This window comes from Balaenoptera ricei, chromosome 14 (genome assembly GCF_028023285.1).
Source record: "Balaenoptera ricei isolate mBalRic1 chromosome 14, mBalRic1.hap2, whole genome shotgun sequence".
NCBI lineage: Eukaryota > Metazoa > Chordata > Mammalia > Artiodactyla > Balaenopteridae > Balaenoptera > Balaenoptera ricei.
Window position 1 is genome coordinate 74,408,473 of NC_082652.1, and position 288,358 is coordinate 74,696,830.

General features: G+C 37.5%; 2 protein-coding genes across 10 annotated transcripts; one reads left to right on the forward strand and one right to left on the reverse strand.

Moving 5' to 3' along the window:
• The first annotated feature begins 6,140 nt into the window (after positions 1 to 6,140).
• On the forward strand, positions 6,141 to 168,682 carry RAB27B (RAB27B, member RAS oncogene family). 3 transcript variants are annotated; one of them, XM_059894595.1, is made up of 7 exons: positions 6,141 to 6,207; positions 6,340 to 6,414; positions 152,444 to 152,615; positions 154,190 to 154,275; positions 158,658 to 158,761; positions 161,272 to 161,395; positions 162,497 to 168,682. In XM_059894595.1, the coding sequence occupies exons 3-7, from the start codon at positions 152,463 to 152,465 to the stop codon at positions 162,684 to 162,686; spliced, it is 657 nt and encodes a 218-aa protein (XP_059750578.1). In that variant the 5' UTR covers positions 6,141 to 6,207; positions 6,340 to 6,414; positions 152,444 to 152,462; the 3' UTR covers positions 162,687 to 168,682. The 3 variants fall into 3 exon arrangements, with proteins under 3 accessions (XP_059750578.1, XP_059750577.1, XP_059750576.1); XM_059894594.1 differs by lacking the exons at positions 6,141 to 6,207; positions 6,340 to 6,414 and adding an exon at positions 102,909 to 103,434; XM_059894593.1 differs by lacking the exons at positions 6,141 to 6,207; positions 6,340 to 6,414 and adding an exon at positions 104,815 to 104,868.
• Positions 168,683 to 171,892: 3,210 nt separating this feature from the next.
• CCDC68 (coiled-coil domain containing 68) lies at positions 171,893 to 223,084 on the reverse strand. Of its 7 annotated transcripts, none has more exons than XM_059893926.1 (12): positions 222,996 to 223,084; positions 217,587 to 217,731; positions 206,032 to 206,160; positions 204,815 to 204,901; positions 202,768 to 202,908; positions 201,648 to 201,773; positions 199,973 to 200,101; positions 194,317 to 194,399; positions 186,271 to 186,376; positions 184,867 to 184,950; positions 176,449 to 176,525; positions 171,893 to 173,999 (listed from the first exon to the last, which is right to left on the reverse strand). In XM_059893926.1, exons 3-12 carry the CDS (start codon positions 206,146 to 206,148, stop codon positions 173,942 to 173,944), a joined length of 1,008 nt encoding a protein of 335 aa, XP_059749909.1. In that variant the 5' UTR covers positions 206,149 to 206,160; positions 217,587 to 217,731; positions 222,996 to 223,084; the 3' UTR covers positions 171,893 to 173,941. The 7 variants fall into 7 exon arrangements, with proteins under 7 accessions (XP_059749909.1, XP_059749911.1, XP_059749910.1 ...); XM_059893928.1 differs by having other exon boundaries at positions 217,587 to 217,712; positions 222,946 to 223,084; XM_059893927.1 differs by having other exon boundaries at positions 222,946 to 223,084.
• Between the last annotated feature and the right edge of the window lie 65,274 nt (positions 223,085 to 288,358).

The window sequence follows — 288,358 nt, forward strand, 5'->3', positions numbered from 1 at the left end:
ACCAAGCTGATCTCCCTGTGCTATGCGGCTGCTTCCCACTAGCTATCTATTTTACATTTGGTAGTGTATATATTTATTTTTGGCTGCGTCGGGTCTTAGTTGCAGCATGCAGGATTTTCGTTGCGGCTCGCGGGCTCTTCGTTGAGGTGTGTGGGCTTCTCTCCAGTTGTGGCTCACACAGGCTCAGTAGTTGTGGCTTGTGAGCTTAGTTGCTCCGCAGCATGTGGGATCTTAGTTCCCCTACCAGGGATCGAACCCATGTCCCCTGCACTGGAAGGCGGATTCTTAACCACTGGACTACCAGGGAAGTCCCAGACAGGATGTATTTTGAGTGTTGGCATCATGGTGAAGTTTAATATCTACTTCATGCTTGTCTGTATTTTCACATTTTCAAAAATAACTATATGTTACTTATCTTTGTACGCAGAAAAAAATGTTACTTTTATATGAACTTTTGTAGTGAGAGAAGTAAGATGAGATTACAAATTGAAATGGTACACTTAAGCATGGCTTCAAACTGAAAACCTAGCAGGTCCTCATGAGGAACTGGAAAATTCCACTAATACATGAATTCTGGATCAGTGGTGCATAACCTAAAAGGCTTCTCTGTGAGCTGTGCCTGCAGTCATGGCATGACTAACCAGCACTTAAGAGAAGCAAGGTCAAGTTTGCCAAGACCATCTTCCCAACAAGGTGAGATGTTAACTATAATAGGACTGGTATCGGTACTACGTGGACTCCCATGAACTGAGCCCCTCCTTCCCCACTACCAACTTCACCTCACCTGCTATTTCTCGTTTGTTCCATATTATTGTCCCAACTTGCTGCTCCAATATCTTTGCGCATGCTATTTCCTCTGCAGGAGTAGGATTTTTCTCTCTTTTATTTCTCTTTTAAGAAGATATATATATATATATTATATATATTATTTGTTATGTACAAAGGATTAATATAAGGCACATGTAAGGTAGAAAGCATAAGCATATAGTGAATGCCCACAAACCCAAGAATTAGATCATTACTAATAGATTGCATATCATACTTCTCCACCACACATCAGAAGCGATCACTAGCCTAAGTGTGAATTCCTGGCTTTTTAAATATGTAGTTTATCACAGCATACTGTTTAATTCTACATTTTTATCTTTATAACTGTATCATGTTTATTCTTCTGGGATTTATGCTTTTAGTTAAATATATGTTTCAAAATTTGGTTGTGTATAAGATTATACATTTGTAGTGCTGTGTATTATTAGTTGTGTAACTAGAGTTTATCTAATCTTCTTTTCATGGCAGTTTGAATGTTTCAAGTTTTTACTACTCAGACATTGCTGCCATGACCATTCCTGTATATGTCTCTTAGGTATCATCTCATGAATAGGATTACTGGATTCTAGAGTATTTGTTTTAATTTCTTTCATAATGCTAGAATTAATCAGACTTTCTGTTTTTTTAAATCAGTTTTGGTAATTTATATTTTTCTAGGAATTTGTCCATTTCCAAGTTTCCAAGTCTGTTTGCATAAAGTCCATAGTGTTCTCTTTTTATGTTTAACTTCTGCTTTATCCACTATTGGGTCTCTCATTTTAATAATGTTACTGAGTCATCATTGACATACAATCAACAGCAGCTTTTTAATGTGTCTAATTTGGTGAGGGGGTAGCCGTGGGACTGTCCTTCTCAGATGTCCTACTGCTGGGAGAGTAACTGGCTAACAGTGCTGACTGCTATGCTCTGAAATCCATCACTGCATTTGGACCAAGGCCACACTTCCCACAGGCTGCGCTCACCCAGTGACCAAGTACAGCAGGGAACTAAGACAGACCCTTTCCTGCGAGATGCAGGACTCCACTGATGGGCCCAGAGAACTCCGTTTCAACCTTGCCAACATGTCTTAGAACTATACTCTTGTCCAAGACCTTCCTGTTTTCCATCCTACTTTCCTTTCTCCCATACCTGGTCTGTTCTGTACTGTAGTCTCATAGTTCTCCCAGGCTTCTCTATCTCCCTCACCTGTTTTCCTCTCAGGTTTTCCCCCCAACTGCTCTTTTAAAATCTGATCCTATTGTGGTATCCTCCTCTTGAGGACTCAGCCTAACACAGTGAACTGTGACTTCTGTAAACACTGTGAAACCATCACCATAATCAAGATAATGAACGCATTCATCATCCGTCATTCCCAATAGTCCTTTCTTGCCCCTTGTCCCCATGCAAACTCTGCTTTCATTTCTGTAACTATAGGTAAATCTGCATCTTCTAGTATTTTATATAAATGAAAGCATACAATATGTACCCTTCCTTGTCTGGTTTTTTACATTCAGCATAAGGATTTTGAGATTCATCTATATTGTTTCATATATCAACACTTAATTCCTTTTTTATTGCTGAGTTTTATCCCACTATACAAATATACAATATGTTTATTCATTCATCTCTTGATCAACATGTAGATTATTTTCCATTTTCAATTATTACAACTAAAGCTATGAAAACTCACATCCAAATCTTTGTATAGTTTTCATCTTTCTTGGACAACTACCTAGGAGTGGGATGGATGGGTTATATGACAGATGTACGTTAAACTTTTTAGAGAAACTGAAAAACTGTCTTCTATGGTGTTCTAAAATGGGTTTTGTGCCTTCTTTCTTTTATATTTAACGATTCTAGCCAAATATTTACTTCTTTCATTAACTTAAAAAAAATATTGTTGGCTTTGTTGGTTCTTTATATTCTATACTTCTATAGTGTAGATTTGTTTTCTATTTCATTGATTTCTTCTCTGATATTTATTATTCAATATCTTCTTCCATAATTTGCTGCCTTTTTATTTGTTAATTGTCTAACTGAAGACTATAAATTTATATATATATATATTTTAATTTATTTATTTATTTTTGGCTGTGTTGGGTCTTCGTTTCTGTGTGAGGGCTTTTTCTAGTTGCGGCGAGTGGGGGCCACTCTTCATCGTGGTGCGTGGGCCTCTCACTATCGCAGCCTCTCTTGCTGCGGAGCACAGGCTCCAGACGCGCAGGCTCAGTAGTTGTTGCTCACGGGCCTAGTAGCTCCGCGGCATGTGGGATCCTCCCAGACCAGGGATCAAACCCGTGTCCCCTGCATTGGCAGGCAGATTCTCAACGACTGAGCCACCAGGGAAGCCCTATAAATTTATCTTTAAGTAAGCTTTTATAGCCTCCCATATGTAGTATTTTTATGATTGTACATTTCTAATTACTTTTAACTTTGTGTATTCATTTTTTCTTTGACTCATGAATTATTTAGACGTGTGGTTTTATTTGTCAACTGTATAGGAGTTTTTGATTTATCATTTCATCGCTGACATATGCAATTACACTCTGGCCAGAGAACATCGTCTGTGTGATATTGATTCTTTAGAAGTTTTTGCAACTTGTTTTATGACCTAAGGCACGATCAATTTTGATATATGTTCCATATGTGTATAAAAAGAGGGTACATTCTCTGTTATTCCCCTATATTCACTAGATCAAGGTTGTTTTATTTTATGTTGGCTGAATCTTTTTGATTTTTATAAATTTCTATGTAGGTAGTGACATGTCTCTCAGCAGCCCTACTCCACCTGGTATCATGCAAATACGACATGTCAGTATTTTTCTGAGGCCCAACCATGGACATAGTGCATCGTTCCCCAGGATACTCTCCAACTCATAAAAATCAGTGGCTACAAAGAGAGGCTTGATGGAGGGCTATTGACTCCCTCTTATGCCAGCCACAGCCATTCCTCTGCTACGGTCTCGTCCACACACCTTATGTACTTATCAGCATCTCTGGAGCGTGCGTTAGCACGTTTTGCTGGTAGTCAACTTTTTCTTTAAAACAGAATCTCATTTCAGAAAACATGCTAAATTGAAAAGAGTGGAAAGCATTGCAATGGATAAACTAATCATAATCTGTGGGCTCAACAAACCAATTTTCTTTCATGAGGCAAAATTACTCTGGCTTAACTTGACTCTCTAATGACTAGCCTGACTCTCTCTTCAGGCAATTCTTCCCCCAAACACAGTCACAGCTGCTTGACCTGCATGTGACTTGAGATCAGTCCAACTGATTGACTTCCAGATCCTTAGATCTTAAAAAGCATGACTGCCCCTTACTGTTGGGCTCAGTCTGACCCTGTGAGTTTTGGGTGTGTACATTTCCTTTAAGAACACTCCGCCTTGAGTGCTTCATGGGGAGAGTCTTACTTTGATGTTCCATCTTCTCTCTCTCCCCTCTTGGTCTCTGAAATTCTGAGCCTCAGCCTTACCAGCAGACCTTGTTATGGGTCAAAACTCTTGCTACTGGCTGCCATTTCTCACCTACAAGGTCTGACCTCCTGGACCACTAGGTGTGAGGGGCCCCCCACTGTTCCAAGGCAACCACCTCTTGGAGGATGCTAGACACTCCTGCTGATTTCCTGAGGCTTTGAGCTGGGGCCTGTAGCACCCACCTACCTGCCTTCCTTCTCTTCACCTGTGTTAGTACTTATATTTACTCTTTTAATAAATCTTAGTGGAGTTGACTTTGCAGATTCTGATCCCTTCTGAACCAAACAGCCTACTGGAAACCAAACTCTAACTAAGTACTTGGGGGGAGAAATCAGTGTTGAATTCTCAAACCCAATCCCCTGGCTGAACACCATATTCATAATGTCAAAACAAAACCCCTAGCAAGTATTGCACATCCTGACTTATATTGTTTACTCCATTATGGCAAATGTTATATGTGCACATAATTGTCTGATTGCAGACATATATTAATATCTCTTCTCTACATTTAAATTATAAGCTTCTTTTTTTTTTAAATTTTTTTATTTTTTATTTTATTTATTTATTTATTTATTTATTTATTTATTGCTGTGTTGGGTCTTCGTTTCTGTGCAAGGGCTTTCTCTAGTTGCGGCAAGTGGGGGCCACTCTTCATCGCGGTGCGCAGGCCTCTCACTATCGTGGCCTCTCTTGTTGCGGAGCACAGGCTCCAGACGTGCAGGCTCAGCAATTGTGGCTCACGGGCCTAGTCGCTCCGCAGCATGTGGGATCTTCCCAGACCAGGGCTCGAACCCGTGTCCCCTGCGTTGGCAGGCAGATTCTCAACCACTGCGCCACCAGGGAAGCCCTAAATTATAAGCTTCTTAAAGAGAAATATAAACTCAACACAATCCCTTAAATAAAACAACTTAGAGAGATCTGCCAATTGAATTTAATCAGTTAAGAGATTAACTTTTGTACTTGTTTTCTTTAGTGTAATTTCTTAGCTTGGTGTCTTGTTCATTCTCTCCACAAATATTTATTTCCTGAGGACCTACTATGTGCTAAGTAACCTTCCAGGTACTCAAAGTATTACTCCATCAAAGTGAATAGAACAGATTCCCACATAGAACTTATGTTGCTGTGGGGAGTTAGACAGTAGCTAAATAAAAAAGTTAAAATGTTATATGGGAAAAGGTGCTACAAAGGGGAAAAAAAGTGGGGCAAATGAATAGAGAAAGATGGAGGGTGGTGTTTATCTGGAGTTTTGTACGTTTTGCCTCTCTTAGAGAATAAGCTCCTATAGGTCTCTATTTTGTTTGCTTTGCATTTATTTTATTGGAGACTTCTAAACAGAATATACTAAACATGGAGTTTTTAGGTCTTTAACAAATACTTGTTGCAAATGGTAAGAAAAGATTTCTCAAGCTTTTAAAGATCCCCTACTTCTTCATTTTTTTTTCCCTTTACCTTTTAAATATAGTGGGGTGGGGGGAGCAAAAGACATGGATTGCAGTCAATTTAGTATATGTGGGAATTAGTTTTCTTTCTATAAGCCCTCTGGCTCTAATATTTTCCATAGCACAGTTTATTTAACAGACAAGATCATCTGTAATCTTTTTGTTTGTTTCAGCAGTATCTGGAAACATTAGAAACCCTGTTTACTAATCACTTTTTCCAAACCCAAGCCCCACTGCCCTAATGCTTAACGAGCTGACGTACCCGAAAAACCCTTGATGAAACCCACTAGAAGAATCACAAGAAATAGGCTCTTCAGAGTTACCTTGTGTGCTAACCTGGGGCCGGCACTAGGACCGCCCAGACGCCAATAGGCAGCCAAGCTTCACCGCCTGTCAGAGGGATTGAGCCGCCTTTGCTGTTACACAAGAGAGCAGGCAGCAGCCGTAGCAGTTCAGCATCCTTCCCCCTTCTGGTGGATCGGAAGGTATTTACTTGCTGTTTATCATTCAGATTTTGTACACCGTCCGTGTGCCTTTAGTGTTCACTTAATCTGATGCTCTGGAACACTGTCCAGCACTTGTTGGGTTACTATATTATTTTATGTTAATTTCCACAGCTGATGGAAGCAACAGTGCCATAAAGAAATGGGCTAGATATTTCCAGAGGCTGAAATCTGGAGGCATTTGGAGGTGTAAGTACATCGGTCACAGATTTCTAATGTGCTGGCTGTGTTAACTACGTCTTCTGACCTTCTTCCTCACTGAAGGATCCAATGTAAGATGCCATCTACATATTTCATTCATGAAGGAAAAGCACCAAGACGGTGACAGAAACCACTAACGATGGGCCTGAAACTCCACTTTGGAGTGGCTGTGGTTCCCTCTTCTAGCCTGTGGGTTTGCAAGAGGAGAAGCTGGATTTGCAACAGAGTTTTGATGGGAAAGAGCTTTTGCTCAGGGCTGCAGGCTGCTTGCTTGCTCGCTGCTTTCTGTTTTCAAAGCTCAAAGAAGGTCCTTTCTAATCATTGCAGTGGTGCAGTGTAGGAGTCTTTTTATGCTTCGTTTATTTCTGATTTCAAATACTCTTGTCATAAATGTGGGCTGCCAGAAAGCTGTTAGACCATTCTGTACCTCTCAGTGTAAAGCCACTGAAGAAAAATCTAGTTTGCTTTCTCTTGACCATACTATACTCAATACTACAATTAGTAGGTTATATTTAAAAAAATAATAATCTTAGATTCCCTTTCCTGTTCAACAATAAATCTGGTTATGTGTGGTAAGGGAGTAGTTTGCTATTAGAAAACCTAAATAAAGATGACTCTACAGAGAAAATTGGACATTCCCTTTAAGTATTTTACAAATCAATTGAAGTTGCTTTTCTGGGGCCTTGGTACAAATTTCCTGCATTAAAATCTCTTTGAAAATTTTAAAGCCTTGTCAAACTGTCAGATTAGATTATTACTTTAGAAGTTAGATCAGATTTAGGAAACTTATACCAAAATGTATTAGGTAAACATATTTATAACTCAATAAAATGTTGAATCATATTAATGGTCAATTCATAGAAAAGTTTAAGATAAACAGTGTCATTTAATTTATTTCAGGAAAGAAAATATCAAACTAAGACGCAAAGCAATTCATCAGTATCGAAAAAGTGACTTCAATGAAAGCAATTTTTAAAATACATTTTAAAATCCTTTTAGTGTTTCAAAAATTAAGTACAATATATTTTCTATATTGGAACACCCTAAGTGAGATTTCAAATTGTTTAAGTATCAAACTTTGGAAAACACACCTATAGTTCTAAAATTCAGTTTTGTAGAAGAAAGAGGGACAGAGGATATGAGGGAGGGAGAAATTGAGTCTTATTTTATTGTTCCATACTTGGTATATTTAGAACATTCTGATGGAATATTTACTATATAAATATGCTACCCATATTTTTCAAAATGTAACAAAAATTTACAAAGCTTATATTAATTTGCAAATCCTTAAATGCAAATGAATATAAGTATGTAAAAATAACATGCTAATATTGCTATATAATATTTCTTTAGCAGGGAAAATCTTTTTGAAGACAATGCCTTGCTTCTAGTGGAAATTAGGGAAATCAGGTTGGGGTTAGTAACAGCCTTTCAATATTCTGTGATGGAAAAGTAATTTTTAAAGTTTATTTTTAGTTGGTATAACAATATACTAGATAGCTCCATGAACTTTTGTTAATAAAGTATCTCCCTCTCTCTTTTAAAAACATTTTTTGTATTCCAAGTTTAGAATGTTGACTCAATTCTTCAAATTAATACTTAGCTTGAAAATTCTTGCCCAACATACGATTTGCAGCCTTAATCTTCAGTTTTACGTCATACTCATACATGTCTTATCACGAATAATTTTAAATGACTTCATTTTATGTTCAGTCTACCGGTTCATTGAATTCAGTGATGACTTAGGGGAAAAAAATCTTGAGAACATAGATCTTATTCAGAATTTGATACTTTTCTCAGAACCTGAAACTTCTTCCTGAATTTAAGCCCTGAAATTAAGTCCACTGGCTAGAGTCAATTGAAGACAGTGGGAAGAGTACTCGGCAGAAATCTGGAATTGCTGGCCAGCAAGTGGAGTTTAAGCTGAAGAATAAAATGCAAAAGCGAAAGCTAATTTGTTAAAGTGTGAAAGTAGTGATTATCTGGTGATTTTATCCCTGAGGATAACCCCCTTAGGCCTTGAAAAGTCTCCCTGTCCTGCAGATCCAGGTGAATATCAGTATTGTCTAGATTTACTGATTAAGTAAGGTAGGTATTTCTAAAAGGTTAATTTTACATACATATTTTTTTTTAAAAAGGTTCAGCAGATAGCAAATCTGGTTACACCAATTTTGCCTGCAGCCTTGTGGGGAGGGTTCTAAAGAATATAACATATTCCATTTGAAACTGGTGCTTAGTAAGACCTTTAAGAAAGAGATGGAAAAAAATAGCTTTTACATGACTAAACCACCTAGAAGAAACTAGTGTGTAGGGAGAAAAGACACATCAGCAAAACTTGTTCTGGTATTTCAGTTTACTTTTATTTTGGTTTTCTGAGCGCCTGTGCTTTGAGTAAGAAGAGATGTCTCCTGGTAGAAGCTGTGGAAAATGCAGCTGGGGGTTGTCTTCCAATGGGAAGCACTTCGTGTTTGTTGAAGGCGTAAAGAAACAAATGTAAAGAAATGACAAATAGTCCTTCTCAATTTATCCTGCAAGGTGATTACAGTGCTAACATGAGTTTTTCAGACTCTGTTGGCCACATATACAAGCCACAATAAATAGGAATTATATGTCACTTGAGAATTTCTTTGAAATCTAATTATGATTTTCCCTTAATAAATAAAAGACCTAAAGGGAATGGAATGAAAGAGTATTAGTGGCAACAGTTACAGTTGTGCAAACCAGGAGGGATAAGTTTTGTATTTTGCTGGAGTTTGGCAATAGGGGTAAGCGAGTATCCATTTTTATCCCGAAAAATTTTTCGGAAGAAGCTTTTCTCAAAAGCAAAGATGTCGTTTACAGAAATTGATTTTACGTATAAAGAAATAAGTTTGTAGGTACAGCAGAAGGCTTTTAAATAGATGAGACGCAGCCTTTGGGTAGAAAAGAGCCATTAACAATATGAAATGTGTCCCGTGCATTGTTGATAAGCTGATTCATCCCAAAAGTTAATTGTCCCTCCTGATTCTCACAACTGTAACTGATATAAACATGGGACACCACTAATATATGCTCAGTCCCTTCCCTTAGGTCTTTTATTGAAGAGGGAAGAAGTTAAAAACTCTAAGGAAACTGTTGACAAATATTAATCATGATTTCATAGGTGTTAAGTTGCAAATGAGCTTTGCTATTCCCCCGCATATAATGTAATAATTGCAGTTTGCACTTTGGAGTTAATGTAAAATTTTACGGACACAGCATTTAATATTTTTGGACTATCTTTTCATTATTATTGCTATTAAAAAATAATAATGGATTATCTTTTTAAAAATAGATATTTATCAATTTCTTAATGTATGTCAGGTATGGAATTTAGACTAGTAAACAAGGTATGTCCAACATTCGTGGTCTCCATCATTCCATCATTTTGTGAAGGGAAATAGGCAACAAACAAATATTATGAACCAAACACATGATTATTAAACTTCTTTAAAAATTATTATTATAATTTCTTACAAATAAACCAGAATATATCTGTTAGGTACTAACTTGAAAATTAGAAGAGAGTGCTAAGATAAAGAACGACTTGGTGGCTTTTTTAGATGTGGTTGTCTAGGAGGTTCCCTGAAAAAAGTGACGTATCATCAGGGATCCCAGTGAAAGATTCAGCCAAGCAGAGGGCAGCATGCGCTGTAATAGAAAAAGTGCAGACTTTGTGTAAGCCTACTGCAATTTAAATCCATTCTGTGTCATTCTTTTTATTTATTTATTTATTTATTTATTTATTTATTTATTTATGGCTGTGTTGGGTCTTCGTTTCTGTGCAAGGGCTTTCTCTAGTTGCGGCAAGCGGGGGCCACTCTTCATCGCGGTGTGCGGGCCTCTCACTATTGTGGCCTCTCTTGTTGCGGAGCACAGGCTCCAGACCCGCAGGCTCAGTAATTGTGGCTCACGGGCCCAGCTGCTCTGCGGCATGTGGGATCCTCCCAGACCAGGGCTCGAACCCGTGTCCCCTGCATTGGCAGGCAGACTCTCAACCACTGCGCCACCAGGGAAGCCCCTGTGTCATTCTTAAACCTTGAAATCTTGAGCATTCCACCCCCTTGATAAAGCTTTACAGAGTTTTGAGAAGAATGAGATTTTCTTTACAGAGTTTTGAGAAAAATGAGACAACATATTGAGTGTCCATGACAATATCTGGGGCAGATTTAAATTTCCATTATAACTTATAAAGTATTGTTGCAACTTTATGAATTCACTCCTTTGAATACCTAGTCAAATAAACAAGTATTGGACTATTTTATCACTCCTGTCCCCCTTTAAATTCTTCCGGTGATTCTATAATCACACAGTTGAGGGAGAAAAGATAGCCCCTTCCACAGACAGCAGAAAAAGAGAGCAATGCTCCTGAATTTCCTAAAGTCTCCATGAGGAGCTTTGTCAGATGCAGTTATGGTATATTTTTGATTGTCTCCTCAGGACCCACCAGCACAGTGCTTGATGGGGATTAATTAAGGTGCTGTTCCTCCTAGGGAATGCCAGACTGAGGTGACCACACCCAAGGAGGTTAGCTACATGTCCCTTGCCAGGACTGTGCTAACTGGACTTGGCCTGTCAAACACAACTTCTCGAGAAGTTCAGTGAGATGAACGTGGCACTTCACAGTGCACAGCACAGGGTTCAGGCTCAAGTTGAAGAAGCGAGTTCACTGGTGAAGATGATAGTTTATTGATACTTGGAGTGACTCACATCTAAACACTTTTGGAGTTTTACCATCTCATCAGTGTGCAGCCCTAAAATATATGCCTGCATACAAACAGCCACAGTATATATATAATTTTTAAGTGTAAAATTGCTATGAGTGACTTTTAAGTATTTTCCCCCTATTGCTCGTGATATTACAGCTACGTATATTGGCAAAATTGTTCAACAGTGTTTTTCCCTAGTCATTTCAAAGGAAAACATTAATCCTGGATGTTATCAGCTAGATCTAGGTGAAGCTACTTTACTAAACAGAATCCCAAATGAAAAGCTAACCTAATTTAAAGCATGAAAGAGGATGGCATTGAAAAGAGGCATCACTGGGGGAATAAGGTCCCTGACTGGTCTAGATTTGATGTGGCCAAGTTCCTGCTCTTGTGGAAGAAGATGGAATACTCCAGAGTGGCAGCCAGACAAATTAGCAAACTCAGACTAAAGCCTGTTCTGTGCAGGACCAACAAAGTGCAATGGCCATTGCTGAGGGTGAAGAAAGCAGTAGAGAGATTCAAGTCAGAAAGTAAAATTCAAGTTCATGAGGCCTTGTGCTGCTGGTATTTAAATCTATCTGCTGCTCAGTCACTCTCCATGTATGTGTCCTTGGAAATGTAACTTGATCTATTTAGGTCTTAGTTTCTTTATTGCAATATATTGAATTTTAGTAATACATTAACATTATTAAATGAGAGACAAATGTAATATCTAAAAGGCAGATAATTACTAAATGAAAGTTAGAATAACAGTAATCATAGTAGGAAAACTTGTTTTAAAGGAGAAAGCATAATTCAAATTTAAAAGGGTTGTAAAATAATGATTAAATGTACAATTCACCAGTAAGATGTATCTATCCTGAACCTGTAAACACTCAATAACATAACCTAAATTAATATAAACAGAATATATAAAGCAAGGAAAAATAGAAAAATCCACAATCATAGTGAGAGATTTTATCAAAATTCTCTCAGAACTGGGCAAACATTAATAAGAACAGAGAATTTGAAGAGTACAATTTACAATCTCAATTTATTAGACATATATGAAAACTGCAACCAATAAAGTTATTTTCTTAGGCACACAAACATTCTTCTTATGCATAAAAATTTACTAACACGAAAAACAAAGCAAATCTCGACAAATAGCAAAGATCAAATATCATAGTTAACATCATTAATTACAATATAAAAAATTTATTTGTACTAGAAACTTGTGCAGTTCAAATTAGCTATATACAATGCAAAAGGTAATGCAATCCAGACTTGAAAATCTAGAAAATAGTATCTAGATTTAAAAACAGTTATTAAATTTCATTTGATCCCATTTAAAAACTACACTTATCCATGCATCTCATTGGGATTATTTCTAACCAGGCACAATTTTCACCTTTTACACCAGGAAACTGTGTAAGGGTTTAGATAAAACAACCAGATTTCTGAACTGAACACCCTTGAAATTTTCCCATTAAACCACATCTGCATGATAACCAAATAAATAAATTATTCGTTTATAATAAATCCACAATTCTGATTATGAGGCCAAATTTCTACTACGTTTACTCTGATAACTATGGGTAAATCCTCATTTTCAAGATTAGAATTAATTCATAACTGGATTCAAGATGGTCTGTATTATAAGACCCTATATTTCTTAACACAGAAAATATTTCAATCACTGTAAAATAAATACTGACCAAATCAATTATTGATGGAACCCCAAAATGATTCATTTGCATCATGATATTGTAGGATACTTTTATCTATATTGCTTTAATTATTATCTTGCCTTTCACTTCTTTTATAAACTGTTTTTTAAAAACCTTAGAATATAGAACTTTGACCCTTAACAGACCATTCTAATGCCCTGCTTTAGAAAAGTTTAAATTATTCTCAATTTTCCATTTGTCAAAATTCAAACTAGATCAAAATTCCATTTCAGATCTATAGCAACTTTGCTCTCAATCTGAAAAGGGCAGAGAGACTTTCTGTCTGAGCATCGCATATACTCTTTGATAAAGAATGACCTTTTTTTACGCCTTAACAAGAAAAAACTCTAGGAAAGATACAAATCTTGTATCATTCTATGTGTATGTCAAAAGTTATCTATATGAAGGACAAATGGCTCAATGAAAGAGCAACTGCTCCTGGCAAAGTGATCATCTAAATGGTGCTTTTTCATTTTGAATGGATCCCTTTAGTTGTTACTGCAATAAAAAGACAGTATATTCCAAGTCTGTTCAAGTTATTTTCAGAATGTGAAAGTTTCCTTCTTTCAATAATATTCTGCCTCCATTAACGTATTCAAACTTTTCAGTTTTAGTATATTTAAAGTGACGTTTAGAAGGGACTTTAGAAATCTTTGTCTACCACCACCAGTTTAGAGATGATGATCCTGGAGTTCTAAGCGGTCAGGTCATGAGAAACCATGTCTTATGTTTTTCAACCTGGCCTTATTGTATCAGCTTATAGTTTGTTAAGTATAATTTCAAAACGTAAAATTATAACTTTTGGGCAAATATAAGATAGACATGTATAAGAAATTTTCTTTTATAAATTAATTCATGAAGGATATCAGTAAGATGTCATGACCAGTTTGAAAAGCATTTAAGAAACGGGATATAGTCACAGTTTAAAAAAGAAGTGTTAGGGTAAGATTGTGGAGTTTAAAAAAAAAAGTTAATCTTTGGGATTATCTGCTTCATCAGACAAAAAATAATTTCATTTCGATGGGAGAAAAACCTAAAAGTTAACAAGTAACTTGACTAAATCTGGGACTTTTAATCAATAGTAAACAATGGGATGAACTAAGTCCCTTTCCTTAGACAAGGCCAAAGGTGGTCTGTGACCCATATGTTATTGAAAGTACTTTCTGCCCATCTTTTTGCCTCATTTCTATGGTTTAGATAAGGGACTGACCAGCTAAGCCTGTGTGCCAAGTCCAGCCCATCAGCTTTTTGTAAGTGAAGTCTTACTGGAGCATAGCTTTGACCTGATTATTTCCAAAGGTGCATCAAGAATGTTAATTCACCATAGAGGCCTTCTAGAGTTTGCTTTGCAAATACAGGCCCTTACAGTATTGAGCAATACTAATGCCACAAAATTTACTTCTGTCTGGAAATTTTCATAAGGAATCTTAAGTTGGACTTTTAAAATTCTCTTTTAGTACGTCTTCTATCTTAAGGCTAGGAAACCAACCCCAAAACACTCTTTCCACTAGATTTCACCTGCAATACCTATACATTTAGGTGAAAGCTTCTCTTTTAGAGCTCCTTCAAATTTGCTAAATTCCCTAATCTACTAGATCAGCTTCCTAGAAAGGCTTTGTGGGCATCAACTCCACATATGTTCTATAATGATAAGCTGCCGTACTTAAGTAAGAATCCATCTGAAATATGACACTCCAAGCATAGACTTGGTTACAACACTGATTTGTGTAGTTATATCCTGGTAAATGTGGTGATAGATTCCTATTGATACTATGGAGATTTTAAATTATTTTATTATTTTTAATATTATATTATAATTTTTATTATTTTATTATTATAGTTTTATATATATTTTTTTATTGCCATGGAAAGGAAGGAGACTCAGTAAAAATATTTACTTCTAAATTCCAAGTGGGTTGGTGAGACTCAGATACCATTTAGAACATTTAATTTCAGTTTACAAAAGCATAACTTTCTAATGTTAGGATTAGAAATAACTCAAGAAGGAAGAGAAAGCATTTCCTTATATGCTCATTAAAAAATAGAATGTTAAAATAATGCCAAACATATTCCAGACAAATAATCACACTTGCTTTTTCCTCATGAGCTCATTTAGTCCTCGTGGTTAATCCTTTCATGCACTATGCCTGCTTCTGGATTACAAGGAGTCCAGCAAATCCTGACTCATTTCACTGGTACAGCCTGAAAGCTGTCTAAGCCATGTGAGTTTAGAAGCCTATCCCGCAGAGTCTATTCTTTGAAGAGTACTTGGTACTGTCCTTTGTATAGGGCTCCGGGATTGACCTTCTTTGTCGAAGACACCGATTCTAGCCTATAGCTTATAGCAGCTCCTTCAGGCAGGCATCCAGAAACAGAGAGCTGTTTGATGATGAGACTGATTGGCTGTTAATTTCTGACAATTACCAATGATGTCAGAAGAGAGGAGAGTAAAATTATTTAATAGGCCTCTCATAATGGTTTGACCAATGTTTTCTCTGAGACAACAACATATTACGGAAGGCACTGAAGAATCTCCAGGGCCTTCCCCACAAAGCGTCTCGTTTCTGAAATATTTATATTAATAGTTTATCTATGCAAATTAGCCTAAGGAAGTCTGAGTCTCTATTCTGATTTTACAGCTCTTATATAATAGTATTGAGCTAATTAGTAACTATGAAACTGCCAAACAAACCTAATTATTTCTAGCAATTTTTTTCACTTTTATAGAGTAAAATAACAAATCTTTGTCATTTATCAGGTGCTCTCTGAGAAATCTCAAAAATAATTTTATAAGTGAATTTTAGGGGCTTTTGGGGGTGACCTCCCAAACTGCTAAAGTCTAATTTTCAAATCATGCCTCTCTGGAAAATAAACAAATGAACAAATATAAACAGTTTCACATATTAATTAATAAAGAAACCAGATGTTACGATCACTTTGGAGAAAATGTGAGGCATTATGTATACATAGGCAAATTAACAAAGATATGTTAAAGCAAAATTACTACGTCAGATTTGAAAACTGGCTAATATCTAACAGGTCATAAATCTTTGGGGTTATTTGCTCCACTGGGCAAAAATTATTTGCATATCTAATGGATAAAATTCTACAAATTAACAAGTAATTTTACAAAGTCTAGGTGTTTTAATAAAAAATGAATTGGGAGATTGGGATTGACATATATACACTAATATGTATAAAATGGATAACTAATAAGAACCTGCTGTATAAAAAAATAAATAAAATTCTAAAATTCAAAAATAATAATAATAATAAATGAAGCAAATAAGTAGTACATTCCTCTAGACCTGTGCTGTGCAATAAAGTAGCCACTAACTCTTTTAATATGGCTATTAAAATTTAAACTCAAATTAATTAATTTTAAATTTAAAATCTAAACTCAAATTAATTAAAATTAAACATAATAAAGCTTTTAGATCCTTAGCCCCACTATCCACTTTTCACATGCTCAATGGCTATACTGGCTTAGTGGCTACCATATTGGGCAGCATTTCTATCTTCACTGAAATTTCTTTGAGATAGCACTGCACCTGCCTAGACAATCCTTAGGTGGCCATTGACCATCTATGGATAAGGATAAGTTCCCCACATTTTTGCCTTATTTCCAACTTTCAGAAAAATTTTCTGACAGTCTTAATTGTGATAGAATTTATAACCATCTAAAAGTAAAACTCAGTAGTAAATGACTACTATCTGAATAGACTTTACGTGTAGCACAATCATGCCAAAACAGGGTGATGATATGATACATGATATATTTTGGTAGCAGTATAAAAATGACTTTAGAGCAATGCACACTTTGAAAAAATACAATGCTACCAAAATATGTATCATTTGAATTACTCAATGTGATTCAGTCAACCCTCTTAGGAAACCATAGAAGTTGGGATGTTGTGAATGGTTCTGGTAAACAAGAGTAGGGTCAAAACAGAAAAGATGTGAGTCAGGACAACCATAGTATCTAAAGAAAGTTTTGCCTTTTGCTTCACATAGCATTTTATTTTTCTGTGTTTAATTATGATAACATGGAATTACACATATTGCCATAAAAGTAACTTCTATGTTAAATAGAACCTAGGTTTTATAGTAATGCTCAATAGTGCAGAAGGGAAATACAACATTATCAAACTAGGATGCTATTTAAAAATTGTGAGAATTACTTATGTAATAGATAACTGCTTTATCTTGGATTTCTCGTTAACAAACTGAAAGCATTATTTCCCTGAATTTCATTACTGTATGTAAATTTCATTTATTAAACAAATAGCTATTAGGTGCCTATTATACAAACAAGATAGAAACAGTGTCTGCCCATACAGAGGGTGCAGACTGGTAAGGAAGGCAGAAAATAAACAAATAACTAATTAATTACAAATGTTGTAAGCTTTATGAAGAAGTAGTGTGAGAGCATATGAGGGATACTCTCCTAATCTGTTGGGATAGGAGCTGGGTGTGTATTTGAAGGCATGCAGCCAAGAAAGCCATCTTTCAGAAAGTGGCATGTAAATTAGGATCTGGAGGATAAGGAGGGATTTTCTAGATAAAGGAAAGTTGCAGAGGGTGGAAAATTTCATAAAGGAAACATCATATAGAAGGCCCCTGACCAATGAGGTAGCATGAGCATTTGAGTTTTCAACTGAATGAAGATGTAATGACTTGAAGAACTGTTTTCCTAATGCTATTTCCCCTTTTTTGGCCAAAAGAGAGAGAGAGAGCAGATTGGCCCAGATTACCTCCTTATATCAAATTGCAATCAAGGAAATATGTAAATAGACAAAATCCTTGTGACCTACTTCTCATTCAGAATTGCCAGAAATGTTTCCCTCTGTGGAAGAAAGCTGCCCATAGTAGTCACCTTGACCTTCCACTGAGGTCCAAAATGGAAGAGATCAACTTCATATCCTAACTTATGGGTTCACTGTTGACTCTCCGGGCTGTCTTATGCAAACAAAGTTTCTTTCTCATAAATAAAAGTGAAGGCTTGGATGGGCTTACTGACTTTAGGCATAACTGCAGGTGTTTAAGTAACCAGAGAAGAGGAGTTACTGCCCTTGCCTGGGAAAATAGCCACAATCTTAATGCCCAAATAACTCAATCTTTATTGATAGTATCAATTATAGATCATCTATATTCAGATATCTAAGTGACATTACATTTGATTGCAGAATTTTAGATTGGATAATGAATGGATGAATCAAAATTTTCTTTGTGAACTTTATCTGGAACCTTATCTCGGCACCGTCTTTCTCCCTGTCCACACACTTCTCATGATGTATTTGACCCACCGTTATAAATTTGTTGCTGTATTTGACATTTTTCCTAGAATATGAGCACATAATAATCTCTGTATTTCTAGCACTTAATGCTTGGCCAGTGATGTTCAATGTGTGTTTATTAAGAGACTGAGCAACTGAATAAACAAAGGATTGTAGGTTTATAAATATATTAAAAGAAAGAAAAAGACCTTAAAATATCTGGCTGAATCAAAGTTTTTCATTTTATATGGAAGTTAATAATATTTAATTTATTTGATTAAATAATATTGACGAGGCTATCAATCTCATCAACAATATTTTCAAAGATGAGACTATCCATCTCATCAACAATATTCAAATTTTATTGAATGCTTCTTCTGTACAAATCAGCAATACAAAAATAAAAGGTATCAGGCATGGTTCTTGCCTTCTAGGAATTGGTGACAAAGTTGAAAAACAAGGATGTTTGTTTAAAAATGTAATGTCTAATATAGGAAATGTGTACTAAAAGCCAAATGAGTACAATAAAAAGTGAGAGATGCCAGAGTTAAGAATGTAAACAGCAAGGACATTCTGAAACCCAGGTCATATTAAAAATCACAAGAGGGACGACCTTTCATAAAATACTAAACTCCTGTAATTGTTCTTAGATGACTAACCATTGACTCATAATCTTGTCCTTTTGCTATATCTCTCAGTATTTACTTACATTTTCCACCCACAAACAACTGGAAAAAAGAATGAAATTAATATCTGTTGATCACCTACCATATCTCAGACATTGTAGTCAGAATTTTACATAATGTATCTCTACCTTAAACATTTTTAGAACATAAACACATTCACAATATTTTTTAAAAATTAAAGAAAAATTTTATCTGCATCTTTTGCTTAGTTGTTGTGATGGAACCTGATCTTGACAAGAACTTTTTTCCATAAAACAACTTTGTTGTGGTGTACTTACATAAAATAGACACCTATTTTAAATTTATAACTTAATGCATCTTGAAAAATGTGTACTCCTGTATACACATTCAAGATAGAGAATATCATCGTCACCCCCCAAAATTCCCTGATGTCTTTTTGCAATCAATCTTGGCCTTAGGCTACCTCTGATATGCTATTTATCACTATAAATTCATTTGCCTTAGCAAGAATTACATATAAATGAAGTCATGCAGTATGAATCCTTTTGTGTATGGCTTCTTTCATATGTAATGTTTTTGAGTTTCACCCATGTCCTTGCATATCTAAGTAGTTGAAGATTTTTTTTAAAAATTTCTTAGTAGTATTCCATCTTATGAATATACTACAATTTGTTTATCCATTCTCCTATTGATGGACATTTAGGTAGTTTTCGTTTTTTGGCTGCTATGAATAAAATTGGTATGAACCTTGATTTTCAAGACCTCGTGTAGAAATGTGTTTTTATTTCTCCTGGTGAGCACTTAAGAATGGAATTGCTTTGCAGTATGCTAAGTTTACATTTGGCGTTGTGTTTATTGTAGTTTGGTTTCCCAGCAGAAATGTTTTGAGAGTTCTAGTTTCTCCTTCTCTTCACCAGCACCTGATATTATTAACGTCTTTAAGTAAACCTTCCCTGTGGGTGTGTAGTGGTAGCTCACTGTAATTTTAATTTGCATGTCAAGTTAAATCAGTCTCTGATAGACGAATGGAGTTGAGCATCTTTACTTGGGTTCATTAGACATTTATCTTCTTTTGAGAAGTATCTGTTCAAATCTTTTGCCCACTTTTATGTTGAGTTGCTTGTAACAGAGTTGTAAGAGTTTTCTATATTTTCTGGTTACAAATCCTTTGTAAGATATATGTATTGCAGATATCTTCTCTCATTCTATGGCTTTTTTTTTTTAACAAGACTTTATTTTTTTAGAGCAGTTTTAGGTTCACACCAAAATTGAGAGGAAGGTACAGAGAGTTCCCATACACCTCCCCCCCAACCACCTGTGTAACCTCCCCCATTATCAACATCCCCCATCAAAGTAGTACATTTGTTACAACTGGTGAACCTGCATTGACACATCATTATCATTCAAAGTCCATAGTTTACCTTAGGGTTCACCTTTGGTGTACATTCTATGGGTTTGAAAAAATGTATAATGACATATCCATCATTATAGTATCATGTATAGTATTTTCACTGCCCTAAAAATCCTCTGTGCTCTGCCTATTCATCCATGCCTTCCAACCCTTGGCAACCACTCATCTTTTTATTGCCTCCCTAGTTTTGCCTTTTGCAGAATGTCATATAGTTGGAATCATACAGTATGTAGCCTTAGCAGATTGGCTTCTTTCACTTAGTCATATGCAGTTGTCTCCTCCATGTCTTTTCATAGCTTGATGGCTCATTTCTTTTTTGTGCTGAATAATATTCCATTGTCAAGATGTACCACTGTTTATTTATCCTTTTCCCCTCTGGAGGGTGTCTTGGTTGCTTCCAAGTTTTGGCAATTATGAGTAAAGCTGCTGTAAACAGCCATGTGCAGATTTTGTGTGGACATAAGTTTTCAGTTCATTTGAGTAAATACCAAGGAGCATGATTGCTTGGTTTTATGGTGAAAGTGTGTTTAGTTTTGTTTGTTTTTTTATTTTCATAACAGTTTTTTTTTTTTCCTAAGAGCAATAGGTTTTAATTTTGATATAGTCCCATTTACGTTTTGTTTTTGTTTTTGTTTGGTCATTTATGGTTTGTGCACAGTCTGGTGGCAATTTCACATGACTAGAGGAAGAATTCATCCCATGCTTAATATTATTAAAGTTCAGTTACTTGATTGACTCTACATAAGGCAGTAATGTTGAGGATCATCATAGAAGAGTGGTTTTATCTTATACATTTATTAACCAGTGCTCTGGATAATGAAATGATTCATAGACACTGTCTACCTAACTCCTCAGATGTCTAAATAGAAAGAGTTATAGAGCCTCAGGGTTAGGAAGGAAATGATAAGACATTTTTTCCATCCATTGGATAAACATTTTAGCAGGCAGATCATTTTTCTAATGCACTTTCCAGAACCTATTTTCATTATAGGCAGCAATGTAGCATAACTTATCTGGGTGTTAGAGCAGGAAAAGAAATAAGAAACTTATCTCTGATTTTTCATTTATAAGATGCCTGTCTGAGTTTCCACAGCTTAGCAGTGGAACATTTCTGGTCAACGTATCACTTGCTTCCAAGAAGAATCATGCCTTGGGAGAAGCTACAGTGGTTCTCCGGGCAGAGTGAGAGCTTTCTAATCAGACAAAGCTAGGCATGTATGCTGGGCTAGCAAAATGAGCAAGTCACTGAAATGTCCTGAGCCACAGTTTCCCTCATCTGTAAAATGTAAAGGTTAGGATATATACACCAAAATACAGTAGGATCTCACTTGCTGGCTTTTCTTTTTTTCTTGTTTTACTGATTGGTGATATAAATAATGAAATAGAAATTTTATTTCTGGTGCATTTTTATTATTAGAAGAAAGACAGCTAAGAAATTCAGCAGGACAAAACTGTCAAGGTTAAAAATTTGGTCTTTATTTTCAATAAGACCTACCTAGGTTTTTATTCATGATCAACATCTAATTGTGGTCTATTTTCACAAGAAGCCTGTCTTAGAAGTGATGGATATTGCATTATATCCTTGGTATGCACAACCAAAGAGTGAAGTGGTATCACAATTATTTTCAAAGGTAAGACAAAATTAAATATTAGTAAGAGAGACCATGTTTTCCTATGGGACCTTTTAAATTTTTGATTAAGTAATAAATTGCCCTGATTCAAAACCCAAACAATAAGGCTACACCAGGAAGACTCACCTCCATTCTTCTCCCCAGCCATCAAGTTCTCCAAACCTCTGTTCCCTAAGCTATCAGTTTTATTACCTACTCTGTGTTTTTTTATGCCAATACAGACAAATATGAATATATAGTCTTTCCTCCCCTTTTGTTATACAAAAGTTAATGCACTACATACTCTGTTGTACATCTAGCTTTTAAAAAATATATGTATAGAAATTAGCATGTCACCCCTAAAGAATGGCCATGCTAAGCTTCTGTGTAGCATTCCAACATTACGGAATGTGCTGCTGAAGTAAAAACCCTGCAAGTCCTTTGCTAAATAAAAAAGTGACCCACCTCTCAGCCTTGATGGCTTGGTTCTCCTCTTGCCTAGAGGCAGAAGGTGGCAGTAGGTAAGAACTCAAGGCCCCTGTAATTTTTGAAGACATATTCTAGATTTTAACTACTCAGGAAAAGAGGCTCTGGGAATTTTGACATTCTTCCTTCTGGCAAAATCAGTCTTGAGGGATTGGTTTTAGCCTGAAGGCTTGTGCTACAAATAAATGTATGTTTCAGCATAGAAGTTAATACAGCTTTTCATTGAAGAGTGAAGGTTTTCATGTGTAAAACTTGCAAGGGAAAAGGAGTCTAATGTAGTCTTATCTCCTGATTAGAACAAATGACTGGAAGGAAATCCTTCTAAGGCAATTGCTTGTAGAGGTGACTTAATTGTCACCCTGGAGGAAGCTGTAAGCTTCTTGGAGCACTATCTCCCAAGAAAGGCCTTTCTCTGAGTCATAAAGGTGGGTGCAGTGCAACGTGGTGTTGGAGACACTCTTACAACTGCAGTTTATTTTGCAGCTAAAATTTCTCCATTCAGTTTCATCTTTCTGAGCTTATAAGCATTCCAGCTTGTTTTTAAAAACCTAAAAGCACGTGTATACAATTACTTTAACTTATAATAATGGAAGGCAGGAAGAAGTTAGTATCAGATATACAAATATTAAGAAGTATAAGGCCGCTTAAGTCACTCACAATTTATTTCCTAAGAATTAATTTGCATATATCATATAATACCGTTTATATGTGGAGTCTAAAAAAGTGATACAAATGAGCTTATTTACAAAACAGAAATAGACTCAACAGACATAGAAAACAAACTTATGGTTACCAAAGGGGAAAGAGGGGAAGGGATAACTTAGGAGTTTGGGATTAACAGATACACAACTACTGTATACAAAATAGATAAACAACAAGGACCTTCTGTATAGCACAGGGAACTATATGCAATATTTTTAATAACCTATAATGAAAAAGAATCTGAAAAAGAATAGATATATACATGTATGTATAACTGAATTACTTTGCTGTACACCTGAGACTAATAGAACATTGTAAATCAACTATACTTCAATAAAAAATAGTAATAATTAAAAAAAGAATTCATTTGCTATTTCTGCAATAGATTTACCTTTATTTCTGTGTTTTCCTTCTGCTAATAATCAAGTTTATTTGCATTTACTGAGTACAAAGCAAGGCATTAAAAGAAAAAGAATAGATACATGTATATGTATAACTGAAGCACTTTGCTGTACACCTGAAACTAACACAACATTGTTAATCAAGTATACTCCAGTATAAAATAAAAAATTTTTGAAAAAGCACAGGTGCCCTGAAGACAGATGAGTGGTAGGTGTAAACCAGTGTGGTGTCCACAGTTTCTGGATTTCCAGATTGTGAGAGTGAACACAGCCAAGCCACAAGTAGTGACTGCTGATTTAAATATCAAGACCAAGTGTTCTCGGTTGTATAACATTCTGGTTCCTCTGCAGATAGTGGCCGTATCCCAGGACATCGATGGTAGGTATCATTTCCTTGAGCATGCAAGAAAACCTCGTAAATTTTGCATCCATGTCAACTCATACTGTAGGGACAACTATTTATAGTAATCAGACCCTGTTTTACTTTTGGAAGCCTGCAGAAGCTGGCTATCCTCAAAAGTGTGTCTTTCATTTTGGGACAGGATTTTTAGCAATGTAGACAGAAACAGAGAGAATCATTTTCCTTCCTGGTCCTGTATAACAGCATTTGAGCATGCAAGGACATCAAACTTATTGTCTATACCAAGTATGTCATATCTAGCTCTTAATTCTGTACTAGATTGTGGAATATCATTCAAGTATAATGCTATTTAGCTTTTATATGCTGTAGTTTTCAACATTTTACATCCTCTTGATAAAACTGAATTATGAGGGTTTTTTAGCAGAAGTATTCCATTATTCATTCAGTAAATATTGAGTGCCTACTATGTACCAGATCCTCTTCTAGGGGTCAGTGAAAGAATCCCCATTATCCTGGACCTCTGGATAGTATACCGAATATACAAATACATCTATAATTAGTTAGATGGGGATAATTAAAGGAGAGAAAGAGCTGAGAGAGTGTGACTGATTTAGATTGAATGGTAAGGGAAGGAAACTCTGACCATGTGGTCCTTAGGCAGTGACCTAAGTTCAGTGAGTGAAGGAGCCACACAGATAACAAATGCAGGAAGAGCACCTACGACAGAGGGAATGGCATATGGCAGATGTCCTGGGCTTTGCATGGGCGTGTGTTTGCCATGTTCAAGAAAGAGCAAGGGGGTACCTATGGATAGAAAAATGTGAAAGAGAGGAGAGTAATAGGAGAGGAGACCAGATACACGAGGGAGAGGCTTAGTGGGTAGCGTGAATAATTTTATGGAACTGTGGGCTTTATGGTGAGTGAGATGGGAAGCCATTGGAGGAGGCTGAGCAAAGGAGAGACACCAAGGCTGTCACAATCCTCTAGACAAGAATAATAGTGCTTACAACCAGTGGCTAGAGGACTAATTCAGACGTAATTGTTATCCAGTGAAATCTGTCAAGAGAATTTGGGCCAAGCAGTGTGCCTGACTCTGTGCTCTTAACCACTGCAGTGCTTCTTGTAAAATAAAACAGTTAATGAGTATTATATTAATGAAATAGATTGATTTCGTTCATTTGAAGGTTTTCAAGCCATGGCTACAATCTCTTAGGCAGCTCTCATTGGACTCCTACAGGAAGATTACCGGATACGGATTTTTAATATTCCTAACTCGTTTCAGGACAAGATTTTTAGTTATCTATTTGTATTCCAAAATGTGATAAACAAATCTCTTAAGAGAAGATGAAAGCTATTTTTTTTCCTTTAAGATTTGGACTAAATTGATAATACTAGAACTGTGAGGCCCAGATCATGTGTGACCCTGTATCTCATCACCCACGATCTAGACCTATTAGCTTGTTTCTTTTTTTTATTTATTATTTATTTATTATCTTTATTTTTGGCTGTGTTGGGTCTTCGTTTCTGTGCTAGGGCTTTCTCTAGTTGTGGCAAGCGGGGGCCACTCTTCATCACGGTGCGTGGGCCTCTCACTATCGCGGCCTCTCTTGTTGCGGAGCACAGGCTCCAGACGCTCAGGCTCAGTAGTTGTGGCTCACGGGCCTAGTTGCTCCGCGGCATGTGGGATCTTCCCAGACCAGGGCTCGAACCCGTGTCCCCTGCATTGGCAGGCAGATTCTCAACCACTGCGCCACCAGGGAAGCCCCAGCTTGTTTCTTTTTATAGCAGGATGCATAGAGATATCAGGAGCAATGCCCTCTGAGGAAGAAAAATACTTCAGAAGAAGTTATTGGAAACATTCATCCAGTCAGTCAGTTTACAAATATTTATTGAGCCATGGCAGTGAGCTGGCCACCATGCTGGCCAAGATAGATACAAAGTCTGGTTGGTGAAATAGCACGTAATCTACAGTTATATAGAAGCATGATGCACAGACCACAGGAGGCATATGTTCAGAATGCTGTGAGAGTATAGGGAGGGAGGTATCTCATTGTAAGTGGGAGAGGACTGTTGGAAGTTGTTGATGGATGAGATGAAGCTAGGAGGTTGCTAGGTGGACAAGGAAATCCACTGACTAGTTTTTGAACTTGTCTGAGAAGAATGAAATTACTAGGTGCTTATTCTAAAAAAAGAAGTCTCCAGCTGGGGAAAAACTGAATAAAGATTATGCCAGTGTTATTACACGGCAAGGCTATCCTTTGCTTAGGTCCTGGGTATGAGGTAAGACTCTTAATTGCCAATTAGATGGTATAAAAACCAGGAGGTTGACTTTGGTTTCTGGATGGCAAGAATATTATTAGATATAGCTGCTATTGGGAGGATCTATAGTAAGACCTGAGCCCTCAGTGATGTTAATTTTTAAAGACCTATTTTCAAGTATTTCCACCTGGGTCATAATTTTAACCTGTGAAAACATCCCTGAAATTTTGCAAGGAGGTTTAAAAATAAATTTGAATTTCTTTTATACATGTCAGAGGAGATTGTAGGTATAGGAATCTTAAATTTAAGGCTTTTTATGTAGTTAACACTCTTTCAGTTTTTGAAGGCATTCAAGCTTGCAATTAAGACAAAGGGGATTAGAATAAATCAGACTCGAGTGTAAACCTTGGCTTTATCTCCTACCTGCTATCCTTGTTTAATTAGTCTTTGTTTCATCATCTGAAAAATTGGGAGAATAATAGTACCTTTCACCATAGTTGAAAGTGAAATTAGTATAAGTAAAACACGTAGCAAAATGGCTGGCATAGATTAAGTGCTGAATAGTTATTATACTCAAACCCCGATTCACTTTTTGTACACTTGCATTTCCACAATGGTTTTGCTTCAAGTAACTTATTCAAAATTTTATAAATCAAGCTTTATCAAAGAATCTTGGCTTGGGGAACCTGAGAAGAAAAGCTTCCTAATAACAAAGAGAAACAGTACAGAAATTTAATGTTTACCTACAAGTAAAATAAAATCAGTCTCCTCTTGAGCTGCCTACTTCTCAGATCTCTATGCAGCGGAGAGGAAATGTACATCTGCTGCAAATTATCTTATAACATTCCACCAGGCCAGGCCAAGACAGACTTTCATGTTCGGCTTCAGTATTCCCCAACCTACTCTCCATCTAATAGCGCCCTCCTCCCTACAGTCTTAAATCCTCTCTAACTTCAAGCTACTCCTGAATTGCCTCTACTTTTACTTAAAACAAGGGACTCTATCCTGTAGAATTTTTTCTCCCTCTTGTGATAATCAAAATTTGCCAGCCCAATGTCTCACTTTCTCTCTTCACATTACCTTATAAATAAATACAGATTAATAATATAATAGTGGTTGTTAATATCTACGGGTTACTCCTTCCTGGTGACAGGGTTAAAACTAACAAAACTTTTAATACATAGATTTTTGTTTTAATTTTAAATATAAATTTTTAAAAAACCTGATAAGACAAATTTGCCATGGATATGAATTATGAGCTAGTGGTCGTGTACAAATGACCACAGTGGGTGATTCAGTCCGAAGAATGTGGGAGGATTTTTAAAACCTGCATGCTAGTTCTTGGCATTTCCAGGTGTGTATGTACGTGTGCTCACGTGCGCACATTTAAATTCTCTTTTTGCTTCCCATTCTTGGCCTACATATAATTATGACATTCCAAAAGAGGCATGGATTTCTGAGCCAATGTTAGTTATTAGATTGTGAAATTAGAATTTCCAGCTTGGGTATTTTATATTCTCTTTATTGAGACTTTCTCAGTGGTTGATCCTATCCTGTTTACAATTATAATGTTGTATTACATTCACAAGATCATCTGAGTTCTCATAAGGATTAACACATTTCCTGTGAGGATCGCTCTGGAGGATAAGCCTTTAGGAAGCCTTTTCTAGAGAAAAGCCAGAATGACCGGTGTGGGAGTTCAATGAGCTAGATTATTCCAGAACTTCACAGCCATTCTCACCTCTGAGCCTTACACATATGGGGATTCACTGTAAGGTATGTCACAAGTATTTTTCTTGTAAGTAAAATACAAATGTTTCTAAATGAAATGCCTAAATGCAAGTGGATTGAAGGCTGTCCCTAAAATTATGTGGTTCTCTGGGGTGGGAGAGAAAGGAGCTGTAGTCACAGATGTTTTGTATATGGCTTAAAACAGATGTCCCCAGACTCTAGCCTACCTCTGAATCCTCTGGGGAGATTGGTAACATTCAGATTTCTGGGCCCTACCTCCAAGAAGTCTGATATTGTACATCTGGGTTGAGGTGCAAATGTGCATCTTTAACAAGCAACCCAGGTGACTCTGACCCAGGTGGGTAGAGATCATATTTTCACAAACAGCCACTGGACTTCACAAAAGGCAACCGGTCTCTAACAGATCTCACGACTTCCTTCCAGCCTGACTGCCTTGTCCTAGCTCCCAGTCTAAGACTTGCTGGTATGTTCTCAGTCAAAAGCGGGTTGGCTCAGAGACCTTAATTTCTCATGGCAGGTGCTGACAGCTGTCAGTTCTTAACATGAGTCAACCTCCTCCTCACCTGCGCTAGCAGAGATTGTAGAGGACTTCTCTAAATTAGATGTCACTGCCACCTACAAATAACAGCACAGAAAATGGACAATTTTTTTCATTTCTAAAAAGAACATACTACATGAAAAAAGCTACTAAATGGGTGGGATAAGAGAGTCCAAAAAGGCTAATATTATGAGTGACTTATCTAGTATGAGGAGAGATGATAGGAAGGGAGAAAAGGAGCAAAACTTTTCTAAATATTCATAGCTTTCCCCAGCAATGCTACAGACAATATTACAGTGCTATTGGTTTTGCTATTTGTCTGTGAGCTATAACAATGTGAGCTATGTTTTATTATAAATTAATACTTCTTATTAATTATGCTCTTTGCTTTGGGCTTTTAAATTTTTTCTACTGTTTTAAAATACCTACTGACAAGTTTTTTTAAAATACTGACTGTTCTTGAATCCCTAATCATTGATGTTTGAGATTTTTGCATCAGTTAGTGTCATGCTTTCAACAACATTGTGCCAGAGCTGAAAAGATAGATGACTCATGCTTCATTTGTATACAGTGGAAGGTCCCTCTTTCCTTACTAGCCATTCTTTCATGTCTCTCTCCATTCACACATGTAAGGAAACTATTTCTTTTGACTTTCTATCAATGCAATTGATGATCTCTTTCAGAATCTTATAATTATTCAATTCTGGAATAAGGCAAATATTCTAATTACAGTCGGATATGTAAAGGCAGTAAGTAGCTCCTTTTTTTAAAAAAATTGAAGTATAGTTGATGTACAGTACTACTTACAGGAGTACAATATAGTGATTCATAGTTTTTAAAGGTTATACTTCATTTAGTTATTGTGAAATATTAGCTATATTCCCCGTGTTGTACAATATATCCTTGTAGCTTATTTTGTACCTAATTGCTTGTACCTCTTACACCCCTACTCCTACATTGCCCCTCCACCCTTCCCTCTCCCCACTTGTAACCACTAGTTTGTACTCTATATCTGTGAGTCTGCTTCTTTTTTGTTATATTCACTAGTTTGTTGTATTTTTTAGATTCCACATATAAGTGATATCATACAGTATTTGTCTTTCTCTGTTTGACTTATTTCACTTAGCATAATGCCCTCTAAGTCCATCCATGTTGCTGCAAATGGCAAAATTTCATTCTTTTTTATGGCTGAGTAGTATTCCATTGTATGTATATACCACATCTTCTTTATCCATTCATCTGTTGATGGAGACTTGGGTTACTTCCATATCTTGGCAATTGTAAATAATGCTGCTATGAACTTTGGGGTGCATGTACCTTTTCAAATTAGTGTTTTTGGTTTTTTTGGTTACATATCCAGGGGTGGGATTGCTGGGTCATATGATAGTTCTATTTTTAGTGTTTTGAGAAACCTCCATACTCTTTTCCGTAGTGGCTGCATCAATTTACTTTCCCACCAACAGTGTAGGAGGGTTCCCTTTTGCACCACATCCTCACCAATATTTTTTATTTGTGTTCTTTTTGATGATAGCCATTCTGACAGGTGTGAGGTGATATCACATTATGGTTTTGATTTGCATTTCCCTGATGATTAGCAATGTTGAACATGTTTTCATGTGCCCCTTGACCATCTGCATTTCCTCTTTGGAGAAGTGTCTATTCAGTTCTTCTGCCTATTTTGTAATCGAGTTGTTTGTCTTTTTGATGTTGAGTTCTATGAGCTGTTTATATATGTTGGAGATTAATTCCTTATCCATCATATCATTTGCAAATATTTTCACCCATTAAGTAGGTTGTTTTCTCATTTTGTCAATGGTTTCCTTTGCTGTACAAAAGCTTTTAAGTTTAATTAGGTCCCATTTGTTTATTTTTGCTTTTATTTCCTTTACTTTAGGGGACAGATCCAAAGAAATATTGCTGTGATTTATGTCAGAGTTTTGTCTATGTTTTCCTCTAGGAGTTGTATAGTATCTGGACTTATATTTAGGTACTTAATCCATTTTGAGTTTATTTTTGTATATGGTATTAGAGAACATTCTAATTTCATTCTTTTACACGTAGTTGTCCAGTTTTCCCAGCACCACTTATTGAAGAGACTGTCTTTCCTCCACTGTATATTCTGTTTTTAAATTTTTATTTATTTATTTATTTTTGGCTGTGTTGGGTCTTCGTTTCTGTGCTAGGGCTTTCTCTAGTTGCGGCGAGCGGGGGCCACTCTTCATCGCGGTGCTTGGGCTTCTCACTGTTGCGGCCTCTCTTGTTGCGGAGCACAGGCTCCAGACGCGCAGGCTCAGTAGTTGTGGCTCATGGGCCTAGTTGCTCCGCGGCATGTGGGATCTTCCCAGACCAGGGCTCGAACCCATGTCCCCTGAATTGGCAGGCAGATTCTCAACCACTGTGCCACCAGGGAAGCACCTCCATTGTATATTCTTGAAGGTAGTAGCTATCTCTTTTTTTTTCTTTTTTAGTAACTCTCTCTTAAAGCTCTAGGAATCTTTGTTTCATTTGTTTGTATAGAGAAGTGAAGGATAATATTACAATTTTATTTGAATTTTTAATGTTTACCTGGCAACTCTCAGCCCTGGCTGCCCACTGGAATCATCTGGGAGCTTTTATTAAACAGGATGCCTTGACCTCCCTGCCCCCAGAGATTATGATTTAATTGCCATGGGGTGGGGCCCAGGCATTCATATGTTTTAAAAGACCCCCAAGTGATTCTCATGCGCAGACAAGCTTGAGAATCACTGCTGTCAAGTAAGGGAGCACCTGCCTTGCCAAATCAGCTCAGCGGGAAGAAATCCAATAAGATAACTAATGTGTGTGAAAGTACAATCCTATTGTAAGAGGGTATTGAGGAATGAAATAGCAAAGTTCTAAGAAACAACACGAAAAGGTGTTTGTTTTTGTTTTGTTTGTTTGTGGTTTTTAACCTTAAAAGATACCTGTGCAAGGGCGAGCAATTGACTCAGGCAGTAGACAGTCTTAGAAGTTTCTGTGCTCCTCCCAACAACCAGGAGGACCATGAAAGCCCTCCTGTCTGAGCAGGCATTTTACGCAGCCCCACCCACTCCGATGGAGTAGCTGTGCTAGCTGTATATTTATAATTGCTTACCTTGGGATTTCTGTGCCTTTTTCCTGTTTTCTAAGCTATCCACTTGCCTCTCCACTTTCTGTACATGTCTCCAGGCAACACATTCCAAGACTTGTATTCTGTCTTGTAGGCTTGGCCACTTAATAATTGTTTGGCCTTGGGCAAGTTATTTGAATTCCTTTCCCATCCATTTCTTCATCTGTACTCAAGTTTGTTGTGAAAATTAAATCAGGTAATACATCTAAAGTGCTTAGCACAATGATAGATAGATTGTAAGCTCCCCAAAATGGGTAAACCACAGGGCTCTGCAGTGCTATACATTAGTTTTACTTTATTTTATTGTTTATTTACCCTCCGCATAGCCCAGATGTTCCCCTTAAACAAAATATGTCTATGAGCATTCACAGATACATTCAATGTAACGAACAACAAAAGAATTAGAAAGATAATATACCTGTGTAAGTTAATTGGTAATTTGTACATAGTTTATTTCATTGCATAATTTATTTCACTTAGTCACATCCAATAGTTTTGCTATTTTATAAAGGACTAAGTTAATTCCCAGACCCCCAATGTCATACACACTCATACAAATGGTGTTTAGAAGAATACAAATGGTGTTTAGAAGAAATATTCATGTTAGCAGATCCTACAGTTTTTGTAGATTTTCTACCGATACTTAGAGAGGTTGGACCTGTTTACAGAGAGATAGCTGATTGAGACTGTTTTCTTTGGATGTGCACCTTTGTTACGTAAGTTGTGTTAGCTATATAAATATAGGTTATTGTTACTGCTGTAATTATTATAAAGTATTGACTTTCCTGTGAAAGGAAAGAAAAATGTTGGAAATGGGACATTTTCTTTATAGGGCATATTGCTCTGTTGACACTTGGAAATGTTTGTTTACTTGTATTTTAAAAAATCACTTAAAACTTTCACCTAAAGGAGAGTTTTTGGATCCAGAAATAGTTTCTCCATAGTAACACACTATGATTGGTTCCTGAGGGATTTTCTAGGATTCCTCCCCTATGGGACAATGTAATTCTCACAACTGCAGATCACATTAAATGACAAGTGGGCAGCGTCCCTTTCAAGGCACTTTGGCATTTAACCTCCTCATAGCTAAAGAGAGCCCCAATAACATGGGCCAACAGTATGGACTGCATGGGATCATCACTTAGCTGTAGTTTTATAACGCAAACACCTGGTCTGACCCCAGATCCCCATGATTATTAATATTCAGTTTGAATTCCTGATAGGAAAAGTTGATGATAGCAAATGCCCCTGTTCCATCATAGCCATCAGAGTTCCATCAGCCAAATGAATCTATCAGAAGGTAACCTAGATGTCAGTGAGCAGTGATCACGTAGAAACATTGCACAAGACGATGCTGAATATTACGCTGAGAGCATATAACAGTGTTACCACAATGCGGTTTTGGTCCAGAGGCTTGCATGAAATCAAAAGCAATTAACCCGTGGAGACCTCTGTGCATTAATAGTGACTCCACTTTGATTGGCTATTTCAATAGAGATCTGAGTAATATTATCTTTTTGCAGTTTGTGTCTTTATACAAAAGTGAAAACATCTGTCACTGAGTAATGAAGAATGATAACTGAATAATGTCATCAAACTATTGAAAAAAGTGTGAAATGATCATTGATCTGTCAGCCAGGTAATTCTATTGAACTTGACCTCTACTATAGGCGTACCTCAGAGGTATTGTGGGTTTGGTTCCACACCACTGCAACAAAGCGAATATCACAATAAAGTGAGTCACAGGAGTTTTTTGTTTCCCAGTGCATATAAAAGTTATATTTACACTATAATCTATTAAGTGTGCAATAGCATTATGTCTAAAAAGCAATGTAGTACCTTAATTAAAAAATACCTCATTGCTAAAAAATGCTAACCATCATCTGAGCCTTCAATGAGTTGGAGTCGTAACATCAAAGATCACTGATCACAGATCACCGTAACAAATATAGTAATAGTGAAACAGTTTGAAATATTGTGAGAATTACCAAAATGTGACAAAGAGACAGGAAGCGAGCAAATGCTATTGGAAAAATGGCAATAGACTTGCTTGATGCAGGGTTGCCAGAAACCTTCAATTTGTAAAAAAGCACAGTATCTGCTAAGCACGATAAAGTGAAGCATAATAAAACGAGGTATGCCTGTACACAAAAATCAATAGGAATGATCCAGGAATGACAAAAACCTTGCCTGTTTCCCCCCCAGTGATATTTTCCTTAAGTAACAGAACGACCATATGAAAATACCATTTTACATTTCCCTGGAATCATTGCCACCATTTCTGCCTTTTCTTGATGTCTACAATTTGCTTCTCTTTCAACCGGAAGCCCCTCCTTTCTATTACACGTTGCATCTAATTGATTCATTCTCCCAGGTTGTTTTAAGTCTCTCTACATTGACACATTCACTGAGAACCCCGAATGCTAGTTCAATTTTTCCAGATTATAAAATACTGCTTTACTAGCATGCATTTTGTCCCGGCCCCCTCTTCTTGCCCCTGGGAACAACACACTTTGTTCAGAACTACCTATTCAGCGTGGCAGATAAGGGACTGTTCACTCTAGAACTGGTGTTGTTCAATGAAAACCTTCTCTGCTCTGTCCTGGGCTGGATGTATTTATGTGTCTGGACAAGGCTAGTCCCAGGCCAAACTGTGATGTACATTTGTCTAGTTTACCTTAGCACTATGGCAGATACTCATGTTAAATGAATGGATGAATGAATGCATGCATGCATAGATGAATGGATGAAGAATGAAGGTGATAAAGGAATGAACTACTAAGGTCAGTTGAGAAACTATTTTGCTTACAAGAAAATGAATTTCCTATACCTGTCACCTTAATCTTCAGCAAGTTCTTTATTTCCAACTAAGCTTTCATGCTGCATATAAGTAAACAACTTTTAGAGTAATTCTCATTGAGACAATTCATCCAGATCTATCCCACGTGGCGCACAAGTGGTAAGGGCTTCAGATAGGGTGGTCCCTGCAATGGTCGCTAGAGGTCAGGATAGAGCTGGGAACCAGATGGGCAGAGGGCCATTACACTCAAAGCAGCCAACTTAATGGGAAGACCAGGCCCAGCCAGCAGTCCTGATTTTAGAGCAGGAGTAGACAAAATCTCAATTAGGAGCCATACACAAATATCAATACAGGACGCATGCGCAGAATAGGAAGCAGACAGGTCACAAGTATTAAAAAGACACCAAAACTCAGAACAGAACAGGGATCCTGGAAACCCTTGGATATCCAAGCCATTATCAGGGACAGTCAGAACCAAAATTTGGAGATAAAATTAGAACTCTGGGGGGAGGAGGAAAGGAGCTAATGCTCTAACAGCATCTGAGAGGGTTCTAACAACTATTACATGTCTGTTGGATATCAATTAAAAAACTATTTCCTTATAACATTTGCAATTAGTCATAACTTTTGACCTTAATTTTTCATCTTAATTTGAGAGACAGTGATGGATGGCATAGTGGTCAACAGAGAATATGAAATTCAGTCTACTTTTTCCTGAGAAAGTTGTTGATTATCTAACTTTATCATTTAAAATATATTTTGTTATGTATAAAGTGAATCCCTATGTGTATTTGCCAATAACTGAATATTAATAAATTAGTATAAATTATTGCAGAGACAATGTAATTTATCCCAAGGAAGAGTGTTTTGTCAGAACAGAGACTGAAAACGGTTATTTATCTTTCTGGTAAATATTTAAGGACAAAATAATTCTAGTTGAAATTATCATATTGAAAATGGAAAATAATAGGTTTTATGGGGCCTGAAGCTTGTAGTATTTGGGGGGAGCCTCTTTGATCATAAATAAATTAATTATGAATACAAAATTACATATGGAAGCAAATAATTGAAATGACAAAAACAAAATAAATTACAAATTCTCTACAAACTGAAAAATATAAGAAACACCATAAAATCTAGAAATATTTGTATTAGTGAATTGTCTGATGCACTTCTGTAATACCTTATTTTTCTATGGATTTTTGGTTACATGTTCTTCATATGTTAAAGATTTGTAGGATCATTTTTTATAGACAGAATGGAGAGATAATTCAGTCTCTCTATTAGCATAATTGATCAGAATATGTGTGTGCAGCCTTGCATGTGTATAGATGCGTGTTTAACTTACTGATTATGTAGAAAAGATTTTTTTCAGTTTCACACCATTTTTGGTAGCATCATATACATTTATAGAATTGTAGACAAATTTGGTAAACCTCTGTCAGGTTTCTCTCATATATGAGCTGTAGGTTTTTAAAACATTTCAGGTTTTCTTATGCAGTGTCTGATCTTTTTTTTTTTTTTTTTTATAATGTCACATGCCCAGATAAGTCCATCGCTCTTAATTATTTTATTTTATTTTTTAAATTAATTAATTAATTTATTTATTTTTGGCTGTGTTGGGTCTTCGTTTCTGTGTGAGGGCTTTCTCTAGTTGCGGCAAGCGGGGGCCACTCTTCATCGCGGTGCGCGGGCCTCTCACTATCGCGGCCTCTCTTGTTGCGGAGCACAGGCTCCAGACGTGCAGGCTCAGTAGTTGTGGCTCACGGGCCTAGTTGCTCCGCGGCATGTGGGATCTTCCCAGACCAGGGCTCGAACCCGTATCCCCTGCATTGGCAAGCAGATTCTCAACCACTGCGCCACCAGAGAAGCCCGCAGTGTCTAATCTTAAGTGCTATTTGAGTTGATGATGCTCATTTACCAGTTTGTCATCACTGTCCTTGTTGTAATGACGTATGTTACATTTTGCGTTATTCTTGTCATCCATATTTTGTGGGAAATCAGCAAGAAATTTAAATCTTTTTCCAGTGTCCATAGATTCACTCCTCTTCATTAATTAAATTATCAAGCTATGAAAGAGTGTTTATTCATTACTTCTCTTTAAAATATATTTCCTCCTCTTAATAAATTGTTGCTTTTGGAAGATAGTTTTTATCTGGTGTTTTTGTTACAATCCTCTTGATACCAGACTGATTTCATTAACTTTCAGTTAATTTTTTATCTGAATTTTCTCTCAAATCTTTAACGAATGCTTTTAAAGAGAGAAAAGAAGCTACTTTTCATGTATATTAAATCAGGAGTTTGTAAACACTCAGACTGTCTAAATTGTGGTTAAAATGGAGATTTTCAACTCAACATTCCCTTAACCAAGTCCCCAAAATACTCGTGGCCACTGATATATGTCTGATGTGAGAGGAAATGTGACAGAGGAAAAGTCAGAATGGAAATGGACAGTGTTCTTATCCAAGGTAGTTAAAATATCTTATTTTTGTAAATTTAGCAAAAAATATATGACCTTTCGATTACCCCATTCAAGTAAGGGGACCTGAAATTTATGCTTCATTGGCTTTATGGCAAATCTTTTTATGGATGACCCCTAACATTTATGGATGACCCCTAACATATGCATGTATAATTTGTCTGCATATGAAAGTATGAAATATGACCCAATCATTTACAATATAATCTGCATGACATTAGGTAATGCACAAAAAGATCATAATTTTCAGTTAAGAAAGATGTGATCCTAAAGTCTTTTTGCAAGCAACATCTGTATTAGTATTTGTAAATTTCCTAGACCTAGCAAATAGGGAAAAACAGTAACATACTTGAAACAGTAACATAACAGAAACAGTAACAGCAACAGAAAAACAGTAACATACTTGAAAGTGAAATAAAAGTGAAATAAATGTTATATACACCACACACATGTACTCACAGAATGACACAGACTTCTTGCAAATACTAACAGTGTGACCTGCTTTGAGATCTGATGAAACACCAGCCAACCATAATTTGATGTCTCTAAACCCCGAATTCAGTATTTCCCTAAATCTTGCCAGTCACGCTCGCCATATTATACCCAGGAAGGTCCGCTCTAATTTGGATAACGAATCAGAAAGAACGTATGATTCTTCCTTAAGCTCTGTCGCTGGTATATAGCGATCCAGATTATACCTTAAACAGAGCAGAATCTCAATAAACGTGCTGATTTTAACTGAATTATTACTTTAGTCAGGTGCTATTACCTATTTTTAAGTGCAGCTAGTGTCTTACTGTTTAGGAATCTGACTCTTAGAATCTTAGTTTGTCCAAAGCTTGTATATATAAACTTGACCCCTACCACTAAACTCTCAAGAGTTCTGGCCTGGCTCTTTCTCCACATCCTCTAACTGAATAGCATTGTTTCACGTTATGTGAAATCAATAGCAGTGGTTACTAATATCATGTAAAATGCAAAGCACATCTGAACCAAGAATTGATTTTTTTCATAATATTCAGTAGATTAAAAGCTGTATTTACTGTACCTGCCAGAAATAAAGTCAGATTTTGTGTTAACTCAAATCGTTCCCCCAGTAAATGCAAAGGTTCTGAATTTTTACATGTAGCCCACTTGTTTGAATAATTAGATCCAAAACATAATTTGGTTTCTAAAAGCTCCAGTAATTATTTTAATTTGTCAAACATGTATGATCCTTTAAAATTTTTCTCTTTATTTTTGATTTGTATCTTTCCCTAACTTACCAAGTAGGCTTCCTTGAAAGCTCTTTTTAAAGTATTCATGTGTATTATTTAACAGATTCCCCTACCACCACCACCCACAACCACCAAACAAAGAAATACCAACACAGTCTTCTTCAGAAAGGATAGCATACAGTAGGAAACCAGATAATCAAGAATTGTACTTTTCTGTCACTAATCTTGACATCCCTTTAGAGCAGGGAGAATTCCTTCGTGAAATGGGTTGTGATTCAGTGAGTGTGGTATCTTTTCTTTATCTGGGGAATTAGAAGGGTCTTTCATTGGAAAAAAAAAAACCTATTTTTGAAGAATCTGATGAATGCTAGGTATAAGAGTAATGCTGTGTTTTGTAACCTAGGTTTTTTCCTGTGTTTTCCAGGCAATTCTTTGTCCTCTATTAGATAATAACCAAGTGTTCTTAAAACAGTTTCTAGTTGGAGGCATGACAACTAAGATTGTTAATTCCCTGGCTATTTGATTGAGAAACTACCTTCACTGTAATTTACAGAACAGGTACAATATGTGGTAATTTCTCATTGATTCCATTCAATTTACCAAATACTCATGAAAGCCATTATGTGTACAGTACTGTGTTAGTAACTGCAAGTGATATGAAAATAGAACAGATAGAGGTTTTACCTTCGAGAAACTGACAATGCAATGAAGAAAATTAAACAAGCATCCAAATAAATATAGTACAAAATTCAATAATAGAAATACCTAAAATGTGTTATAAACAAAGTATTAAGAGTTAGAGAGGGGAAAATATATCAGATTTGGGAGGAATTAGGAAAGACTTCATGAATGGAGGACCATCTGAGATGGGTCTCAAAGGTTGGGGATGGAGTGATCAGTAGACCAAGGTGCCTCTGTCCAGCTTGCAAGTGACCACAAACAAACAAAAACAGAGGAAGAGGATGGAGCCAAGAGATCCTGCTGAATTCTAACATTAATTTTTGCCCTCAGTCCACTCCATGTCACTCTAGATGAATGAAGATGTTGGACTCGTGATTCCAATGTGCTCTGTAGTGTGTTGAAGTAGGAACAAACATCAGTGTAGCAAATAGGAGTTAAAAGAGTGGTCACTAATTAGCTTTGTGTAACTAACCTGTTCAGGCCTTGATACCTCCTTTTAAAATGAGTTTGAGGGAGTCAGGAGACTTCAAAATTCTCTCTGGAGAATTACACAATTAAACAGAAACCCAGCACCAACTTCTATTATCATATTCTTACCAGAGGTAACAGTATGTTTCCTTTTCATTTTTTTAGATTGTGAGTATGCTATTCCATCTGTGAGTAACACTGATCTTTGCACACAGTAGTTGGTCAATAAGTACATATTGAATCACCGGTAGTGTCAGGAAATGTGGCAAGTCACTCACTGGCGCCGAGTGTAGATGTGCTGCTTTGCAAGATGCTGTATATTCAGAGGGCTGTAAATACAAAGATAACTAGGAATCCTGGGTAAAACATAATACATATCAAAAAAGTGGTAGAGAAAATGTGTTATTCATTTATTAAATAAACATTTAATTAGCTACGTCTCTGTTCAGGGTGACCGCCAGGACACCTAGAGGCAATCTTGACTAACTCAGATATAAACCAAACTCATAATCACCCAAGCATATATTTCAGGCATGATAAGTGCTATAAAAAATGTAAGATGCAATGAGCACAAAAAAGCAGGGTACCTGATCTAGTATGATGGATTGGAAAAGTATTTTCGAGGATGGGATGCTTGAGCTTAGATCTAAAGGATGAAGAGAGTGAGGCTAGGAAAGAGAATTATTATTTCAGGTCAGATGAAGTAGGTGGGAATGTGTACACAGAAGATCGGGCCAAGAGTGAGTAACTTGTGTAGCAGGTAAAGATGGGGCTGTAGCTTAGAGAGAGAACCTGGAATTTTACTCTATGTGAAATGGAAAGCTATCCAAAGATTTTAAGCAGTAAATCACATAAGTTAACTTATGTTTTGAAAATATCATTTTGGCTGCAATGTGGAAAATAGACTAGATGAATTAGTCAGGAGGCTATTGCATTAGTCCAGGCAAGAGATGATGACTTAAACTTGTTGCAGGGTTGCCCCAAACTTACAATTTATGAAAAACACAGTATCTGGGAAGAGCAATAATACAGGTATGCTTGAATATGGAATCTAAAGCCAAAACAAATGAACAAGCAAAACAAAACAAAACAAAAATCACAGATACAGAGGACAGAATGGTGGTTGTTTCCAGAGGGGAGGGGGCTTCAGGATGGGTAAAATGGATGAAAGTTGCCAAGAGAATAAATGTTAACCATTCTCATCACACATATTAAAAAAATAAAATTGTAACTTTGTACTGTGACTGGATGGTAACTAGACTTATTGTGGTGGTCATTTCATAGTGTATACAAGTATTGAATCATTATGTTGTACACCTGAAACTAATATGACCTTATATGTCAATTATACCTCAATATATTAAAAAAAAGACTTAAAGATGTTTCTAACTAGTTACTTGCAAATTGCTTTCAGCTCAGTATTTTTTCAGTGAAAGGAAGTGATACCCGTACTGTAATGAATGTAGTGAAATGTTTAACAATAATTTTAATAGAAATGTTTCTAACTAAGAAAAAAAAAGAAAGAAAGAAAACCTGGAGAATTCTAAGTGAGAGAGATGGTGTCCTCTTCAGGCAGGGCAGGCAGAGCCTGAAGGCAATCTCGAGGACTCCATGTTTAGAGGACATGGCTTTAACTGGAGCCTTGAGTCTCTTATGGAAGGAGGAGAAAGTATGAGAGTTAGACTGAATACCAACCTTAGAAAATGGAAGAATATTCCTTAGATAATAAATAACAAGAGACCATTGTTGAATCAGTGGGAAAGGTCCATGGAAAGGCAATTGTTAAATAAGGGGCATACTTGGTCTTTATTTCATACTGAATATCAAGAAATGTGCTTGAGGACCTGACATCACAATGGGGATAATTTACAGTATTTCATTTCCTTCATTCTCCCTGCATGTCCTGTCTCCCTGAGGTTATAACTTGGGAAGTGAATCAAGATTTCAGCTGAAACTGTTACCAAAGCACTCAGAAGTTCATATTGATTCTCATTATTATTTTTCCAGCTGAGCTTAACTTCTGAGGTTCTTTAAGATGCACGTCTTGTCTTTCTTCTCAGATGGGTGAGATCAGTTTCCTTCCCTAAAGAGAAATATTTCCATTCAAATAGATTCAGTGAATCAGAATATAGAGTTGTTTTTGTTCTAGGGTTTGCATAAGAAATGTGGTACATTTATCCATCCCTGTCATGTGAATGTATTTTCCTCCCTCAGAACAATCTATTTATCTTTAAAGTTTTGCTCTATTTGAATTGCAACAAAATGCATTACATCATAGATATACTTAATAAGAAACACCAAATATTAAAGCTGGAAAAGGGACCCAATGTCCCCTGCCTACATACAACCGTTTGTAAACCATCATTCAGCTTTATCCCTTATTCACAGCAGACTCAATCAGGCAATAGCAGCTACTGGGCTGCCACATAACTTTTTCTTTTCCTAATACCAATGCTTCTCTTATTTACAAAGCAGTGAAGAAGAAAAACCCAATAAGTCAAAAACCCTATGTGTCAATAAACCCTATTGGCTTAATTAAAAATAGATCTAGTAGGACCACTTCTCACCACATGTCTACTGTTACCAACTCAAGCCACATGATCCCACAGATGGATTGATGACATCTGAATCCTTTCCTAACTGCTCTGGATGCTTCACCATTGCTCCCTGTAGTGGACTGAATAGTGGTCCCACCCCTACCAGCCCGAGATTCATGCCCCCCCCCCAGAACCTTAGAATGTGGTCTTATTTGGAATAAGGTCTTTGCAGATGTAATTAAGGTAACGATCTAGATGAGACCCTACTGGATTAGGGTGGGTCCTAAATCCAATGAGAGTGCTCTTGTAAGCGACGGAAAAGAAGACGCAGAAAACACAGAAAGGAAGGAAATGTGAAGATGGAGGTAGATATTGAAACAATGCATTTACAAGCCGAGGAGTGCCAAGGATTGCCACCCACCACCAGAAGCTAGGAGAGAGGCATAAGACGGTTTCTCCCTCAAAGTCTTCAAAAGGAACCTACCACGCCAACACCTTGATTTTGGACTTGTGATACATTTCTGTTGTTCTAAGCCACCCAGTTGGTGATAATTGATTACGACTGCCCTAGAAAACAAGTCAGTCCCTTCCAGTCTAACCTTATTTCCTTCTACTCCTCTTGCTCACTCTGCTTCAGCCACAGTGGCCTCTTTGCTACTCCTTAAACCACCAAAATAGACTCCCGTCTTGAGCCTTTACACTTGCTATTCCCTCTCTTGGGAATAGTCTTCACCCAGATATGTGCTTGACTTGCCCAGTCAACTCCTTAGATGCTTTGTGCAAAGATTACTTCTTTCTTGAGGGCTTCCCTGATCATTTTACTTAAAATTGCACACCTCCTTCCTCTCCCCACCCACTCCTTATCCTTCTCCCTGCTTTATTAGTCTCTCTAGCATGTATCACTCTTTGGCAAATATTTTACTCCTTTATTTGCATATTGTATGGCTCCTTCCTCTGGTCTGTAGGCTGTGTGGGTGCGGATCTTTACTGTTTCTGTCACACTCGTGTCCCCAACGCCTGTAACAGTATGTGTCATAGCGTACCCAGGCAGAGAGGAAGAAATGCTTAAACTAAAGAAGGTTACTCTACTTCTTCCAACAAAAAATTGGCACTTGCCATCTGCCTCTGCAAGGATGAAGTCACTAGCCACTGAAGTCACTAGCCACTGCAGCCACTGACCCTCAACACACCCTGAAAGGAGTTCAGGGTGGAGATCAGGGGTGAAGCACTCTGTGCTCTGCGAAAACCTGGCAGAACAAGCCTTTAGTTAGATATTTTCAGGAGAAGATTTTATGAGCCCAATTCTCGCATCTTATATCTAGAAAAGCACTAAAATCATTAACAGTGACATCTGCTCCTCGTGACTAGCAGCCAACCTCTGCCAAAATGTGTGCTCGACTGCACGTCCCCCCTTCACTAAAGTCATATATATACTGCCCTTCCCCCTGCCTCTCCAGAGCAGTTTCTCAGAGCTTTCTGAAATGCTGTCTCCCGGGCTATAGTCCTCATTTTGCCCCCAATAAAAATTAACTCACAACTCTCACGCTGTGCATTTTTTTTCAGTTGTCAGTTGACCTTCACATTTATTTTTCTAATTAATTAACTCATCCATCCATCAAATATTTGTTGAGTCTCTAAGCTCAATGATTTGATGAATACTTTGATCCATAAAACTTGGTCCTTGCCCTCAGGAAACTTAAAACTTAAAAGGGTAAATTATATATACAAAAAAAGTAAGTGAGGGTAATGGAAAGTCTCTGAAGTGAGAGTACCATGGTTCATATACTGCATCTGACATTATTTTGAGCATTTAAAATATTGTATTAACTTCCTAGTTTTGTAGATCATGCTTTTTGAAAAGCCACAATACAGACCAGTGAGTGACACAAAAACACAAAGTCCTTCCCAAAAGCACAAAGTGCTAAAAGAGCCCAGGAAGGGAGAGTTCATTTCAGGCAAAGGCATTCAGGGAAGGCATCCTGGAGGAGAAGGTATTTGAGCAAAGCTATGAAGGTAGGCATGATTTCGGTTGGTAGAGATTATCAGAATGTACTTCAAGGGTAGCAAATAATACTACAATATACTGTATGTTAATACATCTGGCAAATGTGCAGCGTCTCCAGCTTTAGTGGGAGAGATGCCCGGGAAGGGTAGGTGATAGACTGAAATATCCTTTACATGATTTGATTCCTCTACTTCTGTTTGATAGAGAGAGAAACAGGGATAGGAGGAGTCTCTGTCATTCAAATACATTTGAAAAAAAAGGTTTGACTCAGGCTTTCGCCCTGAAACTCTTATGCATCATTTGTTTCTTTTCTCTTGGCCCCATCCCCTTTAAGTACTGAAGTCCCATACTCAATCCAGGACTGCAGCAAGAGTCTGGTCCTAGTAGAAACTGGCAAATTGGATGAATGAGAGGTATTAATTGAACCTGTTTTTCATTCTTGGTTTGCCTGAAAAGGACCAGAATTGAGAAGGGAAAAGTTTCAAAGTTCTCACTCCCTAGTTTGGGCATTTGTCACCTCTAATCAAGCCATCCGTCTTTGGCAGCCTTGACATCTTAAATATTGAATATTCTTCTTCAGTCAATCATGCGCTGTCTCGCATGTAGTAGGTACTCATGAAACAGTAGTTAACCTTGATTTATATTTAATTTGGCTTGTTTATTGATTGCTCTCTCTTCCTCTCAGCCTTCCCTAGATGTAAGTCCTTGATCTACATTCATCATCTTTCCATTCCTTCATCGAGGTCGCAGAACTGAGCACATATCAGGTACCTCATTAAAGCTCATCTAGCTGAACTCAGTTCTCATGGAATAAATACAATGTCCCTACTCCAACTTTCATATCTATGTGGGTAAACTTCAAGTCTGTATCTCTGACCAGGCATTTTCTTACAATCCTATACCTCCTGAAATGTAATACTGTAAAAGAACGTTGAATATAACATCATGAGATTGGGATTAAGATTTTGGCTATACTCCCTGCTGAGTGTGTGTGTTTAGAGCAAAACCCGGTATTTCTGCTATACAATCTTCTTACCTGAAAAGTAGAGGTGATAGTGATCATATCTATATCTCATTTGGAAAATGAGCTAAGATGGGTGAGTGTGCTTTGCAAGTAGTTGTGCTTTCCTCAGTCACCATTATGGTGATGGAACATCTCTCTGTGGGTATTTGCCATCATGTCGTCAACGCTCTGTTAATGACACTACCACTCTCTTAGGTTTAAAGTTGATTGCTATCTTTTTCTACCGTCCCTTTTCTTTGTTTTCTTTATTTAGTTGCTCTGCAGGTGTATTGATTCTTTCTTCAAAATGCATTTCAGACTTGTCCACTCCAGGGTAGGTTTGTCCTAAACTCCTACCTTTGTCTTCTAACTGATGGCTACTCCTTTGTGATATCTCACAACCCCAGCCCACCTCAAACATCACCAACCAGATTTATTTTCAGAAAACCCTGCTGGGTCATCTTACTTACCAATCAGAAATCCTCCAGCTGTTCTCCATTGTACATCTTTTATTTATTCATTTGTTCTTTTCAATGCCTATTTCATGCCCAGGCTACGTAGAAGGTGCTAAAGATGAAGAAGACCCACAACTTCAGGAAGACTCTTGAATTCTCATTAAAGACATTTAAATTCTGCATGTACCCTGTCCCTCCAATCTTAATTTCCTTTCCCCTCAAGCTCAATGCTCACCCCTAACCCCACTCCAGGCAACCTAGATTCTTCACTTTTCTATGACTAAAACATTGCAGTGAATCTGATTTCAAGATACTGTTCATGCTGCTCTCCAGCCCAGAATGCCCTTCATTTGTTAAGCAAATATGTATCGATCAAGGCACTTTGTGCAAGGCAAAATCCTTTCTGCATATACTTGTGGGTCTAATTTAAAATGTACTTTGTCCCAGTTGAGCTCAAGTCGAAAATTCTAATGGCTTCATCTGTGCTTTATGGGGATACTGGATGCTGAATTATTCACTGCCTTATGATTTTGCTTACTTGTGTGTTTGTCGAGATTATAAACTCAAGAGGTCTAGAGTCTTGTTAACTTCCTACATTTCCTTCTCCCTCCCCTCTCCCTCTCCCCACCCCCACCATACGATGAGCTGCCTACAGAAAACATTTTGCAAATACTTTTTAATAAAATGAAGTATTGAAGGAGGAGATACTGGGCCACACCCCACTGCTCACTGTGATAAAGCAACCTACTAATGTTTGCTCTGTAGAAGGTTAGTTCTGTCAGAAAATGGTATTAGGTGCACACACACACACAAAAACTTCCATATTCACATATGTTTGAGAAATAATGGGTTAAATAAAATTAAACTAGTTTATTTATAGCAGGACTCCTCAGAGCTTTTAATATGCTGATAAACATTGACTTCTTCCAGCAGGAACTATAGTTTCTCAAATTTATTTAACTACAAAACACAAATGTTTTTGTTGTGGCACATTTTTAGTATTAGTGCACAACAGTCCCACCTCTGGAATTGCCAGTTTTAGACTCGGTAAACCCACTAGTTCCTTGAGTTTAGTTCCAGATTTGTAATTGCTGCAGGAAGTAACACATGGCTTTATTCCATTTCACCATTTTATCATCTTCACGGTAAACCCTCCAGAGATTAGCAAAAGCAGCAAACAATACAAACAAATATAAAGCAAAGCAACACTGGAACATTAAAAATGGGGTCAATATTGGAGAATGAAAGGGCAGTGATGGCCCTATAAATTTAGCTTATTCAGGTTGCATAGCAGGGAGAGTAAAAGCCGGCAGACCTATGCAATGAGCACCAGATTAGGATTCAGGAGAACTGGGTTCCATTCTTGCCTTTGCCCTCAATTGCCCTAGGATTTGACCAGGTAATTTAATGTGTCCAGTCGTCAGCTTTTTCCATTTATAAAGTGAAGGGGTTAGGTTAAATGAGTGCTAAAATATATTTCGGGTCTAAATGTCTATGTTTCTGTACTGAGGTTCTTTTCATTTCAGTTGTGTCTTACCTCTGCATACAAACCCATGAAATATGCCTCAAGACATTGACGTAGTGCATGAAATGCTAGAAATCTCTGATAAGGGATTTGCAGGTGACTGGCTTTTGTTTCATATGCCCTCCGGTAGTTTGTGTGCTGGTTCCCCAGAGATAATAAACTCAGCTTGTTGGTTTTGAAATGTCATTTCAGTTGCTCATTCTAAAGTGAAGAAGCGATGCCTCCCTAGGGAATTTTTAATGTGAATCAAGGAGCTAAATCATCACTAATACATCGTAATGTGACTTTCCTAATGGCTTCTTTAGAAGGTTGCTGCTGGTTTGCTTTTGGCTCTTCCTTTAATTGTGCCAAATGACAAGAATGTAGGCATTTGGCCACAGCTGATGAGGAACTTTTGATGACTATCCAATTCACTTAATTTGTGAATGAATACAAATTTAGACTCTAGACTCAAACAGGGAAGGTGGGAAAACTTTATCACAAAGGTTTTTCCCATCCTGAAAGCCAAAGATTTTCCTTTCTTTTATCTAAGACTTTTAACATATTACCTAAAGGAAATGAAACACTAAACTACTTTCTCCATTTTCCCTCTGAAATGTTTGCTCTAATACTCCCCAAGCAGGTTTTCACATGGGTAAATAACCTGGAAGGGCAAATAACTCTACACACAACCAAGGTTTACCCAGTGGCTCACACTGACATGTGGTAGGCAGTACTGACTTTTCAGGAGTCGCCCAGCTGTTCTGACTAAGTGGTTAGAGGTCACAGTATAGTGCTTTGGTGAGATAATGGCTGTGAGGGCATTTGACTGCAGTAGCTATTTTAACTCCCTGTATTTTCGAGAGAAACACCAGTAGATGGTGACTGATTAATGGTCTTTCTTTAAAACAAGATACAGCTAAAAATAATCTAGGTAGGAACAGTTTGTATCAAGGTGTTCACAAACACAATGAGGCAATCATTTTAGTTTTATTTTAGATAATGACACTGAATACTATGAAGTCAGCGAATGTTGTTTATCTTCCATTTTTATCTTATTTAATGTACACTCATTTCATTCCATCTGGTCAGTCCTCAACCAGCTGAAGTCAGACTTTGGTTCTTTTGCCTGTTTCCCACAATTCACCAAAGAGCACACAAAATACCCACAAGTGCCACCCTCTGCACATTGAATGTTGCTATTGTTGTATGATTGCGCTTTACCTACTGTGTGGACACAGCAAGCTCAGCCTTATCTCCAATAAAGTGATCAGATTGTAAGGGAATGATTTGCTCCATAAAAGTAACCTGGAATCATTTCAGGGAATGCCTGTATTGAGGAAGCTAGTGAGAAGATTAAAAGATGAACAGGGACATATGATAGGTAAGAGACGATCCTTTCTTGCAAGAATCCCAGGCCAATAAAGACATGGAGAAGAAAGACAGGCAAGCAACAATCACAGCAGTGCCTGGTAGGAGCCATTGCAGAGTAGAGACAAGGAAGGTGTGTAGGAACTGGATGGATACCCTGGAGGAGGTGAAACTTGAACTCCCATTGAGGGATGAGTAGAAATTCATCAGGTAGTTAAAGAGGAAATCGTTATAATGGTAAATCCAAAGAAAAGGTAGGGTGAGAGAGTGGAGCATGTTCTAGGAATGGAAAAATGTTCCCTATGGATAAAGCACGAAGGTGTTTGTGAAAATGGAGAGCTGTGATGATGGAATAACAGGTGATGGTCAGATAGTGAAGAGGCTTGAAGGGCAAACAATCTTTAAATTAAAAAAATTATTGCCTAAAGCTAATAAAGAGCCATGGAGAAATTTTAAATTCTCTTTCCTTCACTCAAAGTATATATTCTTTTCATAAATACTAAAAGTGAACACATACAGGCTTTCTATATTTGATTTCCCCTCAGCCTCTTGTCTTCTGTATTCTCATCACCAAACTACCCACTCGGGATAATCGATGTTAACGCTCTGATTTAACCTTCATGCTTTCTCACGGTTTGTATAATCATATACAAATATGTAAAAGCACACATAGATGGAGTTATCATTGTTTAATAAGAATTTACTCATATTGTCTATACTTTTCTGCACCTTGGTTTTCTCACTTAATGCCTCTTTGGAACTCCTCCAAATTAACTTACATTTTTGAGGCTTCATGAAATGTGAATGTATCATATTTTCCATGTTTATTTAATAATCCACCTATTCATCTATTGATATGCTTTTTCTTTGCCTCCAGTTTATATATACACATACACATTACATATATATTCTTACAAACTGGTGTTTCTATTTCTAGGGTAAATACTTAATTTTAATAAATTGCCAGATTATATTCTCAGGAGGCTATAACAACACACATTTCTGCCAGCAGCTTATGAGAATACCTTTTATTACAGAACTTCGTTAGCACTGGATGATATACTTCTTTTTTGTTTTGGATGGTCCATTGTATATGAAATTATTACATTATGCCACCTCATTAGAGCACATTTTCTTATATTTCTTCACCACTAGGATTTGATCTTTGGGGAATAGCTTTCTATTCTTTGCCCAGTTTTGTTGTTTTATTTTTTTTTCTTGTTAATTTTTTGAGAGCTCTTTATCTATGCTCTGAGATAGTAATACTTATTCAAAATTTATTTTGTCTAGTGAGTTTTAATAATAGTGTATTTTGTCATACAAAAGGTTTAATTTTTATATGGTATCTTTTCATTTCTAACATTGGGGTTTCTGGTTGTGGTTAAGAGGATCTTCCTTTCTCCTACATTGCACATGTATTTGCTGAGATAGTCTTTCATGATTTTGTGGTTTTATTTATTACAATTAATTATGTAATTCATGTGACATTTATTTTTGTATATGATGTATGTCAGGGGTCCAATTTCTTTTCCTTCTAGTTAAGTAGCCTACTATTTATTAAGTAAACTACCTTTCCCCCCACTGCATTGAAATACCACCTTTATCATGTGTTAAATTCTTCTGTATTCTGGGATCTATTTCTGCAATCTCAATTCTGTTTCGTTGATCTATTTCTCTGTTCCTATTGCAATACCATGTGTTTGAAGAGCAGCCTTATAGTACTTTCTACTATCTGTAGAAAGGGCAAGGCTTATCCCTTCCTTAACATTCTTTTTCAAAATTTTCTCCTGCTCTTATTATTCCATATAAATGTTAGCACCATTTGATCCAATTCAAAAAATCTTGTTTGGGCTCTAATTACAATTGAATTAAACTTATACATTAATTTGGGGAGCAAAGGCATTATAGTTTTCCTCATTTACGTTCTGCCCCTTTTTTGTTAAACTGGCTAGGCATGATCAGATGTGTATTTTAAAGGTTCAGTGCAGCATCAGAATGGAGGAAGGATTAGACCTGCAGTAAGACTGCACAAGGAAGATCATTATGTGGATATTGTCACCATCCAAAAGATGCTGAGTCCAGGCTAAGGCAGTGACAGGTGAGCCAAGAGGGAACTGAAAAGAGAGTTATTTTGCAGGTAAAGATCAACATAAAGTTTTAATGGAACCGATTCAGAAGTTGAAGGAGATGTAGGAGTATTTAATGACTTAGAACCTTGGCTGGATTGTGACTGGATTCACGTGTGTGCCATTTATAAAGAGGCATCAGAATAAGGTAAACATTTCCAAGAGTAGAGAGACAATGAGTTCAATATTGGATGTATTTCATTTTAAAGTGCCTAGAAATAAATAAGAATTTGGAGTTGAAGTGAGAGATCTGGGTTAGAACTGTAAAGGGACTATCATAGGGTGAAGGTTATAGTTGAGGCGCGTGCGTGCGTGTGTGGTGTGTGTGTGTGTGTGTGTGTGTGTAGAGGATGAGATTGCCCAAAAAGACCATGCAAAATAAGAAGATAAAAGTTCATTAAAGGAACTCTTCCACTCTCTCTTTAAAACGTCACATCTGATTCATGTTTGGCAAAGTGACAACGGATATTTCTACTTGTAAAGAAGCCAGACTGAGGATAAATCTTCACTCAGTTTTCCTAAAATAGTTAGAAGGATGGACTAAAATCCAAGCAGCCTTGGACACTGTGATCTGAAGACTCTGGCAAGAATAAATATTTGCTTTATTTATGGTGTTGAGGAAGTCTTGTCACTAATTTAGTCAATAAAAATCATCCGTATTACTTGACGGAGTAAAGACTTTCTCATTTGTGTACATTCATTGACACACATGCAAACCCACAAAAACACACTGATTTATTTAAATGTTCCTCTCCGATTTCTTCATCTTATGTTTGATTTTGATGAGCTGCCATGTTTATTTCTAATGATGAGTTTCTTTAGAGAATGTGTCTCTTTACCTCCAGTGATAATATTATCAGTATAGTCACATAGAGGTCCTGGATGGGGACTGCTTTGTTAGATGACATTTGGCAGCTGGCTGACGAGGTTTAGCCAATTGCCATGCCAGATATTTAGTAACATAATGTATCATGGGTTGGATGCCAGTGGTTCTTGGACCATTTCCTCTCCGTGCTTACGTGCTATGGACCCAGGGGGTGACTAAAAAAGTGGCACGCTTTATTCATCTGTGAATAACAGCATATGCAAATGAAGCCTGGGAATTAGAACTCTCCTTCCTTTGCTGGAGAAAAGAGAATGCTTTGGTGGCTCATCCTTAATTCTGCATTGGTCTCTAGGCTTATCCTTATTGATTGTTCCCACATTTCCCTGCAGCAATTTGAAACAAAACGTGAAATCTTTCATTTTAAAAGTTGTATGCATCCAAACTTCAAATAGACATATACTCTGAGAATAAGAGATGTTTTGCACTGAACTAGGACAGTTAAAATCCTTACTCTAAACCCAGTTCTACTTTATTAATTACTGCAAAGTAATACTTAAGATATTAAGTATCTTAAGATATTATATTTTATACTCAATTTGTTGCATACTTAGTAAGCAATGCTTCTTATTCATTCACTTATTTAAGAAATTTTTATTAAAGATATACTGTGTGTAGTCACTAGGCTGCATGTTGTCCCATCCCATACGCTTTATTACATGTGATTCTTACTGCTTTCATTTGTTTGCTCATTTCTTCATACAACTTACCTTTGCTATCTGGAAGAATAATACCAGTTTCTTTCATAATTTAATTCCATGATCTTTTCATACATTTTGTACTTGATTATTTATATGCAATTTCAAATCCAATGTATTTTCAGAATTTTTTTAAAAAGCGGGTAGACCAGTTGTCAAGCCTGTATATCCTTCTTTCTTCATCAATCATTTTTGGTTCACTTGGCAACGATCATCTCATATTTTGTCCTGCATTTAATTGAATTGAGCGGTTATTGGCTTTGAAATTTAATTTTCTAAAACACAAAAGAAAATGAGTCAAGCAAACAGTTAGAGGGATCAATATTTATTGCTCCTTAGGCCAGGATCCAATGTAGTAATGTTCATCCTCTTTAAGGATGCTCCTGGGTAGATCTTCTAAACAGAAGCTCAGCACCAACATCATTGGCCTGATTCTCCCCAAAGGAAACAGCCCGTGGGGCTCTACAGGGGAAAGGGAAGGGGGTATTGCCATGGTGGTGAGCCCCAGTTCCATTTTATACAAGTGTGGCTCAGTACGATGGCCTCTTCTCTGTCACTTGGCTATTATTTATTATTCCTTTCCATCAGACTATCAGGTCAAATTGACCTTATCTTCTAAGCACTTAACTCTGCCAGGCACTGTCTTAGGCGTTGCAGATACACATGAATACGGAAGTTTTCTTGCATAAGAATGCACACTCTAGCAGAGGATACAGATACATAAAGCAGGATATATGCTACTTCCTAAGGCCAGAAAGTGTCAGTTATTTAACTTTTGACTAGTAGGAAATATACCTTCTATCTTTTCTAACATATTCATTTTCTTCAAATGGTAACCAGAAAAGTCTTTAAAGAAACTGTATGAATGAACAACTAAAACACACAGTAGGTATCTCTGCCTATTATACTATCAACTGACACTCTATACTCTCCCCCCTCAAAAAAAAGTGAGTGCTATCAGAAAAAAAATCATGGATTATCATTCAGAAATAATTATAGCCCTGTAAGGTTGATTTTCATGCTGGGAACATATTTCTGAAAAGGTTACTGTATTAATAGATAACATATTGAGCATCTATTCTATGTGACCAGCTCAGAGCTAAGCACTTTGTATGTAATATTATCTCATTAATCATTCCAATAAGTCCACAAGGAAGGTACCATTATTACTTCATTTTACAGACAGGAAAGCAGAGATCTAGAAGGGTAATTTGGCTTCACTGACTAAGGCTATGTGGATTTGAAGGCATGGAACCAAAACTGAATGCAGGAAGTTTGGCAGACTTCTAAGTTCTAAGAGAGTTTAACTACTCCAATGTTCTCACCCTCAATAATTATGTAAACTACCCATTATTCACTTCTTGCTATATTCCAGAGAGATGGCAAAGCCCTTCATAACTCTGTTGCATTCATTTCTTGTTATAACTTAGAGAAATTGAGACTATTCATTTCTATTTTCATTTTCATTTTACAGTGAAGAAACACTGTTTAGTAATTGCTCCAGATCCTAAAATAGCATCTCTTCCTGCCATTCTTTATCCTCATATCCTGCTTTATTATTTTATTTTCATAGAACTTACTTCCATCTGACAGTTTTGTATTCATTTGTATATTGTCAGTCTCCCCTCACTCCATCAAAGGCTTCTTGTGTTTTGTTCACTGCTGCATCTCCAGAGCCTAGATCTGTGTCTTAGAAACACCATGCGCATAACAAATATCTGCTGAGAGGTTGAATGAATAAATACAAAAGGGTCTGTGTGCTTTTGGGGAGCTGTCAGTCACTGCTCTTGCATCCTGGGAGGAACTTGGCCTCTGTCCTTTCCACTGCGTCTTCAGAGGGCCTGGCCCTGTATTGGGCAGTTCAGCTTCACCCAGGCTCAAGTTAGGAGTGTGTCTGCCATTCTTCTTTTGGATGGCCCCCACCTGGAGGAGGCCATGATCACAGTGTCAACATGAAGCAGCTTTGAAATCACGTAAAGCCCAGAAATGATGTCTGGTACATTCTCAAGCTCCCATTAGCTAAATAATGGAATGTAGCAGTTGCACTTTAGACCTTTTTCTTGAGGCTGGAATTGATGCCAATTTGACAATATTCTATCCATTACACTTCCAGAGAACAGGTTGAATTTCTTGGCCTAATTTTTGTCCTCTTGGCATCATATTGCCAAGGAAAACATATCTAGGGATTTGTCCGCCCAAATCTGCTGCCCCAGCCAGTAATGCGGTCCTTGCAGCATCCATAAACATTTCCCATCTTTTCAACTGCCAAGCTTTGAATCTTAGCCTTTAGGATAACACTAGTGTACGTGGACCACATGGAGTCTGACCCCAGAATAACTGTTCTAGTGAATTGAATCAAATAGTCCCCTGAAATCTAGCCTTTGTCTATTTCATCTTCATCTCCCACCACCCCCTGATAGAACTACTTGTAATGTCCCCCATGTCAGCCATGCTGCCTTCACTCAGAGCTTTTGCTCATGCTGTCTCCTCTTCTTGAATGCCTGAATATCACCCCTCCTCTTTGTGACCTAGCCAATTTCTAATCTTCTCCAACTTTCTCCCTGATGCCCCCACCACTCATATGAGTGTATGATCGGCCTCGGTGCCATCACTCACCATCATATACACATTGAGCGTCCAGGTGCCTTGCAGAGTGCTAGATTCTGAGAAGCATAGTGATGCTATAAGGCAACCATAGGAAAATGCTGAGACCCTCTGGCATTCCCACAAATGATTTCTCATGGAAAAGATATGGAGTTACTATACTGTGATCATAGCTGTTAAGTATGTTACTCCAAGATTTATGTGCTGCTTATTCAGAAAATATGTCAGATGGGACACAAAGACCAGACATGTAGTATTTTCAAATCCCTTGGTATAAATCCCATTTGTGTGCAAATTGAATTTGTTTGACTGCAATGTTTTTAGAAAACAGAGAGAAACTGGTCCTTCAGTGTTTCCAGTGAGGAAAGGAAGTTGCCCGTAATCGCAGCTACAAGCTAGAGCACCACCCTTCCTAGGAAGGGTTTCCTGCTCAGACATGCAAGGCCTGACTGCAGGCAGAGGCCACACCCACTACTCTCCACACACCTTTGCATTCCACCCCAAAATCAAGTGAACTGATCCCTCGCTGAGACCTCAACCATTCATGAAATCAGGCTTGATAAAATCACCTTCGGGGAGCAAGAGCAGCCAGTTGTATTTGAGCATTTCTGGGCCCCGCATTTTGTAGGCAACAGGGGCCAGTCAAGCTCAAGTGTCTGGTCTCTATCCCTTGGTTTCCTGAAATCTCCACCTTCTGTGGTTGAATGACTCATAGCAAGGACAACCCAGAAGAGAGGTGCCATCACTGCTTTGGGGAGATTGCAAAACCAGCAGTGAACAAAACAGACGACTTCCTTATCTTCCTGGAGGATAGATTCTAGAGGGTGTTGCCATGATGCCCTCTGCAGATTTCTATGTGGGCCCCTTCAACACTGTTCTATATCAGTTTATGTGCCTGTCTCTTGGACTGTGAAAATCTTTGGAGTCTTTTCATCTTGATGTCCACAGTGCCTAAAATAACTCCAGCTCCTAATCAGTCACATGGGGAATATTTGGTGAATAAATGAATCTGATCACAATAACATAATCATATATAAAAATAGGGTGCTTAGAAGTACTCTCGTATATACTTCGGAAAAAGTGAGAGGAATTCTTAAATGTACAATAACTTTTATAAGGTGAAATAATTGTTACAGCTTTGAAGAATATGAGCTCTGGCCTGTTAAAGTAAAGTAGTCAAAAAGGATAAATGGGGACTTCCCTGGTGGCGCAGTGGTTAAGAATCCGCCTGCCAATGCAGGGGACACGGGTTCGAGCCCTGGTCCGGGAAGATCCCACATGCTGCGGAGCAACTAAGCCCGTGTGCCACAACTACTGAGCCCGCGCACCTAGAGCCCATGCTCCGCAACAAGAGAGGCCACTGCAATGAGAAGCCCGTGCACTGCAACGAGGAGTAGCCCCCGCTCGCTGCAACTAGAGAAAGCCCACACACAGCAACGAAGACCCAACATAGCCAAAAATAAGTAAATAAAAGTAAATAAAAAGTTTTTTAAAAAAAGGATAAGTGGTGAGTGGTGAGAAAGGAGAAGATAGAGACCGTTCAAAACACAGAACTGCAATCTCTTAGGGCTGGGGATGGGGGCAGGGGGCGAATGAGAAAATGTTACTAGAAATGCACTGATGTGAAAACATTTTTACAGAGTTGGAAACAAGGTCAGTATTTTTGCAGCCCAGCATGACTGCATAGTCTGTGCTCTGGCTGCACTTAAATTTGGTGGAAAGTTCTCCAATAAAAACTGGAAGGATTTAGGAGAAATTTAGTAAGCAGCATGGAGATAACTTACCTTTTGTTTAAGTAATTAGCTTGTGTGCTCAAGAAGTATATTGTCTGTGTTCTTGGCTGTAGTTCTTTAGGGTGTCTGTATTTAACATGAGGTATTAACTTTAGTTTGTTTGCTATTTGTCTTAGTTTTCCCTTTTACCTCCTTAAAAATAGATTTAAATTGCAAACTGTATTTCCATATTTCCTTCATGATATAATCAAAAACAAGGTTCCTCACAAATTTAATTAGGAATTGGCTATTGGTTTTTAAGTACTTCTTTGGATATAATGAATGGCATTTTTTCTCTCAGTCTAGCTTTCACTTTCACTTACTGATTCTGGTAAAAACATAAGATAACAAGACAAGAAAAACTTGCTATAGAGGTCAGTGTACAAATGAAGAAGCCCCTCCCCTGCCAATTTGCTATAACACTTTACAACTTTAAAAAAAATTTTTTTTCTTTTATTTATTTTTTTTATACAGCAGGCTCTTATTAGTCATCCATTTTATACATATTAGTGTATACATGTCAATCCCAATCTCCCAATTCATCACACCACCACCACCCCCCGACGCTTTCTCCCCTTGGTGTCCATACGTTTGTTCTCTACATCTGTGTCTCAATTTCTGCCCTGCAAACTGGTTCATCTGTACCATTTTTCTAGGTTCCACACATATCCGTTAATATACGATATTTGTTTTTCCCTTTCTAACTTACTTCACTCTGTATGACAGTCTCTAGATCCATCTACGTCTCTAAAAATGACCCAATTTCATTCCTTTTTATGGCTGAGTAATATTCCATTGTATATATGTACCACTTTTTCTTTATCCATTCGTCTGTCTCTGGGTATTTAGGTTGCTTCCATAACCGGGCTATTATAAATAGTGCTGCAATGAATATTGGGGTGCATGTGTCTTTTTGAATTATGGTTTTCTCTGGGTATATGCCCAGTAGTGGGATTGCTGAGTCACATGGTAATTCTATTTTTAGTTTTTAAGGAACCTCCATACTGTTCTCCATAGTGGCTGTATCAATTTACATTCCCACCAATGGTGCAAGAGGGTTCCCTTTTCTCCACCCTCTCCAGCATTGGGTGTTTGTAGATTTTCTGATGATGCCCATTCTGACTGGTGTGAGGTGATACCTCATTGTAGTTTTGATTTGCATTTCTCTAATAATTAGTGATGTTGAGCAGCTTTTCATGTGCTTCTTGGCCATCTGTATGGATGGATTTTCTCTGGAGAAAAGTCTGTTTAGGTCTTCTGCCCATTTTTGGATTGGGTGGTTTGTTTTTTTGATATTGAGCTGCATGAGCTGCTTATATATTTTGGAGATTAATCCTTTGTCTGTTGACTCATTGGCAAATATGTTCTCCCATTCTGGGGGTTGTCTTTTCCTCTTGTTTATGGTTTCCTTTGCTGTGCAAAAGCTTTGAAGTTTCATTAGGTCCCATTTGTTTATTTTTTTTTTTTATTTCCATTGCTCTAGGAGGTGGATCAAAAGAGATCTTGCTGTGATTTATGTCAAAGAGTGTTCTTCTTATGTTTTCCTCTAAGAGTTTGATAGTGTCCAGTATTACATTTAGGTCTCTAATCCATTTAGAGTTTATTTTGGTGTATGGTGTTCAGGAGTGTTCTAATTTTATTCTTTTACATGTAGCTGTCCAGTTTTCCCAGCACCACTTATTGAAGAGACTGTCTTTTCTCCATTGTATATCCTTGCTTCCTTTGTCATAGATTAGTTGACTATAGGTGCGTGGATTTATCTCTGGGCTTTCTATCTTGTTCCATTGATCTGTATTCCTGTTCTTGTGCCAGTACCATACTGTCTTGATTACTGTAGCTTTGTAGTAAAGTCTGAAGTCAGGGAGTCTGATTCCTCCAGCTCCGTTTTTTTCCCTCAAGACTGCTTTGGCTATTTGGGGTCTTTTGTGTCTCCATACAAATTTTAAGAATTTTTGGTCTAGTTCTGTAAAAAATGTCATTGGTAATTTGATAGGGATTGCATTGATCTGTAGATTGCTTTGGGTAGTATAGTCATTTTCACAATATTGATTCATCCAATCCAAGAATATGCTATATCTCTCCATCTGTTGGTATCATCTTTAATTTCTTTCATCAGTGTCTTATAGTTTTCTGCATAAAGGTCTTTTGGTAGGTTCCTAGGTAAGTTTATTGCTAGGTATTTTATTCTTTTTGTTGCATTGGTAAATGGGAGCGTTTCCTTAATTTCTCTTTCAAATTTTTCATCATTAGTGTATAAGAATGCAAGAGATTTCTGTGCATTAATTTTCTATCCTGAAACTTTACTAAATTCATGGATTAGCTCTAGTAGTTTTCTGGTGACATCTTTAGGATTCTCTATGTATAGTATCATGTGATCTGCAACAGTGACAGTTTTACTTCTTCTTTTCCAATTTATATTCCTTTTATTTCTTTTTCTTCTCTGATTGCTGTGGTTAGGACTTCCAAAACTGTGTTGAATAATAGTGGTGAGAGTGGACATTCTTGCCTTCTTCCTGATCTTAGAGGAAATGCTTTCACTTTTTCACCATTGAGAATGATGTTTGCTGTGGGTTTTTCATATATGGTCTTTATTATGTTGAGGTAGGTTCCCTCTATGCCCACTTTCTGGAGAGTTTTTTCATAAATGGGTGTTGAATTTTGTCAAAAACTTTTTCTGCATCTATTGAGATGATCATATGGTTTTTATTCTTCAATTTGTTAATATGGTGTATCACATTGATTGATTTGTGTATATTGAAGAATCCTTGCATCCCTGGGATAAATCTCACTTGATCATGGTGTATGATCCTTTAAATGTGTTGTTGGATTCTGTTTGCTAGTATTTTGTTGAGGATTTTTGCATCTATATTCATCAGTGATATTGGTCTGTAATTTTCTTTTTTTGTAGTATCTTTGTCTGGTTTTGATATCACGGTGATGCTGTCCTCATAGAATGAGTTTGAGAGTGTTCCTTCCTCTGCAATTTTTTGGAAGAGTTTGAGAAGGATGGGTGTTAGCTCTTCTCTAAATGTTTGATAGAATTCACCTGTGAAGCCATCGGGTCCTGGACTTTTGTTTGTTGGGAGATTTTTAATCACAGTTTCAATTTCATTACTTGTGATTGGTCTGTTCGTATTTTCTATTTCTTCCTGGTTCAGTCTTGGAAGGTTATACCTCTCTAAGAATTTGTCCATTTCTTCCAGGTTGTCCATTTTATTGGTATAGAGTTGCTTGTAGTAGTCTCTTAGGATGCTTTGTATTTCTACGGTGTCTGTTGTAACTTCTCCTTTTTCATTTCTAATTTTGTTGATTTGAGTCCTCTCCCTCTTTTTCTTGATGAGTCTGGCTAATGGTTTATCAATTTTGTTTATCTTGTCAAAGAACCAGCTTTTAGTTTTATTGATCTTTGCTATTGTTTTCTTTGTTTCGATTTCATTTATTTCTGCTCTGATCTTTATGATTTCTCTCCTTCTAACTTTGGGTTTTGTTTGTTCTTCTTTCTCTAGTTCCTTAGGTGTAAGGTTAGATTGTTTCTTTTAGATTTTTCTTGTTTCTTGAGGTAGGCTTGTATAGCTATAAACTTCTCTCTTAGAACTGCTTTTGCTGCATCCCATAGGTTTTGGATTGTCGTGTTTTCATTGTCATTTGTCTCTAGGTATTTTTTGATTTCCTCTTTGATTTCTTCAGTGATCTCTTGGTTATTTAGTAATGTATTGTTTAGCCTCCATGTGTTTCTGTTTTTTACGTTTTTTTCCCTGTAATTGATTTCTAATCTCATAGCGTTGTGGTCAGAAAAGATACTTGATATGATTTCAATTTTCTTAAATTTACTGAGGCTTGATTTGTGACCCAAGGTGTGATCTATCCTGGAGAATGTTCCCTTTGCACTTGAGAAGAAAGTGTAGTCTGCTGTTTTTGGATGGAATGTCCTATGAATATCAATTAAATCTATCTGGTGTATTGTGTCATTTAAAGCTTGTGTTTCCTTATTAATTTTCTGTTTGGATGATCTGTCCATTGGTGTAAGTGAGGTGTTAAAGTCCCCCACTATTATTGTGTTACTGTCGATTTCCTCTTTTATAGCTGTTAGCAGTTGCCTTATGTATTGAGGTGCTCCTATGTTGGGTGCATATATATTTATAATTGTTATATCTTCTTCTTGGATTGATCCCTTGATCGTTATGTAGTGTCCTTCCTTGTCTCTTGTAACATTCTTTAGTTTAAAGTCTATTTTATCTGATATGAGTATTGCTGCTCCAGCTTTCTTTTGATTTCCATTTGCATGGAATATCTTTTTCTATCCCCTCACTTTCAGTCTGTATGTGTCCCTAGGTCTGAAGTGGGTCTCTTGTAGACAGCATATAGATGGGTCTTGTTTTTATATCCATTGAGCAAGCCTGTGTCTTTTGTTTGGAGCATTTAATCCATTCACGTTTAAAGTAATTATCGATATGTATGTTCCTATTACCATTTTCCTAATTGGTTTGGGTTTGGTTTTGTAGGTCCTTTTCTTTTCTTGTTTTTCCCACTTAGAGAAGTTCCTTTCGCATTTGTTGTAGAGCTGGTTTGGTGGTGCTGAATTCTCTTAGCTTTTGCTTCTCTGTAAAGCTTTTGATTTCTCCATCAAATCTGAATGAGATCCTTGCCGGGTAGAGTAATCTTGGTTGTAGGTTCTTCCCTTTCATCACTTTAAGTATATCATGCCACTCCCTTCTGGCTTGTAGAGTTTCTGCTGAGAAATCAGCTGTTAACCTTATGGGAGTTCCCTTGTATGTTATTTTCCTTTTTCCCTTGCTGCTTTCAATAATTTTTCTTTGTCTTTAATTTTTGCCAATTTGATTACTATGTGTCTTGGCGTGTTTCTCCTTGGGTTTATCCTGTATGGGACTCTCTGCGCTTCCTGGACTTGGGTGGCTATTTCCTTTCCCATGTTAGGGAAGTTTTCAACTTTAATCTCTTCAAATATTTTCTGCGGTCCTTTCTCTCTCTCTTCTCCTTCTGGGACCCCTATAATGCGAATGTTCTTGCATTTAATGTTGTCTCAGTGGTCTCTTAGGTTGTCTTCATTTCTTTTTTTCTTTTTATTTTAAAGTTTAATTTTTATTTATTTATTTATTTATGGCTGTCTTGGGTCTTCGTTTCTGTGTGAGGGCTTTCTCTAGTTGTGGCAAGTGGGGGCCACTCTTCATCGCAGTGCGCGGGCCTCTCATTATCGCGGCCTCTCTTGTTGCGGAGCACAGGCTCCAGACGCACAGGCTCAGTAATTGTGGCTCACGGGCCTAGTTGCTCCGCGGCTTGTGGGATCTTCCCAGACCAGGGCTCGAACCCGTCTCCCCTGCATTGGGAGGCAGATTCTCAACCACTGCGCCACCAGGGAAGCCCTCATTCTCTTTTCTTTATTCTGTTCTGCAGCAGTGAATTCCACCATTCTGTCTTCCAGGTCACTTATCCGTTCTTCTGCCTCAGTTATTCTGCTGTTGTTTCCTTCTAGTATATATTTCATTTCATTTATTGTGTTGTTCATCTCTCTTTGTTTGTTCTTTAATTCTTCTAGATGTTTGTTAAAGATTTCCTGCATCTTCTCGATCTTTGCCTCCATTCTTTTTCCGAGGTCCTGGAAGATCTTCACTATCATTATTCTGAATTCTTTTTCTGGAAGGTTGCCTATCTCCACTTCATTTAGTTGTTTTTCTGGGGTTTTATCTTGTTCCTTCATCTGGTACATAGCCTTCTGCCTTTTCATCTTGTCTATCTTTTTGTGAATGTTGTTTTTGTTCCACAGGCTGCAGGGTTGTAGTTCTTCTTGCTTCTGCTGTCTGCTCTCTACAGCTTTTTAGAATTATACATTTATGTGTAGTTTTTATCTCAAAAATCTTCTTCTAATGTTGCAAGGCCTGGCAAGTTACCTCTGGCCAATAATCCATATGCTCTTTCTCTGAATATCTCACAAATGCCGTAATTGCCATTCCTTTCCCTGGGTACTTCCAGAATTTGCATTTGAACATCCTGCCATCACGTCCATCTGAACACACTTAAAGCCATATTCATTTTTTTCTCCAAAATCGCTACTTAGGATGACCCCACAATTACTCCTGCTCAAAATCCTTCCCTGCTTCCCCTTTTCCTGCAACATCAGAATGTAACTCCTGACCTCAGAGAGCACTGCATGTATGAAAGCAACTGGTCTTTGACTCAGAAATCCTGGTTGCAAATCTGCCTGTGACTCTTGGACAAACTGATTAACCTCTGTGAAACTATAAAAGAAGATGAAACACTTGAGCACATCATTGATGTAAACCAAATAAGTAACATAGGGCTTTACATTCCTTCATTCAACCTATTTTTACTGAGCACTTACTTTGCAATGTGCTTGGTTCTAGGGATAAAAGACTCTGTCCTCCTAGAGTTTATAGTCTAGCTTTTAGTAAATGTTCAATATATAGAAGCTATTAGCCATAAATGATCATTATCTTATATTCAAGGCTATCTCATTCTGGGTTAACTCAGCTTTCGACCCTTATTTCTCTCCTCTCCATTCTCCTTCCAATAAAGATGATTTGTGTGTGGTCCCTGGATACAACTTGTGCTTTATTTCCTCTCTGCTTTATTCACCATGGCTTCTGCTAACCTCTAAGTTCTTTCTCATTACTTTCTATACATGTAAACCTTTTTCACCCTTCAAGGATTAGCTGGCTCTTTTGAAGTCATTCTAGGTTATTTTAGATAGCAATTCTTTCTTCCTCCTCTAAAATTTTGTAGCATTGGTCGTCACCATTGAGTAAGATACAAAACACCCAAAGATGCTGTTGACAATGCAGTTCTTACACACTGCATTATACTCCACACTGCATAGTATTGAAATAAAAAGTATAGGCTTTGGAAACATACAAAGTAACATCCATGACAAAACATTTTTCTATTTTTCCTTTAAGAATTCCAGGTTCTGGGACTTGAGGGAAGCTGGTCCCATCAACCAGGACTGCTCAGTGGGGCACAACACAGATAGAATCCCAAGATTGAGGTCTCATGTTACGAGGGTGCAGGCAAAATCACGTTCAGCACAGCCAGGGAAGAGTATACATGGCAAAGTACAAGGGTCCAGAACTGGGAAGCCATTCCATCAGCTGAAAGGACCTGATCAGTGACCCTCAAGGTGCGGTTCTTCAGGTCCGCAGCATCAGCATCACTAGGAATTTGTTAGAAATGCACATTATTGAGTCCTATCTCAGACCTACTCTATTAGTTTGTGAGGGCTGCCATAAGAACATATCACAGCTTGGGTAACTTAAATAACAGAAATTTATTTTCTAACAGTGCTGAAGGCTAGAAGTCTAGATCAAGGTGTCAGCAGGGTTTGTTTCTTCTGAAGCCTTTCTCCTTAGCTTGCAGATGGTCACCATCTCCCTGTGTTTCTTTTCTTTCTTTTTCTTTTTTTTTTAAAAGTCTTCCAACAGTGTATTAGAAAGAATATAGACAGTTTTAAAATCTCCACTGTCATGATCATAAATGGAAGTTTTTAGCCCTGGTACAAGCAGAATCAAAAAAAGAAATGAAAAATCCAATAGTGTATTAACATTTTTCACTCATTTGCTATACAATGCAAACATAAATTTGGTCTAAATGGACTCTCAAGCAACCATGTACAGCCTTTCTTTGTCCTCCACACTAAAAGGTGTAAGAAGATGCTTTTTTCAACAACAATGTAGTGTGTTTTAAATAATCTAGGAAACTTTTCTTCCTACCCTCTTCCTTTTCTATTTCTCTTCTTGTGTTAAACAACACTAAGATACAAACTTATGGCTATTCTTATATATTTTCATCATTGATTGTCACATAAATTCCAAGAAAACCTCTACAGTGGTTTTCAAAATTGTCATTAAATCCAGTGATCCTTTAAATTTGATTGTAAAACATACAGTTCATACATGTTCCATTTTCTGAGCAGTAGTGATGTTGACTCTTTTGTAACTTCAGAAAACCATAGTAACAAATCAATCAATAATACCTAGGGCAACATGTTTTTTAAACTGGAAATACACCTTGCAGTACTCCCCTCAGTTCCATTGATGAGATAAGTATACGGTATCAGAATCCTGTATGAAAACCAGAACTAAATGTGCAACTGACACAATGACAGGGTCATTATGGATTTCTTAGGATAATAATGATAAGATTTTGCAATAATATTTTAAACTGATTTTGGGAGCACACCAAACTGATGCTTATCATTAGCACAATTCTTTCAGAGTTTGAAGAGTGTTTTATCACCTCCCCTACCGTGATTTTGCAACTCTGATATCCATTTCTAAAAAGCATTTCGAATGTGGTAGCTGAATTAGTAAATGTTTTGCTTCCAGCTTTAGAATGTTAATCATGGAGCCTGTGGAGATATACATTTTTATATTTATATATTTATGTATATGTATGTATGTATGCACAGTAATCATCATAGTTTTAGATCTTTAGTTGTCACACCAGGGTCTTATGTTAAAGTTTTCTGATTACATGTAGTTGTAACTAATTCTAGGCAATTTATTGTGAGGATACAAAGATTTCTCATGGAAACCAAGGAAGGCACCACACAGATGTCCTGGAAGCTGCTCTCTCCCTCTCTTGTCTCTTTGCTACTCTTTAGGTATGGGCTTTATTCTTCCCTTCCTCTCAAAACCAAATTCTTCCTTTTCATGGTGGAAACTCTCCATGGTGGAAACTGATGCCAGCCGCATGTTCCAAGCTTACACGTCCACTCCTCAGGAGAACAGCCAGACTCTGGGCTCTCAGAACTACACATACCCTTGGGAAGCAGCCCATTGGGCCAGCGTGGATCTTGTGCCTGACCATGAACCAATCAGTGCAACAAAGGCGGAGTCACATTATACAAATGTAATTGCCCCCATGCAAATATGAGAAAGAAAGGAGGGGACAGTTTACAGAAACAAGTGGACTGGGAGAGTTATCCATAACGAGTCTACCATGGTATACCCATCTGGTCATATTCCAGAAAATAATTGCTAAGCTGTGGCTGAAGAGTGATATGATTAATTGAGACAACAAGGCAGAAGTTGGAGTGAGGGGGATTCAGGGAGAGACGTCTCATCTGGTTCTGCCAGGCTGCCGAGGAATCAAATAATTTCCAAATTTCAAATTTCTGTCGATGTTGGCCTTACCTCTTTGCATCCCATTTTCAATACAGCAGCCAGAGTGATTGATTCTCTTAAAACATATGTCAAATCATGTCACTCCTCCACTTAAAACGCTCAAATGGTTTCTCCTCTCACTCAGAGTGGGAGCCTCTACCATCTTGCTCACAACCACCTTCCTGACCGTATACCTTTCCCCATCCCCTTTGTTCATCCCTCCAGCCATTTCCAGGTTTAAAATTGTCAACAAGTGCCTGCCCGATCAATCAGCAGACACACCTCTATCTCAGGACCTTTGCCCTGGCTTTTGCATTTGACTGGAATGTTCTTTACCCTCAACTTTCTCAGATCATTTCTTAAAATGCCACTCTATCAGTGAGACCTTGCCTGACCATTCTTTCAAAAATTGATTCCCAGGACTAACTATCTCCCTTCCTGTATTTCCCTTGGTAACACCATCTTAGATAATGAAGTTTATAGTCTACTTATTTATTTTGTTTATGGCTATCTTCTCCCATCAGGATATAAGCTCCATGAGGGTTTTCGGTTTTGCTTTCTTCCCTGCTGTCTGCTCAGCTACAGGAACATGGGAGGTATTCAATAAATATTTGTTGTTCAAATGTATTAATGCATATTGTATAGACACTGTCTAATAATAAGGACAAAAAAGGGAATGCATGTTTTTGAACAGCTGTGGGCCAGCTACTATAGGACATGCTTCTAATGCCTTAAGAGAAATCTAAGATCAAATCAATGAATAAGGGATTTTTCCCACCCTACACTTGTGACTATAGAGGCCCCTAACATGAAGTAGCACGTCCAAGCAAGGTGTCAGAAATGGGGTGTAAACCTATGCCAGTTTGACTGGCGTTTTCCAAAAACACGTTCTCTTTCCATACTTTTTGTGGCTAATCTGCCTCTTCCTCTGCTTTCTCTTCTTCCTTTATATTTTCTGCTCCTCTTTTTCCTCTACTTTTCCATCATTTTTGTCTTCTGCAAAATACTTCCTCCTCCCTCGGACAATGTGTTGTTTGCTTTCAACTTTATGAAAAAGACAAAGTTCCTTCCCTTGTGTCTTTTCAGAATTACTCCAACTAATTCTAAGTTGTTGGAAAAAAGTAACATCAACAACAATGTGCCTTTGACATTTCCTGCCTCCCCAGACCTGTTCTCACTTGTCTCTCTATGTGCAAATCTTTGTCTAGTTGAAATGGAAGTTCACTGGGAGCAACCAGAACCCAACCTTCCTTTCTGCCTAATTCCCTGGTGACACACTAACTCATTACTTTGTTTCATATACAAATCAGCAAGATAATACAGCTGTCTGAAGGAAGAATGTACCATCTGAAATACCATTGAAATACCAGGTTAGATTAGATAATATCTTTCTTTTTTCTAAAACTTAAAAAAAAAAGTTTATAGTTGATGTACAATATAATATGTTACAGGTGTATGACATAGTTATTCACAATTTTTAATATATATATTCCATTTAGAGTTATTACAAAATATTGGCTATATTCCCTATGTTGTACAATATATCCTTGTAGCTTATTTTATACCTAATAGTTTGTACCTCTTAATCCCCTACCCATATATTGCCCCTCCTCCCTTCCTTCTCCCACTGGTAACCACTAGTTTGTTCTCTAATCTGAGTCTGCTTCTTTTTTGTTATATTCACTAGTTTGTTGTAATTTAAACTCCACATATAAGTGATATTATCTAGTATTTGTCTTTCTCTATCTAACTTATTTCACTTACATAATACCCTCCATTTGTTGCTGCAAATGGCAAAATTTCATTCTTTTTTATGGCTGAGTAATAACATTTAGACACACATCTAGACATACATATTGCATCTATAACACATGCAGTGGAAGTATAAGAGAATAGTCTTTAAATTATTTGATAGACTGATGCCATTCGAAGTGTTAATAAAAGTTTGAGAGTTTAAAAATCACTATAGAACCTAATTTTCAGTTAATTATTTTTTAACATTCCTAAAATATATTTATTTGAAAATGATGTATTTGAGGTTTGACAACTACAACTGGAGGAGGTATGTTCATAAGTAAATTAAATTAAAGCACTTCAGCTATGATGAAGTGGTCTTATGATTTATCACAAGGTGTTATATATTGAATAACAGTATTTTAACACATATCTTTGCATCAACAGAGATCAATAAAGTTCTGTTGTGCTCATATGCACTGATTAATTAGAAATTGACTCAGGTTTATTTGCTTTGCTTAATTCATCATGCCCAGAGCAATTTCACATTTCAGGATATAGTAAAGATGCTGAATAGTGCAGCTCAAAAACTCGGTTCCACTCTTGAAGACAGAGTAGTAGCTATGTAAAAGAAATATTTAATAGAAGAGTGAGCAGAAAAGAGTTAAAGCTTTTCTCTAGTCCCTGTGTTAGTCCAGTTCAGAAAAGTCTTCCCTTTCGTTTCACACTCTGAAAGTGAAAACAAGAGTTGCCTTCTTTAGATGGCATCAAATGTTGTTTTGAATGTTTAGCGTTTCTCACAAAAGCAGGAGTCCTGAAAGGTTTAGGAGCAGAGTGAGCTGCAAATAGGGATAGAGTCACCATCTGAAACTGTCATTAGGGTCATTCAATCTCCCCCCATATCTAGGCTCAGTTGTCCTGGGTTGACTCTGTTGATAGGCAGTTCTCATCTGTAGGGGCAAGATAGCGGCCAGCTGTTCCAAGTTTATCACCTACTAACACAAAAATATTCTAGAATTGTGTCTCATTGCCTTTGAACCTTTTGCGTTAGGTCATGTGCCCACTCTTGATACGTGGGAAGGTTCTCTTTCCCACAAGAACCACGTGGTCTGAGAGTGAACAAAGTATAACTGCAGTGTTGTTATCTTCAAAAGGGGAAGGAGCTCTGAGTCAACAAAAACAATAGACCTCTGCCTTACTACCTGTAACTCTATGATAGGGAGAGATGGAGAGGATCACCTTGCTTCCTGCTCAGAGAGAAGGCCTTATCTCTTGCTAAGCAGACAGAAATTTTGACTTCTCAGCACACTCACCTACACACACACAGAGGTAGAGAGAGGATAAAAAGAAAAAGAAAGTAAAATCTAAGAAATAGTAATGGCATCAAACTTCAAGAAATATAATAAAATGTGGAGAAAATCTGTAAAGATCAGTGTAAGTTTCCAAAAGAACATATTAACTGGCTAGAAAACTGCTAAAAACTTGCAAATCCCTAGTGAGATGATTAAAGTTAGATTTATGCCTAAATAATGACTTTAGCTTTATATGTATATGCCCAAGTTAAATGTTCATAACTTGCACTATATAATTTTTTTCACATGAATTCTTTAAAAGTCAATTTAACTGGTCTTAAATTTCAGTAAAAGAGTCCATTCAAGCAATATTAAACCAAAAATATTGAACCTACAGAGTCCCAGTTGTCACTCAGAAGTCACTCTTCTGGGATTCATGAAGAGATCGACTTTGAGTATATTGCTAGCACCAGTTGTGCGTATCTATATTTTTGGTATGTTTCTTCCTGTGTTCCTCCCATTTTCTCGGTGAGACTAGAAAAATACTAGAGTGGCAAGAATTAGCCCAGACAGAATTAAAATGGTTAAACTAAACAAGCTCTAATAGAGAGATTTGATTGGAAGAAGTACTGATTTAGAGACTTCTAAACTCTCCAAATATTTCAGTGTTTGTACGCATCATGGCTGATTGCACATGGTGCTGAAGTGTGGTGATTCCGTTGATTATTAAAAGCATTGAGACTACAACCATGGCTCTTGGAAATCTGATAATTCTACCATTGGCAGTCTTCCTCAGCCTTAAAACAAAATTAGGAAGGAAAAAAAAAAAGAAAAGAAGAAACAAATGATCTCTTCTTCTGACCTCTTACCCTAATTCCCAGCTGTTTCTTACTTCTCTGGGACTGTCCACAGTTTCTTCTTCTTCCAGTTTTGACCTTTAGCATCCTTGTCAATAAAAGCAAAACCCTATCCCAACTAGTTTCTTATTTCCTTAGAATCAACATCAAATGGGAAATAAGCAAAAGGAATAAACGTCACAAGAGAATTTGCATTTCAGAGTTCAATTAACTCAATGAGCTCTCCCAATGGTGGCATCTGCAAAGGAGCTACTTTTGAGTCGGAATGTTTGTTCTATCCCCCAACTATGCATCAGGAAATAAAACACATAGAGATGGCCAGCATCTAGTCCCTTTGCCAGAGACTTACATCCCAAGGAACTCAGTATCTGAAAGGTCCTTTGAATAGAGTGTGTGCTGATTTTTTACAGTGCATAAGAGAAGTCACTGAAACTGCAAACTATGAATTCCACAAGTTCTGTTTAACTCATGGTTCTAAGTAATTGTGACATTTTTCCTAGCATTATTTATTCCAGATATTGGGTCTGATTGACTTTCCAATAATGGAGATCTTAGCCACTTAGCAGAAAAGGTTAATTTTAATTCCACCTTTGAGGTTGAAGAAAAGTAGATCATCTGGGTCAGAGCTATAAGAAATTTTTCAATTCTTATTTATGGTGATATCCGTAATATCCTTAAAATACTATTATGAACTAAAAGAGCACATCAACATTGAAATGTTTTATTTTTATATTCATACCAAGGACATTAATTTACACTGTTAATTTTTTAAGTATCAAAATTATAAATTTAGGTATATTATGGAATGCTTTCATTCAAACTTATCAATATTTTTGTAAATCAGTGTATAAATACTGTTTAAATAACAATTATTTCTTTTTAAATTATAGGCAAACAAACTACTGGAACACTGTCTAGTTGTTATTGCCCCAATAGTTTATAAATGATAGATGTTTGAAAAGTAATAAAAATTCCATGGTGCTTCATAAATATATATGTATACATATTCATTTGATCATATTATTACCCAAATATAGTTTTCAGATGTCCTATCTTGAAATTTTTTTCCTGTTTTCCAACAGCAAGTAATGTTTCATGTTTGAACTAAGTAGCTTTAGCAATAATGTTTTACATGTGAACTAAATAAGTTGTTGTAAATGAGTAGTGTTAGAAAAAACATACACTACAAGGGGCCTTTCATATCTTTCAGATGGATTTTTAGATCAAACATCTCTGTAATGTAATTATCATATCAGAAGAACTGGCCATGTTCAAATTGAAATTAACTTCTGCTTGCTTCCTATTTCATTAGCAGAATTGAAATGAAACAATCTGTTACTAGGATATTTTTATATTCACACTCCAATCCCACCCTGGTCTATTCTACATTTACGAAGATTTTGCTTTTACATTTGAACAATGGACTATTTTGATTAAATTTGAGCTCAGTTGCTATAAGTTCTTAAAAGTAAATTGTCTAGTTTTAATTGACCATCAGTTCATTCAAAGTGGCAGATTTCTTAGGTCTTTTTTGACATAGCTTAACATGAGGCAAACTTATTGATGGAAAATTAATGAAGTAGAGGAATGAACTATTGACATTCTGTGTTTGTCAGAAAAGGAAAAATAGTATTTAAAGATAACTTTGTTAAAGAAACACACACTATTTGTAGATATTATAAAGTATTCTCTAAGTGCTTATTTCTATAGATGAACTATATTAATGGATGAAGTATGGCGTATTTTAAAAAGAAAAAAAAAGACATTAGGTATATAAACCAGACAGTTGTAAAAGTGAAACTTAGTTACAGTGTTTAAAAACAGAATCCAAGAAGCATTAATAACATTTCTAAAAGAGTGAGTACATTTGTGAAAAATTATTCCTTCCAAATACTCTGAATGATCTGGGCCCCTGCCATGACCATACCTGAATTTATTTTGGATGTTGACTACATAAAGACCATGAGTAATTTAATCTTGAATGGTGCCAGAAGACAAGCACATTAAGATTGTCTTGTATATTAAAATATAGAGGTAAAAATAAAAAATTCAATAAACACTTAGATGTTTTCAAAGAGCCAGATAATTAGCATATATTCTTAACAGATGTAATTTTCAACAAAGAAAAAAAATTTCAATTTTTCTTAAAGATGTTTTTTATGTAATATGTCCACAGTCTTAAAACATTATCGAGAGATGACTCCAACATTTATTATGGCAGAATAGCTATTTGTAGTATTTTTTTTTTTTTTAGTTTTGAAGGAAGCATATAAGAATTTAGAAACTCAAATGAGTGTTGTCCCTAAAAAATTGTCCTAGAAAGTTACAACACTTTAAAAATGCCAAAATTTCTATAAAACATTTTAGCACTTGTAGAATTATCTTTAAGGCTTAATTTTGAACCATGCAGAGCAGGACATGACTCAACTTCTTGAACTCCTCTCTTTACCACACTTGATTCAGAATGGTTTCTGACTCTTTATAAATATCAAATTCAGCATCAAAGTACCAAGATTTTTGAGTGCTAAGATTTGTTTCAAAGATACTTAAGACAGTTTAAAAAGTGGAATTTGAAAAACATCTTGAACAGGGACATTGCAATAAGAATATGGTCTTAGGTGACTAATCATTTGTCATTTGGATTTTAGAATTCTATATAAGTTTTTTTTAATCCCTCTCATTATTTTATAGCCTTATCTCATAATAAAGGGGGATCTAAATCATCAAAAAAAAAAAAAAAAAAGAAACAAGAAGAAACCTCAACTCTATATGGACCAAGAACATCAGATTCACAAACTAACTTTGCTTGTTCTCCCTAAAAATTGATTCCTGTACATGGCTATTTATGTCGTCAAAGATGCAGAAGTAAGGCCAATAAATAACAATCAAAGCCCCTTGATTCAATTGTGCAAACTGAGCAAAGGTAAGAGATAGGAACTTAGATGAACACTTGTGTTAATGAGCAAAAAATATATTTATGTTTGTAAGATAGTGGATAAATGGAATATATCCTAGTTTTCTAAATAATCCTTCATTTGTTTCCTCTAGTTATTACTGTAATAGATATTACTATATTCATTTATATTCAAAGCAGGAAATAATTTTTCCTTCCATACTCCAATAGATAACAGTCTCTAATAATAAGGAATTCATGAAACCCTCTGCTAGATTACTACCAGAAGAAAATTTGCTCTACAAATTTCTAACAAAAAGTAGGTTTTCTTAGGTTCTGGTAAGAGTCATAAAAGGTAAAATATTTGGATATGTGGGGTTTGTAAAACTGTCATCAGTGTCAATAGCATAATAGTTGTCTTTTTTAATAGCAACATAACAGTAAATTTCTGATATTATGTGAAAATCAAGGCTGTCTCAACTCCTGATATAAATACTTGGTAAATTAATGGACATTGAAATATCCTTGGGTCTTTGAGCAAAAACTCAGCAGAAAAAAATAGGAGAATACTTTGGATTTAAAATATTTCAACTCTACTACTTAACAGACTTTGACAGAAGCCATTTGACCTGATTCCTCCTCATTTTCCTCCCTGGAGAATTCTCCACCATCAGGAAATGACGTCCTTTTTCAGGTGGTGTGCAACATAAAGAGAAAGGAACATAGATTAGTGACAGAGGAAAAGGACTCCCCTATATTCTCACTGAATTTTGGGGGTCAATGGAAAGATAGATGTCCTAATTCTCATTTAGTTTTCCCAAGTTCTCAATTAAGGGTAATTTGGACTAGATGATCTCTGTGATCTCTTCCTTCTAATTTTTATTCCTTAACATTTTGTGAAATATTTGAAATGACAACAGCAAGTGAGCAAATCAAATGTTGCCATAAAGTAATAAAGTCTTCCTTGTGTTGCATATTGGACGGAAAACACTGTCAGTGGTTCATAATGGATTCAGAAGATGGCGCACTGGAACAGTCCATTCAGTTACAGAATAGTTACCTCCTATATACTGCATCACAGGAATGCACCAATCTGAGATTCTGCTGTAGTTTTCATGGTTCACATAAAGATGGACAATCATTTTGATATTTATTAACTTTTTAATTTGAAAAGCTGGCAGAGGTATTAACGTTGGACTCCGGAGCCAGACTGCTTGGGTTCAAACCCTGGTTATACCACTTACTAGCTGGGTAAGAAATTAGACAAAATACTTAAACCTCTGTGCTTCAGTTTCTCTATCTGTAGGGAAATGATAAAAATAATACCTACATCAGGTAGCTGTTATGCGAATTAAATGAATTAATACACACAGAGTACTTAGCATAGAGCCTGGGGCCCAGGAAACACTATATAAGTGTTTGTCATCATTACACACGCTAACCTTCTAAGAACTCTCTATAAACTCTGAGTGCCGGATGAACACTTCGGCATATTTTTCTGAGTGCCCTTATCAGTGACATTTAAATAGGGCTGAATTTTCATTAAATAAAAAGTTGAGAATAATCAAAATGAGCTCCAGTGGCTGTATTAAAAGGCATGCTTTTTTCTCTTAGTTAAACTGGAATGGTGAAATGCCATTCAACTCTGATGTGAGCTCTGATAGAGTGAAACATCTTTACACTTTTCTAAGAAATGGGATCTGAACCTTATATGTAGGAGAATTCTCAGTCTGGAAATACCAAAGTAGTTTTACAACAAAGGTCACAAATCAAAGTGTTTGATCCATACGCTGTTGAAAAAATATTGGAATTACTTACTATTTTTTAATGAGAGTTCACATAAATATCTTGATTTCCCACTTCTTTTGAAAGAATCATAAACCTGGCAATATGTGCCATGATAATGACCAGCTGAGTTGAGCAGATGTAGCTCCCTTTGGAGTAGAGGAGTAGTTTCCAGAATGCCAGTCCCCAGCATTTCCTCATTCCCTTTGTTTTTCATACAGTGTCTAGACTGTCCCTCCAAATATGTTTGTGTTCTTGCTTCCTTCTTTTAGTGTAAAATAATGAAAAATATAAATAGAAACAAACGACCAGCAATCCGGTCACATAACACACAAATGATGATTTCCTTCGAATTACATGGCTGACTACTCTACACGTTTGTTGCTTTCTTGGGTATTCCACTTTATTGCAGAGACTACGAGCCATATTTTTCAAAGTGAGGCCCTCCGTTTCTCACTGCAGCACAACAGCAGGCTGATCTGTCTCCTGCCACCAGCTTTGCAAATGTCCCATCCTTATATCAGAGTAGAAGTTGAGCTTCAGAGTGATTTTTATAGTTTTTTATTTTCCGCTTCAGGTTAATGTTACAGAATTTGTGATGCTACCATGATGTCACTCCCTTGTCACATGCCTGAGTTGATAACTTGGACGTATAGCCTCAAGACCCCTCATTCTGGGACGAACACCTCAAAATCTGGTTTTAAGTTCGACATTATTAATTAAATTTTTGCCGTTATTACTGTTCTTATCATCACCATCCAAATCTAGTCCTATCAACTTCTAATGGGAAAAATATGGATATTGACTGATCAAACAATTGATAGATGAAACAGAGTAAGTTTGAGGAATGATCTTCTTTCCCAGATGTTTTAAACAATCAGAGACTAGTGCTCTGTGAAAATATGTTCTCCTCATACTTTCCCAATTTATATCTACAGTTGGGAAAACTATAGACAGGAAACAGTCATTCTAGGAGATCTGAAATTAAGACAGTAGCCATGTGACAGTTGTATTAACAGCTGTATCATGTGGTACTTGGTCCTGAGCAGGGTGTAGAGGCAGAGAATTTTCCAAAATATCAGAGTCTAAGATGACTCGTTGCAATCCTTACCCCATTTCAGAAACAGGGATCTAGAGTTTTATCCATCTGATTCATTTCTGATGTGACTAATATCTAACTCTGTCAACAGCAAGAAAATATATTTCTAGCCCTATAAACGTATGTGCACAGTAATTATATAAATACGTGTAGGCATTTGAATGTGCAAGTGTGTGTACAGGCCTTTAAGAATTTGGAATTGTTTATCAGGATCCACAGCTTTTTTAAAATGCAAAACATTAATTCACTCCTTCTTTATTCAGAATATTTGGGTCTAATTTACTTTCTTCATTTATGGTAACAGACTAAAGAAACAACTATCTGTCTCTATTTTCCAATGACTGAAAACTGGAATCTAATAGGAAGCAAATTTTAAAATACTGCTCACTTCCTTACACTCTAGAGAGTCTCAACCCTGGCTGCCCAATAGACTCATTAAAGGAATGACTTGTAGTTTCTTTGTAAACCAAGAAGAGTTAAGATTTTTAGGTTTGTAGATACTAAAAAAAAAAATCTCCATTTGCATAAAAGTGTTTCTGCATTGACTTATTTTCTCTCTTTCTCAAATAATTCTCTCACCATCATCTTGTCTTGTGATTCTCAGTCCTGGCTGTGCAAAAGAGGTTCCTGGGAGTCATTATTTTCATTCTTGTTTCAATATCAATGTCAGCCCTATCCTGGAAGATTCTGATTTAATTGATTAAGATAAAGCTGAGCATCTTGTTTAAAACTCCCTAGGAGGCTCTAATTCTAATGTGCGAATCACTGGTCTATTCTATAATCTAACAATTGAATTCTCTTTCCATTTCTCTGTTCTTTCTGCTTGTCTTTCCCATTAATATTTCAGATTGAGAGTTTATCTCCCCTCTCTTATTGTTTAACAATTCATTTCCTATTTCCTAAGAACATTAGAAGCCCAGGAGACAACTTTCCAGCTCAGAGCAAGTGGAACATACAGACAACCCTCCTCAAAGGCTGAGAGATGTTAAAAGAAGTTTCCAAGGAATCCAGGATTAAAGCATATTTCCCAATCTGGTCATAGAATCAGAGAGGTTTGGGGCTTGAAGGGACCTTATCTATTAGGCTGCAGAAGTCTTTTATTTTGCAGATGATGAAACAGAAGCGTGAACATGTAGAGATCAAAGAGCTAGTGATGGCAGAGCCCAGATGAGAACCAGGGTCATGGGGCAACCAGGCTTACTCTGACTCCACTCCATCCCAAAGCCACCCCTGTTATAAAAGAGCAGATGTGTCACTTCAGATAAGTATCAAGGCAGAGAAAAGTCCCAGTCTTTCCAAGCCAAACTACACTTGTGAAGTTTCTCTGTGTGTTAAGCCCTCAAAGGAAGTAGGAAAAATATTGTCAGCATGGCAACATTTCAAAGTACTACTTACTATGAAGAGATAGATCTTGTAAGTTTTAGAACTTCTAAGTTGCTAACATTCTAAGTTAGATTATATTCTATGATCCAAACTTTAATATCAAAGAGTTCCTAGTTGTTTGAATACCAAATACTATTATTTATTTATGAAGCTATTGTTTTCACTCATGGTATTAGATATTAATGTAGTATATCCCACAAGTCTTGTAAATTAAAAACATTTTTTTAAATATTCTTTTTTGAAGTGTATTATTGACATTCAAGAGATTACAAAAACATTGAAATCATCAAGAGGAGTGGAGATGAAGATGAAAATCAAAATGTACATTTTTTTTCAAAGTTACATTTACTTACTCTAGGATTAGTTGCATAAGGAAGCATCTTTTGTTCAATTTCTCTGGCAGTTTTCATGTAAAAGTAAAGTAAAATAGCCATCTCCAGTTGGTTTCTACCTGCAAGTGATTTCTTATTTAAGGTTATGTTCAGCACTAGTTATAACAATTTAACGGTTCTATAATGGTAGACTAATACTTATTTTTTTAAACCAAAATTGTGATTCACTTCCAAATTGGTGTTAGTTGATGAAGCTAGAATTTGGGAGAAAATATGATGTTTACATGTTTTATTTGGACCACTTAATTCATCATTAATGACAAAAAATGTCTCCTTTTCTAACTTAACGGCACTTTTTCTTTCTCTAACTATGCCTTTCTCAGACTTTTAGAGACACAAATAAATCTACTGGAATTTTCTTGATTGCTAACAGAACAAGTAAAATCTGGTATTAATGATCTTTTAGGTCATGACATACAACTTCATATAAAAAAATGCTACACTAAATTTTCCCCGAGGGTATAATGTATGGATATTCTACCTTTAAATATATATTATGTTTCAGATTGATTTATGCATGAAAGTAATAATATCTTATGCTTTAATAGCACCTTTTATTCCTTTTTTCTTATTATAGGGGGAAGATATATTTGCAATATATATAGGAAAAAACCCCAGAAAATATAGACAATAGTTTTTAAGCAGAATAAATAACTATTATCTCACTACCCAGAAACAAGCAGTAAAAACATCAGTCAACAGAAACATGAACTATTGAGAACATTTCTTTCAGTGCCTCCTTTCATTCACTTTCTCTCATGCCCTCCCATCTATTTTATGCATTTATAGTATTTTGAATATTTCTTTTACTTAAAAAAGGCCATAAACTATCTTCTCCATACATATGGACATCTCATTCTCTTCGACTGCTGTTTAACACTCCACTGGGTGATTGTTAATATCATTTATTTTATGAATGGGCATGTGAGTTATTTCTAATTATTTGCTATTATAAACCATGTTACAAAGAACAGAATTCTATGTACATCTGTATCCACTGATTCAGTTGTTTCCTTAAGATATTTCCTAGATGTGGACTTGTGCATGAAAGAACGTGTACATTTTCAATTTGAGAGCAATTTTATTTTATTTTTTATAGGTTTTTTAAAATATAAATTTATTTATTTATTTATTTTTGGCTGTATTGGGTCCTCGTTGCAGCGAGCGGGGGCCACTCTTCACTGCGGTGTGCGGGCTTCTCATTGCAGTCGCCTCTCTTGCTGCAGGGCATGGGCTCCAGGAGCGCGGGCCTCAGTAGTTACAGCATGCGAGTTCAGTAGTTGCGGCTTGCGGGCTCCAGAGTGCAGGCTCAGCACCTGTGGCTCACGGACCTAGTTGCTATGTGGCATGTGGGATCCTCCCAGACCAGAGATCGAACCAGTCTCCCCTGCATTGGCCAGCAAACTCCCAACCACTGCGCCACCAGGGAAGTCCCTTTTGAGAGCAATTCTAGATAGCAAAAAAAAAGTTTATATTTGCCAAGAGTGCACTAGTGTGCCTCTCTCTCTCCTCATTGCCAGGCCACACTGGGCAGTACTTCCTTTTTAATTTCAACAAGGAAAACTGTCTCATTTTAATTTGCATAGATTTGATTATCATGGAAACTGAGCATCTTTTGCGACTGTTTGCAATGCTTTTTTTGAGATTCACCTGTTTGTATTTTTTTCCCACTCTTCTACTGTTTATTCTTTACATCATCGATCTGAAACAGTGTTATAGATCACAGATTTTAAGACTATGGCCCCTGCTTACCTCCTTAGGGTCTTCTGTAATCTTATCAAGTACGTGATACTGTTTAAATTTTGTTCTTTATTTTTTAAATAGAATTTATTTTTTTAATTTAATTTTATTTATTTTTTATACAGCGGGTTCTTATTATCTATTTTATACATATTAGTGTATATATGTCAATTCCAGTCTCCCAATTCATCCCACCACCACCCCTCCCCACTTTCCCCCCTAAATTTAGTTCTTGTTTTTTTTTTACTGGTAGGCATTTTCTCTAGTTATTGTTCGGACTAATGCCCATTTTTAAACTGCCGTCTGTCCTCCTTAATTGTGTGATTATAGTCATCTCATGTATAATAAATAAAGTACTAAATCTGCAATGGCAAACCAGCAATCCATGGGCCAGATCCAGACCACTGACATATTTTTTTTTTGGCTCATGGTGTGGCTTTATGTTTTTTAATGTTTTGTTTCTGCGTTTTAATTTGAATTGGTTTTCAACATTATAAAATTGATTTCCAAAATTTATAAAAACCATTATAAAACTGGTTCGCAACAATATAAATCACCCATTAAAAACCCAGATTCCTTTCCTCTCTTCGTGAATTGTCATCACTGGGCCCACATTGCTGTATCCCAGCTCACCACCATCCCCATGATGCCCTATTGATTCATGGCCAGCTTCACATTTACTGTTGTCCATCTGAGCCCATTTACCTTTGAGTGGGATTTCTAAATCTCAGAACTATTGACATATTGAGCCAGATGATTCTTTGTTGGGAATCGGAAGACTGTCCAGTGAATGTTAGGATGGTTAGATGCATCTCTGACTTTTACCTACTAGATGCCAGCAGTACACCCTCTACTACTCAGTTGTGACAACCAGAAATGTCTCTAGCTGTTGCCAACCTCTCCTGGGGAGAGGGGGTCAAAAATAACCACTCTGTGAGAACCGCTGTCTTAGAGTTTGGGAGCTCTGATCTAGATTGGTTAGAGCCTGTAGAAGATTTGAACCTAGCCAGCATTTGTGTTGGTCACTTTGTGCTATCCCCTCTGGAAACTGTCCCTCCTATGTTTTCAGTGTGGAGGAGGGCTACAGAAAACCGGGAGTGAGCCTGAAATTAGGACCTGTGTGTAGATGGAGATGGAACAGCTGATGGACTTTCCTTCAGAATATGTGTAGATCAAGAGCAATCAACAATTGGGTGTCCTGGTGCCCTTTTTCTTCCATTAAGTAAGTTACTTGATTGTGGGATTCTCTAAACGGCAAAGCCTCCATTTCTGTCGGTTGGCCAACCACAAGAGTAAAGCAGAAGTCCAAGTTATTAAAGGTGCAATAAAGCTTGGCCCTAGCAGAGTTCACAGAGTCTTTTTCTTTGCTCCAGTGCCTTCTAATGGTATCACTGGAGAGTGTATTTTCTTCTAACGGTATCACTGCAGAGCGTATTTTTCCTCCCAGCAATAATTATCAGTGGGAGGTAGGAAGGACATTTCCAGAGAGAGAACACTGAGGTTTTACTCCTGGGCTGAACCAAGTTTCTTCCTTTGTTTCTTTGCTTTGGAAAACTGAAGGGAGCTGGTGTTGGGGGCAGTGTCCTTGTTCCCTTAGTCTTTCTGTTGACCTTCACCCACTGACTTAGTCCTTTCCTTTGCATCTAGTATGTGGTGACCCAAGATTGGACATTTTCCTGGAACTTGTTGAGAAAACCTCTGCATCTATGTCTAAGGTGGGTTCTTTCTTTTCTTGACTGGATGTATAGACTGGTCAGCATGGGTCAGATATTCTCTCAGGACAAATCCATTATCTTTACATCCTCTTGACATTTTTCAAGTTTCTTGCTGAGGATTTTACCGTTTTCTATTTTCCCAAACTGCTCCAGATATTTTAAATCTTTAAATTCTTTAGTTATTTCAATGAAATATGGGGCAAAAGGAGTATAAACATATAGGCTCAATTTACCTTCTTGAAATCAGGAGAAGTCAGAAGAAATTCCCTGGCAGAAATGAGGGACGTTGGGCTGCCAAAGAGTATAAGGTCTAAATGGACTGGTGTCATTCTGCAAAACTTTAAGTAGCCTCCTGGACATAGCAAGAGGAATTGTCCAAGGGCTTCACATCAATGTCATTCCAGTCTAAAATCTATGTTGATGGAGCGTGCACAGATTGGAAAGGATACACTGGAGGTGAGCAATCATGTGAGAAGTGATACCTTACCGATTCTTCATTGGCAATCTTTTGCTTACCAAAACATTTTGACTTAGGCTAGCACTCATTTATTCCCTCTTTCATTCATTTTTTTCCAGTTAATATTTATTGAGTGCTTATGGTATATCTGGCATTGGAACTTAAATACATCAATGAAAAAAAATACAATGTTTCTTCACCTACAAATAAATAAATAACTTAGTTTCACAGAGTGATGAGGCTTACCATGAAAATAAAGGTAGAGAGTAGAGAAGTACAAAAATTGGGGAAGGGGCCATTACAGATAAGGCAATCAGGAGGTTCTTGGTGGGGTTGGTTTTTGAGCAGAGGTCTGAATAATATGGAGTAGCAAGCTATGCAAAGTTCAGGAGGAAGCTTATCCAAGGCAGAAGCAGCTTGAAGCTTGGCTGGTCAGAGAAAAAACAAACTGGCCAGTTTACAGTACAGGCAACGATGAGATGAGAGAAGTCACACAAGTCCTTGTGAAAAAGAAAGGAGCTTGGATTTTTTTTTTTTTTTTTTTTGGCCTAAATGTAGTAAGTAGCCAAGAACCTGGTATGCTCTTTCAAAAAGATCTGTCTGGTGGCTGTGGGGAGGGGGACAAGAGTGGGAGCAGTGAGACCAGATGGGAAATAATTTCAGTTGTGCAGGAGGCAGTGGTGATATGCAATGCATTAAGAGCAGCAGAGACAAATAGAAGTGAACAGATTTGGGGTGTTTTGGAATTAGTGTTGCCAGATTGGCTGTGGGAGCAGAACAAGAGAGAAGAATTAACGATGACTTCTTGGTTTTGAATTTAAACAACTGGGTGGATGAGGGAATTATTCACTAAAATGATGGTCAGGACAAGACTGGGAGTTCATTTTGGGATGGAGGAAATCAACGGCTCTAGAAGGCTGGGATTTCTGGTGATGAAATCAATAATTTTGGAAGGTTTGAGCTTCTGGATATGACAGCATTAAACAAGCATGAAGAATGGTGGGATTAGACCCGATGAGGGGGGATGTGGGTAATCAGCCCTAATTATAGCTTCCTTATCTTGACTGGGTGTCTTATGGGCTCTTTTTAATCAAAGTGTGGTCAACACCATCAATGGCCTGGGGGCTTGTTAGAAATGCAGAACCAGATAAACAATGAGGACCTACTGTATACCTGTATAGCAGAGGGAACTATATTCAACGTCTTGTGATAACTTATAATGGAAAAGAATCTGAAAAAGAATATATATATATGAATCACTTTGCTATATACCTGAAACTAACATAACATTGTACATCAAATATACTTCAATTAAAAAAAAAGAAATGCAGAACCAAGAATCTCCCCATAGTCTTATTAGTCAGAATCTGCATTTTAACATGATCTCTGTGAGATTCCTATGTACCTTAAAATATTACTGTTATTTTGAGTGGTGTTATAGGAAGGAAGGGGGAATTCTCATCAAGTGTCAGAGAGGTAGCAAGAGGAAAAACTTGGGTGGACAAGGGGGAAACTATGGCATTCATTCCCAGAAAAGGCTCTACAAGAAAGCACCATAGAAACATTTTTAATTCCGGATCCCTTTTCCTTCAGGTTCATGTTTTTTCCCCATCAATGCATAATGGTAAAACGTTCTATTTGTCTTTTTCTCCACTTGTAGAAATTTATGTCTTTCTATTTGAAATTGTCAAGGTACTACCCTAGGTATATCTCCAAAGCACAAAACAGTTTTCTCAACCTTAAATGGTAATGATTTGCTCCATATACTTGGATAATCCATGAGTAGGTTTGTCTTTACCCAATGTGGTTGAAGATGTCCCTCTCTGAAAAGACTACAATCCGGTAGTGATGCCTTGAAAACCCTAGCATGAGATTGTGAGTTTAGAGATCATGTGTATCATGCCCTGAAAACGAAGGGCAGATAATTCTTAGAAAATATTAATAGAGTTGAATGTGATCTCAAGGTTGACTCACCATTCCCTAAACAGGTACCTTTAGTTGTTGTTTGCCGCATAAGTTTCTAAACTGAAGATCAGTTTCAAGAGATTGGGTTTCATGCTGAGTAATAAAAATGCTTCAGAAACCATGTATTTTTTACTCCACTGGAAAATAAAATTTAGGTCCCCAAATGCATGGATCGAATAAGTAAACACTGCTCCATTAAAAGCATGCATTTCTTTCTCATAAGTTGAGACAAAGCAGTTACATATGAAATTGTGTTCTCATTTGTTTTTGTGGCTCAGTTGCACAGCATCTGATTTAGCTGCTTCTTCAGGATAAAAGTGAATGATGTATTCAGTCCACTGGATTTTCTTGCAGGCTGTGGGATTTCCTTCAGAGATATGAAACATTTTGCTGCTGCTTCCTTATTTGTTTCCAATGCCCACATCCTGTGCTCAGAGGAGAGTCACGTTTTTTGAGATAGTGTTGACAGCTAGTACAGATAAGCAATGTACTTAGCCTTAGGTCAAGGACCGGAAATCGTGCTGGTATCTGAGTCATCTGCTTAACTCAGAACTCGCCTCTTCTTAAAGAGATGAAGCCTGTTGTGACACGGAAACTATTGTGTGTTACCTTGTGGGGGGCATATAAGACTTTAATTAGAGGAGCCGTCTCTCTTTTTATCTCCTTGTTTAGGTAGTCACTTTGATTTCAAGTGTATACAAGCATTGAGGATCCAAATAACAAATGAAAAAATTCAGCCTACCTAACACTCTTGGGTGCTTAAATGTATGCCTAATTCAAAAGTTATTATTACAGGAATTATCACAATGAAAATTATCATAATAATGATTCTCTAGTTCAGGCTCCTTCTTTTCTGTTAGGTCTGTTAGGCGTTAAAAAAGCATGTTTTCTTCTCATCAGTCACTTGAAATGTTTCTCACTTCCAAGGTGACCTACACATGGAGAATGTGTTAGGAATAAGATCGCATTTACCTGAATGGATCTGCAGAAAGATAAACACGTTTCTAAGACTCCTATCAAAGAGGGAAGAAGTTAGCAGGGACTGAAGCAGTGGCAGATGGGGCATGCTTTTATCACTACCAGGCAGTCTCTGGTTAGTCTATGTATTTTCAAAAATATTTAAAGTTTGTTGACCTAAATGTTTCTAAAATTGCTTGCTTCGTACAATAGTGTAAAGAGCTGCTGGTTGTCTCTACTTGTAGGAGATACATTTTCTTCTGTAATAAAGGCATTAGATGTATGACTGCTCATACCAACGCAAAGTATCTGCAGATTGTAAATTCTTACAATAAAAGGCATGTGACTTTCATATAACCATATCTATGTACTTCATTTTGGATACCCTTTGCTGTTAGGCGCTATGAAGCAAATATGAGTTTCCCTGGAATCTGAGGGAACAATTGACAGCTAATACTGACCTGTGACTTCTCTTTGGGTTGATTAGTTGAAGTTATTGCCTCTCATGGATAGCATAGAAAATTTCAAGTTCCATTTTACAATCCTTACATCAAGAAATAGTCTTCATTTAACAACTTTTCTGCAGTCATCTGCTCCTGTTAGGAACTTGCCATTCTCCTTCTAGTTGCTAAATCTAGGGAAAACAAGAAGTCACCAGGATTGTTTCTGCAATCAATGAATCAATGAGTGGTGGTAAATCCAATCTTCATCAGTTCCTCAAAGCCATACCAATTAAACCTATCATCTACACAAAAAAACTAGCCTTCTCATTTTGCACACTCATTGGGGAATTTGTATAATATCTCACTCCACCTGAACACAAATTGATCAAGTTTATGAAGGCATACTAGTCCCCTACTCTCCTTCAACACCTCTTTGTAAGAATTCTCAAGTTACCCTTCTGAGTGTCCTGCTTTTTTTTTTTTTTGGCTGCGCCATGCAGTCTGTGGGATCTTAGTTCCCCCGACTAGGGATTGAACCTGGGCCCTCGGCAGTGAAAATGCAGAGTCCTAACCACTGGACCGCCAGGAAATTCTCTTGAGTGTCTTTATAATAGGTCTTAGTATGTAACATGTAATCCTTCTCATGCTAGAAGCTTATCTTGCTCTCAGGGACCTTACAATCTGGTAGGGGAGAAAACACAAATAAATATGAAACAATTCGGGTGTTACATGATCAATCAATTCAACATAGGTTTTGTTATCTGCTGTATTTTTCAGAGAAAACTATTTGAGAAAGTGGGACCTGATCTGATGCTGTAGGAATAATACATGAAGGATTTGAACTAGTCAAGGTGATGGGTTTGGTATCCATGAGGGCAAGGAGACCTAAAGAAAGATACTGAAGTGGAAAGGGATTTGCTCTAACAAACTGTGAGGAAATTTATCCCATTTATGTGAAGAATTTATGTGAGAAATTACTAGATAAGAAATATCAGATTATGAAAGTGAGGCAGAAATGTACGTTTAATGCTGTAAGAATTAACAAACCAAATTTTGAGAAATGGCAGCACATGATTAAAAAACCCACACTTACACGTTAAGCTAACTGAAAGAAACCATACTAAAAAGGTTATATACTGTATGATTCCATTTATTTGACATTCTTCTTTTCTTTAAATTTTATTTATTTATTTATTTATTTTAGCTGTGTTGGGTCTTCGTTTCTGGGCGTGGGCTTTCTCTAGTTGCGGCGAGCAGGGACCACTCTTCATCGTGGTGCGCGGGCCTTTCACTGTCGCGGCCTCTCTTGTTGCGGAGCACAGGCTCCAGACGCGCAGGCTCAGTAGTTGTGGCTCACGGGCCTAGTCGCTCCGCGGCATGTGGGATCTTCCCAGACCAGGGCTCGAACCCGTGCCCCCTGCATTGGCAGGCAGACTCTCAACCACTGCACCACCAGGGAAGCCCGATGGTGTCTCTTTTAAGGGGTTACTATTTAAGCCTAGTTTTATGTTTATGTTCTTTTTTTTAGACAGCTTTATTGATATTTCACTGACATAAAATAAACTGTACATAATTAAAGTATACAATTTGATAATTTGACACACGAGTATATGTACTAATGAACCTTCACCACAGTCAGGACACTGAATAGATCCACCATGTTTAATGTGTCCTCCTGCCCATTTGTAATCCCTTCCTCATTCCCCACTCACTTTTGGTAAGATTAAACTTTGGGGTTCCATTATAAGGCCTCTCTTAGTAGGCACTTAGTAGGCACCGCATAAATTTGGTTGAACAGAACTTTATTCTAGGAAATACTGTGCTTTCCCATTTTTATTATCAGAAATATCTATCAAAGTATTTTCAGGCATGCAACTCTCTGGAAGAGTTATTGTTATTATTCTTATTTCTTTATATAAAAAGGGAAACAAAGGATTAGAGAAGTTATGCAACTTATTCGAACTAATATAGTTTTGAAATTCAGACTCAGAACCTCACAAAATTTGTAGATGCTCACTAAACACCTGTTGAATAAATATCTTAAAAGGTCTGCAAAACTTTGTGAGCCCCCTGAACCCCTGCAGTTGTAAATTTCTTAAGACCAGGAATATGGCTGTCATATAAATTTTACTGTTAAGGAATCTTTGTACCCCCAGCGTCTAGTCCATTGTTTTTACGTAGTCAGTGCTCAGCGATGGTGACCTGCAACTAATGCATTTCCTATGAAACAATGAATAATTATTCATATAAGAATAATTCATATAATTATTCAATATTCATATAAGAATCTAGATTGACTTATTACTTTTCAGTTAGCCTTCCTGTGCTTCATCACCCACCTGATCACTCAGAAATAGCTACTTCTAAGCTTTGGGTGGGAGAGGAGATTCTCTGTATAGTGATGTTCACTCAATCCTTATATATCAGCTTCATACCACGTGTCTCCAATGAATCCTTCACCCTCCCCTGTGTCCCCCATGCAGGGACTTAGAGGGTTCCCTCCACTCTGCTAAGGCAGTGAGCACACTTCCATCTGATTGCTAACGTCAAAATATCTGTTGCCCATTTCTCTTGTTCTTGTCCTTATGCATTAATACCTTTCTAATTCCTTCATTGCCATTTTATGGCATTTTGGGATGGAGAGAAGATAAACGTGTATTCAGCAGGACTTCGGGATCTAGAAAACATTTAGATTAATGGTTGGCAAACATAAATGAACTGAAGACATGAGTTGCAGTGTTCAGTTTTTTGCTATACATGATGATATTTCACTATCTATAGAATGAGTGAATTAAACTAGATGAAGACTTACAGATGTTCTGGGAAGAATACTTCCAGGAGATGTGAAATAGGAGTTTATGAGTAAAGAAAGTTTATTGCCAAATTACTTAGGATAAGACAGGCTTAATAAGATTGAAGAATTTTTTGCTGCAGACACTTCAATGTGTTTGCACTCATTGTGAATTTAAAGAGGCAGTAGCAGAAGCAGTGTTTCCCAAAGTAGTCTGACTAAGGAATGCTTCTTACACATGCACACAATTAATACCTCTCCTATATAGTGTTCCTTGGAAGAGAGTTTAGAAAATTCTGACCTAGATGATTGCTTTCAAATTTTGAGTTTCTGTGACTCCAAATTAAGTAACAAGGACATTTTAGGAATTACATTTGTTAATAACTTTCTTATTTCTAATGATTTAAAGATAAAATGAAGAAGGATTTCATGTAAGGAAAAAATACATACAAATATGTGTGTATATATACACAAGTAGACACACATATATACATATGTATATATATACATACATATATAAATATACAAAATAATGGCAAATAAAACTAATAACTTAAGACTTTTTTTTTTTAACCACTTCTTGATGCAAATGATAATTCTAAGCCTCAGCACAGGGAATGGAATGAATAAAGAAGCATAGTTCCTTTGTCATCCTCTGCAATTATGGCCTTAATTGACATAATTCAGAGAAGAAACCGGATGTCATGGCATAGAAATATATTATTACCCTTTTCTCATGTTGCTGTCAGTGGTGGCTTTTTTCTCTGGGGCTCTGTGGTCCTTGTCTATCACTGTGGTGAGGAATGCCCCAGCCCTTGAAAGGGTTTTCTTTACTCCTTTCTCTATTCCATTTGCTTATTGAAAAAGAAATAATAAGATAGGAGTTTCTTGTCTCTTCTCTTGTCTATTTGAAGCAGCGGTAAGAGGAAAAATTTTAAATGTAGTATGCCTTGCTATGTGCTGGACATCACATTAAAACTTTTATGCATTTAATTTCATAATTAAAATCACCATAAAGGATAGATATTGTTATGTTAATTCACCTCAAATCAATTTTTGGAAGGGGGGGAGAAATATCCATATTTGACCATCTCCAGTGTATAAAAAAGAAATGGAACAATAAGGTAAGGTAACTCATCTGTTTCAACACAATTGGTGATTGGTCGGGTCAGAAATGGAATTTGGGCCTGTCAGACTCTGACAGTTGGGCTCCTTCAATTCTAAGCACCCCACATAGTGCACCCATGATTTTAACAAAAATTGACCTCTACTGTGTATATTGTTTTCAATTGCTTGGTTCATATGTATTGTGAATCTATTTTCATCTATTACACATTCTTTTACAGTAACATTTTAACAGATTCAGTCTTGCATCAAATGGATAAACAAGAATGTATTATGTATGGTCTACTGTTGGGGACAACAAACTTTCTTTGTAAAGGGTCAGATGTTAAGTGTTTTAGGCTCATGTGTTACTTGGCAACTACTTTGTCACAGCAACTAATCAACTTTGACATTGTAACGGGAAAGCAGTTATAAACCCAGATTTATGATCCAGATTTATTTACTATAACTACTCTTCTTGAAAGATTTCCATATATGAACATTAAGAAGCTTGTGCATACATATAGTGGTCAATTAATATTTGAAAAGAAAGTCAAGAATACTCAGTAGAGAAAAGACAGTCTTTTCAATAAATGGTGTTGGGAAAACTGGATATTCACATGCAAAAGAATGAAACTGGACTCCTACCTTTCTCCACTCACAAAAATTTACTCAAAATGGATTAAAGACTTAAATGTAAGACGTGAAACTGTAAAACTCCTAGAAGAAAACCAGTAAAAAGCTCTTTGACATTGGTCTTGGCAATGATTTTATGGATATGACATCCGAAGCACAAGCCGCAAAAGCAAAATAAACAGGTAGGACTACATCAGACTAAAAGGAAAGTGATCAATAAAATGAAAAGGCAACCTACAGAATGGGAGAAAATATTTGCAAACCACATATCTGATAAGGGATTAATATCCAAAATATATAAAGAGCTTATACAAATCAATAGCAAGAAAACCAAATAATTCAATTTATAAATGGGCAAAGGACCTGAATAGACATTTTTCCAAAGAAGATATTCAAATGGCCAACAGGTACATGAAAAACTGCTCAATATCACTAATCCTCAGGGAAATGCAAATCAAAACCATGAGATATCATCTTACACCCATTAGAATGGCTATTATCAAAAAGCCAAGAGATAACAGGAGTTGGGGAGGATGTGGAGAAAAGGGAAGCCTCGTGCTCTGTTGGTGAGAATGCAAACTGGTGCAGTCACTATGGAAAACAGAGAGTTCCTCAATAAATTAAAAATAGAACTACCATATGATCCAGCAATTCCACTTCTGGGTATATAACCAAAGGAAATGGAATCACTATCGTGAAGAGATATCTGCACCTCCTTGTTCATTGCAGCATTATTTACAATAGCCAAGACATGGAAACTATCCAAGTATCCATCGATGCAAGAATGGATAAAGAAAATGTGATGCACACACACACACAATGGAATGTTGTTCAGCCATGAAAGAAGGAAATTCTGCCATTTGCAACAACATGGATGAAACTTGAGGGCATTATGCTTAGTGAAATAAGTCAGACAGAGAAAGACACTTATGATCCCACTTAAATGTGGAATCTATAAAAACCGAACTCATAGAAACAGCAGATTGTCAGGGGCAGGAGGTGGAGGGGGAGAAAATGGTAAAGGTGGCCAAAGGGTACAAATTTCCAGTTATAAGATGAATCAGTTTCTGGGGATGTAATGTAAGGTAATGTACTGTACGTGAATATAGTTAACAATACTGTATTGTATATTTGAAAGTTGTCTAAGAGAGATTTTAAAAGTTCTCTCCTCACAAACACACACAAAATTGTAACTATGTGAAGTAATTGCTGTATTAACTAACCTTATTATTGTAATCAGTTTGTAACATATGCATGTATAAAATCATTACATCGTAACCTTAAACTTATACAACGTTATATGTCAATTACATCTCAATAAAGCTAGAAGAAAAGAAGCTCATGGAAATACCTTTGGTTAACTCGAGGGCATAGGATGAAATGGAATAAGGGAATTTATGGCTTTTCTTTATGTGTTTTTACATTGTTTCACCAGTTACAATGAGGAAATTCTATTTTTAAAAAAATTAAATTTCAAACAGTGATTCCACTTCAGTGATCCAGAGCATATTACCCTCTGGCTACTTTTTATTTTTAACAATCACAAGATACACTTCTTGGGTGAGCTACATCTACTCCCTCCTACTGCATACCATAAAAAGACAGGGATTGTTAAGCAATATAATGCAATTTTTTATTTTCCCAACATAGGATTGACATTAATAGAACAACAACCAAACCAAAATATTAATATTCTGAAACCAAATTCATCTTTTTACTAGACATATTCCAACATTTAACTGAGTTAACTTATTCCTTTACCTGAGGATATACAATACAAATTATTTATATTGAAGGATACTGAATGAGGTTATGGTGATCCAGTTTAAATGTTTAAATGTCTGTGGGTTGGGGCTGGAGAAATGTAGCTGTTATTATTTTGTGTTTACATTTGATTTCATCAGTTTTTATTAACCTTTATTTCACATACAATCCCCCACCCAGGGAGCATTTTCACTTATTTTTCCCCCTAATTGCCCCCCCACCATGAAATATTAATACCACAGTTATACTGTATATCTGTTTATGTGCTGTATGTATATCTATGTTTTATACATAAAAAGAGTAAAATTATTTCACTCTGCAAGAATGAATTTCATCCACTTACGGGTAATATTGTTCCCATTGAAAATGCATAGATTAAACCTACTTCAATTCTTTTCCAAGAATTGGACTGATGGTCCATGAAGTAGAACTTCAGGGACGTGATGACTGTTTAGTAGCGAAGACCCCTAACTGCTTCTTAGGAGCCTCCTTTGGTTTAACCTTGAGCAGAAATAGGGAACTCTTCTATCATACACACACCCATGCCAGCTTCTCAGCTTTCATAACAAGGTGTCACTCTTTCCCTCATTGGCTAAAGCCCATGGATTCTCATTTAACCAGCAGTATAATGGTTGCTGTCTATGTACTCCTGAGGAGATATAGTCTGAAATCCACTTGCCTCAGGACGTATCAAAATCTATGCACTGAGGATACAGTCTATCAATTCCGTACTCTCAAAATCAATTCCTCAATTAGATTAAACCTGCAAAGAACGCCATTTTGTGAGCCCCTCATTTGCCCAAAGAACTACTTACTTACTTTTACTGAATGAAAATCTACTATTAATACCATGCTTCTACACTAATGGCCATTTTAAGAAATCATCCCACACAATTCATTATGGTATTTTACTATCAGAAAGTTCCAGAAGTCGTAGCTCATTACATAGGATGACTCCTCTTTACAAGCATGGGAGCAGAGATCTAAATTCTATGAATGGGCAGGTGTCTCTTGAGCAACACATTTGTTTTTTTATGGACATAATGAATGATATTAACTTCATGGTCTCTAACAAATATAACAAATGTTAGAGAAGGTATTTTTCTATCCTAGTCTAACTTCTGACTTCATCCGTCCATATTCTCTTTTTCACCTTAATCTGATTTCAATTTTCACTTGCTGTTAATTTATATTTTAAGATAATTTTATGGCTGAACAAAATGCATGCAGAAATGTGTACAAATTGTACATATGAGCCTGAGTAAACTTCACAGAACAAATGCGTCTGTGTAACCAGCACACAAATGAAGAAATAGAACATCACCAGAATCCCTCTCCTGTCTCTTCTCGGTCAGTACCCCCAAACCCGACAAGATAATCACTGTCTTGACTGCTAACAGTATTGATTAATTTTGCCTGACTTTGAAGTTTATGTATATGAAATCCTATAGAGCATATGGTTTAGTGTCTGGATTTTCTCATTCAGTATTATGCCTGTGCAATTCGCTAATGTCACAGGTAGAAATACTTTATCCCCACTGATGTGTAATATTCCATTTTATGAATACACCTAAGTTTAATTTTTATCTTATTATTAATGGACATTTAGGTTGTTTTCAGTTTGCAGCTACTACAAATAGCTCTTGTAAAAGACTTCTGGTGAACATACTACAAAATTCTACAAATCATATATTTAAAATGAGCCATATCTCTGCTCAAGTTCAGTTTTCCAAAATAGTCAAACCAATTTACACTCCCACTAGCAGTAAATAAACATTTCATTTGCTTCACGCCCTCACCAACACCTGGTATTTTGTTTTATTCATCCTAGTAGATGCATAGTTGTATTTCATTATGGTTTAATTTGTATTTCTCTGATGACTAATGAGGGTGAGCAACTTTTCATGCTTACTGGATATCTGGATTTTCTCTTTTTGTAAAGTGCCTTTTCAACTTTATTACCCATTTTTCTATTAGGTTATTGATTTCAATTTTATTTTTCTTACTGGATTTAATGCAGTTATAAAAAACTATCATCTTTCTAAAACAAATTTGGGTATAAACAGACACAAATAAGTGAAAAAAATAAAGTAGGTATCAAATCCAAACTAACCATAAGCAAAGCATTTGGGGCATAGGACTTGACAGTTTAGTACTAATAAACTGTAAAGGAGGTTTGAAGGGTTAATAGCACCATTTTTATGCAGAAAGGACATAGCATATCCATCCTAAGTCTGATGTTATTGTCAAAGGATCCCCCGTGATCCTTTATGCTGATCAAGGTTTAGTTGTCACTGAAGAACTTCATGAAACTTATTCTAAATAAGTTAAGAACCATTGGAATTGGGCAGTCACATATGAGAGGTACAATTAGTAACAACATTCTTATGCCCAGTATACTGCAGAATTTCATTGTGTAAATTACTATTCATTTAAAAATATTTATGTGCTAATGGATACATCAGCAGCAGTTACCTTTTGGGGGTTAAAATGATAACTTTAAAAAATACAGTCTAAATTTTCGATTATAGATTAGTCACAGTGTATAAAATCTGTGCTAAGCTATGGCTTTAGGAAAATTAATCAGTCTAGAACTAGGAACTCTTTAGTTATAAAAGGACGTTATAGTTTTAATTTAATGGATAAATCAATTAAGCTAAAGTATACAATAGAATGCTTCATATTTTCAGGAAATATGAAAACTTTTTTAATGGTCAAAAACAACACTGAGGACTCAAGAAAATAGTTATGATTATTACATGGGTCCTAGAACAAACCATATTATACTTAATTTACTACCACCTACCAAATTGTTAAAAAATTACAACATTTCAAAGAAAGAAATTTAATAGGAACTGTTGAACAAAAGTATTTGTTAAAACTCAAACCTTCCCCTCTTACCAGTAGCACAATAATCATGAGAGCTATTCAGTCAAACAATGCAATTTTAAAATTATAGGTAGACATTAATTGAATGAAGAAACATGCATTAAACAGGGACCCCTAAAAAGACAAAGTGGAGACTAAAGGGTTTTATTTTGAGGATCAGTAAATAAATAGATGAGATAATTATTCTAGCCAATGGAATCCAAAAATATGAATTTCAGTTTTCAAGGTTAAAGCACATAAATGCTTGACTTCTGGGACATCGTCAGGGAATTTGATATTCTACTTAGTATTTTTAATTTATCAGCTAAGTAAATCTTGTCTTTTTAAATACAAAAAAATTTTTGTCTTAGTGTTTGTATTTATTAAATTTGAATATATAATCCTTTGCTTTCTTCAACTGGTTTATTGACTATAATTTAATTGTTTTTGTGAAAACACAAATTCAGCCGTATAAATGAAACTATTTATGGTTTCTATTAATAGTGCAAAGCACTATTACAACATGCAGAGGTGTAAGTAGCAAGCCCTTTTAGAGTTACTGTGGAGAAACAGATTTGGTAGTTACATGTCTTAGCTAAAAACCGTCATTTGTGCCAGCAAGAGTCCTAGGAGGGGATTAAGGGACTACAAATGCTTTATGGTCCCCTAGGACCAAATTGAAAGCAAAAAGCCAATGTCAAATCAAAAATAACTTACATACAATAATAGTTGGAACTACGTGAATCATGGGGTCATGGAGTTATGGGGTCAGGAATTGTATTCAACTTTGACATACTTTACAAATTTCCAGTGTTATCAAAAGGCTTTATTTGTGCTATTTTTCAATCTGTAAATATAGTTATCCCCAAACAACTGAGGAATGACCATATGTGGAGCTATATACTAAATTTTTTCTCTAACTTATTGGGTGGTTATTAATAATTGAATGAATTATTTAAGCAAACATTTCATTTTAATTTAATTCCTAACTTTAAAACAGAGAAGCTTGAAGGATAATATTTGTGTCTTTACAGTGATAGTCTCAAGGAGGAAGAAGAGATTAGAAAACTTGCAATCACTTGCCATTAGTTGTAGAAAGCAGATTCCAAACTGTGATGACCAATGTTAAAAGATCTTAGATCATTAAATGCAAGTTGGGCCGTGCATTTCTGATTGTTACAGATCCAGTTTTGTCACTGATGGAATGAGTCAAGGCTGAGGGTTCCCAGCAATAGCCAAGGCATTTCTGTGATTTATTTATCTTAACGTTAAATAGTAGGAGAGGGAGTTGCCAATATGTTTACCTTTAGTTGTGACATAAGGTCATAATAACTGAAATGAGAGAGTCAAAGTCTCTCTTTCTAATTTTCATTGAAAAAAAATGTACACATTTGTATCATGATGCCTCAAGGAGTTTCCTTAATTTGCTATGAACCCTTTTATTTCAAATAACGTTTACTTTGAGAGTCCGATATAGAGTTCCTTGAATCATTTTCACAAATCAATTTTTCCAACTCTTAATATTTCAGTTATGAAAAGTAAGACTTGATGAAATACAAAGGACAGATGGACAAGAGACTCTTCTCTACCCCACTCCCCCACAACGGCTTTTTTTTTTTTTTTGAAAAATTCCTAGCTAAGGATGTCAAGGTAGTGAACAGATTCATTTATTTATTGACTCATTCAACAAACATTCATTCTTTGGACACCTATACTGGTGTCAGACATGAAATTTTTATGAACAGAACAAATTATTTTAAATCCCTGTTTCTAACATGTAAGATCAAAGACGAATCATCACAAATGTCTTTTGGCTAACTATGGAGTGAATGTCAAGCTTTTTGATTTAGAATTCTTGTTCTAAATCAAAGCAAGTTGTAACATTGCTTTTCCCAGGTTTGATATTTCATTGTCCCCGCTCCAGGGCATGCTGGCATAGAACTAGAGTTATAAGCCTAAAAGCATTCGATCATGTAATTAGAACACCACCATGGGAACCACTCAATGCTATTGCATCCAGACTCTGCATACTGCCACCCCTGTCATGAGTATCCGACCCCTTTGGCTTTTATAGGGGACTCTCACCAAGACATGAATTGGAGAAGACCTCACAAACAAAAAAGGGGTTTGAATGCCATATACCAAGAAGATTACTAATATTTACCACATTTTACAGGTGGAGAAATGCAAGAAAGTGAGAAGTTCTTATTAGCTGTTGTATCTTCATTCTGATCATGTGTTCTTTTACCAGTTCTTTTAAAACTGGTAAAGAGAGTCTTCTTTCCCGAGACTCACACTAAATATATGACTATAAAAATAAATTATTTATAATTTATTTAAAATAAGTTGAATAGTTCTAATGAAATATATATTTTATATGAAGTACACAGAGATTTTCTTCCATTCCTTCAATCTACAGTAGTAATAAAATATGTAGCTAAAAATTCCACAGAATGGGAACCTACTTAGTGGTTATGGCAGTGATGCATATTTCAGGAAGTAATATATGGCTATGGTACTTAAAATTTTCATGTTATTTTGGAAATAGGACATTTAAATATATGTTAGAAATATAATAAAAATTATTATGGGTATATAAACTTTTACCATACTGATTACAAAAATAAATTAGATGATATTTCATGTAATTATAATGTAAGATTGTTTAGTAAGACAGTCTTACTATTTCTTAAAAATATAGTTTTAAAAAGTAATCAGTTAGCATGGGATTCTTGGCTATCACCAAATCTTCATTTGCTAATTGTTATTTTTGCAAATTATCTTTTAATATCATATATGATCAAACATAATGAACATCATTTCCCAAATTATACCTTAAAAAAGAGATGTTTATCTTATATGGATGTCATTATAGATCTCTTATAATGGAACATTCATGAAAGAACTTTAATTTGATCAAAAAAGTATTTTAGGAAAAAGACATATTTGCCTGAAATTACATCAATCAGTGTTAGTTTGGATGCGTGGACAAATTACCTGATAATTTGTTAAAAGGCAGACAAAAGAATGTAAGACAGATTTAATTATTCCTAAGTGTATGGCATCACAATCTGAAGTGTTTGCAGTTAAAAAGTAGCAAAAGTTGTGAGGAAGAACACTGTTTTTTGATAACATATTTTGGGAAAATGAAGGAATCACCATACAGTTGTTTACACTTATACAGTAGGCTCATATGACATTTTATTTTGTAGCTCACTATAAAGCTAGCATTAAGCATATATACGTATATACTTTGCATGAGCTTGTAAAGGACTATACTTATGTTCACACATGCAATTATATATGTAGATATATGACTATATTTATGTGTATGTATATATATTGTCATTACATTCTTTTCTACATTATAGAAAAGAATGCTTAGTTTTTATGATATGAATTTATTAATATGAATTAATTATTATTTTAATTAATAATAAAATTATTAATTTTATTAATATGAATTTATTTCTCCTTAATCAATTTGATAAATTGATTTAAGTTTTATAATTGTAATTTTGTCCATAATTATAGCATTTTTTTGTTTTTTGTCTAGATGCAAGCATTACTCATGAAACCATTTGTTCCTTTTCTACAGAATGTTCCTTTAACATAAAAAGAGAGAATTAGCCTAAGTTACATAATTTCCATATAAGGTTCCAGTGTATGTCCATTTCACATTTTAAGAAACTGAGTCAAAATGAAATTAGAAGTGGGGAAGTTAAGACCTCACCATAGAATAGATGATGTACATATAATTATGTGAACAGGTCCACTTCGATGCCTAAAATAGGTCTTGATATGCTACACATTTAAAGTAATTTGCCAGTAAAACTTCACTTAAGCATATATATTCCTTGACGTTATATCTTTAAAAGTAGTTAGGAAAACTAGCATGACCTGGGAGACCAGGCTTGTGATTTTGAGCCATGCTGTGGGGTTTCCTCAAGCTGGGAAGGGGTTGATTTTTATTTGTGATTAGACGACATTGTATGAACTGCAAATCAGCAGAGGGTGGAAGCCAATCCTTGTGTGACTACCTGGCAAAGCTTTCACTGCAATCCCAGGAGTGGGGTGAGTTAGCAAACCTCTGATCTCATCAGTGTGGGGTTCAACTCGAGAGACAAGATGGCAATTTTTAAGAGTATTTTGAAGGATGAAAGGCAATATCTTACCCTAAAAGTTAAGTCAGTGGCTCATGTCACCTAGGACAAGAGAGAAGAAACCAAATGTAGTTGTTCTTTAAGGCTTTAACATGCTTATTTTCCCAGAGTACCTTATGTTTTTCCTTCATGTTCTCCACTTTATCCCCCCCCGTGCCTGATATCCCCAAGTATCAGGCACATGTTACTTAATAAACGTTTGTTGAGTGAATAAATGACTGTGCAAACCTCTCAAATCTATCTTCAGTCTGCACCCTAAATTCACTTTCTCCATTGCTCATAGGTTATTATGCAAAAAATATGCAAATACTTTAATAATAAATTGTAATGTTTTCTCTATTGAACACAGATCTTTTGTTTTCCTATGTATATTTTAAAACTAATATTATTTTTATTAAGGTAAAACATCTCATAGTGTTCAAAAAAAGGGTGTTCAAATTCTTAAAAACTAGCACAGATTTCCTCTTAAGTCCCAGTTTCAATCCCGACAGGAAAACATTTGACTCTTTTAGTGGATTTTTATTGTAATACTTACATGTGTATTTCTAAATGGTTTGCTTATCCTACTATTTCTTTATTTAGCAATTTCACACATTGTTTATTGACTATGTTATAATAGTTGAGAATTTAATTGTCTTGCACATACATATACCGTCTTTCCCTATGCCCACCCTCCATATGCAGTTATGTTGTAGTTTATGGTTACTCTCTTGTCAGTGTTACCGTTATTCTGATTATATTCACATTTGAACGAAGTGCTATATTATTATTGTTTCTTTTCTCATAACCTTTTGTTTTTCCTGGAGTTATTAATATCATTTTTTCAATTTGTTTAGTATACTTTGTACCTACTGTAAATTTTTCATAAATGCTCCCAAATGATCTTTCAAACGGAAACAATCAGAATAGTCTAACTGCGGGACTTCTCTGGTTGTCCAGTGGTTAAGACCCCATGCTTCCACTGCAGGGGGCATGGTTTCACCCATGGCCTGGGAACTAAGATCCCACATGCCGCGCAGCACAGCCAAAAAGAAAAAAAAAAAAGAATAGTCTAACTGCTTTAACAAACAACTCCTAAAAATCTCAGTGGCTTATCTCAGTGTAAGTTTATTTCTCGCTCGTATCACAGCCCGACGTGTGGCAGTTAGGGTTTCTATGCCACAAAATCATTCAGAGCCACAAATATCTTTCATCTCAGAACTTTAATGTCTTCTAGTGCCTCAGAGGTCTTCACTTAGTCTTTGTGTCTGGATGCTAATAAGGAAAGAAGGAAAGCATGGAGGATGTCATAGGTCATTTTATGGGAATGGCCTGGAAGTGGTGTATGTCACTGCTGTGCACACACCATTGGTTGGAACTCAGTTACATGCCTTCTTACTGGCAAAGGGCTAAGGATTGAAAGCCAGTGGGGTGCACAGGAAAAAGAGAATGTGGAATCGGATGAGCACTTCCAGTCTCCACTACACGGACGTTATCAAAGATTTTTCAAATGTACATGTACATTAAGTAATTATTTTCTTTTTCTTTTTTTTTTTTCTGGAGACTTTCCCTCTGCAATCCAGCCTTCTGCTTCTCTCTAGTCCTGTTATTCTGGAGAATTCACTTCACTGTCTCCTGTGTTGGACCTTCATTTCCTGGGTTCCATCTCTTCCTCTTTCTTGATTTATAAGTTGGTTGGGGGACATTTCCTTAGAAACAGTAAAGGAAATACATTTTTGAATCCTTATATGTCTAAAAATATCTTTAATCACACTTGGTTGACATTTTGTATGGGTACACAATTCTCATTTCAAAATAATTTCATTTATAAATTGTGAAGGCATTTAAAGAATCTTCTGGATGCATTGCTCTTTTTTTTTGGTTTATTTTTTAATTTATTTTTATTTTTGCCACTGTCACCTTTTTTTCTATTATTGGAGTATAGTTGCTTTACAATAGTGTGTTAGTTTATACTGTACAGCAAAGTGAATCAGCTATACGTATACATATATCCCCTCTTTTCCGGATTTCCTTCCCATTTAGGTCACCACAGAGCACTGAGTAGAGTTCCCTGTGCTATACAGTAGGTTCTCATTAGTTACCTATTGTATACATAGCATCAAGATATGCAATGAAATTTTTCTTCTTTTCCTTTGTATGTGATCTGCTTTATGTTCCTGGAAGATGTCTTTTGCTCTTCTCCTTATTCCTGGGCTTCTATTATTTCAGAATGATATGTCTTGGTGTGTTTAATTATTTAACTAAAAAATTTATTTTCCTGGACATTTCATCTTATAACCCATCTTTCAAATTTGTAAAATTTTTAGTATATTTTCAATTTCGAGAGGTTTTTGTGTGTTTTTTTTAAAGTATTGGAAATTGAGCAAGTCCGTGCATAACAGGTTTGGGGAGTACCTAATGGCAAAGGGAGCTATTTCCAGTTCATTTTGTGGTCCAGAGTTTTAGCCAACATTTTTTTTTAAATTTTATTTATTTATTTATTTATTTATTTATTTATGGCTGTGTTGGGTCTTCGTTTCTGTGCAAGGGCTTTCTCTAGTTGCGGCAAGCCGGGGGTCACTCTTCATCGCGGTGCCCGGGCCTCTCACTATCGTGGCCTCTCTTGTTGCGGAGCACAGGCTCCAGACGCGCAGGCTCAGTAGCTGTGGCTCACGGGCCTACTCGCTCCGTGGCATGTGGGATCTTCCCAGCCCAGGGCTCGAACCGGTGTCCGCCGCATTGGGAGGCAGACTCTCAACCACTGCGCCACCAGGGAAGCCCTTTTTTACTGTCTTGAAGGTACATTTCTTTTTAATTCATTTTCTATAGGAGCAGAGTAAAAATGCACGTGTTCAGTTCATCTTGCTAAACCACAATTTACTCTAGTTTACTTTCTCCAGAAAATAAACCTCCAGTCTCCTGGAGGCTGGGTTGAGCAGATGGAGGGACTTATGGTTGGTTGATTGCACGACAGTGGGGAAGGGAACATTGGGTCCAAGCATCCTGAATACAGACGTCTAACCAAACCCCTGTGTTCACCCCACCAGCTGGCCTCCTTCTCTGGTGGTATTTCTGCCTCCTAGGCGTGAGCCTCCCAGGTTACACAGGGAATTAATGCTTCTCATCCATCAGCCCTCCTACAGGCATGCAGTGTCCAACTCATCCTCTTCCAGATCAGTTACCCAGCCTCCATCTGACTTAGGTTTTTCCAAATCATCCAATGCAGTTTATTTTGTCTCTTGATTTCTCTTCTCCCTTTTATTTGTCTTTATGGTTTCATAACATATAAAAATGTATTTATTCTTGTGTCAGAGGAGTTTGGGGAAGGGGAGATGAAACACATGTGATCAATTTACCATTTTTAACTAGAAGTCACCCATGTACATTTATATATCCGTTTACCTCAGTGCTGTGTTTATTCAGTGATAAAACTATTGACAGAAATTACGTCTATCAAATTTGTGCTATGTAAACTCCAGGTGCAGAAAGACATTTACTTTTTATTACAACACAGGATGCTGTCACCTTGTTTTCATGGTTTTCCAGGGTCTTTTATTCTGCTCTATCTCTGGTCAAAGTGGCCAAGAATCATTTTGCTCATATTCTCCCACTGCCATCTCCTCCTTGGAACCCTCTGCCCACAGGGAAGGAAAAGTTCCACCCTCTCCAGCAGCTGAATAACATCACCATGTAACACCCGTACCTCTGAGCCTTGGAACCAGAAACACAGGATTTCTGTGGCAGGTGACTCCAGGAGAGTTGTCCCTGCAAGAGTTAACCTTACGAGGCAGCTGACACACTTACTTATCCGGGGAAGGGAAGGGTGACAAAGAGAGCAGACGATAAACGTGTGTGTTAGACTTTATCCCAACAGGAACTTTGTCCATAAACAGAAGGGAGGCAGCACGGTGTCCTGACCACTGTGAGCTCTGCCTTCCAGACCAGCAGACCTGAGTTCTACATTCATGGACCTTTGTGATTCTCGGCACATTGCTGGGACTTCGTCAACCTCACTTTCTTCATTCTTAAAAATGGGGACAATAAAAAATAATAGACGCCTTGCCCCTTTCAAAGCAATATTGTGAAAATCAAATGAGATGATCTATGGACAATGGCATTATAAAAGCTGTGGAGTATGGGAAATAATAGCTACTAGGATTAATGTAAGTGAACACATAAACTAGGTGAAGAATACACATTACCATTTTATATCGTGTACAGAGAATCATTTTAAATTAATGTGCTATAAAAAGAGGAATAGGGCTTCCCTGGTGGCGCAGTGGTTGAGAGTCTGCCTGCTGGTGCGGGGGACACGGGTTTGGGCCCTGGTCTGGGAGGATCCCACATCCCGCGGAGCAACTGGGCCCATGAGCCACAACTGCTGAGCCTGCGCGTCTGGAGCCTGTGCTCCGCAACAAGAGAGGCCGCGATAGTGAGAGGCCCGCGCACCACGATGAGGAGTGGCCCCCGCTTGCTGCAACTGGAGACAACCCTCGCACAGAAATGGGGACCCAACGCAGCCATAGATAAATAAATAAATAAATAAAGATTTGGAAGAGGAAGGAAGAAAAAAAAAAAAAGGAATAAAGTCAAAGTTGTTTATGTATTTCTTTTATCTCTCTCAGGCCCCATAGATACACACAGCAATAAAAATATTGCTGATGGTGCAAAATAGATTCACTATAAATGTATATTCCCAGCATATGTATTTTGAAAATCTACAACCCAAACCTCCAGTAATTTTTCACAGTAGATCAGAATAATTTTTATGAATCGGGCCTTACTTTGGAGGAATGGAGTAGATAAGTGCTACCAAAATAATAAGTATAGCCAACATATATACTTTACTGTGCCAGGTGCTGTTCTATGCACTTTGCTGATATGAACTCATTTACTCACAATAACCCTATGAAGAAAGACATATTATTATCCCCATTTTCAAGATAAGAACATTGAGGCACAGAAAATAGAACTTCTCCCATATTTTCCTAGTAGAATAGACAGATTCCTGTGAAACCAAATGTCTCCAACACTCCTCTTCTCCACTGCTTTGCTATTGTTTGTTTATTTGCATTTGGTTTTGGTTTTAGGTTCTTTCTTTTCACACCCCTCCCACAGCACTTCTCCAGGAGATGGTCCATAGCTGATGTCAGTGCCTCTCAGATTGTCTCTAAGGCACCTTGTCAGAACTGGGTCAAACAATTAACATTTTAGCAGTCACTTCATCGTTTACCAACATGAATGCAAGCAACATATTTGGAACTTTTTGATTTTCTTCACAGTGGAAAAAATCAGTTGCTATTATATGCCTTCAACCTTGGATTCTTACTGTTACCATCAGTCTGTACATCAGGGATGTCAGAGTCTGTCTGAAATGTGACCTCAAGAGAACCAGCCAGGACCTTGATTGTGGACAGATGAATCCAAAGTGTCTAGAACAGGGTCGGCCACATAGTAGGTACTTAATAAAGATTTGTTCAGTGAATGTATGTGCTCCTGATTTCTTCTGATCTCATAGACATGACCCCTATTTACTAACCTTCGTATCTCTGAAATGACTTTAGGAGGCAAAGATTAGGGCGGTGCATACTGATTAATGTATTCATATTAACAGATCCTAACTTTTAAAACACGGGTTTCCTTCTAAGCCCTTTTACTTCCGGAAGCCTTTGTTTGCTTTCCACTAGCAGTTCCTTGCTTTCTCTCTAGTTAATGAGACATCTCCTGGGAGGAGAGAAATGCAATGCATTGGAAGCAGTTCTCCCAGTGCCCAGGGCTCTATGAAAAAGAGAAATCAAAGAAAACACGCAAAAATAAAGGACTAAAAATGAGCTGCCTGCTAGGGCTTGGAGCCCTGCAGTGAAGAGAAGTGAACCAGAAGCCGAGCGCCTTTGAGTCACCACCAAGATTAGCCTGAGGTGCGCTCCGCACGTCCGCGTTAGGACCGGGAGACACGCCTTCTTCTCACACAAACCTTCCAGATCCCTGGTCTCCGCGGACTCAGGGGTGGTGCTACAAGTCCTGCCACTTGCAGTCGTGACTGGCAGGGGCTGGGAACCGGCCGGCGTTGGACCGATCCAGCGCCACAGGTTGGAAAAATAGGAGCTGTCCCCAGGACTGTCGCCCTGGAAGGCAGATCTCGGGTCGTTGCTGGTGTCGGACTCCAGGAGTCCAAAGGCTTGGGAAAGGGGCAGGAAACCTCTGAAACCTGACACCTCCTGCCGCCGAGGAAACTTCGCAGGCTGGTGAGTTTGGGGAAGCCGGGCTGTTATTGCTGGAATGTGTTCCCACCAATTCGGGGTTTGCTGGGCGGCTCGCCTGCGGAAAGGGAGTGAGACAGGGATGAGGAGCCGCGGGCTCGCGGCGAGGGAGCCGGGTCTGGAGCGTGGTTTTGGGTGTGAGCGCAGTAGGCGGGCGGCTTCCACCGAGATCCAGGTGCAGACATGACGGGTACGCGGACGTCATCAAAAAACTAGCTGGTTGTCTTTCTTTACTTTGGCCCTTGCCTATCCAACAGCTGGTTCGGATTACAGAAGAACCTAGCACAGCAATGCCAATTTCCTTCCATCTGTATCTCCAAAAAACCCCAAAAACAAACAAACAAAAAACCAAAAAACAATTCATCATCATAATGTGTTTAGAGTTTCATTGAAGGAGAAGTCATTTCGTGAGGCAAGCCAGGCAAGCGATAGGACATTTCTATGTCCGTCCGTAGGTGAAATAGCCTCAGAGAGAGACATCAAGAGTAATGTCTGCCTGCCAATTTTTTTTTTTTTTCCCCCGTGTTCCTTCTGAATTGTGATCCGGGTGTTGCAGTCCTAGAGGGTGTGTACATGTGTGTTTGTTCAACTGGTCACAATAAATTAGCTTCCAAGAGTTTTCCACTCAATACATTATCTCATTATCTGAAAACTACTAAAGCAGGTGAAATGTCCCTAAACAAAAGCTAGAGGCTGTGTTCCTAGGAAAAGGCTGAGTTTGGTCAAAGTCATCACGCTTGTAATATGGGTACTGCTTTTTATTTCAAGACCTAAAATGAAGAGTATATAAGATTCCGGTTGTGTATATGGCACATTACTAAATTAAGCCCAAGTTAATAACATGTGGTTTCAGAGTTCTTAGCAACAAAATTATTATTGAACGTAATAATAGCTATGAATTTTGATTTAGTCTGTTTCAAAGAAAAATGTGTACTGTTCTTAAAATTGAGTTACATTCACGGTAATAGTATAAATATATCTTTTTTATATGCATGGGTATAGAGTTCTAAACTTGGAAAGTTAACAGAAAAGTTAACTTCAGCATTATAGCCTCAGGAATTTAAGTTTATTGAATTTTTAAGCTACTATGAAGTCCAAATTGTAGTATGAAGTGAGAGCCATACTTGCCTTGTGCTGTTCCCCCTAAATACTTAATTTTCACAGTTTCCTATCATAATCCTCTACCCAGAGGGAATCAGTCCTTCTTGAAGGCAAGAAGGGATTCTCAGGAATGACCAAAACAAGGTAATCTTGGCAGATAGTTTAATATTAATAAGCCTTTTCTGCTTAAGAACCGACAATGGCCTCCCATAAAATGTTACCATCTTTGCTTTAGAAAGGAGAACAAAACATTGCAGATGAAACTGGATGGGCCTGTTCTCAAAGATGCCAAGAAGGAATAAAGGGAATCTGTCAAATGTAAGCAAACCACAACTCCCTCCTAGGCCGTTTCTGGAACAGGACTCTTTGACGACCTTACAGGGAGGGTAACCCTAATATAATTGATTTGCTCAGCTCCTTGGTGCACCATCTTATATTAAATTATCTACTGGTTTCTGAATTGCTTTTCATTTATTTAGCTGTAATTCTGGAAAGGTGGAAGTCATCCAAAGCCCCAGGTGGTTCAGAACAGAAATCTGCTCTTTTCCCACCCTCAGCCTGGGACATTTCTGGTTAGTTTTTTTTTGGTCTTTCAGGTCAGGAGAGCATGAAACATAGACCAACTATTCACATAAAGCTCAGCTCGTAATTAATCCAGTTGCCTGAGTTGATTCATCGAGGTAGGTTAACCAACAGTTCAGCTCTTAAGCAAGTTTTTGCAGTGTTGAGAGACAGGAAAACAATTACAGTAAAAACAGGACAAACCAGGGGTTTCCCGTGAAGGGTATGCCACTTTCTGGAGCTGGCGGCTAAAAGGGAACGATTTTTCACTCATTATTAGATGTAGTATGGAGCTGTTATTTATTATATAGTAGTAGGAAGTAGCAACACCACAAAGCATAATAAAAACCTATTGTAAACCCCATAAGTGGAGTTCAGAGTATTACTTAATTTGTTTCACACCGTTTGCATTATTCATATTCTTTAAATATTAACCTTCTCTCATAGGCCCTCCTTAAATGAAGGAAACTTGTCTGGATTATCAGTAATGAGAATAAAATGCTGTTTAACACATAGCCAAAAAATCTTCAATAAGTTGTATTTTCTAACTAAACAACTGCTGAATGCAGTGAGGAAAAGAACTTAAGTTTCTTGTTCATTTATTCAACAAATATTTATTAATAGTGTCAAGCCCTATTCTGGGCTGTGTGTGGACAGAGGTGGACCAAGTGGACCAAAATGCCTGACCCCAGAGAGCTTGCCTTTTACTTTAGAGAATAAACGAGATGAGCAAGTTGGATCCATGCTACATCAGAGATAAGCGCTAAGGAGAGAATATAAAGCAGAGGAAGCACACAGAAAGTGGCAGCGGCATGGCCCAGGGAGTGTTGAAATTTTAGATCAGGTGCCCAGGGAAAGTCTCACTGAGAAGGTGACATTTGAAGGTTGCTCTGAAGGAAGCCAGGCAGTGTACCTTGTGGTTACGGGGAGGAAGAGCTGTCTAGACTGAAGGAACAACAAGCAGAGGTTTGCCTGGCATCTTCCAGGAGCAGCAAAGAAGCCTGTCTGTATGTCTGGGGGTGGGGCGATAATGGGGCAGGTCACAGAAGGCTTTTGAAAGTGAACACGTTGGCTTTTGATTTTTATTCGGAGTGAAAGAAGAAGACTATCATTTAGATATTGTCTATTGAAAAGAAGAGTTTAGAGAGTAGAAAGCAGGGGCTGGAGAGGGGCACAAGGTGAGGCTGGAGAGAAGTGGGAAGTCATTGCAAAGGCTCGATAAGATCTGAGAAGACTAAGAAGTCCACTCCATGACTTATTCATTGTAGAGATGGTTTGTACCGAGAAGAGGAACTAAGTGACCTTCAACCCCTCTTCCAAAACTGTGATCCTACAAACACAAGAAAGGGCACAATTTGTTTGGTATTTGATAGATATTCTAGATCACAAATTAAGAGATAATAGTGAAAGTTTAGTTAATACAGTTGTAAAAAATAATATCAAAGTAAAGTAAGTTGTAGCTGCCATACAAACCAAATGGCTAATATCCAGAAATGCAGGAACAACATTTTTTTAGTAGGTAAAAAGGACATCAAGACTCACTCACATAATCTGGGAGAAATTTTAGAGAAGGCAGATATAGATATCAAAAATTGGTGGGATTTAAATCAAACCTTTAAGAAGCCCATCATTAATCAAATTCTACTAGTGCTGAGTAGTATAGCTATGGGTATGGCATTCAGCCTCCTTAAGGCATGATTTTCTCCTGTGTAAAATAAAAGCAATAGATTGATTATTTTAATATCCCTGTTGTCTAGCTCTAGACCTGGGTAACCTACAACTCTTACTTCATATTTAGTTCCTTACCTTCCTTTTTTTCCTTGTTTCTTTCCTCTCTTTCATTTATGTACCTATTACCCATTTAGTTAGTTAGATAGATAGATATTCAGAGTTATAGATGTTTTTATGTGTGTGAGTATCAATATTCATAGATATAGAGGTATATATGTGTAAGTATATACACACACATACACAGAGAAAAAGAGAAATACATAAACTCTATAAAAGAGGAAAAATTTCATTTTAAGAGGCTTAGGAAAAAAATACAAGATTTTATTTTAGTTTTCTTTCTGTAGCCCATAAATTTATTTTCAATTATAGTGAACTTGGGGTCAACCCAATCTGTTTTCTTGTTGCTCTCTTCTTAACTTTCTCAGAAAAATGAAACTGTGTGTTAAGTCTGACCTGAGGGATACACCAGAACAAAAATAATTAGAAAAAGCAGAATGGGTTTGTATGATATTTGTCCAATCTAACTTAGGCAAGGTCCTCAGAGCCTGAGAAGTTCTTTCAAAGAGTTACTCAGTTCTCATGGACTATTATTCAAAATATACTGTTTTCATAAACAAAATGTACTGTTGATAAGTGTTTCTGGATATGTCAAAATGTTAAAAAATATAGAACGAAAGTAGAGTTTTCAAAGAGGGAACAAAAAACAAAGCATCTCTTAGAGCTTAAAAAAAGTAGAAACCTTTTCCAAGATCAAGAGCTGCCTTATATTGACCCAAGGCACCTTCTTGGACTGACTTAGGCTTTGGATTTTCCAAAATTTTCTTCCAAATGCTGGGAAGCACAGGAGCAATGCACCTCATTTGCTAATTTCTTAATTTCTTGTGTGAACTAAAGATGAATACCACAAGTAAATATGTGGAAACTATTACTCCCAGTCTCTGCCCCTATCCCTCCCCAATTCAACCTTTGATCTTAATCATTCCAAGGTTGGCAATGCCAGTTATCAAAGGCTGCTTCTGAGGGTTTGGAAGTGAAAGCTTCTATTAGAAACAATAGAGAAAACAAACACTGCAAAACATATCTTAGGAAAAAGTCACTTTAGTGAAAATATCCTGGTATTAATAACTGAGGGGTAAAAACATACTGAAACAGGTTTAAATAAATAGGACATGATATGACAAAGATCTATTCTTTAATCTTAAGTTAGAAATGGGTTGCTAAGAAGATGTGGTATATAATATAAAATATATATATTATAAATGTATATATATATATATATATATATATATATATATATATATATACACACACACACATACAATGGAATGCTACTCAGCCATAAAAAAGAATGAAATTTTGCCATTTGCAGCAACATGGATGGACTTGGAGGGCATTACGCTAAGTGAACTAAGTCAGAAAAAGGTAAATACTGTATGGTATCACTTATACATGGAATCTAAAAAGTACAACAAACTAGTGAATATAACAAAAAGAAGCAGACTCACAGATATAGAGAACAAACTAGTGATTACCAGTGGGGGGGGAGAGGCAAGGTAGGGTGGGGCAGTGGAAGGTACAAACTATTAGGTGTAAGACAGGCTCAAGGATGTATTGCATAATACGGGGAGTATAGCCAATATTTTGTAATAACTGTAAATGGAAAGTAATCTTTAAAAATTGTATAAAAATTTAAAAATTAAAAAAAAAAAAGAAACAGGATGCTAGTTGATGAAGACTACATGGTAGCAATAAAGTGTAATGAACAACTTTGGGTTTGCTTTTTTCTCAGGACCACACTAGGCCATCATCAGGGTCTAGTCATTTTGAAATTGACCTATTTAATTTCCCCAAATCCCCCTTGTTAGGTGATAATTTTGCACTTAGCTACTAGAAAACCCAAGGAAACAAAAGGGGAATGTATAACTCATTAGTAGACTCCTGGATCTCTTCTTTATTTATTTATTTTGGGGGACATTTTTTTTTCAATTTTTATTAAAATATAGTTGATTTACAAAGTGCTGTTAGTTTCAGGTGTACAGCAAAGTGATATATATATATATATATATATATATATTTATATACAGATAGATAGATATTCTTTCTTAGATTCTTTTCCATTATAGGTTATTACAAGATATTGAGTATACCTGCCTGTGCTATACAGTAGGTCCTTGTTGGTTATATATATAGTAGTGTGTATTTTTTTTTAATTTAATTTAATTTATTTTTTTATACAGCAGGTTCTTATTAGTCATCAATTTTATACACATCAGTGTATACATGTCAATCCCAATCTCCCAATTCATCACATCACCACCCCCACCCGCCACTGCATTCCCCCCTTGGTGTCCATACATTTGTTCTCTACATCTGTGTCTCAATTTCTGCCCTGCAAACCGGTTCATCTGTACCATTTTTCTAGTTTCCACATATATGCGTTAATATGCGATATTTGTTTTTCTCTTTCTGACTTACTTCACTCTGTATGACATTCTCTAGATTCATCCATGTCTCTACAAATGACCCAATTTCGTTCCTTTTTATGGCTGAGTAATATTCCATTGTATATATGTACCACTTTTTCTTTATCCATTCGTCTGTCGGTGGGTATTTAGGTTGCTTCCATAACCGGGCTATTGTAAATAGTGCTGCATTGAATATTGGGGTGCATGTGTCTTTTTGAATTATGGTTTTCTCTGGGTATATGCCCAGTAGTGGGAATGCTGGGTCATATGGTAATTCTATTTTTAGTTTTCTAAGGAACTTCCATACTGTTCTCCATAGTGGCTGTATCAATTTACATTCCCACCAACAAGGCAAGAGGGTTCCCTTTTCTCCACACCCTCTCCAGCATTTGTTGTTTGTGGATTTTCTGATGATGCCCATTTTAACTGGTGTGAGGTGATACCTCATTGTAGTTTTGATTTGCATTTCTCTAATAATTAGTGATGTTGAGCAGCTTTTCATGTGCTTCTTGGCCATCTGTATATCCTCTTTGGAGAAATGTCTATTTAGGTCTTCTGCCCATTGTTGGATTGGGTTGTTTGTTTTTTTAATATTGAGCTGCATGAACTGTTTATATATTTTGGAGATTAATCCTTTGTCCGTTGATTCGTTTGCAAATATTTTCTCCCATTCTGAGGATTGTCTTTTTTTCTTGTTTGTAGTTTCCCTTGTTTTTCAAAAGCTTTTAAGTTTCATTAGGTCCCATTTGTTTATTTTGTTTTTATTTCCATTACTCTAGGAGGTGGGTCAAAAAAGATCTTGCTGTGATTTACGTCAAAGAGTGTTCTTCCTGTGTTTTCCTCTAAGAGTTTCATGGTTTCTGGTCTTACATTTAGGTCTCTAATCCATTTTGAGTTTATTTTTGTGTATGGTGTTAGGGAGTGTTCTAATTTCATTCTTTTACATGTAGCTGTCCAGTTTTCCCAGCACCACTTATTGAAGAGACTGTCTTTTCTCAATTGATAACCTTGCCTCCTTTGTCATGGATTAGTTGACCAGAGGTGCGTGGGTTTATCTCTGGGCTTTCTATCCTGTTCCATTGATCTAAATTTCTGTTTTTGTGCCAGTACCATATTGTCTTGATTACTTTAGCTTTGTAGTATAGTCTGAAGTCAGGGAGTCTGATTCCTCCAGCTCCGTTTTTTTCCCTCAGGACTGCTTTGGCTATTCGGGGTCTTTTGTGTCTCCATACAGATTTTAAGATTTTTTGTTCTAGTTCTGTAAAAAATGCCACTGGTAGTTTGATAGGGATTGCATTGAATCTATAGATTGCTTTGGGTAGTAGAGTCATTTTCACAATATTGATTCTTCCAATCCAAGAACATGGTATATCTCTCCATCTGTTGGTATCATCTTTAATTTCTTTCAACAGTGTCTTATAGTTTTCTGCATACAGGTCTTTTGTCTCCCTAGGTAGGTTTATTCCTAGATATTTTATTCTTTTTGTTGCAATGGTAAATGAGAGTGTTTCCTTAATTTCTCTATCAGATTTTTCATCATTAGTGTATAGGAATGCAAGAGATTTCTGTGTATTAATTTTGTATCCTGCAAATTTACCAAATTCATTGATTAACTCTAGTAGTTTTCTGCTGGCATCTTTAGGGTTCTCTATGTATAGTATCATGTCATCTGCAAACAGTGACAGTTTTACTTCTTCTTTTCCAATTTGTACTCCTTTTATTTCTTTTTCTTCTCTGATTGCCGTGGCTAGGACTTCCAAAACTATTTTGAATAATAGTGGCAAGAGTGGACATTCTTGCCTTCTTCCTGATCTTAGAGGAAATGCTTTCAGTTTTTCACCATTGAGAATGATGTTTGCTGTGGGTTTGTCACATATGGCCTTTATTATGTTGAGGTAAGTTCACTCTATGCCCACTTTCTGGAGAGTTTTTATCATAAATGGGTTTTAAATTTTTTCAAAAGCTTTTTCTGCATCTATTGAGATGATCATATGGTTTTTATTCTTCAATTTGTTAATATGGTGTATCACATTGATTGATTTGTGTATATTGAAGAATCCTTGCATCCCTGGGATAAATCTCACTTGATCATGGTGTATGATCCTTTAAATGTGTTGTTGGATTCTGTTTGCTAGTATTTTGTTGAGGATTTTTGCATCTATATTCATCAGTGATATTGGTCTGTAATTTTCTTTTTTTGTAGTATCTTTGTCTGGTTTTGATATCACAGTGATGCTGTCCTCATAGAATGAGTTTGAGAGTGTTCCTTCCTCTGCAATTTTTTGGAAGAATTTGAGAAGGATGGGTGTTAGCTCTTCTCTAAATGTTTGATAGAATTCACCTGTGAAGCCATCGGGTCCTGGACTTTTGTTTGTTGGGAGATTTTTAATCACGGTTTCAATTTCATTACTTGTGATTGGTCTGTTCATATTTTCTATTTCTTCCTGGGTCAGTCTTGGAAGGTTATACCTTTCTAAGAATTTGTCCATTACTTCCAGGTTGTCCATTTTATTGGCATAGAGTTGTTTGTAGTAGTCTCTTAGAATGCTTTGTATTTCTGCGGTGTCTGTTGTAACTTCTTTTCCATTTCTAACTTTATTGATTTGAGTCCTCTTCCTCTTTTTCTTGATGAGTCTGGCTAATGGTTTATCAATTTTGTTTATCTTCTCAAAGAAGAAGCTTTAGGTTTTATTGATCTTTGCTATTGTTTTCTTTGTTTCTATTTATTTATTTCTGCTCTGATCTTTATGATTTCTTTCCTTCTGCAAACTTTGGGTTTTGTTTGTTCTTTCTCTAGTTCCTTTATGCATAAGGTTAGATTGTTTATTTGAGATTTTTCTTGTTTCTTGAGGTAGGCTTGTATAGCTATAAACTTCCCTCTTAGAACTGCTTTTGCCACATCCCATAGGTTTTGGATTGTTGTGTTTTCATTGTCATTTGTCTCTAGGTATTTTTTGATTTCTTCTTTGATTTTTTTTTAATTAATGCCTTATTTATTTATTTATTTATTTATTTATTTATTTATTTATTTATGGCTGTGCTGGGTCTTCGTTTCTGTGTGAGGGCCTTCTCCAGCTGCGGCAAGCTGGGGCCACTCTTCATCGCGGTGCGCGGGCCTCTCACTATTGCGGCCTCTCTTGTTGCGGAGCACAGGCTTCAGACGCGGAGGCTCAGCAATTGTGGCTCATGGGCCTAGTCACTCCGTGGCATGTGGGATCCTCCCAGACCAGGGCTCGAACCCGTGTCCCCTGCATTGGCAGGCAGACTCTCAACCACTGCGCCACCAGGGAAGCCCTCTTTTTTGATTTCTTCAGTGATCTCTTGGTTAATTATTAACGTATTGTTTAGCCTCCGTGTGTTTCTTTTTTTTACGTTTTTTTTTTTTTTTCCCTGTAATTGATTTCTAATCTCATAGCGTTGTGGTCAGAAAAGATACTTGATATGATTTCAATTTTCTTAAATTTACTGAGGCTTGATTTGTGAGCCAAGATGTGATCTATCCTGGAGAATGTTCCGTGCACACTTGAGAAGAAAGTGTAATCTGCTGTTTTTGGATGGAATATCCTATAAATATCAGTTAAATCTATCTGGTCTATTGTGTCATTTAAGGCTTGTGTTTCCTTATTAATTTTCAGTTTGGATGATCTGTCCATTGGTGTAAGTGAGGTGTTAAAATCCCCCACTATTATTGTGTTACTGTCGATTTCCTGTTTTATAGCTGTTAGCAGTTGCCTTATGTATTGAGGTGTTCCTATATTGGGTGCATATATATTTACTATTGTTATATCTTCTTCTTGGATTGATCCCTTGATCATTATGTAGTGTCGTTCCTTGTCTCTTGTAACATTCTTTATTTTAAAGTCTGTTTTATCTGATATGAGTATTGCTACTCCAGCTTTCTTTTGATTTCCATTTGCATGGAATATCTTTTTCCATCCCCTCACTTTCCATCTGAATGTGTCCCTAGGTCTGAAGTAGGTCTCTTGTAGACAGCATATAGATGGGTCTTGTGTGTCTTTTGGTTGGAGTTTTAATCCATTCACGTTTAAAGTAATTATCGATATGCATGCTCCTATTACCATTTTCTTAATTGTTTTGGGTTTGTTTTTGTAGGTCCTTTTCTTCTCTAGTGTTTCCCACTTAGAGAAGTTCCTTTAGCATTTGTTGTAAAGCTGTTTTGGTGGTGCTGAATTTTCTTAGCTTTTGCTTGTCTGTAAAGCTTTTGATTTCTCCATCGAATCTGAATGAGATCCTTGCCGGGTAGAGTAATCTTGGTTGTAGTTTCTTCCCTTTCATCACTTTAAGTATACCATGCCACTCCCTTCTGGCTTGTAGAGTTTCTGCTGAGAAATCAGCTGTTAACCTTATGGGAGTTCCCTTGTATGTTATTTGTCATTTTTCCCTTACTGCTTTCAATAATTTTTCTTTGTCTTTAATTTTTGCCACTTTGATTACTATGTATCTCGGTGTGTTTCTCCTTGGGTTTATCCTGTATGGGACTCTCTGCACTTCCTGGCCTTGGGTGGCTATTTCCTTTCCCATGTTAGGGAAGTTTTTGACTATAATCTCTTCAAATATTTTCTCGGGTCCTTTCTCTCTGTCTTGTCCTTCTGGGACCCCTATAATGCGAATGTTGTTGTGTTTAATGTTGTCCCAGAGGTCTCTTAGGCTGTCTTCATTTGTTTTCATTCTTTTTTCTTTTTTCTGTTCTGCAGCAGTGAATTCCACCATTCTGTCTTCCAGGTCACTTATCCGTTCTTCTGCCTCAGTTATTCTGCTATTGATTCCTTCTAGTGTATTTTTCATTTCATTTATTGTGTTGTTCTTCTCTGTTTGTTTGTTCTTTAATTCTTCTAGATCCTTGTTAAACATTTCTTGCATCTCCTCGATCTTTGCTTCCATTCTTTACTCGAGGTCCAGGATCATGTTCACTATCATTATCCTGAATTCTTTTTCTGCAAGGTTTCCTATCTCCACTTCATTTAGTTGTTTTTCTGGGGTTTTATCTTGTTCCTTCATCTGGTGTATAGCCCCCTGCCTTTTCGTCTTATCTGTCTTTCTGTGAATGTGGTTTTTGTTCCACAGGCTGCAGGATTGTAGTTTTTCTTGCTTCTGCTCTCTGTCCTCTGGTGGATGAGACTATCCTGGATAGCTTCTCGATTGAGGTGCCCTCTCCCCCAACCAGGAGTTTGCACATTTGGTGAGAAGTCATTCTGTTTAAGATCACAAAGAGTATACTTAGATAAAGGTGAGAGTGAGGTGAGAAATGGAACGTAGGGACACATGTCCCACATGTGTTTTGTCCTCTAACTGGGGTAGTTGCACCAACTGTGGGCTTGCTTTGCTCTGCAGACTTGAAGGAAGCCTGGCATGCATCTGTTTCCGGCGCAAGTTGGGGAGGAGGTCTTTGAGTTGTATGGTGTGGTTTTCTCTGTAAAACAACTATATGACAATAACTGAGTTGCTATGAAGATGAATTTCCTTTGAATTGTAATGTTCTTCTTTCTGGTTCCCAACAGCTTTGCTAATCAAATGTGGTTTTCATGGTTCTGACTCATTACGGTTTTCACTCTTTCAAAGTATACTTTGACTTTTTAAGTCAACTGAAGTGTGAGGCCCAGGGAACCGGAAACTCATTTCCTATCCTTTAGTTCTTGGAAGGTGTTGGATTAGGGTGATTTTCGTGAAAAAAAAAACCTGAGGTATGGTGCGGTTTTTCTAGAGTAGTAATGTTGATTCTTAAAATCAGTATAGTAAAAATGCAGACACCTATGGGGATAGGCTTGGCACCTTGAGAACAGAAAACTAATTCAAAAGAGAAAAAGAAAAATTCAAATTCATAAATGTTAGCTATATATTTAAAGAAAGATGTCTGTTTCATCATAATATTTTATAACCAGCAGAAACGTTTTTATTTGTCTTATTTCTCAGGAATCATGTTTTTAAAAGTGCGTAGAAATTGAAATTGGAAGGTTAAAGAAATACCTGAAAACTACTTTTAATTAGTCTTTTCTACAATAACCATGTTATTGTGCATCATCACTTGACACAAAACATGAAAATAAAAAATCCAAGAATTATTGACATCCTTTGGAGAGCACAAATTCTACCTGCATCGTATAAACTTTAGAGAAAATGTCAAGTTAGTTATATTAAAGTTGACAACATTAATTACAATAAAAAGATCTGCTCACCATGTTAAAACTAATAATAGCAACTTAATTTCTGGTATAATTTTTACATATCTGAATTTTTTACTAGAAATATTCATTAAGTGCTGTTTTTGTGTCAGCAGCATATTTGGTGCTTTGGTTGTAAAGATGGGTAAGACATAGCTTGTGCCCTTGGAGAACTTAGAATCTGGTGAGGTAGATACATGAGCAGATAATTTGAGTGTAATCTGGTAAAGTTTAAGTTAGTGAGTTTGAATGCAGTATTGTGGTAATAAAGAGGAAGATAAATCTAAGGGGGTTAAAACTGTAGAGAGATCAGTTAGAAGTGGGAAATACAAATGGCCTGAAATTAGCTCAACGATTGTAAGGTTGGAGAAGTCAGATTAGGGAAATAATTAACTAGTGACGTTGACTAGATTTTGGGAGAAAAGAGAAATTTTTATAGTCGCAACTGCTGGTTTTAAGGAGGCATTAGATGAATGAACAGTGGTCCCCCAAATTGAAATTAGGTGTAGAAAAGGTGAAGCACAGTGAAGGAGGAAGACATACTGCATTTGTGTACCTATAGTGATTCAACTGGATTTGTTCAGGAAAATGGCTTCTGGAATCTAAAACTCCTAGGAGAGGTCAGGCTGGTAATAGTAATTGGGAAGTACTGGCCTGCAAGAGATCATGAAAATCCACAAGACCTAGTGCCATCTCTTAAGGAGAACCTGGAAAGAGGGAGGAGTAGTAGCCATAAGATAGGAGTAATGATTTTCTTCCTATTCTGTCAGCACTGATTCGCTTTGGCTAATAATGACATTTAAGCTCTGGAAGGACTTCGGGGAAATATAATGTTATATATAATTATGTTTATTATTATTATTAAATTGGGAGGATGTATTAAATATGCCTGTAGCTCTTAGTTGCGGATGCCATTTATCCCTTTCTGTGGGACAATCACTTTAAGCATTTCCTTTACCTAGAATTCTATTCACCCATATTTTCTCCCAGCCCCCCTTGTGAAAAATGACAAGTCATAGCTCAGTTAGGAATGTGTTCTAGTACCATAGAACAAAAAAACCTAATAGATTACTAAAGTGATTGAATCTATTGATTTTGGCTCATTAATATCATGCTTTAATAACTGATGCCCAAACAGTATGAATTTAAGAACAAATTAACTGCCACTCTCTTTATTTTACTCAATAGCTTTTTTCTAGCTCTGCTGTGTCTGAATTTATGACACTTTTAACCTCAAGATCTGCTTACGAAAGCATGACAAAATGTATCTCGATGTTCTAAAAGAATTAAAGAATAATTATCTAGTAATGATTACTTTTGAAATTTCCAACCTATATAAAATAGTGTTAAGTAATTGACTTGTAAATATATGTCTAACTGACCAGGTTTACGGAAAGTTATTCTCTCTCTCCCTCCTTCTCTTCCCCACCCCATCTCCATCCCCATGTTAATACTCTTTCCAGTTTATTGTTTGAAAAAGTTTGGGAAATGTTTTATTACATTTAAGAACATTCCTTATACAACCATCTGGCTGCCTCTCACTCTCTATCAAAGTATTTCTGATTATTAGATTATCAACATGAGAACATTCCGCATGAGTACTTGTCCAATTGAGACGTTTCTCTCTGTTCCTTCTGGATTCAGGTGTTTAAAGTCTTCTTTGTTATGGATGCATCATTTCAGACATCTAGTTCTGAACAAATGTATTTTTCCATAAGAGCTTCTTGTAATATGCCAATAGCTCAGTTATTTGTGTTCTGGTTATTATAGATGGAGAAGGAAAAATTCTAAACAACATTTTAATGACTCATCTATGAGTTAGACACATAATCCATGTCTACAAATATCCCAGTCAAGATTTCTAATTAAATCCATGTTGACTTTAGTCCTTTTTGTTCTCCAGCATTTGGTTACTTACATTATTTTTTTTTAACAATTTTTTTTTGTTTTTTTTTAATAATTTATTTTATTTATTTATTTACTTTTATTTTTGGTTGCGTTGGGTCTTCGTTGCTGTGCACGGGCTTTCTCTAGTTGCGGCGAGCGGGGGCTACTCTTTGTTGCGGTGTGCGGGCTTCTCACTGTGGTGGCTTCTCTTGTTGTGGAGCACAGGCTCTAGGCATGCGGGCTTCAGTAGTTGCGGGTCGTGGGCTCAGTAGTTGTGGCTCACGGGCTCTAGAGTGCAGGCTCAGTAGTTGTGGTGCACAGGCTTAGTTGCTCCGTGGCATGTGGGATCTTCCCGGATCAGGGCTCGAACCCGTGTCCCCTGCATTGGCAGGCGGATTCTTAACCACTGCCACCAGGGAAGCCCTACTTACATTATTTACTAAGCTATTATCCAACTGTGATTGTGAATCTTCTAGAATCTAGATTATCCCATTCTGTAAATTCATCAATATTTCATAGTCTATTGGGAAATATCAGTGTGTTTTTTTCTTGTATGAGGTTTGAATATAGGTAAGCTAACCTTAGGGACACAAATCTCTAGTTTTTGGCAATCCTACTTGTGTGGGAGTATAATAATAAATATGAAGAAAAGACAAATATCTTTACTGCAAAAAAATCCTTTGTATAACTTATGATGAACATTTGTAGATCACTATAAATTATGACTGTTTGACACGGTTGTCAAGGGTAAAAATTTGCACTGATGTTTAACCTGGGATTAAAGACTGACAGCAAGCATCCTCATTTTCAGCTTTGAAATATCATCGCCCGAAGAATGCATTCATTGAATGCACCAATTTTCAAGTCTAGGCCATTGTGGAAGAAAATCAAAAGTTTGGTAATTTTTATTTTAATGGGTACAGCTTTACAAATTCTACTTTCTCTTACAACTGCTTCCTGTTTGGAATAATTTTTTGCATGTAACTTGTTGAGATTTCAGGACACTAATACAGGCTACATGCCAAAGTATGAAAAAGATGAAAGAAGGTTAAACAAACGTTTTTCCCATTCTAGCCATAATCTTATGAGTCTAGTTTCTTTTAATATGATTGACAAAATTGGCCCCAGGCACATTTAAAGGCAAAATTGAACTGAGTGACCCAAGCAACAGGGACGTCTTCTCCAAATCACAGAGTCCCAATGAAAGGGGTATATATAGGCAGAAATAGAAGTTTTTATCTATTGAGGGCCTTTCTCTTGTCCTGATACTGAGAGCATATTTAAAATCCAGTACTAATTAAGAAAAGCCTAAGGAGTAGACTAGATCTTGAATAATGTTTTTTGTTTGTTACAGCAAATATCACTTAATTCTGATTACTTTAAAAATATTCCTGTTTAACTGGATCTGAAATGAATTTATATTAGAATTAAATAGAGTGAATATTTTTATGATATCCATTCCAGGAGTGAGTTTCCAGAACTACATTTAGACTATAGCCATGGTGTCTATGAGTAAATCTATAACATTCTTAACAATTGTAGGTTTTATCATGAAGCTTTATTAAGGAAGAAACAAAAGATGCTTTTCTGCAGACTTTTGTAAACATGATATATCCTCAGCTTCTCCTATGTAATTGGAAATAATGAAGTTTTTTATAAGGCCAAATATTCCCTACAGCCCCTAAACTCCTGTCTAGGCAAATAATTTTATTACATGTCTATTACATCATGGAGGGAAGACTGTCTCCTTGAATCTTTTTTCTTTGACATTTATTGAAGGTGGAGCAAGGAATTTTCTTTTTAGTACAAGTCCTGGGTAAAATTGACGTCTCTCAGAACTTTATCTCAGAGCCCCCTTTTATCTCTTTTGATACTTTTCTACAGTGCTAGTACCAATTTGTTGGTCTCAAGCTGGGAAACCAATGACTTACTGACCAATCTTTTTGATGAATTAATTTCTGCTAAAGTAGCTATGACTGAAAACAGCTAATGAATCACTCTTCCTGGTAAACATGTTTGCTTTAGAACATGTAGCAAAAATCCAAAGGTATGCCTAATGTTAGAAGTTCCAGGCTTAAGAATAGAGTTGTAGGGGAACAATTTGGTGCAAAAAGAACTTTATCAGTAAAAGCTAATGTAGCCTATGTGGATGGTGACGCCCTGGCTGAGAATTTCTGGAGCAGTCACCATTTAAAATCTTCCATTACCAGGGCAGAATCTGGGTTAGATAGATATTCGAATCCCTAGTTCTGAAAATATGGTCCCTTTGTAGAAAGGATGTCCTTTCAGTAGAGCCTCTTTTTTTTTTTTTTTTTAAACTTCTCACTATCCTCTCCAAGTGGGTACACATAGCTTTTTTTTTTTTTTTTAATAGCTACTTTATTTATTTATTTATTTATTTATTTTTAGCTGTGTTGGGTCTTCGTTTTGTGCGAGGGTTTTCTCTAGTTGCGGCAAGCGGGGGCCACTCTTCATCGTGGTGCGGGGGCCACTCTTCATCGCAGTACGCGGGCCTCTAACTATCGCGGCCCCTCCCGTTGCGGGGCACAGGCTCCAGACGCGCAGGCTCAGCAGTTGTGGCTCACGGGCCCAGTTGCTCCGCGGCATGTGGGATCTTCCCAGACCAGGGCTCGAACCTGTGTCCCCTGCATTGGCAGGCAGACTCTCAACCACTGCGCCACCAGGGAAGCCCCAGTAGAGCCTCTTAAGTCCATCCTCGGAAAGGTTCTTTCACAGAGTTTGAGACTTGATCACCAAAACTGTTCGAAACACTTAACTGTGTATCCTTGACAGTAAGTTCTTAGTTTCCTGTCTTCTGGGTGAACATGACAAGTATATGTAAATAAACTCAGTTGATAAACTGGCAGACATTCTGGTGAGTCTGCAGGTTAAATTAATAGTAACTGCCTGAGTATTTTTCCATCAGGAATGGTGGCATTTTTCTTAGGTAACCTCTGCCAACTGCTAATATAAGAGGTGGGCTCATAAAAAACTGTAGTTTCTCTGAATAGATTCAGATCCACAGTGGCAAACTAAATCTGTAGTTTCTCTAAATAGATTCAGATCCACAATGGCAAACTAAATAGCCAAACTTATAGACACAAAAGATCTCTTTTTTTTTTTTAATAGATCTCTATTGGAGTATAATTGCTTCACAATACTGTGTTAGTTTCTTTTGTACAACAAAGTGAATCAGCCATATGCATACATATAGTTGTTTGCATCTTGGTAATTTTAGAGTAATCCTTAACACCATTACTGCCCTCTGAGTTGCTACCTTCAGAAATGGATACCCATCTACTATTCAATTCATTTTCTAGCCTGCCAGCCTAGAAAAAACAGACTTATTACATAGAATAAAATGGTGCAAAACTGAGGATTTCAACAATTCACAGGAACCACAAAGAGATAACAGTTTGATTTTCCTTAGAGACAGAAACATACCTTATAGATCATAGTAAGCAAAATGGAGTCCAGTATTTGCCACATAAAAATATTTGGAAGCATTGTCAAGTAACAAGAAAGGTCAAATGTCAGATGGCAGAAGACCGCTATGGAAGAAAGAGCCCTAAAGTAAAATTACTTAGTTCATCATGGGAAAATTTAGCCCTGGTTTTTTGTCTGTACTTGGCTTATTTCCAAACAATAATTAATTTTAAGTCAGTGAAATTTAGAAAACTGTCATGAAAGTGGTTGACCCTCTTGTTTGAAAGAAGTGATATGTAAGCAGTTTCTCATTTATTCCACTATATGGAAAACCTATGTCAGATAACTACTGAAATTTTTAGAAATATTTTATGGATTTTTCTTTGCAGAACTACTAGAACATGTAAACACACTGAAATAATCTCTAGTCTCTTTTCAAGGACTTGAGGTTTGTGAGCTATTTTTCAGAAAAAGAGTTCTGTAAAGCTTTATGTTTGAAAGGAAATTTATAGATATTTTCAAATAATTTTTAAGCGTAACAGTTTATCGGGACATTATCAACTCCATCAAAGCTTAGATGATAATATCAAAAAACCAAAGAAAATATCCATTGAGAACATGTCAATAGGCTAGGTAGAATTCCTTTTTCCTGTGGGTCAAAGCAGAATTCAAAACACTGACTGCAATATATGTTAAAACACCGATTACCATTAGGTTTTATCTGTCTCTACTTCTAAGAGCAAAAAGCCTATTTAAAAATATTCTTAGTTCGGAGGGCTGCTGCAACCAAAAATTTCACCTTAGATTTTCTAGTTTCAGGCAAACATATCTTGGATTCATGCATTTATATTATTTTTTCATGAGCTGAAACTGTAAATTTCTATAAAGTCAGTCGCTGTCCTTCAAATTTACTTGTACCCTTGTCACTGGGCATTGTGTCAGCAAGTAATATAACCCGATGAGATTTTGTGGTTAAACTTTTTCTGGTGATTGAGGTTCAGGAAGGCATTAAAAAAATTAGCACCTCGTACCGTTGATATTTGTTAAAGCTTTGTGGTAATAGTGTACCTATAATTTTACATTTTCAATAAAATTCATTCTTTTGTTTTAGCAGTGGTAAACTACCCTATATTAAGAAGATGTTTCTGACAGGAGAACTTGCACTTGTGGTTTTAGAAATAGCGTCAGGGATGTATTTGCACTCATCTTTCCTGTTTCCTCTCCTGATGTCCCAAGGGACTAGGGGTTTGCTATTAAACACATTAAACAACTGCCATGGCACCTGCTGACCAATAAGAATAACAGGAACCTTTAAGCCACACTGCTATGTACCTGGTGCATATCAGCTGGGCCGGGGGACCAATGTCACACTATTATAAAATAAAGCAGAGCAAACTGGCTTATTTGGAAATAAAACACATTCAAACTTTTAGCTCAATCCACTTGATTCTAATGCTTTAAAATATTATATGATAACAAGATGATTGCTTCTATTCTCGTGAAATATAAAATGTGAATGATAAAGTCTTCTTTGAAAGGTTTCTTCAAACTCTGTAAAGTTTGGCCAAACTCTAGCTATACATTTTTCTCCCTTTTCAGATAATCAAGATTAAACTAATTTTTAAAAACATGAATATTAGAGAAACCATTCCTCATATCCTGGAATCTGTATGCCAGTTGCTCATCCAAATAGATTTAGGACCATAGTCCAAATGAAGCACAGGAAGTATAAGTGCCCCAGAACTAGAAAAGCCCTTCCGTTACCCTGAGATGGCTTCAGTGAGCAGAGAAGGAGTTTCACAGTAATCAAGGTGGAGTCTGAAATAACAAGGGCATGACTTCAAGAACCAAGCCAAGTTCATGAATAAAGCACAGTGTACAATTATGGTTTATCTATATGTCAATATCTTCTACAGACAATAACTTTGTGAAAAAGGCATTGAATTAGCCATCAACCATGACAAATAGCCATGAGTTAAAATATCTACAGAGCCCTGTGGTGCTAATAATCTCAATAATTTTCGCTGAATGAAAGATCCAAGAGGGTTAATTAGTGTTGGCAATAAGCCAAGTACAGGCAGAAAACCAGGCTGAATTTTCACTTCATGAGCTAATAAGTTTTAATTCAGAGCTACTTCTTGCATAGTTGATCCCTGGAGGACTTCACTAGGTGCAACATCCTAATTGAATGGACTGATCTGCTTTACTACTAGCCCTACAAAATTCACAAGAATCTTTCCCAATCTGCCTTTCTGCCAGTTTTTGCCTAGTGTGTGTCTTTATGTTGGTGTCACTGGGAAAATGGAGGTTTTGGGGAGGGAAGTGGCTGTTCCCGGTTTAATTCTGTTTCTCATCATCAACACTAGAAAGAGGGATCTTCCCTCTGAATCTGGTATTACAACTTTTACTAACAATTTGGCCAAAATTAACGAAGTACATATGAAGCTGCTTTTCCCTCAGACATTTTAGCATTGCAATACTTGGTCATATAGTCTGATACATGTTTCTAACTTTAGGGTAGGAATCTATTGGGGAAGAAAAGAGGTTCCCCTGAACTCCCCTAGGTAAGCAAGAAGTTCCCCTGAATTCCCCGAGGCAGGCAATAATGGATATAAAAAAAGGATCATGCAATAGGAAAAAAGTAAAATTGTGAAATAGGTTAATGCAATCTCCTTTTTAGCCTCATCTTGTTTCTCCTATACTTTTCCCAGAGACCTGAGTCCCTTGTGGGACTCTCTCGTTGCTCCCTTTGCATCCGCTCCTCTTGTCTTCACCCTTCTCACATTTCCACAGGATCATCAAACAGTACCTGTCCCTGGTTGCATTCCCTGAGGGCCCTCCTTTCTACTCAATCATTTAGTATTCTAATTGTTACTAATGTGCTAATTGGCCAAAATATAATAAGATGTTCACCTTGGGAAAGCATACAATCCATCCTCATGATTTACTGATTGTGTATTTGTGAATTTGCCTACTGGCTGAAATTCCTTTGTAACCCCCAAATCAATACTCATGTTGGTTTTGCAGGCGTTCACAGACACGCATGGAGTGGGGAAAATTTTGTGCAAGTTCCCAGCTGAGGTCAAACAAGTTGACACTCTCCCTTCTTATTTCAACTCTCATACAGTAAACAAGTATCCTTTTCGTGGTTTTTTTAGAGCCACATTTTTTGCATTTTTGTGCTTTTAGATGGTAGTTTTTTCTGTTTAAAATGGCTCCCAAGGATATTGCCGAAGGGCTGTCTAATGTTCCTAAGCTCAAAAAACTGTGATGTGTCTTATGAAGAATATATGTGTGTTAGATAAACTTCATTCAGGCATGAGTTATGGCGCAGTTAGCTGAGTTCAATGTTTTTGAATCAACAATCTATATTAAATAAGATCTCTTTAAACAGAAATACACATAAAACAAGGTGATGTATTGATCACTTGGTGAAACTATTGTGACCAGAGGCTCACGGGAACGTCACCCTGTATTTTCCCTAGAAGTAATTCTTCAGTGTTTGCTAATTCAGTGTTGGCAGTGACTTTATAGAATAAAACTACCATAAATAACAAGAATTGACTATGTTTACTTCTTCCCATAAAAGGACTTGCAGTAGTTAAGGGCTAGTGATAAAAATGCAGTCAAGTAGCTAAAGGAAGAATAAAAAACAAGCAAAAACTGAGTCATGCAGTTCAGAATTAAAGAGAAGTAAAGTAGCTTAAAAAAAGAGAAACTTGATGCTTATTGTATTTAAGCAAAAAAAACCTGAACTCTGATCTTCCAGGCAAAAAAGATAATGAGTACCACAGCTTTTCTTATCAGATTAAAGAAAGTATATCAATTTATTGAGAGAAACTTTTTTTTTCTATTATTGTGTTCTAAGAGTAACTTTATGGCACAAGCACAGACTAGATAATGTTTATAATGGTAGTTTTATAAGTGATGTAGAAAAGGACCTTATGTGATTGCTTTCACATTGACAACAAAGCCCAAGGCACAAATACTATTTCATTGTCCTAGGAAGGATTTCAAAAGGGATCTGAAGGTTCTGTATATTGCTGGGACACTGACATGGAATGCAGTACTATCACAGGTATTATGCTGACATTTACATTCTAAAGAGCTTCAGATGAAATGATTGTAATAGTGGAGTTACCCAGTTCTCTGGTAAATTGGAGGAAGAGATACTTTGAGCAGGTGGCTGTTTTGGTGCCTCTAAAATCACTGTAGAACAAGGATATCTGCATTTGCCTATGGATTAGAGAGTCAACAGGGGGAGGCCAGAAGAATGAGGAAGGCTACGGCCTCCAACCCACGCCAGACAACTCCAATTAGGAACATGATGTTAACTAGAAATATCATGTTGATTATGAGCATGAATATACCTGAAACTGTCCCCTCCAAGCTTTGACTCTTTTAAATAGCAATGATCATTTTTATTTATTAATTAATACTACCACTGGTGCTAAGAATTTTCTGGTAAGATTTGGAGGAAGGTATAAATTATAGGCTCAAATAGTGAGCAAAGAAACGTTAAGAAAAAAATTCAGCAAAAGCTTATAAACTCATTTAAACCTCCCAACATATATTTCATGATTGTTGATGTCCCAAATCTTGAGCTTGATTTGTCCTGATTTGAGTATTAACCCAATTCTTGTCAGAATTTATAAAAACAGGTGTTTATGGCTGTTTCAAACCCTATATTATCAGCAATTTTTATATAGAGTTTTTTATTGAGTGTTGGCCTTCATATTATTAAAATATTAAATGGGAAAAACTTATGGAACTTATTCATAAATAAATGTATGAATATTGCCCCAGATTCTAGATGAGGAGACATTTAAGGAAGAACAGGCTACTGACCTACAGAGAAAAAAAAAAAAAGGCCTTCAGAAAACTGAGGGAAAAACATTTTTTAACCATTATGATTTATAAAAGATATAAACCGTTCAATTTCCCTATTTTTAACATTAAGAGGAGTAAACAAAAAACTTGATTCAATTAGATGTAACAAATAGAATTAAATGGAGATACGATTTGATTTGTTGGAAACTATATGAGTTTTTATGCAGATTAATTCTTGGTAATGCCTTACCAGAATGTGATACATTCTGGAAAATATCTAAAATCAAATATGTGTAAATATGTTAAAAAGTAAATAAATTTCATGGTGCTGGGTGGGGTGGTAAAAAATAGGGAGATGGAGGGGTATCTGTTTCCATGGAGTAAAAGTAATGTAAAATTCTCAATTACTCATGGCCTTTGAGACACAATCTTTGATGGTGTAGATCTAGCATTTTATACATATCCTTTAATTTTGTTCTTTCAAAGAAAATGCTCACTTTTTAAGAAATAAAGAAGAAAATAAATAGAATGTTCAGATGATGGCACAAACATTGCTCTGTAAAGATGGCGACCAACACTGACAAATGGAACCATTGCCCAGCCAACAGCACCTCTGGGGCATAGTCTTAAATGTTCAGTCCAGAGTTGATTTTTTAAAAGCCTGAATTTGGAATTGTAAAACTGGCTGCTCAGAAGAGTAAATGTGTGATGGGAGAAAGCACAAAGTTTGAACATGGGGAAGTCAAATCTTGCCGAAACCTCAGCTGCCCTGCTCTGGTTGCACTTGGGCTGGAGAGGACGATTACCTGCCTCACCACCACTCCCATCCCAATATCTGACAAAAATCCTGACAACTATTTAAGGAGTCTGTGGCTCTCCTCTCAATGGAATGATAGTTTTTGGTCAACTGTTTTTAAAACTACTGATTTTTTAAAGACTAGATATTAGCTTTCAATTATCATACCCAACAGATAAACCCCTTCATCCTACTCACCACACCCAGCAATATAAAGAGGACAGATCATTGGGAAATGTACAGAAGGTGTAGATAAGAACAGATTTTGGAGAAGTCTTTCTAGTCATTCATGTTAGAAAGCAAAATATTCCTGTGTCTGATAAGCTGCGAAGATAGTACAGGTTTGATAAGTGAAGTGATGTTCTGCTTCTCCCTGGCAAATATTTACTCATACTTTTTAGACATTAAGTCTGCTAAAGGTAGGCTCCAGTTAGAAACTTAATTTAACTAGTTAAATCCTTTGTCATTTAGCAAAGTACCCTCTCCATACATAGACCATCCATCATGTTTTGTATTAAGACCCCTAACTCCAAAGGACAATTATCAAACTACGAGAATATCCCATTTTGTACCTTGTCCAAAACCAACTGAATCTGGGTCAGCCATATTACAGAAATAGCTTCCCTTCAAAAAAGAATTTAACAGTTTATCTAAAAAGTAGACTCCCAATTGCACTCTAAATATGGTTACATTTGCATAAATGTCATTTATAAAAATGGCTGTCTTGGAACAGAAGGACCTCATAAAGTGAAATATACCTGCATATTAACTTAGAAACAAACACGATACTTGCCCGTGTGTCCGTTTTCATAGCTCAGTAACTGATGTTAGCATATGAGAGTGCTCATTCATTGCTCTTCCTTTCTGCATCAATTTTCATGCCCAAGTACAAATGTCCTGACTTTAGGAATTCATATTCTTGAAGACAGTACAGTGATGTCTTGTGTTTAAAAGCAACAGGCTGTGCATACTGAAAAACCTGGATTCAAACCCCAGGCCTGACAGTCGTTAAATGTGTGGTTCTGGGCAAGTCCACTAATGTTTCTGTTTTTCAGCATTTTCATTTGGAAAACCCCCAAAGATTATTGTGAGGATTAAATTAAATTAGCAACTCAACAGGAGATTGCTAATATTAATTCCCGTTATAGCCTGGCAACTCAGCAAGTGGTTGTTAATATTCTACTTACATCTAACTACCAGAGTATAATAGAATAAAATATTGGGGCCAATTTCAGTCAGTTTTATTTTCTAAGTGTATCACGTGTATTAGTTTTGTCTCCCTATAATGAGTCTTCACTCCTTTTAGAACTTATTTACTTTTAAATTTTATAATTTTATTTGTTTTAAAAATATGTAATACATTCATATGTTTCAAAATTCCAAAGGCACAAAAACTAAACAGTGAAAAGTATCTTTCCCTTCCTTGCCTCGTGTCTGGGTTTCCTCCCCAGAAGCAAATCTTCCAAATCCATTTTATGCATATCTAATTAAACAATTGGATTCACATACTCTTTTTTCTCTCTTTTTTTTTTTGCACAAAATTAGCATAGTATTTAGCTTTGCCAAATGAAATACATGACATCCAGTTAAATGTGCAATATTTGAGACACACACTAAAAAATTAACTGGTGTTGTATCTGAAATTCAAATTTAACGGAGTGTCCTGAATTTTATTTGCTAACTCTGGCATCCCTAAATCACTATTCACATTGTTTGGCATCTTGTTTGTCTACTTTTGGTTTTTTATTTTTTTCATGTTAGAATCACCTGGCATGGTTTTAAAACTTCCTGTATCCAAGTCATACACTCCAGACCAATTTCGTCAGAATCTCTAATGGTTGTACTTGGGCAACAGAATTTCTTTCAGTGATTGTCTTTAATTAAGGAATAATTTACACACAAAAAATGCACCCATTTTAAGTGTACAGTTCAATGAGCGTTGACAAATACACACACCTGTTTTTACTTAACAATATATTTTGGCAATCACCCAAAAATGATTTCTTAAAGTGTAAATGCTTTAGAGCAAGCATTGTATTTTATGCTACTTTTCTTCCTTAGCACTTGAGCACTCGTAACGTGTTTCAGATAAATGCAGGTTGATTAGCCACAAAGTCCTTAATTGCAGTCATTATTTAGGTTTAATGCACAAAATGAAAAATGTTATTAATGAGTGTTTGCAACGCTAATTACAAAGACACACAGAAATTGCAAAGAAATAGTTTCCCCGCAGTGCTTTATACAAAGAGATCAACCCCACCTACTCGCTGTCTCCCCACTGGCTAAATGGTGAGACAGGGGCTTTACATATACTGTATGACGGCGCCCCCCGCCCCGCCCCGCCCCCGCCCCCGCCCTTACACAGGTGGGATCTGAGACCCAGGTTAAATAAAATAGAAGCCAGGTAGCTAGTAATTAGAGGAGCTGGGATTTGAACCATGACTGACCTCAAAGTCTTGCTCAGGTCACATCCCAATCTGGCCTAATTTTGAGATTCCAGCTCTCTTAACACTATTCAAAAACTCCTATTTTTAATTTGGAAAAAGATCTAGAGCAGCAGTTTCTGTTTCTCAGTGGATGACTATCTCAGCTAAAATACCTTCTTGAGAGAACCAGCCGGAGAGAAACCAAACAGGAAAAATTCCTTCAGGCTCGAGGCTCTTTCATGGCTATTAAATCCTTTAAGGTCGTTCTGGATTTTGTGTTTTTTGGTTCACCTGCCTTGTATCACCTGAGCGTGATGGACTTATGAAAAAAGAGTTGAACAGACATAATGACAAGTTGTGAATTAGAGGGAAAGGAAGCAGTGTCTTTTGCTAATGAACCTTATCTTTCTGATCAAATTGGGTGTATGTCATATCCATGTCTGGATGTGTGACTAAATGAAGGAATTGAATTAAAACACTGGCAGTGTATATCTTGTCCTGCACATGGCGAGTATTTTCTTTCTCTTCCTTTCTGGTCATGCTTTATGGAATGCATGAAGTAGAGACAGACCAAAAACAATTCTAGTTTCTGCAGCAGAGAACACAATGGGAATATCTGTTTCAAGGTCATTTCCTGATAATGACATCTTCCAGTAAACTTGAGACATAGATTCAGAGAGGAGAGAAGAAACTGAATTCTATTCCTGGCTTAGCTGCTTTCATCTGTCTCCATATTTACGGCACTTTTTTGTGGGAGGGGGGGAATGAATCTATTTATTTCAAAGGTTATAACAGTGTTCTGAGACGGAGGAGTTAAAAGATGAGGAAAACACGCCAAATAAGACTCATATGGAACTGATTATACAATGAACAGTTAGGTCATATCACACCACCAGTCTCTGCATTGGAGATTGATGTTGGGAAATTCCATCACAGTACAGATTTTGGCACTTAATTTTCTCATTTATTCCTTCATTTAAAAAAATTATTTATTTTTGGCTGTGTTGCATCTTCGTTGCTGCGCGTGGGCTTTCTCCAGTTGCAGCGGGGGGGTGGGGGGGGCTACTCTTCATTGTGGTGCATGGGCTTCTGCTTGCAGTGGCCTCTCTTGTTGCAGAGCACGGGCTCTAGGTGCACAGGCTTCAGTAGTTGTGGTTCGCGGGCTCAGTGGTTGTGGCTCACGGGCTCTAGAGCACAGGCTCAGTAGTTGTGGTGCACGGGCTTAGTTGCTCTGCGGCATGTGGGATCTTCCCGGACCAGGGATCAAACCCGTGTCCCCTGCACTGGCAGGCGGATTCTTAACCACTGGGCCACCAAGGAAGTCCCTATTCTTTCAATTTCAATGGAAGCAAATCTTGCACACTATAATGTGGAGAGATCATGAATATACACAGATTAATGACTATTTCAATATATAAAAATGTAACCAATGTCCAAATCAAGGTAGAAAAATCCTAATTCCCCAGAAGGTCCCCTCATGTATAATGTACAACCACCACTGCCTCCACCATTGCCCCACTCTCATTTCCTTCTTACTCCCCTCTCTTGTACAACCGTTCTGATCTCCATCACTACAGATGAGTGTTGCCTGATCTTAAACTTCACATACGTAAATGATGGAAGGGTTCTGTGACAGGCCCCCTCTCCTCGTGCTCATTCATGAAGATTCACCCATTTTACTGCCTGTAACAGTAGATTTTTCTCCTTCCTAGTGTTTTAGTTTCCATTACATGAATACACTACAATGTCTATATGTACTTCAATATTGGTGGACTTTTATTGTTTCCAGTTTGGATACAGTTTATTTGTGGGCTAGCACAAGGGCCTCTGTATTAACTCTTGTTCATTATCTCTTGAGGGGATGTAAATACTTACATCAGGAGGAGAGGAGGAGAAACTTTAAATACGGTTCTGAATTTTTGAAGACACGCAAAAAACACACAAGACAATACAGACACTTTTGAAAGTCTCTTGCATGTAGCCGATGTTCAGTAAATGTTTGCTGAACTGTCTTGACGTTCTTTTTTAAACCTGAGGGTTTACTATGTTCTGGGTATTTTGACAATGTGGAGACAACAGTGGGGCGGAATCTGAAAGCATAGTTATCATGGAATCAGAGACCATAAAGCTGCAATGGGATCTTAAATTCTTTTAATTTTGACAACTTCAATTCACCTAGAAGCATCTTTAGAAGTTCAACTAAACATGAAATCTTAACATTCAGCAAAAAGTAGATGAGAAAGAACTCTTTAAGGCCCAGTGAATTTCAGAGAAAACTTGATGCTTGGCAGTCTGTAGCAAGTGTGGATTTGCTTTAAAAAAAAAAAAAAAAGACATCCATGAAACCACAGTTTGAGTTATTCCAGTAGTTTGGAATTGGGTCTCAGCCCAGAATCCAAAGGATAATGCTGTGACAGCATCAAAAGAAATTGTAAGTAGTTTTCTCCAAAGACTATGAAAGAAGAAAAAAAAAATGGAAACCAGATCAACTTCTTAATTTTTACTAATTCTCTTAGTGTTTTTTTTAAATTTTATTATTTTTTTAATTTTATTTATTTATTTTGGCTGTGTTGGGTCTTCATTGCTGTGCGTGGGCTTTCTCTAGTTGTTACTCTTTGTTGAGTTGCACGGGCTTCTCATTGCGGTGGCTTCTCTTGCTGCAGAGCACGGGTTCTAGGCACGTGGACTTCAGTAGTTACAGTATGTGGGCTCAGTAGTTGTAGCGCATGGGCTTAGTTGCTCCGCGGCATGTGGGATCTTCCCGGACCAGGGATTGAACCCGTGTCCCCTGCATTGGCAGGCGGATTCTCAACCACTGTGCCACCAGGGAAGCCCCTCTCTTAGTGTTTTGTTAATTTTATGAAGTGGCCTGAAGTTTCCTGACTCTTTTTCAGAAGTATCACAATGGGTGCTTTGCCATAAAGTGGGTTCTCTTCATGTGTATTACCGTTAGTGCACCTTCTTTTCGTTGAGGGACTAGCCTTTATAAGCTCAGAATGATATATAGCTCTTGCTGGAAGTTTATAAAATCTCTTTTGTCCAGGCCAGGCCTATCGTTATCTCACATCTAACATTTTCACCTCTCTTTCTTCAGGCCACTTGCATTTGAATTTTTGGTAGCCTTTTGCCTGTGGCTTCTTTTGCTTCTGGAATCACATAATGCGAGTATGTCTTTATAAATTCTAGCTGTGAACGATTTGGTGTCTCCCCTCGACTCCTCACCATTTTACTGCATCTTTTGTCAACACACAGCTTTAGACTTAGTATATTAGTAAAAGTTCAGATTATTATAGATTTAATTAAATGCCACCAGTAAAGGGCAGAGTGGTTTTCCCAAGTTAATTATTTACAATAGCTTTTAGAATCTGAAGAGCTCAACAAATGTGGGCTGAGACCATTTACAATACAGATATTTAGGATGTGTTATGACATCTTTATGGCCAACTAGGAGCAAAATTCCAAGTGGGGAGTGATAGGGCCTTGGCTTTGTCCCCCGTCCCCCATCGTTTTTAATGTCCCTCCATCTGCCCGTGGACCTTATTCTATTCTACTAAGTTTCTCTACTTTCCCATTCAGGAATTTCATTAATACAAATATGTCCTGTTCTGATCTTGTCCACCTTTTCATTATCCATTCAACAAAGTATGTTACATCTTTTTTTACCAGGTACACTGCTGATGAAAACTTGCATTGATGACAGTGGGAGGTAATGAGTTTAATGAGTTAACTTAGTCAACACTAAGAAGGGAGCTAGTTAATATATTACTTCCTTGGTGACTTCTTGCCCTAATACAGTTAACATTACTTCTTTCACTAGACTCATGAATGTCTGTTTCACCCTGATTTCATGAGGATTTCAGTCACTGTGGCTGGGCAGATGCTGGGGTCCAGGACAGTCTCAGTATACCTCAAAAAACAAAAACAAAAACAAAAACAAAACTGTCCACAGAGGCCACTTGTAGAGAACAACTATGGAAAAAAGATATGGGAACGCACAAGATACAGTTTGCATTTGCATCACACAAGGGAAGATCAACCATAAACCTTATTTTAAAAATATGTGGAGGTTGAAAAATAAAACAGATAAATTAAGTAAAAAGTTTCCTAATCGTCCATAAGATGTCTATAATACAGGTTCTGAGGGTTTCAATGTAGCTGAAATTTGTCCACAGGCAGGCCTGCCTCCAGAGTCTAGTCCCTTACTGAGCAATTAATTTATTCTCTTTCCAAGAATCAAGTCCAAAGTAAAAACAGTGGCTCAGTAGCAAGCTTCATTCTTCAGTTTGCATATAATATGAGTTATTTGCATGCTATGGTGATAATGTTTTCTTGAATTTTCCTGAAATACTAGCCATTTTTATACATTTAAAACATGGTCTTGCTTTTACTTGAAGTACAGACTACTTTTATCATATATCCTCAGAGGTGGATATCCAAGATAGTGCGTTGCTCCATTAAGAACCTTGCATATGGGATGGTAGAAATGAGGGCTTGAGCCAATGATTCTCTTGCATGAGATCCTGTGATATTGTGATTTGTAAGAAATATATATATTTGGTCATTCAGATGATCAAAATATATTTCTCATATATATTTGATGTTCATCCACAGTTCCTGGCCCACAACTCCCCAAACCCTTGAAATTTCCTAAGTGATAAGAACAGTGGGACATTTTTTATTTGAATATTTGGTCTCTTGTCCTCAGCTCCTGTGCTTCAGAGCCATAAGGGCAAAATGGGTGTCTTGTTATTCATAACAAACTCCTTTCCACCACAACTGAGTTTATGTGAATGAGGTGACTTTTGGAAAGCACCTAAGGATGGTGCTGGATACCAAGGGGACCAACCATGAATAGGCGGTTAGAACTTTCAGTCTCTCCCTTGATTTGGGGGGACGGGGTAAGGGCTGGAGGTTGAATCAATCACCAATGGCCAATGAGTTAGTCAATCATGTCCAAGTAATGAAGCCTCCTTAAAAACCCAAAAGAAGGAGGTTTGGAGAGCTTCCAGGATAGGGAATCATAATGAGCCCACATGCCACCATGCCTGGCCCCAAGCTCCATGAAGACAGACGCTCCTTTGTTCAGGACCTCACCATATGTATCTCTTAATCTGGTTGTTGATTTGTATCCTTTAATATCCTTTGTAATAAATCACTAATCTAGTGAATACGTGGGTTTCTTGAGTTCTTTGAGCTACTCTAGCAAGTTAACTGAACTCCAAGAGGGGACTGTGGGAACCTCTGATTTATAGCAGGTTGGTCAGAAGTTCAGGTAACAACCTGGGTGTGGGATTGGCATCCTGAGTAGGAGGGGGTCGTTGGAACCTCCGATTTGTAGCTGGTTGGTCAGAAGCAAAGGGCTTGTGATTGGCATCTGAAGTGGAGGGCAGCCTTGTGGGGCTCAGCCCTTTACCTGTGGAATCTGATGGGTAGATAGTGTCAGAATTGAGTTGAGTTGAGTTGAGTTGATTTCTCAGACACCTGCTCATGTCTGAGAATTGCTTGTTGGTGTGGGGAAGGCTTCATGCACATAGACACGCACGTTGGAATTAGGTCCAGGAACCCAAAGGAGATTCCCTCTTCAGTAATCTACCCTTAGAGCACTTAAATAAGACCCTTCCCAGCACCTCATCAAAATCCCCCATCACTTATTTTTCCTGGACATGGTTTTGAGAATCAAGGAAGCAGAGGTAGGTATTAAGCCTTTTACCCTCTTAAAAATAGGTATTAATAGAGTTGGAAACTATACATTCACCCATCAGAGTCTTTAGTTCTGTAGCTTTATACTCAACTTATAAGTTTTAGATTGGTTTCTTCTTAAGATACAAGGTAACTTTGTTGGTAAAGATACATTTTCTTATACAGAGTATTCAGGTTTTTTAGTGCACAGCCTGAAGCTCTCCAAGACCAGCAGTCTTTATAACAGAACTACACTAAACTAGATCTAACAGGGCATATATTAGTGCATCCAGCAAATATTTGTTGATGCCTATTTTTAGCTAGACCTCAAAGTGCACAAGGCCTGTAAGAATTCCGCCCCCCCTCCAAGAGCTTGCATTCTAGAGGGGAAAGTGAGTGATAATAAACAAGAAGACAGATATCTGTGGGGCAGAAGCGCCATTCAACAAATTAAAACAGGGTGATGCCATAGAAAGTGAATGGGAGCCTTCTACATTTGGGGGCCCTGCAAGATCTCTCTGACAAAGCAACATTTAAACTGAGAACTGAATGATAGTAAGGAGACAGCTTGTGAAAACCAGCGGGGGGAATCGCCAGTGCAAAGGTCCTAAGACAGGATGAAACTTGGCTCCTTCAAGGAAAAGAGAATTGGTAGAGAAGAGTCAGAGGCAGGTCATGCGGCACTTTGTAAGGCAGAAGAAAGACTTCGGATTTTTAGATTCAGTTTGATGCAATGCCATTGGCAAATCTTAAGTGGAACAGTGACATGGCCTGTATTACATGTTTAAAAGATAACTCTGCCTGTTCTGTGGAGGATAGATGGGGGCAAGGCAGAACTGGAGGCATGAACACAAGTTTGGAGGCTCTTATTAGTTTCAGTGATCATACAGTTTGTTCAGATTAATATCCTTCTGAGAGTGAAAGGGGAGACTATTAATAGAATAGCGGGGAAAAACTGGGCCCTGCCGAGCATATCAGGACCTGTGGTTGCTGTAGCTCTTACAGTTGTCCTGGGAGGGTGAGAGTAGCAGAATCTGTTAGGTAACTTCATTTGATCCCCACAGAAAACTCTCTGTGCCCAGCGCACAGTAGGTGCCCAATAAATGTCTGTTGAGTGAGTGAGTAAATGACCGAATCTGGGAGAGATTAGTATCCTTTCCTTATAAGTGTTGCTGTGCTACAAGTATATTGTGAAGTCTCATTTTGATTATAAAAACCACACTCTTTTTTCAATTTTTTTACATAATACCTCATTGTTGTTGCTCTTTAAATGTTTCTAAACCATCTCACACGTATTTCCATTTTCTTCATCTCCTCCTCTCTCCTGGGTTTAGTGTCCTACATACAGAGGTTCTGTAAATGTATTTGCTGCCGTAGTTTTATCAAAGGCAGGAATCCGAGAGGTATTGACAGTCTAAGCATCCCCAGGCAACTTTTTGATCTTTTCTTTGAAGCATCCTGTGCCATTTTTAATGCCCAATCTCAGAAGGCCTCCACCTGGGCAATCTGTCAGGGTTCGTTTAACAAGGCTGATGGTACGTGGTGCCCTAACATTCCACTCGCTCCTTTGACAGGGACCCCCCTCCTCCGTCCTCGTCTGCTCCTCCAGGAAATTAGTACCACCTTTTTCCCAGGTAAAGAAACCTAGGAATCATGTCCATAAGACCACCTCCCACTCTTTACAGGTAGAGACGCTTTTGCATGCCGTATAACTTGCACCAAATTCTCAACATGAAATATTATCTTGCTCTCGTACTTTGATTTATGGACATAGAAAAAATTCAAACTGTTTTATTGTATAAAATTTGTATTATAAATTGTATATATTTCTGGCTTACTCCATTAATATTCAAAGCAGACATATCTTCTGACAAGGTCAAGTTAAATAGAGGACTGACTTTAGAGAGTGTATACACAGTCGTAATGATTTCATGCTTGATGTGCCTGCATGCACGTGTGTGTGTGTGTGTGTGTGTGTGTGTGTGCGCGCGCATGTGTGTATGCTTGAGCGTCTGTGTGCATATGTGCTCATTACAACCCTGCCCATCCTTTATAATCAATACCTGATGTAACCCAGTCAGTACTGTTATGCTGGAGAAAAAATATTCCAGCTTGTATTCTTATACTCATTCCTCATATTTTATCCTACGTATTTGAGATAGACTATATCATTTGCTGACATTTGTGATTATCCAATGATGACACCTTACCTCTAGCTGGATTTATAAAACTAGTTTCTGTTTCAGATCCTAGGGAAATTCAACTCCTTCAGATGACGTTGGAAGATTTCAAGGTGTATACTATGATAGTCCCACCCTTTGCTTAATTAGGGGAAAGACAAGGAACTTAGTATTAACCTCTGTTCGTCATTATGTAAATATGAACTAGAAGATTAGCTGCTGAGTAACATTATCAGAGTAGAGGAGAGCCAACTTTATCCTAAAATATAAACCCCCAAATAGTCACCCACGTTGGTGTGTATATTCACCTTAATATATTCAACAGAAATATTTAGAAAGCACAAATGTGGAACTTCTCTGTTTTGCTATTCTATGTAACTAGAAGTTATACTCCTGAAATTTAATACGCAAGCATTTAACTTTCATAATTTTGCCTCTTATTGGACTAATAGAATCTACCAAAATGGGCACAGATTTCAGCAGGAAAACCTTTAGTTTAACTATAACAGAAGCCCCCGCTTGCAGTTAAAGTTACTGGAACTGTAAGAAACAAGACAGTGAAAGCCAGATATTTGAATTTTCCTTTTTAAAAACTTGATGGAAATTATATAAGAAGAACATTCTTTGATGTGGCAGAAATTGATTGATTGCCAAGGATTTCTTCAAGACACAGACCTTCTATAAACTAGAAAGTGTCAGATATAGCAAATGTATTCTTCATGTCAGATAGCTTACTGTGATTTTTTTCCACTAAAATGCTAACATTTATCTTTCAGTATTTTGACTTACTATAGTAAATTATGATATTTGTCCTTTTGGCCAAAAATACCAGAAAGTAAAATGTAAATCTTTAATGGACAATGTAATCATGTTTTTCCTTGGGCAGGAGTGGATATCAGGAAGGTGATTTTGCAGAAATGAGATACAATGTAAGCCAGTCTGTGTTCTCCCAGCCTCCCATGAGCTTTCCTCTCATTTTAGGTCAAATCTGGAAAATACAGAGCAAGCTAATTTCATAAGAGCTGTCTTATCACAAATGCTAGGTTATTAAGAGTCCAACTCCCCGCCCTTATTTCTTTGCTAAAACCGTGATCCTTTTACAGTGAGAACACTTACTATGGCTAGGAGCTATGGAGAGAGTAAGTTTCCACACGGGAAGTCCCTTTCTCGGTTTAAGGAAAAGTTAACCAAAGGCATAATGCAAAATTCTGAGGAGCAACCTTTTCATAAGTGTCGTTTCAGCAAACCACTCACACTTTTGAACATTTCATACCTTTTCTCAGCCCCAAATTGTTATTAACCAAAAAATGTTCACCTACTGTAAAGTTAAAGAATATTGTAGAAAGGAGAAGCACACGGCCGTTAGAACACTCTGTTGTCAGAACCTCAGCGGGCTCTGAGCAAGGCACTAAATAAGCTGCCTTCTGCTGTGTTCTGATTAGTCTTTAAAATGCACCAAACAGCAGGAAAAGGAGGGCATTGCTATAAATGTCTTTGTGCCAATGATGACTTTTCTTTTCCCACCAGTAACAGCTGGGGGTGAAAGTTATCCAATTCAAAATTATAAATATTTGATATTGGAAAATGCTAGGTGAGTTTAAGACATGGTTAGTTGATTAGGTTACCGCCAAGAAGTAAACAATAGACTCATTAAAGTTGTAATTAGTCACTGTTGACATATTGTATTTTTAATCAGAGCTCCATCAGGGGATAAAGTGGCTGAAATAATCTAGTGCTTTGTTGAAGAGAAGTAAGACCGGCTTTTAAAAATGCAGCCATGCCTTTTCCTTGGGATTTCTACACCACCTTTGTTCTGAGAAATTTGGTGACTTCATGTTAGGCTATAAAGTGACCCATGTTAGTTGATTAATCATTTTGTGTTTTGTTACATTGTGTCATCAATCAAAACATTTTTTAAGGTTCTCTGCTTCTTGGCAAGTCCAGAGTGAAGGGGAATTCATGGTGACTGAATGCATCAAGCCAGGTATTTTTACCTATTTACAGCTGCAGATAAAGACCCTAAGAATAAGGGGTTAAGTAATTTGCCCGTGGCCACATGGTTGGCAAATAGCTAAAACTGAACTTGTAAACAAGGGCTATGGACCCCAACCCTTACCGTTACACCTCTTACAGTCAACACTTGATCCTGCACATCCCACCGCATCAGCCAAGGCCCCCAGAAAGCTGCTTCTGCTTCCATCTGAGCCACGTTTCCTGTAGCCAGGGCTCCACGGTGCACATGATGCTTCCAGGACCAGTGCGTGTTCTTCTCATCCAAATCCCTCTATCTCCCCTTTCCCCGTCAAACTCCAGCTCTCATCCCACCTCCTCTATGAAGCCCACCTGATTACTTCCGGCCCCACCTGCATATCCCTCTTTATGAATTTTTCTCTCTCCTCTGAACACCTATCAGACTTCGAGCCCTAGATTTTCTGCTGTAGACCTCATCTCAAATAACTTATCAGAGGAAAGGACTGAACATTTGTTCATTTTTCTCCCCAACCACATAAGGGTTAAGAACCACGTGGAATAGCTTTTTAAAATTTTTCTATTCAGCCTCCCATCATATCTATTGCAGAAATAAAATTCCGATTTAGAAATTTCAATTAACATACGCATCTACATAATGTGGAAAGAGCCCTCGTGAGACAAATAAGCACTTTCTTTGGACTAACTCCATTCTTTGTAGATGCAATCTCTCTTTTCCCCGCATTTATTAAGCTAATAAAATGCATCTTGTTAAATATTGGCTAAAATAATGACCAGCCAACATTCTTTTCCTAAAGAGGCCTTGGACTTTTTATCTGTCTTATTCTTGGAATTGTATGGCTCTGGGAGTTATCTAGAATTATGTTTAAGTGAGAAAATTGTAATAATATGGCCCTCATCTTATTTTCATAGATATTTGCCTGTGAACTCCTAGATGCTATCTAATTTGGCTTCCTCACATGTCAGAGAGGCAGACTTTGTGGGCAGATATTTTGATTAGTATGTCCTTTCTCAGATATTGAAGCAAAGCAGTAGACGTGTGGCATGAGTTTCTCAAAGCAGCAGCCAGCTGGAAAATGAACCCAATCTGTAAAATTATTAGACCAAAGTCTGAAAACTTAGTAAAACATCTTATTCAACAAACATCTCTATAACTTAAAATCATGTCTTTTTTAATGTGAAGACGTGGTTTAAGAGTAGAGGGTTCAATTTACATATATACACTTAATGTCCTTTCATATATCCCATAACTCTACAGAGAAAAGAGGTGGATTGACCGCTGACATAGAGGATGACATGTCCTTGTCCTGATAAGGGAAAGGAACACTCCTGTGACTGGTGCTGGTTGGCCCATTGAGCAGAGGCCTATAGTGGGAAAGGACCATCCTTCCAACCAGCCACTATCTTAGGAAAAGAGATGTCTTTATGAATGTGGTCCACTCTGCTCTTCTATTAGCTATAGGATGGGGCTGAGGTTACTTCCAGATTAGAAATCACTCATTGGCAGTGAGGAGTCTCTGGGCTAGGAGGTAGGGCAGTGGTTCTCAAAAGTGGCTGCATATTGGAACCATCTGGAGAGCATCAAAAACTACTAACACTTTTGTCTCACCATCAGGATTCAGATTTACTTGGTTTGGGATGTGGCCTAGGCATCAGGGAATTTTAAATGCAGCCAAGTTTGAGAACCACTAAATTGGAGAAACCTATTTTCTGGTCTTGCTGATAGATTTCAGGAAGGCTTTGACCTCTTTGTGTATACTTACTAATCTGATTTATTGCATCACAAGATTTTCCAGCCTGGAAGAGATATATCAATAATATGTCAAAGATTCTTTCAATATAAGGCTTTGAAGAATTTCAGGGATTTACTTTTTTTTTCTTGCTCCTGGCTGAAGTTCTGGAGAAAAGAACCTAGGAAAGCATTTTAAAAAAAGTACGACTCCCTTAAAAAAAGTAAGTCATGCAGTCCATTTATGAAGCCAAATGGAAAAGCTTTCCGGGTCAAATGTTAAATCTTGCAAAAAATTCTTGAAGCTTAATTTATTTAATCCAAATATTTATGTAACATCTCAGTGATATAGTGTATGTGTTTAGAGCAAGTAAAGTATTGATTTGGGGCTACTAATTTGTAGGGAAGCAAAATTTAGGATATGTGAGGGAACAAAAGTATGTAGCTGGGAAAGCATATTAAGGGCATTGTCATAATGGGTTTCAGCAAAAGAAGGAATCCACTATCTGTATGCCGAGCTTTGCTGATGACAATCAGCAAGAGGAAATTGCTCTAAACTGTAACAGGATCAAATTAGATGAACTGACTCCTTTCCTGACCATTGAGTTTTTCTATACTAGAATGAGTTGCTGAAAGGGGTTACAGGGTCTCAGGAATATACTTCCTTGAGTATATACTACAGGCCCTTTCCGTTAGGTTGTATGTAAGAGGGTATTGTTTGAATACACAGGACACTTACTAGGAAGTGGTTCCATTGTAAACAAGTATTAATTAACACCTAGCTAGAGGAGCTAAGCCCAATCAATTATTTTTAATATAAAATATAGTATTCTTACACTGTTAGGTTTTTTAAATAGTAGCTTTATTGAGATATAATACATATACCATAAAATCCACCCTTTTAAAATGTATAATTCAGTGGGTTTTGATATATTCACAAAGATGTGTCACCATTAATGTCTAAATCCAGAACATTTTCATCATTTCTTCAAAAAAACCTCATGCCCATTAGCCATCACTCCCCACTCTTCCTCTCTGCATCCCCTGACACATGCTAATTTACATTCTGTCTCTACAGGTTTGCCTATTCTGGACACTTCATGTAAATAAAATCATAAAATATGTAGCCTTTCACTCCTGGCTTCTTTCACTTAGAATAATGTTTTCAAGGTCCATCTGTGTTGTAGCATGTATTTGTACTTCACTCCTCTTTATAGCTGAGTAATACTCCATTGTATGGATACATTCATCCACAGATGGACATTTGGGTTGTTTTCAATTTTTTGTGTGGATGCATGTTTTCATTTCTTTTGGATATAGACATAGGAGTAGAATTGATGGGTCTTAGGATCACTGTACATTTAACTATTTGAGAAAGTGCTAACCTGTTTTTCAATGTGGCTGCACCATTTCACATCCCCACCAGTAATATGGGAGGGCTCCATTTCTCCACATCTCCACTAGCACTTGATGTTGTCCCTATTTTTATTGTAGCCACCTAGTGGGTAGAAAGTGGTATTTCATTGTGGTTTTGACTTGTACTTTTCTAATGATTGATGCTATCTTAGCATCTTTTCATGTGCTTATTGGCCATGCGTATAAAATCTTTGGAGAAATATATCTATTCAAATCCTCTGTCCATTTTTTTAAATTGGGTTGTTAGTCTTTTTATTATTGAGTTGTAAGAATTCTTTATATAGTTTGGATTCAAGTCTCAAATATGACTTGCAACTATTTTCATCCCAACTGGGGGTTGTATTTTCACTTGTCTCATGGTGTTTTTTGAAGAAAAAGGTTTGAAATTGTGATGAAATCCATTTATCTATTTTTTGTTACTGGTACTTATGGTGTTATATCTAATCACTGTCCAATTTAAGGTTATGAATATGTACTCCTATGTTTTGTTCTAGGAGTTTCATAGTTTTAGCTCTTACATTTAGGTCTATGATCCATTTTCTGTTAAATTTTATATATGGTATAAGGCAGCAGTCCAAATTCATTCTTTCGAATGTGACTGTCTAGTTGCCACAGCACCATTTGTTGAAAAAACTATTCCTTCCCCATTGAATTGTCTTGGTCCCCTTATCACAAACGACCATAAATGTTTATTTCTAGACTCTCAATTTTATTCCATTGATCTATATGGCTACTCTGAGGCCAGTGCCACACTGTATTGATTACTATAACTTTGTAGTTAGTTTTGAAATTGAGAAGTATGAATCTTCCAAATTTGTTCTTCTTTGATCAAAATTATTTTGGCTATTCTATGAATTTTAGGGTCGGCTTGTATTTTCTGCCAAAAGGCAGCTAGATTTTGATAGAGGTTGAGTTGAACCTGTATGTTATTGGGTTATGTTAAAGATTAAATGTGTTAATCCTTAGTACTTAGTCCTTAGAGTAAGTGACTGATATATAAGAAGGCAATATAACTCTTGTTAGATATCACCATGTTATCATTTGAATTGTCTCAAGTAATCCTTTCTGTCTGATAATTTTGTATTTCATACTGCAATTGTCTTCTGTGTGGCATTTTTCTCTTCATAGTCACAAATTGCTTTCCTTGGTAAAAATTATTATATTTATATGAAAATTATGTTAATTGGTAAAATCTATTAGAATTGCCTGAGTGTAATTCTTACCTGTCTGGAGAAGCAGTCATAAAATCCTACATTGTAACATTGTAGAGAAGCATCTGTGAAGTTTCTCATTACTATTTTGGAATTTCATGAAGTCTTAAACTTAAGAATAATATCTACAAATACTCTTATTCCAATCCATAAAATAATTATTTTCCCATTGGCTTAATACTCTGTAAATTGGACTAGAAGCCAACTTCTGCCTATGTTTTCCTCTAGGAGTTTTATAGTGTCTGGTCACACATTTAGGTCTTTAATCCATTTTGAGCTTATTTTTGTGTATGGTGTTAAAGAATAATCTAATTTCTTTTTTTTTTTTTTTTACATGTAGCTGTCCAGTTTTCCCAGCACCATTTGTTGAAGAGACTGTCTTTCCACCATTGTGTAGTCTTGCCTCCTTTGTCATAGATTAATTGGCCATAGGTGTGTGGGTTTATTTCTGGGCTTTCTATCCTGTGCCATTGATCTATATTTCTGTTTCTGTGCCAGTAACATACTGTTTTGATGAATATAGCTTTGTAGCATAGTCTAAAGTCAGGGAGCCTGATCCCTCCAGCTCCATTTTTCTTTCTCATGATTGCTTTGGCTAGAAGCCAACTTATTCCTTTAAATCACCAATGTGAGCTGAAGGCTAATGTGTACATTTTAATTGAAAGTTTGTCTTTGATTCACTTGCTCATTGATTACAGTGACATGTCAGCATCCACTGGGCTTCTTTTGGAGATTTTGGTGGGAAATGCCAAAACCATGTCTTAGAGTTGAGTAAGTTAATGTTAAAGCTTAAAACTATCTTGCGGTGGATATAGAAATACTGTAGGACAGTGCACTGAAAGACCCTCTCAGCTGTTTATCAGGATATCTAAGCAATGCTTAATGTGGTAATTATGTGGCTGTCTTTCAAAACTAGAATTTATGAGTTTGAAGTAAGTTATACAGGAGATCTGATATGAAATAGGTATCCTTTCCATGGCACTATCTTGGTTATAACAATGTCCATTTAATTTTCTAAACCTTAAAAAATAAAGTGAAGTGAGATTCTCAAGATTCTAGAATTTGGTATCAGTGAGGGTTTTATCAAAAAAGCAGAATCACTGTAAGTGATACAGAACATGCGATTTATTAATCAGATTGGATTTTTCACAATTGTGGGAGCTGGCTTGGCAGTCTATGTAAGCCTATTGCTTTTCTGTGTTGTGTTGTACCTGAAGTCATCTGAACCAGGGTCAGGAGAGAAAGATGGACATAAAGTCAGAGCAAGGTCAAACAGGACAATCCATGAGGACAAACTGGAATCCAGGAGGATGCCTGGAACTTGCCTGCATCTCTCACCACCTCTAACCTCAATGGTGCAGATGACCTGCCAAAGAGTCTGTGCCTTCTCTATGGAGCTGCACACACACCCAGCCTAGGATTCCGAGAAGCTAAACAAGGAGATCTTGTCAGAGCTAGAGAAACTGAACACCCAGTTCTTTCCTGTGCCAATAAGGTGAGGTGACAGATCAGTGACAAATTATGTGAGCTTCAAGGCCTGTGCCCTCAGTATGACCCTGGGCACACTTTGGGACTGCACACATTTAAGTTTCTAAGAAGACTGTGAAGTTTTCTTTTGTAAGAGGTATTTCAGTTTGTCAGCATTTATAAATATAAGTCCAAGCCTTCAGAGGTTTCTCTGAATCTGAAACAGCAACTTTGTAAAGTACTATTTTGTTCCTGTTGATAATTTACTCATCTGAAGCCAAAAGCCTGAATTGCTTTAACTGCCCTGAGATTTGAGTCATGTCTGCTAAACAGTGTTTTTAAGCACACATCAGTTAGGGGTTTGCTTTCTATCCAGGGGTACATGTGAGCTTCAGAGATAATGCTAGACCATTGCTCTCATGTCCTTTTCAGAATGATTCCATTTAGAACATCTGTCAATGTCATGCTGCCACTGGGGACAAAATAGCTTTGTGTTTTGCTGCGTCCTGCTGAGTCGTAATGATCCAGTGTTAGGGAAACACATGAAAAGCATTGATTCTGAATGGATCTATATTAGTGAACCAAATGATTTAAAAGCTCTTTCAATTCAGGTAAAAATTTCTCAGATCAGGGAGCAGCCTTATCCTGACCCTGATTGTGAGAATTATTGGCAAGCTGCAGTGTTCTCAGTAAGAATACTCATTGAGCAAATTTGGGTTTTAGCAATTTCAAGTCCAGAATTTCAAGGTCTGCTAGATCTTGACCCCAGAGTACTATGCCCCTTATGGATACAGAAAAACTGGAATAAAATTGGAGAAGTGTAAGAACTCATGAACAAGGAAAGTGTGGATATGATTTGAGTTTAGAAGGTAAAGAGTAGGGGTAGAGAGGACATTCTAAGGGAAATATTAATGATAGTAGAAAATAGGATCACTGGACTATGGGCTATAATATGAAAATTAAAATAAACTCTTGAGATAATAAGACTGGTACTTTCATTGATTTTCTAAAGCCTTCCACAAATAAGTACAATACAATTATACAGAATTAGAAATGTCAGGTGGAAAAATAAGTATCAAAACAGGGGATTTAAAAAATCATATGAGAGTAGTTTGTACAACTCTATAAAGTACATTTGAATTTCTAGATGAGATAACTTTTTCAGATATTAAACATTGTATACTTAACTGGTGCTGCATGAAGAGACAGTTAGACCAGGGGAACAGAAGAGAAGAATCCAGGAATAGACACAACTGTGTATGAAATTTTACTATATGATAGAGGTAGTATCTTAAATCAGTGATGAAAAGATTAATTTGTACGTAAGTTGTATTTGGACAGCTATCATGAGATAAGTTTGGATTAATTCTTCATAACATATTTATGGTAAATTCCAGGTGAGTTAGATTTTTAAATATAAGTTGAAACCATATAAGTAGCAGAAGAACACATAAGTGAATTACTTTATTATCTGGCATGGGAAAACCTTCTTGTCATTCAGAATTTGATTTCTCCTCCCCCAGACATCAACAATAACAATAAAAGTCTTTTGGGTGGCATAAATATCACAAGCAAAGAGACAAATGGGAAAAAGTATTTGCAACTTAAATAACAAGGTTTTAATGTCCCTAATACACAAAGAACTTCTAAAAATAGGAGAGATAAACCATTTTTAAAAACTGAACAAGAGATATGAGCCTTCCAGTCACACAAAAAAGGAATACAAATAACCCTTAAGCATATGAAAAGATGCTTGACCTTGATCATTGTAAAAGAAACACAGGCTAAAACAGTATTAAGATATGGCTTCAGACCTATCAAATAGAAAGCCAGATGTTTGACTATCTTCTCTATAGGTAAGCACAATGTAAATGGTAAGTTGAGAAATCTTCAGAGATATATATTTAATTATTCATGAAAAAAAATGTTATGATGCCTGGTATTTGCTTCAAAATAATCTGGTAAAGGGAGACTTTTGGATACATGAAACAAAGTTGGCCATGTATTGGTAATTTAGAAGCTGGGCCATCAGTATAAGGGTGTACACTACTATTCCCTCAAATTTTGTATATGTTTGAAAGTGCTCATAATAAAAAGTAAAGAGAAAAAGGGGGAAATTCATGCAGTTTCAAAGGGTACCATAAAATTAACCTAAAGGGAAATTTTTACCTTATAGAAAAAATAATTTTAGAGAAATAAAATTATACATTGGCTTAGAAGTGCACTTAATATGTGAGAATAATGATATATCAATGGAGAAAAACCAATTTAAAGCTGACTTGTGTTGGAATTTTTACCCTTTATTTTCGGGGTGAGTAAGCTCAATGAATTCTTGGTCTATCTCTATTATATTATATGCCTTGACCATAAATTGAAACAAAATGAACACATTTAAAAATAGATTTGATTGCTCCAGTAAACACATTGGCCACCGTCAACAAATAAAAAGTTCAGTTAAGTTGATGTTGATATATATTTGCAGTTTAGTTTGAATGTTCCATATAGGCTCACATCCATTAATTCTAAATAGCATTTAGGAAGTATCGAAATAAAAATTATCTTTGATAAACTTTGCTAACCGAACAAAATGCTATGGAATACACTGAAGAGAATGTTTTTTGTTTTTTTTTTTAATTTACACCCTCCCCCCCAACTTCCGTCCTTCCAGAAAATGCCTTCTGTTCTGATGCACAGGCTACAGGCCCCTAGAGTACTTCAGCCGTCCATAATTTAACTGTAACCTCCTGGACATGGATGTGGTGGTAGGAAGCTGTATTTCAAGGTCAGTTAATGAGAACCACCTTTAGGCTATCATTCAGATAATGAAGTGCTTGCTGTGAGAATCCCAGACCTCAAATGCTCTTACTGGAGCCCAACACAAACCAATCAAATAAAGATAAATGAGGAAATATTAAACATCTGTCCATTTTATGCTTGATAGTTTTATTTTATTGAAACCATCTACACTGAATGCAAAGTAGTATCAGTGATATTTTGTCTACGATTTTAAGCTTTCTGAAGTACCTTAAGAATGGTTTTGTGAATTTAATAAGTTCAAGTCACAAGGTCATAACTTGTCATGGCATCCTTAAGATTGTTACTTGGAGAACTAGCAAAGTTTGCATGGGTTAGTCCATCTGTGTAGTAGTCATCCACACATATCTGTAGCATTTGCTAAGCTCCCCACTAGACAAATCGGAGTGTATCCTCAGAGCCATGCAAAATATCATGCAAAACAGGAGGTGCCAATGAGTGTTAGATGGACAAATGGATGCTTTCATACGGGAGCCCGGTTCTCTGAGCTCTGACCTATTCAACTGACAAATTTATATGCTCTCTGCCAGCACAAATCTCACTTTCAAAAATTATAGTCCCTCTGTACTTTCTCTTTTCCCAGGTTATTTGAAATTGCTCTTCTGAAGATATAAATATTCTACTTTGAGGAAGTTTTTATACTCTTGTGCAACTTAAAATAGAAAAATGAGCTCAGGAAGCCAGACCTGGAAAGTACCAAGGTCATTATTTAATCTAAACATTCACTTTACAGATGAGGAAGGAAGGAGAATCCAAGCTCTGAACTTGGAGAGACACCACTTCCACCAACTGCCCAAAGACAAATTTCATTAATCATGAAATTTGCATGGCTCTGAGAATCTTAAATAGATTTATACACTAGCACATATGTATTGAGCTCCTCCTATATGCCAACCACTATACTGGGCTCTGTGGATCCTCAGTGGACAAGGAAATTAAATTCCTGAGCTAATGGAATTTATGTTGAACAAGAATGAAACAAAGCAGGGTAAAAAAAAAAAGAGAGAGAGACAGTATGGGCAACCTCATTTGAGATATTCTAACTATGATAATCATGTTCCCAGAGAAAATTCCCTTCCCTCGTAGAATGAATATATTTCTACTTTCTACCTATCTAACCCAGTTTCCATTTCAAATCATAATGAACACCAGTCTTGGGGTTTCCTCTATTGGAAATGTCACCCCATAAATTAGGTAACTTCCCTGCACGTGATTTCTCATCTGTAAACTAAGGGCTAGACCCCATGATTACTTAGATTGCCTTCTACCTTTTAGATTCTTCATTAAACAGAGCCTCATGGGCGTTGTGAATTATTTTCCCTACTCTTTCCAGCCTCTTACCTTCCCACGAAAGGCTCTGAGGATGACGCTGCGGTTTCTGTATCTAAAAGACCTTCTGGCTCTTGTGGTATAGTTTGTGACACAGTGATAATGGCAGAGAGTCAGACACATTTCCTGAAACATGGCAATCCTCCGGCTTTTTCTTCCCTTTTAGATTCATAGAACCAAGAACTAACAATCCAATCAATCATTGTGCAGGAATAAACAATACTGCTAAACTTGTCAGCTTTTTGATCCTTCCCAGATCTATATTTTTAGCCCAGTTCTTGGAAAACAGCCTTTTTTTTTTTTACCAAGGCTTTTATTTTTCTTTGTGGTGGTGTATTTGCTGTGCCAAGGATAGACTATTGAGGTCACATGATTTTAGGACTCAGAAAATCACGTAGTAATAAAAGAAGAACAAAGCTAAATACAAAAGAAATTTCTTTAAAAATTACAAACTAAATGCAAAAGAATTGTATATATAAAATAATTCATTTTTAAAAGAAACCTGTGGGCTTCCCTCGTGGCGCAGTGGTTGAGAATCTGCCTGCCAATGTAGGGAACACGGGTTCGAGCCCTGGTCTGGGAAGATCCCACATGCCGCGGAGCAACTAGGCCCGTGAGCCACAATTACTGAGCCTGCGCGTCTGGAGCCTGTGCTCCGAAACAGGAGAGGCCGCGATAGTGAGAGGCCCGCGCACCGCGATGAAGAGTGGCCCCCGCTCGCCGCAACTAGAGAAAGCCCTCGCACAGAAACGAAGACCCAACACAGCCAAACATAAATAATAAATAAATAATAAATAAATTTTTTAAAAAAGAAAAAGAAACCTGGAGGCAAACTATCTCGTACCCAGCTTAATATGTCAATTTCTTTAACTAGTCTATTGAAGACACTAAATAAATGATTTCCACAGTGCCAAGCTTTGCATTCATTTCAGGTGGAATTTATGTTCAATGCCACAAAATCTCCACCATCTTTCAGTTAAAGAAAAGACCCTGTGTAGGCTGCAGTAGAATTGATCCGTGTTAGCCAGGATTGTTGACTCTGGATTAGAGCCTGATTGGGAGGCAACCCCAGGCAGTTTATGGACTGCAGATTGGCTACAGGTCAGAAATACATGGTAGGGCATGTAGTTGGCAAGTAGTGATAGTCTCATTTCTGTAAGTGACAATTAAACTCCCATGCGATGGTCCTGAATCTCCTCTCGTACCTAATTCCTCCCTATGCTATAAGGTTAAATGCAAGTTCATCTTCCTCTACAAAATCTGCTCTGACCATAGCAGTCCATGAAGATTATTGTTTTGTTTGAACTAAAAGCACAACTATTTGACTCATTTATCAACTAATCATGTTCCATCTTGTAAAATTATGTTGTATTTTCTTTCATCCTTATTCAACTTTTAAGTGTATGCATGCCTTGACAGAAACTAGATTATGGTTTACATTTTTGGAATTTTCATCTTTGGGTCTGATACTGTATATTGGAGGTATTTAACTAGATTTGCTCAAGACTTAGCCTTTTGTGACACTGTCACCAAAAATATTGCAAAAAGCATAATTAACTGTAGGCAACGTTTTAAAATGTGCTGATGTATCTTCTTGATTCTATTCTTTTCATTTTTCCAGGAAACAATATCCTCCAACTTTATCTTGTATTTAGGTAACCAGCTTCAATTTCTTCCCTCTGATTATCAAGGATTGTGTCCAGGGAAGAATTTTGCTTTAATTACTTAACTCTCTTAGAATATTTAAATTTCATCTGGTTTTTGCACAAGAGAATTAATAGTTTTATCCGATTTTACTGGTGAAATGACAGACTTTATCACCCTTCAGAGGAGTTTCACATGAGCAAGTTCGGAAGGGAAAGAGAGACTAAGGTAGAGTGATGGTGGTGATGATAGACCTTAGGTGGAGGAAATCTTACAACTTTGACAGCAATCTCCTCTAGCAACCCATTTGGCTCAAAGACTAGAAGCAGCAACATCTTCAACCAAAAAGTCCTGGTGAGATATTTGGCACCAATCCAAACGCAGAACTACTCACTACCAGGCAGTTGATCAATGCAGACATTTTCTAAGAAGAATTTCACATCAGTAGTGGAGATATCTGTATCCCTGCATTAAGGAAGGCTGGTTGTTGATGGTTGCTATGCACCTCTTCCTGAGCAATGGTTATACTTTGTATAGATCTTAAAAAAGAGAAAGAGTACATTGACAGTCAGCAAACATCTACCCTGAGAGTCCTACTCAGTGAAGAAAGGATAAGAGAGGAACGCTTTAGTGCAAAAATATATATTGGCAGCTCTCAAAACCCCTGACCTCAAAAACCATTCATTAATTAAAGAAATATACATCCATCAACCATAATACATTTAGGAGGATTTAGCATCAATAGGGTTCAAATTTTAGAAAATTCTAATGTAAAAACATTGTAAATCTTCCAAATGATGTAATAATACTGGCTGGCTAGCTACCTAATCATCATCTTCATCATTATTTATCCAAAGACATGGAACCTTTTAGTTTTGACCCTGTACCAAAATGACAATGTAAAAAATAAAGTTTTGTTTAAATTGATGAATATGTGCATCATTTTCTTACATGTAGAAAAATGATTAGAATTATGTAGCAGTTTTCAGATACGTCCATGGAGCAGCCTGTTGTTGACGTTTGATTTTGATCACCTCAGAACTCCTGAAGGGTACAATGTTTTCCTGATTGTAGAGGTGAGGAAATATTCCTCCTTCTCACATAGTAGGAGAGGAATGTTTCTATTCTAGGGACGTCTTCATAAGCCTTCCTCTATCCATCTGTATAACCCACAAATCAGAAAGTTGTACCAAATGGCAAATCATTTTGCTAACCTCAAGTGTGGAAAGTACATCAAGTATTTAGTGGGTGATGGTGTAATTCAAAGGTATGTGGTGGTAGTTTTCGTGTCATCACTGTTTTTGGCATTAGCCCTTGGCATCACCCATAGCCATTGTAACAACAGAAGAAATGAAAACCAAGGCAGGAGAGGTTAGGGCAGTGGGTGAAATGGCAAGTGATGTTCCTTCAGGAGAAATATTAGCAGAATTACCATAGTTATGCCTCTGAATAGCTCTTCCCTTTTTTCAAGGCCTAGAAAATATTCGGCAGATTTGCCAAACACAGCATATTTGCCCGTGGAGAACAGAGGGTTCAATATTTCAGAACGTAAGATTTTAAAACATTGCTTTTGAAATGAGTTTAAATCAATGTTTTTAAAGGTTGTCATTTCAGCTGTGAAATTTTTTAAATTAAAAAGGAATATTTTGTATGCATATAATAGAAAGCTCATCCTTCAGGATTACATGCAGAATATTCCCCTAGGCTTTTCTCTTCCATTACTCATATATAATTTCAGTCTCCCTCTAAGCACACCTGCATCATCTGGGACAGTTTTTTCTATTCCCTGTGACTCTTTTTCCTAGCACCACACTCCTGTTTCCAAGAGACACTGGCTTAAAAAAAAAAAAAAAAAGCTATAACTCTGAGTTCTACTATTGCTGTGGCAATAGCCATGGTGGGTATCACATAGCTTTTTGTTCCATATTACCTGACATGATATAAAAAGATAGGTACTAAGTGAAATCATAGAAGAGTCCTTACTCCTGAAGCTGCTCTGAACTAGTTAACTCACAGATTCACAGAATAGAGGCATTCCAATTTTTTACCCTTGAAAGCTAAATTTGCGTTGCTTTGCAGGAAGGCAAAGGAAAACCAATTTTAATCATAAATACTTATTTTTCCTCCTACACAGGCCCACCAAGACCATCACTATGACCGATGGAGACTATGATTATCTGATCAAACTCCTGGCCCTTGGAGATTCGGGGGTGGGGAAGACGACATTTCTTTACCGCTACACAGACAATAAATTCAATCCCAAGTTCATCACGACAGTAGGGATAGACTTCCGGGAAAAACGTGTGGTGAGTTTTTAACCATACTGTTAACTGGTTGCTGATCCTCCTATATAAGATAAGGATTAAGAAGCTATGTTTATTGCATTGCAAGGTGACTGTCTTTTATCACATGAAATTCATAACCTGTCACTTTAATCCAATTTAAATATTATTTTTTACCGTCTCAATTATAAATAACATTTTGCTTAGAAAAAGTTGAGTGGCACTATCACTTGTCTCCAGAAGTACACAGGGCAACTAAAATCATTTATGGGTTTCTATAGTGTGTTTTCTATGAATTCTTAAGGAAACTTTCAAAACATGAATTAGTATCTAAAATCATTAACTCTTGATCTGAGTTCCTCAATAAAAACGAGTGTTCATTTCCCTATGCTTACAAAAAAAGTTAAAAGAATGATTGGCAAATAGCTGGAACAGGAACTCAAAGCTGCATTTTTATTTGTGTGTAGACTCAGCCATCAATCACTAGCTTCTTATGAACAGAATGTGAGACCAATCCATGCTATTTTTCAAGATAAGGGATTTTAAGTGAGAATCACAACCACTTCCTTCTCCTATGCTAGACGCTAATGACAGAAATAAGGATATTGTGACATGTGAGACGTGTAACATAGGCACAGAAGCTTAGCCAGATTTACTGCCACCCAAGGTATTCTTGATTGCCAAGATGGCGGCGGCTTCCAGTTGATATCACAAATCCAAAAAAAAAACAAAGGAAATGATGTTGAGAAGTTAAATCATGGTTCCTTATAATGTCCTGTACCTTATCTGAAAGTCCAGTAGTGTAGTCTTAGCAAACTTGCTCCCAGCCCTTCCAGGGTTTTTCTGTGCCTTCTCCCCTCCCAATTCCCCGCCCCCAACCCCAATCTAGGTATAAATCTTTGCAAAGTTTTCCCTTTAAAACATCTTCACTAAGCCATAAGTAAAAGAACTGGATAAATATTAAAATTGCTATGCTTTGTTTAAATAAGAAGTCAAAAGGCCATCATTTAAAAAATTTAAACTTTTCTAAAAAGAGCCTTTGAAGGAACGACTAGTAAGGAAAGACTTGAAATATCCTGTGTAAACTTAATGAGAAATTCCATGTGTTTTTCATTTTGAAAGTCCAGTTCACAGTAGAGGATATTCAGGTATTTGTAAAGCATTTTACTGTTTTAAAAATGCCTTCACATCTGCTATTTCATTTAAGTTTGCAGTAACTCTGTAAAGTAGGAGGAGATGATGGGTCTCAATTTGCTAAAGGAAAATAAGATTCTATGAACTTAAATGAAGAGTCTATATTTGAACCTAGAACTTGGGTCCTAAATCTAATGTTTGCTGCCTCCATGAGGAAATGACAGAAGGTGTCTAATTTAAGTTTGCAGGATGCCTAAATTGTTTTGAAAACCATACTTATACTTGACATTTAAAAGTGAGAGTATGTGTGATACTTCCGGGAAAAAAAACCAGAGCAAATATTTATTTTGCACTATGAACTTTGATTATAGTAATGAAGAAAAAATATGCTGAGTGAACCCAGAGAATCTGAATGCTGACAAAATCCAAAGCAGTATCAACTGATGACATTTGTATTTTTTCAGGTTTATAACACACAGGGACCAAATGGGTCAACAGGGAAAGCATTTAAGGTGCATCTTCAGCTTTGGGACACAGCAGGACAAGAGCGGTAACAGTGAATTACTTTGTTTCTAGCTACAAATATCTTAGGAAAACTTATTTTAATGTGAATGCTGTATGTGGTATGTGGACTTGTAAGGATATGCAACTCTCCTCCTGGTTTCAAAATAAACATTTGTATCAAAAAATAAAAATAAATTATTTGTAGTTAATCGACCATAACTAGCACTGTGTATTTGGTACAGATTTTAAAAATCAGATTTTCAGAAATCTCTGTGAAAATTCTTATGCATTGTCTTTGTACTTTGTAATAGGGGAAAAAAGAAACTTCTCCAGAATTTAATTAAATTGGGTGGGAAATTGACATTGTTACAAGTACTACTTGAAGAGGGAGTTGAAGAAAAGGGTGTTAATATCTTTCTCATCTCTTTCTGCCCTTACACACAGACTCTCATCCTGTGTCCTTTGACTGGCTTTAGAGATTTTGGTCTCACCATCACCCTCCAGCTGGAATGTTTTACTCCCTTCCCACCTTCCCTGAGGCTCTCCTTTCACCAGGCCTGGCTCACATTACACCTGCTCGGCGGGGATCTTCTGAACACCCCAAGTGAAACAAACTCCCTCTTTCTTGAACTTCTACATCTATTCTTCCATCCCTTAAATTACTCAATTAATTATATACCACCTTGCAGTAAGGTGAATCTTCTATTTTTATCTCTAACTGCTGGTCTTTGCTTCACTTGTGACCTTCTCACACCAACACAATTGTGAGCTTTATAAGGACAGAGGCCATACTTGGTTTTTCAGCCTCGTCTCTGGTACAACGTCCAAGTCAAGAGACACTCAGTAGACGGTAGTGTGGATTGTTTAGAGCTGGAGGTGCTATGCCATTATTTGATGAAAATATATTTCTTTGAGATTCAAACTTCCGGAGTGCGAAAGACCCCAAGCTAGTGAAGCTTTTCAATATTAGATTAAACAAAAATTGGCAATAGATTGTCAAAGAAGATATTTAGAAGGCACATACCTCCCAATTCTACATCACATGTCTTACAATGTTTATGCTGGTAAACACTTCAGTCTTTGAAATGAATCCAAAACATTCTCACTTTCAGTGAGTGTAAACGCCAGGAGAGGTGCTGGGCCCTCTCTGTGAGCTTTTTTGACTGTGAATTCCATTTACACACATCCTTCAACACGGCTGGTTCTTCTGAAGTCATTCCTTACAAGAATCTCTGTTCATATGTCAGTTTTGTTGTCACAAAGATGTATGTTTTACAGACCGATTTAATGCATTTTTTGAAGAAGGAATATGAGAAAATGTGTTTCCCATATGTCTTCGCACACGATATGTCAGCCTAGCATGATGGCAGGCTTCTCTCATCTGTCTCCTTAAGACAGCTGCTCCAGGAGTGAAATAGGAAATACTAGGGACAGTCTTAGTACATCAAGGTTATTCATCCCTTGAGAATTTTGCATTCTGTATACAAAAGGTGCAGCTAAGCAGCAGGATAAACAATGCCTCACACCTCAACCCTGTGCCTGAGGACGCCTGGCATTATAACCCATGTAAGATAATGATTATTGCTAAAAGTCACATTATGAGAAGGAGGAAAAAAATCATACCCCTTATGTAAACCTAAAGGATGCAGGGCACAGACTTAGTTCTCAGTGAGGGAGAAAGAGCTATAATGTGCCCTGGGATCTGTTTTCTCATGGGGTCCTAGCTTTCCCCACCCTGGGGACACAATGAGGTTGGTGGGTGAAGCTAGAAATCAATAAGCTTTCCCCTGGAGTAAACCCTGGAAAGTAAGGGGGTTAACAAGGGTCCTGGGCTGAGTGGTCCAGGGTATGAAGCTGGTCCAGAGCAAGAGTATTTTACCCATGTTGTTGTGGATGCAGAAGTGTTTGCTCCAATGAGATCTTATCCAGCAAGTATGTTTTAAAGTAACTGTCATGTGCTGTGGGCAATGAGAGGGGGATAAGGCACAGTCTTATCCTCAAATGAGACACACACACACACACACACACACACACACACACACTCTTAAGGAGAGGACAGAGAGCAGACTGGTGTGGCTGAGTTAGCCACACTCTTGTGGTTTGAGCAGGAGACAGTTTTGTGAGTACAGCTAGTTCCCAAAGACAGAGAACGAACCCTTCAATAAAAGCCCTGTAATCTCTGAGCTTCTAGTGACGGGTAGGAACAAATCCACAGGAAGAAAACTGAGTAAAACTTTTGGTATTTCATAATCATCACAAGTATGTCCTACCAAAGGAATCTTATTTTGGAAATAAAAAGTCATTAAAATATCTCTTCCCCCTGCTTTGGTATTGAAAGTATTGTTCTCTATTGAAGTCATTTAACACTTTAATAATTTATATCCTTTGCTATGTTCTTTCTTTATTTCTTTATCTAAATTTGACAGACACTTAGCGAGCCAAAAATATGCTCAGGGCCATAGAAACACAATGGATAGCAAGTTAGAAACACAGCTCCTTTTTTCTTGGAGCTACCGGTGTAGAATTTGGACAAATAGACAATTGCAATAATAGCTTTAGGACAGTAACAGAAAAACAAAGAGTCGTTGTCAGGTGCACCAAGAGGGGTCCATAAGCTACGTGGGGGTGTTGGGAAGTCAGCGTGGGGAGGTGATACTGTTATATATAAATATATATACTCATACACAATATATAAGTGAATCTTATCCAGGTTAAAAGGATAGAAGGTAAAGGAAGCATGAAGGCGAGGTTACCCACAGGAATAACAGCATGTGTGAAAGCCCAGGGGAGAGAGTGAACTTTCTAAGAACTAAAAGAAGATCAGCACGCCTGTGGGTAGTCAAGAGATGAGCTGGATAGATGAGCAAGGGTTAGTTCATGCAGAGCCTTGACGGATTGTTGAAAAGCTCAGTCATTATCGTAAGCAAAGTACCATCATTTAAATATTTTTAGCAGAGGATTTATATAATCAGTGGGAAGAAATCAGGGAAGGGGAGGATCCCATTCAACACTGGAGACAGGAAGCCTGTTGAGAAGGCTGTTGAAATTATCCAGGTGGAAGATAATGGGTCCAAAACTAGAGTAGTGGCAGGGTACGTGGACAGAAATGAGAAAGTCAGGAGATATTTGTTGATTGCTTGTATATAGCAGGTGAAGTAGAAAGGCTGTGGTGACCAAGGAGGATGGATGGTGATGTCATTGACAGAAAATCAGGAGGAGGGGCCAGTTTGGTTTTAAACACATGAAGTTGAGAGTACCTTAGTTTCCTCCAAGTGGAAATATTAAACAAGAAATTGGGCACATGGTACGGAGGGCAGGAAAAATCTAGACCTATAAACTTGGGGTTCAACATATAGGTGATAATTGAGCCAGGGAAGTGAATGAGATTACCCAGTGAATATATGTAGAGGAAGAAGGGGTCAAGAATAGAACCCAGAGGAAACCCAAGGATCTACAAATAGGCCAAAATAGGAGATCAAAAATTAGGAGGACATTTAGGATAGGAAGTGTTACGCTTCTCTGTTTCAAAGTCATGTGCCTTTCTAAAAATCAATTGCCAAATTCACTTCTTTATCAGTATAACCCAAACCTTCTCTGGACCTTATGTGTGATCTCTTGTTTTGCCCATTGCTGACATTGAAGTGGATCTCAGAGCATCTTCAACTTCCCTGAGGATGTTGGGGTAGAAGGGGTTGGAACAAGAGAAAGTCTTTACATCGCACATGGAGGAGTGCATTCTTCAAAATCCTCCATTAGAGATGAGACTTCTTGCTTTCTCTCCTCAACTACCAAGTCTCTCTGCCCTTCCCTCATTCCCCTAATCAACGTCCTCTTTTTCCTTTCTTCACTGTCTTCCTTCTCCTTAAGAGACATGCATGCCAGCGTAAAGCTCAGTTTTACCCCTGAAGAGTGCTTATAAAAGAGTTTTCTCACCAATGTTGTTCTTCCTTACAAAAGAACCCTAGTTCCAGCTGCTAACAAGTTGTGGTTTTCTGCATGTAATCACAGGCATCCATTTTCAGGCTACCATGTGCCAAGCTTCCTTCTGGGCACAGACAGGAAATCTGAAAAGTATAAGTTAAAGTCCCAACTCTAAAGTGGCTTCTATTTTAATTGTGGGCCACGAGATGCCCGGGAGCCAATGAGAGAAAGATTCCAAGGGGCTGTGTAAGCAAACGTGTGGTTGAAGGTTACAAGCTCTCACATGCATACCTGCTATGGAACATAAAGCCGGGACGTGGTCTTAAACAGATCTACAACCAGATGTTCTCCCCGACCCTTCAGCAGTCTTTCTGCCCATTAGGTAGAATAATCCAGAGGGATGCCATGGAGAGTTCATATCTGAAAGGGAAATAATGTTGTTTGTATTGTCATCAGAATGTGCATGTGGACTGACTTCCAGAACTATCCACTGTGCTTTTTTGGCAGATTCCGGAGCCTCACCACTGCATTTTTCAGAGATGCCATGGGTTTCTTATTAACGTTTGACCTCACCAGTCAACAGAGCTTCTTAAATGTCAGAAACTGGATGAGTAAGTGGGACCGAGTAACTTCCATTGGCCACGCTGCTTCTCTGCCTCACAAGATGAAACCAGATTGGGGACCACAGATTAACTCTAAAAAATCACAGGTTTAGTGTTTCCTGTGTCACCTTCAAAGCAGTGGCTTTTATGTGGCTCATCCAAAGTGACTTAAAATTGTGTTTTCCTTTGACGTCTTAGAAGAATCACCACCTGTACGTAAGGACTTTATTGTTGCAATTGACAGGCCATTAATTCCACTCATCCAGTAAGTCTTGAAGGATTTCTTAAAACTAAATGAGTGGTCACATCTACTCCATCTAGCCTGGTGGGGACACAGAAAAACAGCAGCGTTTTCTGAGGGGGCAACTGGTACCTACAGTGTGTGCCCTTGCACGTGGGTTAACTAAAGTGTTAATTGACTAATGGGTTAATTAGGTGAGAAATTGTTTCAGAGCAGAGCAACCACATGAAAATACGGTAGTGTGTCAGTCAACAAGCTCACGTTGAAATTTCACTTCTTTTTTGAAAAGTGTTCAAATGTGAGGAAGACTGGTATAGAAAAATCTCCAGCCTTCATGGCAATTTAAACATAATATAAAGTTTCAAAGTAGCCTAATCAGTTATTAAAGCCAGACTGATATGTCAGCCCAGAAGTGTGGTATTTGATTTTTCCTTTATTTTTTAACTGATGTAGCACTAAAGACAGTATTTCATTTGCATGTTTTAAATTACAAATACCAGTTTTGATCCTAGTGGGACATTCCAACAGTCGCATGGGGCTGGTGCTACTTGTCATTTCCAGATTTGTCAGGGCTGTCTGTGGCCAGAGTGATATTTTTTAAAAGACTAGATCATATTATTCCTCTGCTCAAAGTCCTTTTGGGATTTCCCATCTCACTTGGAATTCCTCTTTAATTCACTTTTACTCTGCCCCAGCTCACCGGCCTCCAGCTAAAGGTCTCTCCCCTGAAAAGCACAATCCTGCCTTGGGGACTTTGATTTCTGTTCGCCTCCGCCTTGATTTCTCTTTTCCCATTTATAGCGTGTGTTAGTTCTTTCATCTCCTTCAAGTTCTTGTTCAAACCTTATCTATCTCTTGAGAGAAGCTTTCCCTGACAGCCCCATCTAAAAAACAGTGCTCTTCATCACTCTGTATGCCCTCAGTACACTTTCTATTTCATTTGGTCACTGCCACCACCTGACATTATTATATTATAGTATATTATATATATTATATTATATTTATTATATTATATTATTTCTTTGTTTACTTGTGGTTTTGGTTCTTTCTACCACTAGAATGTAAGCTCTATAAAGGTGCAGACTTGGTCTGCTTTGTTCCGTTGCAATACCCCAGATCACCTGGCTGAGTGTCTGGCTGTGTAGATTCTCAAATATATATGTATCTTATTATTACATATTACATATAATTAATAATATATATAAATGCTTTAAATGTAAGTTCACTAACAGTGGGGAAAAATACCAACAAATTCTGACTTAATTGTTTCTCCAAATGAGTGTTTATCCTAGGATCTGTCTCCATTTTCTTTTGCTATTACATTTCTTTATCCAAATTTTGGTGTTATTATTCGATTGTGGGGAGATAAGGAGATAATAAGATTATTCAATTCTTTCAGAGACTGATTCGTTCATCATTTTTCAAGGTAGATGAGATGCTTCCTTATTACTAAAATTTCCAGGAGGATACAGTTGGGATTTAAGATAATTAATTGCCATATCTAATAAGGCTTTAATTTCTAACATCCAAATAATTGGTGTTATAGAGTAAGCCTTTGTCTTCTTCCTCTGACCTCAGCAAGGTTGCACATAGCTTGCCTTGAGGTAGACCGTAAAATAGTCCCGTACCCTTGAAAACATAGATTGACAAGTTTTTTATCATTTCCTCCCTCCCTCCCTTCCTTCTCCTTCTCCTCTCCTTCTCCTCCTTCTTCTTCTCCTCCTCCTCCTCCCCCCACCCACCCCCTTCTCTTTTAAACAGTGTCTCCTGGAGAAAAGAGAAAAACAAGTGACCTGTCTTAATATTGTTTCTACATGAATTTGTGGTGGTTCAAAAATGTTCTGCTCTTATGGATCATCACCTTGAACTTCAGGAAAGGGAAATGTAGCAGCCTCCTAAAGGAAAGAGCAAACTTGTGTACTTTAAGATCACGTTCTATTATCTCCACTTATATTTGAAGAACAAATGGGATGAAAAACAGTATGTTAATCTCAAAGGGCATTTCCCCAGATATAAAGGAGCACTGATAGGTATTCATACAAGTGCTTCATATACACTCTTATTAATCTTCACAACCTGCAACCTGTGAGGAATTATCTCCATTTTCTAGATGAGGAAACTGTGGCTGGGAAGAGTTAAGCAACTTGGCTAATATAACATAACTCGTAAGCAGCCAAGCTGCAGATGAACAATTAGATTAGGACTCTGAAGTATGAGCAGTCATTTGACATCACTTGTTTATAACTAACTTGCTGTTTCCATCTGTTTTCTTTCCAAGGCCAACTGCAAGCAAATGCTTATTGTGAAAATCCAGATATAGTATTAATTGGCAACAAGGCAGACCTGCCAGACCAGAGAGAAGTCAACGAACGGCAAGCCCGGGACCTGGCTGACAAATACGGGTAAGTCAGTCACGTGGAGATGTCCTCTAAACTTGCACACTGCTGCTTAGTAATGGGGTAGGGTCACGAGATTGATATTAGAAGGGATCCCTTTGATTCAGGAATGTCGCATGAATGAAAAAGATCTTCCAGAGGAATATATGTGATGTTTTTAATGAACTATTTCATAATAATAGCAGCTAACATTTGCTGAATGCTTATTATGTGCTAGCAACTGTTCCTAAGCTTTAACTCATCTAACCCCTCATAATCATATATAGGAAATCTAGAGTTATCCCATTTTATATATGAGTAATTGAGACACAGAGAGATTGAGTAACTGATGGAAGGCCACATAGCTAGTAAGTAGTAGAGCTAGAATTCAACCCAGGCAGACTGAGATCAGAGTCTATGCTTTTCAACACTGTACTCTCCTGCCTCTCAATCAATAACTACAAAACTCTAAGAAATAATACCTGACCTGGTCATAATATTGCAATCATTATCCTAGCTGAGCTTAAATGGCAGCTTTTAAAATTTTTTAAATATTCCATGTAATTATAAATTCAGTCCCAAGGCAGAAATTGTCATTCTTTTTCAAATGTAAGCATCTTTGCCAAATCTGTCCATTTTTTACTGAAGGATTCTCCTTGAAAGCTTTATAAATGTACGTGTCTTTTTGACACTTTGGATTCCAAATAAATATAGACTGTATTCACGTAAATATCCTATACAGTGCCTGCTTAAATTCTAAATCAGACTTCTAGATAACTGATTGGAGGGAAGTAATAGTTTTAATGGCAATATTGATCACTAGTTTAGGCATTTTTACCCTCTTAATTTTTAAGAATCAGTGATGATGCTTTGGCTTCAAGTCCCTGATCACCTCCTGTATCAGTTTCCTTGCCCATAAAACTTGTTACACCCATACTAAAAAGAAACCCACCAGCTTTCACTCACTGAGGAAAAACAAGGATGTTTTCCAACTCAGCCAGCAAAATCGTGATTATTTCACAATCTCTCAGCCAGCCATGTTTTTGCATGTGTGACTCATTGGCACATCTTGTTGTATCTTTTCTGGTTCCTTCCTCTTAAAAATATTTGTCATCTCTTCCATGCTAGCATACCATATTTTGAAACAAGTGCAGCGACTGGCCAGAATGTGGAAAAGGCTGTGGAAACCCTTCTGGACTTAATAATGAAACGAATGGAACAGTGTGTAGAGAAGACCCAAGTCCCTGACACTGTCAATGGTGGTAGTTCTGGGAAGCTGGATGGGGACAAACCAACAGAGAAGAAGTGTGCCTGCTAAACTTTACCCTAGGAACTGATCATCCAGAACCCCACGCAAGCATCGCTTCCAAAAAGAGTGACAAACCACACAATTGTTGTTGAGTAGACCATGTATAATGGCATGTCTTTCTTTTTCTGCCAGAAAAATCTATTTTAAGAAGTCAGAGTTGTCAACAGTGTTCAAAAGAGTTGACCAGTTGTCCCTGAGGCCCCTCCAAACAAGATCAAAGATTTTCCATTGTCATCATACCATCATGGATGCTCAATTTGTTTTCCTTATAAAGAAGATGAGTATATAAGAGAGTATACAAGAAGAAATATCAGGGAGTTTTCAGTCAGAACCAAAGGTACCTTGTCACATTGGGGACAAGAATAATCTTCCAAAGGGATAACATAGAAAGATGACTTTTTTAAAAGGTTGGATTTACTTCTTATATAGAATCTGATTTGTACTTTTATAGGTTTGCATTGGGGGAAACATATTAGCTAAAAATGCATATACACAAAAAAGAATTCTAAGTGGTTCATTAAGAGTGGCATTACTATGTACATCCTATAAGCTGTGCTAGAATGACTACCTTATGAGAGGATGAATGTCAGACTTCTGAGAAAATGTAGGAGACTGTGTAATAATGCCATTTGTATATTCTTAATAAATGGCAGATAGACAAGAATAGGACTGTGAATGACAGAAGACAAGAGAAATGCCCAGGGAGAAAAATGAAGGTATGGGAACATGGCATTTGGGCAACTGAAATTAAATGTATCTGTTACAGATGTCTGGGAGAGATACTTAGCCAAATTTCACTCAAGCCAATTAGAAGCTGACATTATCAGTTGGAATTAAGAGAGTCTCCAGAGGTTTGCATTTCCAACAAAATTTTAGAAATTGGTGTAGTGTTCAGCTTCACATTTCATATTTCTTAGCAATCATGATAAAAAGTCACAAGGAGAAATTAAAGATTGCTGTTTATTAACTATCTCTTTATGCACTCAAGAAAAACTATTTAGCCTTAATTTTTTTAGATAAAATATGTTGGTGATATGAAATAAAAAGTGACTATTAATTCTAGGTTTCTTTCTGATTTACAAAGTACTGGAAACTCTAAATCACATTACTCTCCTCCAACCCACACCCACCCCTGGCTTTGAATCAATTGTAAAAATAGAGGAGTGTCACTTTGTAGATCAACAACTTCAGAATAATGATGGATCGATTTTATGGTCACTCTGAATTTCTGTGTCATTTATCACATAAAAATTGATGATACATCATGCCATATTACAGTGTATTTAGCATCTGTTTTTATTTTGCCTAAGGCAAAACACCTATGCTTGAACTATATTGGGGGGTTGGCAGAGATGGAGGTGTATCTTATCTAAGCAAAAATTTTGTTAATGGCTTTATTTTTCACATAATGCTGTCTTTTCTTTCTAAAAATGATCACAAAGGTATTTTCCATTGGCCTATTATTATTGCGTCTAAACATTGGCTTTTGATTTAGTTTCTGATAAACATAAGCCACTCCTATTACTATTATTTATGTACTTCAGTCAATTTTGTCAGTAACAAAGTCATCATACTTTAGGTTTTCTCTTTTTATTGTGAATATATGATTTTTCTACAGGATAGTTCCTCTTTGTAGAAAAATTTGCCAATTAAACTTCACTTTTCTAGACTCTCTGTATATTTTTTGTTAAGTTACAAACATAGGAAACTCTAAATCCCAGTCCCCCACCTTTAACCTCCGTCTACCGACCTCCACTGGGTGTCAATCAGTTTTAGGAACACAGATCCAAGGGACTGTCTAGTTACAAGACCCAGAAATGTGCCATGAAACCAGGTAATTTGGAAGCTTTAATGGAGTTAGTCCTTAAGAGATTAACAAATTCTTACTGTCAGTTGCCCAGGTCCTCTGATTTCTGCAGCACGATGCCAACTTCTAAGGTTGGTCATGAGTGGGTATTCGCTCCCAGGATGCTTTTCTCTATGATGTTATTCATGACCTCAGTGCCTGTGCCAGGAGGATAGGAAGCTGTTAGCTATCGTCAAAGATGTTTCTTCTGAAACGAATATGAGCAAAAACAATGTAACCATTGGTGTGGCAAAATTTGGTGAACTTTTGGGTCATTAAGTCGATTTCTCCTTTGGATTCAAATTATGATGCCCCCTGCATTTCCACAACAGGGAATACTTAGCCTTTCTAAAATCCAAAAAGCATTTTATTTTGGATATGTCTTTTTGTTTCTATTTATTTTCCAGTTACATGATTGATTTACTTATCCAAGATTCTGTCACTGTCAGTCATTTAACAAGCCTTTATTCAGGGTCTATTTTAAGATCATTATTTGATAGCCATAGCATGAAGCAGAGGGTGATGATGCTTATAATTAAAGAACTATTCCTATAAAAATAACAATTATTGGGTAATAATCTCAAGAGGAATGAAATTTAAAACAGACAAGAAAATTAATTTAAAATAGTATTCTAATTATAAATAAACACTTAATCTAAAAAAAATGTTTTCTCTGTCAAGTTTGACATAAGACCCTGAAGTCTATGTAACCATTATTAGTAACAATTACTCTTTCATTATTTCAGAATTAATTATTCTGTATGATTCATTTTACAATTTCAAATTGACTTGGGGTCATGAAGTATACAGACTGCTTTTAAAGAATTGCATACACCCTTTAATACACAGCAATATGTATTACTTATTTCGTCCCAAATGCTTTAGTTAACCATATCATATTTTGGAGAATTATTTAAAATGTACATGAAGTTCCTTTCTGATATAGAAACCATTTTGGAAGTGTTTACACTGGTTTAATGTTTACATTGCTCTAACACAGTGCCTCAGAGACCGCCTTGACCAAATTTGTCTCCAGCCCCATAGCTTATTTCCTATAATACCATGTTGTAGGAAGGCCTCACAGAGACACTAATGCAGCTAAAGGTATTCTGAGGTCTTCAGCAAAGGGTATAAGAATCTTATTCAAATCTGGAGATTATTACCACCATCTCCTGGTCACTTTTTGGGGAGTGGGCATTATTTGAGACTCTGTGATTAGGTACAAGGTTACCTTTTAATGTAAAAAAAAAAAAAGTCCTTTGAAAAATGTATCAAATATAGTTGAGAGAACATGTTTGTCTTGGTGTGATGAGGGTAACAAGTCACAAATTGGCAGAAAAAAAATGCTAAATGCTGGGAATTGAGCTTGTGGGTCTCTACATAAGAATTTCAAAACTCTGGCCAGTCCCACTCCAGCCAAGTTGCTATCATTTCCATATTATCAGCTATCACTCTGCAAAAAATTTGAAACCAGCGTTTTCTAAAGCAAATATTGTATCTGTTGTTTTTAACCAGATGGGACATTCTATGTATCAGTGGGTGTCTTTGTTATGCTTCTAGTATGTTATTCTCTGGCAATCTGTACAGATAGGAGGAACGGGGCAAGAGTTTTTATCAGGCGTTTCTTGTCTTCTTTATAAGAGAGAGAAACTTGACCATAGAGAAGGACTCACTACACTAAAAGATAGTCTAATAACAGCTGAAATATTCTTTAAAGTGTAAATTTTGTCCACTGGGAATCAACAAATTTGATGAAGCTCATATACATTCTCACCAATGGAGTGGGTGCATCAGTTAGAAGGCGAAGCAATATGTGTAAAGAGATACAGTGTATAACTAGGTGTAGCATATAACCTGGAACTAAAAATTTGAGGGAGAATCCTCATCCATAAGGAATTTTCGAGATTAAAACTCTAATTGTAAAGAGATAATATTGAAGTTTCTGGTGTCCTAAGATACTTAATAACTCTTTAAAAGGAAGATCTGGGAGCTCCATTAGCCAAAGTGATAGAAAAGTTGTCTTTCACCTTCTACTCCCAAGCTTTAAAGCATTAAAAGAAGTCTAGTGTATTTGAATATTTTAGGGAAAGCTTTATCATTTTTAAAGATTCCAAGATACTGTCTATATTTGAAAAGCTTGTCTAAGAATTCACCAAAAGCTGTATTTTCTTCTTGATCTTTGACCAAAGTGGTATAAGTTGATTTCTGGGGAGAGTGCTGAGATCTTAAATCTGGAAGGTAGATAGAGAGTATTCTCTGAGCTGAGTGCTGTCTCAATGCTTTATAAATCTATGGAGATACTCGTCTCATAAAGTAGAACTGATAAAAATAAAACATTGTTAGCTGAATAGGGAATTTTATAAACTTATTGCCTTGGAGTTCTTGGGTAGACACTCAACCACATTGACGTTGTTGAGCAAGAACTATAGAGATTAGAGATTAAAGTTGTCTAAATAGAGTTTCTAACTATGGCAGAACATGGAGAAGACCATACTTACAAGGTTGATTTTTAGGCAGGAAAAAAAAAAAAAAAAAAGACAGTAACAGAAAGAGGTTTGTAACCAGATCTATGGCAAATATTTATCCATTATTTTTATCTACCAACGAGAGGTTTATGCCCTTAGAACTAAGCTAATAAAAATATTTAAACACTAAATATTTCATGATTGGCATCAAAATTTGGGAAAATTAGAAACATTTACTCTATCTGAATCAAATTTTCTCATAAATTGCACTTTAATTTTTTAAGAAGTAGCATCACAAAGATGCCTTTCTGCAGAGCTCTTTTTACCAACAGCCTATGGTTGAGATATTTTCTAAATTCATATTTAGAGAGAATAACAAGCAAACAAACAAAACCATGAGTACCAAAATATTGGAGTTATTTAAAAAGGGTGTTATCTTTTGAAGAAAAAGAGTACAAAGAAATTGTCTTTGAATTGAGTTATTTAAATCTGTTTCCGAGTTCATTTTCTTTCCAACTGGTCGTGGAAGTCATGGCTATTATCCCTCAGTCAACTTAGTCATTAGCAAGTTCTGTAGGAGCCGCATGTCTGTTCTTAACCTAATGGATCCCTTATTTAACCAATGGCTGTTGTCCTTATGTCTGTTGGCACATCAAAATAGTATCTGTCCCTAGCAAAGTAATAACATATGCTTATCCTTACTCTCCTCTTCTTCAGGTTATCTTTTCAAATGTTCTTTGAGAGGAAGTCTAGTATTATAGAAAGGAAAGTGGCCAAAAAGAACAATTTGGGGGCCATGGGTATGTCATTAAATATGGCTTCTCCAAGTAGGAGGCTTATAAATCCTGCATGCCTCACAGGGTTCAAGTCGGGCCCAAAGGAGAACATATATAGAAACTGGTTTGTAAATTATGTTCCATTTCATAAGCTGACACTATTATCCCAAGCTAAGAATAATAAAATATCACAGTCATACTTTCACGACCATACTTTCACAAGTGTTATAGCAGGGACAAAACACTAATTTTAGTAGAGATGTTGGAAACTCGAAATGGGTAGTCGGCTCACAGTCTTTGTGTTTGATTGAAAATGTTTAATATATCTCAAGTTATTGAAAAACTATGAGTTCTGTTTCATTTTGTAGGTCATCTTGTATTTCTTTCAGGAATCCAATTACATTCTAGATAGTATATTACAATCTGGTCAAAATCCTCCTTGTATAAATAGGGCTTCTGTGCCCATAGCCTTATAAAAGATACTGACTGTATCTGAAATTATTTGAGCAAAATAAGTTATCCCACTTAATGTGTTAAAAGTAGGCAACGCTCTGGCATAATACTGAAGTGCTTCACTGTACCCCAGTGGTCTACATTTAAGTGATATTATCCTCATTTTTAGGCTAAGCACGTTCGATTGTTTTGTCTGTCATTTACTCAGATCTCTGTTTTGTCTAGTGCCATGAATGTAAATTAAAACCTTAAACATGGAGTTTTTATTCTCTGTGCCCCTGAATAGACTGTGGTGCCTGACAGACACTGTTAGGTCAGTATTTTGTTGTACCAAAGTTCTAGTAGCTTCAGAAATCAGAGCATCCAATGATTTTGTGGTGTGTGGGTTTCAAAACTATGGTTGAGAACTGTATTCAGTGATTGTTTCTGCACACTTTTCAAATAAAAATGCATTTTTATCAATTATTTTGTATCTTCAAAGCAATCTTATTTCTGTGCTGAAGTTGAAGGAATGGTGGATGGGGAACGTTAAATCACTATCAGTATGGGAATCGTATCCCATTAAAAGTGATATTTATCAAGAGCTAGGAAAGAAGTGATTTGGATTTGGCCAAGTGGTTTTTATCCATCTCTCTAAACTTTCTAATTTATTATTTGTTTAAAGGCTGGAATTTCCAAGGGACTTTTTCTAATAATTTTAAATGATACATTTATAAAATTAGCAGTTAGCATGTTACAGTATTCCATGGTATGTCAACACCTCAGTGTATTATAACCTATTTCTTCACCATAATAAAATGCTCAGGCGGGTGGTAGTACCTCCTTTAGTTACAGACTGGTGACAGGACCGATGTTCAAGGCCAATTCAAGACCACAACCATACAGCTTCCTCTTAAATGTTCATTTGCAAAGGCTGCCTTGTTCCCGGAGTTGTTCTCCCTCCATATGTTACTTAGATAGGCTTTGCCAAGATAATGATGAGTTTTTAATTTAAAGATAAACAGCTCTCCCACTGCAAGCAAATAAATCCTTGGCACCATTCTCTCAACTTTACTCCATGGTAGCAGTAATGCTGTTTCACACAGGCAGAATCTTTTGCCTCCTGGTTTCATCTTAAATAATGCAAGACAAGTCAGTAGAAACTTGCTTTTCCTAATGGTTTATAGGGTGTAAAAATAGTCATAGAAAAAAAAAGAAATAGTCATAACATGCCCCCTATTGAGGAAAAAATAAGACCATCTTGTAATGGTAGGATTTCTCTTTTTAAAACTGTATGTAAGGTATTTGTATGATCGCAGTTCTCTATACCAAGGAAAATTTCATTTCTAATATGGATTACTACTTGTGGAGAAAGAATCGCTGTAATAAGAGTGTGAGCATTGCTCTTCTGTTAGAAACTCATTTAGGGGACTTGCATTATGGTTTAGGAGGCCAACACACTAATTATAATTTGACTGAGCCTATATTGTAAGTAATAGAAAAATTTTGTGATAGGAATCAGATTTTTGAAATTATCATCACTTTGGACCATTTCTGTAGGTCTCTGAGAGAAAGACTCTCTTAAAAAAGACTCTCTTTTTTAAACCTTTAACCAAAAGGTTTTTTTTAAAAAAAAAAGCAGATTTCAATCTCTTTGATTGATTCCCTAGAGAAACTTACATCATGAGTTCATTCACTCTCATATCAGAGTAGGGATCCAATCTATCAATGAACCAGAAAAAATGAACCAGAAGGAGCAACTTGGCATCATGTTAGTTAACACATTGGATTATGAATCCATATTACCCAGGCTCACGGGACCCCTTCTCCTGCCTTGACTTCCAAGAGCAGTTCTGCGTGAGTCCCCTAGGCCAACAGGGTAGGTCAAAACAAGACTTCTCAAATGAACCTTTTAAGGACAGTTTTCTCTTCACTGCCCCTTCCACAGAACATGAGCTTGTTCAGTATGTCAGGGAAACATGGGCAAAGGAGGGGATTGAGATACAGATTCCTGAAAATCATTAGCTTACCACCACTAGGAAGTCAAAAAAGAACTTGAAGGAGAACTTTCTAAACAAATAAAAGGGATGACTTATACAATGGAAATGTGAAGGAATACATTGCGTGGAAAATAGTTTAGACAGTACTGGGGCTTATTCTTTCCATGCCCGTCCAGCTGATGTCCTGGCTATTCCAGAATACACCTGGCCTGCCTGTCCCTAGGGGCTCATGCACTTGTGCTTGCCTCTGCCTGGACCCCTCTTCCACCAAAAAACATCTCCTCCCAGTCACTTCCCTAGCATTCTTCCTATCTTTGCTTAAATATTATCTTCAAAGAGAGAGGTCTTATTTAAAATCAGTATCCTATTTAACTGACCGATCTATACACCATTTAGTTTCAATGGTCAGTCAAATAAAAATTGCTGCCACAGCCTTTCACCCCTGGTAACTCCCTATCCCTATGTTCTGCTTCACTTTTCTTCATAGTCCATAGGACTTCCCTGAGTTTATCTGTTCCTCATCATTGGAAGATATTTCCATGAAGGTAGAGATTTTCCCCTTTTCTTTCTTCCCTGCCAAATGCACCTCTTCCCTCTCCCCACTGCTGTCGCCTTGGCATCTCGAACAGTGCCTGGCAAATAGAGAGCCCCAATAAATATTTGGTGAAAGAAGAAATGAATGAATCTTGTGTGCGAAACGAACTGGGTGGATTGTAGAATAACATAGTTTTACCTTAAAATTTTTTTACTCCTTTATTGAAGTAAATGTTTAAATTGTACAATTTATTGATTTTTTGTCATGAAACATACCCACGAAAATATGACCATTATCAACACACTGAACATGCTATTACTTCCCAATGTTTCCCTGTACTCCTTCACACTCTCTCCCTCTACTCCTGTCCCCAAATACTGATTTGCTCTCTGTCCCCATAAAATAATACGGTAATATCCTCTGTTTTTCTTCTGGATTTTTTCAAGTATAATAATTTGATATTTATCCATTGTTGTAATATTTGTGGTTTATTTTTATTGTTGAGTTATATTTCAATATGAAGGCAGGAAGGAAGAGATGTAGGAAAGGAATTATAATGTTTATGATATTTGTTTAAAGAATTTTTAGTTATTGATAGATTGGATCCCTACTCTGATATTGATAAAGATTCTATAATTATTTTCAGATCAGAAGATGTCAGGTCATTAAAGAATTTTCAAAGTGAAACAGTATGAAAGAATTCGATAAAGTGTTTGTGTGTTCTTAATTTTATAATGCTACCATTTTTTCAAATTTAGAATAAAAACATAATAGATTACTTTCGCTGTTAATTTGGATTCACAGAAAATTAGGAGAAAAATTCCAGGAGCTATCTAAATATCTGCTCACTGACAAAAACTATTTATTATGGGTTATATTGTCATTAACAGTCAAATAACAACTACTTAATTCATTTATGCATAATAATTTTAATGTAAAAAGAAACAAAAACAAAACCCACAAAATATGGCATCAATTTTCTTTATTTTAAGGCATATCATAAGCAATTATTAAAATGGTATATATTATATATATATTATATATATTATATATATATATATATTATAATGGTATATATTATACCAAACATTTCTTAATGATAATTTGTAACAATATATGTAATCAAAGTGAAACTAAGTTTCTTTTCATTTCCCACCTCCATGTAGTTACTTCATAGCCCACCTCAGACCTTCTTTTTTTTTTTTAATCAATTTTTTTTTTTTTTTATTACACTATACTAGGTGTGCTTTATTTATTTATTAATGGCTGTGTTGGATCTTCGTTTCTGTGCGAGGGCTTTCTCTAGTTGTGGCAAGCGGGGGCCATTCTTCATCGCGGTGCGCGGGCCTCTCACTATCGCGGCCTCTCTTGTTGCAGAGCACAGGCTCCAGACGCGCAGGCTCAGTAGTTGTGGCTCACGGGCCCAGTTGCTCCGCGGCATGTGGGATCTTCCCAGACCAGGGCTCAAACCTGTGTCCTCTGCATTGGCAGGCAGATTCTCAACCACTGCGCCACCAGGGAAGCCCCTCAGACCTTCTTATCCAATATTTTGATTAGTATAATTATAAGTACAAATACTTTGACTACAATTGAGGTTTTTGTTTTTGTATTTTGTGTGGTACTACTTTTAGACTAATAAATTTCATTCTCCATTGTAATGATTTTTTAATCACTCAGAAATGTTTATTTAAAGAAACAATTCAAATGATGAAGCCGAAAAGATGAGGAGATAGGAAATAATCTATACCTGACAAATAAATGATCTACTGATGTTAGTAAAACAATACTTTTGTATTTGAAGAGTTCAGATCTTTTTAGACTTCTGAAGCTGCTTATTCTTATTCTCAAGAGATCCAAACACCATCCCAAAGTGAAGCTGGAGACCACATGAGCAGGTCCTACCTGTATTACATTGAACTGTACTTCTGTGTTCAAAAATGAATATAGTGAAACCCAAATAAAATTCAACAGTGTCCTTCCATTTTTGATTTGAAAATTCATTATTCTAATGGAAATCATCCAGGTTGTTAGGTCAGTTAGATGGGTCCATTCCAAAAGCTCACATTTATTACAACCCAGCATGATGGTTGGGGTATAAGAGGAACCTAAGTGATCTCCAAGTGAAAGGTGAAATCTCCTACCACACAGCAGATGCTTAAAGCAGAATTCATGATCCCAACACCCCTACACATGTGCCAGGAAATGCATTACCAAAAATCTTCAATGTGGCATAAATAGGAGATGAATTTATATCACGGTAAGATATTTGTTATTATCCAAAAGTCAACTTTAAAATATATCATTTATTCACACACATACACACACACAGATATCGCAGGTTCAGTACCAGAGCACCAATTTAAAGAGAATATCACAACAAAGCGAGTCACATGAAATTTCTGGTTTCCCAGTGAATCTAAAAGTCATGTTTACACTATATTGTAGCCTAAGTGTGCAATAGCATTATATCTAAAAATATATATATACATACCTTAATTTAAAAACATTTTATTGCCAAAAAATGCTAACCATCATCTGACAACGCAAGGTTGCCACAAACCTTCAATTTGTAAAAAAAAAACCACAGAGTCTGTGAAGCACAGTAAAAGGAAGCATGCCTGTATATTTTTCCTTACATTTATGTACAGTCAGCCCTCTGTACCTGCAGGTTCCACACTGATGATTGGTTGAATCCATGGATGTGGAAACCATGGATACAGAGGGCCAACTGCACTCTGCCATTTTATATATGGGACTGAGCATCCGAATGGGTTTTGGTACCCGAGGGGGCTCTTGGAACCAATCTCCTGTGGATACCTAGGGATGATTGTACATAAAAACCACTATCAAAAGGTCAAAGTTGACAACCTTAACCAGTCCCTTCAGCAAAACTCTGCCAAAAAAAAAAAAAATTCATTTTTTTTTTTTAAGTTTAAAGCAAAATTCATCTTCCATCATGGGAAAGCATCTGGTTTCTTCATCCATTAGTACGTTTTGAAGAAAGAGTTCCTTTCTTTGAATATATATTTGTTTGATTTTCTGAAATGTCATCTTCCTGCAAAGTTATTGATGTATACATTAAATATAATACAATAAATTCCATTAAATACTGGCATTGAGCAGTTTTAATATGTAAATTTAGACTGTGTTTCAAGGAGTAAATAAGACGCAGGTAGTGATTTTTCTCATTCAGATCTTCAGCCAGGCGGCTCATTTCCGTAGCCTAACCAACATCAAATATGGGGTCATGCCTTCAGTCTTCAATTCACTGCGGAAAAGACCACACAATTATCAAAATCGAGCACATAAAACTTTACTGATATAACTGCTGTACCACTCCATTACCATCTCCACTACTGCTGTACTACCAAGTCTGAACTAATTGCTTTAACCGAATAGATGATGATTGATTGATTCTAATTCCCCATGAGGCACAGTAGAAGCACATTATGGATGCATTAACCTTATGTAAATGCATCTGGTTGTAAGAGGACAGGAGTGAGGAAGAGTGAGAGTGTGTCTGCCCTTCTACTCAGTGAAGACATGCACCAGAGTGACTTGGAGATGGGACACACAAATCGACTGTTCCGTCAGGACATTTTAGTTCTGTGGGTTTCTCATAGCCTAAACTTCTCTCCTCACTGTGTGAGTCTAGTTTAAAAAATATGTATACACACACACACACACAAATATACACATGCACACATCAATATGTGTGTGCACACATATGAACACATATATGTATATATGTGTGTTTTATTGTTGCTGTTTTGTTGTTTTCTAACAACCTGATCCTCAATATCCAGCAAACCATTTCTTTGGTGTTCAACTTAAGAAACATCTATACGTTCTAATGCTTGGGGAAAAAAAACTTTGTTTTTTTTTTTTTTGTACTGACTGAGAGAATTCTATTTTATGAGTGATTTAAGAGATTTGCCAAGATTAATTTTTAAATATATGTGATGCTTGTTTCTCTTTGCATTAATGGCTACTTTTACACTCTAATTCCTCCCGAGAGTTATAATTCCATTCTACGTTGGTGAATCTAGACTTACCGAACCATACAACCACTTACATTCTCAAATGGTCAATTGGTCAGATTTCATTTTGCAAACATGAGACCTACCATTATAGATATATCATTACTATTGGAATTTCTACCAAAATCATAAAACAAAGGGCACATTCATTCCAGTTTCCCTATTTCAATTAGGAAAATTTCCCATTTGACCTTTCCTCAGTCATAGGGAGAAAAAAAGTCTTTAAAACTACCTTTATGAATGAACTGCAGCTAAAGAACTGGCCGTAGAAGTCATTCTCTCAAACTCATCCCCTTTTTACCAGCCTGAGTCTCATCACGCAATACTGGGGTCTGTACAATATGGAGACCACGTGTTGCTCCCTCCTCTGCTCTACTCTGGCTCCATTCCCTCCAGGGTCAAAACAGCTGAGGGTGGCCATGATACCTCACTACCCCAAGAGGATGTATCTGGTAAAGGATCTAAAATCGACCATCCTCCCTTTCCTTGGAAAGTCATGCTTCCCTTTCTATTCTAAACTCTTCATCTCTTCCTGCTCTGAAGTGTCTGCGTCTCTTACTGCTTCTGAAATGTGGGCATTTCACTTCCTCTTTTAATACTTCTCGGGCTTAATTTTTCTTTATTAGATGTTGCAGAGCTGTTGGCCAAAAAGTCAATGACTTAGCATCTGGGGTCCCAAAGATTTTAGAAAACTTGATGCATAATGCGTCATCTCTAGTCTCTAATTACATACATCATTAGCAAAGTGAAGCATGGTTGCAGGGTGTCTTGAAGAGGGAGAAAGATCTACTTGAATCCCTAGACTGGGGCTAATCATGGGGGATCTGATTCTCCACATCAGGCACTGTGCAGAAGAGAGTTTCAGAAAATGGGTTTCGGCCCTAGAGAGAGTAGGCTGGGAATTCAAAAGTTGCTAGAACAGGAAGTTTTTAATCACTTTCTAAATGATTCATGTAATTACAGACTATGTTTTCTTTTAAGTGATAATTTCATGGAATTTTATGGAAATGAGACTTGAGCCCAGAAGTCTTTTTTTTTTTTTTTTTTTTTTTTTTTTACAGACCTCTCACTTCTGATTCTGTCAACATTAGAAAGTGATGTGATGGTTTCAACTATTATTTCCATTGCTTTAGGGGGTCATTATCATTGCTTCATTCGTTCATTATTAGGTAGTTGTTGAAGACACTTGTCCTTAACAATGCAGGAAATAAAGTGAAAAACAAGGAACTATTCCTGCCCTCTTGACATTTACAATCGACTTGAGAGACAGACATGGAAACTTAAATAAATACACATGATTTATGATTAAAATGCCCATCGGTGACACAGAAAATATGAGCAATGGAGGAACAAGGATGGTGGAGGAGATAATCTGTACTGTTTGGATTAAGTATTGAAGCCAACACTGGGCTTGTTTTATGCCAAAGAAGAGGAAAAAAGATATCTAAATTTGTTCATTCATTTACTCATAAAGTAAGTATTCATATATCAGGCTTCAAGGATTCAGTGGTTAACAAGATTAATAGAGTTCCCACTCTCAAAGAACCGGGAGACAGACCGTAAACACGTGATTATGTAAGTATTAATTGATTGGATAATTTCTCAAATGGTATAAATGTCAACCGTGTTCAACAGGAGTCGTGAAGGCAGATGGCGGTGGGGGAAGAGAGGCCTTACCTTGTAGAGACAGCCTTGGATACCTTCGGCCTAGGAGTTTCAGACCAAAGTGCCACCTTGGTTTTTAGTTCTTTGTTCTGAAATAGAAAAAAAAAAAATGTGCAGAGATCACATGTGTGTTAGCACATTTACTAGTCACATGCTTAGTGTTTCTGGGCGACCCACCATCTACATCCCTCCTTAGCAGTAAGTCTGTTGCTCCAGTCACTGTATTAGAACACAGAACGTAGCCAGTTGCGAGTCCCCAAATATTACTTCTGAAAATACAAACACTCCTTGAAAAATGCATAATTTACCAAGGGATTCAAATTTAGTATTCTGACTTAGCCTCTGAAATTCAACAGCTGAACTCTCTGTTTCAATTTACAGTTTCTTTTATATGGACAGATGCGAAGAACTTCATGAAAGAACTCTATTAAAGAACCTTTTGAAAGACACGCACGATATTTATTGCACATTTGTCTTTCTCGTGCAATCTCTTGATTAGAAACTCCATGAAAATAGGCACCATCTGTTCTTTTGGTTCACGGCATCCTTAGCCTCAATATTCTCATCGAAGCCTCAGTTTCTTCATCTCTAGTAGTAGCGGTCCTGACTACCATATATAAGGTGGAAGAAACAGATATCATATGACCATAATATTTTAAATCTGGAAGCACCTTAGAATTCTGGGAGATAATGCAATGGCTAATAACAGGAAGGGAAAGCGTTTAAGTTTTCAGGTACAAATCCTAGCACAACCACTTGCTAGCTGTGTGACCTCAGTTAGTTTACTTATCCTCTCTGTGCCTAATTTCCTCATCTGTATTAACAGATATGATCATAGACCCTTCTTCACAGGTTCTGAAATGAAATAAAAGTACGTAAACTACTCAGCTCAGTGTCTGGAACAGATTTTAAGACTGAAAGACAGTTGGTTATGACTTTCTAGTCCAAGGACCATTATTATATCTAAAAACTGAGGTCCAAAGAGTTTAACGTCTTGTTCAGGGCAGCACTCAAGACTCAAAGTCAGGTCCTCCCATAAATGGGAAGGAAATCCAAAAAAGAGGGGATATATGTATAAGTATAGCTGATTCACTTTGCTGTACAGTAGAAACTAACACGACATTGTAAAGCAACTATATTCCAAGAAAAATTAATAAAAAGAAAAAGTGAAAGAAAACCCCCCACAAAGTCAGGGCCTCCCAGTCCAGAGACAATACTTTCTCTACAACGCAGCCAAGCCAAACAATTTCTTTTTACAGATCTGGAAAGTGAGACTTCCCAGCGAAGACTCATGCCCAAGGTTGACTTGCCAGTTGGCTGCATGGGCAGGCCAGAAGTCTTTCAAGGATACATCTGCACAGAAAGTTCTGGGCCTGAAAGGTAACCGTGGGAGGAAGGCAGAAGGGGAGCCATGGTTCTCAAAGAACAGCAACACACCAGCTCCCTTCCCTGGTAGGAAACGAAGGACTTAAAAAGTCATATAATTGAAGTTTAAAAGTTATTTTGTAAGACTCCATCTGCTGGTTTGGAGTAAGCCAGCACCAGAATGCATGGTTTTGGGAAATAGACACCAGAATTTTGATGGAAGAAAAAGAGTTAATAATTCTGAGTACCTAGCAAATGTCAAGACTTTTGCCTGGTGTTTTCCAGACATTCTTTTATTCGATATAAACTCATCTCTGAGGAGTAACTTTCATTGTCATGTATGTGAAAGAAATAAGGCTGGCAAAACTCAAATTGACGAGGAAGCTTGCCTCCAATGACCCACAGGTAGTATATGCAGCATGGGTCTGCAAATGTGCAGGCTTTATGCAGGCCCGTCTGACTCCAAAGCTCATGCTCTTTTCCCTGCAAGATGTTATTTTTCTGTGACCAGAGGAATTCGCCCAGCCTCCTTATGTTACAAATAAGCAATCGGTGGACCCCAGGAGATAAAGAGATTCAGTGATTTCTGAAAGGATTCCAGGTATGATACATAGGAAAGAGAAGACAGCGAACTGTCAGGGTATTAATCAACAATGAATCTACCCCAAACATCCAGCCGCCCGCAATACACCCGGTTACTCAGTCCCTGCCATGTCTGCGGCACCGTACCAGGAGCATAGGGAATGTGAGACAGCACAAGAAAGGATAGTATCTTCCCTTTTAGCACACAGGATGCATCGTATGGTGGAGGTGATAAACATGTGACCATTAAAAAATTATAAATAAATTAATTAAATGTGATTCAAGAGATGCCATAAGGCAGTCAGTAATTCAAAGGTATAAACAGAAATCAGTGTGACTAGAATAATTTTCCTACACAAGGATGTTTAACCTGGACCTTGAAGACAAGGTGAAATGGGTTAGGTGGAAAAAAGGGAGAGAAAAAAGATGAAGGCACAGTTCTTAAAGTGTAATCCTGGAATCAACAATCTGAACATCCCCTGGGAACTTATTAGAACTACAAATCCTCAATTCCCAACCAAGCCATTGGACCAGAAACCCGGGGTGGCCGGGTGATGCGTTTTAAGATGTTCGTCAGATGATTCTGATGTCTGCTCACATCAGAGAGCCACTGGACCAGAGTAGTTTTAAACGTTGGTTGTATACTGGAATTATCTGGGAGATTTACAATCTAGTGATGCCTGGGTCCTACCCCCAAAGTTTCCATTTAGTTTGGTTGTAGTCTAGGTTCAGGAGTTTTCAAAATTCCACAGGTGATACTAATGTACAGTTAAGATGAAGAACTACTGAACTAAGGAAAGCAGAGACAAGATGTGAATTTTGTACCTTCTTATCCCTCGGCATCTACACGGAATAATAAATAAAAGATGGAGCAAAAATCTTCACACATGAATCATTTCACTGTGATATTTCAAGAGTTAAGCACTTAAGTCTCACTCAGGAAATGTACTTCAGATTTCACAAATTGAAGATATAGATGTTCCTTGTATAATGGAGATATATCGAATATACACTCCAAACAAGTGCAGGCATATATCAGGGCCAAGTACGTGGCTAAGAAAAACTCCTCTCTGTACCATACTTTACAAGTTATGAAGCACAACTTGAAACACAATATCATGATGACTACAAGCATTGGAATAAAAATATTTTTGTGGCTGGACAAGTATGTAGAAGCTATTTGGAGTTTTTCCAAAATAAACTCCTACTTTCTCAAGTTGTTGCCTTCCAAACAATGCAGAAGCATAAGAGTTATCAGCTCAGACTGTCTTTATTTTCATATATTTCAACTTCTGTGATGATTTATTTCATCTACTGGATTTAGGTCTTTATTTTGATTCATGGGCTTTCATATGCTTTTCTTTAACTAGAACAACCAAATGCATGAGTTTTCATCATTAGTTTACAAAATTACAAATCAATGACCAGAGAAAGTCCACCATTATTATGATTCTATCCAAGGAGAGTTCACTGACACAGTTTTCCAAAAGAACCTAATTTTTGCATACTTAAACTTCTAGCAACATGCTCTTGGAAGTAAATTAAATTTTAGGGATGATGGTGATTACATAAAGTAGGATATTCTTCAAAGTCTAGAAAGTGGAGTAATTTCTGAAGATGCATTTTCATATGAGCATGTCATTAGTGAAGAAGTTAGAAATGTGTGAAATGTGAGATGAATTTCGGAGCTGTAAATTAAGATGATGAAAGATATGCCAAAGTAGAAAGAAAAGTAAATAATTTTGGCAGAGTTAAGCAGAAATTTTCTGGTGATACTTAAAAGAGGTTTAAAATCCTGAAAGATTGAAAAGAAAAAAAAAAGGACAGAGTTAGATGAGTGAATTTTATCCCCTTGTGGAGGAGGGGGAAGTGCTTGGTAGGATAGAAAAGAATACACAGAAAAAAGTATTCGTTTCCATGAGTCAAAAAACTGGAAAACAGAAAAACATTTAATGTAGTAAATGTGACAATGGCTAAAATACAGACAAATGATCCTGCAAATTTAACATTATATCTGTTCATTTCTAAATATATAGAAATATATATCATTTTTAAATACAACTGTGTGTATATTGACACACATGCATATCTGCACATACACACACTTATTTGATCACTCAGATAAGTAGATATTGGGGGATGAAAAGCATGTGCTTCAAAGTCAGGAAGACTCAAATGCAGCCAAGTGATTTTGAACAAGTGTCTTAACTTCTCTTAATCTCAGTTTAACCCCCGAGGGAATAAATAATAACTTTCTCCCAGAGTAGCTTTGAAGATTAAACAAAATGAAGTATGTAGCATGCCTTAAAAGAGATGAGTTGTTTATTATGGATGAGAAAACTATGCTGTCTGTATGGTTTAGAAAGTTGATGTCTTTAAAAGGGTTGTTCAGCTCTGGTGACCAATTTTTCATAAACTGAATCGGCTCACACTGTTATTTCAAAATAGGATAGTCCTACGTTTGTGTGCAAGGTAGTACACCCCTGCATACGTCCTCCCAGTTTAAGATCTTCTAGTCTAGGGCTAGACTAGAAACAGGTTCACTCCAGCTCAAGCACTTACTAAATTCAGGTACCTGGTCCAAGATCACAGGCTCAGAGATGCTCTTCCTGACTCCCATCACTTTATAACTGTCACATTGTTCTACTCTTCTCGGAGCAGTTACCTCTCCCTTATTAAGTTGTGTACTTACTTGTTTATGTATTTACTGTATGTATCTTCAATTAAAATACAGCTAGATGAAGTCAGGACAGTGTGTCCTGTTCATACCATGTACCTACCACTTAGAACATTTCCTGGTACATCATAAACACACAAAACTATTTGCTGAATAAATAAACTAATGTGGCTTGGACGGGCTTTTTAAAGCTGAAAAGGGCATTGTAACATTCCCTGCAGTGAAGGAAACGATTTATCTACTGAAGACAATAAATTCTGAGGTCATAAAAGACATTCATCAATACTGCTATTATCTGAAGACTTTTTTAAATAAAAGAGAATGTTAGAAAATAGTAGTTTGAATCAACTTCATACAGAGAATCTTAGGCAGTACTGAGACATGCTGTCCCATCAACGTGGGCAGACTGCATCCAACCAAGAAGTTTCCATGAGGGGAACACAATCTATTGCTTCCTGCTATCACACTGAGTGGCTAGTCAGAAATTATTTGCTAAATTTGGGGATATAGAAGCAGTGCAATGGAAGCAATACATTATTCTGGTCTAACTATTACACCAAAAGGCCAATTGGATAATGTAGTGTATAGGTTAAGTTGCCAGTTTACTTAGGACAATAAAATTAGCTTTGGGGATGACATAAATAGAGACACAACCAAAGAATATAAGATTGAATTAGAAGCAGTAGCACCATTGATGCCCTGACTCTGTGATGAGGGCTAACACTTAATTAGACATGACCAGAGCCTAGGACCATAACGAAAGATCAGAGAAAGGCAACGATCTCTCCAATTAAAATGTATTACAGATGTATGATAATTAAAGCAGTAGGGCATTGGAGCCAAATAGGCAGATACACCATTGGAACAGATTTCCAGCATAAAAATTTAGTCTAGGATATATCGGCATTTCAAATTCATGAAGGAAGGCCAGACTGCTCAATAAAGTGAGACAACTAAAAAAGTAGATCCCTACCTTACACCGGACTGCCTTGAATTACAGATAAACTTGGATCTAAATGAGAATTCCAGCTCAAAATAGCAATCTGAACACGTGTGTTTTTCATCTCTACTTTCTTAGATTTCATTAGAACGATACCAAAGGATTTTTAAATATTGAAATCACTTAATAATAAAGAGGAAAAGAGAGGGCTATTGGCAGATCAGAAATGTCAGAACTGAAAGACTGAAAGTGCGTAAAGAGTAAATTGAAAGAGCAGAGGCAGCTGCAGGTGAGGCTGTGGCAGCTGAGGGAGATGTCTGATCCAGCAGACATGGAAATTCAGAGAACACAGATCAACAATCTTAAAAATGGATAGTCTTCGAGTTACCAATTCAACTTCTAAAAATGTATCTTAAGGGAGGAAGTAATTATACAAATAATCAGTAATGTTTGTAAAAGTCTGTTGAATTCATTGCTGTTTACAAAAGCTCTACTGGAAAACAATCCAACAGCAGAGATTAAGTTAACTAAATTATTTCATAGCAATACAGTGGAAACTTTGGTGGCTCTTTAAAAAGATAATGTAAATTTAATTTGCCTGCTAAGCAAAGACCTCCTTGTTATACTGTTCTATAGAGAAAAAGAGACCTTAGCATGGCCTAAAGGCTTTTTATGATCTAGTCCCTTCCTACCTTTCCGATGTCATCCTATGCTATTTACAGCTCTTTCAGATTAGAAGCACCCACATGGCCTCCTGTCTGGCTACCTGACGTGCCCTACCACCCAGTTTTCCACAAAGGTCATATTGAAATTCATTTTCTTAGAGAAATTGTTCCCACCCACCAATCTAAACGGTCCATATACATTCTTCCAACCAGGTATTATCGTCCAGAATATTTTGTCCTTTTCCTGCAGAACCTTTCCAAGATATTATTAGTTACATATTAATTTATTTGTATCTGTCTCCCTCACTAGTTAGTAAATTCCAGAGAGCAGGGCTCATGGCTATTTTGTTCAACATTGTTTATCCAAACTTAGTGCCTACACCATAGTAGCCACTCAATAAGTATTTACAGACTTACGTAACTAGTGATATGAAAAAATTGATGAAACAAATAAAAGTTTAAAAACACAATAAAATGATGCCATATATAGTCTGTATCTCTAATATATACACACAAGTATGTAACAGGCACAAAATTCCCACAGAAATAGAGATATACACAACTGTGCTGAATAATTGCCCTTGGATGGTATGTTTGAGTGGTTTTCTTGTTATATTTGCTCATCCATATTTCCTAATTTGTATGGGATGAATGACCATATGTCAGTTATGTAAAAAAATAAAAAATAGTTATTAAAATATTATAAGAAAAATATTTATAAGAAAAAATATTTTATCAAGTAACATTTGTCAAAAGGCCACTACATAAGAAACGTTGGGAGGAAATGCCTTTAAAGACATTTCTTAGGAGGAAGGGGCTCTAATGCAACATAAATCACATCACTTGATGTAAACTAACCTATTTACATCTTACTTAGGTGAGAATCTAAGGAAAACCCAAGATGCGATGAGCTTACCCTCTAAAATAAAGAGAACAGTGGTCCCAGGAAGGTAGAAACAGCAAAACAGGGGGATGGTTACAAAACTTAAGTTGCAAAATATTTACAACCTCTTTATGTTATTATGATTTTTTTCTTCTGTTTGAGGAAAGCAGAAGGAATGTGGTGGTGGAAAGAATGGTGAGGCGTGTGCTGGGGGTCCGATCATGGAGCTCCTCTCTGGTCTGTCCTGGGGAAGAGAACAGCTCCAAAAGAAGAGCAGGTTTCAATGAAGACAGAGCATCTCTGTACTCCACAGGACAGGACAACGTGACACACAGAGAAGTCACGATGCTGAGGGATGAAGCAGAAAAGGTGACCAGGTCTAGGCAGTCCGTGATGAGCTATTCAACAGAGACAGAAGGGGTGGCACTGAGCACAAAGCAGAGCTGGGCTGGAGACACCTGGGGGTCATCAGGTGCTCCAATAACCGCAGGGCTTCTCTGTACTTCCTGTGAGGTAGGGGTACCACCAGCCCAGGACTGCAGCTGAACACCTGAAAAGGGCTTCCCCAGTCAAGGCGGGGATGAGTTGGCAGGAGTAAAGCACATCTTATCACAGTGTATTATAAAGTTTTATGATAAGTTTTAAAACACTGAAACATAAGAAAATTTCAATTGGCTTCTTGAAGTAGGTGAGCCCTGAGGCAAAGCCTGGATGCCCTGATGGATATGGATGGAGAAAGAGGAGGAATAGGACGTCTCAGGACGGAGGAAAGAAACAAAGACAGGAGACAGCAAACCCGGCTATCTGGCTAGAGCTGAGTTCACGCCAGAGTGGCCTGGACCAAGCTTCTAACTCAAGTCCACATCGAGAGTTAGTATCACTGGTCTCCCCAGTAGAGAAAGTATTCTGGAACATTTGAATAAACTTTCAACAATTATTTAATAATATTTAATATTAATAATTTAATAATATAAAATTATGTTTAATACTTAATATTTTAATAATTATTAAGAGTACCTCCCCCACAAAGCTATAATTCTTACACATAGAAGACGCACACACACACTCACAAAAAGACATTCATACCCACATAGAGACACATGCATGTCCTCACACACACACATAGACACAGTCACACACAATCACACAGACACACACATTCACATACAGACATACTTGGACACAGTGTCACACTGGCACGCCATCGCACACAAGCACTCACACACACACAGGACACATTCACACACAGGCTCACAAATATACGGAACACACCCACACTCACATTCGTACTGAAATATAGAACAGATGCCCTCCCTACCTGGGCTTCCAGTATGTTAACTTTTTCTTTCAGATCTTCAATTATTTTATCTTGTTCTTTTAAATTATTTTTTAAGCCTTCCATCTAAGATTTAAGAAACACAAATGCAAAAATCTTGTCAGGCAACAGAGAATAGTTCCTTAAGTCAGAAATTGTACAGGTTTCTGTGGTCAAGTAATGTTTATCAAATCAACAAAATTAAATCCCAAGCATTAGTGGACTCAGCAGGCTACAGAAAATAACAGGACAAATTGGCACCTGGGGACGAGAGCACACAGACAGTGCAATTAAACACTTTAATCTTTAGAAAACCTGTTTAAACCAAACTCAGCAGGAGTGCATCCTGTGGGAAGCAACACTCGTCCTTGTTCTGTGTCTCAGTCACCTAACATTTTCATCCTGCATAGGCAGAGGCCAGGGGACATGATGCAAGGCCGTGGTCTGGCATGGGGAAGCTCCCTGCGGCAGAGATCTGGTCAACCAGCAGCATATTAAGGTGAGCCCACTTTGCTTTGGAAGAAAAGCATCTGTTAAGAGGCAACGTGGAACTGGGGGATGTGGGGTGATATCCAGGACGGTGCCAGAAGAGAAGAAACATGTGGATTCCAAGGCTACCTCTGTCATTTAACTACTGTGGGCCTCAGTTTTCTCATCTGTAAAATGAGGACATGGGATGCCCCCTCTGTCCTCCTTGACTCTCAAGTGCTATGACTCAATTCTCTGGCTGTTTGGTGAGGTCCTACCGAAGCAAGCCATGAATGTTACATTTAGGTCAAGAAGGCATTTGAGTTATTTGGAAGGACTCCTTTTAGAAACAAATATTAGGTAGTTTTAAAATAAAAGGATGGATGAAGGTCTGGTTTTAAGTCTAAAGCAGATTCCCAAACCAGATCAATACAAATCTTGACATAAACTGTATGAGTATGCAATTCACCATCCATCTGGCTGCCTTCACGATGACCTCTTCTCTTTCACCTGCCAAGATGTTCCCAGCGAAGAAGGGCCAGGTTACAGGCCTGTGCTAACACACCCTCTACGTAAATTAACCACTTATGAGGTTATGAAAAGAGATCATTTCTTCTTCAAGAAAGGGCTGAATGTCCTAATCTACAAAATCTGCTAAAGAACAGTGTGCATTATCTGGCTCAGAACACTTAAAAAAAAACACCAAAACATCTAAAGAGCAAACACAATTTCCCAAATATCTTCGTTGAGAACATCACAGGTGTTGGCATAGAGACAAAAGAGGACACTGAAAACAGAGCCTTGTCACATGGGGATAAAAAGGAAATGTCAATGCGGAGAAGAATCTCAGTGCTCATAGAGTCCAGGCAAGCCACACGTATTTGGTCTTCTCACTGTAAACATACTAGCTACCAGAGAAACACACTTGATTAATCTGACCTCCTGGATGACACTGCGCAGGTTCTGATGCTGGGAGTGAATCACAAACTGCAGATGAGAGATCTGCTCCTGGAGGAGGGAAATCTCCTTTTGAAGATCCTGGCAACTGGAAATGCAAAGGAAAAAAGAGAGAAAGATTTGCTAAAGCATTATACAGCTATTTTTACAGCTGTGCTACCAGGATCTCCTCACACATGACTCTACTACTGGGCAACATGTGGGTAAGATGCCCAGGGTCCCTTATGCCAAACAAGACACACCGAAGATAAACAGTCATGAAGCACGCTCTGATTAGCTCAGACATGAACTTGAATGAGAAGATCAATTCATGTCAAAAGCTCCTCTCTGGCCACCTGTGACTCCCTCCCTCCATCAGGTAGTTGAGTCAAGTTGCATCGAACCAGGTGAAGCACTTATATATCTAATCTGTCTCATCTAAGAGCATCCACAGACCTAGCAACCATCGGAACACACACATATGGGATAGAACATGGGGCCAGGAATGGAGACTTAACACATATATCAGAAACCAACTTCCAAGGATACAGGGGTTAGTATAGGTTGTGAATTGCCTGTGTTTGTCTTTTTTTTTTTTTTTGGCTTCCTATTTTTGTTAATTCTACTACATGTAGATAAGGCAAGGAAAGAAAAATTAAATTCCAGCTAATATTTTGAGTCCACATTAACCATGGTGAAGAAAGATGACTGAAGTTTGAATTTAGATTATTCATCCTTTCCCAAAGCTCCATTTAAGTAACTGGCATTGATTACATGGCTTTTGACTATTTCTCTTCTTGCCTATATTAATAGAGTTTGAGGCAAAATGCCTTGAGACAAGACCACTAAACTTGGGAGCATTGTAATTTTGGAGTCACATAACCTTTCTAAGCCTCAGTATAACAGGTATAACAATCCCTACCTTTACAGCATTAAAAGATTATACTGTACGCTTAAAGAGATAAAGTGAATGTGCTTTCGGAAAATGAGCGTTTTATAAAGTAATATATTATTTTAGTTTATTAAGGTTTCACAATTAGTAGCCAACATCCAATTCAATCGTAATTCTGATTTTTACAGTCTCTACAAATATTACAAAGGTCATAGAAATTCATGTGACACTATGGTGGAACTTGTTCTCATTTTTTTAAAAAGAGTCTCCATTTTGTTTTACATCATGTACTAAAACATTGCTTCTCAAACTTAATAAGCATTGGAGGATCTTGTTAAATTGTCAGGGATCTTGTTAAGATGTACATTCTAATCCAATAGGCCGGGGTAGGGCTTGAGGGTCTGCATTTCCAACATGCTCCAGGTGTTCCAATGATTTTGCTGGTCCACGAGCCAGGCTTTGAGTGCTTTGAGTAGCACAGCACTAATCTACTACAGTTGTCTCAATAATGTTTAATATACAATAAGGTCGCTCAAAGCCGAGTAACTTTCAGGCAATTTGCAATATTTAAGACAGTCTTGATTTTTTCCCTTGTTCAGTTTTGTATGAGAGAGCTTTTAAAAGAGTTTGTTTTACTGTAGAAAAAATTAATTTCTATAAAACTATAGAAATGTTTGCACAAGTACAAATGATGTATAATGATAGCCATTACTATTTATCCTATGGAACGAAATCATTTATATTATAAAATACTGTACAATTACACAACATATATGGCATAAAATATATGTGAAATGTAGTTCATTATTGTTCATAGCATTAAAAAATGGAAACGATCTAAATGTTCATCAATAGAAGACTGATAAAACAAATTATGCTATATCCATGCTACTTTTATTTTACATATACATATATATAACAGAGATAGACCAATAGACAATTTATATCAAAGATGCTGTTACAGAATATTATAAAAAGGATAGTCTTTTCAACAAATGATATTGTGACAACTGGATACTCATAGGAAAAAATGAAAAAGAAAATTAATCCTAACCTCACTTCATCAAAAAAATAAATTCCATGTAGATAAAACTGGAGACCCAAAAAACTCTCAAAAGATAATATAGAAGAGCATCTTCATGAATTTGGAATAGAGAAAGATTTTTAAAATAGAACTTAGAACAATATTAACTGCAAAGTAAAAGATAAGTTTGACTAGACAAAAATTTTAAACTTCTAGTCATCAAATGAGAGTGAGTAGGATAGCCTCAGAATCTCGGTAACATAAATTAATAAAGGCATTGTATCCAGAATATATAAGGAACATCTACAAATCAATGGAACAGGAACCCAGCAGAAAAATTAGAAAGTGACTCAAAAAGGCACTTCACAAAAAAAGATAGGTTGTGGACATAAGGATCAAAGCAACACAGAAGGCAAACAGAAATCTGGCCCATAGCTGGTGCTGAGATTCAAAATTGCTCCAGAGAGAAGGGAAAGAAAGAGAAAAGAAAAGGAGGAAAGAGCAGTCAGACTCAGGACTTTCCTGGGGAATAACGAGAAAGAACTTGGGATGCTTTGCAGAGCCAGGTCAGCTTGGAAAATTCATAAAATATGAAAATACTGTATATTATTAAAGGTGAGTATTCAAAATGGTCTCACCGTGTCTTATGATGACCCAGAACTCGGGGACTGAATGGACAAAAAAGTCTTTAGAAGGATGGGAGTGGGTAGATATGTTCTCCAAAGTAGAAAACTCAGGAAATTTCCCCATATATTTCATGAGAATATTACCATCAAGCTCACCGTAAATAAATAAAAATCTGAAGCAGGTCTTAAGATGGAAGAAAAGTATTTCTGGAAGCACTCTGGAAAGCGTAGGGGTTTCAGACTTATCTGCATTATACACTAGAACAGTGATTTAAGGAAGTTGCAAAAAAAAAAAATCTCTTAGGTTTGTTCAATAAACAGAAAACCTAGTCATCCATTTAAGGTCTTTGAATGTGAGAATATAGCTAAATAAGCTGCATTTGAGCTCCCTTTAATCTCTGTTATTTATCTTTCACTTGAAGCACTCAGTGCTTTCAGTTGAAGCACTCAGTCTTAATGTACTAAAGCAAAACAGTAAGAAGAAACATAATGAAGGCCAGGCCTGGGAAAGGAGGCCAAACGTCTGTATCTAGGATTTATGCTCTGCCTCCCAATGCCTCAATATAAATACAAAGTCAATGTTGAAATTAAAATAGAATTGAAAACTGCTGCTTCCAGAAAGAGGTAGAAGATGTGTTTTCCCCTATTCTTCCTATTAAGTCAACCCAAAACCTGAACATTATACATCAACAAACACAAGAAGACTCTGAAAGGTGGAAAGAAGAAGGAACACTAGCTTGGGACCTTGGGATCCAGGGAACAACACAATGGTGAGTTCCCTGGGTTTTCTTTTTGCTTCATACATGCTAGGCTTGGAGCTGAGAAAGTCCACAGCCTAGAAAGGGCAATGGGAGCAGAGAAAAAGCCCAAACAAAAAGAGAGGAAAACCTTGGCTCCACCCTTTTGAGAAAGGGAACTGAGGATGCTGTCTCAAATCACTACGGATGGAGAGTGAACAGAGTACCATTTCTGGTCTTCATGTTAGATTCCCCAGTGTTCAAGAGAGGAAGTCAATCTTATCTTTAACTTGCAGAAATGTGAAAACAAATGGTGTGTCTTTAGTAACATGGGATGACCGTGGAATAAGTACTAGGCAAGAAGCACATCCTCAATCTCTCTGTTGGCCAATGTCTGCCAAAGACTTGGTCAAAGGAAATCAAGGTCATGAAGGACTGTCTCTCCAACCAATTGTCAGGATACTTTAAAATCTATTTTGGGGTTAACTTCCACCATCCGAGGTAGCATTATTGAGTCCTGCCACACTGCCCTCTGCTGCTCACTGTTAAAATGGCTTTGATTGAATTGTTCTTTGGCGGCATGGTATCCTTTTTAAAAGTATTTTCTGAGGTACAGCTTCTGTGTTTACTATAATGATTTTGTTGAAGACATCGTTCACGGTACTTTTTATGAACATATCCTGGAAATTTTTCTCTCTGGCCTTATAGATACATTAAAAAGAACTGGACGTTTCCTAAAGAACTGGTTGGGTTTAGTCACTTGGACATTGTGAATCACAAAACTAATCATAATTTTCTCGTTGGGTTGGCTGCTAGAAAATTTAAAATTGAGTCAGTGGTCCACTGTGAGCACGTGTAAACATTTTGTGGGCCAACCTCATTATATACCTGTTCTTGTATCTCCTTGGCCTTCTCATCTAATCTATTTCCAGTTAAAGGATTATGTTATTTTTATGTAGTTTTTGTAAATGATCTTATATTTTCTTAGAACTCAGGGTACATAAATACGTAATTGCAAAGGGTATGAAGAACATGAGGATGGCCATATTTGCACAATCCCAGAACATAACCCTTTTAAGTCTTTATAAATTGTACTTATTATCAGGGATTAATGCATTATGCTGTTTATAGGAATGAAAATTCCAGAAGAAATAAAAAGAGCTAGATACTGAGAGACAAAATGAATGCAATAAAAGTGGCAACTGAAACTATGTTGCATGTACCCAATGCTGCTACTTCTGGGCACAGTACTCATGGCCAGGCATTGGGCATATGAATAACCCCATATGGAATTCCCACTTGAGAGAGAAGATAGTGAGATTGGTGGCATCCTGGAGCTTCTTTGAAGCTATGAAAAAATCATACTAGAGTCTACAGGGACTCAGGTTTCCTGCTATTTAGGATTTGATGTTTCTTTGGACCTTTATGGTGGCCATTACTAAATGTGAGTCCCCAGTGGAAGAGAGGGAAACTGACGATCACAACCATAAGAATAGGAGACGCCAGGTCCTTACCTTTCCCAGGCCAGACCAAGGTGAAAGAATAAGCAAGACGTAGGTATAGCTCTGTTCACATTTGAACCAAAGCTCAGGAATATGTATTACTATTGCCAGTCAAAATCTTCCCCATTGTTGTTTTCAGTGGTAGCACTAAATGGGTGGGGGATGGGGGGGGGCTTAAGACAGCCCTCAAAACTACCAAAGATAAATGTACAATGTAAGTAACAACAGTATGCTTTGACAGGCAACCACATCTTCAAGATACCCTGTTTCTTCCTCTAAGGAATGTACCATCCCTAAGCAGCTTCTACAGGTATAGAGAAGCTAACACACTACTTGTCTTTACAAAGCCCAAATGTGTTCCCCAAGGGATAACTCTAAAATGGGCCTGTGTGTTTGTCTGTGACATCACAGGGCAGAGAGAGAAGTTGGAAAACTGCCTTCTACTCGTAGCCACACAGGGGACTGAGGAAACCAATCAGAGAAAAGGTCTCTGGAGTTTCCAGAAATAAGAGAAAAAAAGTCAAGTCTCCTCTATAGAAGAACAAGCATAGGCTTTGCTACGGCAATACTAGAGCCCAAACTCCCAGCCCTACAACTTCTGGAAAGCTGAGTGATCTTGACAAGTCATGTAACCAATTAGAAGCTCTGTTTCCTTCCTGAAAGGTCGATGGAAAGATTAAATTAAATAAGGTACCTCGGGTTACTTTATAAACTGAAAGGCACTACGCATGTGTCAGTTAGTACTGATGGTAGTAGAAATATGGGGTCAACCTTGTTTTTAAAAAAGATGCTTCTGCCAAACCTTTTTACTCCCGTTAACAGTAATTGTGAGTTTCTGCTGTATAACAAAGTGAATCAGCTACAAATATACATACACACCATTGTAAAGCAATTATACTCCAATAAAGATGTTAAAAAAAAAAAAGTAATTGTGAGGATTAGCTTAATATAATGGTACATACATTATCCATATGCAAGAAGAAACTCTTTTTCTTCTGAATTATAAAAGCTTAAAAGTTATCCTCAGAGATGCTTTCTAATATTAGAAATGCCAAGTTACAACATATTGAATTTTTTAATCTCTTTGTCAAAATTGTAGAATGAAACTCACTGCAATTCAAGAAAGTCATGGCACCTATCAAACTATCTGTTTAAGGGAAATTAAATCACCCATAGCCCCCTGCTCAGGGAAGAAGCCCTAGGCTATTCTTTGAGTAAGGGAAGGCCACCCACAAGGATGGGAGAGGACGCCTGCCAAAGGCTATTGGTTGGATGTCAAAGCAGGGGTTGGTCAAGATGATCTATCTGGCCAATACAGGAAGTAGTATTAGGACAGTCACACTCTTTCCTCTGGAATCTGAAAGGAAAATACAGAGACTATAAACCAGCTGTTGAAAAATGGTGGGAAAAGGTAATGAATCATCCAGGAAGAACAAAGAACAAGAAAAGAGTGAAACTGCATAAACACGCATCACTAAGTGGGATCAGCAAAAGAATCTGGTTTTTCAAATCACATTAGGTGCTAAAGGGTTGTCCTCCTGTCTTCCCATGAGTACATCTTCTTTATGGCCATATCTATTCAGTCTTAACCTAACAGAAATCCTATTTATGGTAGCTTAACCAAGTCTCTATTGCTTTAGCTAAAAGAATCTGACTCATACTGATTTCATTTTCTTGTCACTTAGCAAAGTGAATACCTCTACACACGGCTCAAAATAACAAGTAAAATAAATATTTGTGATACCTACAATTTATGAAAACTGCACAAGCCAGGATGTTCAAACACCTTTCTGGAAACACAGAAGCTCCATTTCCCTCAAGATATTTCTAAAACCTCCTCAAGAGCTTTTTGAGAATTCTTTATCCTGACTGCTCATATATAATAGGACTGAAAGAATAGATCAGTTTGGTTTTTAAAACCATTACATTTTTGGCTCAAAGACTGACAAAACCTCTATTATCAATAAAAAATCATTTTGTAAAGAATAAATCAAACTCATTGTCTGGACTCTTAATGGAAGGCACAGTGTACCAGCTGTAGTTCTGCTGCACGGAAAAGCTCTCTTTAGGGAAAAAAAAAAAAGAGGTAAGCCAAAAATGTACTTAGAGTTAAATTATGAGTATATACAAGTAATTCCAAAGACTTATGGATATTTTCCATAGTATTTCCTTTATTCTCTACAGAGATGTACAGTGCTATGAAACTCAGACGTCCACCTTCTGGGGCTACATGCGTGTTCACAGGGAAGCATATGAAGAAATTAATATCAGTGGTATCCCAGTGTGTTTCAAATATGTAGGTACAATTGCCAGGGTCAGCCCAGTTCTGGACTTTGGCTTATGAGGTCCAATGAAGAGAAAGAGAGATAATGGGAAAGGAAAAGGAAATAGGAAAAAATCAAAAGACCAAGAGAAAGTGATGTCTGAGCATATGTTATTGAATAAATGAGAATAAGAATATGTACATTCTGAGATTCATAATAGTGCCTAGAGCAATAGCTCTAGAGGGATGAACTAAGATCTTGAAATAGATTTGACTTTGAATGTTATATCAGAATATATAACGATTGTGGTAAGCTTAGAATTAAAAGAAAAGAAAAAAAAGAAAGGAAAGGAAAAGAAAAGTTCAGGAAATTTCATATGATATGAGTTATTCTATGATATTTCAGAGAATTTTTCTAACAGCAGCTGAGTAGTCAAGCCATTCGAGATCCATAAACCCATAAATCCACCCCTACCCCAGCACACAAGGACCAGGACTGCTTGTGAATTACTAGTATTTGTAAGTAAGTCCCAAGAGCTAAGGATGATTTTCACAGTATTTCCTTCCTTCTCAACAAAGTTGGGAGCACGACAAACCTATCTTACAATTCCACGTGTGGGCTAGCTAATTTAGTGCCGGCTGTAGCAGAGACCCATCAACAAAATCAGAAGCATCAGGGGAATGGAGACCTCAACAGCATCCTCTTCAGCACCAAGGGTAAACAGGGAGGGGACAGGCTCATTCACTCTTCAAAAGGATTAACGAACCACCACACACATGTACACACACCAGTTTCCCTGTACCCCCAGCGACCTCTGCCCCGTCCAGATTCCCCAGTGGGTAGGGAGGGAGAGGCACATGACTGTTAATGCTAAGAAATCTCCCTTCCTCCTGCACTTTCAGGCTTCCTTTCCCTTGGGGGATAGTTGCCGTCTATCCACTGGTCAGTGGACCCGAAGAGAGGAAAGATACCAGGAACTGCTTTTACTTAGGAGATTTGCAAACCTTTTAGCATATGTAGCCTTGGATTTGAGATGCAGCAGCTTGTTTTCCAAAGACAGTTTTTTTTCTAGCAGTGTTCTCTTTTCCTAGGAGAAGATAAAATACATTTTTTGCTCATTTCTTTTCCTTTATTTCTCTCTCTCTCTCTGTCTTTTTCTCTCTCGTTCTTTCTCTCTATGTGCGTGTGTGTTCAGCAAGGAATTCTTGCAAACTGTTCGCAAAAGATGCTTCTTGTAATACTAGAAATATGTTTTGAGCTAAAGAGCTAATTTCATCTGGAGCTGTTACAACCCACCCCAGTGAAGTCCGGGGCAGGCATTCTCCTGCATGCTTTACAAGTGTAACAGGGAAGAGCCAAATCAGACTACATGTTAAATCTGTTTCTTTTACTTGAACCTTTGCTTTCCGCTGCTTCTGTTCACTAAAAGGATACAGTCTATGCATAATGGCCTGCCTCGGGGAACCCTGCCCCTCTGCCTGAATGTTAAACCAAAGTGCCTTTGTTCAGGGAAACATGCAGACCCTGTTCCACCCGTGGATGGCTGCAAGAAACAAGAAATTAACACATCCCCTCCCCGAGGCTGGCCATTCCAGGTGATATTTGCAAAACTTAATGGCCTTTTTACTTTACTTCCTCATCCCCTCCCCCTCTGTGCTATAAAAGAAACGGACATCCAAACCCCGATAAGATGGTTATTTTGAGACTTTAGTCGGCCATCTTCTCCGTCTGCCGGCTTTCTGAGTAAAGTCGTGTTCCTTGCCTCAACACCTCGTCTCCGATTTATTAGCCTGTCGTGCGGCGAGAAGAGCGATTTTGGACTCGGTCACACACGTCGCTCAAGGACAGGTCAAGACTAGTTGTCTTCACTGCCCTCGCTTGTCTGGAGAGCTTTGCTTTGGCCCCTCCCCCAGTCCACTGCTCAGTCAAACTTCTCTTCTGTCTCTCCATCCCGCCCTAAATGCTAACTGCTTGCCCATCTCTCTCTAGACACTGGCTCTCCTATCATTCCACCTGCTTCTCCTCCGTTAGTCTGAGTTGTTGGTATCCAAGGATATTATTGCACTTGTCTTGATACCTACCTGCTTACATGGCATCTGTCAGAGGTAGAAAAGTAGTAAATGTATATTTAGTGAAGGATCAAGGCCATAAGTGATAAAGTCACTTCCTAATTAGGATATAACAGAAATTTTGACATTGTGAAAGAATCCCTGAAGAAATACCTTATTGTCATCATTAAACCAAACTGTCTCCATCCAACAGGAAAATAGACAAGTCCATGAAAAACCAAGCTGGGATGATTGTGTTCTTTTTTATATCTGATGGAAATAGATGCTTTGACAGTATTTACAATGCTGTTTAAAATCATTCCTTCTGTAGTATTTATATGGGTAAAATACAAGACAGTGCCGTTATAGCAAAAATCTCAGTCTTTGGACATGGACCAACCTGGTTCTGAAACTTTGTGACTGTGTTAAGTTTTGCCAAGGTTTTAACCCCTCTAGACCTTATCATTGTTAAGAAAAATTAACCAAAACTTGTAAATCAAAATATATTATTTTAATGTCATATTGGGTCATTGTTTAATAACCTGACACAAGGATTTTTTAATTCTCTTGGAGAATTTCTTTGTGTGTGACTTTATTATTTATTATTTGATTAGAGCCCTGACTTTGTGAAGTTGCATGTTAATTTGTGGGTTTCTGCCTAGTAGAAAAGGTAATCCCAAAGGTTATGGTTTATTGCCTTAAAGAATATTAACTAGCTTTGTATCTAACCTAGTAATCCTATTCTCTATTCCTTTTTTCAAAATGCATGTAAATAGCCAATTTCAAAAAATATTTTATTTAAACCAGCTTTACAGTCTTACTGGTTCCCTCATTAATTTATGAGTTGACTAAAACATCTGACATGTATTCATTCTATATCTGTTTGAGTCATGTTTTTGACTTTTTGAGCATCCCTAAGATGGGGATAATACTATCTATACTGAAATGTTGGGATGATTGGAGATGTATGTGAATGGTCTACATGCTTCTCTGAAACATATTAGGACCTCAATATATAATAATTTGAAGGTGCCAAATACTTCATATCTTATGTGCTCTATTATTTTTAAAATTTATACTTTTTCAAAAATTTCCTGTAGCATTCTTGTCACATATATTAGATATTGTTCTGGTGTAGCCTTAGTTGATCTGAGGGATCAATATACTCTTTGCAAGCTTATTATGACACTTGGATCATCAAAGAAACACATCACTGATAATATATTTTGAGTTTATAGGAGGAAAAATGGTGTTTAACAAGCATTCTTTCTAATGGGCTTACTCTCAATTCATGAATCTTTATCACCAGGGTTCAAGGAGACCAGACAGCTGGACCAGTAAATGTTCTGCCTTGGTCAAGCCTCCAGTATTTAGCATGGACTCTTTTTTTAATTTAATTTTTATTTTATATTGGAGTATAGTTGATTTACAATGTTGTGTTAGTTTCAGGTGTACAGCAAAGTGGTTCATTTATACATACATGTATATCCGTTCTTTTTCATATTCTTTCCTATATAGGTTATTACAGAATATGGAGTAGAGTTCCCTGTGCTATACAGTAGGTCCCTGTAGCTTGGACTCTTAATGCTCCCTCTCTGACAACACAGAAAATCACACTACATCAGCTAGCACTTCTCAGGGACAGTGTCTTCTGGGAAGGGAAAGGCGTTCACAGCACCACCCAGTGGGCAATCCACTCTTGCCAAAACCACACCTCTGAAGAGCGTAAGGGTTCCCTCACCTTATTGATCAAGGTGGAGTGGACACCAACTTAAATCATTGCCATATGTTAACATCTAAATGATTTAGGAACCAATGATATCCTTTTTATCCCACATCAGAGAAGATGTGGGCATAATAGAAAGGATTGTGAACTGCTACCTGGAGGACTGTGGAATAGTCCCTCATTCGCACTGTCCTCGTTTATAAAATGATGATGAGGAATTAGGTGGTCTCAAAAGAGCCTTTGAGCTCTAAAATTCTAATAGAGCTAAATCCATGACACTGGAAAACAAATATGATGCAACAGAAGTGCACTGCCAGCCAAAGGAACATATGCCATATTAAAATGCTCTTATTGGGCAGTTTTGCTGGCTTATCACTGTGTTTATGGAATTCATTCTCACTGCATTCCTGATTAAAGTGGGACAGATGGTGAAGGTTTGAAGTAATGTGTTCATTACCAGACCTCATACCACTAATGGCTATTTACTGGAGCAGTGGCTTGTGCAAGTGAGTAGAAAATGAATCCTTCTCCAGGGGGTACCCACCACCAAGGCAGTATTTATCAACCTTTGTTGTGGATGTTCATTTTTAATTTTCATTTCCTTTTTGAACTCATGGCCTTTTCTTACTAATACAAAGGCCTCAGTACCACCTCCTCTCATTCCGATACACACTTCCCTCCTGAGAAACCCTTCATCACAGCCTTTATCCTCACTATCTCCTTAGACCAAGATGTTACCAAGCTTTGCTTCTTATAGTTGTATTTATTTGCGTGATCATTTTACAAATGTAATGTATCTTTAAACTAAATATGTTTAAAAAATAAAAATAAAACTCCTGCACATTTTCCTTCCACTGCATTCCCACCTACTTCCAGAGATTCCAAAAGACTCCACTCTAGGAAGTCACTGAACTAGAATGTTCTGGAAGGTTCCTGCATGGCCTTGCTGAACCATGGGCATTCTGTCCACTTACTATGTCACAGAGCTCCTAGAGACAGCTCTCCATTATGGGTCAATATCAAGACAAATGCTAGGCCATCACTTCTCAAAAATGTCTGCCAGTCTCTAAGCCACTTAACCTTACTCTGGGGTCCATCCCTACCTTCAGTTGGATGTCAGCTTCCCTAAGGACCCCTGGGAGAATGAATGAAAGGAGATCTGGGCAGTTCCTTGAGTCTTACACCACCCAGATATATTACATTGCAATCTCCACAAAGAGACTGTATCTGGTTCATTCACAAATAGATATCTAGCTTGGAGCTCTGCCTGGTCCACGGTGGGAGCTCAAATATTGTTGAATAAATAGTCCAGTGACTATACCCCAGAATTCTGAGATGAACTCACATCCAGTACAGATTTCCTGGGGTTTCTAGAAAATAGAAATTACATTACACTATTTTTTTGTTAATTTTCAGGGACTGACAGCTGACCAGTAAACATGACCCAGAGTTACTGGGTTTGAGGTGACCGCAAATCTAAATTTAAATGTCAAGCTGGTTAATCAAGTAGTTTGATTAAACAACCCTATTTGCATTCCAGAATTGTCTTCCTTTCCGAAATGCAAACGTTCCTTGTGCTATCTTAGTTTGCTAAACTATTTATTACAGGATAAATATTCTAACATTGCGAAGTATTCATCCAAATGTTACAGTTTGTCCAAAACATCATAATTATAAACTGTTACACGAGGGCAAACCAGCTACTTGAGGACATTTTAGCCCTGTGATTTTGGCTAAAGTAAGACACTCAGCATCACCCACCGTGCAACACAGATGTAGCTGTATATTATTATTATTAGATTCAGTTAAGGTTGGGCTTATTTAATTTTCGTGATTTCCTCATAGGACCTTCATTAAGATCACAAATTCAGCCAAACTCACAGTGTTATAAATTAAATTCTTGGGAAATATGTAAAAAATTAATCAAGGTTTCTCAGGCAAATATCCTGAATGTTGAAATGTGATGCTTTTGAAGTGATAGTTCTAAAATAGCTTCAATTCAAGGAGACTCATAAAAAAAAATAAGACTGAGAAGAGTGGAGGAAAATCAGGGAATTCATGTAATAAATATAAAAATGTACTGGGCAATATTTACTAGAAGTTAAAGTCTGTATTCTTATCTACTCCAACTCAGTTTCAAAGATGCCAGTTTTCTATTGGTTTGTTTTACTATTAAAAAATATTGCTTGGTTTACCTGAATTCTAAATTCTAAGGCATGCAAAACGAAATTTATGTGCTCACCTTTTGTGTGTATTTGGAGGGCCAGCTACTTAAAGGAACACTGCATGAAACTTTTAATAATTTTTGTTCTATTATTACTCTTCCCTAAATTTGGCCGAGCCGTGCGGCGTGCCCCCTGCACTGGGAGCGTGGAGTCTTAACCACTGGACTGCCAGGGAAGTCCCAAGAATGTCTTTTCTTAATTGTGAACTATACCTGTCCTAGGGCAGCCATAGGTTTTTATAAATCTAAAGGGGACTTGGGTGGCCAAAAATAAACACTTCACTGACTCCAATACATAAAAATGCTACAATTACAAGGATTCGCTATATTATTACTAGCAGTAGGTAGACTTTGTGATCTTTTCCATTATTTCTATTCATAGCCTCACATGTTTCCCCTTTCTAAGCCATACATTTACCAGAAAAAAAAGTGACAGATAATGAATGATTCGACTGCAATATTTGTAAAGAGGTAAATCAGTAACTACAATACACATCATATTAAATGTGTAAGGGAAGAAATGAACATTATTGAGTCCATCCTAAGATCTTAGGAGTTGCAAAGAGCACTCTCACTTAACGTTATTTATTTTCATATTATCTTCTTTAATTCTCACCCTAACCCTGTCAGGAAGAAATCCCTTTAATTCTCCACAGGCCTACCTTTTCCATTCTCTGTACAAGATTCTCCAGTTCTGTGATTTGATTATGTTTTTCTTCAAGCTTTTCAGCAATTTGATTCAGATTTTCAACATGTTGCTTCAATTTCTGTTCTTTTTCAAGTGTGTTAACCTTTTGTCAGAAAAACAGTTGTCAGACTATTGTTTTCATTAAACCTATACAGCTATTATCTCCCTCTAAAATTTTCTGAGTAGCCAAAAATATTTAATAATTCACACTTGTTTAGAATTACTTCCTTGAATTCAGTCTTTCTTCAAAATAAACCTGATGGACTACAGAAACACTAAATCAATGGAGAATTAATAACATATAAATATTATTTCTAGAATGTTGACATTTGCTCCCATAAAGCATACTCTGTGAACTGATATAAGAAAGGGAGACAAAAATTTAAGAAAAGCAAAACTTTTGACTTTTTCTCAACAAAACTTATCTAGAACAGAAATAAAATCTTATAGATTCAAGTAAAAAGTGTTTTCTTTTTAACCAGAAAGTGTCATAAAAGCAGAATAATTATCCCCCCTGTGTCAGGGGGTTATCTCCTAGGCATAGAGCAGGAGTTATACTAAAAGACATAGGAGAGAAGTCTTCAGCGGGCAGCCCATAGGCCACACTTGGGAGTGTTTCAACTGACTTGTAACTGACATGCGCACCCACATCTGCTTGTGTGTTTAACAGAACTCAAGGTTTTACGGTTAGAAAAAAAAAGTGTCTGACTTCCCTTGAAAATACCAGGTGGGCATTCCTGCCCAGACACTCCCTTTGCTGGGACGTGGGCACTCCCGTCCACACACACCTGCTCACTCTTTCACGTAGGTACTTTATCTGCACCCTGCATGCCTAGGAGTTTGTGACCATCAGCACCCCAACCTGAAGCTTGAGGGCGCGTCGCCTGTGCAGCGGATTCCTACTGTGCTTCCCTGGGGACCCTCCTAGGGCCTGAGCTGGCAGAGACCCAGGTGCCCCACCCGCGCCTGAATGAGCTTCCCTCTTTTGAGTTTTGGCCAACACACACATACACGTTTCCCTTTTCCAGTCCTAGAATACATTCTCCAGATAAAGTTCTACTGGCCCTAGGACACATATTTCAGATTCAAAAACAACCAAACTGTAGGTGTGCGTCTATGATATAGAGACACCCATATACACACACATATATATTTGTATGATTTTATATTTTAATTTATATATTAAATATAAAATATATAATTTTATATGAAATATATATATGTACATATACATACATGTTTTTGTTCGTTTACTCTGAAGAACGTATTCCAGGACCAAAAAAACTTTGAAACCATTTATGTAGCCCAACTTTTTCATTTTAGAGTCAAATCAGAGAGACAGAGTGATTCGAACTGGGTCACCTAGTTAGTCAAAGGCAGAACCAGAAGAGAAGCCACTGGCCAGTGTCATGAGGCCAGCCCTGATTTCTAGGCTGGGTGGCAGGGCTCTGGGCAAGGGGGGCATAATATCCGGGTACCAGGCTAAACAGGGGTGGGGGGAGATCAGGGCAGAAGACGGGCAGCTTGCCCTTCCAGGGGCTGGCCAAGTCACGTGGCCACTACTTGTTTCACATCTAACTCCTCCCCAAAAGAGAGACTTGAACAGCTTGGAGGTTAGTTCACCAGTATGCAAGCTGCTAGCTCGGTACCTGGAGTAAGTGTCTACTGTCCTCATGCTTCTGTCTAACTTCTTTAGACTGTGTTTGATAGTTTTCAAATAATCTCTGGGCCACATTTCTCAGAGCCGCTGCCCCTGCTTCTCTGGAGGCTTCGAGCTAGAAACAAAAGGTCACTGTGCATGTTTTGACTTCTACAATAAAAAGGGTTAAAGACAGAACAGTTTGATGGGCAACCATAAATACAGAGGCTGTAACCGTACAATTTGCACCTTCATAGACAATGGGTAAGAGGAAAGATGCTGTTATCTGGTAAGAAGAAAACATAAAATGAGAACCCCCTATTTATTGGGGCTGTCATGCAGGTGATTTGCACTGGCCAGGCCAAAGCGAGCTGTATGAACATCAGTGCCCTGCATATATAAACCACACCCCTGCAAAGTGTCCCCCAGTGCCCCATCAGCTTATACACGTATTTGCAAACGTTTTCTTATCATTGGCCACAGCAGTACTAAAAGACATATTTCCTGAAATAGAAGGAGGACAAGATTGAAGTATTAGGGGCAATATCGACAAAGTGTCATGAATCTTTCAAAGATTTAACCTAAAGAAATAATCAAGGATGGCTGCAAAGATCGACCCACTAAATCACTGTAGGACTGTATATAAAATAAGCCAAAAAAGGAAAATATAAGGCACCCAACAATAGATTAGCTAAATAAAACAATGAGACATTTGACTATGAGTGCTCTAATTAATATGCAATTTTTAATATCTAATTATTACATATATAAAGACTTTTAAATTTTACTGTAGTAATAACATGAGACCTGCCCCATTAACAGGTTTTTAAGTGTACAGTACAGTATTAAATATAGGCACAGTACTGTACAGTAAATCTCTAGAACTTATTCATCTTGTACAACTGAAACTATACCCATTGAACTTTTGTAAAATCTTTTTTAATAATAAAAATCACCTTCAAAATAAAACAGTGAGATTTAATTGATCAAATGTAAAAGGGCTTCTCTAAGTATGTGAGCACATGTGTGGATTTATGGATGTGTGTGGATGTCTATCTAATTTCACAGATGCACAAATCTATCCTATTGGCACAAAGTACAAAATTAGAAATTTCTCCTACTGGTCATACCTTGATTTTCAACACTTCATTCTCTTTGTTCATTTCTAAGAGCTGTAGGTCTTTTCCTTTTATCCTTTCCATGAGCAGATCCAAACTGCAACAAGAGGGATCCAGTTCAGAGTCAAAGCCATTTTGGATGTGTCCACAGTGCTGAAATGAACAAACAAGAAAATCATTCACCTGACTTTTCCTTTTCTCTACTAACTTTGATAACAATAATTATCACTCAGTATTACATATGTCAAGGAGGATTCAGATCAACACAAATAAATCTTTTGAATCTTAAATATCAATGGGAAGTTCCAGATGAAATGCAGCTGGCCTCTATATTTGCTCAAATTTGAATAGATTCTTATATTAAAAGGAAGGTGGAGGTACATCTTTCATGCCTTTTATGTTCCCTACAGTTTTGTTTTTTATAGAATTTTTTTTTTTAATTTTATTTATTTATTTATGGCTGTGTTGGGTCTTCGTTTCTGTGTGAGGGCTTTCTCTAGTTGCGGCAAGCGGGGGTCACTCTTCATCGCGGTGCGCGGGCCTCTCACTATCGCGGCCTCTCTTGTTGCGGAGCACAGGCTCCAGACGCACAGGCTCAGTAATTGTGGCTCACGGGCCTAGTTGCTCCGCGGCATGTGGGATCTTCCCAGACCAGGGCTCGAACCCGTGTGCCCTGCATTGGCAGGCAGATTCTCAACCACTGCACCACCAGGGAAGCCCTCCCTACAGTTTTAAATATACTATTAAGACCTTTTAAGGAGATAAATGATATCCACAAAGCCAGTTGTTTGTTTTTTTTAATCTAACACATCTGCTGACCTTCTGTGGTTTGAGATGGCCGAGGCAGACATACTGGCAACACAATTCATCTGCATTCCCAAGAAGCTATTCCTATTAAGGTCTCCAAAAACCTCCCCATTGTTATAGCCAATGGTCGACAACTAGCCCTCAATTTACTTAACCCACAGACGCCATTTGACACAGCGGTCCCTCCTCACTTTCTGAAACCCATTTTTTCCTTGTCTTCAGTAGCTCCATTCTCTCCTGTTTATCCCCCTAATTCACTAGTCTCACTTCTCAGCCTCCTGTGATAGATTCTTCTTCTTCCCAACATCTAAATATCAGAACTCTCAGGACTAAATGCTTAGATGTTCTCTCCTTTCTATCCACACTGATATGTTTGGTGATCTCCTCCAGTTTCAGAACTTTAAATACCATCCTTACTCCCAAAATCTCTACCCCATAGCCTGGACCTTCTCTACCAGACTTCTACCCTCAACTCCAGAATCAGATATCCAACCTCCATCAGAAACCTCCACTCGGAAGTCTGATAGGCAACTCAACATAGTCAGAACTGAATGTTTGATCTTTCCTATCATTCACAAACATTAACCTCTTTTTCAGTTTCAGAGCACTTAAGAAAATAATTGGAGTGAGTTGTGTTAGTTTAGGAGCTGAGGATGACAAAGAAGGCTCTGTTTATACATCTTACGCTATGTTCTAGTGTTCTCTGTGGCCGTCCTACAGAGTGGATAACACTGGCATTGATGAGGTGCATGTGGCTCAGGTGAGGTTTAACCTGGCATAATCCAGACAAGGCTAAGTGCACATTGTTTGACCTTAAGAATAAAAGGCTGGTCACAGGGGAAGGGGTGCATTTAAGCTTATTGACTGATCACACAGCCTAATGGCTTCAACTGGGTGTCCATTGGTGTGGCCCAGGTGAACCTAAAAGCTTGTACCTTTGTCTGTCGTTGGAACATGTTGCTGTCATGTATCCCGGCTGAGCCAATATCTTCCCATACAATTTAGATAAGTAAGCCAAGTTTAAAATATTCAAGTAAGAGCTGGCCATTCCAATCTGATCCTACTAATGACATCTGTAGTTAAATATTTCATACATATGCCCGTTAACATCTTTAGATACCAACAAAATATTTAATACTCATCATTCAAAGAATAATTTAATAATATCAAAAAGTTATTTAAAGGAAGTCTATATGGCTTTATGTTCATTTACTGAAGGAATAAAAGTGGTACATTTTGCTAAATTCACTACCTTTGCATCTTGTTTGTGATTTGTACTATTATGTCTTACTTCATCTTTAAATATTTGATTTCGGATCTTTTCCAGAGTAGTTCGAATCTAAAAGAAAAGAAAAATATTTTTTTCAAAGGCATTTAATACCAAATACTTTTTTTTTCTATACCAGTTACAGGGTACCAAATTTATCTAGAAAGTATTACATATATGTCAATCTCAGATTTAAATAACTGCCATCAACCTAACTTGCATTTAGGCTAATATTGTTTAGATTGCAGAAAATGAGCATTTGGTCTTTACAACTGTTTCTTAGGCAAACCTAAAATATAACCCAAATGAATATTATACCACAAAATAATTAGTATTTAGTAATTAGTATTTAATACTAGTTAGTTCTATTTTTTTCTATATAGTAATTTAGTACTAATTTGCTATTTGGTAATTACTATAAAACAATTACTATTTGGTAATCACTACAAAATAATTACTATCCAGTAATTACTGCAAAATAATTACTATCTAGTAATTACTAGAGAATAACTACTATTTAATAATTACTAGAGAATAATTACTCAGAGGAGATCATACAAATTTATGCATGAAATACAAGCCCCATGTCTTGGTGACCTATGGAATTGCAAGACACTCAAAGATGAATTAATCGCTCTAAGTCACAAACTAGCTATGTCCAAATTTTTCCATCTGTTCTAAAAAGTAGTTCATGAGAATATACATCTTTGTCAGACATTATCATTGGTTTCTCATAAGGTTTCACATTTTTAATGAAGTAACGTGCCAACATGTACAAGTCATTGGCGATAGTCACTCTGAACTGCTTGAGAAGGAACAAGGTAAGGAGAGACAGAAACTCAGCAGGCATCATAAATATCTACTTGGCAACAAAGTATCAATACTTATGAAAGAACTGAGAAATGATGTAAAACAGTAGGATGCAGTGTGAATAGTGTGGGACAAATTAAGTGCTGATAGGTGTTCTGAACCCTCCTGGCCCTTTATTCAGTCTTAGTCCAAGTATAGGAACAGAGTTTCGTACCCTCAAGAGAAATGACAACGCATGTGTTTAAATTTCAGCTCTCAAGGTTGTCCTTTGCCAAACTAGGTTTGTTCTTCCTCACATGTTCTAGGGAGGGAGAAACAAAGCCCACTAATTCATATCAGACTTTATTGTAAAAAATCATACCATGGTAACATGATTTCCAGTGCCCACATACCTTTTTCACATATTCGGTTTCTTCAATAATGTGAGCTGATGTGGACTCATACGAGGCAGAATTATCTTCTATCTTCCCCTTCAGGGGAACTGTCGTGGTCACTGTTACTGCCGTCATTGTGAAGTCCAGCTTTAGGAAAACATAAATCAGTTGGACAAAACTAACCTTTTTGATGTTATAATTATGTAGTTTGTAAACTGAAAGGAGTTCTGTATTAGCACTGTAATCAAATATAGTAAAAAAATATTACAAATTATGGAAATCTGTATATATCCAAAATCCAGGAATTAATTTAATATTAAAACGACACCAGTTGAAACAATCATTGATTAGAAACTTAAAAATTAAACTGAGAATGAAAAATGGGAAAATTTTCTTTTCATTCAGTATCAATTAGACTATAAAACCTCAAGAGTAGAGACTATGTCTTATTCATATTCATATTCTAGCACACTGTAAGTGCTTAATAAATGTCTGTGGGGCTAATAATACAACAAAATCATATATATATATATATATATATAAAACTTATATACATGTATGTGTATCACTTTATACTTTACAGAGACCTCTAATGTACTGCATTTTATTTAACTCTCAGTAGCCTATAAAGGCCATTTACTGAAGAACTATTTGTAATAGTAAAAGATTCGGAAAAGCCCAAATGCCCACAAAAAGAGGACTGACTGAATGAACTACCTACTTCTATAGAGTTTTCTCTAGGATATATTTATTCAGTGAAAAAGCATGGTGCAGAAAAGGATACATATAATTTCTCTATGAAGAGAGAGTAGGATAGAAGGGGAAAATCTGTAATTTACAGTTTTGACACTGAAAAATGTAATTATTTTACCGAATTATAAAATAAAACTAAATTAAAAAGAAAATATAAAATCCTCTAAAATAAAAAACAAATTAAAAAAATGAATATATCTGCATACAAACTTGGTGGCATATCCTCATGAATTACTTGAAGTGACTTTAAAACACGCACCAGGGACTATTTTTCCCTGATGTGATATGTCCTAAGAACAAAAAGAATCCCAAAACAATCTTAAACCGTACTCATTAATAATACTGTTAGTGGAAATATTGGTATTGCTATTTTGAAACTATTATATGTGTGTGCACACATTCACATGACTCACTCACATGAATGCATGATGTAGAATAAAGTCAAGAAGTCATTGTCTTAATGTCTTAAGAACCAAGATTTTTAGCATAAGAGAAAAAGAAATCCAAATTAGAACCAAAAATGTTATGTAAAAACCTTACAATCCAAACTGGAACCGTGAGTAGAAAATGATGATTTATTTCCCTTTAAAAATGTATATTCCAAGTCTATCCACTGAAAATTTAGAAACAGAAGCAATTAACACTCCCAGTGCCCAGACTATGGCCTCAGTACACTATTTTCTACTAAAATGCAACCAGGACTTCTTGAGTGATTTAGATCTGGAGCAAGAAGTATATAAGGTGAGCCTGAGATATCTTGTCATACCAGAAAGCAAAAAAGTAACCAAATACTACTTGAATAAGACACAAAAGCCAACCTGAAGAGGAATGACTGTGATGGATTAAAACATATCAAAACATTTTAATTCCTGAAATTATGTTAAGAGAAAAACCACCACCAACAACAACAATCCTCAAACTCAGTGGAGACGGGCCACGATTATACGAAAAATTAGCCCAGAAAAAGGGGTGAGGGAGACACTAACAAGCATTGATCTTGCCTTTATGATATGAATTTACCATGTATTTCTTGGTAACCAGACAGTTGATCAGGAAAATTTTGCTACAGAATTTCTGCTAATAAACCCGAAAGGACTGATAGAATTAGAAAACCTACATTTTGCAACCCCTTGTGAAGTAATGGATCTAAGCCACAGTCATCAACCAGCTCTAAAAACATTAGGTGAGAGGTTGATGAAGAATGCATCAACTCGAGGGACCCCACTAATCAACCTTAACAGAAAACTAAAAAAGAGACCACCAGACACTATGTTCTCTAGATGTGGTACAATCACAAGTAGAAAGCATCACCTATGAAGTATGCAGTCCCTCTATCTACCGACGGTAAACATTTGAGAAAGAGGAAACTGTTCAATGACTCTACAAAGGTGAAGGTTGCAAACAGCCAAATCCAGATTATGTAAAATTTTACAGGGCAAATAATTATTCTTTCCACAAATTAATTATATGAAGAAAGATGGGGAGAAGAGAAGAGAAATTGCCAGAAATTATGAGACTTAAGAAACATATGACCAAATTCAATATATGAATTTTCTTTGGCTCCTGATTCAAATAAACCAGCTATATAAAGACATTTTTGAAACAAGTAGGGGAATTTTAACACTGACTGGATAACGGATGATGTTAAAGAATTATTGCATTTTTGCAAAGCATTATTTGTAATTATTGTAATTTTAGGTGTGATAATGGAATTGATATTCCTTAGCAAGATCTTCTCTGTTAGTTATACATACTGAAATATTTGCAGGTGAGATAATATTACCTTTGAAATTTTAAAGAGAGTATTTTACTCTAGTATTTCAAGAGAGGAAAAAATGGGGTGAGGTAAAAATGAAAGAAGTTTGATAAAATGCACGGAATTGTAGAAGCTGGGTGAGGGCACATGGGACCCCTACAGTCCTCTACTATTTTGTTTCTCTTTGAAATTTTCATAATAAATAGTAAAGGACTAAAAAAATAAGATAAAATAAAAGTCCTGTGAGGTAGGATTATTAATCTCATTTTACTGATAAGGAAGCCAAGAATCTAGTAGGTGATATTAATTTACCCAAGACCACAGTAAAACTAACAGAGCTGAAACTCAAACCCTCATCTTTTGGACACCAAGATCAAGAGTGTTTTTATCACATTAAGGTCAGATTCCCTAGTGAGAAAAAAATTAAAATTTAGCAATGACCTATGCTGTTAAAACACACAAAGAATTTTCATATTTGCTAACATCACTTTAAATAGCTTCTGGGGATGACTCAAAGTCCTGCATTTATCCTTTAATCTTCAATGAAATTGACAGAGTATGCCAAGAATTTTCCATTTTATGTTAAATCCTCTTAGACAGCCACCGTGGCTTCTATTTGTTTCAGGGGAACTTGATTTGGCTGTAGCAGCCCTGCAAGTCTGTTTTTTGCAGAATGTGAGCGGAACTACTTCTGTTACTTGGTCCTCTGAAGTCTCTTCCAGGATTAAGTTCTTAGTCCAAAACAACATATAAATGCTGGAAGTAAAAGAAATGTCCACAGAGATAATAAACGATGTGTTTGGAAATGAGAGAGGGGTGGTCAGGCTGAAGTGGTGGTCATCAAACCACGGCAGGGAGCCCAGTCTGGCTTCCAGCCTGTTAGGACAGCTTATGAATGGTTCTTACATCTTTTAATGGTTCAAAAAAAAAAAAAAAAAAAAAATCAAAAGAAGAATAAAATTTCGGGATACATGAAAATTATATGAAGTTCAAATTTAGTGTTCACAGATGAAGTTTTACTCTAAAATAACCATGGCCGTGCACTTACGTATTGTTTATGCTGCTTTTGCACTATAACAGCTCAGTTGAGTATATTCAACACAGAAAATACATGACAAACAACGTCTAAAATATTTTCTATCTAACAGGTCCTTTACAGAAAAAGTTTGCCCTCCCCTGGGGTAGAATATGGCAGCAGGTGGGAGCAAAAGCAGGGGGAAAATAGAGGCAAGCAAAGCAATTGACTTGGCCTGTGTTGTTTTCTTGTTCTTCAATTCAATCTCCCTTGATCTATAGTCCCATTTGATTGATTTACCTTCTTTTTTCTTTTTAGTGTGTTATATAATTGTGTACATTACAAAATGATAAGGGGCATTTCATCATAGGAATTAATCACTCTTTAGAATGGATCCCACTGCATTCTCAGTCTTTCATAATTTGAAAATTGCATCAGGCCTCACATTATACATCCTAAAATATATTCTCTTACGTGACTTTTATTCTTAATATCAAAAAATTCTGCTCCACAAATGAACCTATTTACGGAACAGAAATCGACTCACAGACATAGAAAACAAACTTATGGTTAGGGGATAGTGGTAAGAGTAGGGGGAGATAAATTAGGAGTTTGGGATTAACATATACACACTACTGTATATAAAATAGATAAACAACAAGGACCTACTGTATAGCACAGGGGGGGAACTACACTCAACATCTTGCAATAACCTATATCTTGCAAGGAACTCCACTCAATATCTTGCAATAACCTTTTCTTTTCAGAAAAGAATCTGAAAAAGAATATCTATATCTGTATGTATAACTAAATCACTTTTCTGTACACTTGAAACTAACACAACATTGTAAATTAACTATACTTCAATTAAAAAAAAAATTCTGGGGCTTCCCTGGTGGCGCAGTGGTTGAGAGTCTGCCTGCTAATGCGGGGGACACGGGTTCGAGCCCTGGTCTGGGAAGATCCCACATGCCGCGGAGCAACTAGGCCCGTGAGCCACAACTACTGAGCCTGCACGTCTGGAGCCTGTGCTCTGCAACAAGAGAGGCCGCGATGGTGAGAGGCCCGCGCACCGCGATAAAGAGTGGCCCCCACTTGCCGCAACTGGGGAGAGCCCTCGCACAGAAGCGAAGACCCAACACAGCCAAAATTAAATAAATAAATTAATTAATTAATTTAAAAAAAAATTATTCTGCTCCTTAACCACTGATATTTTTCAAAATATCCTTCCTCCTCCCCTCACTGGTTGGGCCAACTTAAACAAGTTACATAAAACCTAAGCCCCAGCTTACATATCTGTAAAATAGGGGTGATAACACCTAGAGTTGTAAAAATGAAGAGTTTTTTAAATCCCTGCTTGCAGAAGGCACTCAATGGACAGTAATTCTTAAAATTCTTGCTCCGATCATTTTATATTATGAATAACCACAGAAAATAAGCAGTCCGTAACAGAGAGGGTAGATCATGCCTATCTGGTTGCAAAGTTTATATGCAACTCTATTTATAGGAACTCAAATTCCATTTCTCTTTTGGTTCAGGGAACTTTCACGATCACAGTCTTTCATTTGTATAAAGAAACCAAAGGGGAACTTAAGCCAGGAAAGTCCAAATTGCCATATGGCGTTACCATCCTGGGGAAAATCCATCTTAACATTTTATTTCTGCCAGAAGTAGGTTAAGCAGATAAAATTTTCAAAATAAAACACAATCAGTTAATTAAAGTGAGAAAAGAATTTTGTTTTATGCTAGAGTGGATTGAAGACAGCTTACAAGTGGCATCAAGCCAAGAGGTATTATTTCCTAGATCAGGGCTTTTCAAACAGGGCTCCCCAGGGACGGGGAGGTGCTGCCCAGACAGGGTTTTGCTGTCTGGACTTGAACCAAAGCAGCTCTGCTTTGTTCTGTCACACGCTGAATTTTTCCATGAGACTTTCTGTGAACAAAGAATGTTCTACAGCTAAAAGGTTTGGAGGCAGACTGCCTAGTTTCATGGCCTGACTCTGCCACTCGGTAGCTGTGTGACCTTAAGCAATTCCTTAACTTCTCTGTGCTTCAGTTTCTTTATCGGTAAAATTCAGATAATATTATTATTAATAATTAATAATAATATAAATAATAAACATGTGGTTGTTTGTGTGTTAACATTTGTCAAGCACTTATAATAGTGCTTAGCACATACTAAGTGATTTGTACATGTTTGTCAAATAAGTAAATAAAACGTAAAGCCATTATCCACAATTACTGCTGACAAGCAGTCCGGCTGATAGAAAAATGTCCGGTAATACTTTAAACAGTCTGCAGATTGAGCTGGGCTGTAAAGGAAAATCCATTTGGGGGGATTTTAAGACTAGCAAATCCATAGTATTGATTCTTTACTGATAATGCATCAATAATTTGTCAACATCCCCAGCTGATTATACTAACATCCAATGAATACTTTACCATTTACAAAGCAATTCATACACATTATTGTGAATTACTATCCATGTGGTAAACTAGCACATCACTGAGCACCCAGGATTATGTAACCAAACCTACTTTTCTGATTAATGACATAAGCATGGCTCAACCATTATACAATAAACACAAAGAAGGCACCTGTTATGGGTTGAATTTTGTCCCCCCTTCCATTCACATGTTGAAGCCCTAACCCCCAGTACCTCAGAATGTGACCTTATGTGGAAACAGGGTTGTTGCAGACGTAATTAGTCAAGATGAGGTTACACTGGAGTATGGTGGACCCTAATCCAATATGACTGATGTCTTTATAAATAGGGAAAATTTGGGCACTGATACACACGAGGAAAACTCCATGTATAGTTGAAGGCAGAGATCAAGGTGATGATTCTACACACGAAGGAAAGCCAGAAATTGCCAGGAAATCACCAGAAGGTGAAGGAGAGCCTGGAACAAATTCTTCCTTACAGTTTTCAGAAGAAACCAACCCTGCCAACACCTTGATCTTGAACTTTCAGCCTCCTGAACTGTGAGACAAGAAAGTACTACGTTTAAGCCATTCAGTTTGTGGTACTTATAGTCTAGAGATTTTAAAGGAGTTCCCTTCCTTTATTTAACCCTTGATTCATTCATTCATGTATTAAATATTTATTGAATACAGCTGTGTTAGGAGCTGTGGCTACAGAAATGAGTCAGAGACCCCACTTTCACGGGACTTTCAGTACAGGGGGGAAACAGACATGAAACAAAACAATAAATATATAGGGAACATAATCAGAGGTGGTGTGATAAAGAAAAGCGGAGGCAGGGTAACAGAATAAAAAGCGGTGCTTTTTTGGCTGGATGCTGAGAGGCGGCCGATCTGAAGAGGTGGCATTTAAGCAAAAGACGTGAATAAAGGAGGTGAAGCTGTGTGGCCATCTGGGAGAAGAGGATTCCAGGCAAACGGCAGAGCAAGAGCAGAGGCTGGAACTTGCCTGAAGTCATGTTCCAAGAACAAGGTATGCAGTGTCACCTACCTTTTTTTTTTTCTTTTTCTTTTAATGGGCAGGAATTTTTTTTTTTTTTTAATAGGCTGCAACTTGTTAAGACTTTCAATTTGCCTAAGGAGTTTTCTCCTTAGCCACTTAAAACAGGTCTAGCCCTGGCTGGTCAGGCTCCCTCAGGGTTGAAGGAAAGACAGGGACAGCGAAGTCTGGGACGCTGTCAGGTGCCACAGGGCACATGCAACTGAGTCCAGGTCCATGGAAAGAGTAGCGAAGGGCAGCTGACCACACGGCAGCATTCTCAACTCACTTCTGTGGGTGCTGATTGAAAAGCACTGTGGTGGACGCCTGGCTTGAATCTCCCTCCCAGGTATGTAGGGTCACCATCCGCAGGAGTCTTTGCAGGAAAGATCCCTTACTTCTTCTTCACTCCCTGGGGCTGGAGCTCAGGAACAATTCCTAGACTCAGCCAACTGAGCGCTCCCTCCTGGAAAGGCCAGCAAAGGATTGTCCCTCAGGCATGTTAAGCTGGAGGCAGCGAAAATCCCGTCATTATTCTGGGCAGGAAGGAGTCTGGCACAGAGAGTGCGTTGCGTCCAGCGGCAGGAACACCAGCGTGGTATCTAGTGACCAGTGGCAATGCCAGAAGAAGTCTATCCCCCTCTTGTTACAGACTGATCTTTGCTGAGGTACCGGGACTGGATTCTCCCATTTCCGTACCTAGTTTTCCCATCGATTCTGGAAGCTGAATTTACTTCCCATAAATTCCTTTCCTACTAAGGTTAGCCAGAGTCAGTGACTCTGCTTAGTGACGGAGAGCCCTGTTTTAGCACAGTTTCTGAGTTTTCAGCTCCTCAGTTCTGAGCTAACAATATTGACAATTGTCTCATCATTCTTGGTCACTATGATAGAGAGCTTTGATATTAGAAACTGAAAGAGTAATTTACAATAAAAGTGCTCAAGGGTAATGAGGTTATGTGAGGGGGGAGAAAAGCTAATACATCTCCAGACCCTTGAAGAGACTGGTCATGTACTGAATGCTGAATAGCACACCTGTTGTGCAGCGACATTACACGGCACAATGGTGACATCCAGTGTCAGCTGGCTAAATCTCAGGTGACTGTGCAGTTTACCTGAAAATGATGTACAGTATATCAAAAGACATGCATGTTAACACGGAGCCCAAGTAATTGCAATGCTGTTTGCAAGAAATAACCTAAGATTTTTAAAGTAGAATTAATTTTTATTCATTTCTAAATGCTACTCATTTGTATACACAAATATATTTATATCACAGCCAGTGCTATAGCAAGCTCTTAGATATGAAATAAAAGCTATTTAGTTTGGGGGGAAAAAAGGATTGAAATCCTAGTACAAACACAATGTAAAATATATACTATAGACAAAGCACTGTGCCATTTACCAAAAATTATTTTCCGTATATTGTCAGAATTAATCATCCCAACACACTGTGCTATAATTATTACCTATATATCTATATCTGTCTATATGTAGGTATAAGGCAACCAAGTCACAGAAAAGTGACATGTTTTTCAAGATCATAAGTTAATCTTATCACCTGAACCCAGATAGACCGACCCCCAAATCCAAGTGTCTTTGTAATGAGAAAATCTATCTTCATAGTTCATTGGTATAATTTGAAACTTTGAAAAACAGCTGAAGGTTTTGCCCAATGTCCAGTATAGCAGCTCCACTGCAGAGTGGTGCAAATCACATGAATCCCTTCCCATTTGGGGAAGAGTGAGGGGACCGGGATCTGATGACAGCCCACCACGTGCAGGCTGGGGTATGCTGCCTTTAATAATCCTCATGAACACCTGAGGGCGTTAAGTGTTATTGTTCCCATTTTACAGATGAGAGAATGAGCTCCCCAAGATCAAGCAAAGACAGCTCGTTAATGATGGTCATGGACCCCAACCCATGAGGCTTGGGCTCTTTCCAAATTTCCACTTTGTCTCCTGCTGCATTCTGAATGGACTTCCAAGCCTAGTTTCTTGGGTCTAAGCTCATTTAGTAATGGGGATTTTCCAAAGTAAGTGACTAAGTAACAGTCAAGTGACTCCTGCCATGAGCCCCCAGGTGCATCCTTCAGTAGCCTAAGCAGATGTTGTCGCAATAGATTTATTCCACAAACAGAGGCAGTGTGACTTCATGGCGTAAAGATGAGGGCTTCGGACTCAGTTGGTACTGCCCACAAGACTATTTTACTTCCCCACTAACTGAGCAGCCTTGGAAAAGTTTTTTTTTCAATTCCTTTATCACCATTTATTGAAATTATTAATTTTTACACATTGAATTCAATTTTATCTTTATCAAAAATCAAATGGCTATGAATGTTTTCAACTGACTGTTTTTGGGTAAATTTCTGGATTCTCTTCTAATCTATTTCGGTATATGTTCTTTCTTTTTCATCTTTTTTTATATTTAATTTTTATTTTATATTGGAGTATAGTTGATTTACAATGTTGTGTTAGTTTCAGGTGTACAACAAAGTGATTCAGTTATACATATACATCTATCCTTTTTCAGATTCTTTTCCCATATAGGTTCTGACAGAGTGTTGAGTAGCATTCCTTGTGCTGTACAGTAGGTCCTTGTTGATTATCTATTTTATATATAGTAGTGTGTATCTGTTAATCCCAAACTCCTCCTTGGAAAAGTTTTTAAACTCCCTTAGGCTTTAGCTTCCTCAACTGAAAAATCCAGATGAAGCTGTTAACTTCCTCATAGAGTTATATGACAACTAAATGGGATACTGCATCAAAAGTGCTTATGGTGTATCTGACCGTAATACACATTCAGAGAATATTAAGTAATTATCTTTATGTTCACAACTTATTGTAGACATTTACTTACAGGGCATCATTTGCAAGTGTCAACACCTAAGCCCAGTTGTGCCCCCTCTTCTCATCCCCCCACCCCTATCAGTCAATTACTCCTCTTGCTTTGTCCTTCTCAGTTAACAATCAACTTAAAAGCCGCTTATGACACATCAGTGAAAACAACATGAGAAGAAGCATTTGTCACTGACATATATCTCAGGCATTTGTAACATTTATAAGGAATGTGCCCTTTTGGAAAATTTTTGTGGCTTTATTAAATATTTTAAGAGCAAAAGGCTCAGACATTTACAAAATATCTGTAGCTTCCTAAGCTGGTCTTGGGATATCTGATCTTCAACACCATCTACTTCATTTTAAAAATTATCCAGCGAAGGAGGGAAAAACAGATGATACAACGTGTGGGTGAGGATGGAGAGTAGCTGACACTCCTGTATGTTGCTGGTGGGAAAGCAAAATGTGCAGCCACGCAGGACGGCAGCACTTAGGCAGTTTCCTATAAAATTAAGCACAGACTGTACAACCCAGCAACCTCTCTCCTAGGGGACTTTTATGTTCCATAAAACACAAACGTTTATAATTGCTAAACACTGGAAAAAATTCAAATATTCATCAACAGGTGAATCCTACTCATCAATACAAAAGAATGACCTACTGATACCCACAACGATACAGATGAATCTCAAATGCATTATGCTGACTGAAAACAGCCAAATCCAAAAGGATGCATATTCCATACTTCCATTTATATGACATTCTAGAAAATTTGAAACTATAGGGCCAGAAAACTGAACTGGGGATTAAGAGTGGGGGAGCGATTGACTACAAAAGAGACACTGGGGAATATTTTGGGGGGTTGGAGAGTGGTGATGGAACTGTTCTAAATCTTGATGGTGATGTAGATTCCATGATTGTAGCCATTCGTCAAAACTTACAGAACTCTACACTAAAAAAGATGGATTTATATGCTTTTATTTTTTAAACATTCAACAGTACCCTAGAAAATGCAAAGTGCAATGGAGATTTCAAAATCCAAGGAACTTCACTGATTATACCAGAACTAACTGGAAGCCACAATTAGCTGAATTTGTTTTCCTTAATTCAAATTGTTAACCCCTCCAGAAGTGTAAATGGCAAAAAGAAAGTAGTGACGGAATCAGAATTGTTAAAAAGCAAGTAACTGAGTTGCTGACAGGTAGCTAGTGCTGTTGCTTCTAGAAGAATAGTCCATGAAATCAGACATTCAATATTGTGACAAAAACAAGGGAAATCTTAAACATCTTAAGAAAGTTAATCATGATTATTATTTACTAAGGTGGAAAAGTAGGAGGAAATATATAAAAATATGTAAGCAGTATACAAGGATATTTGCAACAAGAAGATTTAAATCTAATTCATGAACCTAGAACTCCTTATCTCATCTACCCATTCCTTTTCTGATCATCTTCTAGCTGCATGTTTTCATTCTTCACAGTAGAGCATAAACACATAGACCATTGAGGCAGTGACTACAAAGTCCATTAAGGCTGACCACCCCCTGAAGCAGCCCGGACCCTGTGCTTCACTGCCCCCTCTGACCATCCTCCTATATCAGGAAGAGGTCAGACTGATCCCAGTGTGGCATCCTACCACAATCCAGGGGCTAATAGAAAGATACAAGGCTGAGAAGCAGCTCCTGGCTCTGGGTGAAACCAAGTTCCTTATATCAGATCACATGACCATTAGTGATGAGTGAGTGAACTCACCAATATAATTAGAAGAAGTTTACAGCTCAATGCTTGAGCGAGCCTTCTTGCTGTTGGTGAACAGACACAACAGGGGGAGCATGTCCACTCCAATTTCCAAAAGGTGAGAAGGATGAAGATGGATTCCTGTAATTGACATTTGACTCTCAAGAGACATTTGGAATGACATTGTCAGTGTAAGACTAGAAAAATACATTTGTTATAGAAATTTTTAAATTCTTACCAAGTCGAGAGAGAGAGAGATGTTGCCAACAGAGACTTAATTCATCTAACCACAGATCAGCAAAACATTAGTGTTATGAGCCAAGAGTTCAGCAAGTTGTTTTGATATTACCAGCAGACAAACTGAGCTCCAAATGACCACATCCAGCTTTGGAAAACTATACTATTTAACCTAGGCTACCTTATTTTCAAACCTTAGGAGCATAAAATTAAAATCCTTGCATTCCAAGTTGTCCATAAAATAGACCTTCAGGTTATCTGAATGCTCTTTTTTTCCCCATAGGATCTTGCAATTTTAGCAGTAACTTACAGGCATTCAGAGACATAGTGTCTTCTCTTTAGTTTCCCAGAATCTGCCAACATTTTACAGAAGAGTTTCCACTCAACTGGAGAAATCTACGTTAGACCATAAGTTGTCAAACGTAACCCACTAAAAATGCATTTGTCTTAAGAGTTAGCACAAAGCAGGGTGAATGGGGGTAAATAAGAAAACAGCTCTGACTGAACTGCTGTTCAAGGTCCCGGCTTCCTAAGAGACGTATAACCAAAGCCAATGTTTTTGTAGTGTTAGAGAGTTCTTATTTGATTTGTTCTGTAGACTACTCATAGAAGAAACACCACCATGTAATAGGAACCTGGAATAATTTATTACTTTGGTCTAGCTCCTCTAAAGGTCCTGGAGGAACAAGGAGTGGCATTTCTTCTGTTTTAGATTTTAAGAGCTCAAACTAGTGCCTGATTTGGTAAATCAACAAACAGCTGTATCAGGTTCATCCTTTAGCACAGTCATAGAAACTACAGAATAATAAAACGAAAAGCATGTAAATCCAGATGCACTCCCTTCTATTTTTTGGCTTAAGGCTATAGATGACTCATGCTTTATGTTAAGTGTGCCACTAAAATATGTTATTAAGAAGTGCTCATATTTTTAAGAGTAGTTCAGTTATCACTGTTGGACCAAACACTCATCAAAATCCCCCAAATTTAAATGCATATCATTTGTGAAGAAAACGTAGCAAAGGAGACATAGGCTCTCTACGAAAGTTAATGTCAAAAATTAAACGTCTTTCCATACAGATGGGCAAGAAACACATGAAAAGATGTTCAATGTCACTAATTATTAGAGAAATGCAAATCAAAACTACAATGAGGTATCACCTCACACCGGTCAGAGTGGCCATTATCAAAAAATCTACAAACAATAAATGCTGGAGAGGGTGTGGAGAAAAGGGAACCCTCTTGCATTGTTGGTGGGAATGTAAATTGATACAGCCACTATGGAGAACAGTATGGAGATTCCTTAAAAAACTAAAAATAGAACTACCATATGACCCAGCAACCTCACTACTGGGCATATACCCAGAGAAAACCATAATTCAAAAAGAGTCATGTACCACAATGTTCACTGCAGCCCTATTTACAATAGCCAGGACATGGAAGCAACCTAAATGTCCATCAACAGAGGAATGGATAAAGATGTGGTAGATATATACAATGGAATATTACTCAGCCATAAAAAGGAACGAAATTGGGTCATTTGTAGAGACATGGATGGACTTAGAGACTGTCATACAAAGTGAAGTAAGTCAGAAAGAGAAAAACAGATATTGTATATTAACGCATAGATGTGGAATCTGAAAAAATTGGTATAGACGATCTCATTTACAAAGCAGAAATAGAGACACTGTATGGATACCAAGGGGAAGGGGGGTGGTGGGATGAACTGGGAGATTGAGATTGACATATATACACTATTGATACTATGTATAAAATAGATAACTAATGAGAACCTACAGTATAGCACAGGGAACTCTACTCAATGCTCTGTGATGACCTAAATGAGAACGAAATCCAAAAAAGAGGGGATATATGTATATGTATAGCTGATTCACTTTGCTGTACAGTAGAAAGTAACACAATATTGTAAAGCAACTATACTCCAATAAAAAAAATTAAAAATTAATAAAATAAAGTAAAATTGAAGGCAGACCTCTCAAAGAAACAATGGAGGTCAGGAGAAAGTGACATTACATGTGCTGAAGGGAAAAAAATGTCAACTAAGAATTTTATATCCAACAAAATTATCTATCAAAAATAAAGGCAAAATAAATTCTCACATAAAAAAAAAAAAAAAAAGAGTTAAACGTCTTCCAAGTCCAGCCTAGAATATGAAATGACTGATGCTTCCTGCCACTGGCACAGGATTTACGATTTACTATTTTCATGGAGTATCACAGAAAGATCACAGTTATGACATTTGGTAAATATCAGTAATCCATATCAGGAATATATTTTTCATAAATATAAATACAAATTTGGCTCCTATCAGTTATTTTCAAATTATGCTACCATGGAAGCTGGACCAAAAAATCTGTCTTACCACTTCAATGTGATTGCAGAGATGCCCATCACCTGGTAAGCAAAATGTGGCATAGCCATCCAATGGAATGAGCATTAGTTAGCAATAAAAAGGAACCACTAGTGGTACATGCCACAACCTGAATGCACCTTGGAAACATTATTCTAGGTGAAAGAAGTCAGATGCTAAACACCGTATATTATATGATCTCATTGTCTGAAGTGTCCAGAAAAGTCAAATCTAAAGAAACAGAAAGTAGATTAGTGGTTGCCTGGGGCTGGGGGTGAGAATGGTGAGTGACCGCAAACAAGCCATTGAGATTCTGGGAGGATGGGGATGATGAAAATATTCTAAAATTGGATTGTGATAATGGTTGCACAATTCCATAAATTTACTAGAAATCACTGAATTGGACACCTGGATGTATTTTATGGTATGTAAATTATATCTCCAATAGAGCTGTTTTTAAAAATAGCAAAATGAAAAAAAAAAAAAAAGCGAGAATGTCTTACATAAAGTCACTCTTTTCCTCTGAGGTTAAAAAATAATTATAGTCATGTTTTTCTAATTTACAGGAAAAAAATAACTTGATGGATAGAATTTTCTCGATTTGAATTTTTCACCCCCTAAATGACTGCATCTGCTACTACAAGTTTAGTTTTTATTGAATTTGCATGAAATTGATATTTAGCTATTTCAGGTTTAAGATCTCAATATTTCATAACATTAAACCCAGAACACAGGATCCCTAAATTCTTTCCCAACCTAAGCAGAAGAGAAAACTGACTTGAATAACATATAAGTTCCTTTACAATTTTTTAATCTGACTATTTGAATCAGTGTAAAAGAGTCTGTGATTTGAAACTAATCTAGTTTCTAGTTTCGGTCACTGTCAAAAAGTGATGGATGGTGATTGCTGTGGTTCCTAATCTATGGCCTCGGGGTGTCCCGGAGGAGTCCAAAGTTGTGTAAATTCCATGAGGACAGGAATGTGTCTTATTTACACAAAGCTGTATCCCCCTGTGTCTCCTAGAAAGAACATGGTGCCCTACACAATAAATATTCGTTCAGTGAATATATGAATAGGCCCGAAAATCCACAGGTGCACCAAATATTTTCTAAAACCGAGTGTACACACACACACACACACACACACACACACGTGCTTTTGTTTTCCAAATTCAGTGGGTGGCTGTTTTCACGCTTAGTAAAATGTAAATTTACTTAAATATGCTATTAAATTGATAGTAACGTGTTGCCATTTTGAAATGCTTTTCTATCAATAAATGGCCATTTAATTTTGATGTAAATGTCTCAAAGAGTCAAAGCCACTACTTTAAAAGACTTTGACATTCCCTTCAGAAATCTTCAGTTGTTCCCTTTTACAGTCATTATTCTAAACAAATAAATGTACACCTCACTTTTCAGGTTTGGCCAAATCTAGCTTAGATTTTCTGGCTTTGTCCAGAATTTAGATTACAACTCAAGCCCACTGTCCAGCGCATTATAAATCAATACGCTAACAAATAACATGCCTGTCATTAATTCTCAGAATCATAAAGGTGAATAATACAACTGAAATAGTGTCTGTATTTATTTCAAAAATCTCTTTTTAGTTAGTGCAGGTATAGTTACTAAATTTATTTAGCAAATCACAAAGGTAAAAACCTTGTGAAGTTTGCCTAGGTCACAGGAAGTGTAAGCCATTTTCATTCTTTCTGTAAGTAGTTGAGAAGCCTCTGCTTAGGCGCAAATTCCTGTGTCAGGGACCTTCACTCTCAAATTATCAGTGTAGGGAGAGAGCGAGGCGGGAGAGCCCAGCAGGAAGAAACAACAGCACCAATTGTGTGTGCTAGGGTACCTGAGACTCCAACTCAGATCATATTTCTGAAAAGCCAGACTTCTGCAGAACTGAATATTTAATAGCATTAGGTAAAAAAGACAGATTATCTTTTCCCTATTGCAAATGAGAAATAATTCCCTTTTGGACCTTTCATCTAGTCTATATATACCAAGAAGTAAAAAAGGTTTTGATTCTTAAATAACAACTATAGTGAAAATGGTAAACAGACACGGCTTCAGCTACATTTGGAGCTGTTTCTTCTGATCATATATATACATATATATATATGTATATATAAATTTATTTTCCCTTTCGAAGAAGGTTAAAAGTTACGGCCTTGTCATCATCCAATTTTGCACTGTCCTGTACTGTTCTTTCCGTAAGATGACACTGCCCCTTTGTAAAATTGCCTGGGGCTGAGTAACTTTCAGCTCTAAGATCCCATGACAGTAGAAAACTGTCAACCAATAGGCTGTTCTCTTTTTGCTACACCTACAGCTACAGAAGCCAGCACGAATGAATGAAGGGTAAGACAACCACCTTCACTCGTTCATTTGTTTATGCTCTTAAAAATTTCGGGCACAGTAAGCTGTCAAAGTTGCCACGCGGGGGTTCACAGGTGACAGCAAGTTTTCCAGAGGGCTTTCTCCACCGCCTGTGAATCGCGAGGACCCCTGACCAAAGGACTGCGTAACAGCAATCTAAATAAATAATCAGCTGTGCGCAGGGCTATGGAGGGGGTAGTCTCTCTCGGGGAAGGCAACTCTCTGTTCCTGGAGGAGCACAAACTTCTCGCCCAGGGAATCCGAGCCCAGAAAAGAGGTTTACAGGGAGAATATGCTCCTCACCAAGGATCCGTTTACAGGAAAATGCCTTTGGTACACTGGGCGGCGCTGGGGGGGACCAGCTCCAAGGGCACCTGGACACCCACTCACCTGGGGGGCGGGAGGGTTGACCTGCCCGCAGATCGCAGGGGCTCGCCTACCTTGGAGGGCGCTCAGCGAGCGCAGGGTCCGGGCGCCGCTCCTCCCCTCTGCTCTGGACCTCGGGCCGGGTCGGCTAGGCCGGGCTTGGTGGCTCCGCCCCGCAGGGCGCGCCCAGGGCAGAGTCCGGCGCCCCAGCGGCTCCGGGGAGGAGCTTGGGCTCCCGCAGCGCCCGGACACGCACGCCCGGCTCCGGGCGCCCCGGGGTGCCTTCTCCGCATCCCAACACCCGAGTTCCCAACACTGCACACCTCTCAGTAACTGAGTTATGTAAAGGGGAATAGTTGCTGCTGCTTTTTAAAAAAGGTTCTGTTTGCACTCCAGGTTCATAAATTTTTGCTTTTGTTGTTTATAATAAGCCTTTTTATTTTGGGGTAAATTTAGATTTACAAAAAAGTTGCAGAGATAGTACAGAGTTGCTTAAACTCTCTCTGCCGGTGTCCGCTAGTATTCACATCTTACATCACCATGGTACACTTGTCAAAAATAAGAAATGAACACTGATCCGTTACTATTGCCTAAGCTAGACTTTACATAGATTTCACTAGTTTTCCGCTAAGATCTTTCTGTTCCAGGATCACGTTCGGGACCCCACGCTCCATTTAGTGTTACGACTCTTTAATCTCCTCTTGTCTGTGACAGTTTCTTGGTCTTCCCTTGTTTTTCTTAACTTTGACTGTTTTGAAAAATTCTGCTAAGCTATTTTGTGGATATCTATCATTTGGTTTTGTCTGATGTTTTCCTCATGATTAGGCTGTGGTTATGGGTTTGGGGGAGGAAGACCACACAGGTAAAATGTCCTTCTCGTTATCACATCATATCAGGGGCTACACGATAGCAAGAGGACTTGTTACTGGTGATGTTGACCTTAATCGCTTAGTTAAAGTAGTGTCTGCCCGGCGGTTGCTATTTCCCTTTCCACACTTTTTTCTTTGGATGGGTCACCAAATTCAGCCCACATTCCAGAGAGGAGGGTTGGGGAAATGAAACTCCACCTCCTGGAGCGGGGAGTATCTACTTTATTGTTTGGAATTATTCTGTAAGGAAGATGTGTTCCTTCCCTCTTAAATATTTATCTATTCAATCATTTATTTATAGCAGTGTGGACTCATATGTATTTAGTTTATAATTTGAGCTATAATTCAATACTACATTATCTATTTTGTTGCTCAAATTTTTACAGCTTTGGCTGGAGCTCTTTCAGGTTGGCTCCTGTATCCCTTTGAAAGTTCATAAACTTTTAGACCTGGGGAGACAAGAAAACTCACTAATGATTTGCTCTACCCCCTCCCATGTAACAGATTTGGAGAACTGCAGCCCAGATCCCCCCAAATCTGAGGGCTTTTCATTTTCTTCCTGGGAACCCTACAATTACTGATTCCCACTTCAGTAATAGGAAGTAAAAAGATTTTTTTTTTTTCCCAACAGATAAACTTGTGCGTCGGGACCCAATTAGAGAAGTGAAAGTTGATAGTTCTTAGGTAGGTTTTGGTTAACTAATCCTTGTGGTTCTATTAAATAGATATATGTATATGTAGAGATAAATCATGTTCCAAAGATAGTCATGGATGTTTATTACTACTTTAAACATCAAAGAAATCCAGCTGCTGAGGACCCTTTGTTATATTGCTTTGGCTGACTCATGTTTGCATTTGCAAGTTGGTCCCATAAACATCACATTTCCTCCTTCTGAGCTTGCGCCTGGCTCAGCGTTTGAGGCTGTCCTGCTTTTTGAGAGCCTCTCACCTCTCTTCCTGTCCTTAACTCTCCTTGGAGAACAAAATCTACTCCATTAGTCCAAGTTTTGCCTGCCAAACACAGGATGGATGGCCCAGTGCCTGGCACCACAGAGCTAAGTGATTTTCTGTCTTTCATGTATTTTTGACAAAGTTACTAGAAATAATAATAGTTAAGGCAAAATATTTTGTATTTAAGGCCCACTATATCCCAGAAGAAATTGACAAGATTGGAGGAGAAGGTGAGATTTTTGTGCACTTTTCTGGGAGGAGACTTCAACTGAAAGTACCAATTCTAATCAGTATGAAACACTGACTGTATTTCATAGTTCTGCAAATGTACTATTCCCTAGGTAATTTTAAATAATCTTGTGTGGAGGGCAACGGGGAACCACTCATTAACAAGAATGTGGAATTAGAAAATATTGGCAACCTACATAATGCAGCTCAGGAGGATCTATAAACCACCCATAAATATAAAATGCCAGTGATGTGTCTTAGAGGTTGGAAATTGGGGAAGGAGGGATAGATATTTATGGATTTCTTTTATAGCTATAGCAGTTGGTTGCTATTTTGATGACAGAATATGTACAAATCATTTTAAATGCCAAATATTCTAAAGCTTCATTTCTTTTCTTCACACCTTACCTAAGATTGTTTATTTTTCTTTTTTTGGGAGGGGGAGGGGTGTCAAGTGGCTTCACTTTAAATTTATTATCATTAACTTCAAACGGGCCTTAATGCTGCCCAGTGATCATATGATACAGCCCCCCAGACCTGTGTCTCTCCTATTCCCCTACATGACTGTTTCAAGTTTCCTCCTCTCGTTCCAGATTTCCAGCAACAACTTCTCTCCAGCAAGCTCAGCTGATGACCTTGTCCTCTGCTTACCTGATAAGATCAATGAATCTGAAGATAAACTTTATCTACTCTAACCTATTTGGAGTTCATTCCTCCAACTCCAAGATTCTAAGTTTCTTTCCAGATTTGTTTTTCTCCATCACACTAGTTACCATCTGCACATTAGTTAAAAAGAGAGAAAGAGAGAGAGAGAGAAATTTGCCTTTTTCACTTTTGTACCTCCATTGCCTGAAGCAGTTCCAGACACATGGTAGTTGCACAGTAACTGTGGAATGAATGAGGGCAATGAGTGGTACTTTACTGACGATGGTCGAAGAATCCTTAGGGGCTTGATGAGGGTGCCGTGGACAGGGGGAGAAAGCTGAGCAGAAGATAGTATGGCCTCCACACCCGCTCCAAGCAGAGCAGCTTCAAACCTATCTGCTTTATAAGATTATCCATCTGTTTATAAAAGTATTAGTATTATGTATTTTTTTGGAATAGCTTGGGTTGGTCCGATGGAGATTGTGTAGGGACTAAAGCATCCACAAACCACCATCAGCACTCTCACTGAATAAATCCTCTGACAATGCCCCTGTGAAGGGGGACCACTAAAGAGGAGGGATTTAAGGGCAGGAGAAAGTGCCTCGTGCAGTCTCCCCTCCTGGTACACAGTGCACATTTTCGCCCAGGTGGGAAGAAGGGTCTGACTGCAAATCAAGTGCCCACATTCAGAGCCTGTGCTTTGCGACACAGCCACTGGGGTTTATATTTGAAATAACTGCTGTTTATTTCTGTTTGGAAGTTATTTGCTAAAAGGAAGAATTACATATATACATATACATTATATGCATATGTATATACTATATATTATATCTGCATATATATGTGCACATATATGTATATATGTGTATATATGTATGTGTATTATATATACATTGTAAGATATATGTAAGATATATTATATGTAAGATATATTTTTTAGTGCAAATCTTTACCATGTCATTCCAACCCCCCTTTACCATGTCATTCCAACCCCCCCCCCCATGCCTCCTCATGCCCCCCTGTTTAAAGCCTAAGCCCCTCCCCAGGGCAGAGAAGTCCTCTCCACACGCTCACCCCATCCCTCCCACTTCATCTCTTGCCATGTTGCGTGCTAGCAAGGTGGGATGGCTTGTAGTGTTCCAAACTCACTCTCATTTCTCACCTTGTTCCTTTTTGCTCATGTTTCTTCCACACACATCCTGACCCCACACACTATAATGCCCTTTCCCCTCCTCTTTGCCCTGAAAATTCCTTCTCCCTTTATTTGCTGCATACAGGGAAACCTTCCCTGAACTTTCCAGCTTACATGGGGCATCCCACTTAGGTCTTCCCATAAAATGCTTGATATGTTGCATTTGTTATTGTAGCAGTTTCTTTGGCTGCTGTAACAAATTACCACACACTTGATTGCTTAAAAAATACGTATTTATTATCTTCTAGTTCTGTAAATTAGAAGTCTGACATGGTCCTCACTGGGCTAAAATCAATGTATCAACAGGGCTGTGTTCCTCTCTGGAAGTTCTTGGGGACAATCTGTTCCTTGGACTTTTCCATCCTTTTCTAAAGGCTGCCTGCATTTCTTGACTCGTGGCCCCTTTCTCCACCTTCAAAACCAGCCCCATCTCTTTCTCTCAGTCTGAATCTCCCTCTTTCACCTACATTCGGCCCAATTGGGTATTTTAGGATAATCTCCCATTTTAAGATCCTTAACTTAATCACACATACAAAGTAAGATAACATGTTTACAAGTCCCTGAGATTAGGACTTGGACTTCCTTTTAAGGTCATGATTCTACTAACCCCAGCTGTGCTCCTAAATCACTTTATAATTCAAACATCAATTAGATTTTGTTATTAAATATTTCATTTTTTAAAGGCATAAGATCAAGAAGGCTTGGCATGCTCCCATCTCCTTTTTAGTGATGCCTCTGCTTGCCTTTCTCTCCTTTCCACTCCCTTTCACACAGCCCTCCCACCATACCGCCCTAAGGAGGGCCTGGTGTTGGCAGATTTTCTAAGCTTTTCCTCCTACCCCATACCTACAGTCTTCCTGGGCTTTCTGGGACTTGTTGGATGGAGAAAGGAATGCAAACATGGCAATGAAGGCATTTGATGTTGACAAAATCAAACTCTGTGGGTCCCCCCTGAGTCTTGCAGACTGAACTCTGAGCTTGGGAAAATGAGTATTTAAATGTCTCTCACCAGCTTGGGAAAACAATACTTCTACTCCATGCAAGCTGCTGTGCTGAGTGTTGGGGTCAATTTTTATAATTTTAAATCTTAATGAGTTTGTACTATAGGTGGATAAGTCACCCATGCACATGGAAAATAATTATAAATACAATTACATAATAAATTAAAAGTGTCCCAAACAAATCGTCACTGAGTAGTAAGAGAGCTAAAAAGTACTAGAAGACTAAGAGAGAAAATTGACTTTATTGAGCAATCAAGGGAAACCCTCTAGAGGAGGCAGGATTGGATCTGGGTCTTGATTGTAAGTACCATGTTATACTGGAGAGAGGAGGAGTCTTTTGAAATCAGACAAAGGCAGAGGCACAAAAGCAAGTAAATGTTCAGGCAGATTTGGGAGCTACCCAGTAGACCAGTCCAGCTGGATCATGGGAGACTATGGGGAGATAAATCAGAGAGGTGGAAACACATTGTGTATAACAAACAAAAGTTCCAGGTAATATCTTTTTCTTGTTCATCTCTGCTAGGAGCGGAAAGAAAAAGTCACTGTAGGAAATGAAACTCTGGTTGCTTTGAGTTCATTAGTAAAACACTTAGCAAATATTTATGAACAATATACAAGTGGCTACTTGTATCTACATGTCTGTCTAAACAGGTAGATCTCTTTCTAAGACACCTTTCATATAAAGAATACAAAAAGCATGACATAACCAAGCTTGACATTCCAAATATGTGCCTACTGGTTGAGCGATGGCACCAACCAATCAGAAAAGCTGCCGGCCATGATGAACTGGTACAGATGAACCAATCTGGACCAGCTGGAGGTCAGCCTTAGACATCACTACTTAAAACTACCGCTGCTCGCTTAGCAAGACTAGGTGTTCTTTCATTTTCTTTCAAAGTACACAGTTGGGTATATTCTTTTGGACTTAACAAGCTGTGATTTTTATAACCTTCTTTTCCATGATGAGCATGGTTAACTCTGCCTTAGCAGTAGCTGGAATTAGCAATGTCACTTCCCTCTGTATCGTAAGGACAACAAGACCACCCAGGTCTCTAGAAAAGACCAATTGAACTTCAGGACATGTTTTCATATGCTGGGATGATAATCTAGGCCCCTGCTTCAGAGTCTAATACAAGAACAGATGGCCAGTTTGTTTTTGGTAATCACTGGGGCTGCAGTTGGCTGATGTATCTTTCCCAGATTTTTAAATGCTACTCCACAGCCATTGTGATATCAGAGGTTTGAATAACTCATTCTGCAACAAAAAGAGCAGGAAACAGTAACCCTCCCTCAATGACAGGCAACACACTCTGGACAAGCTCCTGGTCAGTAAAATCATGGCAGTGGTAAAGAGCTGCATATCCTAGATCAGTACCCTGTGGCCTAACATTATTTACTTTTGGCCAAAAGAAGAGACTAAGAAAGAGAAATTCAGACCCTGTCAGCCAAGAGACAGCATGATGCTATCAACTGGCCTTGATATTGCTAGGCAATGATCTGGCACTCACAACTAGACCATCAGACAGTATAACAAGACCACTACGAGAAAGGAAGATGAAAGCCAGTGTCCTTCATGATCACATACGTAAAGTGCTCAAACAAATATTATCAAATTGAATCCAGCAAAGTACAAAAAATGTACTATACCCTAACCAAGTCGGGCTTATTCCAGGGTTGCAAGATTGGCTTCATTGTTAAAATCAATCAACATAATTCTCCCCGTTAAGAAAGCAGAAAAATAACTGATAATTTTAAAAAATGGAGAAAAATAGTTTGTTGAAGTTCAACACCTGTTCATGACTTAAAAACAAACAAAACTCATAGAAAACTAAGATGGAATCTTCCTTAATTTGATCAAAGAATATCCACATAATTTATAGAAAATGTCATACTTTTGGTGAGAAATTGAAAGCATCTGATCTGAGATCAGGAATGAGGTAAGGATGCTTTAATCACAGTTTTTATGCAGTATCATATTGGAGATACTAGCCAGTGAAATAAGGCAAAAAAAGGAAATAAATTATATGAAGATTGAAAAGGAAAAATTATGTCCTTATTTACAGATAATGTGATTGTATATGTGGAATGTCCACAAGAATCTACACATAAACTGTTAGAACTAAGAAGTGAATTCATCAATGTTGCTAGATACATGGTTAATACATGAAGAAAATCAATCAATTCTATTTCTACATAAAAGCAACAATCATCATAGAGAATGATGATTTTTAGAAAGATACCATTTACAGTAGCACCAGTGAACATAAAATAAATAAAACAAAAATGCAAGATCTCTACACAGAAAACTACAAAACAGACTGATCCAAAATGAAGAAGGTTTGTAGGAAAAGGAGAGCTATAATATGTTCATAGTTTGGGAGCCTAATTAGTAAAGTGGAAGATATACTAGAAAGATGTTAGCTATCCTCATATTGATCTTTCTAGTTTTAAAGAAATCACAATCAAAATGATATTTTAAAATTTAAGTTGACAAGTTATTTATAAATTTATACAGAAATGTAAACGTCCAAAAATAGTAAAGATAAACTTGAACAAAATGAACTGTTTTGGAGGACTTACACAATCAGATATCAAGACTGGGCAAAAAGCTATAGTTATTAGCTTTGCAAGTGGCCCAAAGATAAACAGTAACACAAATTGAATAGATTAGAAAGTCCAGAGACACATCACATACATCCAGTCACATAATTTATGAAATGAAAAAATTGGAAAAGATGTTTTTTAAGAACAATAGTCAATGATGAATCTTGTACTCTACCTCACACCTCACATAAAATTAATCCAGGTGGATTTTAGATCGAAATTTAAAAGACAAAGTAAACAAAGCTCTAGAATTTAACACAGGAGAATATCTTTATAACTTTGGCATGGGCAAACTTTCTTACACAGAGCACAAAATCACACACCCTAAAGAATAAGATTAATAAATGTCGCTACATTAAAATTAATAAATTATTTTCATCAAATTACATCATTAAGAGAGTGAAAAGCAAATCACAGAGTGATATGATACACAATTAAATACTGTACAGAAGTGAGAATAAATGCCCTCCTCCTGCATGAATAAATCTCACAAACATAAAGAAGGAAGCCCATCACAAAAGTGTACACACTAAATGATTCCACTTATATAAAATTCAAAAACTGGAAAAATAAATTTGTGGAATCAGAAGTCAATGAAATTGTTACTTTTGGGTGCCTAGTACCTGGATTGGGGTACAAGAGCAGCTTCTGGGGTGCTGGCATTATTATATTTTCTGGTTTAGATAGTGTTCACCTTATGAAAATAATTCACAATCTATGCTTAGAATTTTTGCACATTCTATGTGTTTTTGTACTTCAATTGAAATATTTAATAAAAACAAAGAAAAACATTGTCTTGATTCCATTTCCTCTGCCTGTTAGATCTCCATGCCTTTGGACCAACATATAGAAAAACTCTTAAAAAGAGATATTCTCTCCAATGTCTCTTTTCTAATCTCTTAAACCGATTCCCAATGCTGAACTCCCTCACCAGTTTCAAGTCTTTGCTCAAATGCCACCTTCTCGGTGACATCTCCCTCACCACCTTATTTAATGATGCTGGCCTCTTTCCACTGTACCCCGATCTAATTTTCTTTTTTTACAAAGCACTTATTTCCCTCTGACACACTAGGTAATTTATTTAGGTGTTTTATTTGCTGCTTATTTTCTACCCCTTCCGTTTTTTGTTCCCTGATGAGTCTTGAGCAATATCTGGCATATAAGACGTACTCAATAATACTTGTTGAGTTATTTGTGAGATTGGAGTAATAGAAGAAAGAACAAGTCTTAGAGAAGATGGAGTGTTTTGTTCAAACTTTTATGACTAAAATGCCTATTAAATACCCGGTGAGGACAGATAACACTGAAGTAGTTGAATATATGAGTCTGGAATTCAAAATTGGATATAAATATATATGAATTATTATAGCCGTGGGAAAAATATAGAACTGGATGAAGGAACTGAGGAAATGAGAACAGAGAGTAAATATTGAGATGACAGGAATAGGAGGAGGATGTAGCAAAAACTGAGAAAAAACAGCCAATGAATTGGGAGAAAAACTGGATTTATGTAGCTTTGAAGTCTCAGATTTCTTTGTACATTTCAGGATGCCATGAAAATAGAAGGATTCAATCACAAGTCCAATTAACGCATCAAAATGACTAGTATGTAACTATTGAAAGCTTATATGTGTATGTTATCATGATGACGAACTGGGAAATTTAAATTTTATTAAAAATAAAACAGGAAGCTATTTAGGATTGCTCAAACAGGTGAATAAGTTTAAAATCTGGAAAGAAGTCTAATTTGCATCTTATTCCTGAAAACAGAGAATGGCCAAAGGTCACAGCTTATCTTTACTAGCAAATAAACGTCCCCTCTGAGTGCACACGATTTGTACATATGGTGTGAAGCAGTCACAGACACCTGGGGAGGAGCATGGCTTTAGTCATAAGCAGGCATTTGGGCCCCAAGTGTCCACAGATGATCCTGAAATTCTCCCTCTGGTACCTCATCTCCCCCTGCCCACATCACTGATTTTCCCTGGGCTTTTAGACTCAGACACTCCCACACTTCAGTCCTAAGAAGACACTGCTCCCCTCTCTATGACCTTAAAGAGACCCTAAAGGAGTGATATTTACTTAAAAATGTAGCTAAACCAAATAACTACTATTTGGTTTACTAACTTTTTGACCAAGCCAATACACTGCTTGGAGAGAACTATCCTGCAAACTAAAGTAAAATATGGCTCCTGCAGACGTGAAGTGCCAGCATCATGGGTTTTAGGTGTGACAGGAGGTTCCATTAGTCCTAGAAACTGTTTCTTTTTGTTTTTTGTTGGTTTAAGTTTTTTTTCTTGTGGTAAAACATACAGAAAACTTACATATCTTAACTGCTCTTAAGGGTACAGTTGAGTACATTCACACTGTGGTAGAAATGTCACCACCCTCCATCTTCAGAACTCTTTTCAACTTGCACAACGGAAGTTCTGTACCCATTAAACAGCAACTCCCCATTCTCTCCCCACTCCCAGCCCCTGAAAACTACCACTCTAATTTCTGTCTCTATGATTATGATTGTCCTAAGTACCTCATATAAGTGGAATCATACAGTATCTGTCTTTTTGTGACTGGCTTATTTCACTCAGCATAATGTCCCCAAGGGTCATCCATGTTGTAGCAGGTGTCAGAATTTCTTTCTTTTTTAAGGCTGAATAATATTCCACTGCAATGGATAGACCACATTTTGCTTATCCTTTCACCTGCTGATGGACATTTGGGTCGCTTTCTATGTTTTAGCTATTGTGAATAATGTTACTACAAAACATTACAAATGCCTCTTTGAAATCCGGCTTTCAATTCTCTTGAGTATATGCCCAGAAGTGGAGTTTCTGGATCATATGATAATTCTATTCTTAATTTTTTGAAGAATCTCACCATATTGTTTTGCACAGCAGTTGTATCATTTTACATTCCCACCAACAGTGTTCAGGCTGGAACCTGTTTCCTGACCATCACTTCCCACAATCATCTCTGGCCCTTTCAGAGCGGAGTCATTTCCTGTCTGCTTTCTTCACTCTGCCCTTCCATAGCCCTCAAGCTTTGCTCTAGCCCTTGGTTTAGCAAAAGGAAAAAGAAGATCTCCATCCCCTCACCCCTGAGTCCTCCCTGGGCTTCTGGGCTTCTAGTAGGTTCCGCATTCCCTCTACAGGAATGTTCTGGAGCACCTTTTCCTCCAGAGGACCAGCCCCACCCTCTTGCGCCATGTCCCTCTGCATCTCTGCCCTGCACGGCTGGTCAATGCCACATTCACTGCCGTCTTCCTCACGGAAGCGAGCATCTTTACTTGTTCTGACCCCAACTCTGGATGGTCCAAGTGACCACCTCGCAGTTCAGTGCTCTTCTTAAGCTACTTGGCAGGTGTTGCCCCTCTTTCCCAGCTAGAGGGAGAATCCCAGCTCTTGCACTTTCCAACCTCTGAGCAATCTTTGGCTTCTCCCAGCACATCACTTTTCCAGGCTGAAGAAAATCTCCCATTCTTATTTTATTTGCAGAATGGAGATTACTGCTAAGTCATGTGCCAAGGGAATGATCTCCTTTCTGTGGAGTCCCTGAGACTCACTCCAATATTTAAGGAAATAATTCTCTAGGCTTTCACAATGGCAAAATGATTTAAATGTGCACTGAGCACAACATTGAGATAATTCCTACCAAAGGCAGGGCTGGGGCAGGGGAGATATTTTTCCACAATTTCTATATACCTCTTTGCTTCTAGCAATGTCGTTTAACATCCTGACAAGTACAAAAATAGAAATATGTTTTTGAAATTGAAACTAGAATTTTAAAATATATTTATTTACACTTCACATCTTTCCAAAAATAGCTTGAGATAGAATATCATAAATATTCCCAATTACCTTAATAGTTGGAAGCACATAACATTTACTAGGAACTGGGAATTTAAAGTGAGCTAAATATCTGAGTGAAATTAACTCAGAGAAGGGGCTCCAAGTATTCAAATATTGATTTTCACTGTGAGGAAATACTGTTCCTTGCCTTACAAAATTAATTAAGCTCTGTGTTAATTAATCACTACGCCTCTATAATGAGAGGCTGCCAATCACCCTGTCAGATTGTTTACAGCTGAAATCCTAGCCGAAAATTCATCTAGTTAATCATCTAGGTTAAATTTAACCCATGTCTCAGGACCCCACACATAATTCTAGATCACAGCAGTGATCCTAGCTTTTGAATCCCCTGTCTGCCTCTTTGCTTCTCCATGAAAGTAGCCAAGTTCCAAATCTCACAGAACCTCGGACTGAAACTTATCTGAACCTTCCAAGGCTATGAAAGTAGAACTAATACACAGAAAATCTGTGCATCTGTCTGTTCTGTCTCATAGAGAAATAGTTTGATAAATAATTTCTTTTCGACTTGTAACTATAAAATGACTAAACTCTTTGACAACTTTGCAACTTAAAGAGTTTCAAATATGAGATCAATATGCCACTGATCTGTGAAAAAAATATAAACGATAGTCTCAGTTATAACAGTCTATTTGTGTTTTATTCAGGAAATTAAGACTTTTGGCCTATCACCTTTTCATGATTTTTCTTCTCTTTCACTTGCGTTATTTATAAGGAGCCAACTTCCTTGAACAGGATAGCTATAGGAGTCAAGCTATCCCAGGGAAATGTTAGTCTCTCTGGCACTTATGATTTTAAAACCAGATTGAACAAGGGCTTCTTGGACTGAGACTTTGGTTAAGCCTCCTGGGTGATGGGTAAACCTTTCCAAAGCAAAGAAGCAATGGTCTCACGCAACATTTCAGCCACTTACCGTGACCCTGGATGGGCAACAAGGTCCCTTTAAGCCCCGTTAGTTATTTTTGACATTGGAATTTTCATTCATGTGGTTTCCTCTCAAGCAAAGTCTCAGGAGTGAGGAGGGGAAGGGCAAAGGTAGGAATTTGGAAAAAGGAAAAATCATAGAATACAACTGGCCTGGGAACCAGCCCAAGTCTGTGGTCAGAGAAGAACGCGGTGGTTGGACCAGGTGATTAGTCCAAGGTCAGGTTGTGTCCTCAAGTTCAGAGTCAAGCAGTAGCTTCAAGCAGCACTGTTCAATAAGACAGCCACGAGCCGCCTATGGCCATTGAGCATTTGGGATGTGGCAGCTGGTCTTAACTGAGATGCGATTTAAGCATATACACCAGATTTCAAAGACTTACTATGAAAAAGAAGAATGTCAATGATCTTATTAATTCTTGATAATGATTACAGATTAAGATGAAGGAAATACTGGGTTAAATAAAATCTATTATTAAAATTAGTTTCATATGTTCTTTTAATTATTTTCATGTAACTACTAAAACTTTTAAAATTATATCTGTGGCTCACATTGTATTTCTATGGGATAGCTCTGGTTTAGAGCCATCTTCTTAGAGATAAGCCAAGCTTCCCATTGCCCTGGAGGGAGGGGCACACATAGGGACCCTGTTGGAACTTGAAGAGATTTTCTTACCCACACACCTGACCTTTATATAATCCTCATCTCCATTATAAGGTATTTTCATGTTCAGCATTGCTGATGAAGATAACCATGGTATCTACTCAGAGGTTTTCTTCCAGTCACCAATTTGTATACATATAAGGCATCCATTCAGACAAATCTAATGCTAGATCAATGGTTCTTAAATGCGGTTCCCAGATCAACAGTATCCCCCAGGAAACTTGTTAGAAGTACAAATTCTTCTTCCTCATCCCAAATCTACTGAATCAGAAACTCTGAGGATGGGGGCCTAGGACTCGATAAATCTCTCCAAGCTATTCTGTTGCACTCTCATATTTGAAAATCACTCGCTGCTCTGGGATAAACATTAGAGTAGGGCTGCCAGATAAAATTTAGGATGCTCCATTAAATTTGAATTTCAAATCAAGAGCAAAGAATTTTTTAGTCTAAGTATGTCCCATGCAATATTTGAGACAGACTTAAACTAAAAGAAATCTTTACTTTTGTTCTAAAATTCTAATGTAACTGTGTTTCTGTATTTTTATTTGCTAAATCTGGCAATTCTATTTTAGAATGGTGGGTGTCAACCCAGACTGTAAGTTAATTCATCTGGTGTGGTCCCCAGGCACTGGGATAGATTTTTTTTTTTAATCCCCAAGGTATTCTAATGCACAGCTGCATACTGTTGCATTAAAGTAAAGCTTTTCAAACTTTAATATGCATTCAAGTTATCTAGAGATCTTGGTAACACACAGTTCTGATACAGTATTTCTGGGGTGGGGCCTGAGATTTAGCGTTTCTGGCAAACTCCCAAGTGACGTCATTGCTCCTGGTCTGGGGACCACATTTTGAGGAGCAGAGCAGAGGGAGTGCAGAGACAAGTGCTCTAACATCTGGCAAATGCCACACAGGAGGCCACCTGGAAGACAAGCACAAGGCAGGAAAGAACATGATGCAAATTTTTAGTACCATGAGAGAAGTTCAATGTTCCAGTACGGTGAGAGTTTCAAAAAGGGAGAAATCACATCTGGTACAGGAAGAAAGGCTTCATGGAAGAAGTGGCATTTTTAAAATGTTGTAATACATTAAAAAACATGACTTGCAATTTTGCAAGAGACAGAAACTGGTCATGCAGATGCTGCCACAGAAGTAAACGAAAATATGTGGCTTTGACTCTGTGTCCAGGCAGCAGGCAGAGGCTGGAGCTGTGGTAAGGGGATTGTTGGTGGAATATAAAAAAGTAATACTTAGAAAATAAAAAAATATATCTGATGAACTTATGGCTCTGATTAAGGAGATGGGAACATTTTTGTCTCAGTTTTCTATTGCTCTGTAACAAGCTATCCTAACATTTAGTAGTTTAAAATAACCATCATTTATCAAATCTCACAACTGGATTCTGTGGGTTGCTCACTCATGAGTCTTCAGCGGGAGGATTGCTGGGGGCTGGAACTGCCTGCTCCTTCACCCTCAAAAAGGCTAGACTGGATTTCGTCACCTGGTGGCAGCAATGTTCTAAGAGGACAAACCCCAGTGCACAAGGGCTTTCTTTGAAAGCCTCTGCTTCTGTGCATTTACTAATGTCCCATTAGCCAAAGCCAGTCACATGACCAAGCCCAGTGTCAATGCAGGAGGGACTCTGCAAAGGCATCCATACCAGGGGGTGTGATTCACTGTCAATCTTTATTATGACAGTTATCCCAGATGGCTAAGCTAACGTCAGGTAATTTAACGACTAGAGAGCAGAATGTAAATAGGAAAAATAGTAGGAAATAAAACTTGAGAAGTAGACCATTATTTTAGTTTGAGAGGCCTGAAACTTCATGGAGAGGAATGTACACTTAATATGCCAGATCCTAGGGAACCATTGAATGTTTGGACAGAAAAGCCCCATAGGCATGGGCCAGGACAGTCCTTTAAGCTGAAGAAGGTCAGTGCCTTCGGCAGCCTGCAACAGAATTTGGGCCCCATCCAGAACTGATTAAATTATTTAATTGGAAGGAGGTCACAGAATCAAGGGAAAAGCTGAACAACCAAGTCTCAGGAAAAAGAGAAACCCAGATAGCTCTACTAGGCCAGGGTTCAAGGGGCAGGACCGAGTAGGAAGTCCTTCCAAGACACTTCTGTTAGAGTGAGACAACGCCCAAAATTCTGTCCAGCCAAGATTCAAATTTCCAAGACAGAGAATCTTATTGGTCTGTATGAGTCATTGCTCATTATTTGGCCAAAAGTAGGAAGAGAATCTTGGTCAACAATCCCAACAAGAATGCAGGCAGTGGAGACAGATAGTATTGCAAGGAATTTCTAAGGATTGGTATGTCACTAAAAAGGCATCACAGCTCTTAAACTCAACCCCAATCCTGAGATTGCTCAGCAGCTCAAATATCAGGCAGCTCAGAGAAAGCCAACCCCACACTCCTTCTTACTTCAAGGCCTTCTTGTTACTCAGACCACATTCAATATATATTCCACGTTCCAGTTCTCCAATCCTATTTCCCTTTGTGGTTTCCCCCCTCAGTGTAACCCTTCAGCCCTCACATTTGACACAGTTTTCCTGGCTTTCCCTCAACCACAGTTTGGATTGTTTTCTGTGAACTCTGCTGATTTGTTCTACGTGGTTCATTCAACTTGCCTCTGGAACCCCTGCATGCATTCCCATTCCCCTCCCCCTCTCCCACGCCCACCCCGCTTTATCAGACCTATTCCTGCCCAGCCCCGCAGACCTTTCAGGTAGGACTTGGGCAACCTGAACAGAGCTGTATTTTAGGAAGATTAATCTGGCATCCGTGTAGAGCACCGGCTGGAGGGAGTGGGCTAGCTGGGAGTCTTCTACAAAATCTGAGCATCTGAATGTGGAATGAACAGGGAATGGAGAGAGAATGAAGAGGAAATGAAAGACACAGGCCCCTGGCTCTGGTGCTGGGCTGTCAGGGGACCCATTTAAGATCACTGAAATCTTGATTCAAGGGTTTAAGGGGGAAGAAAGGTAAAGAAACAGAAGCAGGGGCTGTCTAACTACACTTTAAAGAGTTTTTTGGTTAAAAAAAAAAATTGCAGTGGGATCCAAATAGTTGGTTAAAGTGGTAGAGTCATAAAAAATGGTATGTAAATACTTTAAACATTTCACTTTAACTTAAAACATAAGTGTACCTTGATTCATCAATATTTTGAGGCAGGGCCCAAGTCTTTAAGTAAGTGGCTGACTTCTGTTGAATCATCTTTGGGCATCTTGATTCTAAATGCATACACCCAAAAGGGCATGTACTACAATGTCCAAATTCAGTTTCTCTAAAAAAGCAGAGACTTAAACACACTTATGAAGCCATCTAAGGGTACGCCCCTTCTAGATTTTTACTGTTTCTCCTAATCCGTTAATTTTCTTACCTATACCTATTTCAAAAGCAAAAATTTTTTTTTAGCAATCTGTCTTTAAGCCTTCAAAGCATTCAACTTGTTTTCATGAAAACAACTCCTCCTTTTCACACTATTTTATCAGTTTACATAATATTTAAGTAAATTTAAAAAACTAAAATGTAGAGTAAAACTGGCATAAACAGGTCTGGGGAAAAATGTAATTGATACTTAATAAGCATACAGATTACTGGTGTGAGCAGAAGTGTCTGGGGGCTCTAGAGACATATCTTACCAGCTGCCCATATCCAGGGACAGTGGGTATCACTCACAGATTTTATCAGTGGAATGGACACTGGAAGTTAAATCCAGTGAGTCAGTGAGGTGGGGATCAGATAGAGTTTTGTAGATTCTGTGCTAGCTTGAAGGATCGCAGGGTACCAACAATGTGGTCATGTAACATGTCTACTGATTATTTGAAAGATCATTAATTAGTTACATTAAACAACATGGGGTTTTGTGGGGTTTTATTGTTTTACATGTACAAATCACTGATTTAGTAGACTTAAGTTCCAATATGCAGTCTAGGCAAACTTTCTTCTTTTATTTCAAATTTCCACTAGCCTGCTTTCCCATCATTGCTATATGTATTACAAATGTTTACTTATTGTCTGTTTTCCTATTGAAATCTATGAGTAATTGTGAGGGCAGAGACTATGTCTATTTGGATCACCACTGAATTCCTGAGGTCTAAATCAAGAAGTCAGTAAATATTTGTTTAAGGAACAATGATATACTTCGTTCTTGCTAAGGCTAAGTTTCCAGCACTCAGCAACTACAACTTGCAATAACTCTAAACCATTCATGTATACCATTCATGTGCTTTTTGCAAAACAAACAGGTGAGACAGCACTATACGACATTTGCGGATATTCATGTTTTACCATCTAAAGGCCTACATCACGAAGTCAACAAATATTTGTTTGGTGAACAATGATATACTTTATTCTTGCTCAGGCTAAGTTTCCAGCTCTCAGCAACTACAACTCTCAGTAATTCTAAACCATTCAGATCCTGACAGGGTATTCTTTACAAAACAAACAGATAAAACCCTACTATACAACATTTGCAACTATTTATATATTACCACAGGGTGACTTTCAATATAATTGGAAGTTTATGCTGGATGATCCTTCCTCAATAATACATATTGTAATCAATAAGCCTCCTTTTCCACTATGGGCCCCAGTACCATCACTAATAACAGCAAAAGTAATTTTTAAATGTTGCTTAAAAATCTGAGTTTGAGAATGAGAATTTTATAATAGGCCAACAGGTTCATTTTCAAGCAATAATTTGATCATGAATGACTTTTAATTAAAAAGTAAAGACTTAGCATGTGTATTGATCAAGAATATATTATTGTTTTATTATAAGCAGTGGGATTTCAGAAGCAATGCCTATAGACAGCACTTGTTCTGGAACTTCATTCATTAATATCAACTATTCCCCATCCATTTAATGCTTTACAGTAAAAGTAAGTAAGCAATCAATTGTGTCATGGCACTTTCAAAGCACTCTCAATAACGTACTCAAATATGTATTATGTAAAGTAACAAAGTTTCATCATACAAATATTTTCCAATTCATCTCCTTATAATGGTTTTGTTATATAATTGCGCTTTCCCTATTTACCTAAACCCTTCCTCAGGATGTTAATCTTTAATGTCAATTGGAGTCACTAGGAATGTTTTCTACCTCATCCACAAACTTTTTTATCTACTCCTTGTTCTCTCGTTGATAGCTGTTTCCCAAAGCTTCATGTCAGATTCATCAACTTCTCCCTTGTGCCTTTTCTATGCCTCTCCAAATAAACACACTATAAAGGGAATAGCAGAAGAACGTAAAATAGAAGTTCACTTTGGAGAGATTACTCTGATATTTGTGAAAAAAAGCCACCCTTGTTTTATTACACAATCAATCCCATGTGCTGTCCCTTACTTTTTTGTCTGCATCAATACTTTGATCAAAGAACACAAAATCCATGAGAAGAGAAAACTTTTTTATCCTTTGTCTCTCTACATTGTTAATATCATGGCAAATGAAAAGAAGGGCAGGCAATGAAATTTTTTGAATCATGGATATGAACATCTCCTAAATTCTTCATCCTTTGTCAGGAAACCAGCAAGTTAGAACATTCAAAATTCAAATAAAGAAGAGCCCAAGAATAGGAAATAGACAAATCCTAGAGTGTAATAGTTAGCATTACATTGCTCTTATGATACAAGGATAACCAATTCAAACATGTGAATAAAAAATGTTATTTTTTAAACAAGAAGCCACTAGTTGAAACATTTCCTTTCTTCAAATGATGAATGTAGCCAGAGCATTTTTGTTTGAGATAACAAAATTCTTAATTATCAGTTGAGGGGAATGTAGTCTCTCAGGATTCTTGCTCCCAATTTAGACAGTGAGGACAGTAAATATGACAACATGTTGCCACCTAGTGGACATTTCAGAAAATGTCTAGACATCCAGTTTCCTGATGCTGTGTTTATACTTAGGGTCATAAAACCCAGGACTTCGGGGTACCTTCCACACCACCTTATACATCCCTCTTGTTTCACATGGTCATCATAGGCTCTAGAATCATCAACATCTGCCTTGTAAAATCAAGGATCAAGACCAGAAGACAGAAATGAGAAACGCCTAACATTTATTGAGCATCTACTTTGTGCCAAGGTTTACCTGGATTATCTTATATGATTGATATATCTCTGATGTATATATCTCCCTATTTTACAGATCAGGAAACCATGGCGTAGGACGACAATTAAGTGACTCACCCAAGTCACTTGGTCCCAAGCTGTGCAGCTGAGGTTTGAATGCAGAGTCCAGGTTCTTAACTGAACAGACATCACTCACTCCCTCAGTTTATCTTGTGCAAAAGATCAAGAATGGACATCATCTTATAAAATATGGCATTGGGTGGGGAGGCTGGTGACTTCATGTTTTTTTGTTGAGTGTATACGATATTTGATACTTGGAGTAGCTCTAGGCTTCCACGAAAGAAAGCAAGAGGACCTCAAGTAATGTGTCCCCTGGGCTGAAATAGAGTAGGCAGTGCCACTGGAGTAGGATCACAGTAGGTACATCCTCCTTACTCCTACATGACAAAGCATCTCCAGAACTCAAACTTGAGTGGTCACTTTTTTTTTTTAATTTTTAAAAATTTATTAATTAATCAATTTATTTTTGGCTGCGTTGGGTCTTCGGTACTGCGCGCGGGCTTCCTCTAGTTGCAGCGAGCAGGGGCTACTCTTCATTGTGGTGCACGGACTTCTAGGCACACGGGCTTCAGTAGTTGTGCCACAAGGGCTCAGTAGTTGTGGCTCACAGGCTCTAGAGCGCAGGCTCAGTAGTTGTGACGCACAGGCTTAGTTGCTCCGTGGCATGTGGGATCTTCCCGGACCAGGGCTCGAACCCGTGTCCCCAGCATTAGCAGAGGGATTCTTAACCATTGTGCCACCAGGGAAGTCCCTTGAGTGGTCACTTCTTAGGGGATAAAACATTGTTATCTGGGAAGGTAACCCAGAATCTCTGAATATTTGATCGAATTAACTGTTTTGCCTGTTGTTTCTGAACTCGACCAGCCCCTCTTGCTGGGGTAGAAGGAAGGGTTGAATCTAAGAACTAAAAAGTCAAGGAATTGTCCACATACTAGGGATGGAATTTGCATGTGGAATGGAGATACAGTGTTTTCCTCTAGTGCACCCACACAATTTGTTCATACTTTTTCTTTACAGCACTCGGTTCTGTTATAATGAGTATTTCAGTCTACTCATTGACTCCTTATCACCTCCATCACCTGCACCTCTGCCTCATACAGAATCCTAAATGCAAAAAAAAAAAAAAAAAAGGAATTAAAAAAATCCCTGCACCCTCTGGTATCTAGCACAATGCCAGACTTTTGGTATTTATTTAATAAATGATTTTTGTGTGAATAAAATAAATTTAGGTATATCTAAAATTAAAACACTAAATACGCAATTGTATGGTATGCTAGTTTTCTCAGCTCTGTTGTTGCTTTGCACTGGAAATGATGTAAGGGATGATTTGAGAGAGTTTGTGATATTGATTGGTAATTTACGTCACCAAACAAAATTCATAATTTGGAAATAACATAACTGGGTCTATCCTGATAAGGAATAATTAAATTGTGTGTGCAAAGGTTTAGGTCAAGTTATTTAGAAGGGAAACTGAAGCAAACAGATGTTAATAATCACCACCCTGCTAGAAAATCAGGAATTTATGGCTTTCTGGTTTGGCTTGTATGATTTTAAAAGGAAAATGTAGTTTTTCCAATGAATCCAGAAAGTAATATCCTAGTTTTACTTCCTATAGGATGTCTCTATTTAAATGTCTAGCAAATAGCTCACCGTTAACATGTCTAAGACAGAACTCTTAGTCTTTGCTCTAAACCCTTTTCCTCTCACCGTCCTCCCATCTCAGTAAAGGGCAACCCCATCCTTCTAGTTTCTCAAAGCCTGTAGTCATCCTTGACTTCTCTCTTTTTCTCATACCCCTCATCCCATCCATCAACAAATTCTTTCCCCTCTACCTTGAATATATACCAAGAATCCACCCCCTTCTCGTCACATTCTCTGCCAGCACTGTGTCAAGCCACTACAGGTCACCTGGATTTCTGTAGTGGCCTCTTAACTGATCTCCACCATACCCCAGGGCAGTGTAGCCTCTCCCAGCAGGCAGCTGAGTCAGATGATGACCATCTCCGTGCTTAAAACCCTCCACGGGCTCCCGTTTTCTCTCTGAGTACAAAGTAAAGTTCTCTTAACCGTCTTCGAGGTTTTAGACAATGTTGTCTCCTGCTCCCTCTCTGAGCTGTCTTATTACTCCTCCGTTCTCGTTTGTTGATCAGCCTCACCAGCTTCCTGCGCTGCTTTAACCACGAGGCCAGATCCCACTTCAGGGCCTTTACTCCACCAGCTCCTTTTCTCTGGAGCCTCTTCCTCAGATCTCCACACACCTCACTTTTCTCCCCTCAAGTCTTTGCTTAAGTGTCACCTTTAAATTGTAACTGCCCTGAACCCTCCCCTGTGGCACTCCCAATGCCTCTTACTTTATTTTTTTCTCTTTCCAATAGGCTGTCTCACCTTTCAGCATATTATACGATTTACTTACTATGTTTATTGATTATTCTCTCTCTCCCTTCACTAGAACAGAAGCTCCACAAGTAGAGGAAGTTTTTATGATTTGTTCACCGACGTAGCTCCAATATCCAAAATCGTGTCTGGCATATGCAAGTTGCTGAATAAATATTTGTTGCATGAATGGCTAGATCAGTCTACCTATTCTGGACATTTTAATAGATCCAAATGTCACCATACCTCGGATAGGAATTGTACTACATTTAGTTGTTTTCTTTTTGTTCTATTTCTCCTAAGTTACCTGAAAATATAGTGTAACTGGCATGTCCTTCTTACAAAAGACGCTCATATCTCTTTTATATCATTTGAGTCTCCAAAAGAAGCCCCCTTTTTAGCAGGAAGTACAGCATCACCACCTGGAGGACTTTTGTGCCCTCCAGTTGCCCAAGAACATCTCTGACTGTGTCCAAAAGAGGCCAGTTCTGCTTCCAGATAACAGACAGGACCAACAAGTCAGGAATATAAAGTCCAACAGTTCCTCCGTCACTAGAGCTGCAGCTGGACACCAGTCCCACTTCCGTGGCTGCCCTCTGTATCAGTTATCTATCGCCGCAGTAAAGCTGCAGAACATACAACCTCAAAACCTTAGTGGCAGATAACGATAAACATTTTGGGGGCTCACATGTTTGCAAGGTTCAGTCAACACAGGCTGGGCTCAGGTGACCTTGGCTGGGTTTACACATGCACTTGGGGTTTACGTTTAGTTTAGCTTTGGCTGGGATGATGGGGCTCTGCTCCTACATCACAGCTTCCAGAAGCCTCCCCCAGGTGTGTTCTCATGGCCACCGCAGAGGAGCAAGGGCAGAGCAAGGGTGAACATGCCTGGGCCCCTGAGGCCTGGACTTGGAACTGTCACACTGTGATTTCTGCTGTATTTAATTGACCGAAGCTAGTTACAAGTTGGGCCAAAACTCAAGGGGAGGGGAATAGAGTTCACCTCTTGACTAAAACTGCAAAATCACATGGCAGAGGGCACAAGTTCAGGAAGGAATGAGGACCATTGGAGACCATTGACTCAGTCTACTACACCCTTCCTGACCCATATTCTACACAGAGCCTGAACATAAGCCATAGTCTAGCTCAAGTCCCCTAAGCCATCATGTCCCAAATTTCTATCCTGTTCAGGCAGGTCTAGGTTCAAAGGAGCCTCTAGCCTCAGCCAATTGTTACACCAGAATTAACCATGCCCTGAAATTTGACTCCACACTAATTTAGTAAAGCAGAGAACATTCTGATTATCTAAGGAAAATTAAATATAAGGGATAAATAAACAGATGAAGAAACTGATGTCTTATAAAGCATCACTCTATGCCCAGCTCCATACTGGAGTCTGGGAGAAGGATACAGACACAGTTATCACTAGACTACAATTCTCTAATGACCTCAGCACGGGGCACCAATTTACATAGAGTGGAGGAAGGATTTTAAAAGGCAACAAACGGGGTAGAAGAGAGTAGAGCTAAACACAAACAAGATAAGCCAAATAACCAAAAAAACTTGAGGCTCATATTCTTCAGCCCATGACCACAAAGGAATGATGTGTATACAGGCATATATATGTACTTTTGTGGTATGTATGTACCACACAAATATCTGCCATCACCATCCCCTCCTCTCCAGGCTCTTCAGTTTTTCTTTAATAATTTATTTTCCTTTGAAGCCTGTTTTTATTACACACTTTAAATTTATTTCAATTCTATAAAAAGAGTTTAGAAAGGGTTGTGACTTAAAGAGCATAGGATTTACTTTGGTGTTGAACCAAGGAATCCATGAATCTGGACACAGAAATGTAGAGCAGAGGCCTGGCTTTCAAAGGCCTTACAACAGAGTTGAACTAGCATGCATGAGTCCACAGTAAACAGGACAAGATAGAATGGATTTAGAGCTAAATCCAGTGGTGTAGACAAGAAGCTCTCAGGAGAAAAAGTACAACCATTAGGAAGACACAGTTCCTGCCTGGAAAATTAGCCACTGCCCCAGTGGATTTTGGAATTACAATGCTAGTAAGTCATGTCTAAGCGCCAGATGAAACGACCACTTCTCCATGAAACTTGACTTGCTTCTGCAGCCTCAGAAATGACTGTGCACCCAAATCTTAGAATACTCAGAATCTGTACCACATAACTGAACACCTAATTGTATTTTTTTTTCTAGTAATGCTCACTGTTTTTTCAGGATGGTTAGTCTTCCACTCCTACCAGATTGCAAACCCACTAAGGCCTGGGAACATATGTGTCTGCATAGAATTGAATGAGACCTTCGAGATCTTTCTGTATAATCTTTTCATGTCTATGGCTGGGAAAATCAAGGACTAACAAGTTGTGACTGGCCCAAGCTCATACAGCCCCTTCGTGTTTAGAAGACTTCTTAAAATTCTGTTTGTTTTCTCTTCCTTTGATTGGTTAGGAAAGAAGGGTGGGTGAAGCTTTTTCCAGGGACTTTGTTACGTAGTATAATGTTTTGTTTAGGATTTTGTCACCTTAAGAAGTAGATAGAGAGGTTAGGCTGAAGATTTTTTTTTTTTTTTTTAAGAATGTCGAGTAGCTATCACTCTGTGCAAGACTTGAATGTAGCAATGATGGGATTCTACACACTGCTTAAATTCTTTCTCCCCATGCAGGGTAAGGAACCAGAACATATAGCTCTTCTATAAGTGAGTCAGCTGATGAGGTAAGCCCTGACCGTGGGTAAGAAGGAGTAGTTAAAACTGGCCTGGGTTGGTAGGACCAGAGACAGAAAGGGAGCATTGTAATCAGCTGGGTCTGGGTCTGGAAGTGGGAGTGCTGTGCTTTCTCTTCAAAGACCTGAAATGAGAGATGCTTTCTTTCCAGCCGGAGCCTTGAATGGTCCAAGGTGGCTAGCCGTCACCAGTCCCATCCATTCTTGAGCTGGAGATGCCTGGAAGCTCAGCGTCTTCAGCCCTGATCGCAGAAGCAGGGAAAGCTCAGATAGATCATTGGACATTTGCCTTTTTCTCCACTACTGCCAATAAACAGCCCATTTTAATTTTTTCTTAAAAAATGATCAATATAGTTCGATCTGTTAGCCGAGTTAGACAGGATTACCATAGTTCATCTTTAACCTCCTCTCTGTTTAGAAACCATTCTTGAACACTAATACTCTTTCCTTGCATGAAACTGAACTATCCATCCAGTTGGATTCTCTCCAGAGGACTGAATCATTCTGTAAAGCTGATGATTTTTTTGGGGGGGGTATTATAACAACCTTATGGAGGTATAATATCCAATAAGCTGCAAATATTTAAAATGTACAACTTGCTACATCTTGACATATGAACACACCTGTGAAACACCAAAATTTCCTTGTCATTTTTTGTAATCTCTTTCTCTTATTCCTGCCCCATGGTCCCCAGGCAACCACAGATCTGCTTCTGTCACTCTAGATTGGTTTGCATTTTCTAGAATTTTATGTAAATGGAATCATACATTATATACTCTCCTTGCCTTGTTTCTTTCACTCAGCAAAATCATTTTAAAATTCCTTCATGTTCATCATGTAGTTCGTTTCTTTTCGTTACTAACTAGTATTCCACTGTGTGGATACAACATAAGTGAATGCTTATCCATTTGCTTTTTTATGGATATTTTGGTTGTTTGCAGTATTTGGCTGGATAAATAAAGCTGCTTTACATGTACAAGGCTTCGTAAGGATATTCACTTTTATTTCTCTTAGGTAAATACCTAGGAGCCAAATGGCTGAATCATATGATGGCTGTATGTTTAACTTTTTAAGAAACTACCAAATTGTTGCACCATCTTATATTCCCACCAAGAAGTCACGTCTGGTTTCCCCCTACTTTTGGTATGGTGAGACTTTTTCATTTTAGCCACTCTATTTGATGTGTAGTGGTATCTTATTATGGTTTCAATTTGAATTTCCTTAATGACTTAGGATGTTGAGCTTCTTTCTATGAGTTTATTTTCCATTCGTATGTCTTATTTGGTAAAAAGTGTGTTCAAATCTTTTGCCCATTTTTTTTTTTTTTAATTTTATAGCTACTTTATTTATTTATTTATTATTTATTTTTGGCTGTGTTGGGTCTTCGGTTCGTGCAAGGGCTTTCTCTGGTTGCGGCAAGTGGGGGCCACTCTTCATCGCAGTACGCGGGCCTTTCACTATCGTGGCCCCTCCCGTTGCGGGGCACAGGCTCCAGACACGCAGGCTCAGTAGTTGTGGCTCACGGGCCCAGCTGCTCCACGGCATGTGGGATCTTCCCAGACCAGGGCTCAAACCCGTGTCCCCTGCATTAACAGGCAGATTCTCAACCACTGCGCCACCAGGGAAGACCCTTTTGCCCATTTTTAAACTGAGGGTTTTTGTTTCCTATAATTAAGTTTTAAGAGTTCTTTATATAATTCGGGATAAAAATCCCATATAAAACATCGGATAGGGCTTCCCTGGTAGCGCAGTGGTTGAGAATCCGCCTGCCAATGCAGGGCACACGGGTTCGAGCCCTGGTCTGGGAAGATCCCACATGCCGCGGAGCAACTGGGCCCGTGAGCCACAATTACTGAGCCTGCGCGTCTGGAGCCTGTGCTCCGCAGCAAGAGAGGCTGCGATGGTGAGAGGCCCGCGCACCGCGATGAAGAGTGACCCCCACTTGCCACAACTAGAGAAAGCCCTCGCACAGAAACGAAGACCCAACACAGCCATAAATAAATAAAAATTTTTAAAAAAACAAAAAAAACAAAAAAAAATCGGATATACAAATATTTTATCACAGACTCTAGCTTGGTTTTCATTCTCTTAACAATGTCTTCCCAGAGCAGAAGTTTTTAAGTTTGATGATGCCCAATTTATCAACTTGTTCCTTTATGGATCATGCTTTTGGACATACATATATATATATATATATATATATAAATTTTTGCCTTCCCCAAATTCACAGAGGTTTTCTCCTATAATTTTTTTCTAGTAGTTGTATAGTTCTGGGTTTTGTATTTAAGTCCATGATCCATTTAGAGTTAGATTTACATATGTATCTCTTATTATGATCATATGGTTTTTCTTGTTTGGTCTGATAATATGGTTGCTTACTGTGATTGGTTTTTTATGTATTTTTTTAATGAATTTTTTAATGAAAAAATGTGGCACCATTATAGGAAAAGATTCTGAAACCTCATTCAGGCTCAGCAGGAAACAATAGGGCAATTGATGAGTGATGCCTGATCTGGGTACAAGAAGTGGATGGCAGCTCCCGTGACATGAAGTTGCCATTTCGTCCCTCAGTGGCGGTGTATTCACTAAGTGATGCTTTCACCTGTCTCCTTGCAGGCGGCTTGCTGGTCACTTCCGCTGATGAAATGCTTACATCCAAATACAACGGTGATCGGAAGGTAGCTTCTGAGACCCCAATATTGTGGAGGTTGAATGTCATTACATTTTCAAGGTATTCAAAAAAAATATTTACCCTCTTCTCAGAGGAAAAAAAAAAAAGAAAGAATGAGTATATTGAAGACTAGAGCCAATGAGTATATTGAAGACTAGAGCTCCCATTTCTTCTGGATAAATTTATCCTTTTTACCCTCCGTTTGGATTCCCCTGGGGTGTGAGTTATCTGGAGAAATGTGTTTCCTTTTGAAGCTGTGGAGTGTTAACAAGATATTGGCATAGGGATTATTTTCGCCTATGTCACGCAATCCACCCTAACCTCACATGCCAGTTCTTCTGTCCCCTGCAGAGAAACCACCGAATGGGGAGAGATGTGTTTCTGGTATGTGTTACTGGAATTCAGAATGAATTTCTTATCATCACCGGTGGCTACGTGCCATTAAAATATTGCTGAAAGTGCTTTATACTGATGCATTATGGTTTAAATTATTTTTTGTTTTTCTTGGACTCTACCCTTTAATGCTACCACTGTTTCTCTCGGGAGATGTGTAACATGCTTTAAATGGTTGATAAAAAGGTTTTTAGACCTTAACCCATTTGTAAATTGGAGACAGTCTGAATATTGTCCTATTCCATATCGTTAAAACATGTATGTCTTATGTGTGTTGAACAATATGTGAGAGCATTTGAGAAGGCATTGCAAAAGGAAACTTAGTTTTCTTGTGCAACAAAACGAAAATTGTAGGAAAAAGAGTTCTCAGAGTGCTACTGAACTCTCTGAGACAGCTAAAGTTGAAATTGATTCTGGCAAGGCCATTACGGGGGTAATTGTCCAAGAGAATGTTTTCTTACACAGGAAATTAGAGACTGGGAAAACATTATTAAAAGCAAAAATTTGTAGATTTTTGAGTCTGCCAGCATGTGTAGCAGCTATTGTATCCCCTTATGGGATTAACAACTGAATTGAATTTTAGTTAGACTCAGATTTTGAGCTGAATTCCAACTTTGAAGAAGCTTTGAGGAGGAGGGAAAAAAAGGCAGAGGGATTCAAGATGTTTTTTGACACAGTGAAACTCACCCCTACAGCCCCCCACCCAAATCACATGTTTTACAAAGTTACAAAACAAGGTCAAGCAAGGGGGTTTATTGCTTATATTAAATGAAAGATCAAAATGTTTTGATTTGTGCTTTAGAAAAAAATCTGGTCATGATTCTGTACCAAAATTCACCATATGTACGTGATTCTACAAGTTAGATATGACAAGATATGAAAAATATCTGTCACTAAATCTTATAATTAAACGCGACAGCAAAATGGAGAATTGGTTGACTAATCCAGGAATATGGATGTGTGTTTGTGAGCAAGTGTGTGTGTTTGTTGTGTGTGCTTGTGTGTTGTGTGTTATGTGTTGTACATGTTGGGTGAGTGTATGTATTTTGAAGGGGGAAGGAGTGGCAGGATTAAAAATGTTAATTTGAAAATAAAAGTTCTTGAATAGCTAAATTACAGTAATGATTCATATTAATTAATTTTGCCAAGTAGTCAATTTACTTTTTGTTTGGCTTATATATCTATAGTTCTCTGGATTTTCGTTTAAAAATGCACCTGTATTGATAAACAGCTTCTACCACTCTGCATTGATTTAAAGGAATAGTGATTATATTCTGTCATGTAGATAGACATTTTTGGACCAGACACGATGTGCATTCATTAACAGCTCATTTATTTACCATTATAAGTTTGGCATAAGTGAATTTTCCAGATAACCAACATTAAATCCACAAAGTTTTTATTTTAACCATTTTAATAGAAAGGTCTTCACTTTCCTTCCTTTGTTTTTTTTTGGCTGCGTGGCTTGCGGGATCTTAGTTCCCCAACCAGGGATTGAACCTGGGCCACGGCAGTGAAAGTGCTGAGTCCTAACCACTGACTGGACTGCCAGGGAATTCCCATCCTTATTTCTTAAATAAACCGTTCTGATGAGGATTCCAACTGAGTACCAGATAACTGTGAGAAGGAAATCCTGTTACCTGGTGAAGAGGAATTAGAATACAATGTATAATTTAAAAGATACTTTTGCATGATATTTAATGATACGGAAAAAGCTCCCTCTATAAAGTTGAATGACAAAAAAGGAAGTAAAGCTATATTCTGTATTATCTCAATAATGAGCTACAGATAGAGTATGTACAGGGTAAAGTAGATCTGATCTACTTTTTAAAAATGATCTACATGTAGAATATGGGCAGGAAGATAGGAAACACCACAAATTGGTACATGGTTCTGTTTGAATGGGCCATTAAAGAGGATTTTAATTTTTTTCCTCATTCTTTTTTTTATTCTTCAGATTTTCTACACTGAACATTTTTTTATAATCAGGTTTTCTTAACGTTGTTGGGGATTTTTTAAATTGTATCACAGGTACACTATTTACCCCCCTCTCAACAGTGCCTATAACATATTAAGTAATGAATACATATTTTATGTAATAGATGCTCAGAGAACATTCATTTATTCATTTTTACATAAAGACACTCTCACAAAAATTCCGAGGGCATTTCCATACACAAGCTGCTCTCGAACTATTTCACGTAAGAGAAAGATTTTTTTAGCTTTCTTATATAGACTAAGATTTAAGAAAAAAAAATGCACTCATTTATTACAGAGGCTAAGTGATATAACCAGAAGTTATAATATGGGTAATCCCTCACCTTGTATCTACGCTCTACGAAGCAAAGTAAGGATATGCTGTTTACAGGCTTCAGTCAGCGTAAACCCTTAAGGATGTGCTACTCCAGTCCCAAATTTTTGCCAAAACCTAAAAGTTGTCTGACTTGCTGCTGACATTAATCATGTGAATGGAAATATAAGTAATGATGTCAGTGCTCCATAGACTAAAGATGTTCTCCACCAACAGTTACATCTCCCCTTCTATTCTCTGTGGATAATCAAAAGGCAGCAAGAAAAAGAGAAGGAAGTTACCATGGCTAAAATGCTTTAGAGTGGTTTCTGAGGTAGTGATACTCAACCTTTAATATCATTGAGGAATGGGCCATCACCAATGGCACTGTTGTTATTTCTTTGGTTGCAGCTGGTTAAAACACACTCAACGAGCCATTTTCACCATGGTGCCATTGGGCTTATAGTCCTCACACCTAGAATCGCCTGAACAGTGGTAACTAGTGTGGGCTCTGCAGGCTGACCACTTGGATATCTGTCAACCAATCTTGAGCAAGATACTCAACCTCTCTGTGCCTCAATATCCTCACCTTTAAAGTAAGACTCATATTAGAATCGACCTCATAAGGCCATGGAACAAATTAAATGAGATAATTCATGTACCATGCTTAACACAGTGCCTAGGACACATTAAGTGTTCGAGAAATGTTGTTGTTATTATTAGCTTTTTAACGGTTAACAATTAACATAACTGTGCCTGTAAAATATTTATAAATTCTTAATGTGCCAAAAATGTGATAGGATACCAGCAAGTCTGACCTGGCCGGTGATAGTCCAGAACAGAGGTGGGCAAACTGTGACCCAGGGGCTAAATCCGGTCTTCTGCCTCTTCTTATAAATAAAATATTATTGGACCATGGTTACAGCCATTTGTTTAAATATTGTCTGTGGTGCTTTTGTGCTGCAGCGGCAGAGCTGAGTAGTTGCTACGGAGACAGCATAGTCAGCAAAGCCTAAAATATTTACTATCTGGCCCTCGACAGAAAAAGTTTGCCATCTCCCTATCCAGACCAAAAAGTGAATACAAGAAATCTGGGAAGAATATTTTGGCGCTAAAGGAAATTCAATACTTAGAGAAATACCAAAGGAAGAGACTCCGAGAATGACCCTGGTTCACTAATTAGCAAGTAGAACAATAATAGTAACCATGGTGGAAGCAAGTGATGACATGAGCAGAGCAACATCAAGGAATAAATGGAAGTTGGCTTATTTGAGGACAACAGTAAAGGTCCCCTTGAAGGGAGAGAGACTGGATGAGGAAGAGGGGGTAAAATAAAGTTTCGTGTTATCAGTGAAGGCGAACAAGGAATACCATCTTCATGCCGAATAGCTCTGTATTCCAAGGCAATAATAAAACACAGAAATGAATCAGTGATGTATACAATTCCTAAAAATATATGTGTGTGCACATCGACAACATTGACACTAACTATAACACTACTAAGGGAGAGAAAATAGAACCTAGAGAATTCTGCAAAATCCAGTTCTCTGATTCACTAAAAGTCGGTGTCAACCTCTTGGGAAATATGTGAAGATAGCACAAGCGCATCCAGCCTATCCAAAAATAACAACTGGATAGATGTTCTGCGTTGAGTTACAGAGTCTTTGGAAAGATCAAGGCAACAGCGCCTTCCCGAGACAATAAGTCATAGAAAACATCAGACCAGAACTACTTTCCTGAGGAAGAAAGCACTGACCCTGGGATAAAGTAGCCAAAGCTAGAAAACCTCCCATCATTCCTTTCACACAGAGCTGGCCCCTCCTGCATGAAGGCACCAAATGTTAATACTCAAACATACATAATTTGAGTCTGTCTTGTTTAGGTCTGTAAACCACATCAGTGATAATTAATATCAAATCTCCATTCTCAGATTTAGAATAACTTCTCTTGTGCTTCCACTGGAGACAAGAGAATAAGGGTCAGCCTGCTGAGTGACTGATTGTCGCAGCTGAACTTCCGAGGTCTCCTGAGTCCTCATTCAAGCAGCCCCACAGCAGTTCAAGTGGGGTAAGCACAGTCAGATGCAAAGTCCACTCCTACAGAACCTGAATTTCCCACAGGATGATCAACATTCCCCTTCACTTGGACTATGTCGACAGTTTTCTCATCAATCTTTGGTAAAAGACTAAGCAGTGCAGGGAGCAACTTACACTTTAAACTAATGGAATCAAAACAGACCTATTACTGGCTAATGTCTTCAGGGAAGAAAATTCTTACCATGTATTATGTTCCAATTTTGGAACCAATGGATACCTCCTGAGACATTAAGTTCATCAGATTTATTCTACACTGGCACTCTGAATGGTGCGATTTCTTCATTGATGCTGCTTTCATGGTTCCATCATCATTATGATGCACTTGGGAGAGAGACTTGGGAACAGTATGTGGAGGCTCTGCTCTGTGGCACATATGGTTGGATACATCAAAAGCAGTGAGGGATGCAAGGTTGAAATTAACTCAGTGTAGACTAAAACATCATTTCTGTGGGACTCAGAGCAAGATGCATGAACTAAAGGTTCCTGAAGCATTTTGTTGCTTCTTTTCAATCTGGGACAAAATTATAAGAATGTATCAATAATTATTAAACTCTGGATATTTTAGTGGTTTGCAAAAATGTTGCTTTAAACCCGTAAGTGGTTATAAGGGGGAAAAAAAGACTGGAAGGAAGGAAATTCACTAAAATGTTAAGATTTGTTTTCTTTGGGTGGTTAAAAATAATGATTTTTCCCCTCTATTTTTCTTTATTTCAAAGTTATCTGACAAGTATATTATTCTTAGACAGTGGAGAAAATATATAATAAATTACATTATGTTAGTTTATCTAATTTCTTCTAGTGTATTTGAAAAAGAAAGAAAGAGAAAATTAGCCTATTTCCTGATATGACAGATGGGTGTCTGGGAACTACACTTTTAAAATGATTTTAATAAATGAGAGTCGGCAAAATAATTACATTTTTCTGGCATTTAAGCCTAATATAAATGAGTAAAAAAGGCACAGCCCTACCTTAATGAAATATTTCTGCCAAAAAATCATTCATTTTTATTTGTCATGTGGCTAAATAACTATTATTTCCCCAAACTCCCACCATTATTCTATTTCTGTTTTCTTCCTTTCTATTTTTCTTTCTCCCTATTTCCACCCTTATTGTTCAGATCTAGCAACAAGACCAATTGTTCAAATACATGAAATAAAGGTGTTTGTCTTTTGAGGTAATGGACTTAGCATTTTGTACATTTATTTTCCATCTTGCTTCCTACTTATAAATTATATATGTGTGAATTGCTCTGTATTGGTCATTAAACTGAGGTAGGTATTATTCTAATTCAAGAAATAGAGAGTAACTGAGTTATATTTGCAATTAATGAGAATGTTTGATATGTCTAAATCACAAGTCAACATTTAAAAAGACATTTCTCAGCACATATAGATTAAAATGTGTATTTTAGACTGTTATAAGAACTCTAAGTACAAAAATTGCTCATGTCTGAAACAATTTGTACTTTTGCATTTGCAATTTTCTTGGTCTATTATAAACAAACGTGCATCTTGTAGAGCACATTTAAATGCATTATTTCCGTGCTTAAAAATGTACTCTTTAAAAAAGAGCATTAAAAGAAATGTGAATGTAGCCATTTTACTAATTTCACACGGGCAAAAGGTGAATCAGTTGAAGGTCGGGAATTCAGATCAAATATCCTGTGTTGACAAGATATGTGATCCTGTACTTTCAGTTCAGCGGTGAATCCATCAGGCTCAGCCTGGTCCTACATGTAACAAACATTACCAGAACAAGGAGACATTCTACAGCATCTAGTACTGTAAGCTTCCAAGTCAGAGAAATCTGGGTGCAAGTTCTACCACTTACACTGGTAAAGAGTACCCATCTCAAAGGGCTCATGTAAATGAAACAATGCTTGTGAAACATTTCACGTAATGTGTGTCCTGTAGTAAACACTCAAGCAAGGTCATCTGCTGCAGTTTTACTGTTGGCACTGCCCTCCATCATTCTACGACCCACTCATAGAGTCCAATTTTAAAAACACACACACACATACTACCAGGCATTGAAATTAATAAAATATTAGTAAAATTAGTAAAATTTTTCAATTTTAACTCCTTAAAAGTAGCAGAACTTGACCATATTATTATTACATGTATTTGCCCTTAGCCCAGCAGGACGCTCTCTTTTCTGTCTCTGTCTCTCTGTCTCTCTCTGTCTGTCTGTCTCTCTCCCCTGCAGACGTAGCACCCTGGAGGTATAAGACCAATCTTATCTTTAGTAGGATGAAGAGAAGGAGTCAGAACCCCAGACGTGCAGAGGGGGCGCCTCACGTGGACCCCACTGGGGAGCTGCCCTGTCCATGCTCAGCAGTGGGGCTGCTACCATCTTTGGGAACCATGTCTCACGGGAATCTGCCTTGTTTCCCTGAGCCCAGGTCCATGCTTCAGTGACCTTTCCAGGTCCCCTTCGGAAGGAGGTGGAGAGGACTGTGGCTTATTCCTGCCAGTACCCATGGATGGAGGCCTGCACTGAGTTCCCCTCAGAAACTCTCCTTTACAGTAACTCACTTTCTAAACTCTCTCACCCTGATGAGATCCACCCACCTGTCTGGATTCCCCTGCAGCGCGTGCTCCCTGATCCCTGGGAGACTGCCACCCGCTCCTTGCCACTCCACTCTCTGGACACAGAATTGCCGTAACTGGCTGCATGTCTTTTGTCATCAGCATCTCTGTGTCACCCCAATCACCATGCCCCCGTCTCTACCAGTGTGCCCCCTTCCCTGGTCTCAGTCACTCAGTCTGCCTCTTCCCAGTGTCTACTGGCTTCTGGCTCCTTCTCTGATGTGGAAGATGCAAGAATGCACTTTCCGTTACAGCTTTTGAGCCCCAGAGAGCCACAATGGAAGAACAGGTAGAAATCTTATGGCTCTCATTGTAAAGGCTTCAAGTAATGTGGATTTTTTTTCCCCCTCCATTAATTTAGTTCTGACTCTGTAAATGCCATCTGGGATTCTTTAAAAGTTTTCTCAATCAGTGTTTGTTGTTTGAAAAATACTCCAACTTGCTTCATTGCTGGCTGTTGAGAGAATTGACGCTCTGTCCTTTGTTCCGCTGTGATTCTCTGTTTACTAATGCATCGAGAGCAGTATTTTTAACAGATGAAGGGGTTGGGAGAGTAGCCTTGAAGCAGACCAAAATCAAACAGAAAAAGGAGAGTATTAAGGCTGCTCGAGATGGAAATGTTCACATTCCTTCAATACAAATCATATTTATATATACGATCAGGGAAGATGTATATAGGGAGATATATATCTATATATTTGTATCTGCCAGGATTTGTAAGCGAGCCATCTCTACCTTCCCATAAGAAAGGGAGCTGGAGCCTCAGCAGGGATAAATGAGCTTCCTGCAGGTTTAAGAAGCTGTACCCTGATCCAAACCGGGGTGCTTGAACAGTTCTGATAATGAAATGAAATGAATTTTCAACTGCTATAGAAATGCCGTTCAGCTGACCTAGACAGGAATGTCCATCAGTGCTCACACAGAAAATGAGTTTACCACAGATGTTCCATCTCTTAAAAGTCTTCCTCCCATTTTACTTTAAGTAACTCGCTCTCTGACTGGGTTCTTCACAAGGTTATCCATCTCTGAGCAGCAAAAAGAGCACCTCACCCGTACCTTTCCGTAAAGCAATTGCAGCAAATGCATTTTTAACCTGGCCACCCTGAGAGAGGCAGAGGAGTGGGGCCGGACCAGCACCAGCCAGCAACCACCTGCATACACAAATATACCCGTTCCCATTTACAAACTATTTTAGGAATGTCCTGATTAGAAAGATTTATTTACTTATGCATTTACGTTTGTAATTCTTTCCAAGTCCCTGAGATTTGAACACATGAGAATATTACATTTCTGCGACTGAAAATGACCATAAGAAAGCCAAATATCAAACCGAGAAAAATATTTACAATAAATGACAAAGGTTTATTATTCTTTTACAGAAATAGGTCTTACTAACCAATAAGGAACAAATAAAACCTTCCATTCCCACTTCCCACCAAACTATATAAAGGAAAAGACCAGGTAATTTGCAAAAGATAATATATAATTGGTCAAAAAACACATGGAAAAATTTTAAATCTGCAGTAATCAGATAATATTTTCTAAAAATTGAAGACATACCAATTTTTATTTGTTTATAAGGAAATAAAATGAAATATTTAGTGCTTGTAGGTTTAAAAATGATGAATATTCTTCAACACAAGTGGAACTATACATTGGTTCTCTTGCTTTAGAAGTCAGTTTATTTAGACTGTATGTTGATTGATGCAAGTGGTAAAAAGTATTTAATAATATGTTTAAAATGTTCACTTTATTATGTTAGTCATGCCGGCACTTAAAAATATATAACATAGTTGCTAAATATGTATATATATAGTACTAATCAATAAATATGTAAGAAAAAGACTAGAAAATAATAGATCAAAATATTAGTGGTTATGTTTAAATTATAGACTTTTTGGTGCCTTTTTTATTTTTGCTTTCCTATATTTTCTAAAATGTCATTTTTTTTTATGTTAGGTAAAAGAAATTAAAAACATTGTATCCATGTCTTTTAAAAAATACCTACCTAATAATTTTCTTGCTAAGAACTTTTAGCATCTAGTTCTTTGAACAGTTTTACAACCTCCCTTATATTTAACCAGTGCATAGTCAAGAAAGACTTTCCGGCAGCGGAAAGGCAAGTCTATGTCTGTGAGTTATAGAGAGTGAGAACCACAGGTGGCCTATCAGCCTCATTACTCTGTAATTATATGTAATGCTGTAAATCCTAGCTTTCAGTTTTCTCCTGGTATAGGTTTCTGTTTAAAAAGAAATCACTAGCACATCTTATTGTACAACCGCTGTCAGTCTACTTTTTTAGAAAAGTAACTGAATTTTGTAAAGTGGTTTTGTTTTTAGCTTTCTGGCCCTGAGGTTAGTAATGTCCTGGGCACTGGTGGCACTCCACTGGAGAGTCCAAGTGTAGTTTAAGCGGGGTCTTTGCTTATGCCTGCATTTTATAGAACCCTGCAATCTACAGTCCACTGTGTAACTCCAAGGTTGAGGGGTTGCACCTGGCCCAGATGAGCTGGCCTGGCAGGACACAGGCTAACAAATGCAGAAAGCTCCTATGTATAGGAGGATGGACTCAGAGAGAGCCTGATGTGTTTCCAGAAAGTCTGATATGACCCTCACTCATCCAAACCTTAAGACCTACACCCGTGACCACTGCTGCTGCTTTGGGGAACAGCAAACGGTACGCTGTCAATCTTGGAGAAAGTAACTATCTTTTGCCGTGCATCTTGACTCCAGTGAAGTTCTGTATCAATTTGCTACTATAATAAAATAACTGTATCATTTACACAAGGGATTGTCTGACCTGGTTTTGGTGTGTAAATCTCTGATTTTCATATGTCAATAGGGCGGTCATTCAGTTTTGTGTGCATTTCATATGTGTGTGTGTATATGACTGAATATTTTATAAACATTATTTTTGTTAATTTTTTTTAAAGGCCTCTGAATTTATAACTATCCCATTATATAAAAAGGGGAAACTAAGTCTTACAAGGGGTTAAACAATTGCACATTACCACAGAGCTAGAAAAGGAAAGGTTAAGTGTACAAGCCTCAGAGACGGACAGAAGTGGGTCCTAATCCCAATCCCACCATTGACTAGCCATCAGACATTGAGATTTTACCTAACCTCTCTCTCTCTCTCCTCTCATGGTCTATCTCTCCAGAAATCTACTTGAATTCTTTACTTGGTAATGCCTTGTGAGAGACAAAGGTGAAAGCTGTCAGACTCTTAAGGTCTCAGACTCCCTTGCAGTTAGAAATAGCCTCCTATCATGGTTCTGGACAAGAAAATGCCTGCAAGAATCCTTGGGGAAGGAGAAACTGACAAACATAAAGGGCAAAACCTCCGTAGGAGAAGTTCAGCTTTTCCCCCTCGTTCTAGTGCCCCTTTCCCCTTTTCCCTGCCCAAACCACATATGTGATATTTATACCAGCAACCACCATCTTGTGACCATGAGGTGACAGCGGTGAGGACAAAGGCTACATAGTAATGATGGCAAAACAGAAACATGGAATGATCTAGGTTTTCGATGGCACTGGACTGCCCTGTACTTCATTAAACAGAAAAATCCCTGTATGTTTTCTCTTGCTGTTATATTTGCTGTTTTGATGGCCCAACCCATTCCAATGGATGAAAAAGGGAATCCTTGTCATCTGAACCCCAATTCATATTTACTATACTCACACTGCTCGGTTTCACTTTTATTCAGTAATCCATTCATTCAACAAATATTGAATGTTATATGGCAGGAACTCTTCCAGATGCTGGTAATACAGTGATAAACTAGATCAAGTACCTGAACAACTGGGAATGATATTCCAACTCCTGGAAACTCAGACTCTGCTGCAAGACACTCTTCCAAATAATCCTATTCTTCATTCAAGATGCATGTTTTTGTGAAATCCATTGATTCCCAACATAAATAGGAGCTTAACTAGGGAGTGATTGTCTTGTTTCACCAACTAAACTGTAGGATTCTCAAGGTAAGAGACTGTGATTTGTGTTTCTTTTATGCCTTCATTTTTTTCCACTTGATATTTTATCATAAAGTCCTGTTGGTTGACTCATTTCTTGGCCAAAGGGGAGAAATTGTAAATTTTGCCAAAAATACCTTTCCAGCAGCCTCTGCCTCCCTTTCATCTGCCACATGTCCTTCCAGGCAGGTTAGAAACCTGGACCAGGTCACTAACATTTCTGTTCCTCTCTGCTGTCTCTCTGGTTTATATAGTCTGTGCAAGTCAGATTTATTTACATTGTTCTTGGTTGAAATTTAGTTCCTACAATTTCTCCTTTGGGTAGGTTCCTGCAAATTTCCTCATGCTTCATGCCATTCCTTTAAGCTACGTTTCAGCACAAAGCTTTCTTTGTTCACAGGAATTCCGAGAGTCTCTCACCACAGCTACACACAACCTATGCAGAAATGTGTCCATCACTGCTTCAGGAAGGGAGATACATGCATGGTTTCCGAAGCACCGTGGGACAATGGAAGTGTAGAGGAAAGCTGACGTAAAAAAGATTTTCATTTCCTAATGCCAAGACAGTTGTAAGCTTGAAACAGAAATAAATGTGAGTCTGAAATGGAATGCACTTGCTTTGAGCAGGCAAAGTATGTCAGCTCAGTGTAGGAAAGTATCCTGTTCCACATTGGTTGACTATTAGCATATTGTAACAACATCAAAGTGCGGAGATTCTTCATGTAAATGGTTTGGAAAACTCTGTAGGCAATTATTGTTAATATCAAGCAATTGACAGCATACAGGGATCCCAAAGCCTGTTACAAACTAGTAAATAGCATCGTTTCAAGCTCACCATTATGAAAAGGAAGCTCAGAGGTTAAACGGCTTGCAAAGACCCCATGGCCAGTCACAGGGAACAGTGAAGCTACAAGAGTATAGGAGTCAACGGAATTCATCCCTGAAGCACCATTTTCCCCCAAGTCCCTTGCACCATAGCAATCCCACTGACACTGTGGTCCTCTTCTCTCTTGCATTCCCATCTCACCCATTCATCAGATTTTTCTCTATGGTCCATTTAGCTTTCAACGAGTTGAGCAAATATAGTCAAAGACATCACCATGGATATATGGACACAGTGGAATTTGAACACCTGCATGGGAATAATAGACAAAAGAAAACTGACAGAAACAAATTATTCCCCAAGTAACAGATTATTTTAATCAGTGTATAGGTGACTAGATATTGTTCATTTGGGCCCCGATGATTCTTCTCCCTTACTCTCCCTGTCAGAGATTTTTTTGGATAATGAGTCCCAAGTTAGAGAAACAATCATAGTGGAAGTAAAAATTAAAAATAACTTTAAATCCACAGAAACCAGGGAAAGATGTTCCTGTTACCTTTCAGAGAAAATGAAAATATCCTGCAAAGCAGATACATCTGTGGAGGGTACATGAGAGTCTGTAGGACCTATAGTATCTTTTTCGGGACACAGGGTGAGCTTTAAGACTGACAAGACTGACGGTTATAGAAGTGGATGCTGAGTAATATTTATTTGAGGGAGAGAGAAAAAATAGCTGTGTGTGAGTTTTTCCACCATTCTGCACAAAGGGATTTATTCGTTGGATTCTAGCTCTGGTTTAAGCTTGTCTGTCGAATGCTGTGGCCTCACAAAGTAGAGTATGAAGATCCTTTTACATAATTTCTTCTAACTTTCTTGCTTGCTCTTGTGCCAACTTTTTTTTGCGGTGAGGCTGCTTGCACCACTTAAATGGAGGAAAAGCCTTTTGAGCTTACATAGCCAGCAGGTGAGAAAGTTCTCAAGCCCACTGTGCTCCTTGAAGCTCTCTTTGACTACTCAAGCCAACCAATAGAATCCAATGCAGCTCAACAAAACTCTATAGTAGGTTTGAGGGTGAACAAAGGAATGAGAAATTGTCTCATCCTCCAGGAGGATGCAACATCCCTCTTTGCTAAATATCCATTGTCTAAAATATCTATATCATGCATGTGACATTTAAATATATACGGTCTTTATTTTTATTTAACTTTTCAAGAGAGGCTGTCTTATCTCTCCAATTATGTTGTCAACTCTTAAAAGCCAGAAAGTTTGCCCTTTGTGCTTTCCAAAGCACCCAGTAAAATTCAAGGCCTATAGTAATTGCTACTCTATAGATAGTTTTGGTCAATCAATCAATGAAAGAATATTAATTGCACCTTTATAGGAAGGATTATATTAGGCTCCTGACTCTTCACTTTAGAACTTCATCTCAAGGGTTCCTATCTAAAGGAGCAAATGTGATATTCACAAGAGATCAAAATTTCATCACCATATTCTGGAAATTAGAAATTACCCCTGTATGTATATGGAATTAGCTAGGAATTTCCCAGAACTTTCTACCAGTCTTTCCATCTCACTAAAATTATCTGGACTTTAACACAATGAACATAATATGGCTGCAGTCAAACAATAAACAGAAGTCACAGATATTTGATCATATAAAAATCACCACTGATATATAAAAGCTTGATCAGAAGCTCCTTTTTCAAAAGTGTTGTGCAGGGTGTTAATAGTTTACCAGAGAGAGAAATAAGGGTAAATAAGAATTCTTACATCACAGGATGTCTCAGAGTCTTCACTTGATTAGAGTGAATTGTGAATCTTGATAAGGAACATATGTTCTGCAACATTTCCAACATACACGTGAAAATGGGACTCATGTTTTCAAAATACCTTGTAGGACTGGGGTTCCATTGAAACATAAATTGGCCAGTCTATGAGGTTTGTAGGACACTGGATCCATCCTTCAGAGAATATGCAGAGCATGACTCAAGTTCTTTGTCAATCTGAACATATTTAGAAAATATGTATAAGTAGAAATTTGCAATAACTTTCAGCTCTACATTGATTAAAAAAATCTTATTACAAACTGACATGTGACATCACTCTTCTCTAAACGTACTCTTAAACGATCATTCTGACCTGATTCTACAGCAGTGTGTAAATAGCACGCTTTCTTGCATCTATGCTTCCAGAGTATCTAGCCATGGTAGCCTGTATATGCCAGTCTTGAGATAACGATCAAGAATTAGTTAGATTAATTTCCCTGATACGAGAGAGCACATTTGGACACTAAGGTCTAGGCCCTGCATATCCTCAAACACAGTATGTTGCAGAATAAGTAATAACAGCAAATGTAGAGAAAATCCTGATGGCCTCCCTAGGGAGAGTTCTTTGTTTTCATGGTTTGTATTGCTTTTCTAACCGCCTTGATCTTCATCATGACTAAGTCCTTATTTTTGCGGAAGAATTCACATCAAAGCAAAATATCTGACAGGGTTTTTGTGTCTAACAAATTTTTTAATTAGACCCAAGAGTTCCTTTTCTTTCTCACATTGAAGATTTATGTGCTCACCCAAAGGTACCATATGCCCCTGAGTTTTTGGATCCTCAAGACCACCAGCCCTGATCTTTATTGTTTTAAAAATGGAATACACCCACACCTGAAATAACTACAAAGGTTCACTCCTCTGGCCGTTCACCAATCAGACAACACCTGCTGTAGTCCGCCACTAATTGATCCCACGCGCAATACACACAGAAATATGCACATTGCTGTACTGAGTCCCCTAATGACTTCCAGAACCCAGAATGTCATGAATCACAGCAGAGCGTGTGTCGAAGTTTTAACTGGGAGGTTGTGTTATATGTTTTTGTTATATATTTTTAATAAGAACTCCACAGAAAGGAATATTTTCTGAGATCTTTGCTACCCAAAGAGCAGCCCTCAGACCAACAGCGTTGGCGTCTTGTGGGATCTTGTTAGAAATTAAAAACTAAGGCTCCAGTCAAACCAACTGAATCCAAAATCTCCAATTGAACGAGAACCTCAGGTGATCCCTGCACACATTAAATTTGAGAAGCACTGAAGTCTGGGAGAGGTTTGGTCAAATTTCCCTTTCTAGACTTAAAACTCACTCACACTCATTGTATGGCTAACGATTTCTTCCTCTCTTACAGAAATAAAATATAATTAACAAATCGTGGTATATTACAAAGTGATACTAAAAGATTCGATAGTTTTCCCAAAGATAAAAATCAGATGTTGCAACAAGCAGGGTGTGTAATGATTTCAAAGTTCCTTTAAGAAATTTTTCCTAACCAAAATTGTGCTTATTAACTGTAATGTTGCCGCTAAGTTATAGAGGGGCCTGTTAGTCTCATGTCATATAAGGTAATGGGTTTATGATTGGCTTTCACAAAAGTTGATCATTTCTGCCTTGGGGAGGTAATAAAAAAGGTCAACAAAACACCTCCATTTAAAGCAGTTTGCCTTGTATCATCTTCCCCACTAAGTGCCTTGGATTTTTGGAAAAAAGTTTATTTTAAGCCAAGGACTTGAACCAGAGTGGTATTTAACACACTTGAGATAGAGCAAAACAGCAGGGTAGAAAAGCGCCCTGGTCTTCATCTCTTGGTGTGCTATTTCTGCTTTGCTGCTAATTTTAAAAAGTCCCGAAATTAAGTCTAGCCCAGGAAAGAGAGTCATCCACTGATCTGAAAAAGCAAAGAGCTAAACGGAACAAAGCACAACCCTAAGGAAAAGCTGTCAATTTTTAACAAACTTCGGATTTTGTATGTTCAGGTTTGTTGGATCTCTTTCAAATTAAACACTCTAGGACAGCAGTCCCCAACCTTTTTGGCACCAGGGACCGGTTTCATGGAAGACAATTTTTCCACGGCGGGGAGGGGGAGATGGGTCAGGCGGTAACGTGAGTGATGGGGAACGGCAGATGAAGCTCTGCTCGCCAGCCTGCCGCTCCCCGCCTGCTGCGAGGCCCGGTTCCTGGTACCCCTGTTCTAGGAGGCTCACGTACTTTCATTCCCAAGGTGTCGCCATCACCAGAAGCATATTTTTCTAACTCATCTTTGAAGACTGACCTCAAAGTAATCTGGTGAGCATCACAGAAAAATGACATGATTTTGTCCTCACTGGTTATTTTTAATTTTAAATGTTGCTATCCAGCCTGGTCTGCCACCTTATCTCCCAAAGTTACCTCCCAGGGATCTCGAAAAATTTCTCTAAAATTGAGAAAGTAACTCTAAAATATATCTTGCACTCTTTGATTAATTAAAAGTTTGTGTCCCAGTTTTGTTATTCCACTAAAGAATTCTGGGACTTCCCTGGTGGCGCAGTGGTTAAGAATCTGCCTGCCAATGCAGGGGACACATGTTAGAGCCCTGGTCCGAGAAGATCCCACATGCTGCGGAGCAACTAAGCCCGTGCGCCACAACCACTGAACCTGCGCTCTAGAGCCCTCGAGCCACAACTACTGAGCCTACGAGCCACAACTACTGAAGCCCGCACGCCTAGAGCCCATGCTCCGCAACAAGAGAAGCCACTGTAATGAGATGCCCGTGCACTGCAACGAAGAGTAGCCCCCACTCACCGCAACGAGAGAAAGCCCACGTGCAGCAATGAAGACCCAACACAGCCAAAAATAAATAAATAAATTTATTTATTTTTTTTAAAAAAAGAATTCTAAAGCAGTTTTGGGCAACAGCAAAATGATGTCAACAGCAACTCCCCCAGTTTCTCTTTGTGAAGACAGAAATTACTCAGATGAAGATAAAATGCTCAAAGAGTATTTGTAGACCACAAGGAGTATTATAGTCCCACAAACTCAGGGATGTCTGTAGGCATTCTGGTAGGTTTTTGCAGATATCATTCAAATCAGTCTACTGGCATGTCTCATCATGTATAATAGCCATCTAATTACATATATGTGAATTACACAACTAGTAAACTCTTGAAAGATTTCTCCATCTCTCAAAGCCCTTACCCCCAACTCCTCTGCCCTAGCTCCCTAGAGAGTAAACCAGAAATAGAGGGAGTGAGATGTCACAGAGGGATCTAGTATGTGCATAAGGCTGTGTGCATATGTATGTGTCTGTGTGTGTGTGCGTATGTGTGTGTAGCTGTGTTTCTAAATGCACATTCATAACCCTATCACATCACTTTGAGTCTATTTTTCCTGCACACCCAAGTCAGTTGTAATATTTTCAGTGAATATGTGTGCTCCCCTTAATAGCATGGATATTTGAGAAATAATATTGATAGTACTGCATTTGAGGTCCCTATCCATGGGGGGAATAATGATAGAACAGTCTGTCCCATCATGGGGATCAGGGCAGGCATTGCCACATGGCCACTATTGAGAGAGCGTTTTGCAGAGCCAGGGCCAGGGCAGGAATTGTGAGTTGCAGCAGTGCAGGGCACCATGTGCTGGAGGGCTGAGTTGTCCCAGTGTGTTGGGGAAAACACAGCCCTGCACTGGGGATTCCAAGGGCCGAAGGTTGAGTCAAGTTCAAGTGACAGAGTCCAGTGTTTGAAATCCATCAGCACATAGAGACGCTCAGGAGATATCATAGATGACTTGTCAATCCCAATGGAGCCCCACAATCATCCGCAGACAGAACTCTTGAGAGTCCTTGGAGGCACCTGTGTGCTACTTTATGAGAGCCTCGGTGGTCTGGAGGAAAGCCTGGTAACTACTCACAGGAAGTCTGGAATCAGACAACCTGGATTAAAATTACAGTCCTGCCATTTGCAAACTGTATGATCTTATGATTACCACTCACTGTACGTAAAAAAGATAAATATTTTCATTAACTACTTATCCAACAAGTATTTAAGTTTCAGGGGACACAGCAATAAAAAAAAATCACTGTCTTTGATAATTTCACTAAAATGATGATAGCATTCATTTATCAGGCTCTTGCTCTAGAGCTGGATCGATTAATGTGCTTTACACACATCATCATAATGCTTTGAACAGTCCTATGAAACAGGTATTAATTACATCTACTTTACAGTTGAGGAAATTGGGGCTTAGGAAGTTAAATTAATGAAGTTTACAAAGTAAACTTTGTAGATTGGGAGTTTGAACCCAGTTGTTTTCTGCTCACAAAGCCTGAGTGCTTAACCTCTTATGCCATCCAATAGATCATCGGGAAAAAGCATGATAGGATCATAAAAGTCACATTACGGGTCAGGGACCACATGAGTGTTAGAGAAGGAAGAAGCACATCTACATTTAACCAGGGGATATCAGTGAAGTCATCCTGAAGGATGAGATGGCAGAGGTGGATTGGAAGAGCTTTCTAGGTAGAGAAAAATATATAGATTAATAATAATGGTCTTCCCTGTAGGAATTTATAAGAAATTGCTTATACCTTTCTCTTTGGAACTCAAATAACTGCCCCAGCTTTATACTAATTTGCTTTCTCCCTTGGGAGGAAAGGAATAGGGTACTAATTCTGGTCTCTCATTTGCGGAAGAGGAAAACAGCATTCATAGAGCTTAAATAAATCTTTCAAGATCATGTAGAACACTAAAAAAACAAAAACAACAACTACAAATTGAGATCTGGGACTCCGTTTCAGTCCACAGTCTGTTCACATAATCAGTCTCTTATTTAAACACAGGCCTGAGCATAGCTTATGATGTGTGCTATTATTATTTGCTTTGCAAATCCATGCACATCTTTTCTTTTCCTTTTTGCACATATAGAGCTTTCTCAGGAAGACTGTGGGAACATGTTCAATTTTTGAGAACGAAGTGGAGAATTCATTTTTCCACATTTTTCTTGGCAAACCTGGGGATCACAGTATATTGCTTAAAAAAGTTTATCTGGGGTTATTTCATTGGCTCATCTCATCTGTAACCCTAGTGCAAGTGATTGATGCTTACAAATGTGGAGAGAAGTAAAGACATGGTGATGATAACTTAGCTCCACCAAGCCATTTAGTCACTCAGCCAGGACAAGAAAGAAGTTATGGTAGGATGTGAAAATGACCAGAGTCACCATCCACTTTTTTACTTCTGAATCTTGTCAGGATGTGGGCTAGCCTGTCAAAAAGTATTTGAGCTGGTGCCCATAAATGGTGATTTATGAGGCAGTATGGCAGAAACTGACAATTGTCTTCACCTCCTCAGTAACAGAAATACTTTTATCTGATCATTTAGCTACCCAGAAAAAAAAAAGAAAGACTGTATTTCCCAGCCTCTTGCAATCAGTTGAGTCAGACAACTAACTTCTGGCCAGTACAATAGAGGCAGAATTTGATTGTACAGCTTCCAGGAAGCATCCTTAAAGATAAGCGGAAGATCCTTCTCCCTCTCCCTCTCTTCTCCATCCAAACAGCTGGAATATAAACTTAATAGCTGGAGCTCCAGCAGCCACTTTGAACCATAAGGATCACTGCAAAGGAAACCCACAGATAGAACAAGAGAGAATGAACCCTAATACAATGTCCTGCCATACCAGCTCTAGACTTCATGATTTCTTGAAGTGACAAAGAAATAAACTTCTATCTTGTTTAAGTCACTCTTTCTTGGGGTTATTCTATTACTCATAGCTGAACCTAGGAGAGGCTGGAACAGCCTCTTGGGTTTTGTAGTGTGCTCCTCAATCAAGGGGAAAAAAGTATCTTTCTCCTGATTTCTCTAAATAGTGGCTAGTGCAATAATTATTAGCTAGAACACTTAATTTGCAATTTATCAAGACTATCTTTTGACATTTTTGTTGTCATTGTTTCAAACTCATATTTAAAGCATTAATTACATTCAACTTGTTTTATATTTCCATGCATTAAAGCTGGTTTTTTTCAACTAAATTGGGAATTTCTTCCATTATTGAGTTTCACTCATGAATTCCAGATTTTCAAGTTTCAGTGATAACTTAGGGATACATTTATCACCTGTGTTAAAATTGGAAATGCACTTTTTTTCAGAAGTTGTCTGTGCATTTGTATATGCAGAGTTACTGAAAAGGAAAGCAGCATGGGGTTTAAGAGCTTGGTTTCAATCCCAGATATATTACTAGGTGAGTTATTTACCCTCCTTGTTCCTCAGTTTTCTCATCTGGAAGATAAAAATCATAGATGATAATAACATAGATAAAAATGATAATAGAAAGTACTAATTTAGCAAGTTGATACTATAATTAGTCTCATTTACAGGTGAATAAACTGAGACACGGAGAAAATAAATTGCTCAAGGTCACAGAATTAGTAAAGGGTGCCAGCGGGATGCACAGGATGGCATCCTGTGTTTTCAACAAGTACTGCTTCCCTGAAGATGTGACAAAAGCAATACTGATATATCTGCCCCAAACCAACTAAAAGTCTACCATAAACCTATTACTTCTACCATTCATTTTACACTGGCTATAAGCTACCTGTAATTTTTGTTTTTACCTTGTTAGGATGCTTTCCCAAACTTAATAAAAATTAAAAATAATAAAAATATAGTACACCTTTGTCATCCAAACACATTGCAAACAGTCAACAGATAGTGTTTATATTGATGATGTTTTCAGGTTGGAGAGCATTGCAAATTATGGGTAACAAAAAGGGGCATCAATTCTAACAGTGGTTTTGTGTTTTTTTTACCATATTCCAAGGCTTCTTATGATAAGAGGAAAATGGCACAAGTAATACAGAGCCCAAATATAAATCTTACAAACCTACACTGACCAATGTAATTTGCCATGGACATTCTAAACATTAAAATAATTATTCACATGATCATCAAGACATTCACTGCCTATGTTTCTGTTTTAACAAGTAGTGGTTCATTTTGTACATTAAATGAATTTATTATGTTTGGCTTATCAAAACTAGAAGGAAATTGCTTAAATTGAAGGATCAAGCAGTAAAATTCCCAATCTGAGCCATAGGAGATTTACCTAAGAATTATTTTGGGACTCCCTAGATGACCTCAGGGAGTCCCAAGACTACATAACTACTTATTCATCACTGTTAAAAATGGCCATAGTGTAGTTTCAGCCTCTAGTAAAATCAACTGAGTGGAAAATTTAATATTTAATAATGTGACTGTTATAATCTATCAGAGACTTACTACTAAAAATGTGTATAATTTTAGAAGTAAAGTTATCAATATGAAAAATCCAAAATTAGAGAACAGTTATGTTAGGAGGTCAGAATTTATATTTATAAAATAGTCTTCACTACTCAAAGATAAATCATAGATTTACTCCGGAAAATATGTACTTTGAGTGTCTATTAATAGATGTAAACGTTCTACAAAATGGAAATTGTATTTAAGTTAGTTCCATTTTTAACTGAAGATCAAAAGAGAATAATTGTAACAGTGTCTTATTTGTTTAGGACTACAGTTCGTAAATCATTTTGGCCTCTACTATCTCATTTAATTCTTATATGAATTCAGAGGTAGCAGGTATTTTTACCCATCTCCATTTTACAAAATAGGAAGCCAAGGATCAAGGATCAGAGAAGTAAAGTCTCTTACTGTCTTTACATAGTAAGTAGCTGACCTATTTATTTTAGGTCCAAATCCTGCAATCTTCCTAGCACAACATGCTTCAAAATTTTAGCATAGGTCAGTAACAAACTCAAGTCCAAAAATCTGATTTTTAGCAAGCTTTCCAAGAAAAGTGAATGAAAAATGACTATAATGGGTACCTTGCATGAGTATGCTAAGTTAAAATACATTTGTCCCCAGTCTAGTGAAAAAATTTTAAAATCCCTAAGAACAGATCCATTAACTCTACTCTCAGTGCATGTATATTATCTACACTTAGGCACCAAGTCTACATTTATCTCAGAAGGTACAAAGGGAAATAATTTGAATTAATTCCCCCCCACCTCAAAAAAACCAGAGTCAAAAATCCTTGATTTTTCCCCTAGTCAAAAGAACAAGACAGAACTGCTAAAATCTTCCTTCCCCCAATACTGAGGTGCACATGCTCTTTCATCAACTCTCCCAGCAGCTTGTTTCACAGAATTAAACACTGGGTGTGTAGTCTGTGGCCATCCAATGACTGGGTACACAGGGGAACGGTCCCGAATGATCCGGGCCAGGTGCAGAGTAAACAAATGTTCTTCCCGAAGTGTTTCCCCTTCTTAATAATAATAGTAAAGTTATAATCACTTTTTCAATAAGTTTTTTCCCATTTGGAGAAGCTCAGTCCATGAGTGTGGATCTCTCTGCTCCAAAGTGTACTGTTCATGCCTGTTAATGATCGACCCCCATAGTTTACTAATCATAAGCTCATCTCACTTTGGTGGGTTCATACTGACACTGAGCTCACTTACAAAGACTATTTATTATCAGTTTTTCAAATTAGCAGTTGATTGACATTCAGCATAACTTCTTTTGAGGGACGGTGTCTTTGTATACAACTAATTAAACTAAGAAGCTCATCTGTTCAAAGTTGCAAGAATTAGGATTGTGAAAAAATAATATTTTTTGCCTCAAAATTGCTATACTCATATATACAAAGTTTCTATATAATGTGATGAAATAATTCCTGTAATTAGCATCTTAATTTGAATTTAGATGTAATTTTTTTTTTCTTTTTAGAAATCTAAATTAATTCCCTGGGAAACTGATGAGAATTTTTCAAAGTAGAAATAAATGCCTGTAATAAATCAAGAGATAAGGGAACAGGCAGACATTATTCTGCAATTAAAGTTTACTAAATTAATTCCACTTAAACTCCTTGGAGTTTAATGTGAAAAAACCAGGAAGTATGTATCTTCTTGAATTAAAAAATTCACACACTGAAATTTAAAGGCAAAGAAGAGAAAAGAACCACATAATCAATATTTCCCTAAGCACTAATCAGAAAATAAATGTTAATATTCCTCTCACAGTCTGATATTAAAAATATAAATAAAAGGCACCAAACTTAGGAAAATTAAATGAAAGCATGGACAGGTGATTGGAAGTTGAATGTGAATATTTGTTTTACCCCAATGAATGTAAATTTCATTAGTTGATAATTAAAAGGAAATTATACAGACATTACAATTACTGCCAACGCCATAAATTATGAAGCTGTATGGCAAAACAATTTAGGAACCCCATTACCATTACTATTGTCAAACTGGTTACCAGAGAAGTCTAGGATAAATAATATACTCTGTGACTATGGAAATGAGGCCTTGATATGTTGCTAGGCGGTTAAGGCTAATGTCATTGCATAAAACAATAATGTTAAACATTATTAGTTTTTTAATTATGTCAGTTAATTAGAATTGTTCCTGTTAATTGCCTTTGATTCATCTCCAGATGAAAAATGCTCAAGTAAGAGCTTTGGCTTTTTCTCTCCCAATACACCATCTAAAATAAGGTCTGAGTTTTGTACCATTGGATTTTACAAATACCTTTAGCCTGAGCAACAACAATAATGATGATCAAATTCATCCATAATAAAAGGTACTTTAAAAAAGATATATTATTAAGGAAGGTGCTCAAGAATAAAAGGCCATCCTTTTACTACTGTGGACTCAAAGATAGACCCTCATTTCCCAAATGTTGGTTTTATGTCACAGATTTTCACCAACAAATTAAAAAATTAAAAGCATATTGTAAGGTTAAACTAAACACTATCTGACATTTGCTTAGCCTACAAAGACCAAAACATTGAACTTCTATGAACCCTCAGCTTCTTCTCTTATATTTCATGACCTCAGGAAATATTTATATTTTCATAATTTTACTCATATGGTTCAATACTTACTGAGCACCTTAATATACGATAAGGACCATGTTAAACACTGGATATCCAGTTGTGGGGAAACCTTATGAGCCTGCCCTTGCAGGGCTTAGAATTTAAAACCACAAAGGCAATAGTAAACCTTTTACTGTCATTCAGAGCATCAAAACTTTAAAACCGTGCCATAGCTTCATGGCCAGAATACCAACAAGCTAACTCTAAATTCCTCAGTTTTCCCCCATCTTGAATAAGAACACAAACGCTTGTTCAAGAAGTTTTGTCCATTATTGCATTCCTAGTGGCCAAACAGTGGCTCATAATAGGTGTTTACTTAATATTTGTTGAATGGATGAATTATCCATTACGGAAAATGCAAACAATATCAAATAAGCCTCTCAATATAGGTTTTTCCATTGATATTAAATGTTCTTAATAGAACACTGAGATAGTTTACACTGAAAAAGAACCATTTTTTAAAAAATAGGTTAGTTTTTCAGTGACCGTACTTTAGAATTAGGTACAAGGAAATGTTGTAGAACTTAGTTTATATTTTGATGAGAAGTCCTTGTTTTAAAAATATTTAAAGTGTTTAGGGCAAGAGCAGATTCCAAAGAGCAATTTTTCATACCACAATAAAATGACATCTGTGATATGATTTCTCCAACCTCCTACAATATGTGGTATCAAGGAAGACTCATTTTATAGATGAGCAAAAGAATCAGAACAGGACAGGCCTTTCCACCCTACCAGCCATCTGCAAAATAAACCCTTCAAAGAACCTTTCAGAAGTGTTTACCATCGTCTGTGGGGTGGCTTAATTAAGTCAAGACCCAATCCTTACCTTGGTTCTGAAACAAAGCTTGTATTTTAGATTTTATATTTCCATTTGGGTTTTAATGAGAAGGAGAATTTTCTGCTCCTAAACCACTTGAATTGGTTACAGTGATTTCAATTCAGTGGCAGGAGGGACTGACTAGGACAATGTAAAGATGCTTTAACACCTGCAAGTTTCTGAAAAACATCACATGTCATATCCCATATCTAGAATCTGGACCAATGGGTCGGGATGGATGTATTGCAGAAAGCTACTATCCCTGTATTACAAAGGAAGCAGTATTGAAGAATAAAGAAAGGACTAGACAATGTTAACACACAGAATGATGGACCCTGTACACATTTGTACCTTTCTAGAAAATTGCCCAGCTTGTTCCACATGCTATTCAGTAGTCAAACTGCCAAGCAGACTGTTTGTCCTTCCAAAGATGGTCTCATTCCTTGAAGTTTCAGTTTTTGTAATTTGGTTGATTGGAGAACTTGGCTGAGCAAAGCATCATCAGAGATGATTTCTCTTGTCGTGAATTCAAAAGGCTTCAGCATACAGCATAAATGATCCATTAGCGTTCATTGTCTAGAGTTCAAGAAAACACCTTCTGCAGCATTGTCACTAATGTGTGTGGATTTTTTTCTTTATCTTTCTTCTCCTTCTATGGGGAAAGCCCGCCTCCCGACATATAGAATGACTGGTTTTTCAGTATGTGAGCACTTTGTGTGATTAACTAAAGTTCGGGGAAACTGTCACGTTTCAAAAATTCTCAAAGAATTCTGGCAAATGGCAAGAACAAGTTCCAAAGAGACTGGGAAAGACTGTCATATTTCTAAGTTTATTGAAAAAGCATAAATCAGATTAAATTGCTAGACAAAAAAAAAAAAAGGAATTTAGCGTGCATGGTGAAATATTTTCAGGTGGCCAAGATAGAATAAAACATTGCGAACTCTTTTTAGCTTACAGTTCTAGTGTAAAAACAAGGATGCAAAACAATACATTGAAAAAAATAGTAACCAAAATAACTTTGAGAAAGAACAAAATTGGAGGACTAGCGCTATCTGATTTCAAGACTTATTATAAAGCCACAGTAATCGAGAAAGTGTGGCAACTGGTACGAAGATAAATGAATAGAAAAATGGAAGAGAATAGAGTCCAGAAATAGACTCATACATATATGATATGTGGATCAATGAATTTCAACAAAGATGCAAAAGCATTAGTTGGAAAAAGGATAGTCTTTTCAACAAATAGTGCCTAACAATTGAAATTTCAGATGCAAAATACAACTTACTTTGATTTATACCAATATAAAAATTAATTCAAAATGCATCATAGACCTAAATGTAAAACCTAATAGTTTAAAACCTTAAAAGAAAACATAGGAATTAGTCTTTGTGACCTTGGGATAAGCAAAGATACCTTAGATTCAACACCAAAAGCATGATCCATGAAAGAATAAACTGATGAATCAGACTTTGTCAAAATTAAAAATTTCTGTTCTTAAAATCACTGTTAAGAAAATGAAAAGACAAATCACCAAGTGGGAAAAAATATTTGCAAATCATATATTGGCAAAAAGACTTGTATCCAAAATATATAAAGAATTCTCAAAACTCAATAATCAGAAAACAAACAACCTTTTTTTAAAATGGGAAAAACACTTAATACTGATTTCACCAAAGATATACAGATAGCAAATAAGCATATTAAAAATATACTTGATATCATTCATCATTAAGAAATGCAGATTAAAATCACAGTGAAATACCATTACACACCTAATTTAATGGCTAAAATTTTTAAAAACTTACCACCCCAAGTGTTAATAAAAATGTGGAAGAACTGAAACTCTCATATACTGCTGATATGAACATAAAATTATCCAACCATTCTGGAAACAACTTGGTCATTTCTTAAAAAGTTAAAGATACACCTACAATGATATGATTCAGCCGTTTAATTCCTGTGCAGTTACACAAGAGAAATGAAAACTTGTCCGTACAAAGACTTGCATATAACTGCTCATAGTAGCTTTATTTGTAATAGCCAACCCAATGTCTATCACTAGTTGAATGACTAAACAATCTGTGGTATATCTGTACAATGGAATACTATTCAGCAGTAAAAAGGATTGAATTACTGATAACCCAACAAAATGGATGGACTCAAATTATGCTTAGTGAAATAAGGCAGACAAAAAAAAATGAGTACATACTTATGATTCCATTTATATAAAGTTCTAGAAAATACAAATGAATCTGTAGTGACAAAAAGTCAATCAGTGATTATTTGGGGAGGGGAATACAAAGAGAGGCTAAGGAGCACAAGGAAGTATTTAGGAGTTATAGATGATGTGCTAATTTTCGTAATCACGGTGGTTATTTCATGGGTATATAGATATGTCAAACCATATCAAATTATACTTTAAATGTGTGCAGCTTATTGTATGTCAATTATACCTATTAAACCTGTTAAACCAAAAACAAACAAAAAAGCAGTATGTGATGAAGTTGGAAGAAGATTTGGGGATGATGAATTGTAGGAATTCTAACAGGATCAATATACCGCATGGTCGATTGGAAACGTTTCCCAGAGGAAATGACACCTGGCATTGTCCCGAATGAATGAGGAAATCTTAGTTCATGTAGATCAGTTCATTAAATAGCTTTTGAGCACCTACTATGTGCTAGGTGTGGTTCTAAGGAGCTTATTGCTTAATGGGATAGACAGAGCTATAAATACTTCATTTCAAGGTAATTTGGAGTAAGAGCTGGATAGAAGTTTGCACGCAATGTCCTGAAAGCAGAAAGGAAGGTGGATTAGCTTCACTTAGAGATTCTGGGAAGGCTTCATAAAAATCACTTTCTGAGCTAGGTCTTGTAGATGAGAATTATTAGCCAGGAAAAGAAAGGCGGAGTCAGTGCCCAAGAAGAAGGATACATCTGAGCAAAGATTTGAAGGTGTGGACAGTATGGTGCCTTCTGAGAAATCGAAGCAATTGACATTGGTAGATAATAAAAATGAAGTAAGGAACGACACTCATGTATTCATCCACTCAGTTTGTTATTCAACAAATATTTATTAAGTGGTTTCTATGGACCAGGAGACATCAGGACAAAACAGGTGAAGTTCCTGACCTTATAAAGCTTCCATTGTACAGAGGGAAATCATTCTAGAGGGTGCCCTTGATTCAAAAACCCATAAAGGTCAACGAAGACCAGATTATGAAGTCTTGGATACCATCCCAAGGTGCTCAAGCTTTATTCTGGAGGCAAGAGGGATCCATGAAGAATGTTAAAAGAAGAATAGCTTGATCAGGTTCATTCTCTGAAGATCATGCAGACTTAGAGGGGAGGGTTGATCTGATGAGAACAAGACTAGAGAAGGGGAAACCTGTTAGTTCACTGTTATAAGAACCAGGATTGGCAACAGGAGAATAAAAGGTTTGAGGGCGAAACCATGATGAGTTCAGTTAGAGACACGAAGCTTTGACACAGCCAGGAAGCAGCTTGCTGTATTCGTCTGGGGCTCACCACAAAGGTCAGACTTAGAGATGGAGACTGGTGCTGAGAATCTGAATCAAAAGAAGGAAGCCTCAAGGGACATATTTCCCACTGGCGTATCTATTAGACATTGGATGCTCACTTAGTTTTTGCCTAAGGCTTCCTTTGTCCTAGCTATTTCCTCTTATTTATTATTCTTACATAGCCACCCCCAGCATAATCTACTGCCCCTAGGAGGTGCCGATCTGTGGCAGCAGACTCAGGATTATCAAATCAAGCAATGTTGGATTCAGAAGGGGTTTTAGAGATCATCTCACTCATTCTCCTCCACTGACAACACTATTGCTTCAAAAATACTATTTTGATAATCTACCATCGATTAACATATCAACTATCCAAAATGACCTCGCATCTGGGAACTAAAGGTGCAAAAATCCCACGGTAGATTTAATAATCTGCCTAAACATTGCTTAATGATTTAAAGAAACACAAGCAGCAGACATCTAAATAGAATGACGTTTTATTTGTATGTGAATCTCTCTGAGTGTGAGGGAGGATGATACGTTCATCATGCTAAATTGTAGCCCCTAAAATTTAGACTAATGATGGTGTCACTTGTCCTAAAGTTTTTAAGATGCCCAGAGGTGTAAATGGTCACTTATGTCTCCCATAGACCTCACACTTGAACTGCCTATCAAGACCATATCTTAGACATATCTTCATGCTGAAGCCATCTACGTGCTGAAGTGATCATATATGAGAAATGAAAGGCAGATACAGAATCATAGTCCTTGATACATCAATAAGCCAGGCACATATCCTGGCCATTAAAATGAACAGAGCAACTTCTGGGTGGGCGTTTCCATAATCCCATTTCTTCCTTTTTGACAAAAAGACCCCTGGTTTCCGTCCTTTGCTGAATGTAGCCTAAAAACATTCTAACCTAGAGTTTAATCAATAAAGGCAGCAGTCTTACATTTAATACTGAGTGTTGGGATGGAACAGAAGATTTCCATCCTTGTGGAAACAATGTAGGAACCTGTAGAAGCCCAAGAGAAGAAAGTCACACCCACATCTTTTATTTCCTGTCAAGGATATTCCAGCCTTCTTGACAGAAAAATGGCTTTTTCAGTGACAGGAAAATAAAACTCAAAACTTTTGAGTCGTGGTGAAGGTTATTGTTTTGATGGTAATGATGGTGTTGCTGCCCCTCTCCCCTTCCTCCTTCTATGCCTCTATATGACTCTCTCATCTAAGTGAAAACAATAGCTGTTATTCATCCTACCTGATTCCAGGGACCCTAAGTAGACTGTGTAACTCTCAAAGCTAAGAGCAGCTCAGACACACCATGCAAATATCGATTAGTTTCCGTCTCACACAGCCAATTATATTTTTCTGGATTTGCTTTGATCTGCCTGGTGACACTTTGGTGCTGTGTACCCTTCTGATGACAAGGAGAGTTGGAATGCTTTATGGGACGCCGAGCACAGCAGCCTACACACAAAGGTCCTAGCTGACAGACAATGTAGAGGCTCTAGGTCAGAAGGTTGCTACCTAAAGTCATTATTTTTTGCTAATATCTATGGAACCCCCTTCATCCTGTGCTTTAGCACTAATGTAGGAACAAGAATCTAGCCTTCCTCTTCACTCTTATAAGAGGCTTCCTTATTTAGCTAAACTATTGTCAAACTTCTTACGTTGAATACTTTACAAACATAATTTGTATCAGGTTTAGATGACTAACACATATTTACTTTTGACATTCATCAGAAGTCTTTGACAAAATAGTCACAATTCATTTCTTAGCTCAGAGTTTCATAGTAGAGAATGTTTTTGTGTACTACTTGGGACTGTCTTTGTCTGGGAGATCGTTACAGTATTTAAATCCAGAAATTATATGCCGTAGTTCTTCTCAAAGTGTTTATTATTTCTAAATGAAGTAATCTTAGGAAACATTTTGTTATAACTTTCAGTTCATAGAAAAGTTCAATCACCATTCTAAAAAGAGGGTCTTAAACCTTCACGCGTCAGAGTGTTTGTGCCTCTTTCTGAATTACAAGGATCAAAGGCATTAACTCCAGCGAGCATATAGGCTAGTTTTGTTTGGCACGGTGAAGGCAACACACAGCACCTCTCATGTAAGTTTATTGAACTCCCAAAGTACAGGGTCTGGGTCCTACAGCGGTTATAAGTGAAGACATTATAAATTTCTGACATCTTCTACAGCCTGACGTAAAGGAAACGGGCTTCCGTTGTTTCTCCCTTATAGTTCACGAATACAACCCAGGCAATTTAGGAAGAAAATGAAAGGCAAATCACTAAATGCCAAATTACAATTTCCATACTTCGATCTTGCTGCTCCACTGCGGGATGGGGCTCTTTAATATTCTACAACGCCTGTGACAACTACTTCTCCAAGTGTTGGATATGCAATTTCGATCTTTTTCTCTGAGTCTTTGTACCTTTTAGACTAACGACAAAGAGGAACAAAGATCCTAATTATACCCATAATCATTATTATCTGAAGAAGTTCCCAGTAATTAAATTTTAAAGAAAATTTATTTAATGAGCTTCCTACAGTCACATCCAAGCAATGCACATTCAAGTAGATAGTGATTAGTATGAAATAGCACTAATTTGAATGACTTGATAAAAGCTCCTACTTCACTACTATGTTTTTAATAATTGTGTAATTACATAGAGAATTATTCCTGTAAATATCGCTTGTTTTATATAGAATAGAGGACATGAAGATGTGTTCTATCCAGAGCAAATTTCCAATATTTTGAAGCTGTAGCTCCTTGTGTCAGCTAAAAAGTTAATATGTATGTCTTAATTACACAAACACACACACTCTCTTGCATCGAATATACACCTTTCATTTGCATGAGTTCAGAATAAGTGCTTAGCTTGGTAGATGCAGAGGTGGAGGGAAAATAAATCTTCTCTGAAGGAGTGCATGGTCATTACCAGTGAATGGAAATGAAAAGCATATTTCAGTGAACATCTCCTAATTATCCCATAAGAGAGGCGCGATAATTGGCATAGACTATATCGATGTTGTCCCGTCTATATCATTTCCAGTGATTCATGGAGCTTTAGAAATGTTAGCATGTAATATTGTGCGTTTGTTCTTTTCATTTCAGGGCAAAATAAAGTGCTGATCTTAAATACAACTATAGAAAGAAGAACTACGGCTCAAAGCAGACCTCGTTCATTTGAATATTTTTTCATATGATGGGACTAAGGTAACAAAGGATCCCACACATCCTCAAATAACTATTATAAGAGGCAATGAGACAAAAGGGACATATACTGGCCAAGGACTCAGGAGACCTAGGACCAAATTCCTGCCCTACCTCTAATTAGATGGGGTAACCTTTAACAAATTACTTGCCCTTCCCGGGTCTCAGTTTCTTCATCTATAAAATAAGATTAGAGATCTAATTTCTAAGGCACTTCCAACTTTCAACTGCAGTTTTTCTCAACACCACTAGCTCTATGATACATAGCACTTAATTTTATAAACAGAAACAATTTGCTACATATATTTCCCTCTTCCTACAATTCAAAATGAAAGGCAATATTTATTACTTTCAAAAGGAAACATTTGGATATAAAGCATCTAATGCAGCTCTGGGTACCCAAAATATTTATTCAATATTTTATTCTATACGCCAATGATACAATGTTATACTGACTTGTTCAATGGACAATAAAAAGAGTCAACAAGGTTAAAATGGGAAAGTAAATAAGATAGATTTGGCATAAAGTTTTGATGTCATGCAAATAAAATTAAAGTGGTCCTTCCTTCCTAACTCCTACCAAACCCTCCTTTTCAACTGCACACAATTTTATCCTTGGGAAATAGGACTTGGGATAGATGGAAAAAAGATAAAAGCATCCAAAGTAATTGGAATCCAGCTCCTTATTAGCTGGCACTTCATCAGTAGAAGTAATTGGCCATCCTTAGTGCAATCTATAACTTGCAAAGAGATATTAGCAGTTTTAGTGCTGGAATGGAATAAAGAAAAGTTGAGTAACTCTAACGGCAATGCCCTCGGACTCAATTCCAGAAACAAAGTTAGCGTGGTTCCGGCTGCTGTGACTGGCCACAGAAACCCTTGAACTGCAAAAGAAAATGTAGCTGATCTTGATCTGGCCATGTCTGACTATGCATTGTTAGAATTCCTCTTCTGGTCAACTTAAACATTACCATCCCTGCTGATATCAACAAGACACAAAGGAAGTATGAATATCCCCTGGAAAGTCCATGGTTTTCCTAAGCTGAAAAACAGGTTTGGAAAGAGAAGTTTTATCACCATTTATGTAGAGAAGTAAATTTGGGTGCAATGCATCCCAACTGAATTTCGACCATTACGTAATTCACTTAGACTTTCAGGAATCCAGGACTTGGTCATTCACATAGGAAATAACTCCAAGTTAAGCTACTAGAAACACAAATCCAAATTCATGTTGGGTATTTATTGAAGGTTAGAAGAATTAAGGAACTGGTCTTAGGCATTGCTAACTTGTCCTCTTTCTTATGGTTCTCACTAAATAAAAATTCTTTTAAAAAAGCACTGTAAATTTTGAAGCCAATTCAGCAGCCATTTAAGATTCTAGAGATGAGTATTATTCAAGCCAGCCTCCGTAATCAAAGTGGGGCAAATGACCAAATGAGAAGAACACAGTTAAATTGTTCCCCAACACCCAGGTTCAATGAAAAAGGAATCTTTGCATATGCTTTCCAATTTGGTGTGATCCTTTTGTGGAAGCTTTTTCAAGATGTATAGGGAATCAAACATAGCTAGATAAAAGGACAAAAATTAAATCTTCAAAAATTATAGATATTAAGAATTCTGTAGAGTATCTGCCACTTAGGATTTTCTGCTTCAAGTCGGCTTTCAAATTAATGGTCGAAAAGATATTAATTGCTTTCAATCCCAAATCGTATTTACTTTTGCTTTAAGTTCAATAACTACCACATTTCACATAATTGCATTCTAGTCAATGCACTGGTCTTCATTTTAAAGTGTTTTGTGAGTCCTTAAGATGCGAAAAAATTAACATATCATGAAAAGGGCAATTCATTTGAGGATGAAATCTGGATAGGAGAATTTCATTTCGTAAATACATTATTTGAGCAGGCTAGACTCAATATGAATCATCTTCAGGTTTTCCTGTTTAATTTCAGAAATAAAGCAGGCAAATTTAGAAACAAGAAGAAACCTGAAAATAAAAGTAAGCTTGATAGCAACTCGTTGGCAATGTCGAGAAGCTGCCACTTTCCTGGCTGATTTTATTTTCTATGCCCATGATGTGGGAGGAAAATGCCAGCTCAGAAAAAATAAAAAGCTGAAAAAAATGGATTTTGATTAGTAAGGAAATGGTTCTGATTGTGAATTTCTGGTTTGTCTCATTCTTCTGGCTTTCCTTTCAAAAGACTTTTCTTTCATGTTTTATGCTCCCGGGCTGTTAATGTACCCTGATTTGTTGGTTCTGCTTTCAACTCAGGCATTCAGTACCTATACCTGTACTTCTCCATCTCCTTTATTACACTACATCTTTTGATGCTGGCAGTTATTTAGGTACGCTTTTTATCAAGTTCCCAAGATTCACTGAAAAGAAGTCTTTCTTCCGGCTCAGCAGGATACGTAATAGCACATTCAGCTTCATTCAATTCAATTTCACAAAGCTTCACTGAGCAACCTACTATGTGCTAGGCAGCTGGGCAGCAAGAGTAGGGACCCATTAGTCTCAATTTACATGCAAGTTCTTCTTAATGTTGCTTCCTGCAGTATTTTCTTACTTCTGATGTCTCATTTCTCTTAATTCCATCACACACATCACATAAACGGCAGCCTAGGTCATTTAGCGATAAACTACGTTTCACAGCTGGGAAGAGGCAGAACTTCGTATCGTGAAGCAATACCCAATGACCAGAACGGTACACCGTCACCTTTTCTGTGTCTGAATTCAGTGACTCAGTCAGCTGGCATTTAATTAGTTAATAAACAGACCGTTTCATGGAGAGCATGCATTAGCATCTGACACCGGCTGGCAGATGAGCCTTCTTGATTGATTAAAATATACATTTAAATATATTCCCTTAATTTATATCAGTTGCAAAGTGAGGCAGTTATCTTTATAACTGAGAGCATTAGCGTAAATTATTTAGTACCTTCATTCTAATTTGCACCGTATTATAATATCTATCTTGATCTCAGAACGAAATAAATCATCTGTCCCAAACTAAGCACACTGACTCCTGAGATTTTTATATCTCTTTCCCATCTTTGCCTCACAATTCTTCCAAAGGAGACTGGAACTTCAAGGAATAGCAGTAGATTACTAGAGTGGAGAAAATAAACTTTAAAAAATGTTGTGGTTATTTTCAGAAGAATGACGAGCTTAGACTCTGATTTATGTTTATTTAAATATTTTATGATAAATTGAAAATACAGAATAGTCTGAGCTTTCTCAAGACGTTTTGAGTTTTTTTGTTTTGTCCTTGTTGCTGTTTTGGGGGTTTTGTTTCTAATCTGGATAAAAAATCCTCTATTGCCAGTCACTGCTGATAGTTGATTATGTGGCTGGCTTTGCCCTGGGCTCCCTAGGCAGGATGGTACAAAAAGAAACAAAAGATTTAACTGCAGTCACGTTTGAAGAATGAAGAATACAAGAGGTAAGTGAAAAAGTAAAATATTGTACAGCGTATTTTGTACAAATACACATAAAGAAAACACTTTTTCAAAATAATTTTTGCTGGTAATAAATACATATTAATTATAAAAGATTTAGAAAATATAGGAAAGGACCAAGAAAAAACTAAATTACCTATAATCCCATAATTCAAAAATAACCATTACTGACATTTTGATGCTTAGCTTCCTGCACTTATCTGGCTGTATTTTTCTCCCTAAATTATGATTACACTAAGCTGACTGTTTTGTAGCCTTCTTTTCCACTTAATGTTTTAACATGAACATATGCCCATGTTGTTAAATAAAATTCTTCTGGAACGTTTTTAATGACTGCATAGAATTCCATCATGTAGATACAATGTAACTAAAGTTAACCAATTCTCATTGTTGAATACTTTTATCATTCATTCTCTGTGAATATTTAAAGTAATACTTGAATATTTTAAATAAACTTTTCACACATCCATGATTAGGAAACTATCTTGTGGTACACATTACTAGCACTCACTAACATCCAATCTCCTCTACTGCATGGGCAATTGGAAGAGAGAGAGATTTATGGGACAGGAGAATACGGAGGAACTTTAGAATCCATTTTAGTGAAGTTTGAGGCCAGATACCACATTGATCTTGGTGGTGATGGAGAATTACAGATATTTGTTACTAGATGGAAACTACGAAATGAGATCACAAGGAATTCCCTGGTGGTCCAGTGGTTAGGACTGGTGCTTTCATTGCGGTGTCCTGGGTTCAATCCCTGGTGGGGAACTAAGATCCCGCAAGTGCGAGGTAAGGCTGGGGAAAAAAAAAAGAAAGAAAGAAAAGAAATGAGATCACAGGTCCAGGAAATGGTAGTGTAGATAAGCTTCTCATCCATTTACGAGATAATACCCAAAACACAGGAAAAATTACATAACAATAAAAGATTTCAATAAGCTTCAAGACAAAAATGCGGGCACAATGAGGGAGTGAATGATTGTCAAAGGTTTTTCTAGACCAGAAAATTCAAATATTTTGTTTATGTACCCGCTAAAATTTTTTAAATTTTGTATCCCCTTAAACACTTTAAATGTACATATATAAATTTTATTGTATATTTATAATTCCAAAAAAAAATGTGTTTTGCAATGTATTACATAATCTCTAAGTGTTTTTAATGTATTTTTATCAATATATTTTGAACTATGAATATATATTGAATTTCGGATTTAGCTCACTCAATTCGTGGAAAGATTTGCCATTTAACCAAATAGTCTGTTAGTCCTAATTCTCAAAAAAATCAGCCAATCAGACTTACTTTATGCTAGAAAAATAAAATCTGACTTTATTTTTCTAATTCAAATAAAATGCTAATGAATGTCCCCATGGCAATCTTTTTTTTTTAATTTTATTTATTTATTATTTATTTATTTTTGGCTGAGTTGGGTCTTCATGGCTGCGTGTGGGCTTTTCTCTAGTTGCGTGGAGCGGGGGCTACTCTTTGTTGTGGTGCTCGAACTTCTCATTGCAGTGGCTTCTCTTTGCTGTTGAGCGCTGGCTCTAGGCACGCGGGCTTCAGCAGTTGTGGTACGTGGGCTTATTGCTCCGCGGCATGTGCAATCTTCCCGGACCAGGGCTTGAAACCGTGTCCCCTGCGTTGGCAGGTGGATCTTTAACCACTGTGCCACCAGGGAAGTCCCCCATAGCAATCTTTTCATTTCTGAATTCTATCTTTAATTATATCTGTGATGATAGATAGATAGATAGATAGATAGATAGATAGATGATAGAGTAGGCACGATGCTTTCCCTGAGTTTTCCACCTTGATGAAATATGGGACAGCATCCTTCAAGATTCCTTATAGTAGCTTTTTGCTTGGATCTCAAAGGACAGTCCCTTAGGAGTGAGTCATCCACAAGGAACACTTTTGTTTTATGTTACAATTGTGTTTACACCTTTTGCAATGATTTTTGTGCCCCAGAGGATTTCACACAGTGGAGTAAGAAGATTCAGAATGGATGAGGTTTGCATTCTTTGGTAAAATGGAGCAATTTCTAAAGAGCAGGCAGGAAAGGAGCATTGACCTACCACAAACCTCAGGCAGATTAACTGCAGGGGATAATGTGATTGAATTTCATAATCAGAAAAGTGATTCCCTGAAAGCTATCCATGCCCAGACACCCTCTGGAAAGCCTTTCTTATGCCCCACGTTGAAGATTCTTGTTTAGATAAGATCAGCAAACTGTAGCCTATGGGCCAAATCTGACCTGCTGCCTCCTTTTGTAAATAAAACTTTATTGGAATACAGCCTTGTTCATTGTCTTACATATTGTCTATAGCTGCATTTACACCATGACAGCATGGCTGAGTAGATATAACAGAGACTGAATAGTGCTCAAAGCCTAACATATTCACCATCTGGACCTTTACAGAAAACTTTGCTGACTCCTATTCTAGAAATTATAAAGTTGCGTAAGTAGATCAGAGAAAGAGAGAGTACTTTAGGTTGGACTGGGCAGCCTAAAACGTGCTACTTAGCTGGAAAAGATTTGGAAAGGTGAAGAGAATAAAAATGGACAAAAAGCATGCTATCACTGTATCAAAGATTAAAATGAGGACTCCATATAAATAAGCAGGCTCATGCTAAATTTTATAGACAAGATAATTATATATGAAGAAGAAAAGCCCACAAATAATGCTTTAGTCAAAAGAGAATAAGCCATTACAAACACATGCTATCATCCAAACCAATATAAGGGTAAATTGTTCCCAATCACAAGGGCATTTCCCCTGGAAGTCTCAAAGTAGCAGCTGACAGTGAATGAGATCCTTAAGCAGGTTTTAATAATGGTGGATGTCTTCACTAATGCAACTAATTGATTCAGATATGAAACCCAAGCTCAGTAATGTAATCTAAGTGATATTTAGTTTTCTAATGTGACTCTGATTTCTCAGAAGAGGCTATAGTGTGTAGGTTAACCCTCACTAATTTTTTCTTCTATCTGTTATTTCAGGAAAATTTCTATTTCAATCACTCAGTATATTCTTAAAATCACCACCTAAAAACCATAAAGAACTTCAGCAACAACATAAGTAACAAACACCAATACTCCACTAATTTGACTTAACTAGGGTTGGGATTATTTTTAGAAATATTAGGAATGTGACTTTTGTGTAAATGCAATAAATCCAACTAGGAAGACTAGGTGTATCTTAGAAGAAGGTCCTAGAAAAACTCCTTTAATAAACTGAAAGATTTGGTTGTATTCACCCCATCAGTTATAGTATTATCAGCATGTATGGAGGACCTGTCACATAGAATACACTGGGTATATCTGAATGTAGGATGGCAATTTTTAAATCTTACCTTTGCAGATGTGATCATACTGTTCACATACAATAATTAGAAGAAAATTTTTGTAAGGAGTTTTTTGAATTATTAAAAATTCAAAATTGATAGTGTCTAAATTCATATTTTTTTCTCTGTAGTTTCCAGTCCTGTCTTATGATCAGAGACCATTTCCAAATTCAGCATTTAAAATTTAGTATAATAAACATTAAACATCTTATGTAGAGAAAGATACATCCATAGACTTCACTATACCTTGACATTGGTTCCAAAGTTCCAAAATTTAAAAAAAAATGTCTTCATACCTTTATTTATTTGGCACTTGATGTATCAGTC

What these genes read in the sequence shown, in the direction of transcription:
- CCDC68 (XM_059893924.1), bottom strand. Translation starts at nt 206,148, where the DNA reads ATGACGGCAGTAACAGTGACCACGACAGTTCCCCTGAAGGGGAAGATA. An exon ending in ATCACAAACAAGATGCAAAG is followed by an intron (nt 202,909 to 204,814) that starts GTAGTGAATTTA and finishes TGTTCATTTCAG; the next exon opens with CACTGTGGACACATCCAAAA. An exon ending in ACAGTAGACACTTACTCCAG is followed by an intron (nt 200,102 to 201,647) that starts GTACCGAGCTAG and finishes TTCTGACAAAAG; the next exon opens with GTTAACACACTTGAAAAAGA.
- RAB27B (XM_059894593.1), top strand. An exon ending in ACTTCCGGGAAAAACGTGTG is followed by an intron (nt 152,616 to 154,189) that starts GTGAGTTTTTAA and finishes GTATTTTTTCAG; the next exon opens with GTTTATAACACACAGGGACC. An exon ending in GACCTGGCTGACAAATACGG is followed by an intron (nt 161,396 to 162,496) that starts GTAAGTCAGTCA and finishes CTTCCATGCTAG; the next exon opens with CATACCATATTTTGAAACAA.